The sequence below is a fragment of the Pipistrellus kuhlii genome, unplaced genomic scaffold (genome assembly GCF_014108245.1).
Source record: "Pipistrellus kuhlii isolate mPipKuh1 unplaced genomic scaffold, mPipKuh1.p scaffold_m20_p_4, whole genome shotgun sequence".
NCBI lineage: Eukaryota > Metazoa > Chordata > Mammalia > Chiroptera > Vespertilionidae > Pipistrellus > Pipistrellus kuhlii.
Window position 1 is genome coordinate 68,120,210 of NW_023425540.1, and position 288,358 is coordinate 68,408,567.

Consider the following 288,358-nt stretch of genomic DNA (forward strand, 5'->3'; position numbering starts at 1 on the left):
AAATTGATAGTTGAATGGTGGATGAATGAATATATTTAAAAATATGGCCTCGGCCAGGGGCTGCACTGCCACCCTGGGCAACTTCGCCAAGGCCACCTTTGATGCCATCTCTAAGACCTACAGCTATCTCACCCTGGATCTCTGGAAGGGGACTGTGTTCACCAAGTCTCCCTATCAGGAATTCACTGACCATCCTGTGAAGACTCACACCAGAGTTTCTGTGCAGAGGACCCAGGCTCCAGCTGTGGCCACCACATAATTAATTTTATACAAGAAAAATAAAGTGATGATTTAAGCCTGCTTTTTAAAAAAAAATATGTTGTGGCTCTGTGCAGAAGAGTTAGAACTTTTTGTTTTTGTTTTTCTAAATTTAAAAACTTCATTTGCACATTTTAGTATTGTATTTGTTATATTGGGCAAGGACCCAACTTTTTTAAACTGGAAACTTCCTCCTGAAATTAATATCCATGCAATTACCATAAGCTAACATTGTAATAATGGATGGTTTTTGGTAAAAAAAATAAATAAAAAAATTATATATATATATATATATATATATATATATATATATATATGACTTCTATTGTTTTATTTTATTATTTTTATTCCATCACCATTTATACCCTCTATGTCCTCTTTATGTTTGTGACTTTTGAAAGATTGGGAAGCAACTGTTCTAGGCAATGCAAATATTTTCTTGGAAGCCACAAAAAGCAGCAATTAATAGCAATTCAACAAAAGTTAAATGTCAACCTAGGAAAGAAAAAAAATGTGTTTTCAATATGTTTTTTCCCATCATAATCACAGAAGAATGATTTATAAATAGAGGTCATTACTTTGAACAATAATGTTAAAATCACTAAGTACATTACATAAATAATGATAAAGAAATGCCTTGTTAATGAAAGAAGATCATTAAGTGATCTAGGAAGTCAAACTTGTAGAAGGAATCACATCACATGAGAATGGTAGGGTGGTAGGGCAGGTATCTTCCCGTTAGTACTACTTTGCTGGCCTTATCCCTGCCAGCAATGAGAGTCATGCAGGACACTCTGCTCTCCATCCCATATTCTTGCCTGGTCAGAAATGTCGGAGAACTGTGCCTGCAGTCATCATTTCAAAATAAATTTGATTTGTCTTGAAGGTGATTCTCAGCTGAGCACTATGAAAGGGAGAGGATGCTATTTTGGCTGAACCTTGAGAGACTGGTAGGATTTGGACATAAGCTGATTAGTAGAAAGGACATTCCAGGTATAGTGAACAGCATGATTAATAGCATGGAGGTAGGAATGCAGAGGGCAAACACAGGAACCTTCACTTCTAGACATGAAGACAATGTACTCTACTCTGTGATACTTGGTAGGCAGCTGCGGGAGATTTAGCACGAGGAGCTAAATCATGCTAGCTGTCTCACACTGACTGGGCATGAGCCTTAGAGATTAAAAAAAATAAAGCCCATTACAGCCAAGTTTGGTTTTCATTTTCATTTGACAATTCTTCACTCCCCTCTGGCAGTACTGCACATTTTTGGGTGAGGGTGTCCATCTCTCCTAAATTCTTGCTATCCATTCCCTTTCATTTCTTTCCAACGTTAACCACTGATGTATCCAAACCTTGGGATGTTTGTGTTTCTCTTGTTCATGATATGTGTCTAATGTGCTATGAAAGGGAAGTGGCTAGTTATCCATTTGACAGGAGGAAAAAATTCCTCAGCTTCCAAGAGATTGAAATGTTTAGCACCAGTGCCAATTTTTAAAAGTGAAGATCCTAAATGCTTAGAATGATTTAAAAAAAAAAAAAATCCATTGATTTTTTTCAGAGTGAAAGGAAGGGGGAGAAAAACAATGAGTGGAGAGAGAAAGAAAAACATCTCTGTGAGAGAGACATATCGATTGGTTGCCTGAGCACTGTTGATTGAACCTGCAACCCAGGTACATGTCTTTAACCAGAATCAAACATTGACTCTTTGGTGCTCAGGCCAACACTAACCATTGAGAAACACTGGCCAGGGCACTTAGGATGATTTAAAAAAAAAAGAAAAAGAAAAAAATATATATATAGTTCAGAGAGGAAGGGAGAAGGAGAGAAAGAGAAACATGAATGATGAAAGACAATCACTGATCAGCAGGCCCCACACTAGGGATCAGGCCCACAATCCTGGCACGTGCCCTGACAGGACACTGAACTGTGACCTCCAGGTTCATAGGTTGACACTGAAACATTGAATCACACCACCTGGGCTTATGATTATTTTTTAACAGCTTTGTTGAGATATACAATAATTCACATATAATATAATTCACCCATTTAACATGTACAATTCAATTTGTTTTGGTATATTAGAGTATTAATATTTTAAAATCATAGTAAAATAGATTAAAAATTGTTATCTTCACTATTTTAAGTGTATAATTCAGTCAGTGCCATTAATTACATTTATGATGTTGTATAACCATCAACACGATCTATTTCCAAACTTTTCCATCACTCCAAACAAAACGATTAGGATATTGCTATGCTATAATTAGGCTTAGACCCGTGGTCAGCAAACTGCGGCTCCCAAGCCACATGCGGCTCTTTGGCCCCTTAAGTGTGGCTCTTTCACAAAATACCAGGGCCTGGGCGAGTCTATTTTGAAGAAGTGGCATTAGAAGAAGTTTAAGAAATTTGGCTCTCAAAAGAAATTTCAATCGTTGTACTGTTGATATTTGGCTCTGTTGATTAATGAGTTTGCCAACCACTGGCCTAGACTAAAATAATTTTGTCTGTAAAAGAGGGCGTTTAATATCATCAGCCTCTGCCTCTGGTTCCCCACCCCAGGTGTTCTTATAAGTTCAGGCTGCATATCTGTACCTGGGCTGAAAGCAGCCTGGTGGTGAATCCCATCACCACCTGCAGGCTCTGTTCCACTCTGCTCCTCTCCAAGCCCAGGGATGGGCAGGTAGAGTTCCCTTCTCTCTGAGATCTCAGACGCCAAGGAAATGACACAAAAGGCGAGGCCTTAGATAATAGGTCCTGCATTTTGCACAAGAGATTATTCAACTAAACCCTTTTATCTCCATTTCCCACTCTTATTTCCACCTCCCACAGCCAATCATTTTCATGTGTATGATGTATATTGTTTTATGTTATCATAAAATGTATAGCAATTTTGTTTCCTGCATGTTTAAGTTGTGTAAGTTATCTAGGCCTGGACTGAAACGGGCTTTTCCCCACATAGCCTTCTGGACACACCTTCCTGACTTAATTAGGAAAAATACACACATATCTCTTCACTAATGATCTTATCTTCCACTAAGTTTTTTACGAGCAGTATACAGCTTTCAAGAAAAATGATATTCCCTTCCCTGGTTCCTCTCTTTTAAATTCTAAGTCATTATTCCAGAGACTCTGTGTCCCTTAGGGTTCTTGGCTGAAAACAACAGATGCTGATTCTAATTTAGAGGAAAAGGAATGCACTGAATACACAGTAGATCGCTCACAGAATCGTGGGAAAGCTAGAAGTCCCAGGTGGAAGGAGGCTACATACCGAGGGGTTCCAGAACATGTCTGGAAAGGTCACTGTTGCTGCCAAGAAAGAGTAGGCTCTGTACCACACCCCTCATCACTGCCTGTAGGATGGTGCCCTGTTCCTATTGCCTTTGGAAATTGGATGTGACACCAGAATGGGTTTGCCACTCTTCCAGGGCTTTGGGTCAAATTCTGGGGCTGGTGCATCCGAGTGGCCAAACTGAGGCCTGCAAAAAGGAATGACTGGCTTTTTGTTTTGTTTTTTAAATTAAAGCTTCTAGAGAGGCAGGCCCTATCTTTTATTAAGACTCAAACAGGGAGGAATTCCCCAAATATAGGAAGACAGATCAAGGGTGAGCAGTCAAAAAAGTTACAGATGTCCCTCACAGAGTCACAGCCTAATTTTATCCAACTTAGAAAAATACTCCAATGTGTTGGCCTGCCTTTCTTTCTGTTACTACAAAAAAAAAAAAAAAAAAAAAAAAAAAGATACACTTGGACAGCATCTTTTAGCAAGTTCTTATAGTGAGGTAAAAATTCTGATATAAAATCCTGACAGTATTTTTTTTTCAAGTTTACATTGTTGTATTTGAAATATAATTATGGAGCAAGGCTTTTCATAATAAGCTTAACCACAGCTTATCTCCAAGATTCTAATCAGATTCTTTTTCTGAGCCAATTTACAGTTTGTAATTAGCAAAGTTTTTTTTTTTTTCTATTATCTTTCTTTCTTTAAACTTGTACTGTTAAATTTCTTTTAAAATGTAGCTTGTGCTGGTTTGGCTCAGTGGATAGAGTGTCTGCCTGCAGACCAAAGGGTCCCAGGTTCAATTCTGGACAAGGACACATGCCTTGATTGCAGGCTCCTCCCCGGCCTGGGCCTTGGTCACGGCTCCTGCAAGAGGCAACCAATTAATGTGTTTCTCTCACATTGATATTTCTCTCTGTGTTTCCCCCTTTCTTCCACTCTCTACAAATCAATGGAAAAATATTCTTGGGTAAGGATTAAAAACAAGTATATAGCTTGTATTACAGCAAGATAGAATAAGAGAAAAAATAAGGCAGAACAATATTGGAATACAGGGGGGAAATACTTATTTTTGTAAATGACAGTTTATTCAGGTTGTATTATTTCTCAGGTAAATAAGAGAATCCTTTTTTTCTTTCTTTTTTCTTTCTATATGTGTAATTTATTCTTCCCTCTACTTGGAGATAAATTAACATAGGCCTAGGGTCACAAAGGTCACTGCCAAGGTCAAGACTGGAACTCACACCAAGAGCTGCTGACTCACAGCCAGGGCTCTTTCTCGTCTTCTTATGGGTCAGAGATTTTCAAGCCTCATTTTCAAGCAGCAGCACTGTGGGCCACATGGAGTTCAAACCGAGACCTGCAGAAGCAAGGGGCAGGTTCCATACCCTGGTTTCTGTTTGTTGCTTCACAATGATCGTGACTTTCCTGTTGGAGAGAATGTCTAACACTAGGTGTTTCAGGAACAATCAGTGTGGCCCCAGTGGATTCCCTGCATCTGTGGGCTGGCTTCCTTCAGGAAGAGGGCTTGGAAGAGGTGGCCTGCTTCCCTCTTGGTTGCGGGCACATCCCCAGTGGGGGGAGAATCATTTTTTTTAAATGTATTAATAGCTTGTCTGTGTTTGTTTAATAGTTAGAAGGTTTACTCTGTTTATTTTGTGAAGTCCCAAAATCTTATAGTCTACGTCATTGATGTCCTAAATATTTACACCTTTTTAATGAGCAATGGCATTTGAGCTGTCACTGCTGTTTCACATTAAATCTACCTTCTCACCATTTCCTGTGGTTTTATGGTGAAATATATTAGATTCACTTAATGATTTTTTTATCCCATTTCTGACCCTCCCAACTCCTAATAAAATAGATGTGCGAGATTCAGTGTATGAATTAAGTACTTGCTTATTCTATACAATAAAAACCTATATGTTAAGTGTCTGGTCATCCAGTTGGCTGTTCAACCAATCAAAGTGTAATATGGTATGATGTGCACTGACCACCAGGGGCAGACAGTTGACTGGTAGACCAGTCACTATGTTGTGCACTGACCAGTCAGGGGGCAGATGCTCTGATTGGTAGGTTAGCTTGCTGCTGGGGTCTGGCTGATAGGGACTGAGTGAGACAGGCTGGACATGCCCTGGAGCCCTCTTGAGGTCCCTCCCCACCAGGGGGCAGATGCAGCAAGCCATGCAGTAAGGTGCAGTGAGCAGGCAGGCAGTAAGTAGCGAGGTGTCCTGAACTGCGAGAGGGTGCAGGCCGGCCTGAGGGACTCTCCCCTCCCCACTTGAATTTCGTGTACTGGGCCTCTAGTCATTAGATAACTGTCAATTACAAAAAGATTGGATTCCGGACTGACCAATTTTCCTGGACAGGGAAGAAAAGATATTTTAAGTAAGATAACAGGCATGAGTGAAACAGAACATTGGTGGTGGGAGGGGAATGTAGTTTATGTAATTTCCTTTCAAATTTTAGAAATTGATGGCCCAGGGTGCTGCTGAAGCCTGTTCTGTCTCTTCCTAGCATAGACAAACATCTTTGACCTCCCCAAGCTAGAGGATGATGAAAGAAGCTGGTGTGGGAGAAGGGGAGGCCCGCCAGATGGTGGAGGCACAGAGAGGAGACAGAGGCAAGGAGGAGGGTGGGGTGCTAATTAGCTTTTCTTGCTTCACTAAGAACCTATGGCAAGCAGATGGCTGCCCCCTTAATAACACCCTTTTTCTGTCCAGGAGGCAGTAGTGGTTGATCTTGTGGTCATGCAGAAAACATGTACTTTTTTTTCCTCTTCAAAATGTGGAAGTGGTGAAAGACATACAAAGGAAAAAGCTAGATTTAAATATTATATGTATCTAAAAAAATAGATCTTATCTCCCTTTAAAAAATTTTTTTTAGAGACAGAGGAAGGGAGAGGAAGAGAGAGAGAAACATCAATATGAGAAACATCAATCGGCTGCCTCCTGTATACACCCTGACAGGGAATCAAACCCTTAACCTATGTGCCCTGGCTGGCAATCGAACCTGGGAACCTTTGATTCATGGAACAACAATCCAACCAACTGAGCCACACTGGCTAGGACTCCTATCTTTTGCAAAAACTAGGTGCCCATTCATATTTTGACAATGCTAGTTGAAAGTGATTTGTTCTTTCTATTATAAAAATCAAACCAAATTAATCAAATTGTGTCTGAATATCCAAAAATTATTAATAGAATGATAAAACTGGCTATGAAGTTCTAAAATCAACAGCTATAGCATCTTGTGCTTGGTGAGAGGTTGGCATATGGATAATTATAAAAAGATTCAGCTACTCACATGGCCTTTCCTTGCAGTGTCAGTTTCTGTGGGGCAGGAACTATGTCTTGATTATTTTGTAACTTACTTCTTTTGAGCTGGCCATGATGCTATTCACTGAAAGTCTGTCAAATGGAATCAAGTTAGAGTGAGTCAATCACTACATATACTACTCAACATTTGTATACTTATTAATTTTATGCCAAGATAAACATTAGTGAGCATGACAAAGTAAAACAGTTAACATTTTGAAAATGCAGTATTGTAATTGGCCCTGGTTTTACTGCTGTAATGCTTTATATACTAACTAGAGGCCCAGTGCAAGGATTCATGCACCAGTGGGGTCCCTCAGCCTGGCCTGCTCCCTCTTGCAATCCAGGACTCCTCAGCGGGTGTCGGACTGCTGGCTTTGGCCCAAGCCCCTGAATCTGAGCACTGGGTCAGTTCCTGCCCAATCCCTGCAGGCCAGGCCAAGGGACCCCACTGGTGCACAAATCCATGCATCGGGCCTCTAGTATGCAAATAAATCTTTGGTTAACTCTTTCTGCCCTCTCCTTCCCCCCGTACCTCTGAGATTCATCAGTCTGTTCCATGTTTCCATTCCTGTGCTTTGAGTGTCTGTCCCCTGGTGGTCAGTGCACATTATATTGTAGCTACCAGTCAAATGGTCGGTCGCTTAGGCTTTTATATGTAGAGGTTTAAATAGAGCTTTCAAAATAGGGAAGCCAAGATTCTAATATATATCTTTGCACAAGAAGGGTAATAAATGTTTACTGAGCACGATGTACCAGATACACTTTACATACATTAACGTATTCAATCCTTTCAACATCCCTATAATGTAGTTCTCTGCTTTTTATGAATGCGGAAATGAAGTACATGGTGAGAAAACAGGATTCACACTTGGTATGCCTATAAGGTCTTTATTCTACCTGAACCCCAATATCTGTAATTGGTCTCAAAATATTGTTTTACTTGTCCAGTGATTGGTAAAATTAACCCACTCTATCTCTACAGCATTCTCCATGTCCTTTCTTATCCCCAGCCTCAATGGCAAGTCTTCAACTGCTTTACTCTTATATATTCAAATCATTTTTGGAGCTTTCAAAGACAAATGGGAAGAGAAATAGCGTCTCGCTGGAGAACCAGAACAGTGTGTTAATTCTGATACTAAAGTGCAGTTCTGTAATTCTCTCCTGCTGAATTTCCAACCTTCACATTCACCTTGTGCTTGTTAATATGTACTACATGTATCTTATTCTTGCAGTTGGTATTTATTGTATTGTCTGGACATCTTTTAAACCTAACATGCCTGATATTAACTAGATTCCATTTGGGGCAGGTGCAACATCATTGCTTAGCACTCACTTCTTTAAATATGAAATTTTCAAGTGATTTTCTCCAATCTCTTCTTCAACAATCACGACCAAGTTTCTTGGAAGCATCAGAGATGACACAGTAAACCTGAAGTTGAAGTAGGCTGTTGGTATTTAAGGAGAATAAGCCTTACATTATACAGTGTATGTTGCTATTTACTATATTTGGTACCATTTTATCAGTAGTAGGTAGTCACTAAAATAAACAGTAGAGCTGAAACCGGTTTAGCTTAGTGGTAGAGCATCCGTCTGCGGACTGAAAGGTCCCAGGTTCGATTCCGGTCAGGGGCATGTACGTTGGTTGTGGGCACATTCCCGATAGGGGGTGTGCAAGAGGCAGCTGGTTGATGTTTCTCTCACATCGACAGTTCTAGCTCTCTCTCTCTCTCCCTTCCTCTCTATAAAAAATCAATAAAAATATATAAAAAAGTAAAATAAAAATAAACAGTAGAGATCAGACTCTTATTTTCTGACAAGAGTAATAGAAAATAAAATTTCCAAATGGAATTCTTACAAAATTTTTAAATAATGTTTTGAAAAGTTTTAAGAGTATCTTTTGACTCATGTCTACTAGAGTTCTTTGCTCAAAGGAACTGTACGAAGTATCTATTTGATAAGGCAGACTCAATAAAAGAATTGAGAGACGGGTGAAAGGTCAGGGTACTTAGACCACCCATTGCTATACAGTGCTGTACTTCCATACCAGTGACATGAATAGAAAAGTGATAGGATTTCATGATCGGCAGTATCCCCAGGGAAATTCTGCTGTCTTCATGAGTCTTAGGGTTTGGTTGAAATGCTAGACCAAAATCAATATGCTTTCATAGTGATGCTATAGATGATAATGCTATGGGGGTTCATAGGAAAAATGAAATCTTAGTTATTTTTGGGTGAAGCAGAAATTTTAGGATTCACTTTACTTTTAAAAATGAAAATTCTGGATTCACCACTGTGACTTCCCTTTCCCCTATGACAATTCAGAGTTCTCTTCTCCACCCCTCACTTTGAGATCAACTCAACTTAAATCTCTTTTTTTTTTTCCAACTTAAATCTCTTAAAGGAAGTATATAGTAAATGAAACAAACGGAGACGTTAAAATTAGAGAAATGAAACCAATTTCTTTTAAATGACAACAGGTTTCTGAAACCCTTCTGCAGAAGTTGAGTCAAGTTACCACAGGGTGATTTTTCCAAGTGAATGCCACAGTGAGTGACAGAATATTTCTGCAGTCCTGGCTGTCATGGTGGGCTGGCTGACCTAGTCGCTTCTGGTATGTAATAGAATACAGGCTTATATGGTTGTGGAGGTAACTCAAGAGCCCTGGTCAGACTAAGGACAGGAGCTCTGTGCTTTATGTTCTCTAAGTTCTCCATAGAAGTGCCTCGTAATTTTATCATCCTCTGATCTCTTTTGATAAACATAAAAATCTCATCTGCCCCCCAAATCTGATAAAGTCCCTTAAAAATAGTGAACATTCTGTCTTCCCCTCCCCACAACCACCACCCAGTTGAGAATCACAGATTTTATAAAGCCTGCTGTCTGGTAAAAAAAAAATTTAGTCAAACTTTTTGCTACCTCAGATTTTATAACTCCCTTTTTCTTCCCTTCTTCCTCATCCCCATCCCCATCCCACATTACTTCTGTATTTTTACTGAATTAAATCAATGTTGTTCTTCAATGGCTTAGAAAATTATATTATCAGGTCCCTGGATTACGAGAGTTCAATATTGAATCTGATCAATGGAATAGTCTGTGCCCAAATATGTATTCATATAAAATGTACTCTATTGTTCAACCTAATACTAGGTATTTGTAAGATTCATTCATGTTGCTACATGTATCTGTGGCTCACTCTTTTTAATTGAAAAATAGTATTTAAGGGTATGTATGGGAGGGGGGGCAATGTTAAAATATGTACACAGATAATAATTTAATTAAAAAATGTAAAAAAATAAATAAATTTAAAAAAAGAAAAGAAAAAAAAAAAGAAAAATAGTATTTATGGCTGACTCCATTTTGGGGCTCAGCAGACCTAGTATCCAGATGACTTAATCTTATCTAACAAAGAGATAATATGCTAATTGACCCTCATGCTGTTGCAAAGGTGGCAGCACCCACAGCCAATAAGGAGGAAATATACTAATTGATGCCCCCCCTCGAAGATGGCGGTGCCCATAAAATGGCAGCACCCAGTCCCCTCAGCCCCGCTGGGGTGTTCCTGCCTCTGGAGGCCCCCAGTTCCCTCAGTCCCCCAGCTGCCCAGGGCCGGCCTGAGGTGCAAGCAAGCCTTGGATGGCGGCTGCCCAGCTGCCAAGGGCCACCTGAGGCTCAGGTAACCAGGGCCAGCCATGGCTTGCACTGCTGGCAGTGGCAGCAGCAGAGGTGTGATGGGACACTGCCTTCCCCTGATTGCCGGGTCCCCTCCCATCCCTGAGGGCTTCCGGACTGTGAGAGGGGGCAGGCCGAGCTGAGGGACCCCTCCTTTTCCCCCTGTAAATTTATAATTCTTTTTAAAAAAATATATTTTATTGATTTTTTTACAGAGAGGAAGGGCTAGGGATAGAGAGCTAGAAACATCGATGAGAGAGAAATATCGACCAGCTGCCTCCTGCACAGCCCCCACCGGGGATGTGCCCACAACCAAGGTACATGCCCTTGACCGGAATCGAATCCGGGACCTTCCAGTCCACAGGCCAACGCTCTATCAACTGAGCCAAACCGGTTCTGGCAAATTTATATTGATAATTCTTTACCACTAAAAAAATATATAAATAAAAATAGTACTTATACCATGATTAATTTGTCTCTTCTCTTAAAAAAATATTTTTATTGATTTCAGAGAAAAAGGAAGAGGGAGAGATAAAAACATCAATGATAACTCATTGATTGCCTGCCTCCTGCACGCCCCCTACTGGGGGTTAAGCCCACAACCTGGGCATGTGCCCTTGACTGGAATCAAACCTAGGAACCATCAGTCCACAGGCCAACGCTCTATCTACTAAGCCAAACCAGCCAGGGCTACCTCTTCTCCTCTTGATGAGCATTTGGATTCATTCTAGTTTGGGCAAATATGAATAAAGCCACTATAAACTTCTTGTACAAGTCTTTTAGTGGACATGAACTTTCATTTATCTTAGGGGTAGAACTGCCCAACTACAGGGTAGGTACATTTTTAACTTTATAAAGAACTGTCAAACAATTTTATGGAGGGGTTATTTTATACTCCTATCAGCAATATATGAAAGTTTCAGTTGTTCCTTTCTCAATATATATGCAAATAAGCCTCTAATTATTTTTCAATGTCATTTCTTTTCAGAGACGTTAGCAGAATATTTTGGGTAGCATTAAATCCCAGATATGTCAGTGTCCAAAATTCTTGCTCAGTTTCTAATATTCATAATCAGCATACATGAATACAAATATTTCACCCAAAATAAAGTCATATATTTTAATGGAAGTGCTCTCTTCCTGAAAATCTTGTGGGTAAAGCTAATTTTTCATAAGCCAAATCACATTCTGAATATAAATTTCCCCTACTTCGGTGCCCAATCCAACTACTCTTTTTTCCATTGATATCCTCTTATGTTGTCTCGGCCTGAAGGGGTTTCTTCTTTCTTTAAATTTTAGCAGCCCTAGTGTTTTGACACACTTCACCAATGTCAATCCTTTGGGTCTTTGTTATTCATGGTATGGTTACTTAACCTATCTATTTACATGTCTACATTTCATTTCTACACACACATTTATTGAACAAATCACACTTCATATTTTTAAAAAATCTATTTCATAGCACATAGTACAGTGACTTGCACACAGAAGTTACTCGATAAAATTTTCTGATCTATTGATTTTCTATTTTTGCTTTGCTTTTGGCAAGGCATAACTGTTATTTAATGACTCAGCTTAAGTAATTGTTTCAATTATAATTTCCTCATTTTTCCATTTTCTTGACTAATGTAAGCCAGGCCTAAAGTTAAGATTGGTTTCCATCTTATCGTCTTACTAATATCAGTTTAAAGCACCCCCTATGCAGTGTGGTTGGAAATGAAAAGCACACCACAAGGAGATTAGGGATTCCATCTGGGGTTTCTCTCTAATTCTCCCTGGGGGCTCTGGGCTGCCACTTACAGGTCTCCATAAAGTACCAGATCTATTTGCCAGTCTCTGGAGGCTGACATTCTTTGAAGTCCAGCTCAGAGATCATCTGTCTGAGTGGTTTTCTCACTCCTGATGCAGAGGCCTTCTGATCCTTGGTGTATGCTACATTGTTCATGCCTCCTTTTTAGTACCTGGCACTTTGAGGCAGCATTTATTTAGATGTATATTTGCTTGCCCACAACTGGACAGTTGAGCCCCTCAAAGCAGGAATCATGTGCCTTAGTTATCCTTGTAGTAAGTCGCCTACAAATGTTGCATGAATAAATGCAAGCATTTATGTTTGAGCAAATAAATAGGACTTTTTAAGGTATCCTATACCTTTAAGAGTTCCATCATAACATTTTAAAAAATATTTATATCTCTAGAGAATTTTAGGCCAGAAAAGGGCTATTTAGGTTGATCCTTTTATTCTACTTCCACGAGGTAGGTACATATTGTTTTTGTCAAGCATCCCTTCATCATGTTTTGGGACATACTCCTCATTCTTGATGGAATCATGTCATATGGTTTGGTGAGGGCAGCCATGACTCCTGACTCCCAACTCTGCATGTCTCTCAAAGGGTGGATTTTGGCTTAGACCTAGCCAGTCAGAGTACATTCTAGCCCTGGACACAGTAATTGGTTCAGGGCTGGGCAGGCGACCAAACAGGCAAATCAGTTTTCCTGAGATTGTTGTGAGAAAATAGGAGAATTTAGGCTTGAGGTCCCCTGGGGCAGCTTTACCACTTGGTGGAGAGAGCCTATAATTGGAACAAAACCTACTGATAGAGAAAAGCAGTATAAAGAGATGGAGGACATTTTGGTGACAGGATTGCAATCTCCCAGTGGCATGGAGCAGTTTAAGTTCATATTTCAATCACATTCACATTCAATACCCCTCAGATTCTTCATCCTTCCCGTTCTACCTGAGGTTGATTCTAAGTCCAAGAGGATTCTTGAACACTGTAGGGAGAGCCATCTACTTCTTGGTTTTGTTCTGTCTTCATTCTGTGCTAGCCTTCTCTAGATGTAACTTACTATGTTTCCCACCTATGGTGGCCTCTGTCATGTCTGTTCTCAATGCTTATGCTGAGTATCTACAGTTCCACCAAGTATCAAGTGTCCAGTTCACCCAGGTCAGTCTGCAGCTTCCCTGTACCTTGTACTCATTTAAGTCTTATGGCCTTCCTTAGCTCCTCCATATCCTTCCTATGAGCATAGGGAAGGTCTATGAGTCAGGGTGCTCCAGAGAAATAGATCCAATAGGATATATATGTGTGTGTGTGTGTATATATATATATTTGGATGCATGAAACTCATGCAAGAGTAGCCCTTCCTTCCCCCAGCTGCCGGCACCAGCTTCCCTCTGGTACCCAGGACCCAGGCTTTCCTTGCAGCCCTGGCTTCAAGCCCCAGAAGGACAGCTGGAAGGACGTCTGGTCTAATTAGCATATTATGCTTTTATTACATACACACACACACAGAGAGAGATGCTTAAAAAAAAAAAAATATTGGGCCGAGACCGGTTTGGCTCAATGGATAGAGCGTCAGCTTGGGGACTGAAGGGTCCCGGGTTCGATTCCGGTCAAGGGCATGTACCTTGGTTGCGGACATATCCCCAGGGGGTGTGTGCAAGAGGCAGCTGATTGATGACTCTCTCTCATCGATGTTTCTAACTCTCTGTCTCTCTCCCTTCCTCTCTGTACAAAATCAATAAAATATATTTAAAAAAAAATATTGGCTTATGTGATTACAGAGGCTGGCAAGTCCAAAATCTGCAGGGGAGGCTGGTAGGCTGGAGACCCAGGAGAAGTCAGTGTTGCAGTTCAAGTCTGAAGGCTATCTGCTGTTAGAATTTCATCTTGTTCAGGGGGAGTTCAGTTTTTTGTTCTATTCAAGTTTTCAATTGATTGAATAAAACCCACCTATATTATGGAATTCAGTGTGCTTTACTCAAAGTCCACATATTTACATGTTTATCTCATCTAAAACATTCTTACGGAAACATCCAAAGTTTGAGCATATATCTGGGCACTATGACCCAGTTAAATTGACACATAAAATTAACCATTACATGTGAGACTGTTCTCCATTCAGCTACTCACATTTTGTCTTCATTTATTTTGAGGCTGCTGACTACCAGGGTTCTGGGCAAGGCTTTTTTTAAGTTTGCTCGGCTTACCAAGGTGAAAAAGAAAACGGGGGCTTCGTTATGAGGCACAAATCATCTCTACTCTTGGATCCTCAATCCCTATTCTCAACTCAGCCCAGGGGTGGACAAAGAAGTATGACTTCCACAGTGCATCTGGCTTCCAACTGCCCTCTTCCTTCAGACAGGAGGATTTTACATGGGTTAGAGTGGTAGAGATTGAAAGATGGGATGAAGCTGAAACTGGTTTGGCTCATTGGATAGAGCATTAGCCTGAGGACTCAAGAGTCCCAGGTTCGATTGCGGTCAAGGGCATGTACCTTGATTGTGGGCACATACCCATTAGGGGGTGTGCAGGAGGCAATTAGTTGATGTTTCTCTCTCATCAATGTTTCTAGCTCTCTATCCTTCTCCCTTCCTCTCTGTAAAAAATCAATAAAATATATTTAAATGAAAGAAAGGAAGGAAGGAAGGAAGGAAGGAAGGAAGGAAGGAAGGAAGGAAGGAAGGAAGAAAGAAAGGAAGAAAGGAAAGAAAGAAAGAAAGAAAGAAAGAAAGAAAGAAAGAAAGAAAGAAAGAAGGGATAGATGGGATTGATTCAGCCAGAAAGCCTTTCTTTGGTACCATATCAATTATGCAAATATTGTATTTTCATTTGCTTTCTTGAACTCAGCTATGGAGTCTCGAAAAGGTACCCTTACTTTTCTAGACTGACCCAAAAGACTATGTTTTATGGAGAAATTTCAGACAAAATGAGAGAAGAAGGCTGATGAGGAAGATATTTTAGGCAATCCAAATCTCATCTCTATAATCTAAGAATTAAATGAGTACATTAAAGTGTTATTGGGGAGGGATATACTATACACCAAGATAAATAAAGTGGCTGGCTAATGGGGATCACTAGAAAGGAAAGTCCTAACTCTGAGTGGGGTCAGTTCTGATCAGAGCAGAAACAGCTGAACTGTGTGTAAACCTTATACTTTGACACAGTTTTTAAAAAATATATATTTTATTGATTTTTTTACAGAGAGGAAGGGGGAGGGATAGAGAGTTAGAAACATCTATCAGCCGAAACCGGTTTGGCTCAATGGACAGAGCGTCGGCTTGGGGACTGAAAGGTCCCGGGTTCGATTCCGGTCAAGGGCATGTACCTTGGTTGCGGGCATATCCCCAGTAGGGGGTGTGCAAGAGGCAGCTGATCAATGACTCTCATCGATGTTTCTAACTCTATATCTCTCCCTTCCTCTCTGTACAAAATCAATAAAATATATTTAAAAAAAAAAAAAAAAAAAAAAAAAAAAAGAAACATCTATCAGTTGCCTCCTGCACACCCCCCACAGGGGATGTGCCCGAAACCAAGGCACATGCCCTTGCCTGGAATTGAACCTGGAACCTTTCAGTCTGAAGGCCGATGCTCTATCCATTTAGCCAAACTGGCGAGGGCAACACCAGTTTTTATTGTTATTTTTACCACTGTAAAGGCAAAGATGCAGAATATAGGGTGAAGGGGCCTATCTTTGTAAGATGGAAAAAAATGAGAATGGTTTAAAGATTTTTAAAGTAAAGTTTTCTAGTGTTATGATCATATTTTGGCACAACAAAACTAATTGATTTCTCTTTTTTACTAAAGCATAAGCTATCAAGAAGGTGAACTACTAAGTTAAAATAGCTACACCAACAAAAGAGAAAAAAACTCCAAAACACTCCACCAATCATACTATTGCCAATTATCCAGATTTTAACAAGCAATCTGGAAAACAATTTTGAGCAGTAAACTTCATGAAGCTATGCTAAGAGAACAATCCTACTGAAGATGATAAATAGACCTTTAGATCTCTTAAGGACTTTTTAAAAAAATATGCATTTATTGATCTTTAGATAGAAAGGGAGAGGGAGAGATTGAAACATCTATGAGAGAGAAACATCATCAATTGGGTGCTTCCTGCACGTCCCCTTGGGGATTGAACCAGCAACCGGGTATGAGCCCTGTCTGGGAATTTAACTGAGATCTCTTCGTTCCTGGGGCAACACTCAACCAGTAAGCCACACCAGTTAGGCTCATAAGCACTTATTTTATTTTTATTCTTTTAGAGAGAGTGGAAGGGAAGGATAGAGAGAAAGAAGCATCGATGTGAGAGAGACACATTCATTGATTGCCTACCACATGCACCCCAACCAGGGCCAGGGGTCAAGCTTGCAACCAAGGTACGTGCCCTTGACCAGAATCGAATCCAGGACAATTTAGTTCACAGGCTGACACTCTATCCACTGAGCCAAACCAGCTATGGCTCTTAAGCATTTTTTAAAATCCAAAAATCAAAATCAGAATTGGAAGTGATTTTGGACAGTCACTCAGACTTCTGAAACATGACTTATTCTTACGCTTTTATGATAATCAGAAAAGTAGTAATTTTGCAAAGTATTAGAAATCTGGTCTAGTAAATAATATATTAATTTTTTTCTTAATTTATTCAGCAAATATATATTGAAGAGATACCACATATTTTCCTACATTTTGTACTGCAGCTCTAGCTATCTCATTTGTTGTATTGTTATATTCAGCTATCTGCCAGCTCCATGCTTGCAAATTTAAAAGTACCGATTCCCAGCTACAGATGAGAAATACTATTTTCTATCAGCAGTTGGTTGAATTCATGAATGTGAAACCCAGGGATAGGAGGGCCCATTATACACTGATTGAAAAACACACTCCATTTAAATAAACCTAGGCAGTTTAAATTCGTGTTGTTCATGGGTCAACTGTATGTGAGATAACAGGGCAGGAAACAGAACCATGAATGAAGAGAGCATCCTTGCCCATACAGCGCCCAGAAATTCAAGGAGGAGGATGTGTAGCCTTGTAGCCCTTCACTAATTCTTATGTCTGTGACTTGATTAATATTTGAGGAACATCCCAACCTTTATTTTTGCCATTATTAAAGTAACTAACCTGTAATTACCCTACAGATACATGCCTAATAGGTTGTGAAGTGGCCTTCTAGGTTATGGTTAAGGGTGAGGCTCTGGAGCCAACTGAAACTGGCTGGGTTCAAAAGTAGTCCTGTGGCCTCTGGACGGCCTTACAGAAATTCATCTATAAAATGGATGATTTTTTTTTTAAGGGTGCTGATTTCTTTCTTCTTTTTAGAAATTAAGTCACTTTTTATTTTTCAATTATAATTAACATACATTATTATATCTGTTATTAAGCTTCAGGAATACACCCCACTGATTAGATAAAATGGATGAATTTTCATAAGGGGTTAATATCCAAAATTTATAAAATTCAACATCAAAACACAAACAATCCAATTAAAAAATGGTCAAAGGATCTGAATTGATACTTCTCTAAAGAGGACATACAGATGGTCAACAGATATATGAAAAGAAGCCCAACATAAAATTAAAACCACATTGCAATATCACCTCACACCTGCCAGAATGGCTATCCTCAATAAGTCAACAGACAACAACTGCTGGAGAGGATGTGGAGAAAAGCGAACCCTCATGCACTGCTGGTGGGAAAGCAGACATGGGCTGCCACTATGGAAAACAGTGTGGAGTTCCCTCAAAAATTAAAAGTGGAACTGCCTTGCCAAAACCGGTTTGGCTCAGTGGATAGAGTGTCAGCCTGTGGACTGAAAGGTCCCGGGTTTGATTCCGGTCAAGGGCATGTACCTTGGTTGTGGGCACATCCCCAGGAGGGGATGTGCAGGAGGCAGCTGATCGATGTTTCTAACTTTCCATCTCTCTCCCTTTCTCTCTGTAAAAAATCAATATATTAAAAAAAAAAGAAAAAGAAAAAAGTGGAACTGCCTTATGACCCAGTGAGCGATTCTACTTCTGAGAATTTATCTAAAGAAACCCGAAATACTAATCTGAAAGAACATATGCACCTCTATGTTCATAGCATAATTATTTACAATAGCTAAGATCTGGAAACAGCTCAAGTGCCTATCAGTGGATGAGTGGACAAAAAAAGCTGTGGGACATTTACACAATGGAATACTACTCACCTTTAAAAAGATGAAAATCTTACCTTTTGGAACAACATGTGTAGAGAGTGCTTGGGAAAGGCCCTTGAGCTGATTGTTGTCTGAATCCAGTGGTGCCTGGCAGAGCCCATGCCCTGGAAACATAACCTGCCAAAGGCAGATGTGCTGTCAGTCTGACCTTTAGCTCAGGCCCCAGGGGGTGGATTTCATTATCTAAATCCAGCTAGGCACCAGGAACAAACACAATTATCATCGGGGCCCACCCAGAAGTGATGATTACAAAGAAGCAATAAGAATGCACATATTGCCGAAACCGGTTTGGCTCAATGGATAGAGCATTGGCTTGGGGACTGAAGGGACCCGGGTTCGATTCCGGTCAAGGGCATGTTACCTTGATTGCGGGCATATAGGGGGTGTGCAAGAGGCAGCTGATCGATGACTCTCTCTCATCGATGTTTCTAACTCTCTATCTCTCTCCCTTCCTCTCTGTACAAAATCAATTATATTAAAAAAGAAAAAAAAAGAAAAAAAAAAGAATGCACATATTGTCCTAACCTGTTTGGCTCAGTGGATAGAGTGTCAGCCTGTGGACTGAAGGGTACCTGGTTCAATTCTGGTCAAGGGCGTGTACCTTGGTTGCAGGCAGCTGATCGATGTTTCTCTCTCATTGATGTTTCTAACTATCCCTCTCCTTTCCTCTGTAAAAAAAAAATAAAAATAAAAAATAATAATAAAATAAAAATCAATAAAATAAATAATAAAATAAAAATCAATAAAATATAATAAATAAAATTCTCATTACTCAATTAAAAAAAAAGAATGCACATATTTTCTTTATCTTAAACTTTAGTAAAATTTCCTGGTATCTTATTGTATAAAATAAATGTGCTGTTTTGGCTCTGGGTCACTGTCTCTCCATCAGAGGACAGCTGTCCCACCTGGTCCCAGCTTTCCCTACTGTCTTTGTGTCTGTCTCTTTCATTTTCTCAATCCCTGTCACCCCTACTCAGGACTCCTGTCTGTTCTTTAGCTGTGCTGGTCGCAGAAAAGAGTAAAATATTTATAAACATGGATGAACCCAAAATGGAGAGTAATAGGTTAAGCGAACAAGTCAGGCAGAGAAAGACAAGTACTATATGTAGACTATAATGAACAAAACAAAGTAAACAAAATAGAAACAGAGACATGGATACATGGTACAGACTGACAGCTGTCAGAGGGGACAAGGTGAAGGCATTAAGCCAAAAAAACAAAAAACAAGACAAAAAACCCCCTCATAGACAGAGACAACAGTGTGGTAATTATCAGAGGGAAAAGAGAGGTGTTGGGTGGGGGGGCTGGTAGAAAAGGGTATGGGGGGATACATGGTGATGGAAAAAGATGTGTCTTGGGGTTGGAACCAAACAATGTACAGATGGTGTATTATAGAACTGTGCTTGTGAAACCTACATAATGTTATCAACCAATGTCACCCCAATACATATGACAAAAATTTTTAAAAAAATGGATGAATTTTTCAGATGGAAACAATCCAGCTCCCACACTGCAGAATGGCTGCGTGCGTGCCCGGTAACCCTTGAAAAGCCCAGTGCAGGGCACAAAACAAATTTAAATAAACATTAGCCATAATTTCAAAACTTTTGAAAGGGATTTGTGGCCATTCTATTACATTTTATGAAATTACCCCCCTCCCACTTAAAATTTTTTCTTCTTTTTTTTTTTTTTAATAGGGTAATTTCCCTTTTAAAGCAGTCATTTCTACTTAACTTTTCACGTATTTAGATTTCCATACATCGGATTTTTGTGTGTGAAATATGACAATTAAGAGCTTGTGCTATTTACTCAATCACATATGAATCCTATCACTTGTGAGGTGGTTTTGATTTTTCTAAAACCCTAAACTGTTCAGGAACAACCGGGTCGGGGCCCGCCCAAGAGCAGGGCTTTCGGCGGCTCTGTGGTCTTTATCTGTCAGCTTCCAGACACGCGAACTTGAACTTGACAAGGAGGTGTTTTGATACACTGTTTCCCACCTGAGAGGAGGGCCGGAGCTGGCCCCGGGAACCCGCCCGCGGTGGGCTTTGCAGCGCAACACGGCAGCGGGGCCTCCGAGCCCGGCCCGCCAGGCGGCGAGGAGGCTACGGCGCCCCGGGTGGCCCGGGCCTTCCTCCTCGAGTTGCGCGGGTCGATTTCCAAAGCGTTTACGTTTGAATTTCCCTGAACCGCCGGGTGTGGGCGATGGCGCGGGCCCGCCCCGGAAACCTCCGGGCGGCCGGCTCCTTCCCGCCACCCGCCGGCCCGGCCCCTCAGGCCCCGCCAGCCAGCGCTGCAGAGCCGGGGAAGCCGACGGGCCGACCCAGGCGCCGCCGCCCGCCTCCAGCGGCCCTCCCTCCACCACGCCCTGCTCCGCGCGCCCAGCGAACGGCCGCCGGAGGGCCCCGAGTTTGAATTTACGGGCCGGGCTCCTCAGCCGCAAAGAGCTTCCCATTGGCCGGCGGCGGTCACGTGGGCCCCCCGCGCGCCCGCCCAGTGGGTGACGGTCCCGCTCGGGCCGCGCCGCCCCCGCCCCCGCCGCGCGCCGCCCGTCCGCCGGCCCCTCCGCCCCGCCTGGGAGGAAACAAAGTGCTGCGGGCGGGAGACTAGGCGGCGGCGGCGGCGCGCGGACCCAGATCGGCCCTCCCGGTCACCCTGGCCCCGTGTCTTCCTTAGTGCGTGTGTGAGTGTGTGTGCGCGCGCGCGTGTTTCCTTACAAAGGGCATTTTACGACTGATTGATTCGTAGCCTTCCCCTTTGCCCTTTGTGCTGTAACCCCGCTCCCACCCTCGCGGATCGCCGGTGTGTGTCTTCGGTCCCGGCGCCGCTCCCCTTCAGCCTGCTTGCTGCGTGTCCCCGTTGCTGCCCGCGGCCTCCCCGCTGCTCCGCGCCGATCGCCCGCCCCGCCGCCCGCCCGCCCGCCCGCCATGGCGACCGCGACCCCCGTGCCGCCGCGCGCAGGCAGCCGCGCCAGCGCCCCCGCCACGCCGCTGAGCCCCACGCGGCTGTCGCGGCTGCAGGAGAAGGAGGAGCTGCGCGAGCTCAACGACCGGCTGGCCGTGTACATCGACAAGGTGCGCAGCCTGGAGACGGAGAACAGCGCGCTGCAGCTGCAGGTGACGGAGCGGGAGGAGGTGCGCGGCCGCGAGCTCACCGGCCTCAAGGCGCTCTACGAGACCGAGCTGGCCGACGCGCGGCGCGCGCTGGACGACACGGCCCGCGAGCGCGCCAGGCTGCAGATCGAGCTGGGCAAGTTCAAGGCCGAGCACGACCAGCTGCTGCTCAAGTGAGTCCTCGCGTGGCCGCCGCCGCCGCCGTTAGCACGCGCAAGGGGGTCGGGGGGCCTTGAGAACCTCGGAGAGGGAGATCCAGGCCCAGCGTGCCCACGCCCTTCCGAAGGGGGTAGGGTCTCCATCTTCGGGAAGGAGGAGAAAGGATCTACCGTTTCTTAGTGAGCTCAAGGGTGGCGGAGGGGGTTTGAATTGTAGCGATGGTGGTGGGACCGAATGCACATTCATTTCCTGATCCTGGATTCGGAGCAGGGCTGGGCATCGTGCCCGCCTAGGTGCGGGGAGGTGACGCCCGGGCGCGCGCTCCAGTGCGCGCCCCAGGTTCCGGCGGAGCGTGAGACAAAGCGTCTAGTAGCGGGCTTGCAGCGCCGAGGTGGCTAGCCTGCGAGGATTTGCCGCCCGCCTTAAGAATGAATGAGTTTTGCGCCGGGCGGAGGGAGGGAGGAAGGGGAGGGACATGCCTTAAATGTCCCGGTCTCCCGGGGTGGGTGGGTCCCGCTTTGGCGCGCTCGGTCTGGGCCCTGTGACATTTTGTGATCTCTCTGCGCCTGCCCTGCGAGAGGCCGGAGGGGCGGGGTCTGAGCTGCGCGCCTCTGCCGGCGCAGGGCCAGTGAGGCTTTCTAGCTCGTTAGCTTTCTCGGGGAAAGATGTCCTTTCTGCGGAGACCGGAGGGCAGGACCCTCCGGTGCTCCTGAGCACGGTACCACAAGCTGGGTTTATGCACGTCGTGGCCTCCATTCGCTGATCCGTGAATCTCTTACCTCCCAGGCAGCAGCCCCTTCCCTAGTTTTTGCATCCCCATAAATGATGGTCGGTCGTCGGTCGTTCTGGTAATGGTGGAAGACCGTGCTCATTCCCTGCATCTGTCGTAGTGATGATGGGCCAGGGCAGATCAAAGGGTGTTTGTGTAAATGTGGAGTGTTGTAGCGAGGGAGAACTTATCGTTACTCCACCTCAGGGGTCAGACTTTCATTCCAGGGCACAAGGGTAAACTTGCAAGCCTTTGCTGATTCCACCTTCACTTTCTGATGAGCAAAATGGCATAATTGTCGTCATTAAGCAATTTAGTGTTGATATCAGGCTGTAGACATTTGCTAAACTCGAATCCGGAATTCATGATCTCCATCCCTTTTGCCAATTGAAATTTTGCCGAATGAAAATCGATTTTGACTTTGTTCCTGGATATCTTTCTGTCTGTACCCGTGTGAATGACTGTCTCAGTCGCTGATTTTGTAGGTGTGAATCTGTACTTCCCCGTTACTAAACACTCATAAGAACGGTTCATAAAAAGGGTATGTGCATCGGTAAAAATAAAATATATTAAAAAATACAGACCGATTTACTGAAAAACTAAAATAGTCTCTTACCTCTTTCCATGAGGCAATCATGTTTGCCCTTTTTCTGTTTATTTCTTTAAGTATTTAGTTCCATATAAGCCGCCCTGGCCTGTGTGGCTAATTTGGTTGGGCATCATCCATGCACTGAAAGGGTTGCCAGTTTGATTGCCTGGTCACGGCACATGCCAGGTTTCCTGGGGCTGGATTCCAGGAATGGGCAGTGCAGGAGGCAACCCATGGATGTTTCACATCAATGTTTCACTCACATAGATGTTTGTCTTTCCTCCTCTCCCTTCCTCTCTGCCTAAAAAAAAAAAAAAAAAAAAAAAAAAAAAAAAAATCAATAAAATATTATAAAATCATTAGCTTATATTTCTGTTTCTTGTATTTACCAACCTTTGGTAAATACATGTTATGTTTTAAAATGAGTCCATTAACTCACAAGACTGTCTCCATTTTCTTATAAATTTTTTATTAATGAAGTTCTTCAAATCTTAGATGCTGTTGTATGACTCACTGTTGTTATGTGCACTACTAAGAAGAAAAAACACATCAGGGCTAGTTATGTAGGAACCATCCTGTTGGACCCATCCTGGTTTCAGAGGTGTTAAAATGTAGCACTGATTATGTATCTGTTACATGCCAGACACTGTTCTGTGTGTGGAGGATACAAAGATTGCAAAAAAAGTTAGTGGAGGATACAAAGATTACACCCCATCGACCCCGCCCCCAAAAGTAACAAAAACAAAACAAAAAACTACACCAAAAAGTTACTACCCTTACGTTTCTCAGAATACAGTAGGGGAGATACCCAGTAAGAAAATAAATATTGCATTTCATTTAATTGGAGGCATTTTGATGCTGATGCTTTTTAAGTATTTCCAGAGCGGGTATCCTTGGGAGGTTTCTCACCCAGTGCGAAGACTGCCATCTGGCTGACTAGTTGTAAAATGCTATGTGTAGTAGATTGTGAGATGCCTGCTGGTTTCAAAGGGATTAGAGTGAAAGAATGTGTGTATTAGAATCAATGGCGTAATGCATGTGATTTAATGTTAGATAATAACACGCTGGGGGAATAAAAACAGAGCGGTGCGAAGCAAAAGTGTGGTTCAGGAAGGCCTGTCTGAAGGGTTGACAGACGGACATAATCTGAGATGCTGAGTAATGTCCTGGGACTATAGTTTTCCTAAATCTGTACGTATATTCCTATTATCGGGGTTAGATGTTCAGTAGCATACCCTTATAAGATGGGACTACGTTCCAAGACCTCCCATTGGATGCCTAAAACTGGATAGAGCTGAACCCTTTACAGACTGTATATTGTTAGTTTTTTTCCTATTAACATGCACTTATGATAAAGTTCAATAAGTTAGTTAGGTACAGTAAAAGATTAAGAACAGTAGCTAATAATAAAATAGAACAGTTCTAACAATACACTGTAGTAAAAGTTATGTGAGTGTGGTCACTCCTTTCAAGGGATCCCTTGCTAAAATTTCATATAGGCTCAATGCATTCTGGTACAACATCTTGCCATCCAGTCAGAACGTTTTCTATATTCTACACATAAATTTTAATGGCTTTACATCTTAATTTATTATGCACTGTGGTTGTAACTTTTCATTCTTTTTTAAATCCTTATCTGAGGATATGTTTCCATTGATTTTTAGAGCAAGTGGAAGAGAGAGGGAGAGACAGAAATATTGACATGAGAGAAACACATTGATTGGTTCCATTCTTGGTCAGGGCACATGCCCGGGTGGCGGGTCGTCCCTGGTGGTAGGGGATGTGCAGGAGGTAGCCCATGGATGTTCCACTCTCACATCAATGTTTCTCTTTCTCCCTTCCTCTCTAAAAATCAATGAAACTATTAAAAACACACATACACACACACACACACACACAAAAAAAAAAAAAAAACACCCGCCAAAACAGGTTTGGCTCAGTGGATAGAGCATCAGTCTGCGGACTGAAAGGTCCCAGGTTCAAATTCCAGTCAAGGGCATGTACCATGGTTGCGGGCACATCCCGGTAGGGGGTGTGCAAGAGGCAGCTGGTCGATGTTTCTCTCTCATAGATGTTTTCTCTTTCTCCCTTCCTCTCTGTAAAAAATCAATAAAATATATTTAAAAAAAAAACAAAACACCCAAAACACTTAATTTTGGAATTTTCTATTTCATTGTTTTTGGATTGTGTTTGACTGGGTGGGTGGGATACTGTATTTTTTTCCCCCTCTAATATGCCATTATTGCTCAAAACATTCCCCATTTTACTTTGTCTCATATTTCAATCCTGGGCATGCCTTGTATAATTTTGTTCCTAAATAGCCTTATATATTGTGTTGTTGTTGTTAATTAAAGAAGTACTTGCCCTTCAGTATATTTTCAAACCCTTTAAATATATCCTATCTAATAAAAGAGTAGTATGCAAATTGACCATCACTCCAACACACAAGATGGCTGCCCCTATGTGGTCAAAGATCCTGTCCCCATGTAGACACAAGATGGCCACCACAAGATGGCCAGCAGGGGAGGGCAGCCTGGGGACATCAGGCCTGCAGAGGAGGGAATTTTGGGGTGACTGGGCCTGCAGAGAAGGGCAGTTGAGTGGGAACCAGGCCTGCAGGGAAGGGCAGTTAGGGGCAAACAAGCTGGCAGGGGAGTAGTTAGAAGGTGATCACGCTGGCAGGCAGAAGTGGTTAGGGGCAATCAGGAAAGCAGGCAGGCAAGCAGTTGGGAGCCAGCAGTCCTGGATTGTGAGAATTGGATATCCCTCGAGGGGTCCCAGATTGGAGAGGATGCAGGCTGGGCTGAGGGACACACACCCCTGTGCACAAATTTCGTGCACTGGACCTCTAGTGTAATCATAATATCTATACTATTACCTAAGTCTACTTTCTTCCCTGGAACTCTGCTCTTAAGACATCCAGTTGACAGACATCCTAGAAATTCACAGAATTTAGATCCAGCTTCTTCCTAGGTCATGTATTTCCTTTCCTTGGTTCCTTCCTTTGTTTTGTTGGAGAATATCCTTAAGTAATTTATTCATGAAAGATTGCAGGAGGTAAACTATGTGATTCCTGTGTGTTTGAAAATAACTTTGTCTAATGCTTTGATGGTAGGCTGGATATAAAATACTGGTTTAACATTTTCCCCTTCAGAATTTGAAAAGTATCATATTGCTCCATTTTTTCAGCATCCAGTATTGTTACTGCCTAAGGCCAGTCACAGTTATTTTCTTTTGGTAGCTGCTTTTGCTTTTCTTTTGCAGTTTTTAGAAGTCTTTTTATCTTGGTTTCCCGAGATTGCCTGGTGAGAGGGCTAGGTATGGCTATTCTGTCATGCATCCTAGCTGTTATAAGTGGGTCCTTTCAGCTTAAGTACAATCTGTATTTAGCTTTGGGAAACTTACTTTATTCCATACCTTTTCTGTGCTGCGTTTTCTTTGTTTTCTCTATTTGGAATGTTGAGCCTTTAGGTTTCTTTTTTTCTCATAATTTTTTTTCATTCTGTGAAATTACTTTGTCTATTTTCTCCATCACAGTAGTGACATTTTAAAGGCATAAATCATACTTTTAATTCTAAGAAATATTTTTGAAAAGATATTTAATTTATACTGTTTCTATTATCAGAATGTATTGCTTTCTTTACTCTGAGGATAATATTTAAGGTTTTCTTCTTAAAATTCTCTTCTGTGAATTGGATTATCTCTTTTTCCTCCCTAGTCACTTATTCTTTTTGTTTGACATGTTTCTTTTTTTCCTTCTTGCTACTGATTTTGATCCTACATTTACAAATGAAGCACTAGGTAACGATTGAGTATTACTGCTGTTATCATTCAGGTAATTTCTCTGCATTTTCTGAATAGAACAACAAATTAGGATCTCTCTGATTGAATAGGGTGTGTTGCTGTTGGAGGGCCTGCAGTTAAGATAAGAGGTGCTGAGCAGGGCCCTGTGCAAAGCTGTTCCTAGAGTTAATCCCTCTATTCTAAGTTGCCTCACTATCCCCTGTGGTTCCCGTGTTCATGTTCTGTGATAGGTACTTTAACCTACATTTTTCCTAGAAATTTGCTGAAATGTCACCTAATGATTCCTTTCCTATTCACTTTGGTGCATCACATACTTCACTGCTTTTTTATTAGGGTCTAGTGGGGAGGCTAATACCTGTGCATAGTAAGTCATCATCTTGGAAATCAGTTAATTTTGAGCAATAATTGAAGTACAATTTGTATGATGAAAAGTAAGAAATGACTTTTTTTCTCATTGGTCCATTTAGTTTTTTTTATTTGCTTAAAAATAACTTTTTATACTTAGCTTTATATTTGGAGACAAAGTGTCGTAATCAGCTTATCATTTTGATGGTTTTAAATTAAGTCAACAGTCTTGAGAATTATAGATTCTAAAATTACTCAGTCCCTTTGGGTTCCTCAGTACACAGGTACCTCAAAGACAGAATTAATTCATGGAGACACTTGGCCTTACTGGAGAGAATTCAGCTCCATTGAAGTTGGTGTTTAGTTCAGTCCGAGTTTAATTATATTTCATTGGAAGCTTTTTTGGGGTTTTCAAGAATGATGATGTATGCCATCAGTCAGCACTTTGAAGAAAAAAGTAAAGAAAGATTGACTTATTTAAAAATTTTAGTATTAACCAAATATGCAGGAAAAGGAGATACAAGAAAATTGTGTTGATTTCAGTATCTAATTTTGTGGCTGCATACATTTCTTTTTCCTTCAGTGATAAGGGTCCATAATCTTTTATGCAAAACCCCTGCTGCTAGATGTGTTTGGAAGAAAAAACAATTCCCATTTTAATAAGGTAATATGATGCATATACTGTGTATGACACCCCCAGTGGGGTCCAGGGTATCACGTCATCATGAAACAGATATTTCTGCAGGAAAGATATTAATAGTCACAGTAAGTGGAGAAAGACATCTAAAAATAGATTCACATTCATTCAGGTCTGGTTTTGTTACCAAATAAATTAATGTAAAATTAAATTTTAGAACTCTAAAAATGCATAAAAGAGATTATCAATTTGTATTTTATTATTATTTTAAATTTATATTTTCTCTTTCTCCTTCCTTCCTTCCTTCCTTCCTTCCTTCCTTCCTTCCTTCCTTCCTTCCTTCCTTCCTTCCTTCCTTCCTTCCTTCCTTCCTTCCTTTTTCTTTTGGTTAATCCTCACCTGAGGATATTTTTTTCATTGACTTTTGGGGATAGTAGAAGGGAGGAGAAGAAGAGACAGAGAGAAACATCAATGGGAGAGAGACACATTCATTGGTGAGTTGCTTCCTGCATGCACCCCAACCAGGGCCAGGAAAACTACAATTGAAGTATCTGCCCTGATTGGAATTGAACCCAGGACCTCTCAGTCCACAAACCAATGCGGTTCCACTGAGCCAAACTGGCTAGGGATCCAGAACTTTTCTTTTATTCCTCATTTGGTTTATGGTAGATATTAAAGCATGAAAAACTGCAAAATTAACTGTAGGTTTCTCTTTTTGAAAATTATAACCGAATTAGGAAAATGATGATGGGGGCTCATTGGTATGTCTCTAATATAATGAATGCTGTAGTATCACTTGAAATGTTGAGCAACTCACTGTTCCTTCATTAAACACACACAAACACACACTCACACAAAACGACTTGAAAAAGGATCTTCCAGGAAACACAGTTGTTAGTCTTGAAAGCCAATGTTTTAAAAATAATCTTTGACATATTGTAGACAAATTTTGTTAATAATAGCATAATTTTATATTTTTAGAAACAATTGATCTTTAAAAATATAATTTTTCTTATGAAAATAAAAGTTTTCTTTTCTCCAAATAGAATAAAGAATAATGTTGATTATGTTCTCTCATGATACATGTGGATCTGAAGGTTTGTAGACTTTCCACCTCCATCCACAAGCACCATTGATTTAAGGAAGATAGTTCTTAGGTAGAAGGATCAAGCATACTTAGTATATTTCTTTGGGAAATATATACATTAATAAAGAAACTACTGATGGGAAATTTGTTTGTTTGCTTTTTTAAATATTTTATTGATATTTTTACAGAGAGGAAGGGAGAGGGAGAGAGAGTTAGCAACATTGATGAGAGAGAAACATCAATCAGCTGCCTCTTGCACACTCTCTACTGGGGATGTGCCTACAACCAAGGTACATGCCCTTGACTGGCATCGAACCTGGGACCCTTGAGTCTATCCACTGAGCCAAATCAGTTAGGGTGAGGGAAATTTGGATTTGTATGTTTTCATAAGTAAGAATGCATGTGCATGCTGACTTGCTACTAGCAAGTATGACTGGGACAATGTCCATCACAATAGCTGAGATATAGGGTAGTATAATATCAAACAAAAGCACAATCTGAAGTTGCAATTTCCTGTTTTTTTATGACCTGGGATAGGCATTTAATTCTTTGATATTAAAGAATTAATATCCTTTATTTCCTCATCTATCTCCCAGAAATATAAGTCCTGAAAGTTTTCCTCTCCATCACATTAACAAACAACAACAACAAACAAACAAACAAACAAAATATGGGTTGATGATAAGTGTGGGTATGTAACATGTATCCATCAACACTATTTTATGAACATTTTACACATCAGTAAATGTGTGGTACCATTACTGAATATATTTTGAAGATCTCTCATCGCTAACCTTTATTGGCCACTTCACTTTGCTGTGACTATGGCTTTGCAGGTAAGTACAGCTACCCAATTTCTCAGAGGCCATAGGGGCCATGACAGTATTAGGATTTTTCCTCTTGTTAACTGAATGGTTACTGGTTAAATGTTAACCACTAGATAAAGTTATACAATTTTGCCAAATTTTGATGCCACTAGTAGCAGACGAGTGTCCATTTTCTATTTGGATGAATTTAATTTTAAATTTTGAAGGCTCTTGGTCATTTTTATTATGTTCATGTTGCTAGCATAAAGGAGTAAAAAGATAAAAATTCAGGTAGATTTCTGCCAATATTTTTGGTATAGGCCTACATGAAAACTGAGGTTGTCTTCAGCTAATATATTTAAATGGGCCTTCTTAAATTTAATTTTTGGCTGTCAGTAGCTTTTGGGTTTATTGATCATAGATAGAATTACAGCACTGTTATTGTTGGGTCTTATATCATCTGATCTAAACAATTCATTTGTAAATATATAATTTGAAACTTAGATTAAAGTACTTGTGTAAGATGCAGGACAAGAACCAACATTCATTTTGTGCTTATTGTTCTTGCCAGGTACAATGCTAGATGCTCTATAAACACTCTTTTAAACCTTACGATAATCCTGGGGATAAGTGAGGAAACTTGAGGCTTAGCATAAAGTCTTTGGCATAGGATTATTTAGCAGATAGATAAATGGTGAAGTTAAAATCGATTCCAGCTCCATCTTCGAGCATTGTGATAAGGTTTTTACCAGTATTGCCTCATTTAATCCTTACATCAGCGCTGTTTTGCAGGTATTATTCTGATTGCCAACTTTCATGAAGCAGGCTCAGAGTACTGTCATCTGTTCTTGGGAGTTGTCTTACATATAATAGATGGTTACTTTTCAGGTCCATTTGGGGGCTACTTTTGAAAATGGTGCTGGGCTGTGTGTGTGTGTGTGTGTTTAATTTGATAGTTCATACCTCCTAGGATCATAATTTTGGATGTCAGGACAGTGTAGTAAAGGAAGCCATAGTTTCAACTAACTCGGTGCTTTGTTTGCTAATTGGGAAAGGGTGAAGATGAATTCCTAAGGAGACCTCTTTTTTTTTTTTTTTTCCTTCTTTCTTGAAAAGCTACTCTCCTGCTTTACTCTGTGCTTTAACAATTTTAAAGAAATTAAAAATCTCTGTGTACATCTGTAGTAGTCCTGATAGAAATGTTCTTTTCATTTATGTTAAGCACACATTTGTGGAACAGGCACCATGTGCCAGGCCTGGAGCCAGATGCTGGAGGTAGAGGGCTGGGACGCTCAGTCTCTGTTATCAAGTTGCTTCCAATCTAGTGTAGAAGGTAGACAACAAATACTATGGTATTGTGATACTTTAAATGTGATACACTAATACAGTGTAATAAGTGCTGAGCAGTAACCGCATAGTGCTATGGGTAGACAGAGACTACCACCCAAGGCCGACTAGGAGCTTCGCAAAGGTTTCAAAGACATCTCAGGGGAATTGGGGAGGTAGGGATGTCTGAGCTGAGTGTTGGGAAGTAAGTAGGAATTGACATCTAAAGGAAAACATTGGGAGAGGGTGTTGTCCTGGATGGCAAATAGGTCATTGAACTACAGCCATCTATACTAATAAAAGCCTTGGGGGTGATCAGGCCAGCAAGGGAGCAGTTAGTGGGTGATCAGTCAGGCAGGCGAGTGGTCAGGAGCTAGCTGTCCCGGATTGTGGGAGGGATCTCTGACTGCCAGTTATTCCTCGAAAGGTCTGAGATTAGAGAGAGTGCAGGCTAGGCTGAGGGATATTCCCCCCACCTCCCCCACCCCTGTGCATGAATTTTGTGCACTGGGCCACTAATATATATTTATAGTGTTTATATATAGGGGTGGCTTTTCAAGAATTTTAGGCATAAGAGTGACTCCTGTGGAGGGAAATAAGAGTAGAGGTAAAAAAAACACTAGTAAGGACACTTGGAGAGTAATGAGGCGACTCCTGAACTGAGATAGGCAATGGGAAAGGACAGAAAGTAGATTTGTGTGTTTAGGAAGAATAGAATCTAAGGTAACTATTTTCATGACTAGGTGCCAGGGGAGATAGTGTTCCTTGATGGGGAAGGAACAGGTTTGGGGGACCCTACTCAGGGTTAGTGACTGAGTGCTGTTGGTTGGACTTCCAGGTGGAGATGTCAGTAGCAATTTGGCGAACTTCTCCTGAGCTATGAAGAGAGGCTTGGATTGGAGCATTGGAGATATTTGGGGGTAGAGAAAAGAGAAGAGGAGCAAAGTCAGAGACATGGAAAACATCTACACATTAGTATGAGGCAGAAGAGATGGTAAATAAGAGCCCGAGAGGTAGGGAAAGAGTTGAATCATCACCATTTGTCCCTCCTATACCCTCTTTCACCTCCCCCCACTCCTCTGTCCCCCACAACATAGGGATAGAACATGTAGAATTTACTTTCTTTGAGAGCTTTAATGTCTGAAGTCATGACTAAAATGACATGTCTGCTGTTCAGGACCAAGAAGCTGCCATCGCTGTTATGACACCCATGACACCCAGCAAACCAAGTGGACTGTTTCAGAAAAACTTCACCCTTAGGAATGTAGGTGCAAAAATTCCCACCAATGTGTAAAAGGATTATGTACCATCACCAAGCGGGTTTTGTCCTGGGAGTGCAAGGTTGGTCAGTCTAGGAAAGTCAAGAATGTAACACACCATATTAATAGAATAAAGCACAAAAACCCTATAATCATCTCAATAGATGCAGAAAAAGTACTTGACAAAGTATACTAGTCTTTCATAATAAAAATACTCAAATCAATAAAAGGGAACTTCTTAACCTGTTAAAGGGTTATCTATGAAAAATCTATCGATAGCTAACGTCATACTGAATGTTTTCTTCCTAAGATCGGGAATGAGGCAAGATTGCCCACTCACCACTTTTATTCACCATTGTACTGGAGGTTCAAACTAGGGCACTTAGGCAAGAAAAAGATATAAAAGACATTTGGATTGGAAAGGAAGAAGTAAAACTATGTCTATTTACAGATGATAATCTCATAAATAGGAAATCCTAGGGAATCTGTAAAAAAAACAGAAAGATCTGGAGAGCTAATAAGCAAGTTCAGCAAGGTTACAGGATATTAGAACAAGGTCAAAACTCAATTGTGATTCTGTACACTAGCAATAAACAGTCCAAAAATGAAATTATAAAAACTCCATTTTCAACAGATTCAAAGAGAATGAAATGCTTTGGAATAAATTGAAATGCTTTGGAAGTGCAAAACGTGTACATTGAAAACTATAAAATATTGTTGGAAGAAATGAAAGAAAACCTAAGTAAGTGGAAAGACATTCCATGTTTATGGATTGAAAGACTTAATATTAAGATGGTAATTCTCCCCTCGTTGACCTATCAAAATCACAACTACTTTTTTTGTTGTTGCAGAAATTGACAGGATGACTTTAAAATACTTATGGAAATGCTTGATATTCAGAATAGCTGTAAATATCTTGACAAAGAGCAAAATTGGAGGAGGACTCAATTCGTGTTTTCAAAATGTATTGCAAAGTTACTATAACGTGTTTGTGTGTGTGTGTGTGTTATAAACATAAGGGCAGAAAAACGTCAGGTTTTAAGGACCTGGCATGTTAGCAGAAAAATTGCACAAGGACAAAGAAGGTGGCCTTAAGACACTTTTCTTCTTTTATGTACTTATAGATGCATTAGAGAACCTAATTTGTATCCATATTTGTATGGGTTATTTCTGGGCTCTCAGTTCTGTTTATTGGTCTGTGTATGTTTTTGTTCCAATATCATACTGTTTTTATTACTATAGCTTTGTAGTATAGTTTGAAATCAGAGACTGATACCTCCAGCTTTGTTCTTTTTTCCTTGAGATTGCTTTGGCTATTTGGGACTTTTTTTTTTTTTTTTTTTTTTTTTTGTGTGTGTGTGTGTGTGTGTGTGTGTGGTTGCATACAAATTTTAGGACAGGAAATTTTTGTTTGGGCATATTAATAACTTTATCTTAATAAAGTTTCAAAAATAAAGTTCCAGAAAAAAGCTGTTTTCTTTCTAAAAGTTCGGACCATGGCTGGATAAACGGCATGTTCATTCTGAAGGGTGAAGAGAGCCTCAGAAGCAGAATGATCTAATAGTCACTGGAATAACCAACTAGTGTTGAGTGGTGGTCAGCTGCCATGAGACAGCTGCTCAGAAGAACCGTAAGGTAAATTAAAGCAAAGAGCTCAAACAGCCGGTCTAATTGGCCTGGTTCTTCATATAGAGTGGGTCTGTTTTGGGGGATTTAAAAATCCTTGTTTGCACCCTGGCTGCAACGGCTCAGCTGGTTGGAGCCATGACCTGCTAGCCAGAGGGTGACAGGCTCTATTCCTGGTCAGGGCAAAATCCCAGAAGGTGAGTTTGATGCCCAGGAAGTGCGTACAGAAAGCAACCAATCACGCCAATGTTACTCTCTCTCCCTTCCTCTCTAAAATTGATTTAAAAAAAAAAAATGGATATGATTAAAAATGACAATTTTAATAGAACTGTTTCTATTAAGTCTGGTTTTTAAATCCCTCAAATTTAGAATGTATAGCTTTTTAAAAGTGTATAGAGTTAAGTACATCACATCAACATTATACCTTGGATGGATTTTTTTCATAAGCACCGATATCTCCAACAGACTTTATTCATTGAGCATGCATTTATTAAACACAAATATTTGCCTCTGTCTACTTTTTTTATACGTGCAGTATCATAATCTTTGGGAAATTTATGGAAATGACATTTAATAGCCAGAAACTAACTTTATGTAGTTTTTTTTTTCTAGTTATGTTATTCTGCCAACTAAGAGATCATCTACAATTTAGATCTCTTAAATTGAATTGCTTACTGTAACTCTGTGGGGGTTTTTTGTTTTGTTTTTAAAATATTTTTATTGATTTCATAGAGAAAGGGAGAGGGAGAGAGATAGAAACATCAATGATGAGCGAATCATTGATTGGCTGCCTCCAGCAAACCTCCCTACTGGGGACTGAGCCCACAACCCAGGCATATGCCCTTGACCAGAATCAAAGCCCGGACCCTTCAGTTCACAGGCTGTCGCTCTGTCAACTAAGCCAAACCAGCTAGGACAGGGCATTCTTAATTAGGATAGAGTATCAACTACCTTTTTTTCCTTTATTTTTGTTAATCCTCACCCAAGGATTTTTTTTTCATTGCCAACTACACTTTATAAAACTCTCTCCCTATCTGCAGTTGGAATATTGGTTCTTCTGTAAACATCTACAGTAAATGGGTATGTTTTTGACTTACATGTAGTGTGCCTATTTTTAGTGTTAGATGCACAAATTGAATTTAGATGAAAACACAGAAAGGTCTCCTAAGGAATACCGTAGGCAGGTCCGTCACACTGAACAAATCCAGTTATGAAACATAGTCAAAGAGGAATGCCCACTGGCCCTGGATCTCTGTCTAAGTTGCTCTCTATTCCTGGGCTTTGTCAGTTGTTCCTCTGCTTAGGTGAGAACTGCAGCCAGTTCCTGTGCGTGGTTTAGGATGTCAGTTCTGCAGGTTTCTGCACTTAGATCAGGGACTGACAGGTCAGGACTTCCTGCAGCACTTTTAATGAATGAAAAAAAAAAAAAAGAGAGAGAAATAATAGGAAACTGACAATTTTATGTTCAAGATGTTAACTTGCTGCAGGTTCTTCATACGTTGGCAGCTTATGTGGCCCATAAAACTCACTGATTCATGGCTTCTGATCGAGTGTAATCTTAAGAATTTTTTTCATTATCTATCTAACCTAGGAGATTGGCCGATGATAGGGAGGACATCTAGGAATGCAACTTTAAGAGATTATAAAAGTGTCATAGTTATTTATTTATTTTTAGGAAAATACATGATATTTTACATGGCATAAAAAAGACAGAATGGTTTTTTTGGGAGACTATTTGAGACTACTAAAACAGTCATTATTTATACACTGGAGGCCTGATGCATAAAGATTGGTGCAAAAATGGGCCTTCCTTCCCCTGGCTTGCCTGCACCACCTTCGCTCTGGCCAGAACCACCTTTCTGCCTTAGCTCCAGCCTGGAGCCGCCTTTCCACCTTCCCACGATGCCCAGAGGCCTGAGGTAGTGCAGAACGCCTGCATCGTTGCCATGGCGACGATGCAAATGCAAGTGGCCCACCCTACCCCCTGCTGCTCCGTGACTGTATGCAAATTAGCCCATCATCTTTGTTGGGTTAATTTGCATACTCACTCCTGATTGTCTGGTGGGCATCCTGAAGGTACAGTCAATTTGCATCTTTTTTTTTTTATTAGTTTAGATTGTCCATGTAGAACCCTCAAAGAGTTTTCAGTCTCCTGAGGTAGCTAAGTACTTGCACAAGTACAGACTTATATGATAAGTGTAACATAGATGTGCAAGAAACAGACATAGTATCCAACTCTCTTCCTCTTTCCCCTTGAGCCAAGGCACATAAACATGGAAAACAGTTTTAAGCACACTTTTAATTCTGATTTGTATTTTCCTAATATGTTCAGTAATGTCAAAGTTACGGCTTTAGGAAAGAATTTATAATGGAACAATGCATATTTTTTATAAAATAACAGCATATAAGTAACTAAAAACTTGACATTAAATTTCAGCTATTACCTTGGGTGACTCCAGGTATCACACATTTGGAGCATATCCTACTCATCCCCTTTAGTCCACTCCTTGTCATATCTGGTCATGATTTTTGTTGAAGAAGCCAGTATATTCTAGTCATTAGGTGCACTCTCTTCTTTTTTTTTGGCTCCTTGTATTTCCTGTACTCCACAAGGTGTTGTGGAGTATCTTTCATTTGTGGTTTAGCATTCTGGATCTGGAACCATGTACATTAATTATATCCATTAAATCAATGAAGTAAAACACTCAGAATTAGAGGATCTGTGAAGTTGGAGTGATATTATGTGTCTTTGTTTTTGTGTGAATTCAGTATCCTTGGTGGGCTATTTGGTTTCTGGGAAGCACAAGTTCACTCCCCTGCCCTTGCAAAGTACCGCTTTATGATCTGAGATTTAAATGTTAAACAGTGGTGCAGTAGAGTGTTTGTAATTGTTAAGTAATTTGAACCAGTCGCTTTTGTAAATATTGTGGAATACATAACATTTAAAAAAATCATATGCATTATAATATGTATTCCTGCCCAGCTCTGGTCATTTCTACAGTGGGATAAAATAATAGCTCCTCCACAAGCATTGATTCTGTTCTGTGGAGTTCCCAGCTAGGACCCAGCAATTGTCGTAATGAGGCATTCTTTTTTTGTTATAAATTAATGACTACATGGGATTAAAAAACAAACAAAAAAACCCCCACTTGATTTCTCTCCCACAAATCTTCAGGGAAAGGTTGCCATCTTGTGGTTTTTTTTTTTAATAAAGGATTTAAGAAAAATCTGATATGACTGCTGAGATTTTATGAATATAGTTGTTTTATGATACCAAAATGAGTAAGAAAGGAATACTATTAAATCTCTTTATATTTGCTTATTCTTTGGACAGATTTGTTCACTTTATTTTAGTATTACACATTTTAAAAAATTTCTGTTAAATTAAAATTTTCTTTTTTAGCCCACTCAAACATTTGTAGTAGAAATAATCTTCTACAGCCAAGACCGGTTTGGCTCAATGGATAGAGCGTCGGCTTGGGGACTGAAGGGTCCCGGGTTCGATTCTGGTCAGGGGCATGTGCCTTGGTTGCGGGCATGTCCCCGGTGGGGGGTGTGCAGGAGACAGCTGATGGATGTCTATCTCTCATCGATGTTTCTAGCTCTTTGTCTCTCTCCCTTCCTCTCTGTACAAAATCAATAAAATATATTTAAAAAAAAAAGAAATAATCTTCTACAATTGCAGTTTTAATTAAGAGCATATATTGAGAATTTTGATGTTAATTTATAATTAATGATAATAGAATTATTTGAATGAAAAAATACTTTTAAGAGTTAATTACTTGACAAAATATATCCAAAGGAACCTTAATATTATAATATAGAACTCTACTTAATAAAAAGTGATATTTAAAAGAAAAACTTCAATTTAGATCTCATTTTTTGGGTAGTTAATAATGTAAACTAAAGTAATTAATTTTCCTTCAGAGACACCCTAAGTTATAGTTAAGGAAGTCCTAAAAATCACCTCCTATGTAAGGAATGGAAAGGCTTGTAAGTTGGGGTCCTTTAGTTCTTACATCAAGGGAGTTTCTATATGATACCAAGTTACAAAATTGCTTTTTATAGTAACTTTATTTTTCACTTGTTTAATCTCATTTTATATCTTGATTTATAGGTCCTTTTCATCTTTGGTTTATAATATTCGTTGTATTAAAAATAATAAATACTTATTTTTAAAAAAATGTGTGAGAATCATATATACATGCCTGCATATATGTCTCATACATGCCAACGCCCCCACCACCACACCAGAGTTGGTTATTAAACATTTACCAGCATACTCTTGGATGGAATCCATACAATATTTTAACAAGGAAAAGCTGAAGGGTACAGTTGGGGAACTTAGTGGTAAGACTGTAGGAAGAGAACCCAACACCATGATTGACTTTGCCTCTAGTCCGCAGGCCTCTGTGTGTGTTTGACGGCAATGGTGTCAGAGCCCATAGCCGATGCGATAGCCAATAAGAATTTAGAAGAAATTCCCATTTTTGTTTTATTTTGATTCCTCCCCCTCAGTGCATCTTTATACAAGAAGAACTGAATTGTGATTTGACTAATAGATTAAGAAATATATGTTTAAAAAAAAGAGTCTTCTTACAGAAACATGTAATTCCTTTTTATAGAACAAGGAGCACATGTGTTCTTCCTCAGAGATAACCAGGATTGTGGTACATTGGTCCCCGTGGACTTCTGCTAGGGAAGGTACTGAAAGGGAAAGCTGTTGTCCACCCAATGCTTCAGAATTGCTTCTCTGATTTTAGCAGCTTATGGCAGCGTTTAGATAAACGGCCTCTCCTGCTTGTCCCTGAGCAGGGTGGGAGAAGGCCTCACGTCAGGGGTAGAACTTGATGCCTTGTGCTTCTTCACTTGTCTCGCAGTTACGCTAAGAAAGAATCTGATCTTAATGGAGCCCAGATGAAGCTCCGAGAATATGAAGCAGCACTGAATTCTAAAGATGCGGCTCTGGCCACTGCACTTGGTGACAAGAAAAGTTTAGAAGTCGAATTGGAGGATCTGAAGGATCAGATTGCCCAGGTCAGTTTTGCATCCATTGGTTATGCTTATATGCATGCATACAAGTCCTTCGGTTGATCTCTTATCTCCCCCACCTCTCCCTAACCTTCCTGCTGTAATTTTACATTCCATTTGATGCTTTACTGTCTCTGTATCTATCTTTTTGTTCATCAGTTTATAATGTTCTTTATTATCCATAAATGAGTGAGATCATGTGGTGTTTTTCTTTCATTGACTGGCTTATTTCAAGCACCTCCACTTTTAGTCATTATTGTGTCTTGATTATGTTCTTCTGCTTCTTGCTCTCAAAGCCTCATTATTATAACAAAATGTGAGGTAGGAAAAGAGAAGGTGTCATACGATGCTCTACACACAGGAAAAGATGAAAGTGGTAGCTAAATCTTGGGCTTGCGTTTTGAAATGTAAGTGAGAAGTCTCTGTTCGTTCCCTGCTGCCAGTTTCCAGATTTGAGAGGTGTTTTGGTGTGGCACTCTGTGGGTGAGACAGCAACTGTGAATACACATTTAAGGATAAAAGTTACCATGAGGGACTCTCATACACTTGTAATTACATAGAAGTTGCAATACTTGATTGGATTCCATCCATATCTATTAAGTTTATTACTATATGATTGCTGTATAATCTCCATCAATTCTTTTTTCTTATGTTAGTTGGAGACCTCCTTGACTGCTGCCAAAAAACAGTTAGCCGACGAAACTCTCCTTAAAGTGGATTTGGAGAACCGCTGTCAGAGCCTCACGGAGGACTTGGAGTTCCGTAAAAGCATGTATGAGGAGGTAACTACGTATAATTTTACCTTTTCAACGTGTGGAGGGATCCCAAAAGGCTTTGTTATAACTTTTTATGTAAATAATGGGAGAAATTTTGTAGGTAAATTTTTCAAGGCACTGCTGCGAAAAGGCTGCATATTGAGAAAACAGGTATGATTTTACTACATCTGATTTATAAAGGCTTAGTCACAGCAGTTAATTACTGTTTACGCATCTGTATTAGTTGTGTATTATTGCCTAACAGATTACTCCAAAACTTAGCAGCTTAAAGCCACAGACCTTTATTATTTCACAGTTTCTGGAGGTGGGGATTCTGAGAGCTGTCTCACTGGATGGTTATGCTTCAGGGTCTCTCATGAGGTTACAGTCAGGCTTTCACCTGCTGGAGGACCTGCTTCCCAGCTCCGTCACAGGCTGTGGGCAGGAGCTGTTAGCTCAGTGAGGGCTTCTCCAGAGGGCTGCTCACCACGTGGCTCCTCCCAAGAGTAGCGATAAGGGAGAGAGTAAGAGCAAGACAGAGGCCTCATTATCCTCTGGAAGCTAATCCCCGAAGTGATACATCTTCACTCTCATCTCTCACTCCAACCACGTCACGGGGCGTGAATACCAGGAGGCAGCAACCGCTGGGGGCCTTCTTGAAGGCTGGTGCCCATACCATTTATAGCTATCTGGGTGTGTGGGTGTGTGTGTGTGTGCGCGCGCTTCTGTCCAATGCATTTTCCTCTCCAAAGAAGTGTTAAAAGAAAGATGAGGAAAGGCATAGGAAAACACTTGCAGTAAGATGATACAGGAACAAGAACTTCAGTGGGTTATACCCCCCTCTTGTGGCCTCTTTAATTATTGTCATTAAAGAACGATCTGTTGTATTTTCAGAGCTGGAAGCGGGAATGGAAACTTGACTCCCAGGCTTGTGTTTCTAGACATTCTAGTTTTGGACAGTTCCTTAAAACGTAGAGCAAAGGATTGAGCCTACATTCTATTCTTTAACGGTGAATTGTCACAAATACTCAAGATAAAAATACTCAAGATAGTAAAGTGCTAATTGTTAAGGTTCTGTATCAGTCCGTATTGATACCTCAGCAGCAGCTCTTACAATAACTCATGTAAATTAGCTTGCTCTGCCTATTATTGCATCTTAGTATGTCTAAGAAAAGATCTTCTAGTTGAAGTTGTCCCTACAAGTTGAACTTGTCACATGGATTTTTCTCAGAGGTCTCCTTAGGATCATCAATATGACAATTTAGAAAACCAGTTACTATTCGGTGTACATAGTTATGCATAACTGCATGGTACTTTGGTTACATCTCTCAGGCCATTTCTTGCCTTCAGAGAAATAAATTGCTGTGCTACTGAAAAGAAATATAGAATTCTCAGGGCTTGAGATGCTGTCATTTCTTTATTAGTTTCACCCTTGAAATCTTCTGATTTGAAAATGAATGCAAAAAACTATACTCCCATGCCTGCCAGGACAGATGCGAGGGTGGGTGCCTAAACTCCAGGTTGCTCTGATGCCACTCACACTTGTACCAGTGCTACCACGATAAGCAATCTGGTTTTATATATTCCTTCCTCTTTCCCCCCCAGGAGATCAATGAGACCAGAAGGAAGCATGAAACTCGCCTGGTAGAGGTGGATTCCGGGCGTCAGATCGAGTATGAGTACAAGCTGGCGCAAGCCCTTCACGAGATGCGTGAGCAGCACGATGCCCAGGTCAAGATGTACAAGGAGGAGCTGGAGCAGACCTACCACGCCAAAGTAAGGTCGCTTATTTCGGGCAGGTTCAAACGCTGAGCCATGACCTCAGCCACCTTTGCTCTGTTCTAGTTTTCTATTTTAAAATTTATCTTTGTTGCTAAAAGTATTACAGATATTTCTCTCTTTTTTCCCCTAGTGACCCTCCTCCTCCCCCACCCGCTACTCCCTGGCTTTCACCACATGCTAAATAAATGCTGCTAGAAGTTGTTAAGAGGAAATAGGATTATTCTAATGTTACCTGAGATGAGGGTTTATCTTTTTGTTCCACTGATCAGTCATGTCATGTCCTAGCAGTAAAACCCAAGGCATCTGAAAACAGTTTTCTTTCAATAACAAGTGCTGATCACGCCGTCCTGCGCATCCACGCAATTATAAATGAACCCTGGGCTGCATCTAGTTCTGACCTCCATGGCATCACACGCTTGGGGCTTTTTGAACAAAGGCCAAATGGAAAGTCTGACACTTCTTCCTCTGCCACTATTATTAATTGAAAAAATATTATAAAACTTTTGTATTAGCAGACCATGCAAAAATCTATCAAATCACCAATGAGTTCAAGCTTTCCTAGGAAATGATTTTACCCCGATGCGGTAAATGTCACATGTTTTAATTAGAAAGGATTATTAGTGAAGGTTTAGAAATTTAGGGTCATAAAGGTATTGAAAATAATTTCTGTTGCATGGCCTTACACTGTTCATGTGGTTTTAATTCATTTTATGATGTAATAGTTGGTTGGTGGAAGGGAAAGGTTCTTTTTTTTTAATATATATATTTTATTGATTTTTTACAGAGAGAAAGGGAGAGGGATAGAGAGCTGGAAACATCGATGAGAGAGAGAGATCAATCAGCTGCCTCCTGCACACCCCCTACTGAGGATGTGCCCGCAACCAATGTACATGCCCTTGACCGGAATCGAACCTGGGACCATTCAGTCCGCAGGCTGACGCTCTATCCACTGAGCCAAACCAGTTTCGGCGGGAGATGTTCTTTAAGCCCCATATTCAATTGCCCAATACTTGTTCAGTGCAAGGCATTGTGCTGGGCAGTGGAGGAGCCAAAGTAAGGATCCGTCGGTCCATCACATGGACTGTGGCCTCAAAGGGAACCAGGGGAGAGACGGCGTACAAAAAAGCATGCTGAGCACATGCAGAATAAATACTATGGGCATTTGGAGGAATAGGATATTGAATTACCTGAGGAGCTGGGTTTTTTTGTTTGTTTGTTTTGTTTTTTTGCTTCTGAAAGGAAGTGTTTCTGTCTGGTTTTAAGTAATCTATCAATTAGTGCTTTCTGCCTGTTTTCTTTATATTCTGTATTATTTGGCGGGTTAGAAATATTTGATGTTTGTTTTCCTACCATGGTTAAACTGCTACTGCCCAACAGAGAAATGTTGATCGGAGACATTAGAGATATAATGGACAAAATGTTGGAGTAATACACGTTGGGCAAAGACCCAGGTATGTGAACATTGTTAAAGGTCAGACATTGAAGCACTTAATGTTACTTTTCCCGTGTCTGCCAACTTCATGCTGCTCTTCCTGTTTCATCAACCAGTTACCAGCAGCCCTGAGGTTTGACATGAAATTCCTTGAGATGAATCATGCTTCCTCATTTGTGTGCTCCGTTTCACAAAGAAAAGGCTGATGATCACTTGCTTCTTCTTTTAGCTCGAGAATGCCAGGCTCTCGTCAGAGATGAACACATCTTCGGTCAACAGCGCCAGGGAAGAACTCATGGAAAGTCGTATGAGAATCGAGAGCCTTTCATCACAGCTTTCTAATCTACAGAAAGAGGTAAGTCACATCTTCCCCGACGAGGAACCGAAGATGAACTTGAAGCCACCTCCACCAGGGTGGTCCCCCTGGCTTTGCTCTGCCCCGAGCCACTTTGCAGAGAGGGTGGAGTTTGTCTGCGTTCACAGGGCCGTCCAGGTTTCTCCATTTTGCATTGCGGAACGTCCTCCGAGCAGAAGACCGTTATTCCTAAATTGGTAGATTGATCCGCTGCTCACCTTACTTACTTGGAAAGTAACCTGAGCTTCTGTTTTTCTTGAGGAAATTTTGTTTTAAATTTTACACATCAGATTAAACTTTTACCTTATTCTTGATTAAAGTTTTCTCTTTATTTCTTTTTCTCTGATTTTAGTGACATCTTTTTCTTGATTATAAAACTGACAACATTTATTGCAGGAATTTAGAAAACAAAGTAGACAGTGACTTACTTTAAGTATAAAATAAGGTAATATAAAAAAAATAAAATTGAAGCTTTTATAGTGCCAGTTATGTGAACTTTATTACGGACACCATAGATATAAACATTATTTTAGACCTATTTTGTCCTGGTAGTATTTTGAAGTTTTCATGGAACAGTAAGGCTGAAAAGACTTTTGAGTTCTCCCAGCCCGACCATAGTGGTGAGTTGAACAACTCGCCCAGAGACTGCACACTGACCAATGGGTTTCTTTCCTAGTTTCCAGCTTGTTTGTTTTTAAATGTTCTTATTGATTTTTTTAGAGAGAGAGGAAAGGAAAAGGATAGAGATAGAAACATCAAGGATGAGAGAGAAACGTCATCTATTGGTTGCCTCCTGCACGCCCCCTAATGGGGATCAAGCCTGTAACCCAGGCATGTGCGCGGATGGGGAATTGAACCAGTGACCTCCTGGTTCATGGGTCGACACTTAACCACTGAGCAATACTGGCTGGGCTTTTTCTTTTTTCTTTTCTTTTTTTTATATGTCCGATTCTTCACTTTACTTCACAATCTCTTCAAAGATTTTCTATTAGGAATTTAATACTCTTCCCCCCCCCCCCCCCCCCCCCCCCGTTACAGCATCTTAACAGGTACCTTTCCAAAAACAGGCCTCTTTGTTCTTACTTTGACTTGACATTTACTACGTTTTCTCCATTTAATACATTATATTCCAGGTGTCCCTCCTCCTGCAATTTTACGTTTCCCTGGCTTTTCTTATTCATGTCTTTGGCTGCTGTTTAATCCACTTGACTGAGCCCATCAGATACCGTGCCCATCCTTGCAAGCTTTTTTGTTAACTTCATTTTAGTAGATTTTCAGTGATGTCAGGCAGGATCCTGGGGATTTTTGGAGCTAACTCTTTAGGAAATACGAGAGAAGAGGAGCATATCCTTCAGGCAAAACAGTTTTACATTTCTCTGTTGGGGGAGGTGGGGAAGGGGTGATCCTTTCCCCCGTTCATTACTGATATCAGATTTTATGACAAAGAATATACCTTGAGGAATATCTTCATTCATTGATATATTTTAGCCCTAGAAAGATCATCAAAAATGAAAAGCCATCTCTCAATGCTTAAATGTCGTTATACCTTAATAGTATTAATGTTGAGTCATATCAGTTTCATCACTCTGCTTCTTAGGCCACAGAATTTCCTTTAAGTTATGACGCATGTTAGCGAAGTACTTCTTAAATTTTATTTAAAATGGACATAGCCTTTCAAATGCTGACTTTAGAAAATGTTTTTAAATACTACATGCTAGCATTATTATGTTCTGGAATTAGGGGTTTTTACATGTTGCTTACAGCATTTCTGTCATTGCTATCTAGACTTTTCACTTTGGCTAAGATAATTTGTTGGTCAGTATCTTTGTATGCAGGCATGTCCAGTGGCCCTGTGAAAACATGTTTAGTTTTTGTTTTCTTACACCCAGACTCTGGAAACTGCTATTGCAACTAGAGCATAATAAACTAGTGCAATAAATTGTTACAAACTATAAAAAATAAAATAAAAAACAAGACCATTAGAAGCCAGTCATAAAATTTTAGAGTTCGAGGTGGGATCTTACAGATAATTAGGCCTCTTCACTTTCCAAACGTGGATACTGGGTTAGTGAGTGCCGAGGGTCTCCTCTGTAGCTGACAGCAGGATTGGGAGGGAGGCCTGCTTCTCATGTCCCGTTCGATGTTTTTCACACATAACAGATGCAGTGCAGCTATTTAAAATATAATTTAAATGTTCCTATTTAAACTACAAAATGATTCAGATTAACTTTAAACCCTTTTTAGCCTACATTTTGATTTTTCTCTCTTAAGGAACTCTGGAGCATCAACGACAGACCAATAGGTGTGTTTCAGGGTTTATACATCCAGGCGCAGAGGTTCTCTGAATCTTGGGAACTTTTCGTCTCATCAGCCCCTTTATCTTTTTTTTTTTTTTTTTTAATTTGTAACATTTATTTCTTTTCATTGTAAAGTATGTATGTCATCTGCCCCTTTAGATCCCATCTTGTTGCCCATTCTGTCTACCTCCCACCTGGGAATAAAGTGAAGAGATTCATTGAAGAAGATAATTCATTGAAGAGCTTGCATATATATATATATATATATATATATATATATATATATAATTTTTATTTATTTATTTATTTATTTATTTATTTTTAGAGGAAAGAACATATAAGAAACCGAGAGGATAAAATGTATTTCTCAGTTTATAGCATTGTTTTTGCAAATGCATCTAAGTGCAAGCTCTCAGAGGCAGGGACTATGTTTGGTATCACTATTATGAAGAAGGCCTGCTTCTAATACAGAATGTTAGATGCTGCTCTGAATTATAATTGATTGATTGATTGATTGATTATTTTTTAAACAACTTTTTTTGGGGGGCATAATTCAGGCTTTACCGAAAAGTTGGAAACATGGTCCAGACAGTTCCCCTGTCTCCCTTCCCCCGTTGCCCCTATTGGTTAGCATTTTGTTCATGGTCTGAACTGAGACCTGACAGTAGTAGACTCCAGACTGTTTGGGTTTCACCACGTCTTCTGTTACTGCTATTTTTCTGCTCCAGGGAACGCCTCTCCCGAGTCTCCTGGTCTGGGACAGCTTCTCAGGCTTCCCTTGTTCTTATGACCATGACAGTTTTGAGGAGCACTAACAGATATCCTACAGACTGTTCCCGATTGGATTTATCGGGTGCGTTTCTCCTGATTAGCCTGGTTCATGTATTTAGGTGCCCTTATTGCATCAAATCAGGGATGATGTGACATCCATGTTAGATCCCTGGTGATGTCAGTCTTCGCAGTTGGGTAAAGTGGGGTTTGCCAGGTTTCTCCCCGACCAGATGACTGCTCTTCCCTCCCCACACTCATTTCCGAGCTGTCAGGGCTGAAGGGCAGGGATTCAGCTCTACATGCTGAGGTGGACTGTCTGCATTTATTAACCGGAACGCTTAAGTAGAGGTGTAGTTCTTCTGCCCTGTTGACACATTGATTTATTCACGTATTAGTTCACATCAGGGTGAACTCATGGATATTTCACTCGGGCTATGATCCAGTACTACATCTCTTCCCCAGCTTCGGCCATAGGAGTTCCTCAGGGTGGGGGTTGCCACGGCCCCCATTTGGAGCACTTCTTTACTTCCTGGTGCTCTGAGGTGCTGCTGGCTCATCTTGTACCCTCCCTGCCCCCCACCTCAGGTCTGCCATTTCTCCCAGGAGCCCTGAGGAGAAGATACATGCACATGGGGTCGGGCTCTGAGTGTGCTCACTGGTACTGGGGGTCACCGCTTCCCGGCCCTCCCGCAGGCAGAGCTAGGCCATCGTGAATGTATGCTAACCCGTGTTTGCGCTCTTGGTTGCCTCCTTGCCTGAATGTTGAGCTAAATACAGATTCGTACTGATGCCTCTGACTCCTACCCTGTACCTCAGGGTACATTTCAGGCTCCCTTCCTCGTTTACCTGTAATTTTTCTCCCGGAGAGTAAGAAACCTGGTTTCTTCCATCCTGTTTACTGACTTGTTCGAGCGCAGTGTACGTATAAGGCAGTTTCACAGTTGTTGCCCACACCCTGCCGGCAATAAATCTCCTTGAGGCGCGCAGTGTGTCTGCACCCATGTAGCGTTCCTTTTATCTCGGCTCCCAGGGCCTCAGCTGTCCGTCGGTCCTTTTGAATTGATGGCCTCTGTCGCTTTCTGAGGCTACTGAGATGAATTCTGTCTTGGAGAAATATAGAGGAATAATTACCTGGGGAGCCACAAGGTTTCTAAGATTAACTTCCTGGCACGGGATGTATAATTTCTAATTTTTTAAAATACCAAACCAGAAGTCTTTATATTTACAACGATATTTTGCAGAGCACACTGTGTTGCTAGACTTTGCGGGCGGGGTGAGCAGGAGAGAGCACAGCAGTCCCACAGGGACTCTCCCTAAAGGGACAGCCAGAGCCCCCGTGGAGTCCCCAATAGTTCCAGCAACTCTCAGACTGCCCGCCCCTGTGTCTCCTTCTGTCAACGAGTTTCTTATCTTTCTTTAGTTCTTTACCTTTGTTGATTGATACTTCTGAGCTAAAAGGATTGTAAGGGAGTCAGACTTGACTTTCATTAAAGCCCTAGTTTTAGAATTCTGTTTTATTTGGTCAAATATGGAAAACTTACATGTATATTTATGACACATTTGATGGCTATATCCTTTATAAAGCATTTCCTGTGGGCTGCATTTTATATTGGAGGAATTTTGGGTTTTAAATTCTTAAAATCAAAATCTCTTGCATTCTGAACCTCTTAGACATTCCTTAGGATTCTATTTGCTTTCCAACCCAGGCAGAGGATGGTGGTTTAAAATAGCCGCCTGTGCTAATGTGGGAATGTTCCTCGAAAGTCAATGTGTCCCCTTGAATCTGCAGTCTAGAGCCTGCTTGGAGAGGATCCAAGAGCTGGAGGACTTGCTCGCCAAAGAAAGAGACAACTCTCGGCGCATGCTGTCTGACAAAGAGAGGGAGATGGCGGAAATAAGGGACCAGATGCAGCAACAGCTGAGTGATTATGAGCAACTTCTCGACGTAAAGTTAGCCCTCGACATGGAAATCAGTGCTTACAGGAAACTCCTAGAAGGCGAAGAGGAGAGGTGAGCAACTCGGGCATCTGCTTTACGGCCTACTTTTTGCCTCCCCCCCCCCCCCCTTTTTTTTTTTTATTTAGAAGAGAGTAGATAGGATTGGGTTATATTTTAAAACAAGGCTAACTTTAAATATTTTCTCTGTCATTTCTTTTAACACCTAGGTGTTGAAATGTTCATAGTAATAGATCATATTTCTATGTCAGCAACGAAAACAGTGGTTCAATCAGTCTATTATTATTATTATTATTATTATTAATTACTAGAGGCCCAGTGCATGAAATTCGTGCACGGGTGGGGGGGTGTCCCCTCAGCCCAGCCTGCACCCTCTCTAATCTGGGACCCCTTGAGGGATGTCCAACTGCCGGTTTAGGGCCAATCCCAGGGATTAGGCCTAAACCGGCAGTCGGACATCCCTCTCACAATCCTGGACCTCTGGCTCCTAATTGCTCACCTGCTTGGTCATCCCTAACTGTGTCTCCCCTTCACCCCCACCCTGCTGGTCTGATTTTCCTAACTGCTCCTTGCTGCTGGCCAGGTTGCCCCAGCTGCCCCCTCCCTGCCGGCCTGATTGCTCCTAACTGCCTCCTCCCGTTGGCCTGGTCACCCTCAACTCCCCCTCTCCCCAACACCCTGCTGGTTTGGTCACCCCACACAGCCTGCTTGTTCAGTGGTTTGGTCTTCCCTCACTAATCCCCTTGCCAGCCTGGTTGTATGCAGCCATCTCGTGAGGGTGTGAGGTTCAATTTGCATAACACCTATTTATTTATTTCCTTTGAGATTTAAAATGTTTTGATAATTTAACAAGTTGTAAAATATCAGATTTGCTGAAAGAGACTTTCTACTTATTTTTCAAATCAGGATTAGTGTATAAATCCTTTTAACATCTATTCTCAGAAAAAAAGTTCCAATGGAAAAGTATCGTGATTTAGAATCAAAAGCCATTCAATTTCAGTATTGCGTACAGTTGTGATTATAATCTTGTAAAAAGAAAATGCAGGTATGATAAGACTAAAAAGTACAGTAAATATAACATTGTTTGTGTAGGGTGATGGTAGATAGGACAGTTTCTTCCGGTTTTCCAAACCTTCTGCATTACGGTTATTATATTCTGTTCCTGGGGAAAGCATTCAGATTACTATTACTCTCAAGAAAACCGATGGTGGACATCCTCCCGCACAGAAGTCTGTCTTAGTTAAGATGTGCACCGGCTTTGTCTCACAGATTGCCAGTCGTGCTTTGCTTTAGAAGTGCACGTGCAGGGTTTTAACACCCACTTTTAAGGCAGGAGGGGAAGTGTGTTTCATAAACGGAGCATTCTGTTTCCTTGCAGATTGAAGCTCTCGCCGAGCCCTTCCTCCCGTGTGACAGTCTCACGAGCATCCTCCAGTCGCAGCGTGCGCACCACTAGGGGGAAGCGGAAGAGAGTGGACGTGGAAGAATCGGAGGCGAGCAGCAGTGTTAGCATCTCTCATTCCGCCTCAGCCACCGGGAACATCTGTATCGAAGAGATAGATGTTGACGGGAAATTTATCCGCTTGAAGAACACGTCCGAACAGGTAAAAAAATTCTCCCCCAGCAAGACTTTGCTGACTGGTGGGCTATCTTGCAATTGTAACAGCTCCTCAGCCTTTACGTGGATTTAGTGGCCTTCACCGAAGTTCATGGAGAAAGTATCAGTGACACCAGGAGGGGGAAGTGGAGCTGATGCGCGAAGTGGTTTGAAGGTTTTCTTCATTAGCCCTTCCTTACAGAAGCACCAGGGCTTCTGTTCACTCCTGGTCATTTTGTCACAGTGGCCTTCCTGAGGATGATTACTGTTCCTCCCTGCCCTCTCAAGGTTTCTGAAAAACTTGGCGTGTGGGTGTGAATGGAGGGTATTCTTTCACAGCCATTAGCTTCAGGAAAAGAAGGAAATATAAGCCAGACTCAGGTATTTCCTCTCTAAATGAAGGAGTGAACGAATGCTAATGCATCTGGACCACTTCTGCCCACATTTAATCTGCAGTGTGGTCAAAGTTGCAGTTTTGCTGAATGACAAAGCCATATTTTCTTTTTTTTTATCTCTGTTTTTGTTTTAGAGGGAAGGAGAGTGAAGGTGAGAAAGGAAGAGAGAGGGAGAAGGAGAGGAAGAGAGAGAGAGAAATATCAAAGTGAGAGTGAAACATCAACTGGTTGCCTCCTGAATGTGCCCCTACTGGGGATTGAACGTGAAACTTTTTGGTGTATGGGATGATGCTCCAACCAAGTGAGCCACACTGGCCAGGGCACCGTATTTTCTTTGTATTATAGGAAAATAGGAATCATGGGAGTCAGCCATAAAGCTAGATTAACTTCCTTTATAGACTCATTTGTTTGATTATTCCATAGCTCTCTGTGTATTTGAAGTGACCTTGTTTTATTTTCTTCTCTGAATAGGATCAACCAATGGGAGGCTGGGAGATGATCAGAAAAATAGGAGACACATCAGTCAGTTACAAATATACCTCAAGATATGTGCTGAAGGCAGGGCAGACTGTTACAGTAAGTGGATTTAGTCATTTAACTTCATTGTCTTACCTATCAGTATTTCAGGAAAATGGTTGGCTTAAAGAGAAGCATTTTAGAAATGCACATTAAAACATCTTTGACATCATTAGGAAATCACACATGCTATTAAAGATTTTAAAAGGTCTGTGTTAGTGAGAGTTGCAGTTGTCTATTAAAAGTGAAAGAATTGACCTATGAATTCTTTCTGTTTTGTCTGAACAAGTAAAACAGCTGTCTCCTGACTGGTAATTGTAGCCCAGGGTCCTTGAGAAGATAACTGCTTGGCATAGAGAACAGTTAGGAAGACCATCTGTTATGCTGGGATCAGCCTCACCGCGACAGCCTTTAGTCTCAGATGAGTATCAGAATGTGGGCAGTGGGTAATGTCCAGGCCCCACTCACCTTAGTCACCATCTCTAGTGCTGGGATAGGGACTACTTACGTTCTCAATAGAAGTCATTAGGTGATAGGCACTGCTTAAAGAGCCACTCCTTGAAACATAATATTTTACCAAAAATAGTTACATGTGGATTTTACATGATATGTAAAAGATTTAGAGAGATGGGCTATGTGCCATTCTGATTTGTTTTGAATTCTAAGTGGTTCTCTATTGCTGTGTTCTGAAACACTGTATCTTCACTAGTGGCTAAATATCATTTGCTCATTTTCAGAGAATTTTCATTGATTAAGCACCAGGTTCCTTTGCTCTACTTAGTAAGTAGCTTTAGCAAACAATATGTTAGCTTTGATAGAGATCTTTAACAAGTTACTGTTTTCATCCCTAGAGAATGTAGAGATGGCTTTTTATCAATTCTTTTAAAAATATTAAACATGTTTTAAATTTGGATGGATATAAACCTTACTTAAGTGTCTAAGAGCAAAAGCTGAAGAGGTTAGAACTTATCTTTTAAAAGTTATTCATAGAGCTTGATGCCATATTGTGAAAATGTCAGATGCTAATTTTATAATCATGGGTAAAAATGGGAACAAATACCCTAATTACATTATCCTTTCCTTTACATAGTAATTACTATAGTGAGAAAATTGCTCAGTTTTTATTATTTGTCTTATGGAAGCTGCATAATGTAGTGGAAAGCATCTAACATTTTAATTCAGAAGATTCAGATTTGAGTGTGCTCTCTATCTCTTTAAAGTAATGTGAAGCCATTATGCCAATCACTGCATTTTCCACTGCATATAATTCCGCAGGACTGAATAGATATACATTCTGTAGGGCGAGGGGAGAAGCCAGTTGTCATATAAAATACTGGAGTACTTTTTTTCTCTCTAGTTTGTATCATGAAATGTGAGAAGCACGTTAGTGATAAGTGATTTATCTATAAAATTGTAAGAGGCGATAGCAAAGATGAATTTAAAATTCTAGAACAGAAATAAAAGAACTACACAGGTCACTGTAAATTTTCTTGTAGCCACATTTAAAAAGAGTAAAGAAAGATGTGAAATTAACTTTAGCACTACATTTTATTTAATCCGGTATATCCAAAATATCACCATTTCAACATGGAATCAATATAAAAAATTGTCAGATAGTTTACTTTTTTTTGAATTGATTCTTCCAACTTATGTCCTTTCTGCATATCTCCATTTGGACCAGCCACACTTCTGGAGCTCACAGCCACTCTGCTCTGGGACATATTTATTACTTTTAAGTTAAATTACCCAGTAAGATTGCTGATATTTTATGATTATTATTAACACGAAACCAACCACGCGATTCCATGTGGACTGGTGAAAAGTTTTGCTCGCAATTAGGAAAACACTAAGGTTCCAAATAATCTGGAAGTCTGCTCAGATGCATTCCTTTTCCAGTTTTCTCCCAGGACATGCCCCCTGGCCCTTGCCACGTGTAATGCCGATGGAAGGCCTGGGAGCTGCAAGTGGGCATCTGACGAGAAAGGGCTCCTCCATAGGCTTTCCCGCATTTGGAAGTATACTGGCCTGGACCATCTCCAGTCTTCTTCCGCCATCAGATAGCCCGTTGTGTTGTAAAACAAGTTACTGGTAGAGAACTTTCCTCGTTTCATGTGGTTCTTCAGGACAATCGGGACAGGTTGCTGTGTTGTTGAGGTGTAGAGGTGTAATGAGTTGTCCAGGATTCACACCTACATTTTCTACTCTAAAGTTTTTTCCACTTTACCCATATTCTTCTGCCAGTAAGTACATTAAAAATATGGCAGAATTCTCATGCTGATGAAAGGGAAAATGTAATTGTCTTCTTTGTTTTGCCTGTTTCAATAGCAGTCACATTCCTGTATCTTTTTAAATATATGTATTTTTTATTGGTTTTTTTATAGAGAGGAAGGAAGAGAGAGAGAGGTAGAAACATCGGTGAAAGAGAAACATCGATCAGCTGCCTCCTGCACACTCCCCACTAGGGATGTGTCTGCAACCAAGATGCATGCCCAGGAATTGAACCTGGGACCCTTCAGTCTGCAGGTCGACGCTCTAGCCACTGAGCCAAACCGGTTAAGGCTCCTGTATCTTTTTGGAGTTCCATTTCACACAGTTCCTGGTTAGAGACATACCACTGTCCATGAGTATTCTCTATAGGCCGTCTCCCCCAGAAGGTCTGAGAGAAGTTAGTCCTCCTGGATCCCTGCTGCAGGCAGCTGGACCACAGATACTGTGGGAGGGGCCAGAGGCTCCCTTCACATGAACTCAGGGGGCTAATAGAATGCTGACAGTGAGAACTCGGATTCACTGAGCAAGCCAGCCACCCCTTGTCCTGGATAAAAATGTCAATCTTCTAGGTACATCCATCCCATCTTATGGATGACAACAGTAAGGTAACTTTCTCCAGGGTAAGCTGACATGCAGAGGAACTAGGAGGTGAATGTAGGCAACTTTACTTCCCAGCCCCGTGTCATCATTTTCACTTATCAGCGGAGGAAGCTGAAGCCCAGATAAGTTGTGCGGGTTCTCCTTGACACAGCCAGTTAATGTAGCGGGTCTGGAGCTAGGGCACAGGTCTGAGGCCTTTAGAATCTGCCCTCCTGGGTGTTCAGCTCTCTCATAATGGTGCTGTCATCGGCAGGCGGATATGGGTTCTGAGTGGACTGACGTCCTGATTTTGTTTCCAGATCTGGGCTGCAAACGCGGGTGTCACAGCCAGCCCTCCCACCGACCTCATCTGGAAGAACCAGAACTCCTGGGGCACTGGCGAAGACGTGAAGGTCATCCTGAGAAATTCTCAGGGAGAGGTACGGCCTTTCATGATATCAGCACCCCTGCCATGTCCGCCTCACCCAAAAGTTCATCACGCGAGTGTGGCTTCTTTGCAGAAATCAAATAAAAAAGTGACCGGTTGCTTAACTCAGACCAGGGCTGCCGCATAATTCAGGGGACGCTGACTTCAGACGTGGGGATGCAGTATGAGTGTCGGAGTCCTGACTGGTGACAGCAGAGGCTCAGTGAGCCTGGCCAAGCCGTGGTCCCCATGCACACGGCTGTGTGCCCTTGGCAGCTTCCTTCCCTGGCTTAGTGTTCTCCAAAACGGAGATAAGGCAATGTAAGTGAGCTGACATTGATACAGTGAGAGCAGCAGCATGAGACAGTCCTGGGAGGTGCTTGGAACAGCATCTGGCCTCTGTGAACATAGTGTTACCAACCTTGTCACTGGCTGTCAGTGTGTGTGAAACTGGATTTGCTTGATGTGTATGTTTTCAAACATGTCAGGCCTAGAATTCTTGTCAAAGCACCTTACCCATCCCCAAATGTCAGATAAAGTCACCTTGTGCCCCTACCACGTACACACACACACACACCCATGAGTGTGCTCTCGTGCACCAGGAGACACACGTGTCTGTGCAAGGGAGTGGCCTCGGGCAAATCCCAGTGCCCCGAGGGCTGCTTCTCTCCCGAAGGGCCAGGTGCAGGCCTCGTGCCCTACCCCACGCCGGCCAGATGGGCCCCTCACTGGAGAGTGAGTATATGGAGGGCAAGGACCTGTTCTCGCATTGTGCCTGGCACACAGTAGGCATTTAGTAAGAATTTCCTGGATACATTTTTTAAAAAATCAAACATGGACTTTCACTTAAGTTCAGAGACATAAAGTGATTAACTGAGCTGTCAGCGCGCTGATGACTAACTGCTCCACGCAAGGGACCCGCTGAAGGATGCGGAGCGCCCCTGGTCTCAGGCTGAGGCTGGGATGGAACGGCATCTGTCTTGTCTGTAGGCCTCAGTCTAGCCGTGTTAGTTTTGGGGGTGCATCTGGGACTCTCACCTCCAAATGCCCGCTGGGTTCTCCAGGTAGGGGAGTGCTTACAGTGCCCTCAGTAATTCACAGGCTTCCAGTGCGGGGTCTCCCTCCTGTTTGTCTGCGCGGGCCCTGGCCAGCTGCCTGCAGCCCTTTGGAGGCCTTCCCAGCGGTGGCTGGTGCCGCCGCCTCGGTGCTGGGATTTCCGTAGCCCCTGGGCTGGTGGTTCCCTGTAACTGACGTGGGCAGAGCACATGTCCCTTTCGGAACCCGTAGGGGCGGAGTGCGCTAGGTTGGAAGGCGCTGTGGGAAGGCAGATGAAATCGGCTTGTGTGAGCCGTGGGATCTGGTTGCCACCCAGAGCGTTCTTTTCTGTGTGAAAAGGTGTTCCATCTTAGAGGTGATCTTAATAGGAGGATATTTGGAACGCAGCAGGTTCAGAAACCCACACTAGAGATATAATGACATGAATAAAGCAGGTGCCAGAGCCTGGGTGGGCGTGAGGTCATAGTGACGTTTCCATGAAGCGAACGGAAGTTCGGGTTTCCCTTCATAATTAGACCACTGACTGTCAGATCCATTGGATGGTTTGTCTATTTTTAAAAAAAACACACAAACGTTTGCTTCCTGTTTGCTAGGCTCTGTTAGTGACGTCTGTCAGCAGCAAGGGGCGGTATCACAATGTAGTTACTGATTCCTGTGACTTGTCACGAGTACTTTTGTCAGCTGTCTAATTCCACAAGACTGTGTTCCCAGACCATGTTTGCAACGATCTGTATTCATCACCATAAAGGCCACTTTTCTGTAACCTTGAAGGTAATTGGCTCAAGTCAGATTCATTTTCTGTGCCCATTTCCTTCTTACTGAGTCATGGAAAGTGTCAGAAAACCCAATGAGACTGGCTTTAAAAGAATGGGAATGTGTGGGCTCACAGAACCAAATCTCCAGAGGTAGTAGGCTTGACCCCTGGGCTCACCCAGTGTCCCACGGGTCCTCCTGTTGCCTCCGCTTCCCGCGCTGTCTCCCTCATGGATTCAGGATGGCTGCTGGCCGCCCCTGGAGCTGGATCGGTATGGGAAAGAGCGGCTTCCCGTGTCTTACTGTGCCCGCCTCTAACCCAGTGCTGGGGCCAGGAGGCCATGCTGGGGCTTGAGTCTCCCTCCCCGGCGGGGTCACACTCCGTGGGACAGGTGGGTGTCCAGTGAAATGGGGGCTCTGACTGAGAAATGAGGGAGGGAGTGTTGGATGGTTAAAAACACAGAAAGTAAAATGTCTTTATATGAGGGAAATAAAAAATAAAGCAGTGTCTCTGTACCTTGCAGAATATAGGCACAACTGAAATTTATCTATGAAAATGATTACTGCCGTATACAGCGACATCTTAACTTAACCCTCTGCTCCTCCATTAACAAAAACGCCCTGAGTAGTTATACCCCAGAAAACAGTAAATGTCACATAGCTCAGCCGCCAGAAGCTAGAAGGTGAAGAATCTGCAACAGATTTTGAAAAAATCTTTCCTTATTTTAAGATGAGTTGAGGAAAGCTGTGCACTTCAAAAGTTTTTTGAGAATCTTCTCTGCAACCTTTAGGTGCACGGGTCAGTGCCCAACCAACTGAGCCATACCAGCCAGGGCTCCAGCTTCATTTTATTCAGCATTTATTTGGCACCTTCTTCTTGGTGGAGCCACGTGAGAGCCTTAACTCTGCATTCACGTGAAGTGCTATAAGAATTCAATCTGCCAAATCACTTACAGGATTTGGATAACAGAATGAGATAAGAAGCAGTGGGACCTTCTCAAATTGGATACCAGTAGCTTCTCTGCAGGGAATACTGAAGATCTAAGAACTGCCTCTGATTATGCAAAAATTCCTGTTCAGGAGCTAAAGCTACCGATGAGCCACTTTACACAACGTCCCCGGTGTAGGAATGCTATTTCTTAAACTTACGTGTGGCTTCAACTCCTCTTGCTTTTAGGAGGTGGCCCAAAGAAGTACAGTCTTTAAAACAACCATACCGGAAGAGGAAGAGGAGGAGGAGGAAGTAGCTGAAGTGGCTATCGAGGAAGAACTTTTCCACCAGCAGGTATTGTTACTTCAATATATCTGCTTTAAATGTTATTAATGGAATTAACATGGAGTTTGGTTTTCCCTTGTGCTTGATGAGCCAGAGCAGTGAACTATGAGTGGGGGCTGCTTTTCCTGAGGAGACACTGGGGATAGTCCATCAGGCGACTGCAAGAAAATGCTGGCATGCCTTTTTAAAACATTGTTTTCTCATTATATACAATTTCAGTTTTGTCTTGTTGTTTTTTTAATGTACATAGTTCGGTAGGACATGTGTGACACTTATGAAGCATATGTAATTGGAATGCCTGCTCAAAATTGTTTCCTTAAGGATTCTGTGATTGAGAAGTTCACACCTCGAAATTAGAGTAAGCATCAGCATGTAAACTTAAAAAAAAAATAACAAAGAGCAATATTTGGCTTCAGAAGGAAACCAAATTGATGCTATATTAAGTTCCTAATCATCTAATTGCAAGATGGGTTGTAGCTGGTGCTTGGGCTTTTGAGAGCCCTTAAAATAAAGAAGTTCCAAATTTGATTCTAATTAAATTGGAATTATTAATAACTAATGAGCCTTCAGTTTATATTCTCAAGCTGCTTGGGTCTGATCATTAATCAAAGCTGCTATTTCCATAAGCCTGTCTCCAGCTTTATAGGTCTGTTCGCTTTGCTTTATGAGTCCCAATCCTGCTCCAAATGAACATTATCTTAGTGTGTAGTCCCCATGGTGGAGAACCACTGGAGGTGGGCTAGATGAGGTAGAATGAACTCTTGGCCTGGATACTTCATACATTTCAGGGACTATTTAAGAATAGATACTGTAGACTTGGCTTCACTGAGAAACAAGCCCCAGATCCGATTCTCGCCCTTAAAGAACCGTTGTAATGACCGGGAGTAAAATAATGTCTGATAACAGCGGGAGCTGTAGTTGGCCGGCCGCTGGAGTAGCTGAGGTCTCCGGGAAAGCTGCTTGTCCAGTGTTCTGAAGGACGGGAAGTTGTTTGGGCATAAGATGCAGACGATGATGTTCTGAGGGTGTTTGAATTATTTGTTGTTACACTACAAACCACCCCAAAACTTAGTGGCTTAAAACAATGGTTTTTTTCCTTCCCATGATTCGGTGGTTTGACTGGGCTCAGCTGCAAGATTATCTTGCTTCCCGTGAAAGAGACTGAGTTAATCAAGCAGTTTTGGGAGCTTGGCTGGCGCCGGAATGTCCCTCACATCTCTCCCCCTGTGGCTGCTCAGCGTTCAGCCCAAGCTCTACAACGTGGCAGCTCCCTCCCAAGAGGGTGAAAGCAGAACGCTGGATCGCTTACAGGCTGGGCCCAGGCATTCTCCCAGCCAGAGCGGTTAGTATAAGGCCGCTTCAGGGGAGGGCCAAAGTCTCCCCTCTTTCCTTAGGGGAGGCGCGGCAGAGAGTTTGAGGTGATCTTTAGTGCCCCCGGGGGGCATGTCAAGACTCAAGCACGAGGTGTATCGGTGCATCCAGTTGTGTTGCCGGGTGTGAGAGAAAGAGGCGAGACTGGAAGGCGGTAGAACACCCAGGCAAGTAGCGGCTGCACATTTTGAAGCAGAGGGGAAATTGAAACTACGAGGATTGACTGTACAAGGGAGATTGCAGAGGTACAAAGGGACTGTCCCTCTTTTTTTTTCTTTTTCTTTTTAATTCATTTAGAGAGAGGAAGGAAGAGGGTGGGGGGGGGGGAGAGAGAGAGAGAGAGAGAGAGAGAGAGAGAGAGAGAGAGAGACTTGTTGTTCCACATATTTATGCATTCCATTTAGTGGTTGATGGTTGTTTGTGCCCTGACCTTGGAGTATCGGGCTGACACTCTAACCAACCGAGCTACTAGACCAGGGCTCTGAGGAACTATTAAAATGCAGACTCATTAGGGCACAGTGGCTGAGCTTGAGGTTGAGAGAAGGAAAACAGAAGTTAAAGATGTGTGAGGTTTTTATCTTTTGCGATCAGAGAAAATAACGTCGAGGTTTAGGAGACGGAGATAGAAGGACAGATCAGCAAGTTTGACTTCATGGTAGTGAACGAATCCAGTGGCCGTGCGAGCTGATGGGGAGCTTTTCTGGTGGCTTTCACATGTGAGGATGAGCCCCGTGCAAGTGCTTCGGGACGGAACGCCGAGGAGCCAGCAGCGTATTCGCTGACGTGGTTCTTTAGGATGGATTCCATCCATCTCTTTCCTAACTTACGGAAGGAAGTTAGTGGACAGTGGTTTCCAGCTTTGGTTGCATATTATTATAGAATTACTTAGGAATGTTAACATTTTATGTAAATAGATTCTCATTTAATTGATCTAGGGACCTAGGTCAGAATTTATTTTCTTAGTGAAGCCGGAGTTGAGAATCACTGTGCTGGAATTTGTTAGCGTTTTCTGGGGAAGAATTCCGTGAGGGACAGGTGAAAAAGGATAAGTGAGAAACGATGATGATACTTGAAGATACGGATTTGTAGCATCTCTCGTTAAAATACCGAGATCCACTTTCTTAGCACTGATTTCTCTTCTCTTTTCCTCACCAGGGAGCCCCTCGAGCATCCAATAGAAGCTGTGCAATTATGTGAACTTATCAAGTCGACCGTCTTCCTCGAAGTAACGAAGGATGGTAATCCTTACCTACATACAGTGCAGAGCCTTCTCAGAAGCACAGAATATTTTTATATTTCCTTTATGTGAATTTTTAAGCTGCGAAATGATGGCCTTAATTTCCTTTTTTGACACTGAAAGTTTTGTAAAAGAAATCATATCCATACACTTTGTTGCAAGATGTGAAATATTGACACTGAACTCACTGTACTGTTTGGAAAGGGTCCCTCAAATTTTTTGACATTTTTTTTTTTGTATGTGTATGTTTTTTTTTAAGTTCTTATGAGAAGAGAAGGGGAGGGAGGGTCAATAAACCACTGTGTGTTTGGGCATAATTTGAAGATTGCTCCATCTATTGTAGATTAGCAATCTGCTCTTGACTATTCTCTGCTACATATAACGGTGCTGTGAGGGAGGGGGGAAAGTGTTTTTCAATATATCGCAATTTTGTACTGAATTTTTTTGTAATAAACAATCATGGCTACAATTTTTTTTTTTTTAAATAGAAAAGAGAAATTTTGTAAGATGGCAATATTAATCTAATCATGTAAGCACCCTGGATGAAGGATTCCAAAAAACTTTGTTTTATGGTTACTTCTTTTAGATTCTTAATTCACCAGGGGATGGGGGGAGGGAGGGCAAGGGGAGGGAGGGTTTCTCTTAAAATGCGTTAGCTATGTTTTTTTTAAGATAGTGTAACTTGCTTAAATTTCTTATGTGACATTAACAAATAAAAGGCTGTTTTAATATTAATCTACTGTCTTCTTTTAACTTGTGCTCAGTGCTTTATCCTTTTTAGCTTATCCTATATAATAAAACCCTAATATGCAAATTGACTAAATGGTGGAACTACTGGTCGCTATGACATGCACAGACCCCAGGGGGGAGACGTTCAATGCAGGAGCTGCCCACAGCCAACAGGCCCCAGGCCAGCAAGGTGGGTGCCAGCAGGGGTCCCCCATCGCCCTGCCGGTAGTCCCACAGAGAGAGGAGGTGACTGGTGATGGCGGTGGCTGGGGGGAGATGAGGGCTGGTGAGCGGGCAGCACCAGGCCAGCCAAGGTGGGTGCCAGAGTGCGTGCACCACCCCTCCCCACCCCCCAATAGCCCTGCCTGTCACCCCACATATCATCCCTGATTGCTGGCCAGGCCCAGGCCATGAATTTCGTGCACTGAGCCTCTAGTTTAACAATAAGACTTAAATGGGAACATAGGTCAGACAGTGGGAGAGACATTGAGGAAGACACTCCTTTTATTTATATTTTATTTTGAATTGATTTAAGAGAGAGGAAGGAAGAGGCAAAGGGAAAAATGTGGAGATTATACTTCTAGAACCTAGTTTTACTGCCTTTTAAAATGGCAAAAAGATATTGCCTAAAGCCACCTTTTGAGGGATAAGGAATGAATGATATGAAATACAGGTAGGCGTTTGCTGTGGCAGGGGTACCTTTGTTAGGTATCATGGTAATTGGGGTGTCGTTTGGGGAAATTTTGTCTTGTGATTGCTTTAGCTAACTGAGTTCATCTTATTGAACGTGGACTATCTGAACCACCTAACAGATGATAACCTGTCAGGAACTAAGCCAGAGTCAATGTTTGCTTTTCTCTTAAAATATTCCTGCGGTAAGCTGTGCACAGACTGCCAGCTTTCCCTGGAAAATAACTCAGAGTCCCAGAATCACTGTGCTCTGCAGATTTACCACATCCTCCGGTGCCCTCACAGACGCAGATAAATGCTGGGCTAGAAATTCCGCCGGTGGAGCAGATCAAACGATAACTCCTCACACAGATTTACCTTCCCAGTGGGGATGGCAACGTGGTGTGGGGCCAGGCTTGCCTGTGAAAAATTTTGCCACAAGATGGGGTTCTTGCCATCAGGATTCCCTCTAGGTACTTGATTGTTGGTAAATTAGGTTCTAGAAATCATGACACTTTCATTAGGGAAGAATTAAGAAAAATTGACAACTGTGATACCGAGGAGTAGTCAAGACTAGTGAAATTTCGAGTGAAAAATCCAGGACTCTGTTTTGGGCCCTTGGGTGTGTGGGCAGTATATTGTTGAGACGATTCAGACGGACAGACGAGACTAAAAGGACGTCTCTGAAAGCTAGTGGCCTTCGCCACTGTCCCCACGGAACGCTTGTGGATCAGCGCGCGCGCTGCCTCTGTGTTACACGTGTCTCCTTGTCAACGGAGCTAACCAAACACAGCGTCAAAAACTGCATTTCTGGGTTAGCGAGCTATTTTATAACAAGCATGAACTCCCACTCCATTTTTGCATTTTATCTCTGATTATTGTTGTTTCACCACTGTTTTTACTCAGATTTATTTTTATTCCTCTTGTTTGGCTCTCGCTTTTCTTCACGAAGGAAGGAAGGAAGGAAGGAAGGAAGGAAGGAAGGAAGGAAGGAAGAAAGGAAGGAAAGGAAGGAAAAAAGAAAAGGAAAAAATTGGATGTTCTCATTTTGTTGACTATAACTTCATCCCCACTCACTGTTCTTCCCGCTGGGATTTCTCCACTACCATTGCGTCCATCTCTTTCCGATGGGTTAGGTTTCTCTGCTGCGCTCTCAGTCCCTGCCTTGGCTTCATCGCACACACTCTGTTCTGAGCTCTGCAATCTGTTTGCTGTTGAGTTTCTAATTTCATTGACTATACTATTTCTGAAGTTTCCTTTGATTCTTTTTCAAACCTGCCTATTCTTTTTTAAACTTATTTTTTTCATTATCTTATCAATCCTTGTAATTATATTTATCTCTAATTAGTTTCTTAAAAAATTTTTTTCCTTGAGTTCTTTTTTCTTAAAAATATATTTTTATTGATTTTAGAGAGGAAGGGAGAGGGAGAGAGAGATGGAAGCATCAATGATGAGAGAGAATCATTGATTGGCTGCCTCTTGCACGCACCCTACTGGAGATCCAGCCATGTGCCCCTGGCCAGGATGGAACCTGGGACCCTTCAGTCTGCAGGCCAAGCTCTATCCACTGAGCCAAACCAGCTAGGACTCTTGTTCTTAAGATGTTAATTTTTCTCTTAGCTGTGTCTACTGACTGCCCCGCCTCCCATGATGGTTTGCTTCCCCGTGGGGTGCTTAGCCTTGTGACATCTTCAGGGAGGATTGCCTCCATGCCCCAGGGTGTGGGTGGGTTTCTGGGCCAGCTCCCCAGTGATTTCTGTTTCCTCACCCTGTGACAGTGAAACCCACTGTGACACTGTGCCTGGGTGTTCTGTCCTTCACAGGGAAGGTCCGTGTGCCCCCGAGTCCCGCTGACCCTCCCCCGCCATTGTTTTGGGCGCTCGCTCACAAGGCCCTGTTCCTGTCCCTCCTCCCAGCCCCTAGCGCTTAACATTTCAGACTGAGCCGGATCCGTTCTTGGTTCCTTTACGGACACTTCTCATTCTCTTAAGGTGGGCTCTGCATTACAACAGAAAAGTATATTTTACCAGCTGAATAGTGGAAGGAGGTAAGGGTTTTCCTTATCATTTTAGTCTGTCGTCTTACATAAATGCATGTGTGTACACATTTATTTGCATATGGGTATATTTATAAGAGGTGTGATTACCCTAAGTCAGTTCTTCTTGATTTCCCTCTTACCTACCCTCCCTTTCATCAGATCTTAAATCTACAAAGGGATTTATTTGAATGCCTCTTTTCCTGGCCAAAATACAAATTAGAAACAAAATGAGAAATTAAGAATTTTTCGTTATCCATGCTGCCGATCGTCGGCTTCTAAACAAAATGCAGATCTCTCTCTGGTTCTATTGCATGAAGCAGTGGCACCATGGATCGGGATTTTGGGAGGAACCGTCAGAGCAGGATGTTAAGGTTCAAACTTGAGCCCCTGAAGTAAGGTTCTGGTGTTGCTGTGACATATATGATACTTGGCAAAACCCAGAATTCTGAAACGAGGACTGACTTTTTCTCTCCCCTCCTATCCTTCCCCCAACCCTCCAATAAAACAAAAACAGGCACCAGCCAAAACCGCTTTGGCTCAGTGGATAGAGCGTCAGCCTGCAGACTGATAGGTCCCAGGTTCGATTCTGGTCAAGGGCATGTACCTTGGTTGCGGGCACATCCCCAGTAGAGGGTATGCAAGAGGCAGCTGATGGATGATTCTCTCTCATCGATGTTTCTAACTATCCCTCTCCCTCTCTGTAAAAAATCAATAAAATATATTTAAAACAAAAAAACAGGCACCAAAGGAGGCAATATTGAGGATTCTCTGTTTATGCCATTTGCCTGCCTTACTAAAAGGACATTTGGAGCCAAATCGGATGGGAATGAGGAAACATTTAGGCAAAACTCACGGAAGTCATATTTCACGTTGTTGGAGAGGAAGCTGCATACGAACAGAGTTGAGTGGGAAGAATTAGTAACAGGGAACAATTCTGGGAGTGCATGCTCCTTGGCTGTTGGGAGGGGCAGAGTGGGGGCAGGAATAACAGGAGGTAGACGGTGGCCCGTTTGCCCCGCAGACATGCATCAGGCCCCTTGTGTGAAATCACTCACTTCTGCGCCTACTCCTCACATCCCGATAATGTGTTCTCCCTCACTTTTAAGAGCACAGTAAATTCTGTTTTCTGCTGACATTTCTCCAGAGAAAAAATGCACCTTTCAATGGAAGGAGACAGTCTGTTCAGGACCTTAATTACTTTAAAACAATAAAACATATTCGCCAGATTTATCACGTGAGTGCTTCCTCCCCCAGTCGGAACGGGAATCCTCGGTTCAGTGCCAGCCGAGTTTGCGCTCAGAGAAATGCAGCTCCTGCTTCATTTCGGTGGTTTTCAGACTTCCTTTGGCTGAGTTACTTCCCGGAGGCCCGGTCTGTGGGTCCTGAAGTTTGGTATGCCATTTTCTTAAGTATCGGTGTTGATTTCTTTTATTTAAAACGAGACAGTCCTCACTTGCCTCCCAAGCCTTCCTTCGTGGCCTGCTTGGTCCACAGCTGTGTCCCCTACCCTCTGCCTCTGAAATCCACGGGACCCAGCTCTGGGGAGAGGCCTCCCTGTACGATTGTAACAGCACTCAGGGACCTTCACTATATTTAGTTTTCCTCGGTGTTTGCTGACTCAGTCTGGATAATTCCTTTCAAACGGTCTGGTTTGGTGTGTTACCCGCAGTCCGTTCTGCATGGTCCCGTGTCCGTGACTTAAGTTTAGCCACAGGTGTTGAGGTGTCCACCGTGGGACCACAGCAGGGCAGCCTCACCGTGCTGAGTAGGTCTGACCTCTGGCACCAGCTGGCTTTCTAGCTCAGTGGCCACGAGTGATCTTGTTCATTATCTAGTGTCCCAAATGGTGCGTCCCAGGTCGCTTACTCACCTTTTCCCTTCTCTTTCTCCCTGCATTCTTTTTTGCTTTTAAACTATGTTTTTAAAAAATATATTTTATTGATATTTTTACAGAGAGGAAGGGAGAGGGATAGAGAGTTAGAAACATCAATCAGCTGCCTCCTACACACCCTTTACTGGGGATGTGCCCGCAACCATGGTACATGCCCTTGACAGGAATTGAACCCAGGACCCTTCAGTCCGCAGGCTGATGCTTTATCCGCCGAGCCAAATCAGTTAGGGCATTTAAATATGTTTTTTATTGATTATTTATTGACTAGAGGCCTGATGCATGAAATTTGTGCAAAAGCAAGCCTTCCTTCCCCTGGCTGCCAGTACCGGCTTCCCTCTGGAACCCAGGACCGGATGTTCGGTCTAATTAGCATATTATGCTTTTATTATTATAGATTTTTTTTTTAGAGAGAGAGGAAGGGTGAGGGATAAAGAGATAGAAACATCAATGAGAGAGGGAACATCATGGATTGGCTGCCACCTGAACACTTCCTACTGGGGACAGAGCCCTCAACCCCAGGGTGTGCCCTAACCTAGAATCTTGGTTCCTGGGTCAACCACTGAGCCACACCGGCCAGGTTCCTCCTGCCTCCTTTACCTCTGAGCCAGGGAGCCCCCTCACACGGCCCTCTAACCAGCCTCTTTGACTGCGAGCCGGCAGCTGGCGCCTTCTCCTCCTGGGATCGCGGCCCAGTGCTCCCCACCCCTCTGTGAGCTGCCTTCCAACGGGTGTCAGCAGGGGACTGAGCCCAAACTCTTTCTGGGGCCAGATTATTTCTCTATGATCCGTGCTCCCAGTTGCCTGGTTGGATCATTTCTCTGTAAGTTGTTGTCCCGATAAGAGAACAATTGTTAGGAAATCTGAACCTTGGGAATAACAAGGGCTGAGAACATTCACTGTTGCTTAGTTCATCATGCTGTGTCAGGCACAAAATCAAGACCCCGGACTGAACTCTGAGAAATGCCGGCTCAGGGTCACCAGGGAAAGTAGGGCTTTTGCCTACAAACCTGGGGAGTCCTTGTGGAGAAGAAGGGGTTTGGGGGTCCTTGTGGAGAAGGAGGGGTTTGGGGGGTGCTTGTGGAGAAGGAGGGGTTGGGGGGTCCTTGTGGAGCAGGAGGGGTTTGGGGGGTGCTTGTGGAGAAGGAGGGGTTTGGGGGGTCCTTGTGGAGCAGGAGGGGTTTGGGGGGTCCTTGTGGAGAAGGAGGGGTTTGGGGGTCCTTGTGGAGAAGGAGGGGTTTGGGGGGTTCTTGTGGAGAAGGAGGGGTTTGGGGGGTTCTTGTGGAGAAGGAGGGGTTTGGGGGGTCCTTGTGGAGAAGGAGGGGTTGGGGGGTCCTTGTGGAGCAGGAGGGGTTTGGGGGGTCCTTGTGGAGAAGGAGGGGTTTGGGGGGTCCTTGTGGAGAAGGAGGGGTTTGGGGGGGTCCTTGTGGAGCAGGAGGGGTTTGGGGGTGCTTGTGAGAAGGAGAGGTTGGTGGGGTCCTTGTAGAGAAGGAGGGGTTGGGGGTGTCCTTGTGGAGAAGGAGGGGTTTGGGGGGTCCTTGTGGAGAGAAGAAGGGTTTGGGGGGTCCTTGTGGAGAAGGAGGGGTTTGGGGGGTCCTTGTGGAGAGAAGAAGGGTTTAGGGGGTGCTTGTGGAGAAGGAGGGGTTTGGGGTCCTTGTGGAGAAGGAGGAGTTGGGGGGTCCTTGTGGAGCAGGAAGGGGATGCTTGGCTTACTCAGGGGGACCCTCCCCCCACAGACATTCCATAGGAGCCTGAGCTGTGTCACGCCCCTGGGGGACCGGCTGGGCCCTGGCCCGGTGGGCTGTGGGGCAGTGCTGCTCTCTCGGTGGCCCTACAGGTTGTCTCCTCCTTACACACAGAACAGCTTCGCTCTTCTGAGGGAGAAAGAAAAGCAACAAAGATCCCAAAAGGGGAAGGAGGGCGGAAGGGAAAGGATCAGGTACTGAGGTCACAGCCGGGCTCTCTGCCCAGGGCAGTCCCGCTAGCTTCCTTGCGGCTTCCAGAACCACAGGGCAGGTGTGTGAACTGCTGTGGGAGACGGGCAATGTAACCTCCCCTAATCCGGAGGCCACGTCGTTTATTCCCTCAGTCGTTCCTTCAACCGTTCACAGGGATTTGGTTTTGCTGGGCATTGCCCGGCAAGGCACCCAGAATACCAAGATGGTGCCAAAACCGGTTTGACTCAGTGGATAGAGCATCCGTCTGTGGACTGAACGGTCCCGGGTTCAATTCCAGTCGAGGGCATGTACCTGGCCACATCCCCAGTGGGGGGTGTGCAGGAGGAGGCTGATCGATATTTCTCTTTCATCGATGTTTTTCTCTCTCTCCCTTCCTCTCTGTAAAAAAATAAAATAAAATAAAATATATTATAAAAAAAAAAAAAAAAAAGGAAACCAAGATAGGAGATGCAGTCATTTTCTCAGGAACTCAGTCTGATCACAGGCCAGTATCCGAGACAACGAGGCCTGCTCTACCCTCCCGGCAGCTCTCCGAAAACAACGTACGTCCTTTACAAAGGAAGCGGTGTTGTTCATGGTCAACATGAACGGGAACAGTTCTAGCTGTCAGACAGCCCCCAAGTCCCTACTTTACATCTTGGTTCTTTTTGTGATTCTTCAAATTAATGGCACATGTAATACGTGTTATTGGCATGATGCCACTTAGAAAATGCTATCACATAGATGAGCCAGTTTGTGCCTTTCAGCCCCTAAAGATGAGCTTCGGTCGGCTGGGAGCAGACAGGGGAGTCTGCTTCCTCAGCAGGCTCTGCTCCCTTTCCCACTTCCTCCCGCAGCACTGCACTCCGCACTGCACCCTGCCAGCTCCCAGCTCCCAGCTCCCAGCTCCCAGCTCCCTGCTCCCAGCTCCCGGCTCCCAGCTCCCAGCTCCCGGCTTCCAGCTGAGCAGCAGCCGGCGGCCGCCTCCCCCCACTGGCTGCGGCTCAGGGTGCAGGTCCCCTGACAGGGGTGGGGTGGGGCGGGGGAGATGAGGTGTTCTGATCCAGTCTCCCGTGGGGATAGTCACCATGAGGTAAACTAAACTGAGGTGGGGGGTTGGACCCACAAGCTCTTGAAAGCAGGATGAGCTTCGGTGAAGCAACACGGTCAGAAGATATCTGGGAATTGTGGAAAATGACCCAGACGGTGTGCAAGCCTCCCCCTGCTTCCTCCCCCCCCCCCCCCCCAAGTTATCCTAGTGGCCGGTGGGGGAGGGCTGTGAGTAACAGGAGTTATTGGAACTGGTGATTCAGCTCTGATTAGAAAGGAGGTAAAAAATGTTTTTTTAAGGACGGGGAATTAAGCATTCTATAAAGCATGCCAAGTGTAGTCAGGGGTCAGGTCCCAAACCCGTTCTTTCCCGCCTGGCCGGGCCTTCTCCGCAGACAGGCTGCGAGCAGGAGGGGCAGCGTTGTTTTTGCCTCTGGACTTGCTCTGTCGGTGGAGGCCCAGGTCCGAGCAGTTCCTGACACGGAGCTGCTGTTGCTCAGGGGTGTGACCCTGAACAAGCCGGCCTTCCTGCTTCCCAGCCTCCTTATCTGTGTCCTGAGACTCACAGTCCGATTCCAGGGGCAAGATGGGAGAAAGGTCACGCGAGGTCACGTGGAAAGGTTATACCTACATAGTAGGTCTGAATCAACAGGAATTTATTTATTTATCTATTTATTATTTAAAAAATATATATTTTATTGATTTTTTACAGAGAGGAAGAGAGAGGGATAGAGAGTTAGAAACATCGATGAGAGAGAGTCATCAATCAGCTGCCTCTCGCACACCCCCCACTGGGGATGTGCCTGCAACCAAGGTACATGCCCTTGACCGGAATCGAACCCGGGACCTTTCAGTCCGCAGGCTCTATCCACTGAGCCAAACCGGTTTTGGCTGAATCAACAGGAATTTTAACACTGGTGGATGCACCAAAGGCTTTGATTAGGGGATGGGAGGTCAGGCGAGACTTGCAGCAGGAACTGGCGGGGTGTCCGTGGCCGTTGCGTAGGCGAGCCTGCCAGGGAACACGGTGCTGGTCCGAGTTAATGTTTCTCCCGGCCGGCTGGGCGGCTGAACAAGGAGAGCCATTGAGAATACTGGAAGCGCCACGTTTACTGTGTCGTGAGTAAATACCCATTCAGCAAACACTTAGGAGGCACTTCCTGAGGGCGCTCTGTGGACTGGGCCCCGCGATAAAGTGTGAAAAGAGGGAGAAAGGATATCCTGTCCTGGCGACAGGTGGGGCCCCGCTCAGGGCGCATGGGTCACAGCCGCGGACACAGACCCCCCCGCGCCGGGCGCTCCGGAACAGGCGGCACCGCTGGCCTCCCCCTGGAAGGTGTCTATCCGAGGCTGTTTCGGAGGAGACACGTCCCGTTTAGAAGGACTCAGCTACACAACCCCCCACGATGGTCATGACAGGCGTGATTACATTGTATTCACGTTCCTTGACTTCCTGGTAGGATCATCGGAGTTTCTTGGAAACCAGGACCAGCACCCTGCGCCGGTTTAGGAAGGGACACAGCAGATGGTCCTGTCTCCCCTGCTCCGGCCAGGCTCCTGGGGCAGGGGAGACAGGCGGTGGGCAGAGGGGCAGAGTGACCAGGTTCCAGGAGGAATCTGCGTGGGTGATGCCACAGCGCCACAGCCTGCAGCCGGCTGTTCCCTATCCCCCCTCCCCCCTGCTCCCCTCTCCTCCCCTCCCTCCGCCCCTCCCCCCATGCCCTCACTCATCCCGTGGGAGTGCTCCCGGGGAGGTCAGCCGGCTGACGGAGGTCAGGGTCCTCCTGAGCGCCTGAGACAGCCTCTGCCTGCTGTGAGGGGTGGGATTCGGGCCGGAACCTGGACGCACCTGGAAATGTGGAGTTTCTGGGTCTAAAGCTGCCCAAAGAGAAACAATTTCCCATCCCCACCCGGCGTGCATGGAGGCACCTCGAAGCAACGCTGTGAGCAGCGAGACCTGCTTTTTCCCTTTGAACGTTGCATATCGTAGGAGGGAGGCTATTTCCCAATCGGCTGCTCGGGAACCTGTCCTGGGATTTTCCCAGTCTAGACGGATGGTGGCCCTCCCCGAGGGAGTCTTTCTGCTCGGATGTGCTCCAAACCGCCTCGCCTCGTGCGGAGGTGCCAGCTCTTTCTCCGAGGAGGGCGGCCTGTGCGACCTCCGCACCACGGTGACAGGCTGGCCACGTTGCCTCCTGTGCCCTGTGGTTCAAAAGCGAAGATGACAGGGCCCGCCAGGGGCCCCACGCGGGAAATAGAGGGGATTTCTGGAACGTGTTTGGCAATCCCTTCTGACTTTCCCCCTGAGACCCGCGCACTGCCAAGCTGCCGTGGCTCCTGCCAGCGGCCAGCCCAATGCTCAGGGCTCGGCCTGCGCGGCGGGCGGGGCCTCCCCCGCCGCGGGCCTGCAGACACGCCGCCGGCCGCGGCTCGCTGTGCTGACCCTGGAACTGCGGCCACAGCGTCCCGCGTGTCCTCCGGGATGTGTGCAGCTGGATTTCCGGTTTTCACTGAAATAAATAATAATTCCAGCCTCCAGCTGGGCAGGGGGTGTGAAGGGTCACCGGGCACGGATACCCTAAAGCAACGTGCACCCGACCAGGGGCTCTGTCCTCCCCACCGGGCGGGCACCTGGCGGGAGTCCTGGGCCTTTGGCAGCTCCTCCCCCAAAGCGAGCGAGAGGAGGCTGGCAAACACCGAGTCAGGAAGGAAAGGGAGGCAGTCGGAGTGCTTTTGCCATCCCTGGCACACGAATCCCACGTTACAGCAACGAGATCAGGCCTTTTGTGGGGACCACAGGGCAGCCAGCACCCTCAGCAGTCTGCTTTCGGGGTGTTCCCTCTGGCAGGCTCGGCCGCCAGGCTGGCCCGACGTGAATGACTTCGGTGGGTAACACGGGAAACACGTTAATGCTCACCGATGCCGTCTCTGCGGGAACCGGGAACTGACAGGATCCCAGAAGGTTGCTGTTCGATGGGCCTCATCGGTTCCAAGGAGAGGCGGGAGGAGCCGAGGGTGGACATATGTGCTGCCCATTAATTGATTTGCATCGTTTGGCTGCGGGCCCCGCCGGGGGCTGTGACCTCTGTTCCGCTCAGAGGAGCCACCAGGAAGTGGTGGAGGCAGATGTGTTCTCTCCTCATCCGGAGTCCCCTGACCCGCAGGGCATTCGGCCACTTCTGGGTCTGCTGCTGCTCACATCTGCAGCCGCTCCTCCTCCCTCCACAGGCCCCTGTCCCAAGCGCCTCTCCTGTGGGAGGTGCCGGGCTTAGCCGCCTGGCGCTGTCCTTGGGAGTGAGGGAGGGGAGAGAGGGAGGGAGGAGAGGGAGGGAGGAGAGGGAGGGAGGGGGGGGTTTTAGAGGACTTCACCTTGAGATCCACTGAGATTAACAAACAAGGGTTGGCCAGTGGAAGGATTCGTAGGCTGTGTGTCTGTGACTTCCTGGAGCTGGCCTGCCCCTCAGCTGCTCAGCTGCAGGCATGGCATGTGGTTGGCCTGGCTTCTACTCGGCGGGGGCAGTGTGGAGGAAGGTAAATGAAAGAAGGAGACAGAGGCTTTTTTGAACTGCGTAAGAGCAACCTCTGCAGCACCTGTCTCCCGCCACCGTCGGCTACATCCTCCCAGCGCTAGCCCCGCGGGGCAGCCAGCTCCATCCTGGTCCCTGCCTCTTGTCCTGAAATAATCCTGAACCCTGTCCCATTTGCTGGGCCCCCTCTCATCCCCTGTAAGGCTTCAGAATCACAACCTACACTTCCTGCCCAGCTCTAGGGCTGAGTGGCTGAGCTTCGGGCAGCCCCAGGGACACTCCAGCTTGAAGTGGAAAGGAAGCACCTGCCAGTTTCCCTTCTGAGGTTTCTCTCCTCCTCAGTGTCTTCTGGCTGTGGGGCAGTCCCCGGGGAGGGCAGGTTGAAGACAACGATTTTGTTCGCACCACGGTGCCCAGTAGGCTGTGTGGAGGGTCAGGAGAGGCCGAGGCAGCCCTGGGCCAGACTGGGCCGGTGCAAAGAGCAGAACAAAGAGGCCTGGGGAGAACTGGGACCCTCTGCTGGCGGATGTGTACCCGGGCTGCGCTCTCTCCTCCATTTTCTCCTTCGGCTCCTCCAGGCCCCCAGATGAGTTGTCTTCACCGTACGTGAAATGATGGTGGCCACCGTCTCAATGACAGTGACAGCGCAGGGCACCGAGGGCGCGGGGAGGGGGACGGGACACGGAAGACACATGCAAGCAGCTTCTGCTCACCCTCCGAGGAGCTGTGGGAGTGGCGTGTGTGCTCGTGCTCGCTGCACCCCCCACCCCCGGCGAGAACACGCAGGAACACACATGTGCACACCCGGGCAGGCAAGACACTGGGCTTGTTTCAGTTGCTGGTCTCCCCTCTGGCTTCACAGCAACACGCATTTGTCTCTGCCTGGTGCTCTCAAGGAAAGGGGTGAGGACAGGATGCGGCAAGGAGCAGGCGTGGGAAGCTGGAAGAGGGAAGCATCGAACCACCAGATCCTCCGCCTGCCCCTGTTCATTCCTTTCTTGCTTCATGTTGATCTCTCAAAAAGAAGAAAAAAAGAAAAAGAAAAAGAAAAAGGCAGAGTAAGGCTAGCAGGGCTGCAGGTCCCCATGGAGCACCGCCTGCCGGGAGCTCCAGCGGGGCAGCCTGTCCGGTGACAGACGCAGACACAGAGCCTGCACTGGAGCCGCGCAGCCTCCTGCCTCCCGGCCGGTGCCGTGTGCACGTGCGCAGTCCCCGGGCTCTCCCTCCTTGGCCAACCTCAGGGCTCGGAGGCCAGGAGGGGAGGAAGTGTCTGCAAAGAACGTGCAGGATCCCGGGTGAGCCCGGGTGCTGTGCGTCAGTCTCTCACAAGGAGGTTCCGGGCGGGTGGCGCCCGGGTAAGGAGACACTGATGCTACCCGGCTTGGCTCACCAGCCTACAGGCAGCCTGCGCCTCCGGCTGGGACTCCGCCTGACCTCCCCGGGAGCGTTGCAGGCCTGGGGGAGAAGGTGTGGCCCCGGCACAGTATTAATGTGTCAACCTTCCCAGCACAGGGTGGGGACGGGGGGCCAGCGAGCTGCCGGAACCCGCCGGCCTTTGATATTTCACATTATCTCTCATCTCATGAACCGAGACAGCGGGGATTCTCCGCAGCCAACCTGGACAGGAGTGATGCTGGGATCTGCCGCTTCCTTAATTCATGGAAGCAGCAGCGAGGAGAGAGTACGGCCCTCTGGGGGGGGGGGGGGGGGACGCCATTCGGTGGAGAGGCGCCACTGGTTAACCGGGCGGCTCAGGGACCAAGGCCGGGTGCACCTCACTCATCAACTGCATCGCAGGGCTGCTCTTCACCAGCTCCCGACCGGGCTGGACTCCCGGCGCTGGAAACGGAGTGTGTGACAGCTGCGTGCAGCCAGTGGCGTCCAGCATTTTAAAAAGGTCGATTAAGAAACGGTTGATGGCGATGCGGCGAATGGCAGCCCGGAGGGGCGAGCAGGGCCGAGTAAACAGAAGGGCCGAGGCGTATATTGCTGGAACTGAAGTGCCGGAGCGAAGCGTGGTGGGAGGAGATCCATTGTCACAAGCCATAAAGCACGTCTGAGCTTCGCCGCGGCGAGCGGTACAGCTGTTCCCGCCCCAGGCAGCGCGGGCAGCAGCCTGAGCCGCGGGCTCTGCAGACAAAGGCGACACCTGCATCGGCTCCATCAGTCCGCAGGCAAAAATCTTACCCTCCTCGCTGCGGCTCCTCTGTTCTCCCGCGCGGGGAGCGCGAGGCAGCCGCCGGAGCGATATTAGGAATGTGGGTCATGTTGTAGAAATCCTTATTTTAAGCCTTCCCCAAAGCTGGGCTCCGCCTTCTCCTCCGGGCTTGGGGTGGAGGGGGCGGGGAGCGGGGAGTCTGAGCGGTGCTTCCCCAGACCGCACATCTGCTCCCGGCTTCCCCGGCACACAGACGCGGGGACAGGCTGTCCCCTTGACACTGCGATGGAGAAGAGAGGGACACGCGGCCCTCAGAAAAAGTCTATTTCGGCTGCGACAGGATCGGCCGGTGGTTGGGGGAAGGTATCACCGTGTGGGGCTGTGCTTTGGCACTGGAGACAAAGGGGTCTGAGGGGCGAGGGCAGGCTTTTTGGCCACATCTACCTGTCCAGCTGGAAATTCAACAGAGCAATGGGCGAGCTAATTGATATGCAAAACAGGTTCAGGGTTCCTAGAAATGCCTAATGAGCCTCCAAGTCGCTGGGAATGCAGAATTAAAGACACGCACCAACCTTTTTTCCTTTTCCTGCTTAACATCTACTCTGGGAAAGTTCACAGATTTTATGATTAAAACAGAAAGTATTGCAATCAGTGCGGTTTGTCTTTCACACACTGGAATTTATTATTAGAAAATAGCTTCGATCAGCCGTCAGTACCAAACAAGTTGACAGGAGCGTGCTTCTCACCATATATATATATATATTTCCTCCTTAATGAGAATTAAATACACAGCGCGCTGTGGGGAGAGCTGCCACACCTCTTGTTCCTTTAAAGTCTGAATACTTACATGAGATTTAGTACAAAACACCCTTCAAGCATGACTTGTTCTCCAGTTGTTATGCTGTGTCCCCTTGAGCATGGGACATAAAAGAGATGAAAAAGACCACTTGAGCTATCAAACGACCCCCAAGAATCTACAGTAGAAACCGGCAACAAATAAATGAATCCAACAAAACCCGTCCAAACCAAGACACCAGTTTTAAACATTGGCTTTTCAATTTGATTATCGTCTAAGTTTAATAAGTTTATAGATCTGAAATAGTAATAAAAAGGAAGAATCGAATTGCATCCTCAGCAGGACAACCTTCCTCCTTTGTGAGAGAGGTGTTCGGAAAACTCCATACAGTATCTGCTAAATGAACATGTTTGGCAGCTTAGCAAATATCATAGGATCGCAGCATCCATGATTGGAAGTGGAACAGCATTCGATTTCTCCGGGCGGAGTCCATTGTTGCTCGGGGCACTGTGTTCACGCGGCTCTGGATGTTCTTAGACCCACGGGCTTCTGGAACGGTTCCGGGGTGGCTCAGGGCACGGCCCCAGTGTGGGCACTTCCAAACCCAAACAAGGAGTGAACCAACCAACCAACCAACCAACCACACAAATGTCAGACAATCGTCTCTTTTGAGTTCCTCTTGACAGAATGGAGGCCCAGCAAGGACTGCTGGTTGGAAGGTATGTTGACAGACTTTGGAATGAGGAGAATCACCCTTTGATTGGTCCGACGCCATTCGTTGTACAATCGACAGTGGTACCTAAACGACACCTGGGGTTAGGAGAGGAAAATAAGGGAAGGTTTCAGGTAAGCATGTGCCGATAATCGATCCAAAAAACAAACATGTCGCTTACAGGAGCTGCAAGCAGCTGGCAGTGGCACCGTGGGGCAAGGATCTGGCTGGGACTGCTCCAGCGAGCGGCGGGGAGCTGGGACCCTGGGCACCCACATGTGAACACCTGGGCCCAGCTCACAGTGCAGCTTCCTTTGTTCCTCCTCACATTGGGTGAAATCAGGGAACCAATAGGAAATGAGGTTTCTTCTGAGTTTGGGCTTATTTGGGGGATAGTGGGATAGTGGTGTTTAGGTTTGAAAGCATCAGTGATGGCCGAAACCGGTTTGGCTCAGTGGATAGAGTGTCAGCCTGCAGACTGAAAGGTCCCGGGTTCGATTCCGGTCAAGGGCACGTACCTTGGTTGCAGGCACATCCCCAGTAGGGGGTGTGCAAGAGGCAGCTAGTCGATGTTTCTCTCTCATCAATGTTTCCAATTCTCTATCCCTCTCAATTCCTCTCTATGTAAAATCAATAAAATATATATAAAAAAGCATCAGTGATGAAGAAGGTTGGCTGGAAGCAGCGGGCACAGTGGGGGGTAGTGCCTGCCCTTGCCCGCTGAGGGACCGGGCAATGTGCCTTTCTGGCCCTCAGGGAGGGATGCTGGGGCTTCATGTGCCTGCCTGCAGGCTGCACACTGCCAACTCAAAGGACACCATTCGCACCGATTGTGATGGGAAGGGCATCTTTTGTTCCTGCCATGAACACCCTGTGGAACTGTACTGGGGGGCCCCGAGGGGTGACCCCCAATTGCTCCAGCTCCAGCATTCGATGGCTCCCAGAGGGGGCGCTTCGGCATGGGCACAGAGCTCCCCTGATCAGGTCTTCTTCAGCCACAGCACCTCATGCCAGCCTTGGCATGGCACCGAGTGCCCTGGGCATTAGTGCCCTTGTCTTTCTGGCATTATGGCATCACGAGAGCAGGGCTTGTGTTGTTTCCATCTTTGCAAGGCCTGCACCCATCACAGTCTGGCACTGGGACGTTGCTCAGTAGAGTTTGCTGAGTGAGTGGATGAGTGAATACTTATCCTATGCTTTCTAATTGCAACAACTGCTTAAGATTTAAGCCTCTGTTGTATCTATGTGACAGTAAGAAGAGTAAACTCAGTTAATTGTGACAGAACTGTGTGCCCAAAGTGCTTGCTTCCCGTGTAAACATACTGGAATGAGAGGAGTCCGTGTGTGGCTTGTGTTGGAGAAGGCCGGCATGGAGCACCGATGGACTGCCCAGGAAACGCACAGCTTCATCTGTGCTTTTGAAGACGTACAGACGCCTTTACAAATGGGGGCAGGGTCCAGGCTGAGTGCATGCAGATGACCAGGTGCTGGGAAGGAAGGCGCCCTGGGCCGAGAGTGACACATTACTCAGGGATGGGCTGTGCCGCCCCCTGGAGCGGTGGGTTGTGTGGACCCCAGTGCAGGCCAGAGATTGGGTTGGCCCCGTGGCTTGAGGTCAGCGTTGGCCGAAGTGGAGGAGAGTGCAGGCCCTTGGTCCGAAAGGGCTTGCTGGCCCTCATGGCAGGATCATGTAATTCTGAGTCTAATCACTCGCTCAGAAAGCAAACGCCACGGGCTGAGAGCCAGAGATTTGGGTATGAAAATATAAGCTTTTAAGCTCACACAGATGTGCTTTTGTCCAAAAGGCCCTGAACATGCCAAAGCGGACCAGGGTTTTTCCCTTTTCCTTTTAAAGCCCGCTTCCCTTTCATCGATTCTGTCCTGAGGCTGCTCGGTGCTCCTCTCGAATGTTAGAGAAGCAGGCTGGGCACCTGCTGTTCGGGGCCAAGGGCAGGGAAGAGGCAGAACACAGGCAAGCGCTAATGAAGAGCGTTGGCACTACATGGAGTCTGGAACCTGGAAGTGTTACAGGGGAGCTGAATTTCTAATCAGGAGTCCTTTCAGCCATGAGGTTAAAGAGCCACGCCTGGTTGGCATCGGGAAGCAGCGAATTAAGCTGTGGGCACAGGTGGGCAGCACCTTCTCTACAGGGTAGGAAGCAGGCCAGGGCTGCGGGCCAGGCACGTGGGGCTTGAACCCCCAATCTCCCTTTAATTCCGCCGAGACTTTGGGTGGGTTGCTTGCTATCCCCAAGTTTCAGTTGGGTCGTCTGCCCAATGTGAATAATGACATCTGAGATGATGCATAAAAAGCACTTAGCACCCGCGGCCTAGGGGATATGGTCAATAAAACTGTCATAACGGTGCATGGTGTCAGGTGGGCGCTAGACGTTCTGGGTGATCACTTCATGAGTTATATAAACGTCTAATCGCCCTGTGGTACCCTTGGAGCTAACGATACTGCGTGTCAACTGTGTAACTGAAAAACAAAACAAAAAACAAAAAGCACTTGGCCTCGTGCCTCACACCCAGGCGAATGTGCTGGCCTGTTGTCGTTCAGTGTGGAACAGACCGTCACTTTGTGACACTCCTTCTTAGAAACAGGGAATGGAGGATGGGCTGTCCCGTCTCAGGACGCTCTCGGTGTGGTGGCGGGTCAGCCGGCACCACCTGGGAGCTTGCTAGAATGTGAGAATGTGCGGCTCTGCCCGGACCTAAGGAGCCGGAGCCTGCCTTTCAGCAGGATCCCAGGTGACGGGCCCCTTCCCTGCAGGCTGGGCAGCCCTGCTTCCGGGAACACAGGTGCCCACGACTCAGCGGGTCTCCCGGCTCCTTGGCCAGGAAGTAAGAAATCAGCCCAATGTTCAGATAAACAAATTAGACCTTATTATGCATTAATTTATCTTAATTGCTGTCAACGACCACTTTGTGGGCAAGTCCAATCAATAAGAAGAGCATGCCTTGGCTGGCTTGGCTCAGTGGCTAGAGCATCAGCCTGCGGACTGAAGGGTCCTGGGTTCGATTCTGACCAAGGGCACATGCTTGGGTTGCGGGCTCAAATCCCAATTGGGTGGTGCAGGAGGTGGCCAATTGATTCTCTCTCATCACTGATGTTTCTCTCTCTCCTTCCTTCCTCTCTGAAATCAATAAAAAAATATATTTAAAAAAAAATAAGAAGAGCACATCATAAGCAGATGACTCGGTCTGAGGGAAAATAAAGGAAGTTGGCCAAGTGCAGAAGGGACAGCTGTGAGCAGCTGCCCTGGGCGAATGCAGGCTCCCATCTCTAGAAGCTCCAAGACACCCCCTCTTCCCCCCTTGCCGCAATGAAACAGAACAGGAGAAAGCGAAGTTTGAATTAGAGAAACAAAGAGGCAGGGAGGGAGAAATAAATATAAATCAAAAGAAGCCGTAGCAATAGGGACATTGGGAACCTCGTTTATACGGAAATCTCTGAAATTCCCGAGGTTCTAAGGAGAGGAGGAGGAAGCAAGAGCACAGGGCGCCTATTCTAATAAAACTCCTCCCTGTGGGATGGGTTTCTTGAGGTGCAGTCATTTCTTCATCCACAGGATATGTATTCACCTCCTGTCATGGGCACGGTCAGTCCCGAGAGCTGTGTTCCTAAGGATGGCACAAGGAGAGGCGCCCAACTCTCCTGGTCAGGGAGGTGCCAGCTGCCGCCCAGGGCTGTCGCTACGTCACAGCAGGCTTTGGAAAATCTTCTCTCTATGCATTTTTCTTCTGCCCTTTCTCTCCAGAGCTTATGGTGTGACCATGAGGTAACTGGTGGGGCTGGGGCTTTGGGAAGTGCCATTGCAGAGAGGGGTCCAGTCTCTGCATCGTGCAAGAGAAGGGGGCCCTCACGCTGCCACGGGCTGCTGAGGGTGTGTCTAAACCTCGTTACAGTGTTCTATTAGAGCTTTTCCCTTTTATAACAAGAGTTTAAATGATTAACCCATGGGGCTGGGAGTCAGCCAGAGGATTCAGATGGTCCCTTCGTTCCGTTCCGTGATGGAGCACAGCTTCTGTGCGGGGCACCGGCTGCCGCAGTGACCCGGTGACTAGAAGGACTTCCTGTGGTTACAGGAGGGAGGTGCCTCCGCTCCGGCAGCTCTGAACCCGGCCTCCTATGACTCCCACTCTGAACAGTTCCTTAACCTTCGTGTGGACGCAGCTCTCCTCCAGCGCGCTTGCTGTCTGTCCCTGGACTTCCACATGGCCAGAGATGTGCTGGGGCACCCCTCTCCTGAGTGGGGGTGGCCGAGGCCTGTGCCCCCTGGGTCGCAGGTGCCTGTGTTCCCCACAGCAGGCTCCATAAGGCAGAGCTCCCTGTTTGTGTCCAGGCCCGGCCGCCCGTGGGCAGGTGAGCGAGCGGGCGAGGAACCCCCGAGGCACCTTAGGCGCTCAGCGTGGGTGCGCAGCCCTCTTCACAGAGCCCAAGAGGCTCTCCCGGGAAGGCTCCTCTGAGGAGCGGACTGACACCGTGCTTGTTTACCCAGGACATTTCCACGGCATTTTCTCCTGAAGCCTGACAGCTTGTTTACAATGGTTTCTGCTGGAGGGCAGCTTCCAAGTGCTGTCAGCTCCTGAATTACGGCTCTTGCCAGGGCAGCTCGGTGCAGCGTGTCTCCGGGAAGGAGAGAGTCTGCACTCACTTCCTACTGCGGAGCACGCTCTTCACAGCAGCCCAAGGACAGAAATGCCTTTCTTTTCCTCCCGCCACTTTGCATTGTACAGAGGGCTGGGGGCGGTGGTGGGAGGTGGGGGAGCAGGGAAGCCACAGGGAGAAGACCAGGGTGCCTATGATACTAGGTGCTTTGACATCCGTTCCCATGTAATCCCACCTAATCCTCACAGAGGCCCACTGACCCTGGGGTTATCAGTCATCCCTCCTTTGTTTTTGCTCATTCTCACCCCCCACCCCCCGCCTTTAAGGGGAAGGATGATCAGAGAGGTTAAGTACCTTGATTAGAATTACACAGTCATTAGGATGCTAAATCCTGGATTTAAACACCTGCATTTTTACTCTGCTGCCTCCTGGGAAGGAAGTACTACACACACCATCTCTCTCCTGAAAGAACCGACTCCAGGTTCCTTTCCCGCCCAAAACCTCCCTTTCACCCAAACGCGGGAGATCAACCAGGGTCACGTCCGTATTTCCCTACGTAATTCTTTCTTTCGTTTCTTCCTTCCATGGCTCTGCCCCCTATTTGGCCTTGTTAGGTAAGTCGATGCTTCCCAAAGCCGGTTTTCAAAAAGGCTTCCGTTGGTTTGAAAGCCAGGATTCAAATCCACATCTTCATTTTAGGAACTTGTCTGAGAAACATGGTAGACAAGTAAACCTCTGATCTTGGTCAAACGTTATTTCCCAAAGTATTTCCCCCTGTACACGCCCATTTCTATCTGATAGCACCAGGGGAAGTGGGCAGGGCGGGCGTTACTGCCATTTCCACTTACAGAGGGGAACACAGAGGCCCTGAGCAGTGCTGCGACCTCACACTGAGCTCGCCAGACCGTTTAACTCCTTACTTCTAACTCTCCTCGCAGCACAATGTCCTTGTGACTTCTGAATCAGCTTCAGGGCTTGATTCGTCACGAATCAGGTACACTTTGGAAGCCCAGGCCTTCAGAGAAGGCAGTAATAGCTTTGTGTGGGGGCTCCATTAGGCTGGGAACAGAGGCCTAAATGGACCAGAGGACTCAGTTAAAGTCCGAAGCATCAGCACACTCCCTGTTTACCAAGGTTCAGGTCACGTCCCTCTCCCTGAGACTGAGCGGTGCTCCCACTTACTGAGGGAGCGCTGCTCTCACCAGGAGGAGGGATGGGGGTGGGGAGGGGAGGAAGGGGGGATGAGCAGGGGCTGGGGTCAGTGTGGCAGGAATGGCCGCTGGTGGGCAGGGCTTGGGTGCCAATGGGAGCCATGGAAGCTTTCACTCGCTGACGCAGTGATGTGGGACATGGGAACATACCCTTCAGACAGGAAATGCATATTGAATGACAACGGGACGTGCTCAGATTAGAAACCAGCAGGCACGGGAGAGTAATGCCGGGAAGCAGGGGCCCAGAAACGATCCTAGATAGTTTCCTAGTTTTCTCTGCAGGCCCCAGAGGGAAGCTGATGCCTGAGCAACCAACTTACTCTGTAAGTTAAAAGAATGGGAAAAGAGAGAGAGAGAGAGAGAGAGAGAGAGAGAGAGAGAGAGAGAGAGAGAGAGAGAGAGAGAGAGAGAGAGAGGTTTTAAAATTCTTCCTCCTATGCAGAGGGAACACTTACTGGGAAATGGTTTTCTTTGGTGGCAGCTTCTCCGCCAGATAAATGAGTATCTTTGTGGGCAGCAGAGTCAATATCCCGACACAGAACAATCCCCAGGCAGGGCAGCTCCGCGCCCAGGAGACTTGACCGTGTCAGGGTGCAAGACAATGACCAGCAGGAGGGTTCAGGATGTGTGCAGGCAGCCACAGCAGCCGTGCCAGGCACAACCTTCACAATCTACTGTGATCCCCGCCAGAGGGAGGAGCATGAGCAAGGGAGGGAGAACGCCACCTAACACATGGAGCCTCAGCGGCCAGAGGGGAGCAACGTCCAGGGTGTGTCTCTGACTGATGGGCTCTCAGAAGCTGAGGCTTTTTCTTTACTTGATCTGCTCGTCTCAGCAGCGTGTGCCTGCTCCTGCATCTCTGCCCCTTTCCCCCACCCCCCTCAGTAACAAACCTAATCACACATCCTAGCTGCCTGCACCGGGCAGGCGAGATGTGACCCAGACAAGAGGGGAGGCCATGCCAGCGGTGGGGCTGCCAGCTGCAGCTGGCCTGGTCCCCGGGGCCGTGGCCATACTTACTAGTGTCCAAAAGAGGTAAATAGTGAAGAGTGCGACAGTGAGTGCAATCAGTCCCACGGCCTCGAGCCGGCTGCTAAAGTGCAGGTGGTCCACGGCGCCCCGCAGGCAGAGCCAGCCCGAGATGGTGGCCAGGGGCGTTATGAACAAGAAGCACACCATGTCTCCGAACAGAGTCCGCTTCTCATGCTGAGGGCCTGGGTTTCTGAGCCACTGCCGGGGAGAGGGAGAGAGAGAAAGAAAGGACATGGTTAAACCCTTGGTGGCGTGGAGACACTCCAAATTTGTCTTGATCTTCAGAATCCAGGAAAAGGCCCTTCTGACTTGTGCTGAGTTCACAAGGGAGCATTAAGGCTCATTCCCATGCCTCCACCCACTGAATAATAGTGATTATGATAATAATATAATATGACAATGGTGATGATGATGATGATCATAATAGTAATAATGTATCCTTGCTGCAGATGGTCTGTTTTTGAAAAACAGTTCAGTAGTTATGATTATATATCACAATGAGTCTATGAGGAAAGTAGAGGATGTTCTTTTTGGGAGGTAATAGTTGAGACGCCAGAGTGCTGTCAGGTGGCCAAAGTCTCCCAGTGTCTGGATCCGGGGACTGCGAGCAGGAGAAGGTAAACTCAGCCAGCCTGGATTGCTCCATTCCTGGCCCTTCCCAAGGAAGACTGGCTCCTCAGAGATGAGCCGAGAGTCCTCGTACTATTCTGCCTGATGAATGTTTGGTCTGCCTGGGGCATCGGGCCTCGGAGCACCAGTGTAATCAGAGAGCTTATGCCAATGCTGTGATTTATGCTGAACACCTCTGTGTGCCCTGGGGCTGGAGCCTGAGTAGCTGAGGTTAGTCATGCAGGCGCTGTGTGCCTATGTGACTGACCCCCACGAACACCTGGACACCAGGGCTGGGTGAGCTTCCCGGGCTGATAACGCTTCATATGTGCTGCCTCGATTTGTTGCTGGAACAATTAAATGCACAGTATCGTGTGACATTCCTGGGAGGGGACACCTGGGAGCCTATGCTCGGTTTCTCCTAGACTTTGCCCATGCATCCTCTGCCTCTGCTGACTAATGGGCATCCTTTGGCTGTAATGAGCCGTAATCAGGAGCAGAAGCGCTTCTCTGAGTCCTGTGAGTCCGTCCAGTGAATCACTGAGCCTGAGGGTGGCCTCGGGGACCACCTGCCCACAGAGACTCATCTGACCCCATGAACTCAGTGATGCCCCCTCCCTCCTGTTTTAGGACCCTAATCTCCTACCTAGAACTGCGTTGGACATCTTAATTGTGCTACCATCTTGATTGACTCAACCCTCAAAAGGATGGGGACAATTTTGTGCTTGTTTAAGGACTGGAGCTGAGAATTTCTACAGGACAGGGTTGCCCTCCCACTGGGGGAATTGCTGAATATCTGCTGAAGTGTTTTACATAATCTAGGAAAAGTCATGCTTTACATATCAGTGTCAGTGTACACTGGTGAGAAGGCTGGTGGCTTCTGATTAGTGTGGAAACATGCCCCCAAACAATCTGACATTCTCATAGCACTGTCCCACGTAATAATGAGAGAGGCCATGGAGTCCAGAGAAGGAGTGGGGTCAAACAGAGAAGGAGTGGGGTGCGGGTGGGGAGAGACACTGCGACTCTGTCTTCCTTCTCATCCTACCAACAAATGGGGAGGCCTAGCAGTGCTGAGGGCTGGCCCCCAAATGGGAGCACCGTGGGCTACTGAGCAACCCCAAGTGGCCAGGGCAACAATTTCCACAAAACCACTGCTGGGAGGGAAAAAAGCATAACAGGAAAGAAAAGAGAGGGAGGGGCTGACTGGAGAGAGATGAGAATGTCACGCTCAAGGGTGGAAGGAAGAGACCAAAGAGCCACAAAGAGGGTGAGCAAGTTGAGGAAGGAGCTGTGGACGGGCCAGCAGGAGACGTAGGGAGCCAGCAGAAGAGACGGAGGCAGAGGCCCAGAAGGAAGTTTTCTGGGACCCTAATCTCCTACCTAGAACTGTCTTGGACATTTTAATTGTGCTACCATCTTGACTGACCCAACCCTCAAAAGGATGGGGACAATTATGTGCTTGTTTAAGGACTGGAGGTGAGAATTCCTACAGGACAGGGTTGCCCTTCCTCCAATGTTTGCCAGAAGCCAATGTTAAATGACCTGGGATGCCCAACATAGCACTTCCCAGTAACAAGCCTCCTAAAATGGGCCGAGATGCTGGGGGAAGCCAACCTCAGCTCAAAAATGGACCCGAAGAAATACTTAAAATTAGACAATGGGGAGGTGACTTGTCTGTGAATATAAACACAGCATTATAAAAATTTAATATAAATACCAAAATGACCAAGTGCAATGCGTGGTAATGCTACCTCAGACATTCAAAAAACGCTTATTAATTAATATTGTATTGCTTACCCACTAGGAATATTACTATGAAGTGAGGAGTAGAAATTTGGCATTTTTAGGGCAACTTTATGGAGGCTCAGTTAGGTTAATCAATTGCTCCAAGTCAAACTGAAGAGGATCAGGATATTGCTTTTTTTTTTTTTTTCCTTCCCTAAAATGAACATGGATTGTTCAGATATCTTATCAGTAAATATTTGAAAGTTAAAGTTAAAGTTGTAAGATATTCAACTTCTTAAACAATGGTGCCCACTTGCAGCGCCCTGATTCCTCCTGCAGTTTAGATTGTGTCTAAGAGCAGATCTGAACTATTTTTTCTGTTGGAACATAGTAGCTTCTCAATAAAGTGACACATGATCACAGACAAGCTGACCTCAGTGGCTAAGACTTCCTCCAATTTCTTTTGCTTTGGAATTCTGAATACATTTTATTAAAACTAATTTAGCACCTTACTTATCTATGTGGCCCTTGACATTACCCAATGAAATGACTCAGGTATGGCAGGAGGTAATTATGAACCACTACTTATCTCTGTCTGATGTAAAAGAAATTGAAAAGCAAATTAGAAATTATTATTACTTGTTCCAAGTTTTTTAAATTTATTTTCTATTATTTTTAAGACTATATTTCTGAAAAATTTCTAGGCCATTTTATATGTACGAGATACCTCAATACCAAGGTTCCACACCTTATTAATGCTGTGTATTTTTTCAGCTTAGCTTACTCTTTGTGGTTGTTTGCTGCCGAGTCATATTTAGGTATGAAGTGCTTTAAAGAGATACTATTATGTTCACATCTGGGACTTCTTCAGAACCTCAAGTGTTATTTATCGCCTACACAAAGGCAGGCCCCTAGAGCAAGACCAGTGATAATATCTGTGGTTGAGAAAAAAAATTGCCCTGTGCCATGGTAAGAAGCTCTGCCAACGTGTCCAAATAGGCTAATAAAGAATATTTACATTGCAGAGTTTATGAGAGAAATGATGTGACTATACCTCAAATTTTTAGCAACAGGGGATGGTTGAAATACATTATGGATTTACTTACAATAGAATTCCATAGAGTAATTTCAAATGATAATGCACATTTTATATTTACTGACATGATATATTGCTGAGCAGGAAAAGAAGTTTACTGAACAGAATGTACAGTATGAGCCTATATAGGTAACCATATACACATTGACATTTACACAGATGTAGTGGAGTCACATAGACACAGACTCGGACACTGAGCAACACTGTGGCTCTTCCTTGCAGCCACTGTGGACAACAGGAGGAAGACTTCTCAAAAAATTAAAGATAGAACTGCTGTATGACCCAGCAACTCCACTTTTGGTTATTCATCTGCAGAAATCCAAAACACTAATTTAAAAAGATATAAGTGCCCCTATGTTCATTGCAGCATTATTTACAATAGCCAAGATATGGAAGCAACCTAAATGTCCATCAATATATTAATGGATATGCTGGAATATTACTTGGCCATAAAAAATGAAAATTTGCCATTTTCAACAACATGGATGGACCTACAGAGTATTATGCCAAGTGAAATAAGTCAGAAAGAGAAAGATAAATACCATATCATTGCCTTTACATGTGGAATCTAAAAAACAAAACAAAGAAAGAAAACAGAAACTCATAGATAGAGCAAATTGTTTGTCAGAGGGAGAAGGGTAGGGGGGGAGTTTGAAAAAGGGGAAGGGATTAAGATATACAAATTGCCAGTTATAAAAACAGTCACAGAGATGTAAAGAAAATATAATCAATAATATTGTGATAACTATGTATGGTGTCAAACGGGGACTAGACTTATTGGGGTCATCATTTCATGTTATCTAAATATGCAATTACTATGTTGTACACCTGAAACTAATATAATATTGTATATAACAGTAATTGGAAAACAAAACAACTACAAAAATGGTGGCTGTTCTTGGTGGTGGAATTATGAATGATCTTTATTTTTTTTCTTTTTGTATTATTTTTCTACACTAAATGGACTCCCTGTATAAATATAAATTGTATATTAGTTGTGTCTGAAACAGAAAAAGAGAGGGAGAGAGAGAGGAAGAGAGAGAGAGAGAGAGAGAGAGAGAGAGAGAGAGAGAGAGAGAGAGAGAGAGAGAGAGAAGAGAGAGGTCCAATGATGTCTGGGTGTTTAATCTCAGCTATATTATCTGCATTTTGGCTTAATTTATAATAGAGTAAGGTTATTTCAATAATTGTTCAATTACATTTCTGCTCATATATGTCTCTGGCCTCTCTTATCAGTTATACTTATTATACATAGAGTATTATATGCATTCTGTAGTAGTACCTTCCTTTCCCAAATATTCAATAAAGAACAGGCTAATGCAGAATGGCAGGCTTGTGTCCACCTTCCTGCCTGACCCGAGGAGAAAACTTACCTGTATCACTGGCACCTAGCACATTCAACACTCTCAATGCTGAATGAATGACAATAGCTTCTGTTTACTCACAGCTTACTATATGCCAAACATAAACTATATAGAGTAATTGGTTTACTCTTCAATAATCTTTAAAGAGGTAGCATTATCATCATCACCATTTTATAGGTAGAGATACTGAGGTCCAGAGAAGTTAAATAATTTGTAGAAGATTGGCCTTGGCTTTGATCCATGTAGTCTAGCTCCAAAGACAGTACTCCTAACCACTCTATTATATCATAATTCTTAGAAAAAACAAGAAAAAGAAAAATGGGGGGTAGATGAAGGGGATGTGAGTTGGATTGTACCTTAACTGTTTTTTTTTTGTTTTGTTTTTTTTTTGTTTTTTTTTTGTTTTTTTTTTATCAGCACAAGATGGAATATTTACTTAGCACGATTTCCCCTGGAGCAAAACTTCCATTAATTTGTCCTGCCACTTGTGGACAGCATTTGCAGCAAAAATATCATTCTTGAAGAATCTTTAGTTTTTGTCTTCAGCTTATACTTGGTTAGCTGTATTTCAAAAGCTGAGGTCAATGACTGAGAATACTGGTTTGATGGCATCCTTCACCTGGTGGGTTCACCCATACTGATGCCAATGGGCAGCTGAGGGCACCCTTCCAGTAAAGCACCATATGACCCAGCGATCCCTCTTCTGGGTATGTATCTACCAGAAAAATTTGAAAACATTTATTAATGAAGATAATGTATGTATATATATACCCCTATGCTCATTGTAGCATTTTCCACAATGTCCAAGACATTAAAACCACAGTGTCCTTTGAGAGATTATTGAATAAAGAAGATGTGGTACACGAATAATATGGCATACTACTCAGCCATAAGAAAAGATGAGATGCTGCCATTAGCCACAACATGGATGGATCTTGAGAATATTATGCTAAGCAAAATAAGTCAGATGGAAACAGTCAAGAACCATATGGTTTCCCTCATAGATGGAACATAAAACGGAAGGCAACAAATGAACAAATAAGATAAACAAACAAAATAAAAACTCTTAACAGTATGGTGGTTTGGTGGTTACCAAAGGGAAAGGAAATTTAGTGGGAAGCAGAAGAGGGTACAGGGAGGGATAAGTGGTTATGAAAAGAGACTTGACTTTGGGTGATGAACACACAATGCAATACACAGATGATGTATACCTGAATTGTACCCTTGAACCCTATATAACTTTGGTAACTAATTTCACCCCAATAGATTCAATAAAAAATTTAAATATTGTAAAAGAAAAATATTGTAAAAGCAGGCAGAGATGCCATTGAAAGCCCTGGCAGTGAACTGCCCATTTTTTTGTGGCGATCTCATTCCAATCACTATTGGAATGAGACGAATTTACTCTTGGAAATAGGTACAAAAACCAACCAAGCAACTGAACACAACAGCAACCCCCACAGCAATCAGCCCTGCCGGGCTGAGACAGCAAAGGGACCGGCGTGCACTCTGCTACCAGCGAGAAGGCATTGTTCACTGGCTGTAAGTGCACAGCCAGGGTGAGCCAGGCAGCAGCGGTTATTTTCAAGGTGGGTTAACTGCGGGTTTGGGTCTAATTACAGTGTCAGTCTGTTGAATCCCTTGCTAGTGGGTAAGAGTGGCGGGGACGCAGCGCTCGAGGACATTAGATTCTGCCTCCCAGGCTGTGAGTTAATCGGCTCAAATCCCCAAGGCAGACAGGACATGGTGCAGGTCGGTCGGTACCAGGACCAGATTACACTCTGGCGGCTGATAGCTCTGATCAATTACAACTTCCCCTTGAGTCTCCTTAATGAGAAGCCATCATGAAAAGGAAGGAAACGGAGAGGAGGGGTAACACCTGATAGAACTATAGCAAATTTATGGAGCGGGATAAAAAAAAGAAAAGAAAAGAAAAAAAAAGGAGGGCCCGGTCTCCCAATGTTTACTCACATGGGTTTATCTGCCTGAGTGCCTCCTGTTAATCTGACACTTGGCAGCGTCATTAACCAAGCACTCGCCTTCCTTGGGATGGGTCTTATTTCCAAAGCCCAACACAACCAAGCCTAACCTGTCTTGCTTGCCTGGGGAGCTGCCTGGGAAAGGGGCAGTGATGACAGAAGATCTGTGACAGGTCCTTGGCATGATTAACAGTGAAGCTGAAACCTGAAAACCACGCATTTCAGTGAACTTGAAACACAGCAGAGAAGAAAAACAGACTCCCCCCGGGAAGTTTCAAATCCCTGCACTCCGCAGACGGCCACTGCATTTCCAAGGACGGCTGCCGTCACACGGAAGGAAACTCCGGCTCCAGGGAGGCCAAGGAGAGGCGTGCTGGAGACGGCCATCACACCAGGCTGGAAGTAGCGCACGGCCCACGACCACTCTGCAGAGGGTTTGCGCATGACCTTACAACGCCAGTCTCCGGCCCTGGCCCCTCTCCAGAGCTCCAGATGTGCGTATTCAACGGCCCACACCGCATCCCCTCCGAGATGACTAACAGACAACTCAAACAGAATCTGCCGGGAACAGAACTCTTGATATAGCACTTAATCCCACAGCCCTTCCTTTCGCCAAGTCTCCCTCATATCAGTAAATGACAACACCATCCGCCCGGCTGCCCAGTCATCCTGTTTCCTTTCTGTCCGCCCCCTACACGCAGCCCCTCAGGGAATCCTCCCCACACTCCCTTCAACAGGAGTCTGTGCCCTTCTCTCCATTTCCACAGCCTCCATCCCCGTGACCCTAGAATCCAGTTTCTGTAAAGCAGCAAGGTCACATCACTTCTCTTAAAGTTTTCCAATTTCTCCCCATCACCCGCAGTCTGATGCCGTGATTTTCAGCTCTTCCCATCTGATGGCACCCGTAAACCAATGACTAGAACTCTGCGGTTGAAAATCGCTGATCTAACGCCTTGCCAACCACCCACACAGCCCTGAGCGATGGAGCCCAGGTGTGTGTACCCCGGCTCCATAGACCCCCAAAGCGGGGCAAGGATAGCATTCATGAGATTTTTGGATGGGGGGAAAATAACATCTTCATGTTTACCATCTCTCACTGGAATTCAGCACTTCATTGGGCTGCGCAGAAAATCTCTGTGGTGTGAGCAGCACCTGTGACATTGTCACCAAGGGAAATCACAGGTATTTCATATCACATTACAACTGCTGCACATATCTTGACATATCACTACTTTACAGTCTGTGATCATCTCTGCCCCCAAAGTGTGTTAAAGAAGCGCTTACGTGTTATATCACAACTCTGCCTTACAAACGTTTTGATGGATGAATTGCAATGTGATTGGCTTTCTTTGCATCCCTCTGTAGTTTACCTTCTATAATTGAAAGCATGACTCTGAGCGGGGATCCAGAGGCTTCAACAGACAGGCAAAGGGTCCATGATAGGAAAATGTAGGCACCTGGGATCTTACGCCTTAGGCCTGTCAAACAATGCATGTTAGCAGTGTGTGTGTGTGTGTTTTGTTTTGTTTTGTTTTTGTTTTCCCCCTGTTTTTGAAATACTGAGCTGTCTGCCTCAGAGCCTCTGCAGTGGCTGTTCCTTCTGCTTATTCCCATGGCAGGCTCCTTCTCATCGCTCAGACCTCCACTGGATTGTCATCTCTTCAGAGAGGCTTTCACAAAGCACCATGCATTCTCTCGCTCCAGTCATTCTTTGCCACAGCAACAGGGTTCCTTTCTTTTTAACTTGGGCCACCGCCAGAAATAACCTATGTATTTATTATTTATTTAAAAATATATTTTATTGATTTTTTACAGAGAGGAAGGGAGAGGGATAGAGAGCTAGAAATGTCGATGAGAGAGAAACATCGACCAGCTGCCTCCTGCACACCCTTCACTGGGGATGTGCCCGCAACCAATGTACATGCCCTTGACCGGAATCAAACCTGGGACCTTTCAGTCCGCAGATCGACACTCTATCCACTGAGCCAAACCGTTTTCGGCTGTATTTATTATTTTTAATTGAATTTATTGGGGGTAACATTGGTTAATAAAATTGTATCGGTTTCAGGTGTACAATTCTATAATACATCACCTGTATATTGTATTGTGTGTTCACCACACCATGCTGTCTCCTTCCATCTAATCTTTTTATTTATGTACTTGTTTATTCCTGTGTCTTTCTCCCTAGTGGGTAAGCTCTATTAGTACACAACATTCTTCTGGCTTGTTCACAGTTACATCCCCACTTCCTGTAATATTTAATTTGCACTTAATAAGTATTAGTTGAAGCAATAGATATACATTCTCTCAAACCAGAGGCTTGCTTTGGGTAGAAATTAGATGCGTTTAACTGAAATATATACACACATATATCACCCTGACTCTTCTGGTCAAACACAGAAGTAATTTTTGCCACAGACACACACTTAGCAGTGGCTCTGGCATTTACAGCAGTGATTTGGCAGAAACATAAGCCATATTCAAGGACACCCTGGAGATTTGTGACGCTCCCCTGGAGAACTTAGGCCAATAAGCCAATTAATGGGCTATAATGCTCCATAAATACTATGTCTCTGTCTGGGACATTATAATTCGGCTCTGGCATTATTTAGACAAATGCTACACACACATACACACCCCAATGGTTTGAAATTTTCCAAAGACAAGATTAGCAGCACAGCAGGATTAAATGGCAAAATAATTTTGTATATTCACTTGCAACCTCAGATATAAGCAGAATGGGAATCATTTCCCTCTAATTACATTGGATCGTCACTGTTCAGAAGTGATCACAGCCAACTGGTGACTGCTTATCCGACAAACGAGAAGACGCTGAAGAGTTAGGTGGCATATGTGATCAATGTAAAGCCAGAAACATCAGAGGAGATAAACAACCAAGGGAGGATAAGAGAGCAAGAACACAGGCGTTTCCAGAAGAAACTGATAAATAAGATGGGCAGTGCCCCAAATGGAAATGACTTGCTTAGGGAGACAATGGAGCCAGACTGTGCAGTCACTTGTAAATAGGACACAAAGAGCAGCTCCCAGTCCCCAGAGCCCTGCTTCATCCCAGCTCTCACAGGGCCCCTGGCCCTCCGGCTGGTTAAGTTGCTGGACTCTAGCACCCTCTCTGCCCGCTGCTATGAATAATTATTTCTAGCACAAGGACAGCTTCACGGGGTAAAAGGTGCCAGGACAGCGTACCAAGAAAAATCCCCAAGTGGAACACTAGACAAAAGGCGAGACTATGATGAATAATAGGAATAAGGATAATAAATCCCTATTTTGACAACTGGGGGGTGTTTAAAGGAATAGGGAGTGAGAAATCAAATTAAAAAACCAGGTTGTCAAAATGGGACCACATTTAAAAATCTGTATCCCTCACTATGTAGTGAGAATGTAAATATAAAAACTATCCAAGCAGCCCGGCTGGTGTGGCTCAATGGTTAAGTGTTGACTAATGAACCAAGAGATCACCAGTTGGATTCCCTGTCAGGGTACATGCCTGGGTTGCGGGCTCGATCCCCAGTAGGGAGCGTTTGGGAAGCAGCTGATCTCATCAATGTTTCTATCTCTCTATCCCTCTTACTTCCTGTCTCTCTAAAAAAGATTAATAAAAACATATCAAATAAACAAACAAGCAAACAAACAAAATATCTAAGCAGAGTGCGGTGGAGAGATTTCAATGAAATGTAAAATAAAGGGTACTGGTAGAACAGACATTCTCCCCAGGGCCACAAACGCCCAAAAGTAAGCAAGAATGGGAACACAGAGAGAGGGAAAAATTTCTGCTAGATGGAAGAACTGTGAGAACAGAGAAATTTTAGCTTCACAGTCTCTATAGTTCAATGTTTTGCTGTCCAAAGGACCCCAAATGTGTAGGAGGGTTTGGTGATCTTACTGACACTAAACAAATCCCAGCAATGAATGGATTTGGAATTTCTCAAGGCTTCATTTGAGACAATAGCTTAAGTTCATGAGCCATAGTAGTATTAGGTGGTCCTCAAATTTCAAAGGGATCCCAACATCATTCAAGTAATTTGAACTGTGTTATCTCTAAGCTGGTTATGATTATCAAGATTTCAAACAGCCCTGGCAGGTATGACTATTGGTTGAGCATCATTCTGCGCACCGAAAGGTTGCTCGTTCAATTCCCAGGCAGGGCCCATGCTCAGGTTGAGGGTTAGGTCCCGGTCGGGGTGGGTACAGAAGGCAACCAATCGATGTTTTTCTCTCATTTCTCTCTTCCTCTCCCCCTCTCCTTTCTTCTCTCTCTAAAATCAATGAAAACACATTAGAAAAATACAGACTTAAAAAAAAAAAGATATCAAACTCTTCCCTAACCTTCTCACACCTAAAGGCTCTTCCTCTCTCTGTCCCGGCCAACCCAGCCATCTGTGTGTAACGCTCCCAGGACCTTTTGGATATCCTTCATCAGGTATGGGGCCCAGGCTGTCAGAATTCCAGGTAAAAATATGCCATAGTGCAAGAAGAGCAGAGGGCAACATTTTATATTTTGCTGGAGTTATTCTCTTGATTATGTTCGGTATTTGTAGACCATTTTGCTACAAATCTCATGAAGCTGTCTTCAGGGGAGACATTCTTAAGGTGTAGGAGCAGCAGCTCACACGACAGGGGCCACGGTATCAAGGACTGGATGTACACCAGGGCGAGCAGGGGAGTGGCTGGATCACACAGCTCCTGCCTGTGGGAAATCTCTGCTCCAGCTGGGAAACACATACACATTTTAGCTTCAGTGATCCTGAGACATGTGCCCCCAATGTATCCCCAAGGCAGAATCAGGCCAACCATGGAAACGCCCAAGTTAATAACTAGCCCAGTCCTGCATATGTGCGGACTGAATCACTAGCTCTGCATTTACGACTAGCAAGTTATATCCACGGTGGCAGCACCCAGAGAATTATAGTGTGGCCTCTTTACAGAGGAGGGAATTTGCAGTGAAGTGTAGAAAAGGTTCTCTTACTTTTCATGCTTAGAACACTTTAAGGGTGCAGGATACATTTTTGGAAAATCTATGTGCTTTGTAATTTATATAACTATTTTTTCTAGATCAGGGGCCCCTGACCTAGACTGTAAGGCTTCAGAAAACCCGTGACCCCTTTGAAACTGGATGTCTGTGCATTTCAGGGGAGAGAGTTCAAGACTTTTTTTTTCTTTCTTTCAATGATAAGTTTCTTTTTTAAAATAGATATATTTGACATATAACATTGTGTAAATTTAAGGTGCACAATGTTAATTTAATACTGTATGAGTGCCATTGTAGAGACATCTAGCAACTCTTATCACATTGTATACTTACGCTTTCTTTTAGCAGCTGGAATAATTAAGTTTTAGACTCTTAGCAGGTTTGACGAGTATAGTTCAATATAGTGGTTTACATTCACTATAGTGAGTTCAAGCTTTTCTCAGGTTCTCAAGTATATCTGAGGGGAAGAAGCACTGTTCCAGAGCATTTAAATAAAAAGTCTTAAGACACTCCCTGGTTCAGTCCAACTTTCTGAGATTTGATGAGTTTAAGAATATGGGCAATAGGGTCTTATCATTGGGACAAAGTTCGTTGTTCCCACATACAGTGTTCATCATTTACCTAGGGCTGGGGGTGGGGTAGGGAATAGCTTTTGAACTTGAACACCCATGTGTGGACAAATTAACTTCTTTAGTACCTGAGTCCCACTCATTTTATTGGGAGAAATTCAGGATCAGTCAGCAGCTACAGCGGTAGAGAAAAGAGGCCCTCAGCAGCATGCTGGAGGGCTGAGGGGAATCCTGGTTTATGCAGCCCAGCGTGTTTAGATAGTAGTTAGTCCCTAGCTGGCATCCTTGGCGTCTACTCTGTCTTGTTACAAGGTCTCAGGTGTTTACAGAACTTCCCCATTCTTTCCTTCCACCTGTCATCGTTGGTTCTGGAATAAGAACCATTTGTGTAACACCAATACTTAAGAAAGACATGCATTATGTGGTTGTAACCAAACCTGATGCTTTCAGATGACCTTCTTATATCCTCAATGTGGAAGAGATTAAGGACAAAACAAATTCACCTACATTTCTGGGCAATCCAGTTGGCTTTTAAATGTAGGAATGGAATTCTGGCTGTTTCCAAATCTTAGCTATAGTAAATTGTGCTGCCATGAACATAGGGGTGAGATGGTACTGCATTGTTGTGCTGTCTTTTATGTGGTTTTGGTAGCAGGGTAATGCTGACTTCATAGAATGTGCTTGGAAGTGTTCCTTCCTCTTGAATTTTTTGGAATAGACTGAGGAGGATAGGTTTATGTTCTTTGAATGTTTGGTAAAACTCCCCTGTAACGCCATCTGGCCCGGGACTTTGCAACATCCTCATCTCATAGGGTTACTTTTCAGATATATATCTGTCAGGTACCTCTTATTAACAGCATTTTGATGAATGGATGACTTATGGGTTTCAACATTCAAGTCATAGATTTTAAGCAGATGAAGCCAGCATTTAGAAAAACATTAGAGCCATTTTATTACTTCCATCTCTCATTATTGCCCCATCATCTCCCAGCGCTAATACAATGACCAGGCCTCTGGAGGTAGGAGGCGTCACATTCTTCTCTAGGATAGTGACGGTTTTCCCTTCGTCTCCCAATTTTTGCTTTTACTGATCCTTCCCAGATATAATGTCCTTAAAGGCCTGTAGATTCTGTTTTACAACTTCCTGCTGTTCCTGCTTGCCAGCATTTCCTATGTGCTATACTAGCCATTTCCCTTGGAGCCTTAACAGATCTTGAACCTGACAATTTCTTCCAACATTCTGCTTCTAATAGCATCACTGGAGGTGTAGCAGTGATGAAATAACGTGCAGAAAATATTTCGTTTTCTTCTTTTCATCTGACCTCAATCTTCACAAACAAATCTACACATTTTCCGAAGTGGCACACCTTATAGTCAAACCCAGTTTTCAGTATTCTAAGCTAAGAGTTTCAAAGCAGGTTTTCGTCTTTCCTATTGCACAAGGGCAAACATAACTTCCCTTTCATATATCCATCACAGTGCAAATCTACTCCTCTAACTCTGTAATAATGGATTGCACAGAAATGGCCATACCCACACCACCTCCAGGGTCCCTATCTTTTCAAGAATGAAGGCAGGCGGTGATGGGCATGACACAGAAACACACATGCAGCAAATATGGAGGGGAAAAGCAAAGCCAAAACACCTGACAGTTTTTTTCTTATCTTTTCCCAAGTCTGCTGCACCTGCCATAAAAGGTGCAGCAAATACCTGAGGCACTAACACAAATATTTCAAGAGGAAAACCAGTGTTTTCCTTCATGAGTTGTAAAATCAGGTTTTATCTGAATTACTTAGATGACAGTCTTGAAAGAAATTTACCTAACAGGAGTGGTGTAAGCATAGGATGAATGATGAACCTTCATAACTATTTGTAAAAAGAGAGAAAGGGCTCTTAAACAATATTGAGTTCAACAGGCTTTCAAATAACATCTCTCCCTGAGGAGTAATCTCAGAAGGAATTGGCGGCACAATAACCCAGAAAAATGAAGGCTCAAATGCAGAGAAAGAGTATAACTGGATCAAAAGGAAAAAAAAATAAAATAAGAAAGGATCTATAAAGTCCCTTGGAAACCGAGAATGACTTTTCTGGCTTCCAAATAGGATGACATACCTGAGAGCCTCACTTCCCGGCTGGACTAGGGTATAAAGAGGCACAGAGAAGTAATGCCATTCCACTGTCCCAGCACACAATCTGGCACAACTTGGAGTTTTGCTTTTAATAGACTTTGTTTTTAGAGCAGCTTTAAGTTCATAGCAAAATTCAGTGGGGAGTACAGAGTTCCCATATATCTCCTGCCTCACCACATGCGAAGCCTCTTCCATCCCACATCCCTCACCATAGTGGTAGACTTGCTACAATGGATGAACCAACATCGACAGAGCATTGTCCCCCCAAATCCATCATTGATATTAGAGTTCACTATGGGACTGTACATTCTGTAGGTTTGGATAAATGTATGAAGACCATAATAGTATTGTTCAGAACAGGTTCACTGCCCTAAAAATCCTCCGTGCTCCACTCTTCATTCCTCCCTCCCCCTGACAGCGCTGGAGTTAAGAGAGGAATTCGGCATCAAGAGGAAATCAGGGCAGTGAAGAAGTCCTCAGATCTGTGTGTGCTGCACATGTGCATGTCAGTGAGCAAGTGAAAGAAAGTACTTTTGAACCAGGAAGGAAAGAGCAAGGGCTGTGGAGCCAGAGACCCGCTTTCTTCTGCCTCCTCCACTTCCTGGGCCTGTGGCTGGGATTTTTTAAGATCTTTCAAGAATGACAACATCTTGGAGTCTCACCTTCCTTATCTACAAAATGGAATAAGACCTGTTGCAGGGATACCCAGACATTAAATTAAGATGGTGCCATTCGGTGGATGGCACACAATATTTTCCCTTTGCCTAGAAAATGGTAAATAAGAAGGAAAAACTTTGGGGTGTGAGCATCGTAAGGATAAAAGCAGAGGGACTCAAAGGGAAATGAATGCCACTGGGTGGAAGTGTCGTGTCCAGCTCTGTGCCTTTTCTAGAAAATGAAGGTCTTAGCACCAACGGGCACAGCAGGGTGTTAGTCAGTGAATAAAGGACCACGGGCTTCCTACTGCCTCGCTGAAGCTTTGCCTCCACTTTGCTCCTTCTAATACAATTGTCCATTAGGCAGCATTTAACCATAATCATGTATTGCTCACAGTATTTCACACCATTATTTGCTTAAAAAACATAAATTCTTTCTTTGGAGTTAAATGTCAGTTGTGGACACAACACTGAAGGGGCAAGAGGATGGCTGGCAGGAGCCCTCGGCCAGCTGGGAGTTCTGTGCATATTCTATAACTCTGCATTTGAAATCTGCACCAGGGTAGGGCGTCTGCAGTTTATGTCTCTCTCCAGTTCATCCTGGTGCCTCATACCTACCCAGGGCTGGTCCTGGGAGCTAATTGTGCTTTGTGATTTCAGCAAGACTCAGGAGAAAGATGATTCACAACTGCAGTCATTCAGTGACACTTCACTGCTCCTCTATCAGCTCCCCTTTTCAAAGCTCCCTGGGCAGCTGTCCAGGGACACCCTCACCTCCACTCTCCACCCCTGAACTCCCATGTAATGATTTCTAATTATCTTCTTTCCAAAGGAGTGGAACTCTTGGTGTCCAACACTAGCTGTACTATTTGTTCCTACATTTGGAATTAGCCCAAAGGTCCAGAATCTTTCAGGATTTTATCTGTCGCATTTTGTTTACTTGCTCTTGTTCTTGGCCCCAATGTGCTTAAGGAAATTCTGGCTGAATTTTCTCCTATGTTTGAGACTACCTGAGGATAAATTAGTAAAGACTACATTTTTCTCTTTGGAGTGCTAATTCTAGGTAGTAGATACCTGTTTGCTATATTATTTTTTATCCTCCTCTAGATTTTTAAAAACAGAATAATTAAAATAAAAAAGGTGTGTGGCCCTGGCCGGTGTGGCTCAGTTAGTTGGGTGTAGTTCTATGCACGGAAAGATCATTGATTTTATTCTTGGTCAGGGCACATGCCTGGGTTTCAGGCTTGATTCATGGTAGGGGGCACACAAGAGGCAGCGGATGGATGTTTTTCTTTCACATTGATGTTTCTCTCTTCCTCTTTCTTCCTCTCTCTAATAATAATAATAATAATAATCCTATATAATAAATAAGTAATATGCAAATTAACCCTCACACCCTCATAAGATGGCTGCCTATGACCAGGCTGGCAGGAGCATGAGGGGTATCCAAACGACTGAACAAGCAGACTGCATGGGTTGACCAGTCTGGCGGGGGGAGCAGTTGTGGGGCAATCAGGCCAGCACTGGGGGCAGTTAGGGATGACCAGGCCAGTGGAGGGGGGGAGTTAGGGGTGACCAGGTGGGGGGTGCAGTTGGGGACAACCAGGCAGGCAGGGGGGACAGTTGGGGGCAATTAGGCTGGCAGGGGGGGCAGTAAGGGGTGACCAGGCTGGTAGGAGGGGCAGTTAGGAGTGACCAGGCTGGCAGTGAGAGGGCAGTTGGGAGAGACCTGACCTGCAGCAGGGGGCAGTTAGGGATGATCAGGCCAGCACACAGAGGCAGTGAGGGGCGATCAAGCTGGTGGGGGGAGGGGCAGTTAGGAGTGACCAGGTAGGTAGGCAGGTGAGCTATTAGGAGCCAGTGTTCCATGACTGTGAAAGAGATGTCTGACTGCTGGTTTAGGCCCGATCCTAGGGCCTAAACCAGTCTGACATTCCCCAAGGGGTCTCGGATGGGAGAGGGTGCAGGCTGGGCTGAGGCGCCCCCTCTCCTCCTGTGCATGATTTTTGTGTACCAGGCCTCTAGTAATAATAATAGTAATAAAGTAAAATAATAGGTATGGTCATGTAGATTTCTTTTATGCATGGGACTGGATTTTCCCTCCAAATTAATCCTTCACCAGCCACGGATGGGCTAAAGACATAGGCACCAAGCTGTGAGCTCACTTCCATCTGGCACGGCCATGTGAACACTTCGGTTGGCTGGCTTTTTTAATGAAGTGATTTTTAATGAAGCAAGCTGTGAATTTAATAGGTACCTTAAAACAGCTTCTTTGTAACTAAGCTTTAAGTAACGAAGCAACTGCCAAATTAGCTATCAAGTCCAAGAGAAACATTCAAGCCTGAACAACTGCAGGATCAAGGATTGCTGAACGTCGGTCCTCAGGCATGTCATCTCAACAGCTGGCGCAAAGGATGGTGACACTTACAGGCTGGTGGCCCGCCTGCTCAGCGACCTTACCAGGGGTCAAGGAAGTGCTGGGCCAGCACGAGGGCATACTATGCAAGTGCAAGATATTTGAATCGTTATTCACTGTCCATGTTAGGATGCTGTCTCTCAGCGGTTTCTTTACCTTGTAATTGTGAACCAGTCACTTCAGCTCACTTATCATGTGGGGACAACAGGAGAGATCACAAGGTTCAGCCTTTATTACCCTGAAAGAAAGATATGCTGCTGACAGAAGGCAATGCACATAGCATTAGAGAACTCTTTTAAAGGCGGGGGAAACACCTAACTCTGGAATCTCAACTGTAAATAGTACATGGGTAACGCAAGAAGTTGAAGAGGGTTGGGCGGAGGTAAGCAAAAGACTAGGCCTGGAGAAACAGGAGAGCACATGTCCCACTTAAAGGCATTCAAATTCTTAAAAAAAAAAATTAATTCACGAGAGCACACCTGTGTGCACGAATGACATCACCAGTGTGTGAGGTTTGCCTTATTCAATGGTGAGGAAGCTGATGCACAGAGAAGAGAAATGCCTTGTTCAGGTTCTCAGTGCAGGTCCTGGGCCAGTCCAGTGCGTCTGCATTGCAGTTCTAGACCAGCAGCCCAGGCGTGACATCAGTCCTGCTTGGGAAAGTCACTGGCAAAGGTTTCACTCAGTGGGAGGACCTTTGTTCTGTTGCCCATAAAATAAACACCAAGTCCTTCACACACTCCCTTCCGGTACTTGGCATTTCCTTTTCCCTTCATGCTACAGCGCCTTTTTCTTTGTGAGGCCTCAGCCTCGCCTGGATCGGGTAGGAGAGTGGCCTCAAGGAGGGGCCTACTCACCTGGTGGCAGAGCAGGAAGAACCTGTGCCAGCCCGCCCTGGAGCTCAGGTGGCGGCAGTCTGTGGTGGACACGAGAATGGGAAGTGGGAACTCCTTATGCACTCAACTAAGTCCCTCCCACGCTCCATGTCACAGATGCTGGGGTGTGGCCTTGTCTTTCATTTCATCCCCCAGAACACAGCATGGCGTGGACCGAGAGGCCCGAAGGCAGGTCTAAGAGACCTCTTCCTTTCTCACTGAGGGATCTTGACCTAACATCACCACTGTAAACTTGTTTCTTCATCTACCAAATGGATCCCCCGAATCCCACCCCCAGATTGTGGTGAAGTGGTTGCCTGCATAGTGCTTGTGTTCCTGAAAGCTTGACAAATAGGAGCCGGGCCTGATCTTTCTGATTTGGCCCGATCGCCCCACCCCCACCACACTTCTCTCGGGCCTGCCGGGGGCCGCCCTGTGACAGTGCACACGGGGCTCCTGCCATCTGCCATTCCTTACAGCCGGACGGAAGACTGATGACTGGAGGGGCGAAAGGATTGTCAGAATCACCACATGGCTGTGCTGCTCAGAGCCGTGTTGCTGGTTTGTATTATATAAAAGCCCTTGTCCACCGGAGTCTGTCTTAAATTTCTTTGATTTACAACCATAAGCCATGAATACGATAGATGGCTTGCAGTTGGGGGAGGGGAGTTTCTCCATCCATTTGTGTAATGAACAAGTGCTCCTGGGCTGCCTGTCACATGCTGTGAAGAGAGGAACTTGCCCGCCTGCCTTCAAGGAATGGAATAGGTGGTCCCCATGCAGGGGAAGTGCCTTGAATCTGTTTACATCCCCTATGCTGCCATTCCCTGATTACCGCAATGGTATGAGGGCTTGCTGATGACAATAAATACTCTGACGCCACGAGCTCACATTTTTACTTAAATGAATATATTAAATCAAAAGGAAACAAAACCCACTACAATAAGAGCCGAGCAATGTCGCCGCCTAAGCCTGAGATGTACATATCAGGAAGGCTTAAGTGAAATCTTAAATCTATTAAATAGCAAGAGCCAAGGCACAGAGTGACTTCCCCACAGCAGTTCAACTCTGCTCCCTGCTGTGCTGCTGGAGATTACACTGAATCCAGGGCTTTAGGACCATCTTCTCTTCCCCCCTCCCCCCGCCCCAGCTGTGACTTACAGAAATAATAATAAATAAAACGTTTGGGAAAAAATCCCCAATCCTCACCTCCCTAGCTTTATATCCCATTATTCAGGGTAACTGATGTGTGTGAAAACACTCCCTTTCAATTCAGCTAAACCTCTGATTCACAGGGAACAGCTTTTAAATTGTTCATACAATTCTTATCAGTCAGCGGGGTTTGCGTCAAGGAAACAGAAATACGAAAACCTAATCACTCCGCCTGTGAACAATCACCGAGTCTCCCGGATTGGAGGAAGGACAGGTCCTGGGAAGCCTTTCCTCCAGGTTTCCACCACTTCCTGGCTGTTCCATTTTAATCACCACATTGTGGAGCTGATCTATGGCTTCATGCGTTTCCCAGGCAAGGCTGGGTGTTCCTGATACACGTCTTAGGGAACGCAGATACTGCCATCACCAGACACTGATGTTGCAAGCACGCTATTTGCAGAGAGGAAGATGGGATTCCTTGGCTACCTGCTCAGTCAGATGTGCAATCACGGCTGTAGCTTGGAGTCAAGGCCCACGGCATTGGGAAACAAACCGTGGTATTTTTGCTGGTTTGCTCTATTTTACCCTTAAAAAAGAACGGTAGCAGAGTTCAACGAAGAGAGAAATGAGGAAAACGAAAAATGAGCGGGAAGGAGACCATAAAACCGCCCAGGCTGGTCATTCAGGGAATCCTTTTACGGTTAGTGGATGTCTGTTGACTGCATTCTACCAGGCCATTATTCCTGGGGATAATTCATCTCACAAATGGACGCATCACCAGCAGAAAATATGTAGCCTTCAGGAGAGGCGTGCTAGCTATGCCAGCTGTGCAGAGAGGAAACACATGGGTTATGTCTGCTCTTCCTTCTTGCTATGTACAGTGTGAATGTTTTCCTTCCAAGCTTTACCTCATTGGATGCAGGCTTTATGAGATTTATATTGGCTGGACTGTAGAGAAAATTAACCCACGTCTAGAGAAAAACAGATGAACCAGATGTAGCTTTTGGGTTGAAACTAGCTCTTGTTATACTGGCTTATGTAACGACAAGGAAATATTTTAGGGCAATGACTTTACCAAAAGAGACTAGGACGATGTGGTCTGGCCATGTAAGTAGGCAGGTAACTAGACACTCACTCACACACAAACACGTACACACAATCATCTTGAGGTATAAATTATGTACCACACAAAGTATCCTTTTTTTTGTTTGTTAATTCCCATCTCAGGATGTCTTTCCTTTGACTTTTAGAAACAGTGGGGGAGGGGGGGAGGGATAAGAGGGAAGAAGGGAGGAAAAAAAGGAGGAAAGGAGGGAGGGAGGGAGAAAGGAATATGGATGTGAGAGAGACACAATTGGTTGCCTTCCACACACACCCCAACTGGGATCTGGGGATTGAACCTGCAACCCAGGTATGTGCTCTTGACTTGGAATCAAACCCAAGACCCTTTGGTGCATGGGGATAAATATCACTATTGAGCAACATGATCCAGGGCATAATTTAAGTGCAGAGCATATTTTTTCCCCCCCTCACATGAACTTTAGCCTTGGACCTTTAGCCTTATAGAGCCTCATAGAGACCAAGGATATCAGGGAGAGCTCCTAGCTCATCTTCCTTCACCCTGCAACTCAGAGAAACTGAGCCACCCACCCAGATAGTCAGTGGTAAAGTGGGGAGGTGATGCTCAGTTTGGATGTGCTATTGTAATAAAAACCAGCCCATGGCCCTAGCTGGTCTGGCTCAGTAGAGAGAGCCTTGGCCCACGGACTGAAGTATCCTGTGTTCAATTCTGGTCAAGAGCACTTATCTTGGTTCAGGCTCGATCCCCAGCCCCAGTCAGGGTACATGTGGGAGGCAACCAATTGATGTGTCTTTCTCACACAGCGGTGAGGATTAACAACAATAACAAAAACCAGCTCATTGATTCACCACTATGAGTAGAAACTCACTCTTTTGCGGGGAGGGAGAGGAAAGATTCTATGTAGCAGCTCATGTTTAGGTACCAGCCCTGGGTTCCCAACCGGTTAAAAATGAACTTCCAACTGCTGGCTGCAGAGAGTTCAGGAAAGGAAGTGAAGGCGAAGTGACTTTGGAATAGTGGTGTTAAAGAGGATCAAGGGACAGGGTCAGTGGGGGAGGTTGGAGTGGGGAAGGGGAGATAAATGGTGATGGAAGGAGGCTTGACTTGGAGTGGTGAACACACAATACAATATACAGATGATATATTATAGAATTGTACATCTGACACCTGTATAGTTTTATTAATCAATGTCACCCCAATAATTTCAATAGAAAAAGGAACAACAAACAAACAAACAAACAAAAAGGGGATAAAGGGTTATGTTGACTGAGGACTGAGTTACTGAGTGGGAGTCTGAGGTATTAAGCTAATTCCGACCAATGTTCACGTCTGGGTGCTGACAAAATTTATAAATGACTTTTCCAACTGCTTCCTCTAGCAACAGGAGCTGTTATTACCACATCGATTTTAAAATTAAATGTTATGGAATTTTCTTACTGTAATGAGAAGGCAGACCTGACTGGTAAATAAAGTAATGATTAAAGCAATTAAAAGAGTGAAAATGAGAAACAAAGTAACAACTGTTAATGCTTCACCCGCATTGGCAGGTTTTGATGATTTACTTAAAAGATTCGTGTTTATCTGGAGGTAAACGTACTGAGGAGCAATGGTCACTATGATAGACTCTTCCTTTGGTAAGGGGGGAAAGTCAATTAGTAATGTCGTCTGTTTAAAAGTCTGCCTGCACCTGGTTCTCATTTGTCCTCCAGCTGAGAAACCAAAGACAACTTCTTTTTATTGCTTGTGGTCAAACAGCAAGTTCATCTCACCATGGGATGATCAAACGGCCAGCCTCCCCCGGCTTGGGAAGGTTTGCCTTTCACTTTCAACTTGTTCAATCATCATTAACTCTGAAAAACGTCACATTCCATTTGTGCAATGAACATTTCACCACCTGAGACCGTTTGGGTGAAGTTTGTGCAGGCGAAGCCCTAAATCTTGAAGAATACCTCACACATGCTCAAGGTCATTTGCCTTGTTTCCTCGTTTAATACCAGTTGACTAAGATTCTGGAGTCTGTATCCCGACAGACATCTCTGTGTGGATGGGTTTCCTTCTCTGGGAGTCAGTGGGTTCATTGGGTGATACAACACGGGTGTACTATGAGAAAACTAAGTTGTGTGCACGTGCGTGTACACTAAGGTGACCAGACGTCCCACACTGCGGGACAAATTGTTAAAAAGCAGGACTGTCCCGCCAAAAGCGGGACGTCTGGTCAGCTTAGTGTACACACACACACACACACACACACACAACACTCTCTCTCTCTCTCTCTCTCTCTCTCTCTCTCCCCCCCTCCCCCTTTGTTATATATAACCACAATACCTTGGGTTTTTTCCCCAAGCAAAAGCAAAGTCTTCTTTACTGGGAGGTACTAGTAAAGAAGGCCGTTGGATTCAGCCCACGGAAGCAGGGTTTTCTTACTGTGGGGAGCCAGCTTGCCCAGGGAAGCTGCCGTATCAACTTGGGGAAGTTCCCGAAAGTTTCTAGGAAGGGGAAATAGGCTTCTTTTTCAATTTTGCCATTGGGCTTGAGAAAGCTTCATCTCCTTTGTTTATTATTTAATTATATTTCCCTGTCTGCAGAGAAGTTCTGACATGTAAATCCCAGGGAATGTGGCAGAGGGCCAAATCCCTGATGGGCACGCTATAAATATGAATTTCTGAAAGTGGTTGTCAAGCAGCAAGACAGCTAAATTAAGAGGTCACTTGATCCAGAGTCTTAAAAAAAAAAAGCATAGAGTTTATTGGGGCAAGTCAAATAAATTTGTGCCATTTGGCAAGCAAGCCATCGCTAAAACAGGCCTCAGTTGCTGGTCCTGATTAAAATTTCAAGGTCAAACCCGAGAGAACACATATGCAGAGCTCTCCAGGGCCTGGAGTGCCAAGGCGCTAACACACTGTTTAAATAGTCCTCCAGAAGGGCTTCTTGATTTCCAGCGTTAGTTTAATGCCAAAGCTGCACTGGGCCAGCTGCTAAAGTAAGGAGAAGGTTACTAACATGTCTGGCTTGCAGGCACATTGTCTTGGGTCTCTTTCATAATGTAGTAGAATATTTATTGTTGCAAAGATCCAATTTTTAATTGGCTGGTAGCAATCGAGGGTAGAAGAGAGGGAAAAATTAGTCCAATGATATTTTCCAATTCCCCTAGCTCATACAAGACCAGACCCTTGGTCTGAAGAAGAATCATGTGGCTCCTAAAACATGAGAGAGAATGTCTGCCATTTTAACAGCTGGGTTGATAATACCACTTTTTAAGAAAAGAGATTCTAATACTAGGTTATTAATTGGGGAAAAAAACTTGTATAAATTTCCTGGGGAAGATTAAAGAAAAATTCAAACACTGTATTCCCAGTATTCTTCTAAGGGCTTTGTAAACATTACCTCATTTAATCCTCATACACAGCACTTTCAAGAGGTGAAGTAACTTACTTAAGGTCACGGAACTACTCAAGCCACTATGCAGAAATACTTTTCCTTTGAGGCCTCTCAGAGTACAAACATTGATCAGTTGATTCAAGGTGGGCAGGTGGGGTGCAGAGAGAAAAGTGACCTGTTTGCTCCACTTCACAGGGATAGAAAAATGGAGATCAAGTCTCTAAACTTCCCCCTCTCTTCACCCTGATTTCTTCTCCTGTCTCCACCTCAGGGAGGTCAACTTTCTACTGTTGCTCCTGAATGAGCTAGCGAGCTATCTCCATCTGTGTCACCTACGCACGCGCACACTCTCACACACGCTCTCACGCAAAGCCGTTTCTGTGCTTCAGTGAGACTGCACAAGGTTTGTGATCTGGGCATAAAAGCAGACATCATTTGCTCATTAGAGCTAAGTTTTCAGGACGTGCCCCAATTACTGACCTCCACTAATGGCCTGGGTTTGCGCTCGACTGCAAACCTGAAGTGGCAGAGTTCACAGTAGCTGGTGTTTGAGGATGACAGCCAGTGCTCCAGGCAGCTCCGGTGAATTGTCCCCAAGGTCCCCGTACATTCACATGGAGAGAGCAAGTCCTCTTGGCTGCTGCCCTCGTGGCAGATCCTGCACATCGGCCGGTCATTGAAGGGGCTGCAAGAGACGAGGGGCACCTGCTGGTCACTGGGCTAGAAACCACTGCCATGCGGATGGTCCTCTGGCTCAGGGTCCTTCACCCCTACCCAGAGGCACCCCTGCTCAGAAAAGACACCTGCTTTAAAACCCTACATTTAGCCTTAGTCAATTTGGCTCAGTGGATAGAGTGTTGGTCCAAGGACTGAAGGGTTCCAGGTCCGATTCCAGTCAAGGACACATACCTTGGTTGCAGGCTCGATCCGGGGTGTACAGAAAGCAACCAGTCGATGTGTCTCTCTCACATTGATGTTTCTCTGTTTCTCTCCCTCCCTTCCATTCTTTTAAAAAAGAAATGGGTAAGGATTAACGAAAACAAAACCCTAGACCGACTCTTGTACTTGCCAGTGGGGCTACTGCCATGGTCCTTGAGCATCTACTTTTGCTAATACAAAGAAATGGGGATTGGCCCAGGACCAAAAATGAGCGAAAACAAGCAGCATGCTATTTTTGCCTTGGGTACAGATGTAATTCAGGCAAATACCAATTAAAAAGTAAAAACCATCCCTCGCCATTAAGGACAGAAATGGCATTGAAATGATACCAATTGTAATTTCTGGACAAACTGCATTTTTAAAGCCTGGCCAGGACACTTGAATACCCAGAGGTCCCTTTCATTTCTGCTTTCAGTGGGGTGGGAGGCTAAGAAGAGGGGGAGTAAACTGGCTGCCAACCCAAAGCCGCCACAGAAGGGCTGTCTGGGCCATAACACAAAGCTGAGTAGCAGGACTTTCCTAGGATGCTCTCTGGGATTCTAAAGACACTAAGCTGAAAGCCAGTAATGAAAAGACACCTTTTGCTGAGGTGGCATCTATCTAGAGCTCTGCCTTTAATTTGAAAAAATCACCCTTGCTTGTTTTGTGAGGCACCTGGTATAGTGGTTCATGTGGCAGGCTCTGGCATCTAGCGGCCTGGGATTGAACACCAGCTTGTTACTTACCAGCTGGCTAGCTTTGGACAAGTAACATCATCTCTCTGTACTTTAGTTTCCTCATCTCTAAAATGGGTACAGAGAATGGTGGCTTCCTCATATGGTGATTGTGAGGATGAGAAAAGGTAATTCAGATGAGAAGCTTAGAATTGGGACCAGCATATCTATACTAATAAAAAAGGAAGATGCAAATTGACTGTACCCTTGTGACACCCATCAGCCAATCAGGAATGAGTATGCAAATTAACCCAAACATCTTTGGGTTAATTTGCATATGCAAGCACCGCCCCAACAGCTCCAGGCCTCTGGGCAGCATGGGAAGGAGGAAAGGCAGCTCCGACTGGAGCCAAGGCGATGCCAGCAGCCAGGGGAAGGAAGGCCCATTCTTACAGGAATCTTTGTCCATCAGGTCTCTAGTAGTAAATGCTGAATTAATGCTGTTTTCACTTGTAGAAAAATTCAGGTCAGGGAAATCAAATAATGGCTATACACCAGCAGCCAATGGAAGGGTCAAGCAAAGATGACCTCACTTCTCAGTGGATACTGTGTCCTGTATCCACTAAGAGGACTATCTCTTTCTGATTGATATGATTTTATATTGCTCAAACTCTTCTTTATTAGGCATTAGATTTTAAAGTATGTCATCATTGAATGTGCCAACCTGAGGACCAATCTCTTTGCCCACTCTCCCTTGCCTCTTCCTGTCCCCCGCAGATGAGAGTGGCCCAGGCTCATGGCTACCATTCTCTGGTCCAAATGGAAACAGTGATAGACACACTGCCATTTCCAACAGGCCTTTCCAGGGATGACCCTGGGAATGAGTGAAGGCTAAAAAGGGATTAAAAGAGAAAGGACCTCCTTCTCACTTGCCCAAAAGACTCACTCATGTTCAGGGGCAGGACAATAAAGTTTAAAGAGTTGACTTTTTCTCTCTCATTATTAATGACCTCTTTCATTCACAGTGAGCCACATGCACGTAAAATTTTAAAACCTTCTCATTTACATTACTGCTTGGTGGGAGAACACAAAAATTCCACACACACACACACACACACACACACACACACACACACCAGGGCTCACAAGTCTCATCATTTCAGTGCTGCAGCCTGTTGTTCCCAATCAACCAAAGTGTCTGATGCCTGCAAGGGTGACAGATACACATCAGCTATCTGTCTCAATTCACAGATGAGCAATGAAGCTCACTGCCTCATTCTATTCCGAGTTCTAACAATTGTCAAGAAGCTTTTCAAAAGGTAGAAAAATATATATTGACTTTCTTCCCCCCATGACTTCCCTTTGCCATAGCAGCACAAATTGAAAGTACATGGACAGTGCTTATGACATGCATGGGTGTGTGTCCATGTCTGGCGGACACCAGGTCCAGGCTGAAGGCAACAGGAAATGTGGCAGTGGCCCTATGGTCCTGCTGCAGGTACATGCTTAGATCTGCGGACCTATATCTGCACTGGAAGGGGTTGGCTAAATTGCTCAGACCAAGGTATGCGGTCCAGGTGTGAGTGACAGACCCACATCTCAGGGTCAGAAGAGTCAGCACTGATATCAGGAGGCAAGTCCAGTGCGGATATACATGTTATACCCATAGGCCAAAGTCCCACTTACCCATTTTGAAAGAAAGGTGGAGAAGCCAGGGTGTACTTATTGGCCAGGCAGCCTGTAGCTGCTGATCCGTCACTGGGCAGCAACAGCACAAGAAGAGACCTCCAGGGACAAAGTATTGGCCTGGATAAGCCATTTCCGGGCTGTTGAAAGCCTTTAGCTTTGCTTTGGTTCATCACTCAGGGGAGACAAGTGTGGGGGTTTTAACAGTAATAAACTTCATAGGGCAGGGTGTGTATGAAGGATCATGGTGTGTGTGTGTGTGGGGGGGGGCATGAGGAGCAAAGGAGGGAGCAATAGAAGAGGTCCCCAAGTGGGGATGTGCCGGAGAAGAGACATGCCCAGGAAGTGGCCCAGGAAGTGCTCCTATCAGGCAGTGCTCATTGGCATGCACACCAGGAGTATCACTTCAAAGGTTCTGCCCACAAATCCAATTACTTTGGCTCAGCCACCTGAAATCAGTGCCTCCTTCATTCCATTCTAACACAGGGTTATCTCTGTCACTGTCTGGAGACAATGAGTGTAATTACTGTTGCAATGTCAAAATACATGTAAAGCAAGGGGCTCTGTCTTGTGGGATCCTTCCCTGCCTGGCTCTCTGCAAGTGTGTCTTTAAGCGAAAAACGTGAATTTTAGCTTTATACCCTATTGCTATAGAAACAAAACTTGTGTAGTCTCCCCTCCCCCACTTTCCCCACCCTTCCCCCTTACCACCTCTCACCTGACACAAAGACCTGAGCACTCATTACATTCCCTTTCCCTGACAAAGAGTCCCTCGGATCAATTACACGTTCATTTATTTTAATGTTAATTGTGGTACTACCTCTGGGTGGCAAGAGTCCGCACTACTGTTGACAGCAGCTGCCCGTCCTTGGCCGAAACTTGCATGACATACTGTGGCTGCCCATTCACTAGGCTGCCACAATCCTCCACAGTCTTCACCAGGGGCACAGAGGAGCTGGTGCAGTCTGGCAGCACTTCTGGCAGGTGACTGCAGCGGCTGGTTGTCATGGTAACAGACAGCAATTACTCTGCTAATGGCTTCCGCATTCATACAGGATTTCCATCTAAGAGAGATCAGAAAACAGTTTACTTGGGCAGGGTGGTTAATAGGAAATGGAGAATTACAGGCTACCAACATCATCGTGTCATTATTTAATATAAATAACAGGGGTAGCCTAGACGTGGCTCATTATCTTGTTACCATTTAATATGCACTCGCGCGCGCACACACACAGAATTCACAAGAAACGGTGGAGGTTGCTCTGAACAAGACAGCGGGCATGCCAGCGTACATAAACATCAGGGTCCCTGCTCTGGGAGAGAGGAGGGAACGGTGGCTTCGAAGCCAGATGGGAAGAGAAGATAAGCAGCTCTCCCGCTCGGCACCAGAGAGGCAATAAGTCTTTGTTGACACTCTCTAAAAGTTACTAGAATCATTATTATTGATCGCAACTATTTTTTTCTTCTTGGAAGCAACTTATTCCCCATGCAGCTTCATTCAGATATACTAAGATTGAGAGAGAGAGAGAGAGAGAGAGAGAGAGAGAGAGAGAGAGAATAAAAAGAAATCTGGCCAACTAGCACCTTGTAGGGTAATATTTGCCAAATATGAATCATTCAATCAATGTACAACCATTCTGACTTTTGCTATATCTGTGCTTATAATACAACTATAGGCCCTGTGCACGAAAACCGTGCACTGGAGGGGAGAGGGAGGGTCCCTCAGTCCGGCCTGCACTCTCTCGCAGCCTGGGGCCCCTCAGGATATGTCCACCTGCTGGCTTGTGTTGGCAGTCAGACATCCCTCTCACAGTCCCCTCGCTCCTTATGGCCTGCCTGCAGCGGAGGCAGGAGAGGCTCCTGCCACCACCACTGTGCTTGCCAGCTGTGAGCCTGGCTTCGGCTGAGTGATACTCCCCCTGTGGGAGTGCGTTGGCCACCATGGGGCAGCTCCTGCGTTGAGCATCTGCCCCCCTGGTGGTCAGTGCGTGTCATAGCAACCAGTCATTTTGTTCAGTCAATTTGCATGTTAGGGTTTTACTATATAGGATTATCTATTTATGTCTTAAAAATTAATCTCCCTTAAAAACTTAACCTATTTTCTTTAGTCTTAAATAAAGTTATTAATAAGATGACCAGTTAGATGATCTTATTACATTTGTTTCCCTAATAGACATTACAATGAATACACTAGTATTGAGTTTTTTTTATTTATGTACTACCTAAAAATCTATGGCCACTGCATTGTCATAAAGTAACACATAGGAGAATGGAGGAAACTGATGAGTGAGATCTCTATTGCCTATTAAAAATAATCCATTCTTGCCCTAACTGGTTTGGCTCAGTGGATAAAGCATTAGCCCACAGATTGAAGGGTCCTGAGTTAGATTCCGGTCAAGGGCATATATCTAAGTTTTAGGTTCCCCAGCCCCGGTCAGGGTGCATATAGGAGGCAACCAATCAATATATCTCTCTCACATTGATGTTTATGTCTTTCCCTCTCCCTTCCATTCTAAAAATCAATGGAAAAATATACTCAGGTGAGGATTAACAACAACAACAACAACAACAACAACAACAACAACAACAAAAAACCCTACAATAATAATCCATTCTTAATGACAGCCTTACCTCCCTGACACATAGTCTATCATGCAAACTGCTAGGTATTCCGTTTCTGATCTCTGTGCCATGGGCTTGAACTTGACCTCAAGTTCAAGGCAGTGAGGCCCACTGGAGTGAGGACCCCCACTACATTCAATATTAAGTCTGCATGTGATGTGTAAGAAATAGAGGGTTTTCTAGTGGAATTATTTATGTCTAAGGATGAGATGACATAGCTTCCCGGTCCATACAGGCCATTTCTGCTCAGCCTGCTCCCCTCAACTTTCTGAGCCTGACACGACCTAGACAGAGGCAGGGTTGGTTGGCAGATGGAGTACATGGTCAATAACCAGTCTGGATGGTCAAGGCCCCAAGTCTAAATGAATCTTTCCCCTGAACCCTAAGAGAATTTTTGAAGTTCCCGAACAGGTTGTTTGCTCCCAGATATATGTCGCTACTTCTTACACTTTACTTGACTCCTACAAGTCTGGAAAACAGGATCTTCCCAATTTCTAAAAACATGGCATCAACTGGACATTCTTAGGATGAGAGCGCGGTGTTTCCAGATGAACTGAGCTGACACTGTTCCTCCCAACAAGCATGTGCCAAGCAGGCCTGGCCACCGGAGACCAGGGATGGGAATGGAATCCCTTCCTGGTGCGGAGGTGTCTGGCTCAGCACACGGCCCTTCCTGTGCTGCTTGGCTGCTGTGAGTCCTCCCAGGGTCTGCGGTCTGGCCTCTCCAGGAGCCTTTTGGAACCTCGCAGTGGGGATGGGGCCGTGAACACAAACTCTATTCTGAGGCCTGAGATGGGGGAAGAGGCAGGTCTGCCATCGTCACGACCCTGGTGGACTTCTCAACACCAGGTACTTACTGAGCATTCAAAGAACATAACTAAACAATCAGCTAGGATAGTTTTGCTTTTTAAATAGAAGGTGTTGCTTTTTTTTTTTTTTTTAAGCATCAGAAAACCAGGAAGTATATGTGATGGAAATTACTGAAAAGTAATAAAAGAAAACAATAAAACTAACTCATAACCCCACCACTCAGATCATCACAGCACACTTTTTGGGTGGCTGTCTTTCTAATTTTTGGCAGAATTGGCAGGGTGGAGTGGATTTGCAGCTGGGGCCAGATAATGTGTTTTTATTTTATTTTATTTTATTTTAGCTGAGTTATGGTAGCTCTCAGGCCACAGGGGGGGAAAAAAAGGATGTTAAAAGACCGTCTTCTAAAACTATGTCTAATCCTACTTCCTTGACTTGCCCTTATAAAACCCCATTGACATGATTTTAAATTCTCATGACGCCTCCCAGTTACAGAGTGTAACTTCCTGGCACAGCTCTCTTGCTTCACAAGGCAGCCATAGATTAAGAGCCAGGGGTGTCTTGGCAGGAAAAGCAGACACAGTGACCTTCTTGCCGCATGGAATCATTATGTCTGGGTGCACTTTGAGAGTCTATTTTTGGGTTTTGCATAATTCCAACTCAGAGGGCCAAACGCAACCTCCCTACACTTGATGGAATTGGAAGAAGGCGGAGGAGGGATGCACAGAGTGAGACTATGAGACCAGGCTGTCAGTGCTTAGGTCTCTCAGGCGCATAATGTCTCCAAGTTCATTTACCAAGTCCCCATCAAAGGAAGTAGTTCTAAACACGTAATCTCAATTTGCAATGAAATGCCCTTAAAACAAATTTAGAAGCAGTGTTTCCTTTAATCTTATTTTATATCTGTAATTTGACTTCTGGAAGTTGTACTTCAGTTCGCTTCTCTTCTCAGAGGCAGAAGGGCTATTATCAGCCATCTATCTCATCAGTTTATTCCATTCACAGTGGGCGCCGGGCACTGAGTTGGGCAAAAAGGAACAGGAGGCTCCTCTACTTTGCCATCTCCTGCAAGCAACCCGTGGCTTCTTCCTCAGGCAGAACCCTGAGCCCAACTTAGGACTTGGCTGAAGCGAGACTCCAGTCCAGCACGCAGTGAAGGGCACACCAGCACATTCATTGACCAGGATAACCTTGGAATTCTAAGACTGGCATATTGAATCTCCATACTTCTAAAAAAAACCCCTGTCTTTTCTCTCTCTTTTTTTGCTCAATCCCTCTACCCCCACAAAAACAAAACAAAACAAAAATAAAACACCCTGTATCTTGAGTTGAAAATGGAGTGGACGGAATCACACCGAGTACAGGCACCTTTGATCATGGTTGGGAAGGCTGAATTGGTTTCAGAAGTGAGTCTAATCATTGGCTCGGGTGGAGGACATAGACGGGAACATGTTCTCCCCAATCTCTATTCAAAGGAAGCCCAGAGGCCATGATCCAGACGTGGGCAGGAGTGGGCCTTGCAGGCTGCATGTACCAACTGGCATGACTATTGCACCTGGGGCCGTGACAAATGGCCCCTGCATTCCCCGGTCTCATTCAGAGCCACCTGGGAAAACAGCAGGCTGTTGTGGGGATGCTAAAAAGAGCGGAGCTGTGGGTTTGTAGCCTAGCGCCTGGTCTCTCACAGGTCTTTGTGCAAAATTTCAAGCGCCATTTGACCACTTTCTTATCACTACTGCTGCTCTTGTGAGAAAGTGTCTTCCTTGTCTACCCAAGAATTCCACTCTCTGGGATTTCTCAGGACAGAAACATGCTGGGAGGAACTGGTGTCTGTATAAACTTGAAACTTCAAATTGCACTGGTAGGATGGGACCTTTCTTGGCCAGACTTTACTTATACCTTGATGATTTCTCACTCAGGTTGAGAATAAAACATAATTTGGCACTGGCCACATTTAGCAGCACACAGTGGAAAAAGGTAGATGAGAGGGAAACAATAAAAAAGGAAGGAGGGCTAAATAAATGAAAGCCTGGTTAAACAATTGTTTTTTTTTAATCTGTGTTTGTTTTTTTTCTCCCAAAGACAATTCTTTGTTCTGTATTGTGTGTGTATGTGTCAATTGTTAAGACAAAAAGGACTGCCTGTTAAACTTGACCCCTTTAAAGGACAGAGCGCAGGTTTTACAAAATCAAGAACCCAACCATGCTGCAGATAATCGCTGCTGCATTTCTAACAGGCTGCCATTGTAAGTGATTTCCATGGGAACATGACTGGCGTCATGAGGATGTGTCCAGAGGTCAAGGGGGAAGGGAAGAGAAGGGAAGGGAAGTGCAGCCTCTTGCCTCAGCAGCCCCTGGATTCTCCATAGGATCACAGAGTTATGGGAAAGAGTGCTGTTCTTTTTTTGCGGTTGTTAATCCTCATTAGAGGATATTTTTCCCATTGATTTTTATTTTTTAGGGGGAATGGAAGAAAGAGGGAAAGACAGAGAAACATCGATTGGTTACCTCCTGCACATACCCCAACTGAGTTTGGGGAGGAGCCTGCAACCAAAGTATGTGCCCTTAATCGGAATTGAACCTGGGACCACCCTTTGATCTGCAGGCTGTCGCTCTATCTACTGAACCAAACTGGCTAGGGCTGTTTGTTTTTAAAAAAAGTATTTTTATTGATTCCAGAGATGAAGGAGGAGGCAGAGAGAAACATCAATGACAGGAGAGAATCATTGATTGGCTACCTCCTGCACTCCCCCCCCCCCCCCCCCCAATGAAGACAGAACCCACAACCTGGGCATGTGCCTTAAACAGGAATCAAACCATGACCTCCTAGCTCATAAGTCAATGCACAACCATTGACCCAAGCTAGTCGGGCAAAAAGCTCTGTTCTTAAAGGTAGGACATCCAACCCTGCACCTTGGTTTACTACTCTTTTTTTTTTTTTTTTTTTTTAAATACATATATATGTATTTTATGGATCTTTTACAGAGAGGAAGGGAGAGGGACAGAGAGTTAGAAACATCGATAAGAGAGACATCGATCAGCTGCCTTTTGCACACCCCTTACCAGGGGTGTGCCCGCAACCAATGTACATGTCCTTGACCAGAATCGAACCTGGGACCTTTCAGTCCTCAGACAGACACTCTACCCACTGAGCCAAACCGGTTTCGGCTAGTTCACTACTCTTGAGGTTAAATCACTCTGTCTCTCAGACTTTGCTGAGATTTCTTGCACATTTGAAATTAGGGTACTAATACTTCCGGAGCCACTTATCCGGTACTAATACTTCCGGAGCCACTCATCCAAGGCCTAAAATAACATGATACTTGTGAACGTGCTTTGTAAATTGCAACAAGCCCTGCACAGAGAAAGCTGTATTTTATTACTATGTTAAGTTTATTTTCTGCTCTTCTTCTGGCCTGGGATGCATCTCGTTTCTGATCCTCAAGGCTGGATGACTCCTACAACACTGCACCTTGTGGAACACACTCGAGCCCTGCCAACAGGCCACTCCCTCTGTCTTAGAGAGGGAGCACAAAAGGAGTCTCTTCCTTGCATACCCACTTCTCCTCCTTTCCCTTAGCCTTGTCTTCTTCTATCCCTGAGCACATATTTCATTTTTCCATGAACATGTTTAGTAAAGATATATGATGGCCCTAGGTGGTTTGGCTCAGTGGATAGAGCGTCGGCCCTTGGACTGAAGGGTCCCGGGTTCAATTCTGGTCAAAGGCATGCAGCTCTGCTGCAGGCTTGATCCCTGGCCCCGGTCAGGGCTTGTGGTGAGAGGCAACCAACTAATGTGTCTCTCACATCAATGTTCCTCTCTCTCTCTCTCCCCTTTCTTTTCACTCTCTCTAAAAGTCAATGGAAAAATATCCTCAGGTGAGGATCAACAAAAGAACAAATAAACAAAAAAAGATGTATGATGAAAAGCTATTAGGTTTAAGATACTTTGGTCTTCAAGGGTCCTCAAACTTTTTAAAGTGGGGGCCAGATCACGGTCCCTCAGAGAGCTGGAGGGCCGGACTATATGAACTACTAATTCCTACTGTAACACCTCGGCTGCACTCACTGCCCAAAAAACCTGGCGGGCCGGATCAGACTCCTCTGCGGGCCGCATGTGGCCCGAGGGCCGTAGTTTGAAGACGCCTGGTAGTTGTTACAGCAGCTACCATTATCTTAGCTAGTCTAACATGTGATAAATACACTAGAAAATAAAACACAAGCCTCTCTCAAGTGCCTTTTCAGGCTTGCTTCTATCAGAACTGTATTTCTGGTGCCAAGTCAACTTTAATCTCTGGGTGTAGGAGGGGAAGGCTGTGTGCCAGCTGGCACGAACCTGGTCATATGGGCTGCCCAGGCAATGGCCCGAGCAGGCCCAAGTTTGGACTGGCAGTCTGGATCAGGATTGCATTTCCAAATGCAACTCTAAATGCCAACTCCAGAGATTTTTAAGAAGCAGGCTTCTCAGCTCCCGAAAGGTCCTTTGTCACCTCCACATCCAGAGTTGATCAACAAAGAAAATCAAAGGAGCTAATTGATTTTAATTAAAAATGTGTGTTTTTTTTTTAACTTACTAGGTTTTCCTGGGAAATGCCTGGTGGTATAGAGTCTAGCATTTCAAGTCCTGCTTTACATTTCCCAGGCATAGGCCACTAAATGGTCTGGAGTGGTCCCCAGACCCTCCCGGGGCTGTGAAGTTGAGGACTCAGCACCAGCAATCGTGTCCTGCTAGTTCAGGGAAAACCACCAGATGCCTTAACTTTGGGGGAATGAAACTACAGAACCATGGAAGGGCGAGATGTCTTTCCGCTCCATCAAAGCTGTACTTTATTAACACTGGTCCAGGATTCAGAAGCCCGATCTTCCTTTTACACAAGCAAATCTGCTTCAAAAAGGATTTCTGCACTACCCCTTAGCCTTCTCCAAGGATTCGCATGCTCAGGGAGCGAGGCCTGCTCTAATGAGACCAATGAATGGGTGATACAAGTCGGTTGGTGATGGAAATGGGGAAAAAATAGCAATAGTGGTCTGTTCAGGAAATTTCCTGTCCGAGTTAGATTTTTAGGCTCTGAATTCTGAGAAGAGTCTCTGAGAACAGGAATGCTCTTTGAGGGAACATTTCTTTGGCTTTTCAGGCATGTTATAACCAGACAGTGCGCTGCCTGGTTGATGAACTGACTGAGAGTATTCTGCATGCTCAGAGAAAATGAAGGCAGGCAGGGAATCGCATACTGACCTTGCTTTCCAATGAAAATGGAGCAAATGACTAATTCCAAAACCATTAACATGTAAAAGTGGCATATTTCTTCCGAGAACAGGGCACAAAGGCTCTCCAAGGAGATTGCCAGGACACGATTGCCAGCAACACTTAAGTTTTCAAAAACACGCCAAGGAGGCTATTCACTGAGAATGTGCAGCAGCAAAGTAGCTGCTTCATTAAACTTAAATAGCCGCGGCAGGGCTGTGCTTATGGACCCACGCTACCGAATTATACATTTCTTCTCTGCATGCTTCACTGACCTCATTATGTAGAGTGAAGAATTTGTCATTTCAAATAAAGTGACCATCCGCGTCTTTATAAACATGACCATCAGGCCCTTGATGAGTCTGCAAGTGAAACACTAGCTGGCCCAATGAATTAAAAAAAAAAAAAAAAACCAACAAAACACAACCCACACACAAACTCTGCTCTTTACTGTCTCATTTATCTCTGCTACGTGCTCACTGTCACACTTACAGAGCAGAATAAGCAGGTGAAATGCCCGTTTCTGAGCATGACAGAGGTTTTGATTTGGGATAATGGCCCTTTCTTGAGGAATGTGTAAACACCCATGATGAGCTCTGGGAAGGAAAAAAAAAAAAAAAAAATCCAGACCAGCACCAGACAAAATGGAATTACTGTAACACATTCCCAGTGTACTATTTGAAATATATCTAGAGTTATTTATCACTTTTCATCCAGGTCATTAATTCTGATTCTCAGTCACAGAAATATCAGACTAATCTCACCCCCCCCCATTTATAATTACTATATTTTCCTTTCCGCCAGGTACAATCTCTAGTTCTGCTAAAGGCAACTCAAGTAACAATTATTGTATTTACACATACTTTTCCCTCTCAAGCAGTACTCATAAAATTAATTCAGATATTGGAAGCTATCCATTTTTTCATTTAATTTTAATTATATAGATGAAAATGGCAATTAAAAATCCCACAACAACACCGTATGTTCAAAGACATGGCGACAGCTGAATTACACTTGTAAATAACAACTAGCTCCTACACAGAGCCCTGCTGGGCCCGGGAGCTGGTGGGGGAATGGAGCTGCACGGATGAGTTCCGGGAGCTTGGGAACAATCAGGGCATATCAGAAAAGTTTAAACATCAAGTTTAAAAAAAAAAAAAAAAATAGGAGCGCTGGCAAAATAGAATGAAATGTTCATGGCATATTACTTGGAGACGAGGAAAAAACGTGTACCCTTCAAATGATATTCAGTGTGTCCAGTGCCAACAGCTACCTGTCCAGCATGCGGAAAGGTGTGGCGGCTACGGCCTGCCGACCAGGGTATCTGATAACACAGGACAAAAACATTTCAGCCACAAATAAGAGCTGAACATGTTCTACAAACTACAAGTTCCAAATTTGTGGTTGGGTTCAGACACATTTTTGATTAGCATTTAAGTGAATGTCCCCTAGTAAGAAAGTTGATTTGGGGTCCAGTCCAAGTTGTATTTCACTCTCCTCTGCACAAACAACCCAGCAATACAGAATTGCTAATTCTTTTTATATATATAATACATTTTATTGAGTTTTTACAGAGAGGAAGGGAGAGGGATAGAGAGCTAGAAACATCGATGAGAGAAAAACACCAGTCAGCTGCTTCCTTCACACCCCCTACTGGGAATGTGCCCACAACCAAGATACATGGTCTTGACTGGAATCGAACCTGGAACCCTTCAGTCTGAGGGCCATCCACTGAACCAAACCAATTAGGGCAGAATTGCTAATTCTTAACTCCAACTCACACCGTACCCTGAAATAAAGCCAGTTGCCTGCTTATCTTAAACCAGGGTTCCTTGGGGGCTTTCCCCATCTGCATGTCACCAAGAGCACTCATTATGAAGTTGTAGTAGGGAATCTAGTCTTGCCCTCTCACAGGGCAGTGTCCAAGCTCTGCCTCCCTCCAGGCTGGGGACAGGGACCCTCTGCAGTGCTTTCAGGCCTGTGATGTTCCAAGAGACATTTGGGGGCATTACCTTTCATATACTTGCAAGGAAAACCAAAGTTATTCACCTTGCCAAGGGATATTAAGGAAATGCAGAACAAAGTCTAAAGCTCTTTGGATTTTGCTTTTCAGCCCTGCCCTTGGCATTACAGACTCTCTATCATATGTTTTAATTACTAAAATCTGCCAAACCTCATGACCTTTCACATGCGGTCTGGAGACTTGTCAGAGTCTCTGGGTGCTTCTGCATTGTCTTTTCACACCTGTGGTTTGGGATTTAGGGGCCCTTTGGGAGCCTTTGGGGGAGAGGGGACACAGCTCTGGTTTTAGATCACGGAATCCTGGCCTTGAACGGCCACCTGGAGCTTATCAATGGAACAGGTACTTGGCGCTAAGCCTGGTTTGCTCCTGACACTGAGGGCCTGTGGTAGGTGTGTGCCTGGCACATGGAGGGCACTTGGTAACCCGCTGGGCTTAAGACTGTAGTGCAGCAGTCATCTCACAACAGTATGGGCCAGGCTGGGGAAAGAGGCCCCTTCCAGAGCCTACCTCTAGGTCCCCTCACCTAGCCTACCTGTCCACAGTCCTCCCTACTACTCTCCCATCTCCCAGGCCAAAAACCCCTGGAAGGAAGGCAGAACTGCTGACATCTGCTTTGACAGTCTTGTATAATCATAGGCAAAAAGCACAGACACAGCCCCTGGAATTACTTTACTCCATTCTCTACACACACACACACACACACACACACACACACACATTCACACCCCATAGATTCTTTTTATTGATTCCCTAAAATATATCCTTTTAAATAATCAAGATATAAACAAGCACAAGAAAAAAGTAAAACTTAGTCAAGGACTGAGTTAATTGAGACCACTTTATCTTGAATCTCTTCACCTTTGTATGTCTTGGATTTTTGGGGACCATGAAGTTAGTGAGGGAAAAGCCTCTTTTTTTTTTTTTTTTTAAAGGCACATTAGTATTGTTTTTATTCCACCGTGCCTTCTGATAATTTTTTCTTCTTTTAATTGAATTTCATCCTTTTAAAAATATATATATATATTTTATTGATATTTTTACAGAGAGAAATGGAGAGGGATAGAGAGTTAGAAACATCGATGAGTCATCGATCGGCTGCCTCTTGCACACCCCCTACTGGGGATGTGCCCGCAACCAAGGTACATGCCCTTGACCGGAATCGAACCTGGGACCTTTCAGTCCACAGGCCAACGCTCTATCCACGGAGCCAAACCGGTTTCGGCTGGAAAGGCCTTTTTCTTACTTCCTGGTTACCTTCAAACAAAGTACCTACTCAATGCAAAGTGCCTACTAATGCCTTCAAAGGTACCACTGAGGTGATTTTTTTCTAAGTACACTCTTCCCTCCTGCACTTGCTTCCTGGGCTGCCTGTCTCAGCTCTTGACATTGGCCTGTTCCAGCTTAAGGTGCATCCTGACTTTGGCAACCGCATCAGTCCCTGCATCTTACATGGCTGCCACCTGTTGGAGTGTTGTTGGCTTTGTCTGAACCTTTTCAGCTGGAGATCCAGCCCACTCTCTCCCCAGGCTTCAGAGGAGAGTTCTAGAAATGCCCCAAAGCATCAGCTTACACAGAGGGCTGTCTTCCCACCAGAACTTCCCCTTACGCTCCTCAACCACCTAGAAGAAAGGTCCTCAATCAAATATGTGGTCTGTTCATTTCTTTGTATACCCAGCTTTGCCAAAAACAATGGGTGAAGTTCCTTCACCTGATCCTGCCTGCTGGATAGAACAAAAAATTGACATGGAATGAAATTATTATCCAACACAAAACAACCAAATACTATACAGAGGTCTACCTTTAAATTTTTGTCTGATGGTTGTTTTCCTTCAAAACAGATAAAAAAAATTATGCTATTTTTTAAAATAGTTGCTTTAACATTTGTATTTTTATTGAGCTTTATTTTCTTTTAAATTTCTGCCGGGTTCTGACAATTAAATAGGAAACCGCAATTAAATAAGAAACTGTGGCATGAAAAATAACACACATCCCATCATCCATCAGGAATGACACCAAGCCCTTTCCATTTTTTTCTCATTCAAAAGAGCCTGTGACACAAGTGTCAAATATGAGCACTGACATTTTTTTCTTGGAAGGAGAAGAACATTAATCCTGGCAGCATGTTACAATTCCAGTAAGTGGTTAAAAATTACACTATTAATAGCAATAGTGTGAGTGTGTTTTTCTGTCACAGCACTATTAATTTTCTGTTGTGTATGTGCTTAACAAATACAATGGGACTTCACTGCCTTCCCGGGTGAAAATTACAGTTATGCCCCCACAGAGCTCACTCGTTTGCTTTATGGGCCAAAGATGCTCTAGCATGTCACAAAATAACAATGTTCCCGCAGACTGTGTTTTATTCTTGAATCTCCAATTTCACTAATAAATGTGAAAAACACATGTAGCCTGATAAGCCCCTGGGGACCAGCCACTGCAGATGCTGAAGAAAGCAAGTTATGCCAGCTAAGATCAGCGTCCGCTTTCAAAAATTCTCAATTGCTTGATGTATGGCAATGAAACTGGTTTCTAGTGACTAGCCAAACAATCTAACAAAACTAGTTATTTTTTTTAAATTAAAAGGATATTATCAAAACATTAAGGAAAAAATTCACAAAATTTTAAACACTCAGATAATATGACGTTTTTAGTCACAGCTCCAATAGATATTTATTATCATCTCTGAAAGAGAACTGTTATTTTTTCCTTAATATTTTTTTATCACAAAACATTTCAAACAGAGAGAATACTACAGTAAACTCACATATAGTCCATCATTTCCATCTAATAATCAAAATTTTGCCACACTTGTTTCACTCTCTTTTTCTTCCTCTCATCCTATTAAGACTTTAAAAAAAAAATAATTCTTTGTTGCTGAAAGTATTACATATGTCCCCTTTCCCTCCCATTGACTCCCTCAGTCCCCCCCCCCCATTCTCCTGTTCCCCTATCTCTACCTCCCCCCCCACCTCAGGCCTTCAACACCCTATTGTCTGTGTCCATGGGTTATTCATATATGCTTACAAGGTCTTTGTTTAATTACCTTCCCTGACTTCCCTCTGAGATTTCACACTCTGTTCCATGCTTCCATGTCTCTGGAATCCTATTAAGATTTTTAAGCAAGTCCCAGAAATTATGTCATTTTGCTTCTATATACCTCAATATACATTTCTAAAAACATGAACCTTTCTTATATAACCACAAAGCCATTACCATACCTAATAAACAACAATACCTTGGTATCATTTAATACCCAAACTGTAGTCAAATTTCTCCAACTTGAAAAATCACTTATAGTTAGTGTGTTTAAATGATCCAAACAGGGTACAGGAGTTGGATGTTCTGTCTCTGAAGTCCCTCTCACTTGCACACAGCCACCTCCCTCTTTCCCTCATGCCATTGTCTCGCTGAATATACTTTTATAGGGTTCCTCATGAGCCCTGTCTCAATAGCCATTTTCATAATTTGTCTTCTTTTGTTCTTGTATTTTCTGGAAATGTATTGATTGGTTTGATTAAGTTCAAGTTTAACTCGTAAGCCATAGGTGGCATTGTGTCCTTTTCATTCATTGTGCACTTTTCATTACACCACATCGGGGGGCCAGCCCATCTTTAGTGGGTGTGGGTGACGGCAGCCTTATGTCTCCATTGTGGTCCAGTCATTAAATCCATTGGTGATAGTGGTTTGACTCAATTATTTCACTTGGAGTCACCAAGTTATGTTTTTCCAATTCTAATTTCCCTTCCACATTTAGAGGCTGGAATTCTCATGTGAAGAACATTCCTTCATTAAGCAGTGCAATCTGGCTTCCCTCAAATACAATATGCACAGAAAAGGCAGGACTCATTCTTTCCTTTGCCAATTTTTGAGAGTAAGGAATTGGTGTCTTAGTTTTATCCTATAGTAACTGAGTTGTTTTTGTTGTTGTTGATGTTATTCTGAAAGGTCCACTTGTCTTTACTTAAATAAAAAACCTTCACCCCACTAATAATCCTTCTTGAGCACAGACAGCTGGGTTTGTGATTTAAAGGGGCACACAGTAAGTCAAGGGCACGGTTCCTGCCATCTTGCAGCACTCAGTAATAAAGCCAGATGCTGTTTCCCCTCACTTGTTTTGGTGTCTGACTCTCATCTTTATGAGTGATACAATCTCTCATTAGGCTGAACACCCCTGCATTTACTGATTCCTTAGGAAAATGAGAACAATTCTAAAATATCCTCTCTTTTTCTTATTGTGGTACAAGCTCATGTGGTGTCCCTTGGCCCTGTAGACTTCCACTTCCATATTGTGTGTTAGATACATCTGATGGCACTCGAGCATGGGTAAGTGGGTGGGCAGAACTACTCTCTTCAGAATGACTAGTTGAGACCACCTGAGCTGTATCAGCTTGCGCTTTGTCTGGGACCCATCAGTGAAGCTGCGGGTGCCATCTGGCACGGCCACGCCCTGCTCCAGGTGACACATTAACACACTGGGCTCCCACTAGGGGAAGAATCTTCACGGTGGGTGAAGTCTGCTCATGCATGAGAAACAGCTCCCTTTTCTTCTTCTCACTAATAAGGGCGAGAATGTTTGGGCCGTTCATAGGTATTCCCCACAGAGGCCCTTAGAAGTCTTCTTTAACCATGGCTGACACGTGTCTCTGAGACTGATAGGAATCCGGGGTCTTCCCTTCTTTGCTCTCCTAAGAGCAGAGACATTTTCTGCCCATTATCGCCTCATTTTACTGATGGGCAGCTGTCAGTCAGACATTAAAACAGAGTGATCATGGGACTCATGAAAAATGCGTATTTTGGGAAACCTAGATGCTTATGTGCCCGTCCGCATTTCTAGTCAGCTTGAAATTCAGTGAAGAATCACAAAACAGTGAGAGGAAAAATAACAGGGGGAGGGAATCAGGGGAGATTCCTAAATGGCCCCATAGACACCAGTGTGGGGGGTCGCTACTGTACGCAGGAGGGAGATAGGCTGAGGAATGCATGCCAAGATGCATGAGCAGAGTGAAGCAGCTCTCTTCTGCTTTGCAGCTCTCTCCTGGAGCTCACCAAGAGCTGCTGAACCAAGGAACAGGTGGGAAACAACTCTATCACTCTGTAATGGAGGACTTTCACAGATTCAGATACTCTCTTTTGAAACAAAGGTGAAAAGGGAAGTGCACACTTTAAATAAACTAACAAAAGCAATTCAGCGCCCACTGAGAATCCTTCTAGTAAATAGTTCTCTGTCAGAAATAATAGTGTTATGCAGATAGCTGGACCTCTAGTTATATTTTCAGATCCTGACCTCTTGGCTAATGAAAATAAAAGCATATCTTTAAACACACACACACACACACACACACACACACACACACACACACCCTATACAATGCCATCTTTTATTTTCAATTCAATAAAACCTCAACTTATTCAACAAATGACTATAATATAATGCCATGTATATGCTAACAATTCGCCATAATTCTTACCTTTCTGGATTCAGTCAGAGAGCTTAGGGACTACTAGTGTATGATCCAGACTGGAGACTTCTAATATGAGCACAATAGGGAAGAAAACACATGCCACCATAACCAGTGGTAATAATCAGCTTGACTACTGATAGAAGCCAGAAGTCACTAGCCTTCCCAGTGACTGTTACAATTTTCTTTTTAAAGAACAAAGCAAGAGAATGCTGTTTACTGCAGTGATTCAGCATGTGAGCCATGGAATTAACATCTTTAGTTTGAATCCCAGCATTTCCATCTATCAGTTATGTTTCATCAAGTTGGGGATAAAATAGTACCCAACCTCCTATTTTAGGATTAAATGGAATAACGTATGTAATGCTAGCATAGATCTTGGCTCACAGCAAACACTCCTAGCTGCCATTATTGTGTGAGGGCCACAGCAACTTCAAATATCACAAGAGTACACTATTGCTTTTGATACTTGTATTAAAGCCAAAAGGCATTTATCACAAAACTGACACTATTAGTAATATAGGAGAAGCAGAGTGGAGGAGCAGGAAAAAAGATGGGCTTAGGAATCGGGTACACGGCTTTGAATACTGGTTTTTGCCACCAGTTACTCAGGTTCAACCTTGGATAACTAACTTATGCTAATTTGCCCATCTGTAAGAAAAGAAAGTGCCTCCCATATAGAATCATTGTGCAAATTAGCCCAGATGTCTTGTCCAGTGGGTGCCCATTCAGTGGTATCTCTCATTATTATTGGAATATTATTTATGGCTCTGGAGAGGGACAGAGGTGGGCCTGATGAATCCTGCCACTGGATGCTGTGATCCTGAATTGGGGTGGAAGGGCCAGAACTTACTGGAAAAACATTAAGGTGAGACTGAACACAAATAGAAGGCACACCTAAAACAATTAACTGTAAGGTGAAGTGTGCAGAGAATATTACCTTAAAACACAGCATCAATACAATAAAGAATAGAAATTCTCCCCCTTAGTTTTTTAAAAAAATATAGATATATATATAGTTGATTTTTTACAGAGAGGAAGAGAGATTGAGAAACATCAATCAGGTGCTTCTTGCACACCCTACTGGGGGTATGCCCACAACCAAGGTACATGCCCTTGACCAGAATTGAACCTGGGACCTTACAGTCCGCAGGCCGACACTCTATCCACTGAGCCAAACCGGTTTTGGTGTCTCCTTTAGTTTTTGCTAGAGGTCTAAAACGAGGCTCTGAGGAGCCAGGTTGGCCACTATAACTCTGTAACTTTCCCTTTATCCTTCCTGGGTTTGTCTAAGGGCCAAGTACCATTTTAGCCCCAGAATGAGGTAGCGACTCAGAAGCAGGATAGATACAGATGAATGAATGGTGGCCTTCTTTTCTGAGGAGGACGGTTCTTTGCAGGAGAAAATCAAACTGAGTTTGTAATTCCACTTTCATCTGTTGATGTCAACATTCCCAGAACCAGGCACTCTCTTTATCTTGTTTACACAGCACTCAGCCCTGGGCCCACTTAGATGTTTACCAGGTAGCTTAGAGAGCAATGCATGTTCTTTTAATAAAACAGGGGCATGTGGAAGGGGAAATTTACAGCGTTTCAGGTATCTGGGTCATATAAGGATCTGAACACTAGAAAGAAGCCGGGATACACTGCATCATGATTTTTATTAAGTTCTCTTTTCTAGGTGATATAAAATATGTCCTGTCTGCTGGAAGAGAAAATGCAACTAAAAGTAATCCATGATGACAGCGTGTATGTATGCAAACAAGGCATGCTGACTTCTCTAGCTTGGTCTGTCCATAAATTGGATTCATTTCTTAGATTTACAAATGATGATCACTGTGGCAAATTCAATAACAGAATTTTTCTGCTTTAACCATGGCTTTTTCCTCAGTATCTTTATAGAGCCCTTAAGTGGTTTTGATGCACAGGAAACTAAAAGTGGGCAGATTAAAAGTTACACAAATAATGAAGATGAGTTCCTAGGCAAATTGCCCATTACCGTGGAGGTTTTGAGATATTTTCATTAAAACGAGTGAAAAGGCCATCTTTTTAGATGCTTGTGTATCTACAGATGATTGTAAACTCATTCTCTTTATTTCTTTCCAGCTCCCATAAGCCTCTTTTATTAGTTTCAAGGAATAAAGCTCCAATCTGCTTCAATAAACTGTATTATTTTTTAACTACAAAACCATACACAGTTTCTTTACATGAGCAATCTTCTTTAATGGCAATGCAGTCATTGGGAAAACTGCATTAAAAGGTATATTTTATAGACTTTCCTTCTGTCTTCTAGCCCTCTCTATTCAGAAAACCCCCACAATGTTATTAAGACCATTGCATTTTCACAAGTGCCTGGCATATAATTAGCACTTAAAAATATTTGTTGACTCATTGAATAAATAAATGAATTCACTATCTTGACATCAAATTCTGGATCCAAGTTTAAAGTCACACAATAAAAAAAAATGATGTAGAAGATTAAAAAAAAAAAAGTCTCACAATCATAGGGCTGACACAAACCACCCACTTAGATACACACTACCCTCTAACTTACCTACCTTCTAAGCAATCTAGTATCCTTTCTATTTGATGGTTGTCTATATATTTTTTCCTTGAATTTGAATAATCTTTATGTTTACTACCAAACTTGGAAATCAGGCAATCCCATCTATAGATTGTTTAGGAAAATTAACAGGCAGGCCAAATATAAAGAATTTCTAATTCCCCTCCCTATTAACCAATATGCACTTAGTATCCTTAAATTGACATGGAGAGTATTATTTAAAAAATGGAAGTACGGCCGAAGCCGGTTTGGCTCAGTGGTAGAGCGTCGGTCTGTGGACTGAAAGGTCCCAGGTTCGATTACGGGCAAGGGCATGTACATTGGTTGCGGGCAGATCTCCGGTAGGGGGTGTGCAAGAGGCAGCTGGTCGATGTTTCTCTCTCATCAACGTTTCTAGCTTTCTATCTCTCTCCCTTCCTCTCTGTAAAAAATCAATAAAATATATTTTTAAAAAAATGGAAGTACGAATAAATGTATGACTAAATGACTGAACAGGTAAATACAGATTCAAAATACTCCAGAGGTAAAGCATTTCCCATTTTCCCATCAATCCAAGACACTTTGGAAGTGCAGGAAAGAAGTTCAGGCTCAAAGGTCTCCTCAGCCTGTGCACTCAAGGTTCCTGATTTGCTGTGTGAGGCAGATATGGTGGAAGCTCATGTTTCTGGTACCAAGATTTGGAAATCATGAATAGATTTTTCCCATTCAAGACAAAATGGCTGGTTCGAGTTGAAATGGTAGCATTACTTCCATACTCAGAAAAACTATTAGGTGATTGGGCTCTTATGAGCTACTGTTGCAATCTTTTTAAAAATTTTTTAACTTAACCCTATATTCCTAGAGTAAACCTTCCTTCCTTTCTCCCCTCCCCTCCCCTCCCCTTCTCTCCCCTTACTTCCTCCCTCTTTCCTTCCCACCCACTTCCTCTCCCCTCTCCTCCCCTCCCCTCCTTCCTATTGTTAATCCTCACCTGAGGATATTTTTCCATTGATTTTTAGGGAGAATGGAAGACCAAGGGAAAGACAGACGGAAATATCGATGTGGACCGGGAAGGAGCCTGCAATCAAGGCATGTGTCCTGGACTGGAATCGAACCTGAGATCCTTTGATCCGAAGGTCAATGCTCTATCCTCTGAGCCAAACTGGCTAGGGCATAGCATAATTGCTTGTTGAGGAAGTCTTGTCCATTCTGTTTCTGATTGTTATCAACTTGCAAAACCACCGGAAACATATACTATTGTAAAGAAACAATTTTTTTGTTGTTATAGTGAATAGTTGGGATAGACAGGCAAGCAAAGGTGACATAAGAGTGTTAGGGTGTGATAGTTAATTTTATGTGCCAACTTGACAGGCCTTGGGGTGCCCAGATATTTGGTCAAATATTATCGTAGTGTTTCTGAGAGGGTATTTTTGGAAAAGTTTAACATTTAAATTGAGAGACTGAGTAAAACAGATTATTCTTAATGTGGGAGGGCCTCATCCAATCAATTGAAGACAAAAGGCAGACTCTCTCCTGAAGAAGAGGGAATTCCTCCTGCCTGACAGTAATTCAGCTAGGACATCAGTACCCATGTTTCCCCGAAAATAAGACATCCTCCGAAAATAAGACCTAGCGCATGGAAAGATAAGACATCCCCTGAAAATAAGACCTAGTGCAACCTTGGGAGAAAAAATTAATATAAGACACTGTCTTATTTTCAGGGAAACAGGGTATTTCAGATTCAAACAGAAACACTGGCTTTCCTTTGGCCTCACACCTGCTGGCCTGTGGCCGGGAATGTAGACCATTAGCTCTCCTGAGTTTCCAGCTTGCCAACTCACCCTGCAGATCTTAGAACTTATCAGCCTCTATTATCACATAAGCCAGTTCCTTACAATAAATATTATGTCTATCTATCTGTCTGTCTGTCTATCTATCTATCTTCTATCTATAATATCTATCTATCTAACTATCTATCTATCTATCTATCTATCTACCATCATCTATTTCTCTGAAGAATGCTGACTAATATAGCAGAAACAATAAAAAATCTGATAATCTAAAAAGCATATAAATATATACCTATACATATACCTATATCTATACCTATATGTACACATACACATACACATACACATCTCTGAAAAATCCATAAAGTAAAACTTAAGCAAATTCTCAATTACCTTCTTGGTGATGCTCAGGCTATGTATGATCCCTGATCACACACTAGGAGTGTGGCTGACTGGAGTGTGCTAGGCGGAGGTGACACAGGCTGTTCTCAGCATGGGTGATGAGCCCTCACACATACTGAAAAGCAATCTTCTGGTATGTACTAAAAGCTTCAAAATGGTGTGCCTTTCCTTTTAGAGATCTATTTTTAGGATATAATGTTTGAGCCTTTCCTTTAAGGAATATATTTTAGGGACATAATCAGAAATGCAGTGTTTCTTTCTAGTAGCACAAGACAATTGTCCAATATTTGGAGAAAGGTTAGAGTACATCCATAAAATTACTTTTATAATAGATGTTCAATGGCACTGGAAAATAAAATGTAAAGCTATGTTAAAAGAAGTAGGATATATGAGTATTTATATCTATAACTTCAACCTCCAAAGAGAAAGATGGTGTACCCACATGTAAATAGTGGTTCTCTCTGGGTAAGAAGTGATTCTTATTTTACTTTTATTGTTTATATTTTTAATATTTTTAAAATATTCTAAAATAAAAAAATATTTTTATCATATCTAGAAAAAAAGAGCAATAAACATTGTATAACTCTCAAAGAGGGAAAGCATATTAAATCACCTCCTTAGACAACCAACCAAACCAGAGCAAGCCTACAAAAATTCAAAAAAGCACACTCCATCATCACAAATAATTTAAAAAAGTAAGAAAGAGGACTTCCTTTATCCCATGGATGCAGACATGACATTACAGATATCCAGGGAAGGGAGTCAGCAAACCCGCTCTAAGGCACCTGCTCCAGGGGGGAGCTGGTTTTGTGAAAGACCTAGGTAAGTGACTGGATCCTCCGGCAGCTTCTCCACCCACCGATGTCAGTGTGGAGAGACAAAATGACCCAGGTGGACTGTGACTCTCTCTCTTTTCCCCCATATAAATATAATGTGCCTAAATTAACATTTGACTGGATTTTCTCTTTTTACTAATTTTAATTAAAAATTCATATACTGAATGTGAATCATATTCTTGCTACAAGACGAATCTATCAACAGGAGCTGTAATAATCAGCCTGTTTGGGATTTATATCAACAAATTGCCTGGCTCTCAAATGTACATTTAACCATGTGACCTTACAAGAATGGGTGAATATTTTCACTTCTCTTTCATAAATGAGGAAATCAAAATAAAGGAATTTTATGATTTTTCTCAGCACCCTCAAGTCAGTGGAAGAACCTGATAACTGCATTGTTGACTCGAATTTCTGTGCTTTGCTACCACTTATATTACTAATACTGATTAAGTGCACATATAATGCAAGGTGCCGTTAGTCATTCTGGTTGGGGTGATGTGAGGTGAGACAGAAGAGTAGGATAAGGGGAATAAAAAGTGAAAACATTTCTTCCCCAAAATTAACTAAGTAGGTGATTTCTCCAGTGCTAACAAGCATACTCCCCAAAACTCCCAAGTTTCCTAATAACGCTGAGTAGAACTGAATGCTTAAAAAAAAAAAAAGCAAAAAAAAAAAAAGCACATATTCTTTTGATAAGACTCAAGTTTTAAAACAGGAAGAATTCTTGGTATTGAATGATTTGGCAAGACACTGTAATAGCTGCAAGATTTCCTGGTTAACTTCTACAATATATAGTTTCAGCAGCTCTCACTGACATTGTTGAGTACTTTAGATTTTTTCAACCACATTTTGCTAATTTAGAGGAGAGCAGAACATACTTCTCAGTTCTGTTGATCTGATCCTTAGAATTTAATCACCTTCCTTAGTATTTCTAAAGTCTCACAGTGGATGAAACTTCTTTTCAAACGTGAGTCATCACACATTTTTCTAGGCATCGCAACTCCTCTACTTCCTATCCTGCGCAATGATTTAATTTTTCCCCATGGCACTTTAGAAATGTAAGGCAATAAAGTTCTATGAGCTGTCCTACTGAATTACAGGAAATTAGAATCTGGTTTGAGGGAAATAACTTCACATGTGCATTACAATAAAGAAAATGCAATATTTTCTCAGTTTTGCAGAGGCTAAAATAAATAATGCTCCTTATTTTTTACGAACAACAACAACAAAAAAAACACCATGCAGTGACCAGGTATTTTGGGAGTGGGGAAGTAGATTGTCCTCTCACTGAAAGGAAGTGAATTTTGTGTATATACTAGTCACTAAAGTTATGGAAAATGTTAAACTACAAGTTCACAAAATCTCCTCCAATTATTTATTTTAGGAAATAGAGAAAATGTTGTGGACGCAGAAGTTAATTTTTATAATTCCGGTAAAACATCTGTTAGTGCACTATACTCCCCCTGGTTCAGAAAAGTTATGTTCGGAATTTGGTAGAAGAACGATGACCAATTACTAAGCACTCTGGAAAGGGAGAGATGCTGAGCTGAATATGTGAAAATATGTCTCCTTAAAGCCCTTTTGTGCTGAACTGCATTTCAGGAGCTTTCTAACCACTGCAGGGAAGATTAGAAGTACAAATCTATTTTTAAAAAGTTGTTGTCATCTCTAAAATGTAGAGAAAAATCTTGACACCATCTATCCAACAAGGAGGAGTAATAAGTAAGAAAAAAACCTAGGCGGGAAAATTCACACTTGTTAGAAACAATTTTCTGAATCATATTTAGGTTTTCAAAACTTAAGCCAAGGCATGTGTTACATGTGATAACAGAGTCCCATGGAGTAGAACCTGAATTAGACAGGACTGAATTGCATCTTGGTCTAGGACAACATTAAAGTAAGACTCTGGCAGAGTCACATTTGCATTTGGGCCCTGACCCCAGGAAAGCACATCTGCAGATTCAAACAACTGCAGATAGGAAATATTTATCTATATATATATATAAAACCTAATATGCAAATAGACCGAATGGCAGAACAACGGAACAACCAAACAACTGGTTGCTATGATGTATGCTGACCACCAGGGGGCATGCACGGAACATGGTAGGTGTCAGCAGCAGGCGGCAGAGTGTGGAACAAGGCAAGCGTCGGCTGTGGTGTGATGGTGAAGCAGATGAGCAGGGGTACCAGACTAAGGTGGGGTACTGGTCACTGTCATTGGGGTAAGCCTCTGGTGGTTACTGAAAATTCTTTGCTCCCACACACTGCAGTCCTGCTGGGCACTCGCACCTGCTGCTGGAGACTAGCACCAGTCTGATCACTCCATCAGCAGGTGCGAGCAGTGGCTGCTAGCCCCCATCGCCCCTCAGGGCTTCTTCACCTCCCCCTGCTCTTGAGGGGCAATCAGGACCAGCAGCTGCCTCTTGCACCCACTGCCGGCAATGGCCCTGCTCACACCCACTGCTGGTACCCGTCCGACTCGCAACTGCAGCTGGTGCCCAGTGCCGGTCCCAATTGCTCAGCATTATCAGCAGGTGTGAATGGCAGCTGCTGGCCCTGATTACCCCTGAGGGCTTCTTCACTTCTTCTTGCTCCTGAGAGGCGATTGAGGCAGCAGTTGCCGCTTGCACACACTGACAGCGCTAGCCCCGCTCACACCCGCTACTGGCGCTAGTCCCAATTGCTCTGCACTATCAGCGGGTGCGAGTGGGGCCAGTGCTGTCAGCATGTGGGAGAGGCAGTGGTGGGAGCAGGGCTGCCAGCAGACAGGGGACCAGGGGCTGCAGTGGAAGGGGCTGTGCAGGGGGTGTGGAGGATGGACTGAGACCCACGCCTGTGCCCACCCCAGCCTCTCGGCCCAAAGTTCCTTTCAAGGTGCATGAATTTATGCACTGGGACCCTAGTATACATAAAAAGCTATGTTGTTGTTCTAACTGGTTTGGCTCAGTGGATAGAGCATTGGCCTGTAGACTGAAGAGTCCTGGGTTTGATTCCAGTCAAGGGCACATGCCTGGGTTGTGGGCTCAGTCTCCAGGGGGGCATGCAGGAGGCAGCCAATCAATGATTCTCTCTCATCATTGATGTTTCAATCTCTTTCTCCCTCTTCCTTTTTCTCTGAAATCAATAAAAATATTAAAAAAAAAGTTATGTTGTTCCTGACAATTACGATGTAGTTAAGCCTATGATGGTTGCATATGTACTGAACATGTACAGAATTTTTTGGTCATTATTGCCTAAAAATATAACAACTATTTATTTAGCATTTATATTGTATAAGGTATTATAAGTAATCTAAAGATGATTTAAGTACATAGGAGGATGTGCAAAGTATATATGCAAATACTATTCCATTTTATATAACAGAATTGAGAATTGTGTATTTTAGCATCTTAGGGGGTCCTGGAACCAATCCCCCAAGGATACAGAGGGGGAACTATACTAAAGGTTCTTGCCATTAATGGCTCTGTCACTCACTTGGTATTATTTTCCCAAGATACTATGCTCCATGTGCACCAAGGTATACAACCTTTACGAGGCCTGGAAAGTCTCCACCCTTTCCTGCACCATTATCCTCCCTACTCTAATTCCTGCATATGCCAAAATATCTGCTTTCACACCACAGATATTATGTTGATATACAAGCGATGTGAATAGAAAAGGAATGTGGGGCTAGACTTCAAGAAACCTAGTGGTTCTAGTTCAGGTGCAAACTCTGTGACCCTGTAAAGATCACTTCCTCTCCAATTCTTTCCTTACTCATTGTGAAGAAAACAACACATTTGATAAGCTTCATATTTCTCAGAATACCAGGCCCTTTTTCTCGCCAGCCACTTCCTTCCTTTTTTTTTTTTCCCCCCCCTATTCACCGAGGAGATAGATATACAAAGGCCAGCAAGACAAAGATGGTCCTTCCCCTTCCCCAGATCAGAGAAGATAAGACAGAAACCCACTGGAGTGCTAGAGCCAGCTTGTACCATCTCGTCGATTTCTTTCCAATTTCATGTTCAGTGAAGCCATATCGATGGCTTGATATTGGCAACAGCTGGAAGTATTTCACGCTATGAAAACTACAGGTCACTCCTCCCCACCTCCCCTTTTCCTCGGAGAACTGGTTGTTGAACATTTACCAGCACACCTTTGGATACAGAGCAAAATGATTAAATGGCACAGGTGCTAGAATGCAGATAGAAAGGACCAGTCTGGGAGCCTAGAGGAAGGCACTTCTCCTCGTTGTGGGGAGTGGGCAGAGGCATTCAGAGAAGGAGTCCTGGAGAAATGAGTTTAAGCTGAGACCTAAGTAATGAGAGGAGCTGGCCAGGCTGGGGGGAGGGAAAAGAGAGTTCCTGGGAGCGGTAACAACATGTGCAAAGACTCAGGGTGTTAGAGCAGCTGAAGGAAGTTCCTTCCAGGCTGCAGTGCAACGTGGGAGGGAGGAGAGAAGAAAGAAGCTGGAGAGGTAAGAGTTTAACTTGACCCTGGCAGCAATGGGTGACTACCAGTGGGTTTTGAGCAGGCAGGGCCAGGGTTATGAGTGTGGGGTTCAGAGTCAGAGAGGTGGCATTTGAATTCTGGGTCTGCCAGCTGGGGACCTCAGACAGGCTTCTTACTTCAGCTGAGTCTCATCTGTAACAAAAAGGGTCGCTGCAGTACTCAGACCTTCTGGGGTGGCTGTGCAGCTGCAGGTCAAGTGCTCAGAGCTGCTTGATGGCAACTACCCACGGAGCAGATGCACCCCTTCTATGGGAGAGGGGCTGTTTCTGCTGCCCCTTCCCACACAGAACAGCACGACTTTACTAGTTTTTCATACTCTGGGGGGTGGTGCATTAGGAGGTCGTGAAATCAATTTAGTAAGTCTCGAGTAGTACTAAAAAAATAACAATTAAAAAAAGGAAATTAAAAAGATATAAAATTCAATGAAACTCGATTAAAAAACCCCCAGCATCATAGTCCACTATACGTTGCCAGGTAAGTTTTGTTTTGGGTTTGTGTGTACGGGATGGCCACATGAAATTTATTCCCGAAGGCTGCAGTTACAAGTGTGGCATCCCCTGCTTCAGCTTCAAGGGGAAGCTTCCTGAGGGCTGGGGGCTGTAAGAATGGAGAGGGGACACCAGCATCACTGTCTCCTACTGCAGGATGGGTAAATGTCTCTGTTAGGGATTTATTCCCCGGGGTTTCCAAGGCTATTTAGCTTCTAATAAGCAACGATGCTCCTTGTTTAGCAGCCAGGGTAATGGACAGTCCATGAAAGTGACCAAAAGCCAAAGGCCAGGAAGGGAGAGTGTGTGACTGGGAGGGAAGGGGTACTAAGGACCTTCATCTGCCCTGCTGTTACCAAGCTCAGTTCTGACTGTGAGTCAAACTCGGTAACTACAACTGTCCAAGGCAAGTGGCTGCCCAGTCCATGGCGTGGTGCACGAGGGGACCAGCAGTAATTGACATTTAGTCTGGTGTACCCCAGAAAGAGAACTGTATATGTGAATACATTTAGAATAATTTATTTTCAACATTTGTCAGAACACATCCAATTTGGCCTTTGGAATTGCAAAAACCATTTGGCATTTCTCTTTCCTTTGAAATTAAAAAGAAAAAAAAAAAAGGAAAGCAATGGCAGATGCCTGGTCAGTGTTTGAGAGGAAAAAAACCACAAGCACCATGTCACGTGATGATTTAGTTTCCTTAAGTCTCCACAGGCTCGTTCCCCAGGCATATGAAATTGGCACTAGATTATCTGCCGACATTTATTGACAAAGAAATTAATCTTCCTCAGTGATGTTTTTAAAAGCCCATTCTTTACAGGAAGTTGCCGCAGAACATCAGGGCTCACTCACTTTCTCTTTTCCTCCTGACAAAAATGGCTAAAAAAGAACCTCGTAAGCCCTTGACTCCACTGAGGAAGGTGAAGGACCAAAAGAATAAAAGAATATCCTCTCCCCTGTGCAGGTAATCACAGGCTCAGGTCAGGCAGCCACTAGGAGACCACCTCTCATGTGGGTTTGGGAGGGTGTGCGTGTGTGTTTGTACAGAGGGTGGGGGAGGCAGCCAGTGTGAGAACAGATATACCCTAAACATGACAACTGAGTATGTGGTCAGGGAAGACATCCCTATTAATGACCTGCAGTTACCTACTGCTTGATTTAACTGCATTTTCCTTTCATTCTCACTCATCAAAATCATTTTTAGTGGAGGGAGAGCAATAAACACTTCCTACATCAATAAGACAGTGCCGAGCCAGGAACAGCCCATTTTCATTCCCCAAACACAACTGAAAGCCCCTCTCCCCTGACTCTGGGTGGACACTGCAAGGCTCTGCCGCTGTCTTCAGTAGGACTGCCCAGTTTCTCACCCAATATAGTAATAATCAAGCATCCACTATGTGCACCAGACTAGTGCTTGTGCAGAAACACACAAAGGAACAGAGAAAATGTTGCCCCTGATAACCTCCATGCTCCTTGAAGAAATAATACGTTGGATAAAAGAACGCATGGGAGAATAAAGAGTTGAAAGCAGCCTAAGGTTGTGCCTCTGGAGCTTTTCTGTTACCTGGAATCTGCCCCACGAGTTTTGGGCTAGTTCAAAGGGGGTCATGTCTTAAGAGTCCATGGATTTTATCCTGTCTGTGTCACCTGTGACACAGGCCAGCAGCCTGGACCTTGGTGACCGTTATGAAAAGACTCTGGCACACAAAGGGATATAAAGACTAAAGGGGACTCAGAAATGTGGACGGAGCCTTTGTGTGTCAGTGCTGATGTGATGGTGATATCTGTGTCTGGCCAAGCAGGTGGAGGAAGGTGTCATGGTGATGGCAGGCTTCTTGGATAGGCAGCATTTGCCAAAGTTTTTTTGTGAATGTGCACCTTTGTGGGTTTGCAGACATGGAGTTTGGAAGGCATACAAGGGGGAGTGAGTAGAGAGGAGGGAGGGCTTCCCCACCATGAAGAAAAATCTTCCTCGGTAACCAGTAAAAGCTTATAATACCAGCATCAAACAGTTCTTTCTTTTGAATGAAATTTTAGCTTGATTAAAAGGAAATCCCCGTGGAGGAAATAACCTTAAAAGACAATGTTTAGGAGACAAACACAGTTATAAATTCATTCAAATCTTAATGTCAGCTCTTCCATGTACATATGTTAAAGAAAACAGGCACCAAGCAGCTAATAAATCATATGAAATCTCAATTTAATCCTCTTTGAATGTTTTAATTATCCTGATTTAATTATCCAAAGTGGACATGCAGATGGCCAAGAGACATATGAAAAAATGCTCAAAGTCAGTGATCATCAGAGAGATGCAAATTAAAATGACAATGAGGTATCACCTCACATCTATCAGAATGGCTATCATCAACAAATCAACTAATGACAAGTGCTGGCAAGGATTTGAAGAAAGGGAACCCTAGTACACCGCTGGTGGGAATGCAGACTGGTATAACCATCGTGGAAAACAGTATGGAGTTTCCTCAAAAAATTAAATATGGAACAGCTATTTGACTCACTAATTCCACTTCTAGGAATATATTCTAAGAAACCCCAAATGCCAATCAGGAAGAATGTATGCACACCTATGTTCATAGCAGCACAATTTACAATAGCTAAGATCTAGAAACAGCCCAACTACCCTTCAGCAAATTAGTGGGTAAAAAAAGCTATGTTATATTTATACCATGGAATACAATGCAGCAGTAAAAAAGATCTCTTACCCTTTGAGACAGCAATGGAGGGACCTGGAGAGTATTATGCTAAGCAAAATAAGCCAGTAAGAGAAAGACAAGTATACATGATCTCACTAATATGTGGAATCTAGTGAACAAAATAAACTGATGAACAAAACAGATACAGAGACATATAAGCATGGAATAGACTTTCGAATCTCAGAGGGAAGGTGGGGAAGTGGGGATATGTGGAAAGAGATAAACCAAAGAACTTATATGCTTACTACAGGGGAGGTCCATCAGCCCGGCCTGCCCCTCTTACAATCCGGGAGCCCTCAGGAGCGGGAGGTGACCCAGCGATCAGAGCAAGGAGACACCCCATCACATCTTTGCTGCTGCCACTGCCGGCAGCACAAGCCTCAGGAGGCCCTGGGTGGCTGGGGGTTTGAGGGAACTGGGTGCCACCATCTTGTGGCTATGGGCACTGACATCTTTGAGGGCGTGGCAGTCAGTTAACATATTCCCTCCTTATTGGCTGTGGGTACTGCCATCACAAAGTCAATTAGCATAGTCCCTCTTTATTAGATAGGATATGCATAGCCCATGAACACAGACAATAGGATGGTGAAGGCCTGGGGTAGGAGATGGGGGAGGGCTAGAAAACGTCAGTGAGGGGAAAAAGGGGACATATGTAATGCTTTCAACAATAAAGATTAAAAAAATAACAAAAACAAACAAAACAAAAAACCTGTATATAAATATACTCTACTTGGTATATTTGTTTTCTTATAGAGTTACAGGTTAGTGATTGTTTTATGTGTATTAAATTTGTACCATCAGGTACATATTCCTAGATCATTTTGTTCACACAATTCTGTGTCTGAAATCTATCCATGTTCATAATTTGGATCTAGTTTATAGAGTGGGGCAAAAGTAGGTTCATAGTTGTGAGTACACAAAGCAGTTTATTCTTGTATTATTATTTTATTTATTATTATATTGTTTTCCATAAAAATGACTGTAAACCTACTTTTGCCCACCCTGAATTTATTTTTAGCTGTTGCAAGTGTTCCTCCACATAAAAAAAGAATAAAATTACTAGGTATTTTATTCTTTTTTGGTGTATTATTCATTTAATAAATATTTATGTGCACCAACCATGTTCCGGAACTGTACTGGTTGGTGCCGGGGAAACAGTAATGAAGAAGACAAAAGATGAACACAGTGTAATTTATCTTTTCTTCATTAACAGACGTTAGGTTTTGCCATAATAAAGAATGCTGCGGTGAATGTCCTTGTACAAGGCATCTGCTGCAAAGGCTTCTTTTCTAGAATATTCTAGGGCAGTGGTTGGCAAACTCATTAGTCAACAGAGCCAAATATCAATAGTACAACAATTGAAATTTTTTCTGAGAGCCAAATTTTTTAAACTTCTTCTAACAACAGTTCTTCAAAATAGACTCGCCCTAGGCAATGGTATTTTGTGGAAGAGCCACACTCAAGGGGCCAAAAAGCCGCATGTAGCTCGCAAGCCGCAGTTTGCCAACCACGGAACTAGGGAATACTTCTAGGGGTTAAAACTGCTTTCTCCCTAGATCACATTTAAAGCTTTACCAGGTATTGCCAACTTGCTTTCCAAAGTTGTGCATAGACTGCATGCCCAGCAAGCTAGGGAAATTCTCCATTCTTCTCACCCAAAATGTGAACAGACTTACTTTATTTTTGCTATTCCGATGGGTGAGGAATGGTACCTCTGTTTTTAAGCATTTCTCCTAACTGTTAGTAAGGCTTAGCATCTCTTCTTATATTTATTGGTCTTTTAAATCTCCTTTGCCTCCTGCCTTGAAGGTACCCTTTGCTGCTCATTTTTGTAGTCAGTTGTCTTTTTCATACCAATTTGTAAGGATTCTCCAACTATGTAGATTGGGGACCAACATGTTTGCTGTTTTATGTGTTGAAAATATATTTTTCCAATCCAGGGTCTTAACTTTATACTGGATTTTGCATAAAAGAGTTTTACAGTCTTTTTTCTTTCTTTCTTTCTTTTTTTTTTTTTTAAATATATTTTATTGATTCTTCACAGAGAGGAAGAGAGAGGGACAAAGAGTCAGGAACATTGATGAGAGAGAAACATCCATCAGTTGCCTCCTGCACACCCCTACTGGGGATGTGCCCGCAACCAAGGCACATGCCCTTGACCGGAATTGAACCTGGGACCCTTCAATCCGCAGGCGGACGCTCTATCCACTGAGCCAAACCGGTTTCGGCACAGTCTTATTTCTTAATGTAATCTTCCCTTTTATGAACTGTCTTTTTTGTGTACTGACTGAGAAATAATCTGTCTCCTGCAGACACAAAAATATTCTCCTGTACTTCCTTCTGATAATTTTAAAGGTTTATTTTACACACTCAGGCTCTTAATCCATCTAAAATTATCGATATGTATGAGGTGAGGCATTAATCTATTTTTCTATTTTTCAAAATGAGAGCTAAATCATTTATTAAATAACCCTTCCTCTTCTCACTTATATTTAGTCCTGTCTACCCTTTGCCAACTTCCTGCATATATTTTGGATATTGTTTCTGGGGTTTCTATGCTATTACAATGCATACATCTGAAATTTTAGTCAGATTCTTCCTTAAAACCATTCTCTTCTGGTCCCTAAATTTTCTATCTTTCTCCCAATCCCATAACTTCTCCTGTCTTCACTTCCACTGACCATATTTTTAAACCTATCTCTTTGTTTACAGATGAAGAAACAAAGATGCAAAGATTTTATACCTCCTGGTCAAGTTCACAAGACAATTAGCAATTTGGAAAAGGTATTATTTCATTGGTGCATGGGTTGGGGCCAGCTGATTTGCCCTGAAGGGTGTCCTGCATCTATTGAGATGATCATATGATTTTTATCTTTCATTTTATTTCTGTGGTATATCACTTTGTTTAATTTGTGAATGTTGAACTACTCTTGTATCTCTGTAATAAATCCCACTTGATCATGGTGTATGGTCCTTTTAATGTATGGTTGTATTTGGGTTGCTCATATGTTGTTGAAGATTTTTGCATGTCTATTCATCAGAGATAATGGACTATAATTTTCTTTTCTTTTTTAAAAAAATATATTTTATTGATTTTTATACTGAGAGAAAGGGAGAGAGATAGAGAGTTAGAAACATCGATGAGAGAGAGTCATCGATCAGCTGCCTCTTGCACACCCCTACTGGGGATATGCCCGCAACCAAGGTACATGCCCTTGACCGGAATCGAACCTGGGACCCTTCAGTCCCCAAGCCGACGCTCTATCCATTGAGCCAAACCGGTCCCGGCTAATTTTCTTTTCTTAAGGTGTCCTTGTTTGGTTTTGGTATGAGTAATACTGGCCTTGTAAAATGAGTTTGAAAGCATTCTCTCCTATTCAATTTTTAATAAGAGTTTGAGAAGGATTCTTATTAATTCTTCTTTGAATGTTTGGTAGAATTCACCAGTGAAGCCAACTAGTCCTGGACTTTTATTTGTTGGGAGGTTTTTTATTAGTGGTTCACTCTCCTTACTAGCAATCAATTTATTGAGAGTTTCTATTTCTTCATGATTCTTCAGTCTTAGAAGGTTGTATGTTCCTAGGAATATATTCATTTCTTGTAGGTTGTCCAATTTGCTAAGATGTTAATAGGGGAAGCTAAGTGGGCGGCATATGGGAACTTGCTGTGCTACCTTTGCAATTTTTCTGTAATTATAAAACTGTTTTAAAAATAAAGTTTATTTAAAAAATAATCACACCTTATGTAAATATAGATGATAATTCCTGGGTGTTCTTAAAGCTGCAGTTATTAAACCACCATGAAAAACAACTCAGTAATTAACACATAGCTAGCCCTGCTTGGTATTCCAACCAGCATTACTTCCTGGACTAATTACCAATGAACCCTTGTCTCCGGGGCTGTTGTTTACTTATGGATCCACAGAGGGTGCTAAGTTATACTCTAAAGCTCCTCTGAGAAAAGAGCGAGAACAAATGGGTACAAACTGCAGCAGGAGGGTCTTGAGTTGTGCTATGAAGTCAAACTATGTGATATTCCTTGTTAATCATATTTTAAAGGATGAGTTGGCCATGTGTCGGTTTCAGCCCATCTTGAAGTAAATCAGGCAAGAAAATTGATTTCTATAGTTTCCAGAATGTCCTAAAAGATTTTATATCTTAAGTAGAAAATTTCCATAGACTAAAAGGAATAAGTGGTATCAATCACATAGAACTTGCTCATTAAATTGTCTACAGTCTCCATCAACACATGATTTATTAATTTTGTTCCAAAGATTTGGGTTCGGGCAGCATAAATCATGAATAGAGATTAGTTTAACAGTCACAATACCCCCGTGGGACAATGTTTCAGGTGAAGAAAACTAAAAATTGTCACAATGTGAAAATAATGTGACAGTTGTATCAATATTTAGAAATTGAAATGATATTCAATACCCTTACAGAGGCAGAGTATAAATCTTATTTCTGCTTATTTTGTGCACATTCTAAAGCTTTTCTTTTTTTTAAGATTTTATTAATATTTTCCCTTGTGAAAATCTTTTGAAAAGCAAATCTAAGATCATCCTGATCTGCCTCCAGCTATTAAGCAACACTAGACATTGACCTCCTGCTACTGCTTTGATGACTTAAATACTTCAGAAAAACAATATACTACCAGGCCCCCAAGCCATTTACAGCAATGATGTTCTGCTATTTTTTGCGCATTAAAAAAAGAAAGGACTGTCTGTCAATTGGCATATACCAGTTTTAATATTTGAAATTATATCACCTTGTTTATCCTACCTGAGTTTTTAACCTTGATAAAATTCTAATTGTTTATGTACTTAAAAACATAAATGTGATTTAGAAAAATGACCAGACTATAAATATTCTCATTAGAAGTTAAGTACTCACTAGAATGAATTGAAAGTGACTGGGGTTAAGGAGAAATGGCTCATTATTCAGGTAATTCAATTTTCTATTATTTAAATTATTCTCATGTAGCTGATGGCATAGTTAATACCGACAAATAAGATGTGTCAGAGGTAATTCCAGATATGACTTCATACATTCTATGACATCTCTTGCTATAAACATTTATTCCAAATGTCTGAATTCTGGGTGTGCTGAATGAAGAAAAGAGAGAAATACAGCAAGCAGAATGGAGCAAATCAAAGTCCTTTGCACTATATTTCATCTTCATTTCACTAACAATATTTTGTTGGAAAGGTTTCAATATATTTCCTTTGTCAGAAATGAGGAACATTAATCTGCATGCAGGGTTTGCATAGAGGTTATCAAAATAAAATTTTAGAGAATCATTTAAGGGCTAAATTCAGTATGTTAAATGTCCAATCAGAAATGCCAAGATTCAGAATCAGATATCTGTCTTTTAGAAGCAACCACCATAAGGTTGACAAAAGAAGGTTCATGGAAAGGTAAAATAAAATAATACCAAAAGTTATGCTTACTATTAATATTATAAAAATAATTTTTGGTAAGCAACATAATTTGTTTGTTTTTTTGTCCTACAGCGTTCCCTATTCATTTATATAACTACAGTTGAGTTTATTTCGCTAACTAGTATTGGGGAGTGAACGAAACTTAATTAAAATTCAAATCATAATTCTATTATGATGTATTCTACCCTCGTATTCTCTGGATCTAATAAGAAATTATGCCTCATCAAACATATATAATTTGACTTGAAGTGGTAATAGTAGGAAGTCAAATTTATGGTTATAATAAAGTTGTCTATGCTGAATATTTTCATTTCAGAGCGCAATATGCATTGGGTAACCTAGGTCCCCAGGCAATCATTTCGTCATTTGAGCACACTCTGGGTGGAGCTTGTTTATATCCTATAATCACACCCTGAACAGTCACTGCTAAATATAAACCCAAGGAAGGATATTAATGATTGTTTTCCAACTTCAGCGATACCACTACACAATAATATTGACGGGCTCGAAATTCACAACATTACAGCTACTATGGTTACTTTTTCACAATGTAAGCAAACAGGCATCTGAAAAACTTAATAGAAACAACCATCACTTGGTCCTACAGAACTACAATAGGAAGGCAGCACCCTGTGAAGAAACAAGGATGGTGCTATGCCATGAACATGGGTAGTTTGTAATATGATAACTAACTCAGGGAAAGAAGCCATAGATAAACTGCCAATGTTTGAAAAACCTGTGTTCACAGGGGTACACAGTGTGCTGATTGATTCTCAAATTCAATGACCTGGCTGAGTCCCTGAGGGCTAGTCATTTCACTTCCATAGACCTTAACTTCTTCGTTTGGAAAATGAGGGTATTGGATATTCCAGGACAATTCCCTTCCAGTCTCAGGTTATGTAACAATAATCATTTATGTCATATATATGATAACTACATGCTTCCCCTTGCTCCCACATGCTCCCACATGAAAAATCTCTCTGAAAAATCAATAAGCATGTCCAGTGGTGAGGATTAAAAAAAGATAATCCCTCCCCCTCATCCACTCTTCTATGCCTCGTCCATCCTTGACCTGCAGTAGGAACTAATGCCGTAAGGGCAAAGGGCACAGCACACATAAAGGCAAGGGTAACAAGATTTACCTTTATGTGGTATTCAAATGGATGGTCACTTGCGGTCATTATGCTAGTTCAACCTGAGCTTCCCTGGTTGCTCTATTTGCTAGATATACACATACACATTACATTTCTTAATTAACTTATATATTGGAATGATCCATTCACCTCCAGATCTCCAGATTTTGGGTCTAGGGAGGATGGAATACAAGCTACTCCCCAAAGGCCCTAAAATGCAAAGAGAAACAGTAACCAAATGGTCTTTAAATTGAAAGTCTGAGACTAGGAAATTTACCTTCCTTATGGTTCATGTCTTTGGAAAATGAAACTTAAAAAATGATTTTCTGGAATTTTAAGATGTGAGTCCAGTGAGTTTTTTCTTACTGTCTGATTATGGTTGAGGCTGGGGTCCACATAGCAGGTGCAACTTAATCCCTCAGCCCATGGGTTTGTTTGTCAGTTTCTTGAGCATGTGGGAGCTTCAGGGTGAGTTATGTAAGGAAGCAGGATGTTTTAGCATGAGAGATTAGTTGAAATAGCTGAGGCTTCTGAGCAGGTGAGCTAGACTGAAACCTGTTGAGAGAAGAGTCATACCTTCTAGTTAGCCCCAAGCAGGAATGAAGGGAGGGAAGTGAATGACCTTGAGGAGGATGGGGCTTATTGGGAGCTAATTAAATTGAAGTCTCCCTGACTTTCAAGCAGAGAGAGAGAGAACATGCTCCTGGTCAAAGCAAGGAGGAGAGGGAATTTACATTCTAGAACACATCCCTATTTTCCTTCTGATGACTTCTTGCTCCAATTACATTGGGACACATCTTTCTTAAAGCTTCCATTTATTGAGCAATAAATATAGACCAGGAACATTGCCAAAAGCTTTACATACATGAGATCATTGTGTTCAGAACAATCATATGAGCTATGTATAATTATGCCTCCTACCCCTCTCCCCCTCCAAGAGGCTTTATTTGTTAAAGAATGGGCCCATGGAGAGAAGCCAAGATTCTTTTGCTAGTCTGACAACCACTTTATCACTAAACTGTACTTCCCCTTTCATGAACAGAGACACTGACTTCCACACAAAGTCTACATTCCAAAGGTTAAACCACAAAAATTGCTAAGACATTGAATGGTCAAGGATTCAATAATAGTCACTGCCTACTTATTAGAAAGGAACATAAATAAATGCTCTCCTAGTAACAGTTTTTAGCTATTGGTGTAGGAAAGAAATATTTTGTGATTAAAATTTTAGTTTTAATAACAGTATATTAACTATATAATTGATGAACAGTATATTAACAGTAATTAATATTAATGCTAGTTGAGGCCTAAAATGGTTTGAAACTGTTATCAGGAAAGGTTTGCATAAATACAAGGTGAAGCTCCTTAAGCAGTAGATAAAACAATAAGCCAGTGAGAGACGAAACTATTCAGAGAGAGAGAGCATTTCCTCTTTACTAATTTGTAAGTTAAGGTTTTGAGCTTAACCGGCATTCTCATGTGTTGCCAGTGGGAGTATAAAATGGTGAAACTACTTGGTAAAAGGGTTTGGCAGTTCCTTATACAGCTAAATATATATTTAACATATGGCCCAACATTGGATATTTATCCAAGAGAAGTGAAAACTTACGTCTATAAAAAGACTTGTGCATTTTTATTTATAACTAGTAGCCCTGTGCATGAATCTGTGCGCCCTCCTGTAGCTCCCCCCACTACCCCCCTCATAGCTTGCTGCCCTGCCCCCTCCTGTAGATCTCTGATGCTCACTTGTAGTTCACTGCCCCACTCTCCTGCATATCTGTGATCTGGTCGTTACTTGGTCAGTTGTTACACCTCATGACATAGCAGATAATTAGCATATTCCTCTCTTATTATATAGGATAGCCCCAAACAGAAGGCAACAGGTGAATGGATAAATAATTTTTGGCATATTCATATAATGAATACTAATCAGTAATAAAATGGAATAAATTACTAATAAAAAGCAGCAACATGGACACTGGACCCAAGAATATACTAGTACAAACAGTGAGTCTGTTCATATGGGGAACCATGAGTCTGTTCTAAAGGGAACACTAATCAATAGTGACGGAAAACACATAAGTGGTTTCCTGGAATAAGACAGGTGTTGGGGTGTGGGGACTGACTGCAAACGGGTACAGAATTCTGGGGAGGTAGAAACATACTTTATATTGATTGGGATGATAGTTACACAGGTGTGTGCATACATTTGTCAAAAACATTCAACTAATATGCTTAAAATATTATACGTAAATATTACTTCAAAAAAAGTTGACTTAATAAAAAAGACAATTGGCTTGGAAGAGATTATGCATTTAGAAAAACAAAAATTCCTCCATCTCTGTTTCCCTGTCTCCTAAAATGTTTTCTTTATCTAATGCTTATTTCAGGAAGTTTATATCCTGTTATTTTTCCTTAGTTGCAAGGTAAATTTTTGTTTATAAAACCTAAGTGGAAAAGAGAAGATTTTAAAACAAAGCTATTAAAAGCTTTAAAATTATCTTAACTGGATAAGCAAATTTTCTTGATATTTGAGGTATTACCACTGGGACCATTCTTTTTGTTGTTGTTAATCTTCATTGAGAGTATTTTTTCCATTGATTTTTACAAAATAGAGGACAGAAGGGATAGAGGGAGGGAGAGAACGAAAGAAACGAGAGACACATCAATTGATCCTCCATGCACCTTGGCCAAGGCTGGGGATCAAACCTACTCAGGTACAGCGTTCCCTTAACAGGGAATTCAATGACCCTTTGGACTGATGTTCTAACCACTGAGAACACTGGCCAGAACTCAAACAATTCTTAAAATGATATTTTTAAAATGAGCATTTACCTCTACATGCCTTATATAACATTTACTGAACACAATTCAGCCCTCCCTGAATGCCTCCAGATCTTTATTATTAATCTCAAAAGTTGTGCTATTTTGTAATATAATGATGATTTCAGTTTCTAATGGCACATAGGACTGTTTGCTTCTATGCTAAGTGGCCTCAGAATACTGAGACTTAAAAAAAAAATTTACATTGATTTTTAGAGAGATAGGAAGAGGAGGGAGAAACATTGATGTGAGAGCAAAACATTTATCAGCTGTCTCTTGCACACCCCCATAGTGAGGATCAAGCCCACAAACTCTGGCACATGCCCTGACTGGGAATCGTGTGCAGGACGATGCCGAAACAACTGAGCTACACCAGCCAGGGCTGAGCTTTTTAAGTGTTCATATTTGCATTTTATTATTTCCTGTTTTTCTTGTTGGGCTATAAGCAACTTTCCTCTCTCTCATCTAACCTTCTAACAGAGTTAAATTAAGAGAGCTACACACAGAGCATTGTTCTGTAAGTATAGATGTTCAAGCCAGTAATTGATTGGTTTCAGAAGAATCACCTAGAAATTTGTCAAGACTACAGATGCCTAGGCCTCATTCTTGGTGATTCTCATATCTAATTCAGTATGCATCATACATGATGTTTTTATTATGGAAATATATTTGTATGTTTGAAGACATACAAAAGTAGAAAAAATATTATAAGAAACCACCAAATACCCATCATCCATTTCAACAATTATCATCATGTGGTCAATCTTTGTCATGTATCTGCTCCTTCCTACTTTTCACACTAGAAGTAGGATAGGCTAACTATGGCCCTGCAGGCCAAATCCAACTTGTTGCCTTAAAAAAAAAAATTCAGCTGTAATTGCATACCATAAAAATAAGCCTCTTAAGTGTACAATTCAGTAGTTTTTGTATTTCAAAGTTGTGCAGCAATCACCACAATTTAATTCCAGAGCATTATCATCACCCAAGAGAAAACCAACAACCATTCACAGTCACTCATTTTCCAATTCTTTCAGTCCCTTACAACCACTAATCTACTTTCTATCTCTATGGCTTTGCCTATTCTGGAGATTTATATAAATTGAATCTTACAATGTGTTTTTTTTTTGTATGTGGTTGGCTTCTTTCACTTAGCTTAATGTTTTCAAGGTTCCTCCAAGTCGTAGCATTCATCAATAGTTTATTCCTCAATTTGAGTGAATAATATCCCATTGCACAAATATACCACATTTTATTTATCCATTCATCAGTTGATGGGCATTTGGGTTCCCACTTTTTGGCTATTCTGAACAGGCTGTTATGAACATTTCTCTGTAAGTTTTTATGTCTTCAATTCTATTTGGTATAAACCTAGTAGTGGAATTGCTGGATCATATAATAATTCTATCTTTAACTTTTTGAGAAACTACTAGACTTCCAAAGTGGCTGCAGCATTTTACATTCCCATATGCAGTGTAAGGGTTCCATTTTCTCCAAATCTAACACTTTATTGATCATATCCTAGTGTAAAGTGGCATCTCATTATAGTTTTGATGTGTATTTCCATAATGGTGAATGATGTTGAGTATATTTTTGTGTACTATTGGCCATTTGTGTATTTTCTTTGAAGAAACATCTATTTGAATATTTTGGCCATTTCAAAAATTTTTTTCTTACTATTGAGTTGTAAGAAGTTTTAAAAAATATCTATAGATTCTGAATGCTAAAATTTTCAGATATATTATTTATAAATATTGGGTGTTTCAAAAATGTATACACACTTTGAATAATTATTAATTTTAATGGGTTAAATTTGAAAAGAAACATCAATTGAGCTATTAGAAAAAAGCACCACATGCATTTTTTTGGACACCCTGTATTTTCTGCTATTCTGCAGGCTGTCTTTTCATTATTTTGGCAGTATACTTTGAAGCACAAAAAATTTCAATATTAATTATCTATTTTCTGTTTTGGTTGCCTGTGTTTTAGGTGCCATATCTGAGAAACCATTGCCTAATTCAAGATTTACACATACGTTTTCTTCTAAGAGTTTTATAGTTTCAACTCTCATACTTAGGTTTTGCAAATCTGAATTTTTAAAAAGCTTCTCATGCAATTCTGAGCCACAACTAGTCTTGCAAAATAAAAGTGAATAGATTTTTGTCTCTTTCAATAATTTTTTTTAAAGGTTCTTTGGTACACAGTTTTCTCAGTGTATATGTTGAATATTAGTAGGTCTTTTTTTGTCCAGTTTCTGTTTTTTTCTCTATATTGCAAATGGCTGAGTTGTTCAGAGAGCTGATTCAGGAAAAATGTGTATTACTTTTTTGGTATGTGGTACCAATAACCTAAAACGGTTCAATCACATTTAGGAGGAGTTCCTTACAGTTCCAAGTTTAAAAACAAAACTGTCATCTCAAGTTAATTTCAATGTATGGTAACCCATAATTTTGATCCAGCTATTGGGAAATGTTGTGGAGAAAAAAAAAAAAAAAAGCAAAAATCAGCAGCTGAGATTCCAAACCCAAAGATATAACATGATGGCCACACTTCTTTCATTTGCAGAGATAAATACATGCAGGCACCACCAAGCACCATCAATTGTTAGTTAATAGTTTGTTCCAGAGACCCTGAGTCCAGTGGTTCTCAAAGTTGAGTGACATCAGAATCCCTAGAAGAGATAGAAAAACCCAGATTTCTGGGTCTACCCTCAGAAATGCTGCTACAGTAGGCTGAAAGAGGGCCCTAAATTTGCCTTTCTTATATGCTATCAGATTATGCTGATGGTGTTGGCCCTAGGACCACAACTTTGAGGATAAAGGGGCTGCCCATCCTGTCCTATTGCTTTCTGAGCATCGATTGAGCAAACATCAAGCCAGGAGACTCAGCTGGTGTTCCTCCTTGGTCATGAACATGCTAATAGTATACTAAGGATGTCACAAGGTCATAAATTTAGATTCAAAATTTGGTTAAAATTCTTAGTCACTATAGAGTCTCATATCAGGTTGCAGTAGTATGGTCATTTGTCCAAACATATTGAGGTATTTGGTCACTTAGGAAAGTACATTTATTTTATTTTTATTATTTTTAAAAATACTATAAATCATTAAATCAATTTTTATTGATTTCAGAGAGGAAGAGAGGGAAAGAGAGATAGAAAATCAGTGATGAGAGAGAATCATGGATTGGCTGACTCATACATGACCCACACTGAGGATTAAGCCTGTAACCTGGCATGTGCCCTGACCGGGAATGGAACCGTGGCCTCCTGATTTATATGTTGACTCTCAACTATTGAGCCATGCTGGGCAGAAAGAAAGCACCTTGATTTTACTAAAATTAGCAGGGATTATATAAATTCCTTTGTTTTTCTGGTGTTTTTTAGTATTTGGTGCATAAGGACATCCACTGTGTTAGGAATGCTATTCAGGAACATCACTGTGTTTGTGATAATAAATTTGATCTGTAGCCAAATGGTACTCTTGAGAGATGTGGTTGTGACTTTGACAGATTGAACCAAAGTTAAGTTCTGATGAACTGCAAAAGGATTTTATCAGTCTCAAGATGTTCGCTAGCTGAGTTGGGCAAAAGAGTGGCATTCCAAAATGTCCTGAGCAATCCACATTTATTCTGTCACCTCTATTTCCAGTTTTCTCAAATGTCAGCTAAAAACTTCATTTTCCTACTTCCTGTCATTTCCAGGACCACAAACTTACACCTGAGAACCAAAAGTTAAGCCGTGTTCCTGCCTCAGCAGCAGAAGGGAGTTTACAGTTCTGCTGATGGTAGAGACAGAAGGGGACCTCAGCTTGCTTGGCTGTTCATTAGAGAAGAAAAGTAGAAAATGTTTCTATTGGTAAATTGAGGAGATTCAGGAACACAGAGAAATCTGATAGGCTGGCCACAAGAAGACATTGTGCATATAGGTTCTTATAGCTAATTATTAGAGGCCCAGTACGTGAAAATTCATGCACTGGAGGGGGGATCCTTCAGCCCAGCCTGCCCCCTCTCACAGTCCAGGAGCTATCAGAGGAGGGAGGTGACCCAGTGATCAGGGGAAGGCAATGTCCCGTCACACCTCTGTTGCTGCCACTGCCGGCAGGGCAAGCTTCAGTCAGCTCTGGTTACCTGAGCCTTGGGTGGCCCTGGGCAGCTGGGGGACTCTGGAGGCAGGCACATGGAGCTGCAGGACCCGCCTTGGGGTGGGCCCGGCCTTACCATGTGCCAGCTGCCCCAGCTGGTCTGAAGGGACTGGGTGCCGCCATCTTTGAGGTTGCGACAGTCAATTAACATATTTCCTCCTTATTGACTGTGGGTGCTGCCATCTTTGAGGGTGGGGCAGTCAATTAGCATATTCCCTTTTAATAGGCTGTGGGCGCTGCCATCTTTGTGATGATGTGAGGGTCAATTAGAATATTCCCTCTTTATTAGATAGGATTTTTTTTAGAGAAGTGGAACATTTGCTTTAAGAAGAAACAGAAGCTCTATGCTAACCCTGCCTGTGACATCCCTGCAACACCTAAGTTTCTACCTAAGTTTCAGACCTTTGAGCCCTCTGCTTCCCAGACTACACACAGGAGGGAGTTGTCCCTCGATAGCCCTTACCATGCTCCAAGGAGTAAGGAAGCATTTTTTTTTTTAAGTAGATGGCAACCCAATTCAAAGGAAAGCCAGTTACCTTAGTATTCATATGTCCACAAGAAGAAAGGTTGCACATAGCATTTTAATTCCTGGGAGTGGTATTAGTCACTAGGGCTTCTAAGAGATTTGACTGTTATTCCTCTTCTACTTCTCTAAATTACAATGGCAATTACTGCATTTGCACAGAAATCATCCTAAATGGCTAGCTACTTCATTAAATTATCACATGGTTTCTATTTTTTCGGTACAAAATAGTCGATGTCAGTGAATTGGCAACTTAGAAACTTAGGAGGTAAATTAGAGCAATTACCAATAAATTATACATGTGGTAGCTAACAATTTGTCTATCACCTAGAAATACGAGGAAAAACGCCAGCCTCCTTGGCCATGCAATTCTGAGCAAGTCTTTTCATTTTCCCTTTCCAAGACCAAAAGCTTTCATTATCCACACCAGTTCCATCGTTCCTGTTTCTGCTTTTCCAGAGTCCAGCATTTGTAATACAAAGTTAGAAAGACAATGGGTGGGATTTTTCACTCCGCTTGTAACAGAGGGGGTGACGACTTAAAATTAAAGGACAAAAAAAAAAAAAAAAGCCCACCCCACAAAATCAAGACATGAGTTTCATGCCAGTTTTCCCTAAATAAAGTCATAGAGGAAATAATGGCAAGAGATAGGGGCAAAGTATGTCCTCGTTCATAATCACTATCCATCGTATCACTGCTGTGCATCGTTTCTGGGCGAGGCATTTGATGAAATTAAAGGAGGTTCTGTGTTATAAATCATCAGTAGTTCTGGGGGCGGTGAAATTAAGTCAATTAACAAGATATGATCTTTCCCTTCTTTACTGCTTGTCTCACCGAGCCCTGCCATTCAACAGGACAGGCGTTGACGTCATTCCGTAATTGAAGGCCACATTCCTCCATCAACATATTCCTCCCACCTGGTGCAGCCTTACCACCATCCACTCACATGTCAGCAGGTTTCATCTTCTGTGGCTGCTGTCACAAGGTGAGTGGAGGGAGAGAGCGGCTTTTACAACTATACGCTCACATTTACTGTCACTGGTCTCATCCAAATGAGAAAGATCTTGAGGAAAGGATGTAACAAACAGCACTGAAAAACCCCTGTAAACGCAAGAGGATTTACATACCAATTCCAAATACCTTCTGGCAATGGGGAAAATTTGTTTTCTGCATAATTTATGTACCACATTTCCCCTCATACTCAGCACAAATTATATACCAATTTCTCCATGTGACTTGATATCATGTCAGTTTTAAAATATTTTCTCTCTTGCTACATGGAATATAAATGATCCCTTTGAAACCTCATATTTGCATATTTAACCTGTGCTTATAATTTCAATATTGAAATGCACAGGATTTTTTTAATGTAGTTATTTTTGCCATATACCTGGTTGGTTACAGGATATAATTCCATGTCTCCATGTCCCCTGTAGAATCACATGGGAAGTCCTGATGTTAGGGAGAAGAAAGAGCAATCACACTCATTGTTTCCTACTGGTGAAATGAGTAGGGTTTATTTAAAACAAAATGAACCTCCCCGGGAATTCCAACACCTTTCTATAACTATGGGTGCTGCTTCACAACCTGACCTGCATATTTCTTCTGGGCTGCCGTGGGAGTTGTGATTGCCCTGTGTCCACATGTTTGTGTGCTAGGTCACAGTAACTGAGTAAACAAATTCTGCATCAGTATGTCCTCAGTGAGTGCAATCCAGTGAAATTCCACCTGTTTGGTACTCCTGCTAGGTGCAGTAAACCAGAGGAAGTAAGGCTCCCATCTACGGGGGATGCATTTGCAAATCTGGCTGCCCGAGGTCACGCCTTCCTGATTCACCTTCCTGATTCCTTTGGTATCTTAGCCTCTCAACTAGCTAGAGGCTAAAGCAGACATCTCAGGAGCACAGGAGGTGGCAGAGAGAGTTTGGGGGAACAATTCTCAACTTTCATGTCCCTTTTGCCTAAAATGCATTGTAATGATTCCACCCGGGTCAAGTAGAGCTAGAAAAAAAAAAAAAAAAGTTTGAGTGTGGACTACTGCTTCTGTTGCAGTTACAAAGGAGTTAAATTGTCTCTACTAGTCTGAACACATCATATACATCTTTGTAGTTCACCTAGGATACAAAAATTGCCTAAGGTGATGGCAGAAAAGAGCATTACTTAAAAACCTTATTAGTTTGGAGTCTGAAGCTGTCTTAGAGAAATATATACCTCATATTCATAATATTAAGCAGAAACTATTTTTCAATGTAGGGCCCAGAATGAAGAGAAGACGAATGGGGAACCCTCCTTCCAACAGGGCTGATTGATGGGAATGATGGTCCCACCTTCCTTTGCAAGGCTACGCCCATTTGAGGGGAAAAACCCTGGAGACCACCACCTACCATCTACTCCAGAATTCTGTTCATTTGGACCAAACAGCCCTTGCTTTCCTCCCCATTTTGGCATTGTTGTTCTCCAGATAATCATAAGCAGAGGGAACAATAAGAAACCTTTTTATAATACCTTTGCCCTTGTATTTTGTTCAAACCTCTGTTACCAAGGAAATGATTATGAATCTTACATGGGGGGTTTCAAATCAAAATCAATACTTTGATCAAAGGTGGTGTCTTTTTAACAGTGTTTATCTCATGAACTCATTTAAAGACAGATATCAGAGAATCCTAATCAAGATTTCAGATTACCTCATTAAATTGATGGAAACTGTGGCTTATTGAGAAAAATAAGAAAATGGGTCTCTTAGTGTAACCTATGCTCCATTTATTAACTTTTCACATATTCAGTCACATCTGAGCATTACTTTATTCTAATAAATTAATTTTTGCCTGACTTACAAGTCTTAATGAGAAGCTATTTAAGTTACATATGACAGTGGGAGTCATCTGGCTAACATTCATTCATAAATCTAGTCTAGATTCTAACATTAAAAGTTTACTATTACATTTTTGTGTTTCCCCATATGTGAGTTAAAATTATATTTTCTCTTGTATAATATCATGGTAAAACTGTACTGGACTGATACCAGAACCTAAGCTGGGGTCATATTTCCTCATCAGTTACATTCCCTAATGCAATAAGGCAGATGCCTTGGGAAGCTCTTATTACCAACCTGGAGGGATGCAGAACATGGGGATGAGAGAGCCAATCTCCCAGGTACAGCAGCAAAAGCAGTTACTAGTAGACTGACGTGAAGGGCAAGTAGGCTTTTAAATAGTGGATCTGGGTCTAAGTGAGTAAAGTTAAAACCCAGAACACATCTATTGTGGCTAAAGCTCACGATGATTCAAAACTCAAACCTTCCTGGTTGCACCAAAGGAATTTAATTGATCAAGCTTCTCTAAATGGAAAATGAACCTCCTTTCCTCCCCTTGCCATACTATCTTCCCAGTAGGCCTGTCCCAATAGTTTCTTTTACTCCCTCTGGAACTGCCTGCTCTTCTTATATCCCTCTCTTTTGTGGCTTCCAGGGCAGATGATACGCAAAAAAACTTCCTTCAATCAGGTTTCCACTGTCTTTTTTTTTCTTCTCTCTTTTTTCTTCCTCTTGGATAACTTTCCCTTACTGTCTTTTACTTTGCCATCCAAGGAATGACAAAGGAAGATATTTCCCCCTCTATATTCATGGGCTGTTTTTTACTCCTCCCCTCCCCCAAACCCCCCAGCTCATGATATATTCTCAGTAAGCCTCAACAGTACATGTCTGGATATTCACATCACAGTGTGGGTACCTCGTGAGTAAAGTTTTCCAAAGCTTAGTTGGGCTTGGGGACAAAATCTATGTGAGTCAATCATTTCTGTTTTATATTCTGTCAGCCCTGACCCTTAGAGTCCCTCTTTTTGCCCATTTGCCATGATGTCAAATGCAGGTCCAAGTCCAGTTCTCTCTTATAGCACCTCAGTTGCTTGGTGTCCAGTTCTACTGTCCCTGCTTTGGGTCAGAATTTCCTTGCACAACCATCTGCCCCTCTGCCGTGGGACTCAGCCCCTTGGTGATTTATGCAAAGCTGACTCTCCTTTCTCTCTGTCTAGACCTCGTCACATCCTCCACCTGCTCTCTGCCAGCTCCACACCTGTGGTGGCTGGTTTGCCCAGTCTCCCCACCCAGCTCAGCTTACTCAGCTCACTCCTATCTCTCTCTCCAAGATCCAGAGCTGCAGTACCCCAGATCATGCTGGGAGTCCATTCTTTGGCATCTTCAATTTGCACAGGTGGCCCCTAGACCCTGGCTCCCTTTGGAGATCCTTGTCCCCAGCCCTGGGCAGCCTGGAGAGCACATCCATTTGTCCCTCTGTCTGCTCAAGAGGCAGGCAGCTCACATGTCCTACCTGGGAATGCCCCTTCAGGAGTGTTTTCCTGACCTGGCTTACAGACACTGGCCTGGATCTGCTTCCAGTCTCATCCCCCAAGGTCATTCTCAGAAGCTTTTAGGAGAAAGGAAACTCTGTGTGTTCAAGTGGCAATGCCTGCTCTGAATGCCCTGCTATCTATCTGACTACATTAGGAGGCAAGTGGTTGGTTTATCAGTCTTGGCCAGGCTGCTCACCACCTGACATAATCAGCACATGTATGCCTACAGACAGGCCTCTGCTCTTGGGCACCATGTTTTGGGTCCAAAAAAGGGGGGGGGGGCAGATAAAAGGACACTATGGGGCTCACATGAGGTCACGCTGCTGAGGACACTGTCTCACTGTACAATGTCCTGTATATGAGGCCACCAAGCCATGGCTTTGTTTTCAGTCACAGATCTCATACTGGATCAGTTTCCCCTCTTTGCACTGGCTGCTGGAAAGCTTAGTGCCAAACCTGAGGGTTGCCTAGGGCATAGAATGAATCTGCATGGATTTTTATAATATTACCAGTCCATTTTATGTCTTCATCTCTATTTTCCACTTTCCTTTCCTATCTACTTCTAATTTATATTTTCTTGCCTGCCACCTTAAACCCTTCCCTAATTAAGGTGAGTCATAAATAAACGTATAAGATGAGGAAATTTTATGAAACACTGAAACAGAATCTCTTTTATACAGTTGGTTAAAAGATAAATTTCTGGACAGCAACATCTACTGAATGTTATAATGCACATATTTATGACAGAAATATCAATTCGAGGAATTTATCCTACAGACATAGTCACACAAGTGTGCAATAGCTTGACTGCAGCATGGTTTGTAATAGAAAAGAAAGCAAATGTCCAGGAATGGCTAAATACATCATGTTGCATGTATACAATGGCACACGTCACAGCTGTTCAAAGTGAGAGATGAGTTTACATGCTCTAACACCGAGGATGCCGCTAATGTATTAAGTGAAGAAGAAAGAAATTTGTGGTTGGTGTGGGGGAGGAGAGGAGGATATATTTGCTATTTAAACTTCAGCCCCACTGCAAATAACATGAATACTAAGGAGAGCTTGCTGCTTGTTGCACGGTATAAACAAAATCATCCTCCTCAGCACGGAAGCTTTCTCATAATTCAAGGCAGTATTAAATAACCACAACGAGGAAGCAGAATTGCGGGAGTGTTGGGAGCTACATACCCTGAATTAGCACAAGCTACTAGTACAAGATGAGAAGAGAGGTGGGGGTAAAATGGAGGGAAGATGAGGGAGCTAGGTGGTGGAAGAGAAAAGCTTTGACAGTTGAGTGTTGTCTAATGGGAATTTTAATGTGAAATGCAGTGAATTTTGTTTTCATTCTGCCTCCCAAAGCCTCAGTAAAACCTGTTTCCCAATACTCTGCAGTTGGATTTGTTTTGGAGGGAACATAATAAAGTGTTGCATCCAACCTAAGGGCCTGAGAGGGTTAGGGGCAGCAGTGGCCCAGAGTGCTGAGCCCCATCTGAGTCACCAACAGATAATCAGGTCCCATGTGCAATTGGTTCTGTGTACATTGGGAACGTCAGGTTGATGAGACTAGGAAAAGACTAGAATACAGGGAAAAGCACAATAAACCACAGCAACCCTATGCAAAAGCAATGGTCTGGCTAATATATACTGAAATTAGTTTCCATATCCAGGAAGACAAATCATAATTTGGGGTGTGTGTGTGTGTGTGTGTGTGTGTGTGTGTGTGTGTGTTTGAAAAGATCACAGGCGAGAAGATAATTCCAGAACTTAATATGTGCCAGAGTAGCCACTATTAACTAACATGACAAATATACAATGCTAGCTCTGACTACATTAGTTCTTATAGGAATATCTTCTTTATTTGAAAAGAATATATATAAAGAGATGTCTTCATTAAAATTCCTCTTACTGCCCACTTCACCTCTGTGCACTTCAGCCCCTCACACAGAACTGCCCTAACGTTCCTATGGGTGGCTCTGGGTCTTCTGGAACCACCTCCTCTACAATCACTGCTTCCACGTGCTGTGTGACCAACCCAGTGAGGACCTAATGGAGCAGGTGCCATGGATGGGCGTCAGTGGCTCCCAAACCCCCAGGATGTTATGCAACCTATTGTGTGTACACTTTTCTGAGAAGGAGGTCATGGCTCTAATTCAAATAACAGTGGGATGATCTCCTAAATGCCCAGGATCTCAGATTTAGAAGCCTGGTATGAAACTATTCTTAAAAAAATCTCATATTTCCAAAGCCTACCACAAAGTGTGGTGAACAGTTTGTATTTAATAAAAAAAATAAAATAAAAACTTACAATGATTGAGTATTCAGAGTAAACCAGACACTGATGTGTTTATTATTATGATTCTTGCTTTACAGAAGAGAAAAAGGAAGTCCCAAGTGCATATCCATGTTTGTAAAACCCTAAACTCTTGATGTTAACCACTCCCTATAGATGTTGTTAAGTGAACAAATACTAAATGAAGTGACAGGTGGTGGCTACTAATTTCCACCTGCAGGAAAGAAAACTGGTGTCATCATGGGGGGGAGGAGAGTAGAATAAAAAATAAGGTTACTCACCTTTCATTTAAGTGTGCTTTTCCTTATACTTCTCCAACTTTGTTTGAAATAGTCTTTATTCCTTATTAGACAAGAAAGTGAAATCCTATATCCTAAATGGAACTCATTTTACCTGTTTCTGCATTCAGGACTCTGGCATGTATATGATAATATTGTTCATATTTCATACCAATAGGGACTGTGTCACCATGACATCTGTGAAGAAAGCAAAATCTTTCCTTTTCTGGGATCTTTCTCTTGTTTTGGGTTGGGGGGGATAGGCGGGGTGTCCCAAACCCAAATGCCCACAATGACTAGTAGGTTATGAAAATGATACATGTGGGCTAGTGGGAACAAGGGCCATCAGGACAGGAGCCAAATCCAGCCTGAGGACAGACCTGCCCCTGGGCCTCAACCCATGGGTATCACCTGAGAATGTAGGCCCAGGATGACCAGATCTTCAGCATTGTAAGAGAAACCAGAAACGTAGATCTTATGTGGCACTTCCTGAGGTTTAGATGCTGACAACTTATTCTAATATATATATATATATTTTTAGATATACAGTACAGGCCAAATGAAACACATCTATGGCTGGGTGGGCCTGCAAGCCACTAGTTTGTAAACTCAGTTTTTATTGGGGAACATCCAAAATCATCTTTTGGCCCCGGCATTTGAGGCAGATAAAGGGTATGGAGGAGAGGTGAAATTAATATTTTCGGTTTTGTTGCTTGTTAGCATCTTCACTGAAAGGTTTGGTGAGGGAAGTGGTTAAAATCGTTTTTAGACTACCAGTGGATTTGAAAAAAGCTATCTACGACCCGGAACTGAAAATCAAGAGTGGGCAGTAACAGTTGCTTGTGACTTTCTCCCTTAAGCGACCAGTTGAGCTTTCTGTGGCACAAAGAATCGTTCTGGTGTGCACTGATACATGACTTCAGCATTCTTCGAGCGGGTCGTTAGCGGGCAGTGCTCTGTGCTGAATCAGCAGAAAAATCCACAACCCACATGTCTTCTTGCATTGCACGTGCTTCTGCAGGGCAGCAAACCAGCTCCAGCAGTGAGCACACAACTGTTTGCAGGACATCTTTGGATAGTTGCTATCCAGTGAGGAAGAAAAGCTTCTCAGGAGAAGAGAACCTCTCCTAATAGGGGGACTCTACCTTGCCTTTTACTCTAGCAAGGCTATGCAGAAAACTGAATAAATCTGGGTTTATTCAGGGATCAGCTACTCTGGCACTCCAGCCCCTAGCCCTCAGCCTGCTTCCTGCACAGCACTGCCTCTGAGGCTCTGATGGAGGAAGCGATGTGAAATTATAACTTAGACGATGAGACTGAGACTTTTAAGAACTAGTTCCTGGTTCAGATCTAAGGCAAGTATTTGGAGAAAACTTCCTCCAACCTTCTTTTCTTTAAATACATTAGTGAAATGCATGCAGAATATTAATGTGTTTTGGGAAATAATGCTAAACAGTGTTCTCTTCAAACTGAAGGTGTTGTATACAAGTGTAGATTGAAGAGAGATTTATGTTTGTGCATGAATAGAATTTCTCTACCTCACCAGCAAATTGAGGATTTTCCAGACTTTTTTCTTTCAACAACAAAAGATACCTAAGCCAACAGTAACAGAGTACTAAAGTATGGACAAGACCAAATGGTATGCCTGGTGTGAAGCTGAGTTCTTCATAGGCTGCCAGACATGCTCATCTTAACTTTATAAGGAGAACACATTATCTGACTACTATAGTATTTAGCATCTCTAAACTGAAGTATTCCTAAGGTTTTTTCATGAAACATTTAAGTCCATTTTCAAACAGCACCTTCTAATTTTGTTAATCCTTTCCTTTCTAAGTTTCAGGTTATCTCATATTTTTCAATATGCAGTTCCAACATGCTCTAAGGACAACCCAATGACCGCTGTCCAAACATCCATGTCACTGTCCAAACATTTGTACTTTTCAGGTTTAAAAATGGTGGGCCAAGATAAAATTCACATTTTTGTGTAAATCCCAAATGAAGAACCCGTGTTTCATCTTTCCTTTTCTTTCCCACCTTTTCAATTCCTAAATATATAAGAGCCTATATGTTAAACAGGGCCCAAGTAAGAATGGTTCTCACAGGGAATATACAATGCAATAAATAATCAAGGGCCTTTTCTCTCCTTCAAACAAATGTGGTTCTTTAAATAGAGAATTTAATTATAGGTTAAACCGATCTTCCAACACCTACTTCACAAATTTTTGTTTCTTGCACTGAAAATGAAGGTGAACTATGAAGGGGAGCGGAGGAAAGAGGTGTGTTTCCTCTGCATAAGGAGCCAAGCTGCCCACGGATACTCGAGTTAAAGGTTGGCTAGAATTCATTTTTGGTTTGGACTTTATTTTCAGTTAACCTAATAATGACAATTTTATTCTGCTCAAATTGAGATATAATTCACATACCATATAATTCACCTACTTAAGTGAGTTTTAGCATATTCACGGAGCCAGGCAATCATCATAATAATCAATTTAGAACATTTTCATCACCCCCAAAAGAAATGCCATATCGATTAGCAGCCACTCCCCACTCTTTTCTTCCCCAGCCCCTGGAAACTGATAATCTACTTTCTGTCTCTATGGATTTGCCTATTGTAGACATTCCATCTAAATGGTATCATACAAATGTGGCCTTTTGTCTGTCTCCTCCCCCTCCCCCCACTTAGCATAATGTTCCCAAGATGTGCACACACACAAGAGTATTATCTGAATGTTCCAAAGGAATCTGGGTACACTGTTCTTTCTATTCCCTTTCGCAACCTTCTTCAGAGAGTCTACATCCCATCTTAACACATTTGGGAAACTGAGCAAGTTCTATTGTCTCTCATCACCAGTTTTCACTTGCCAGTAGACATCTCCACAGCAAGGTCTTCTAACACCTTAGACACAGCATGTACATTTTCCCTCTCCAAACACAATATTCCTTTTCACGTACTCCTTTTTGTTAAGGATTAAACCCCTGCCCACACGAACTTTAAAACTTAGTCATCTTTACTTCATTGAAGTCTAATTCATCCATCCCTGTGCTAGACTCTCCCCATTGGGCCCCAGATCTTCTCCTGCCTGCCGGCCTCTGCACCCTCCAGTTTCATTCCCTGGCCCAGACCCACATCACAGCCTGCCTGCTCAGCTCTGCCTGCTCAGCTCAGTCACCTCCTGCTCCAATCTTTCCTGCACGTGGCTGAGCCCTAAGCTGAATGAACTGCAGGGAACAACTGGAGGGCAAGGATGGGGAAAGATGAGCAGGTGATTTTGCTCGGAGCCACGCTGGGCCCTGGGATGATGGTGAGGCCAGATATCCTCTCAGTGCCAGAGGGAAAACTGAGTGCTTGTCAGCTCTTCCCTAGTGCTTTTCTCTGGGCCCACCCGTAGAGGTTCTGACTTACTCCTTCTCAAAGTCCCCAGATGACGCTAACATGCAGTTCCAGGATCTAAGAGCCTGCCACAATAGCATGGGGTTAGTAGGACAAGCAAGGACAGAAGACCTGGGTGTCAACCTTGAATACCAAGGATAGCTATGATACCTGGGACACGTTAACTCTCTACACTTGATTTTGTCATATGCAGCATAGGCTAAGTGTACCTTCTTCATGAAAATGCTCTGAGTATTAATTAAGTTTGACTGGAAGTATCTGGCACAAAGAAGGCCCTGGGAAAGTGAGGGTTGGGCTGGGGTACACATGCCTTGTTCTGAACTGTTTTAGTCACATTGCTAAAACTGGGTGACGACTACGAACCATTTTGTTTGCTTCCCACAAGGCCTCACATTAGGGCGACTCCTTTGATGCAAGGCAAAATGACTTAGCTGGCTGAGGGCACTGTGGACCCTACAACTCATCCTGACAGGTGCACAGCCGGGTCCCAACATTCTGTGCTACTTTTGTTTCTTAAACTGATGTGGGAAGGAGCGGTGGTGCTTGAAAGCAGTGTGGAGGGACGTTGGATTAGAAGTCAGGAAAGTTCAATGTGCTGTGACAGGAGGAAAATTCTATTGTAGCATACGGGTTTAGGTTATTCTTGACACCCTATTCACACATGCAGCTGATCATATTTTTTCTTTTCCCACAGGCCCGTTAGATATAATAGATTAAGCTGGTAGCAGTTAGGCTCTGAAACACTTTGCAAAGTCGCATTGATGATTCTTAACTGCGACAAAGGCTTCTTGTGGAGTCAGCAGCGCATGCCTTCATTATCTTTCTTTTGCAGAAGGAGTGCTAGACTAAGTAGCTGGATGGTGCACATACCGTCTCTCTGTCTGATCAGTGCACCCGGCACATCCCAGAGCCACTGCCTTCCTTAACGAGTGACACATTCCCTTCCCCTGGAATCGCATCCCTCAGAGGACCAGTGGGATCCTTGTGCCCTGAGGAATCCTGGCACTGTCTTCCCTCCAAACCCCTAGAATTCCACTCTAACATTAAAACCTCCCAGAGGGCTGTGGTTTCCCAAGAGAGCTACTTATTTTTCAGTCATGAAGGGACGGATGATCCCTTCTGCAGTTGGCCTCAGGACAGGAGAGAAGGGGTGTACAAGAATCTGCAGGGCCCTGGTGTCCCGGTCCCTATCTGAGGACAGGAACTAGCCTGCTGCCCATGACCAGGCTTTCCTGAGTCATGAGGCCACAGGCTGGCCACTTCTTCAGCTCTGGATGTGTATTGGAAACAGCAATGCAGCAGCTCAGAACAGACTTACAGCAGGGATCTAAATATGGCAGGGCTTGCATTCTCTCGTTCGTATACCAGCAAAGGCTATTGGAGGAGGTGTCAGCAGGTTCAGAATGCAGACCTCGTGGTGAGCTAACTTTGGATTGGGACAGCAGTTTACTCAGGGCCCCAAATCCACCCTCCCTGCTAACCTGATTTATGACGCCGGGGTCAGTCCACTAGGCTTATGTGGCCGAGGAGCCAGACCCCTCAGCTTACTTTCCAGCTGTGCCCCCTTCCCATCGCAGACACTTTCTGGCAACAAGTCAGAGGGAGCAGGGGATGCAAGGGGTTCTTCTAGATGAAACCCAAACCAGAAGGAAGTACCGGAAGTCTATGTCCTTTTATCTTTTTCTTATCTTTTATGTATGCCCAGCTCCTTTTACGTTTTTCATATTTAGTCAGGGTTGGCTATTCCCCCCCCCCCCAATTCTAAAATTGAAAAATTAGCCAGAAAAGTAGGAGAGAGGGGGAGAGAGAGAGAGAGAGAGAGAGAGAGAGAGAGAGAGAGAGAGAGAGAGAGAGAGAGAGAGAAATTATTAAAGTGAGGCTGAATCAAGGTAAAACCTACTCATGAACTGAAGCTGCCTGTAAGAGGACTGGAGGGAGCGGGGGAGGGGAGGAGGGTATTCTAATGTTAGTGTGGAATCTGGCAGTTTTAGGGGTTTGGAGGGAAGACAGTGCCAGGATTCCTCAGGGCACAAGGATGCTACTGGTCCTTTGAGGGATGCGATTCCAGGAGAAGGGACTGTGTCACTGGTAAAGAAAGACAGCGGCTCTGGGACGTGCCAGGTGCACCGATCAGGCAGAGAGAGGGTAGAGAAAAACTTCCGGTGATTCTCTATGTTCAGTATAGAAACTCTAGGATAAACCACACTGGAGTCAAGGTGCTTAGAAACTTAGGACAGGTACACCTTCTATGCCAGGACGGGATGTGAAAAGGAGTAAGGAAAGCCAAGCAGTGGTTAGGCGCAGCCAAGGGCAGCACACGGAGAGAGCGTGCAGGGGAAGGTGAAGCCCAGCAACTCGGGGAAGGTGGAGAGAAGAAGCAGACAGGACACAGGCTGCTGCTCAGGGTCTACAGATCAGTGCCAGAGCCCAGCCCAGCCCTCATGTGAAAAGCAAAGGTGGTGGAAGCAAAGGGCCTCGGAGAGCCAGCCGCGCTTCTTGACATTCTCGGGTCACAGGTCCCTTGTAAGGGGATGACTAGAGAGCCGCTCCACAGAAAATGCACTGTGTTCACACTATCCCACCTTCCCCTCCTGGTGAGTCACAGGTCCCAAAAGCCACGTCACCGACTCGAGGTTAGGAACCCAAGGCCCAAAGGATGCTCCTCTGCTCTGAAATATGAGAAGTGGTAACAGGAAATGTGTACTTAAAGGTCTGTTTAATCCTTTAAACCGCTGGCAACCAAAGTGGAATAACATGAGACCTGGCCTGAGACGGTTCTGAATAATACATCATTTGCAACAAAGATCAGTTAGGCATTTAAAGCTGACAGTTTGTGCATGAGCCCAACACAGTCACTGGGAGGGCCGGAGGGAGGTCTCAGAGGCAGAGCTAGGGGAAAGAAAAAAAAAAAAAAGAGGAATGCCGAAACTGGTTTGACTCAGTGGATAGAGCATCAGCCTGCATACTGAAGGGTCCCGGGTTCGATTCCGGTCAAGGGCATATACCTTGGTTGCAGGCACACCCCAGTGGGGAGTGTGCAGGAGGCAGCTGATAGATGATTCTCTCTCATCGATGTTTCTAACTCTCTATCCCTCTCTCTTCCTCTCTGTAAAAAATCAATAAAATATATTTTTTTTTTAAAAAAAAGAGGAATAAAGAAAAACTGGGAAAAGAGTACTTGGGAAGAAAACTGTCCCCCTCTTCACTTCCAGGTGGTGGTGGGAGAAAGTTAATTCAAATAATGATGGGCCTTACTTTGGGGGACTAGTCTTAGCTTTTTGCCATGCATGTTTCATGCTAAATTAAGACACATGGTATTTCAAAAAAAAAAAGTAATATATTTGTGACAGTGAGTCAGTACTATTTTTATTTTTTAACAAGACATTGTTACTTTTCATTTACTCCTTTAATTAAACAATTTGATTTTTGACAAGATTTGCCTTGGGAGATATGGGAGGGCAAGGAGTGCAGCTCTGTTTGCTCTTAGTAAATATTTGATAGGTTTAATTTGATGTTTTCGTATGGATGAGCTTTTGGTGGTGGTAAGGAGGTGCTGGTTTTGAAAATACACAGTGGTTTCTGATTCGTAAACACACTTTTGCCGGGAGACAGAGCTTGTTGTTAGGAACATTTTTCATGCATGACTCTATTTGGTCCCTGTGCACAGAACAAGCAAAGGCACAGTAGGGTGGATTGACTGTCCAAGGAAACTTAACTTCTTATAAAAGAAACAGATAGTTTAAATCATTAGCACAACATGCCCTGAGTGTGAGTCCATCGCAAGCATATCTAACAGTACTGGGGTTTATAGAAGTGTGCTCATTGTCTAATGTTCCCCAGGTGATATACAGCATATGAAAACATATGCATAATTCAGAGTACAAAATTAGGACTCAGAAGATCTGGAACCAAGCAGATTCAGAAGCTGTAAGGTACATGACCTCAACAAATGATGTACCTTTTCAGACAAAGACCAAGTGTTATCAAATGTTATAAAAATGCCTGCTTACTTCCCAACCCCACAAGTAGCATCAAATGTGAGCAGTGAATGAAATACCAGAAATTAAAGCATTTTAAATCTCTACAGTACCATATTAAGTTATGCCAGTATTATACAAAGCTACAGAATTTTTGGAAAATGTAAGCACATTTAAAAAAAATTTTGAGTGCCTACTTTGGATAAAGCACTGTTTTAGGTATTGTGAATTACACACGTGAATAAGCCCTTAAAAAAGCTTTGTTTATGATTTTAAAATTTAAAATAATAAAGTTAAGGTTCAGTTTATAAAGGATAAAAATTCATATTTTTAACATTTTCAAATACTTCAAAGCTGAATGGACTTATATCCAAGCAAATAGGAAAATAATTTCATTTAGATAGATCAAATAAAATGAATAGTTGAAAAACTCTAAGTAAGTACAATGCAATAGATACCTAAGCATCAACATTGATAAATCTGTCTAGTGTGATACTGTGTTTCCCCGAAAATAAGACATCCTCCGAAAATAAGACCTAGCACATGGAAAGATAAGACATCCCCTGAAAATAAGACCTAGCACAACTTTGGGAGAAAAAAATTAATATAAGACACTGTCTTATTTTCGGGGAAACAGGGTATGTAAAGCAAATACATTTGAGCTGAATCACATGATGCTTTTTTTTTTTTTTTTTAAATTCTCAACATGAATGCTGACCTCTATTGACACACCAATGCGTAGGAGAGGCACTTGCATGAGCAATCAGGTTCTCTGTAACAAATAAACTGTGTTTTCTTCTTGTAGAATACGATGGAATGAATACAAGCAATTGTCTCCCTAGAAGCTAATAAAATGATACTGAATGAGGGAGGGACATAACAGTGAAAGGGATGAGAAAGGGACATCAGGGGAAGAAGACAGATTTTGACAAAGTTTAGGAGGTCAAGGACAGGATGGCAGAGAGCAGAGTAGATGATGATTAATATTACAGTATGTGTCAACTTGGGTAGACTATGGTGTCCAGCCATTTGGGCAAACACTAGTCTAGAGTTTCTGTGAAGGTATTTTGTAGATGTGATTAACATTTAAGATCTTTGACTTTAAGTAAAAGAGGTTACCCTCCTTAATTTGGGTGGATTTCAGGGGGTGGGGAAGGTATGAAGGCTCATCTAATCAGTTGAAGGTTTTAAGAGCAAAACCAAGGTTTCCCAGAGAAGAAGATACAGGAGAAAACGTTGGGAAAGTGGGAAGGTGGGCCATGAGCTGCCTGGCAATGTACCAGTAAACCCGTAAGACCCAAGACTCACTGGGCAGCAGCAACAGAGACTGAGATTTTGAGAGTAAAAGAGAGAGGTTCACGGAAGTCTGCCTAAGGTATACTGGGCCTGGGAGTGTCCTTCATTCTTTTCTTTATCCTCTGCCTATGTCCATGTACTGTGCCAAAATTTTACTTGTAGGCAAACTACTAGGGACTCTTTATCTATATTAAAATTTGTTTAAACTGCCTGGAAATTGTACTCTATGTAAGACATTAACACTAGGAAAAGCTGGATAAGGGATATACAGAAACACTATTATTTTTGGAACTTTTCTCTAAATCAGTTTAAAATAAAAAGCTTAAAAAAAACACACACAAAAAGCCACCCCAAAAAACAAATAACTGTCTGGAAAGAACCAGGAAGGCTAGAATATGTTCCAACACTCTAGAGTAGGGGTGTCAAACTCAATCAGAGAAGGGGCCAAAATCTAAAATCCAGCCTAAATCGCGGGCCGAATGGTTTACTGAACAGTCATAAACTGTCATTGTGATGGAAACGCAGCGGAGTGCAGTGATGACAGCGCGGTGCGGGCCACATTGCAAGGCCTGGCGGGACGGATTTGGCCCGAGGGCCTTGTGTTTGACACATGTGCTCTAGAGTAAATCCCTCCCCTTAAGCATTTGAAGCCCCCCCACCCCATCCCCCACAGCCACAGAAACTCCTGACAGGAATCTATCCCTTCTCAGTGGGTTTTTTTTTATTTTAAATAAGTCTTTATTGTTCAGTTTATTACAGTTAGTCCTCTTTTTTGTCCCCCATAGCTCCCCTCCACCCAGTTCCCCCCACTCCCTGCCCTTACTGTCTCTCCCCCCCCCCGCCGCCCCGACTGTCCTTGTCCATAGGTGTACAATTTTTGTCCAGTCTCTTCCCACACCCCCACACCCTCACACCTTCTTCCCCCGAGAATTGTCAGTCCACTCCCTTTCTATGCTCCTGATTCTATTATATTCATCAGTTTATTCTGTTCGTCAGATTTTTTATTCACTTGCTTTGTAGATTCACTTGTTGATAGATATGTATTATTTTCACAAAAGCTGAAAAGGAGATAAAGGAAAAAAGTTTCAAAAATATTCTTTCAGAAATGAGATTATTTTAAAAATGTAGGCAACTCCTATTGACATCACCAACACACTTCACTGAAGAAGAAGAAAAAAAAAGCCTATAATAATAGGACTAAAGGGAAACAATTTCAAATTTGTTAGAGGCTCAAGCAGCAAGACAATTTGGAAATTTCTGAATTGTTTTCTTTCTCAGAAAGCAAAGAAAAATTTTTAAGAAACACTTTAGTAACCCCTCCCCATCCTTCATATACTGTGGATCTTGTCAGTGAGTGCCAGTGCACTGTTAATCTAAGTGTAAAAATAGACCACATGGTTCGTGAACTGGGGCCTTTCCCTGGCTGGAGAGTGAGATTTGTGGAGTGTTCCAGCACTATTGTAAGCTAGCAAACAGTAAATTGGAACACATGTAGAGGAAAGGAATGCTTTCCTAATAGCACCAGTATGAATATATTAATTACAACATTTAGAGCACATCAATGATAATTATGAACAACTTTCTATTATATTATATTATGCTCTCATCCTTAGTGTCTTCTGCAATAATAGCAACTTGCCTTTTTAAGAATGAAGTTTAGCAGCACGATGACTTCTATTATTATGTTTTCTTCTCTCTACATTCATTTTTACTGTAATGTGTCCTTGGCAAATGTATTCCTTGTCCTGATAAAATGTCTAGCTTTGTGAACTTGTCACATGCCTAACAAGCAAGAGTCCCAAAGATATTTCCATGTACTCACTGCCTCTAGGATTTGAAATAGGGTCTGCCAACTGGGCCTTCCTTGGACCATATGAAATATATGAAGTTGAGCAACTCACTGAAGCTGACAGCTTTAGGGAAACAATTTATCAGACAATAAAAGAGAAGCCATCCTGTGAGTTTAGTGAATGCGAATGAACAGTACAGCCCCAGGGTATAGTGTACAATCAAAATCTGTGATTATTCCTGCCCTTCAACCCCAACTTTCCTTATATTCTTATATTCTGATAGCTCAGTCTAAAAAGTTCACGTGCAGTCAAATCTGCAGCTGGAAACAAAACAAACCTCTTCCTCTTGATACCACAGGTATCATGTCTATTGGTCTTTACTCTTCCGTCCAAATTGGCATCATAAGAATTTATGATGCCTGAAACACAAGAGACTCCTCTCTCCCCCCAATGTGCTAATGATATTGCAAAGCCTTCCAGAACATCTCAGAGGACTCAGCTCAGGGAAGGAAGAAAGGATAGCTTGTAGCTCTGTGGCTGATAGGCACGCACTGAATGGACATTTCCCTGAAGCAAAATCAGACAGAAAATAATCATTTTCTAGTATTTGCTTTCCCATCTCGTTTCTATTTTATTAAAGTGGAGTTGTGAGTGAAATATGAAAACCCCATTCAGTTCAGTGCCCTTGGCTGAAAGTTTTCCTTAGTCAGGATCATTAAGTTAGTTTGTACTTGAATACTGAGAGTAACCGGTTCCTGAAGGTTACTGGCCGAATTTCCAGGTCAGGGAGCAGATATGGTTACCACAGAACTCTGAAGGTTACCAAAGGGCGTTAGAGGGCCACACATCACATAATAGGTTTTTCCCTTCCTGTTTTTGATACCCAGGTGATTCTAAGGCAGACCACCATGACTCACGAGGCCATAGGAGGACAAGGCCTCCAAGCCAAATAGCCTTTGAACTGAACTTCCTGTTGAGTATAAAGGTGCTAATTGCAGCAATAGTCAGAGGGCATAGCCACATCTCTCCTAAATGAGGGCTGAGGTTCCAAAGCCAGGTGTAGAGGACAGATCATAATCTCCTATTTCAACCATAGTGACTCGAGATGATAAGAAGCTATGACTAAAGTATCTCCAGTGGTCAGAATTTGAAAGCATTGAAAATAAATCAGTTTTTAGGCCACTGAGAATATGTGTAAAACTTAGAAATATCACCCTTAAAAGATGTGCCATCTTCAGGTTCCCAATATTTGATATTATCAGATGCCATCAACACCACGACACGTGACTGTCTGAATAGCCTGGGAAATGACTTTGTGGCCCAGTAGATGGCTGAGCTTATCTGCAAAGCTGCTGTAATCTCCCCTGAATATCAGGTCAGAGTCTTGCTAAGCAGCTACACACTCACTTTAATCATTTCAGGCAGAAAAAAGAGTTCTGTATATAAACAAAAAGTTTACCCCATTGAGATAGGGTCTACATCTCTATTCCACACCTCTCCCTTCCTTTCAGTGCACCCACAGGCTGTTGAAATGATTGCAAATGGTGTAGATATGACCTTAATCTTAGACCTTTCTCAGTTAATATTATAGAATGCAAAACAAAACAGCCACTTTAAAAATGATTTGGTAGTTTCTCATAAGAACTAAACACAAACCTGTCTTTTTTAACCCAGCAATCTGACACTTAGGTATTTATGTAAGAAAAATGGAAACATGTTCACAAAAATGGTATGTGAATATTAATGTGACTTTATTCATAATAACCCAAATCTGGAAGCAACTGAAATTTGCTTCAACTGGTGAAGACAAACAGTGGTACATCACACAATGGAGTACTACCCAGCAATAAAAAAGAACTACCTACTGATACATGGCACAACACAGATGGCTCTCAAATGCATTATGCTGTCAAAGAAACCAGACTCAAAAACGTATGTATATAGGATTCCTCTTATATACATGCAACATCCTGGAAAAGGCAAAAGCTATAGGGCTGGAATACAGGTCAGCAGTAGCCAGGGGCTGGGGGTGGAAGGAAAAGTTTACTTTAAAAGGGCATGAGAGAATTTTGGGGGTGATAACACTGTGCTCTATCTTGATTGTGGTAGTAGTTACACAACCTTATGCATTTGGTAAACTGCATTGTACTGTACATACACAAAAAGTGAATTTTATTATATGTAAGCTATAAAAATAAATCCAACTTGAGCACAAAACCTCAGCATAAAATGCTCAATAATTAAGAAAGGCGAACTTCCTACCTACACCAAGAAGAACTGATGAACTTCCTACCTACACCAAGATCGGCAGGCCTTCTCCCAAGTTGGGTGCTGTAGCACTCAGAAGCCAGGCACTCAGTAACTCTTGAACACGTAGTTTAAATAAAGCAATGAATATATAGATTTATACTTCATGGCCTATACTTCAAGCCTGTAGTTCATGAGAGAGCTCCTGGCACTCTGGCATCAAGGTGCTATTTACTTTGCAGGGTGCTGCCTGCTTTGCCTAGAGTTCCAACTGGATGTCACTGCTTTCACAACAGTCACTGGAGTTAAGAAATTATTTCAGACTGAGAATTCAAGCCTGCCCTGTGTTTGTTTTCTATGATGAAGCAAATTAATCTTTATTACTCCAACTGGACATAACACAGAGAAAAGAGACTTCCTGTAATTCAGTGATACTTTTACAGATTACCTGTACAGAATTATTTTTGGCAGAAAAATATTTGTGTCCTGGACATCCAACAGTTGTTTATTTTCCACTGGATGTCATGACAATCATGTACAATTTTAACGGCTGTGATTTGATGCGAGGCTTCATTTTGCCCTATCCTTCTCCCAATAAAAACATTTACTGGGAATCCACTCTATGAAAATAAATGCTAAGGACAAACAGAATGAGAAACTCAAAAGCCTGGACTTTCAGCAGCCTTCCACAGCTACTCACATACCTCCAGTGGAAGGCAGAGAGTGGTGTGTGATAAACAGAGGCATAAATACAGTGCTAAGGCAGCAGGGGGAGGGGAAATTGAAAGTCTGGGAAGCTGGAACGGAAGCTGAGCCCTGGAAGGATGAGGTCGTTGTAGAGCTGCAGCTATGCCAGGCTGAGGAACCAGTTTGCACAAAAAGCCTTGTGAACACAGATTTGTTTAAATTGGTTATCATAGGCTGGCCTCCTGGAGCCTGAAAACCATTTTTGTTTTTGAATTTCAATGTCTTCAGGCCTCAAGCCTCTAACATATTTAGGTTATCTGCCTTGTCCATAAAGGCATTTTAGCGGTGTCCCCAGTTTAAGTAGATTGCTTGTGGTCGAAGAGTTATAAAGAGTCAAATTCGGAAAAGAAAAAAAAAAATAAACAACAAGAAAGGGAGAAGAGGGCACACTGTTGGGAAGCTTTTGCTCCTCTCTAGTGGGTACGAATCCAGGATCTTTAGTCCCCCCAGGAAATGGCATTAACAAAGAACACTAAAAACCAATGCAGGAGAATCTTTATTGCAGCATTATCATTACTATTAAGAAAAAGGAAATCATATAAATATTCATCAACAGGGCATTGCTTAAATCAATAATTGGTTATTTACACAATGGGATACTATAGAGCCAGTAAGGGAAAAACAAATAAAACAACAGTGTGAAGAAATGGAAAGATCTCTAAGAGAAATTACTTAAGTTAATTAAAAATCAGGGAGCAGAAGAGTATATATACTAGGCTCCCATTTATGTTTGCATATGCATATAAACTTCAAGGATACATAAAAATTGTTAACATTGGTTATATCTGGGGAGTGAAAAGTGAGGAGAAAGGGAAAAATTTATTTTCAACTCCTACCCTCCTGTAACTGAGTTTATTTTTAACCACTTGTGCATATAATGATGATAATGATTGTCACATAAAGTATTAAAGAATACTTGCAGTACTTCCAGGGGCTAACCTGCAATTTACTATGGGGACCAATGGCTAATGCTGTAAAAGGGCCAAAAAGTACTAGAAGTTTAATTTAACAAGTATTAAACATTTTAATTTAATAAGTGGTTACTGGATATGTTATTGTTGCAAGCAAGTTAAGACAAAGAGAAGACAACAGAAATGATGTGAATGTGGAGGGGGCAGGGACGGGAGTGGAGGGAGGTTGGAATGGGTGAGCCAGGCAGAGAAGACTTCCTGGTAGAGGCAAGACTTAGGGCTTGGACTGGTGAAGCAGAACCACAGAAAGGGCAATAGAATAAGAAAACAATATGATGAGCCGCTCACTTGACAAAAAGACATTTGATACTCTCAATTCTGTTTTAGAACTGATTAGTACTAGAGGCAAAAAAAGCATCCCAAAATCTGAAAATCCTAATCCCTCTCAGGCACAAAGGGAACCCCTTTTCATCAAAGACTTTAAGACTAAAGCAATGTGAACCAAGACCCATGAACCAGACTTGGGTCTCTTCTTCAATACTTGAAGAGCAATGAAAAAATATTAGGAATCTCTCCACCCATATCCAGATGCATGCCTGAGTGTGTACACATGCATGTTAAAACAAATTCTGATCCCCTTTTCTTTGTCAGAGGTAAAAGCTTTGCCATATCCTATATATTTATAATAAAGAGGTAATATGCAAATTGACCATTACCACCTCACAAAATGGCTGCCTATAATCAGGCTGGCAGGTGGGTTAGTGAGGGATGACCAAATGACTGGGAGGTTAGTGAGGGACAACCAAACAACTGAACAACAGGCTGTTTGGGGCAACCAGGCTGGAGGGGAGGCCATGAGGGGTGACCAGACCAGCAGAGGGGGGGCAGCAAGGGCTGACAAAGTTGGTGGTGGGGCAGTTAAGGGTGATCAGGCTGGCACACAAAGGCAGTGAAGGGCAATCAGACTGGCAGGTGGGGGCAGTTAGGGGCAACCTGGCAGGCAGGCAGGTGAGCGATTAGGAGCTAGCAGTCCAGGATTGTGAGAGGGATGTCCAACTGCCGGTTTGAGCATCTGATCCCTTGAGGTCAGTGCGCATCATAGCAACCGGTTGTTCCACCAGTCGATTTGCACATTATCCTTTTACTATATAGGATTTATTTAGTGCTCTATCCTAAAAGAACACACTTGAGAAACACTGTCCTCTTTTTGCAAGTTTAGGAATAAGAAGAGGAGACTCCCCTCCCCAATCAATAGGCTTACTATCTCTTGCCATCACTGGTACCCAATGTGAAAGTGCCAAGGTCAATCTTTCCTGTGGATTCAGATCCTGTTTCTAATAGCAACAGTAGAACAAACTATTCAATGTATTTTTCTGAATACCAGTTTACTGGATACCTTATTTTTTGGTAAGATTATCCTTTTTTCATACTTCCCCTCTCTTTCTCTCTTGAGGAACCATGTTAGATCAGCAGTAGTTCTCTGTGCCTATTTAGTACATCTGGCCAACCTAGCCTTGTCTGCTGCTATTCTTAGGGAATTAACCATAGTCAGTTATTTTAGAAAGTTATCATAATCAATAATCTGCTAATTGTTTATTGCAAGGGGAAAATATTGAAGCACTATTATTACAGAAACCCAATGGAGACTATTGGTAATCTAAGAACCGAAGAAATATTAAGAGAGTAAAAAAGAATATTATTCTACTCCTCAAAACCCACATCACTAGAATTATAAAAATGACTTCTTCAGTGGCAGGAAATGTCTCATTACACCAGAAATCTTAGGTCTAGGTGAATTGTTTTTTCCTTTTATTTTGTGTAGGTTCCAAAGTAAATAAAGAAACTTCTTCTTGCCCTAACCGGTTTGGCTCAGTGGATAGAGTGTCGGCCTGAGGACTGAAGGTCCCAGGTTTGATTCCAGTCAAAGGCATGTACCTTGGTTGTGGGCACATCCCCAGTAGTGGGTGTGCAGGAGGCAGCTGATCAATGTTTCTCTCTCATTGATGTTTTTAACTCTCTATCCCTCTCCCTTCCTCTCTGTAAAAAAATAAATAAATAAATAAAATGTATATTTATATATATTTTTAAGAAACTTCTTGTGCAAGGGGAAAGGAGGACCATGGAAATACAAAAGTAGCAGCTTCTAAGTGGTCCACATGGCAACCAATGAGCTGCATAACCAGAAGTCAACCAGGGTTGGCTGCTGATCAAAAGCGCTGACTAACAGGGAACCAGAATTCTGCTCTAGAGGCTAAGAATAAAGCTTAGAGTTCCTGCTCCTTTTTCAAGTCACTCGTTGGCTTCCCTTAACTTGGAAAATGCACACAGCTTGGATCAGGGGTGAAACTGGAGCAGCTACCCTAGAAGGGCACTTGGCCTCTGACCAACATGCTTGTCTCCTGACTTTGCTCTCAGCAAACCCAGTGCAAACATTCAGCATTCCATGGCGGAGGCCACATACGAAAGCTATCAGGTGGAGGTGGCCACAAATGTACATTCTCACACTGGGGAGAACAGATGGGGAGATGAGGTTTGTGTATGGGGTGTGTGTGTGTGGGGGGGGGGGGGGGTGGTGGTGGTGGAGGTAAGGATAAAGGAGCCTCATGAATGCCAAGCCAGGAGAACAATTAACAGATATTCCTGTGGATGTCAGCCTGAGAAAAGCCATCGTTTAAACAAAAGTCTCATTTATTCCCCTGTACCACTCCTTCCTTGCCAATCCCCAGGCTACGCCAAAACAAATTGAAAAGCTATAAAGATCTGTGGTTAAAAGAACGAGCTCCAAAATATTTGTGGATATTACCTAAAGGGGCCTCAAAGTGATGGACTGAGGTAAAACTAAGAACTGGAAGAAATATTACCGCATGTCACAAGACATCAGGAAGAAAGTATACATGGCAAAAACTAGAGAGCCTCTGCTCTTGCTGGCTTGGCTCAGTGGATAGAGCATTCAGCCTGTGAACTGAAGGGTCCCAGGTTCGATTCTGGTCAGGGGCACATGCCCGGGTTGTGAGCTCGATCCCTAATGAGGGACTTGCAGGAGGCAGCTGATCCACCATGATTCTCTCTCATCATGGATGTTTCTCTCTCTCTCTCTCTCTCTCTCTCTCTCTCTCTCTCTCTCTCTCTCTCTCTCTCTCTCTCTCTTCCTTCCTCTCTGAAATCAATAAAAACAAAACAAAACAAATTAAAAAAACAAACAAAACAAATAAAACTACAAAGCTTCCCAGAAAGTTCTTTCTAAGCAACACTTTTCAAGGAGAACTCTCATATTGAACTTTCCACATAATTGCTTTTCAGGTCTGTCTCCCAAATAATCTCTCAGTGAATATCTAAGTCAGCAAAACAACAGGAATTTTTATATTGATTCTACAATACTGGCAGGTCTGTGAGCTATAAGTCTCAGTTGAAGTAAACAAATAAAATATTGCCAATAATGGTCCATTCCCCCCCCCCCCCCCCCCCCCCAGATAGCAGACTTATACAATGCTCATTTTTAGGGCAATAATATCCAGAACAGCATTCAATTGAGCCCATTAGAATCGGCCAGTCCAGCATAACTTCCTGGTCCACCTGCACCATGGGGACATGGAGTTTATTTACAGGGCAAAGTCCTCAATGACTTGACCTAAATCTTGGGCCTTTAAGCTCCAAACTCCTTACAAGCTACTCTCTTACAGGCTACTATCTCACTGACTTTCATATTTGACCCTCACTGTTCTATTTCCAGGCATAAATTTACCTCATTACTATTACAGTTTCTGCCCGTCCAGCCACCTTGCAGTAATGTCTCTCAGCTGATTCAGCCCCTGGTCCTCTGGCACCTGGCCATTTCAGGGGGGAAGCACCCCGCTCCAAGCTAAAGAGAAATAACCACTAAAGGAAATTCCTCCTAATTATGAAATGAATGTTCCAAAGTGCTCCCCCAGTGAATGGCATTCTGTTTTAATATTTCATAAAAGATACTAGCATTCAGGAAATGAGGTTCAAGTTTATTTTCAAAACATCCAAATGGTCAACTTCTCTGTACATCAAATACATAATTTAATCTATTTGGTCAACAAATATATCAAATACCTATTGTTGTACGGCTGCTAGTGTTGAAGGTACAACAAATAAGGCACTGGTCTCATCCTCAAAGAACTTAGCCACTACTAATGTACCACAATGCACAGAAATCAGTCAACTCCATCGAAGCCATATCATGATACCAAAGCAAAATACTAATAATGCCTTAGTCATTCTAAACTTTATAGTTTTCAAAAGGCTATTACATATATTTTAATGTTAATTATCTTAATTTCTCACTAGTGAATTGAAATATATCCTTACATCAACTTTTTTTGTGCCATTGCCCTCCCTCTTAGCATACATCCTTCATTAATCTCCCTTTCCCCAAAACTTAGAAGCCATCATGCTTCTATACCATCCCTTTTCCTACATGTTCAATTCATTATCAAGTCCCCTTTGTTCAGACATGTCTCTCCATCCCCACTGCCATCACTTTACCCAAGCAATCATCAGATCTCACCTGAATTACTGCAGTAACCTCCTAATTGGTGGCCTTGCTTCCACTTTTGTTCATTATAATCTATTCTCCACGCAATAGCCAGTGCTCAGAGTATCCATAGCGTGCAAGTAAGTCAAGGTGAATTAGGTCCCAGCAACTTTCATCAGAACTAGAACGCTGGGCAGTAATATAACGTGCAGGAGGATGAGGAAAAATTTGGATGTGGCAGTGCCAGTGACTTCACAGCATCACTCCTTTTTGAAAAGGCAAGAATGAATTACTTTATGTAAGACCCTAGGAAGACAGCTGTAATCATTTGGATGCATGCCACTTAGAGAGACACTACAGAATGGACACTACATAGTGACACATTCCAGAGGGTATGGAACGAGAAACAGAGGAAAACCCAGAAAGAATTGAGTAGACTTAGTGAAGAATGACACGGCACAAAAGGATTTGAAGAATGAAGCTGGGAAGCCAATGATACCCAGCCACCAGAAAGACATAAACCCCATCACAAGTGATGAAACCAGTTAAGAATTCTATCCACATAGCTATCTCAGCCCTGGTACCATCTGTCTGGTGATTATCAGAAGACTGAGCAATAGAGACAAGGGTTATATTTAAAATGTGTATTAGTTTTCAAGATCCTTCCTCACCTCTTGTTTTAAGTCTGTCCTATATACAACTGGCTGTGAAAGATGTATTGCCTGTCACTATTCTTAGTGTCTCTTTCATTGAAAATAAACTGATATTGTATTTGGATGGGCAGAGGGATTTATAAGTGTAAAAGTTCTAAAGGGAAGAGATGGCTCAGAGATGGAAAACAGTTTCAAGAGCCAAAAACTGGAGTCAACTGGTACTGTGTATAGTCAGGGTTGATTTGTTTGCCTACTTTCTGTACTGGCTTTAAAATAATTATTTTCATTCCAATGCTGCCTTGGCACTAAGACCACCACATCAGAGAGGAAACTGTCAACAGGTCATTTCCCAGAAACTAGACAACTATGCCCTCCGGTGAAACAACATTACTACAGTATGTTTAGGTGGTGGTTAGGCCCATTAGCATCCCTATGGAATTTTTAACCCAAACAGAATCCAGCCCCATATGTCCTATTTCAGGGTGGGTGATTTCCTTGCTACAAGCCCAGTTCCTTTTATAAATCAGATGTTACTGAGTGTGTGTGTGTGTGTGTGTGTGTGTGTGTGTGTGTGTGTGGAGCGGGGGGGGGGGAAAGACAAAATTAATTTCTAAGGAACCAAAGTTGAGCTATTACTACAATGGAGTATGCTGGCAGGAAACTCTGCCTGGAGGGAGAGAGAAGAGGACAGAGCACAGACTGCAAGTCCCACTGAACTGAGCAACTTGAAGATAGAGATTCTGTCTCATTTCTCTTTAGCTCCAGAACCTTGCAGGTGGCCAGCACTCACTAAATGCTTGTTGAATTGAACTGACAGTTGTAGAAAAGAAAAGAAAAGGAACTGAGAGTGGAAGCTTGGTGAGTGGGATGGAAAGAAACTAGAAAAATAAGGGTTTGGACGTATTAGAGGAGTAAATAACTCTGGTAGGAAATGAGTGGAGAGAGAAAAAAAAAAAGTGTCAAAAATTTACCAAAAATATAAATGGAGAACTAAATGTCAGAGGATCCCACAAAAACGTTCCATTCATACACAAATATGCATGTGTATACACAAACATACAGGCATACAAGTTTGGTCAATACAACTAAAACTCTCCCTGAAGGGCAGAAGGGGTCTGGGAGGTGTCCTGTTTGTTTTAGCCCCTGCTCCTGACAGGGGGTGGCTGAGGGAGGCGGGGGGCAGCTAGTGGGTGAACACCAACTGGAGGAGGCACTCAAGCTGGAAGTATGTCCACGGGCAACACAGCCACAGACACGCGACTCCATGGAACACAATGGATGAGTCTCTTCACTAATTCTGAAGGAGATCCCTTTTAGTCTTAAACCAAAATTTACCTGACAATTCACCTTGTTTTTATCATCTATAGAAAGCAATGAACAAGCTGCGCTCTATAAATAGGTTTGCAAACTGGGCTGTGCCTTTTGCAAACATTAAAGTGGAAATGGTCCTGACACAGATCAATAATGCTTGCCTATTTCCCTGTGCTGTTCTGTTTATTTTTAGCCTCTACGCAGAGCTCAATACCTGTAAGAAAAACTCTATATCACCTTCCAGAATATTACCAACTAATGACCAAAGCAGAAAAACATTTTTTTTTGCATTTACTTTATCTGTTCGTTTAAAAAAAGAAAAAGAAAAAGAAAAAGAAATAAATTCAGACTCGACAAAAAATTGTTGTATTATCTCATTACATAGATTCAGGCCTTTGGGGAAGAGATCATAAAGCTTATAAAATTCCATACCTCCTTTATTACTCCCTGTTTTCTTTCATTTGCCAATTTATCTAAGAGTTCAGTTCTGTATTCCACAGGCAAAGAAGTGCATATTAGTGTTCATAAACACAAAGAGCTTTGGGTTGCTTAGAAACAAGAAAAACTATGACCCCCTGTCTCACCTCCCTTACATCATTTAGCACATGAAGGAAACAGCTGCAAACCCCAATGAGGATCATCACAAGCTTCAGGGATATAAAAGGTGATTTGGAAAAAGCACTGGAAGCTGAAGCAATTGGGACTTGATTCTCTACAAGGGTTGCCTTACCCATCTCTGCATTTCTTATGGAGTTCAGCATAATTCCCGCATGCAGTTGGCGTCCTTTAATATGGCCAAATTTCTCCTAAACATAAATCACATTGTGATTATTTGTTTCACTGGAATCCCCAATGAACTTATGAATTCCTTTGGGGCCCAGATAGAGTTCCATCCTCATGTTTTTGTCCTCAGCAACCAGACCAAAGCCTGGAATGATAGATGATTAAGAAGTATTGATTGGAAGATCAATTACGTCACTGTGTGATGCTGGGTATGTCCTCATCTAGGGGGTTTAAAAGAGTCCACTGCAATAGCCATCAGTGGGCATGTGATCACCCTGAATTTCTGGGCAAAATTTTATTTGCTGGAATGTGTGCATAATTTTTCTGAGAAGAGGACACATATCTTTTATTGTCTCAAAGAATCTGTGGTTATTTCCTGACCCCAAAAGTTTAACAATTTGTGGCAGTAGTCTCCAACATTATTGGATCATGAATCCCAATACTAAAAAACTTTGAACCCGGACAGCATGATCTGTGAACCTAAAGGTCATGATGTGATTCTTGAGCAGGGCACATGCCAGGTTGTGGGCTTGATTCCTGGTGTTGGGGTGTGCAGGAGGCAGCTGATCAATGATTTTCTCTCATCATTGATGTCTCTCTCTCTCTCTCTCTCTTTCTCTCTCTCTCTCTCTCTCTCTTCCTCCTTTCCTCTCTGAAATAAATAAAAATATATTTTAAAAAAACTTTGAACATGCACACCATGCTCATATATTATTGTAGATATGCACACATGTACTATAATAGGTACATGAGACAACAAACATCAAAATGACAAAAGTAAAGGTAAATTGAAATAAACAATACTTTAAATATTTATTTTAAAAATTTTATTGAATTTGTTAGAACCACATTGGTAATTAAATTATATAGGTTTCAGGTGTATAATTCTATAATACAACATCTGTATATTGTAGTGTGTGTTCACCACCGCAAGTCAAGTCTCCTTCCATAACCATTTATTCTCCCTTTACCCTCTTCTACATCCCCCTATTCCCCTTTTTCTCTCATACTGTTGTCTGTGTCTGAGGTTTTTTTCTTTGCTTTGCTTAATCCCTTTACCTTTTTTACCTGGCCCCCAACACCCCTCCTCTGTGATAGCTCTCAGTCTGCTTTCTGTATCTATGAGTCTGTTTCTATTTTGTTTGTTTATTTTGTTCATTATATTTCACATATGAGTGAAATCATATGGTACTTGTTTTTCTCTGACTAGCTTATTTCACTCAGCATAATGCTCTCCAGGTCCATCCATGCTGTTGCAAAAGGTAAGATTTTCTTCTTTTTTATGGCTGTACCACAGCTTTTTTTTTTTTTTTATCCACTTAAACATTTATTTTATTTAAATATATTTAATAGTATAAATCCATTTTATTTACTAAATAGTAATTATTTTATTAAGAGCAATTTGATTGAATATGGGTCATGTCTGAAAATTTAGATTTAATTATTTGTGATATGTTAATTTTAAGGTCAGATTCTAAATTCAGTTTATTTTACATACCTGGGTTTTAATGGCTGTCACAATTTTAAGCAATAAAATCACAATACGATCTAAAAATTTCCAGATACCTTCCCACAACATTCTTTCTACATTTTAATTTCTTTAAAATTGTTATTTTCTCCCTTATTCTTAGAAGGACAAATTAATTATGCTTCCTTCTTTCTTTTAAATGATCTGTAGGTAGCACACTACTGAAGTTGCTTATTATCACAGAAACAATTAAAATATAGAAGCCTTTCCTCTTTATAAAAATAAAAGTAAATATAACTTATCTGTAAGTTTAAGAACTTTCAAGTAATTTTCAACAGGATAAACAGCAAAACTCTGTAGGATACAAAAGAGTTTCATGGTCCCTTCTCAATTTAAAATGTTGTGTTAAGTGAGTTCTCTACTATGCTGAATATTAAAGGTCTGTTTTTATAAAATTAACTAAAAGTAACATCTTGCAGTATTTTGTATATCTCTGGCTTCAACATCTTGGTTGCACTAGCTTGATATGAATGATATAGTGAATGAATTTATCTCTTCTAACCTTACCTTAGAATCGAACAGCTGCTTCTTAAGAGGAAACACTAACTCGATGTTTTTCATAAAACATTTTCATAAAGATTGTGAATAAATCTCATCTAGTAGTGGCTTACCAAAAAAAAGCACTTAGTGTATTTCATTGGTGAAACAAATAAACAACTTACAAATTTAAAACAAGTGTTTTGCCTTCCATAACTTGTTTTAATACAGTATTTGTTTCTCCAAGATTTCAGTAATATCTTTAATAATACTTTCAACAGCATTTTCTGGCAAAGAAACTCTTTTTAGATAGTTTCAACACCTTGTATTAGGTGAAAGAACATGTATTTCCCCAAGATGTGTGCTTTTAACTTTTACATACAAGTTAGAAAACTTCACAAGAGGCTTCACAACACTGTAGAGTTTAGTGAAATTTTATGAAGATTAGAAGGTAACTTTTAACACTGGATTTAAAAAAATGCAGAGGTTATCCTCCAGGTTTTTAAAAATCATGGTACCTTCATTATTTCTATTACAAAATTTCTCAAAGCAAAGTATACACTCCCTTTCAATGTGTGCATTCTTTTTAAAAAAAAAAATATATTTTATTGATTTTTTACACAGAGGAAGGGAGAGAGATAGAGAGCTAGAAACATCAATGAGAGAGAAACATCGACCAGCTGCTTCTTGCACACTCCCTACTGGGGATGTGCCGTAACCCAGGTACATGCCCTTGACCGGAATCGAACCTGGGACCTTTCAGTCTGCAGACCAATGCTCTACCACTGAGCCAAACCGGTTTCGGCCCAATATGTGAATTCTTAATGACAACAGATATAAACTCTTATTCTTAATGACAACAGATATAAACTCTTATTTCAGTCTTGATAATTTTGAGATTTGGGGGCTAACTTCTGGTCAAAACTGACTGTATTAGTATTTTTTTTTTTAAACTCATAAGATGACTAACAAAAACCTTGTCCTAAAAGGACATGTTAACTCCTCCATTTCATACTGTTCCCTTGTGCTTTGCTTATAACATTAGTGACATCTTCAATCCACATTTTGTTTTTGTTTTTGCCAGAATCTTTTAAAGCTACTTCTTTTGTTTATTTTGTTGTTGTGGGGGGCTAGTGTAAATGAAACAAATTAATATTCTGCAAATAAACTTAACTGGACACTTACAAATACAATGCAACATGCTATAGATAAGTGAGGGGCCAGTCACTTATCTGTTGTTTGAGGGTAGCCTATTGCTCTCAGAACCCAGGGTCTTCTGACATAAAGCACAGGGGAGGGTGCAAATGTCAACTCATACATAGTAATAAACTTAATTTTCTTATTTTGGGGGTATTGAAAATAAGTAGAAGTTCTAATGTTTTCTCCTCACACTCAGTGGTTTATCTTGCAAACTCCACTTTGAAAATCGATAGTGCTATTTCTAAGTCAAAAATGAAAAATGATTGATGATCTGCTAGACTGGCACTGGCTCTCATTGTTTGACTCCTCAAAGAGTTCGTGGGTAATCCCTGAACTTCTGTTCGGAGAAACCCTCCATCCAAAAGCCCGCTGAGTGAGGAACCAAGACAGTGATGGGTTTTCTACAGCCATCACCCCCTAGAAGATAGTCCGATTGACTTCACCAAGAATAATGGGATACGGTTCGCAAGTCTCTGTCTCCATGTTAGACTATATTCACCTCTCAAATGGACTGGCAGTTTTCAGCCTCAACAGATAATGAAACATGTGATTGTGAGGTGTTGCAAAATTATTCAGCACACACTCATTTCGCTTAGAAGCACTGACAGCTGCAAGTGGGAGGGAAGTGACGGGGTCATGTGTTTTCACGGTTGTTCTTCTGGACAGCTCTATTTTGTGTGGGAAGAAGAAACAAATTGTATCTCTTAGGTGGAAGGGAAAAGTTTTCTAAACTTAGAGTCTTTTATCACCTGGATTATTTCCTTTGCACATGTTTTCTACAATTGCCACACTGCAGGCAGGGGCTCAGGAAGTCTCGTGTGCTCCAGTGCAGCCAGCGGTAACAGTCATATGCCAGGCAGCTGGCCAGACAACTCAGTTCAGTAACCGAAGCCTATTTCAAGAGTCTGAAAGGGCAGTCCTAAACATCTAGAAGAAATTATCTGTCACAAGATCTGGTTACCTATAAGTAAAGTCTCTTAAAGCACTAGCAACAACATAGGTGAGTTTTAAAATTAAGATGGAGCCAAAAGATGAATTTGTCCCAATTTCCTCCAGGAAAACACTAGCCTCTCTCCCGTTCTTCGAGAGCTCTTGAAAAGGAGATTTCAAAGCCTCTAATTCCTTTCATTTTTATTGTTTTTTTAAAATCCTCACTCGAGGATATTTTTCCATTGATTTTTAGAGAGAGTGGAAGAGAGAGGGAAAGACAGAGAGAAACATCAAAGAGGGAGAAACACATTGATTGGTTGCCTCCTGCACGCATCCTAACCAGGGCCCAGGCCAGGGAGGAGCCAGCAGCCCAACCTTGACTGAAATCGAACCCGGGGTGTTTCAGTCCACAGGCCATAGCTCTACCCACTGAGCCAAACTGGCTAGGGCTCTAATTCCTTTTAGAGGTCAACCACTCTCAAAACCAGAGTCTTTCAAAAGGCTAAGGATAACTCACCCTTGGGAAGTTAACTTGATTTATTCTGTGTTTGAGGAAAGGGAGGTGTAGAGAATCTAGATGTCATTCAGTATTTCTTTCTTTGGGAAAAAAAATTTTCGTTAACAAAAAGAAAAACAACAAGAAAAATGATCCAATCTAGGTTGTTTTCTGCATTTCAGAGATTCCACCAACATTATCTGTCATCAGAGAGACTAAAGATAATAAGAGGTGGTTATTTGTATTTATCTCAGTTAAAAGCATACTATTTTCATTAGGTCTTTTAGAAAGTGACAAGATGGACCTTACAAATGAAGTTTTTATTTGTGCTACTTCCTTGCCTACAGATTTATAAGCACTGGTATTGTGTTTCCTATATGAAGGGACAGAGGTTATTAACTGGATCCTGACTGGATTCCTGTTACATGTTTGCATACTGCATTCCCTCTCTGTATTTTTCCATGAAACTAGATGCTCCATGCCCCACCAATCCCAACCACTCTACCTTGTTGCCTCTCAAAAGTCTTGCTGCTTCTTACATGAAACTTCTTGGTTACTCTTGCTTGGAATTTGTGATTAAACTGTATTTGAACTCTTCCATACAAACAGGTAAAAAAAAAATAAAAAAAATCAGCCAAAATAGCAACTTAAGCAGCCAACAGTAATCTGCCCTGAAGATGAAAAGGTATCAACTAGAAAGTTTTTACATCTTTTCCCTACAAAAGGAAAAATAAGACAAACAGCCTTGAAAGATGAATAGGATCATATACTAGGAGTGTTAACACCAGAGCAAATCCATAAAAATGATCCAGTTTTCTGTTTCTTTCCCAGAAGAGGAACATAGGCCTAGAAAGGAGCCTCATGACTCACTCACTTCCACCTGTAGTCAGAGGCAGAGCCAGCACCAGGCTCAGGGCTCTGATGGGGGTCAAAGCAGAATGGGGACCTGGCCATTTGGTCATTTACACTGACATCAAAGAGAAATCTCACAGCAGTAACTGAAATTAGATAACCAATTTCATAAGGTGATAAAGACTTCCACCAGGCATACAACATTTTAAATATTTATTAGTTATTCATACATTTTTGAAACTAGAAAAGGGATCTTTTTCAAAGATTTTCAAAGCAAAAATCTATTTCAGACACCCTAAATATTTTCCAGGATGTTCCCACCAGCCTCTGTCACTGACATTCTCTGACAGAGACCTAGGAAAAGTTAGGCCAATCAACTTGCTTCATGATGGGTGAGAACCAGGCACAATCAATGGCGCAACTAGGTCCGATGGCCACATCACATGTCTTTTCTCCATTCAGGACCCAACAGACTTCTAACTGCCAATTAGAAACCACTCCCAGTATTTTAAACCCAGATGATTATCTGTGAGAGTTGAGCTTCCAACCCCCTTTCCAACATCCTGTCCCTGGATCAGGCATCAAATCTAAGCTCTGTGTTTAAGCTAGAGAAGGAATAAAGACTAAAAGCACTGCCCAAATACTCTTTCCAGTGAGTCTCCACTCCACTTTCTTTCTTGAAAGTTATAATCTGCATGAAATAATCCTAGTTTAAAGTAGAGTGTTTTGATCTACATTAATGACCTCTGAAAATATGAGCCTAGAAAGGCCTCTGAGGTTCAAGAGATAAAACTATCCACACAGAATACAGGGGTTCCATAAATCAGGGTTCTTTTTTTGGAGAATTCTGTGCTGGAAGTGAATGAAATAATCGACACTCTAATGACAGATTCAGATTTAATAATCTCGGCATGCCTCCATCTACTCATCCAAATAACTGCTGGCTCTTTGGGCTTGTGTTCAACTGCTTAATCTAATGTGTGGGGGTTGGCTCCTCTCAGAACCCAAGGCTCTATCTTGGTCTGGCCCCCCAAAGAAAGGTATTATCTCTCACTGGGGCAGACATAGGAGAATGCTTCCCCCCTCCCAAACCTTTTATTTAAAAAGAAAACGTTGTAGATTTTTTTTTTGAAAAATTTTTTATTGAATTTATTGGGGTGACATTAGTTATAAAATTGTATAGGTTTCAAGTTGATGGTTTTATAATACAACATCTGTATATTGTGTTCTGTGTTCACCGCCCAAAGTAGGTGTCCTTCCATCACCATTTGTCCCCCTTTACCGTTTTCTACTTCCCCTTGCACCTCTCCCTGGTAATCACCATACTGTTGTCTGTGTCTATGAGGTTTTTGTTTTTTTCTTAACCCTTCACCTTTTCACCCAGCCCCCTCAAACTCTCTCCCCTCTGACATATATAGCTGATTACTGCTTCCCTTTTATACTTTTAGAATGTAAAGGCTGCCATTTTAATTGGTATTCACAGGTCTGCCAATGTTCAAACCCAAGCAGTTCAGTTTATTTACCCCCCAGGGAAAGAGGGTTATCTAGAAACAAAAGGGCATGACAGGTTAAAAGGCTATCTTTGCTAATACATTTGAAATGGGCTAACGTTAGTTATATCCTGTTGAGTCCTTCCACGAACAATGTAGCAAGCAAGGCCAGACATATTGCTTGGGCCTCTAATCTTAGCTGGAACATTTCCTGTCTCATGTTCTACCATCAATAGTGACCTACTTGCTATACCATGTGATTTTCCAACTGGAGCTTTTACTGTTCACACATGGGAAACACAATTACTTTTATATTTAGCACAAAGTATAGCCATGAAACATTTCAAGTGATTTCCAGTTCAAGTTATGCACATTAATCTTATTTTGAGGTAAGTTGTTTTGCTTTGTCATTTAGAAACATAATAGTTGTAACTCATTAAAAACAAAGCTTTCACTAAAAAAAAAGTGTGAAAAATGCTACATTATATCAATATCTATAATAAATTGAAAACTAACTGGCAAAAAGTGAAATAATCATGTCCTAGTTACTTATTTTGTTTGAGGAATCGGACAAATAAGACACTTGTTGAAAGTGTTAGGGAACAACAACACTGCTGGTATCACTTAGGTTTGAAATCCTTGGAAAAGTGAAAACAATTTATTAATGAGGATAGAACAGGAGGCAAAACTCAGAAAAACAAACAAACCCAAAAACAAACACTCATAAATGGAATAGAAGTGTACAAAAAGAGAAAACAACAGGATTTTTTTTTGTGTGTGTGTGAAACTATGGGTAAAATTAAAACTCACTAAAGAACAATGCATCGTAAGATTATGAATACCTAGCAAGAAACCCTTACAATAAAACAAACAAAACAAACAAATAAAAAAACAAACGCGAGAGTAACTCAGGAAAGTTGATTTATCAGGCAAAGTAAAACTGTCATACACAGTTTTCAAAATTAAGAAGTCATTATTGCAAATTTATGCATGTATGTAACATAGCAAATGACTATTCAAAATGTTGTCTTTTCTGGTTAGTTTTGATCCCCAAACCTTAAAGGGTCTAACACTCTAATGAAGAATACTTGCTCCTTGTCACTTGTGAATAAGCAAATTCCCCTCAACCAAATCTCCAAAACAGATGTCAGGAGACTGCAATACCCGTATTTAAGTGAATTTCCAAAACTCTGTGCTACACTAGCTCAAAAACAGCTGCTTTTGTGAATCATAAAGAACCTTTCAAAGCATAGTATTCACACATGGAAAAGCACATGTTCTACTTTGCCTCTGCCAAAGAAACCTCACCGCCACCCCCTCACCCCAAGTACTTGGGAAGTATTCCAGCCATGTGTGTGTGCCCATTATGGATTCTTTCTCCTCGCTACTGCTTTTACTATACATTTTCTGTAACCTCATGCTGTTTCCTGCCCACACAGATTATCAAGAAAGGAGAAAAAGCCTTTTTTTGAGCAATAAAAGGGCCAATCCACTGTATATGAAAACTACCCTGTCAAACAGGCTTTCAAGAGCTTACATAGACCATGCACCTGCCTAACTGAAACAATGCTGATTCGCTGATCCAGCCCTTTAATTACCAGTCTCATCGTTACCTACATCTTGATGGATTCTAGCCTAGCCATACACCCATACCCAACCAGGTTATAAAGTGAGGGAGAAAGAGGTCCCTACCATGATATTAAGGAAGAAAGTATAATGTGAACATCAAAATATTTTTTTCCCTTTCTTCCCCCTTCAATTTTTTTTCCTGACTTGACACTGATGCAAACAGGAAAGACAATCTGGAAGGAACCAGATTAAAAATTACTCTCAAATATGATGTATTCTACTTACCATAAAATTTCTATCTGTTTTTAGAAATCTGATACAGGGAGTTTAGCTGACTCTAACAGGTTTTTGTAATAGTGGGAACCCCAGAAGGCAGAACAGTGTTAACTGGGTTTAGGCTGATCATCTGCACAGAGAAATACCCTGTAGCTTGCAAGGTCACCTGGGAAAAAATCCAGGACAGATGGGCAGGTAGGAGAGGAATGTGAGGTTCTCGCCAAAGTTGAAATGACGATTTATGTAGTTGAGTGGTAAAGTCACACAGCAAGCCTCAGAAGATAATGGCTCACAACATATTTAGCAAATGACCAAGCAACCCTCAGAATGACAGGGAAGGAAAGAACATTAAGGCACGTACTTTGGTGGAAATGGTCCTAAGCTGAATGCCTGAGAAAAGGGACCTCAGAGGGGCACTGGGCTTTGCTTCTGTCAGTCCCCTCTAAGTTAATATGTGAGCTAAAGCTAGTTTTCAATTTTCACCTTTATAATTTCCTCAAACTAATTAAGTTCTAAGAATAAATCATTTTAGTAGATACATGAGTTCAAATGAAAAATTATGTGTAAGCAGAGAATGCAATTTTATTTGTTTAAGTGAATTTGCTACTGCAAATTATCATGTCATTATAATTCTCCCAATTTACATTTATCCTTATATGTATACCTTCATATTTAAAGGTTTATACCCAATTAAAGGAGCTGGCATCCTTAAAACTATAATCAACATAAAAACTAAAGTTAAAAATATATTCAAATTTCCCTCTTGTATTCATGTAATTCTACTGTAGTAGTAAGTCTATCTTTTCTCTAAATAACTTTGATATTTATATCTTATCTTACTCTCAGTGAGAGAGAGAGAGAGAGAGAGAGAGAGAGAGAGAGAGAGAAACAAGTTTTCTTAAGTTTTTAAATTTTATAGGAAAAAAGCTAAGGTACATATACTCAGCTCAAATGACAATCAGCATCCCACTTTATTCCTACTGGAAAAGAAAAAGACTATGAATTATTAGATATCAAAACATCTAAATATTCATCTTTTCATCAACTTATGTGCTTGCTTGCTCATTCATTTTATAGGGTCTCTGCCCTCATGGAACTTACTATCAATAGTATAATCTAGTTGGGAATTCAGACAAAACCAAGTAAACAAAACTAGGTGGTGGCAAGTATCATAAAAGGAACAAAAACAGGGAAGAAACAGAGAATTGGAGTGTGGGTGGGGACCTCCTAAACAAATTAGATGGAATAGTGCTGAGAGGTGCCTGTGAAGAGGAGCCCTTCATGGAAAGGATATAGCCAGACAAACCTAAGATGTGTGATCCAAGCAGAACAGAACAGGGCCAGAGGTGGTAATGGGACTGGCTTATCAGACAAACAGGAAACTAGTGTGATTAGAAAACTGAATCACGAAAAGGGTGAATAATGAGGTCACAGAGGTGGGCAGGGCTCAATCACTTAGGCCTTGCCATAGTCTTCGGACTATCTTCGGAAGCCAAGGGAAGCCGTGGAGAGTAGAAAAGGGACATGAGTAAATGAAGCTGAGTCTAAATCCTAGCTTATCCGCTCAGTACTTATGTGACCTAAATAAATTACTAGCTCCTCTTGGATGCTCAATTCCTAATTTATAACAGGGTACTCAATAAATAATGGCCAATTATAATCATCAGTAATTATCATTATTGTTAATGTTGTGATATGTAAATAAAGTTAATAAAAATGTTTACATACAAATAGACCTATACTGCAAAATAACATAACAGAAATATAGAATTATTAAATAAACAAATTATTTTAATATTTTTTATTCAGTAAAAAGCATCTACTGATAGAGTACAAATAGACATAAATTAGTACATTCAAAATTATTAGGGTTTATTGTGGTTCTAATCAGAATAACGATTGATCTTGGTTCATTTCTCTGTCCTTAATTAGTCTTCATTGTGGCTTTTTTCTCCCTGTCAACCCAGCCTTGCCATTTTGTGTCCAGGAATGTGTAGCTCATGCGTTCATGGTATCTACCAAACGATACAGCAGTCATAAAGGGAATTTTATAGTTACTTTCCAAGTCACAAAATGTAGTAGACACTTACAATTGCCCGCCAACATCTAGTGCCCCCTCACTCGCACACACATACTTCTTTTTTACTAACAGAATCCTGATTTTGTTCAAATTCACCTCCTCTCTTCCTCAGGCAGTGATGATTGATCTTCTCACTAGTGACCAGTTTACAGCTGAGCATGTGATCCTATTCTGATCAATGAGATAAGAAAAGAGGTCTTCTTAGATTCTTCTTTGTAATGTTTTTATATTTTTCAAAAAGAAACCCTGGAGCCAGGCCTGTGTGGCTCAGTGGTTGAGCCTCAACCTCTGAACCAGGAGGTCACAGTTCGATCCCTGGTCAGGGGACATGCCAGGGTTTCAGGCTTGATTCCCATTAGGGAGGTAGTGGATAAAAAAAAGAAAAATTTTATATATATATATATATATATATATATATATATATATATATATATATATATGTGTAATTTTTTTTAAAGAGACCCTGGCCCTAACTGGTTTGGCTCAGTATATAGAGCATTGGCCTGCAAACCAAAAGATTCTGGGTTCAGTTCTGGTCAAGAGCATGTACCTCGGTTGCAGGCTCCTCCCCAGCCCAGGCCTGGTATAGGAGGCAACCAATCATGTGTTTCTCCCACAATGATATTTCTCTGTCTTTCCTTTCTCTTCCACTCCCTCTAAAAATCAATGGAAAAATATTGTCAGGTGAGAATTTAAGAAAAAATAAAATGAAAAGAGAAACTCTGGAACAAGGTATCCATTTTCTGTGCTCTAGATAGTGACATCCTTGCAAATGATATCTGAACAACTATAGCCATCTTGTAAAGAACCAGTCTTAGGATGGACTGGTCCCTGAGGACGTTCAGAGGCAGAGACATGAAAGTAACCTGTATCCCTGATGATACCATTGTGTCACTGAATCAACCAATCCTGCCACCAGCCCTAGTTCTCAGATGGATATTACACTTCCCTTACTGTTAAGGTTAACTTGGAGTCTTGTGTTTTGTACAAAGGTCTCCTAGCAGGACATTTCTATTCAGAAACATCACTAATTTCTTTGTCTCTGGGATGATATAGGAATGTAACTAGGACTTCTGATTCTTGCTCAGTGAACTCCAGAAACCTGGGTATGGCAAGAGACAGAATTTTAACTGGTCATCCAGAAAAGCCTGGGGGGGAAACAACCCTAGAAATCACAGGAAGATGGTACTGTGACATGGGTAGCTGGTACTAAATGGCCCCTCTCTCTGTCTTTGGCTTTCTCTGTTTGTTTAAAAGCTTTGACATTCCCTGGCCAGCATGGCTCAGAGGTTGAGTGTTGGCCCTTGGTTCGATTCCCAGGGCATATACCTGGGTTATGGGCTCAATCCCCAGTGTAGGGCAGCGATTGATTTTCTCTCATCACTGATGTCTCTCTCTCTCTCTCTCTCTCTCTCTCTCTCTCTCTCTCTCCCTCTCCCTCTCCCTCTCCCTCTCCCTCTCCCTCTCCCTCTCCCTCTCCCTCTCCCTCTCCCTCTCCCTCTCCCTCTCCCTTCCTCTCTGAAATCAATGAAAAAATATTTTTTAAAAACCAACTTTGACTTTTACCTCCCACCTTCCCAGACAAACACCTGTTCCCCCCACCCCACCCCCAAGACCTAAATGAAGTCCATAAGGCTACCGATTGTGAGCCCTTATCCAATTACAAGAATTTCAGTAGAGACCACGTGGGACTAGCACAGATCCCAGGCACAAGGCAGATGTTAAGGAAGCAGAAGCAGCTTCACATTCCACTGGGATAAGAGGATTAAGGGGCAGAAGCACTCCAGAGAAGAGGTGCAATATTATGGTTTGTAGTCAGGAGGCAGACATGCCTGAAAAAGAAGGGGGAAATACCATGATCAACAAAGGACAATGGCTGATTTTTCTTTTTTCAGCTATGTAGAATTATTTAAAGTTGAAAATATTTAGGCCCAGTAAAAGAAAATATCTGTCATGTTTTTTTTTTTTTTTAAAAAGCATAGAGTGTGGAAGGAAGGGATGGAATGGGATTATTGCTTGAGGAGCTCTTGTGAGGGTTGGGAATGAAGAAAAAGAAAAGATCACTTCAATGTCTAATAATTCCTAATAAGCAAAAAAGCAGTATGGTTTGAAACCAAATTAACCATTCCAGTCTTATAAGCATTTTTTCCTCCAAGAAAATTATAGAATTATAAATTTAGCACATACTGGAGAGCAGAAAATGTAATGCACACAGATTTCATAATTCAGTGTCGTATTTGAAAAACATTACTTAGAAAATGAGGTGAACATTATAACAGGGGAAGATTTTCCAAGAGACCATAATTAAAACAGGATATAAATGGTGTCTTAGCTCTTGAAAGGGTCACTATCAAAATTCCACTTAGCGTCTTAATTACTAATCTGTAGCAAAAATGGAAATTCATTCAATGTGAGTGTGGTATTGTCTGGGTCAGGAAAGTGGTAGGAGAATATCTGGAGAGTTTAGAAACAACCCAACTGAAGGAGTTAGATCAGGAAAAGAAACCTGAAACACACCCCCCCCCCTAAAAAAATAATAAAAATTAAATAATTGAAGGAGAGAAAACGAAAACTTACTAAAAATAATTCATAAGGGAAAGAAAAAAGTGACAATAGCTACAAGGCAATAACCCAGCCTTTCTAGAGACATAGGCCATGCATGATTAGTCAGAACAACAAAGTAAGAATGTATCAAGAAAGGGTGCACCGCGGAAACCGGTTTGACTCAATGGATAGAGCATTGGCCTGTGGACTAAAAGGTCCCGGGTTCAATTTTGGTCAAGGGCATGTACCTTGGTTGTGGGCACATTCCCAGAACGGGGTGTGCAAGAGGCAGCTGATTAATGATTCTTTCTCATCGATGTTCCTAACTCTTTATCCCTCTCTCTTCCTCTCTGTAAAAAAATCAATAAAATATATTAAAAAAGAAAAGAAAAGAAAGGGTGCACCACTCCACATGTTCTGCTATTAAAGGTATCAGGGCAGCCCTACCTTTCTTTTCCCTATTCGGTGGGTACCTGTTTTGGTTTTTGTAGAAAGCTTCCTCTCCTTGGCTGTAATGAATATGTCTTGCTAGTTGAGACTTGTGATCTTGTTTCTTAATGATTAAAAAACACACAGGAGGCGGTAAGAGTGATTAAGAGGATAACGGAGGTGTCACTGGCAAGCACGAGTAAGGCCTGTAAAAACTGAGGTTTTGTGAGACTAATTACTTTTACACTCTGTAAGGTTGTCAGAACATGTAATATCTTGCATAAATGTGATCTATTTCTTAGCATCAGAAAAATACTCTGGAATGCTGTAGAAAAGTCCTTTGAAAATGTTAAAAAAAAAAATGCAGTCACTCCCAAAGGGATAAGATTCATAGTAATACTGATTATAATAGAGCTTTCATAAAGCAGAGTTCTTACCTGACAGAGGGGAGGAGAATGTAAAAAAAAGAAAAAGAAAAAAAAGGAAAACATTATTGGAGGGTGGGGCTAAACGAAGGAGAAAAGTTGGAATTGGGTAAACTTAGAAGGTTAAGGATTGAGAACGTTCTGTGAGAATCTCTGTTTGTGTAACATTCACTGAGTGGCCAGATTATTATGATCTCTGAATGCCTAATAATCTGGCCACACAGTGTGTGTGTGTATGTGTGTGTGTATGTGTGTGTGTGTGTGTGTGTGTGTGTGTATTCTCCTACCACTGGTAGTATTCTCCTACCACTTTCCTGACCCAGACATGTCACACCACACACACACACCACACACACATATATACATATACATATACACACCCACATAAATATATATATATATTAGAGGCCTGGTACATGAATTCGTGCATGGGTGGAGTCCGGCCAGTCTGGCCAGGGGGAGGGGACATGGGCAGTTGGCTGACCTGCCTGCTGGTCGAACTCCTGGTCAAGGGGACAATTTGCATATTAGCCTTTTATTATATAGGATATACACTGAGTGGCCAGGTTATTATGTGTTCAGAGGTCATAATAATCTGGCCACTCAGTGTATTTGCGAAGTAGAAGAGGAAGATTTGGTATTTGAGACACCTGAAAGCAGCCATGAGAAATTATCAAAGCAAAACTCCACAGAGTGAACCTCCACTGGTTGCAGGTAAGGGGCTGAGCTATGTGTTCTACAATGTTTGCCACTAGCTCTTACCTGAGCCTTCCTCAAGTCCTCCCAGCCCCAGTGCCTACGTGAAAGCAAAAGCCCTGGGATGTGCAGGGGCAGCTGTTCCTGGCTTACAAGACCCAAAAGAAACCAGTATTTGAGTCCAGGACCTAATCTAGAGTTGCTCATCTTCCTGTTTCTTTGAACATCTAAATAATTTTAGATGTAATCACTCCATTTTCTAATGATATTTTCTTGGCAGGTCTGAGAAGAAAGCACCTATGTGAAGTAAGCTTGAATGTCCCAGATGATACCGTCATTTAGAGTCTGTGAAGACCTAAGGAAAAAGGGTTATCCTAATGGCCCTGACCTCAGGCAGTTAGGCTTAATTCAGCTGATCCATAATCTCCACTTGGACACAAGATCAGCACATGACCTCAGTAACTCAGCGCCGAGGTAAGAACTGGCACTTACTTAAGCCATCAGACCAGGCCATAAAAATGACTGTCTGTGGGGCATTTCCTGAGCAAAGGTAGATTTATAAGTGAAAAATATTATGAAAGTTAGTCTCTGGAATCAAAACTACTGTTTTTTATAAAAAGCTTCTCGTAACAAATGTCAAATTTCCCCATTATGCAGAGCTTTGGATGTCAGCAGCCTGTAGGCCCAGCACCCGTCTTGTTTCCTCCAAGGCCCCCAAACCTCCCATGGCCAAAGCTAGCTGGTCACTCCACTAGGTGGTGAAAGGAACCAAGTCTTCTGAGATTTCAAAAGGTAGAATGAGAAAAACAAACAAAAAGACAAAAAGAAAGAAAGAAAAGATGAGAGTGAGGACGTCCCAACTTTCAAAAGGGGCTCGTGGGTTAGCTGCCTTTTCAAAATATAACAAGGGGTATGGGAACAAAAAAGGAATGAGGAAAGATGACCTAGACTAGGGGTAGAGTTGGAGATCTTGAAGAAGACACAACAGGGAGGTGGTGAGAGAAAGGCAAGGCAGGAATGAAGCGGAGAGACTTTGAGGATGGAGGGGCGGGAGTAGGTGTTACTTAATATGAAATGTGGAGACTGGTGCTGAAGTCGAAAATCTGGCACTTGGATTGCTATTGCTAACACTCATACTTTTGGTGACTATCTTGGCCATATCCTCTCCAGGCCTTGTAGCCTCTAGAAGTGCACCTAGCAACTATTTCTTGAATACCCTTTCTTGAGAAGCTACAAGGTGGGAGGTGTGGTCCCTGCCCTCACGGGGATTTCTATCAGGACATGGAAAAGCTTCCCATAGTAGGTGTTAATACTTGAACTGCACTTTGAGTTAGCTAACAGAGAAGAGGTGCTGCCCAGGATAGATACTCTATTACTATTTATTAATTAAATGAAGTCCATTCTACTTTGTAATAATTGCCTGGTAGATAGTTCAAGGATTAGGAGCTAGTTCTTAGCACTAAAATTATTTTATCAATTAAAAAGATAAATCTATCCATTTTAGTGTCTAGGGGCATAATCTAAAAAATAAAAATAAAAACACACACACACACATCATTATCTTTGGATGAGGTGGAGAGTGCAATCATAATTTTTCTAATTATGGGTATCTTCTTGTTCTACTAATTTCATAGTAAAAAATTTTAGAAGCTTTTGGGAAAAAATCACATTTTGCTCACTTAAAATATGTGTGTGTGTGTGTTTTAGCATAAAATACATTTGGCAGCTGCTAACATAATTTGATGGCTATGCCCTGCAAAAACTTGATTTCTTTTTAATCAAATTTTTAGAACCATACTGGGTTTCTTGCCAGTGCTGCGATAGTGAGCAATAAATACATCATTAGATTAATGGTGGTCTGATGATGGATTGCTCAAAAGATAGTTCTAGCCAAGAAGAATAAGCCCAGAAGTGTCATTGTGCAAGGATTAATAAAATATTGTTTAAAACATAGATATCGAGCTAATGCAACAGGGAAGAAAACACTGCAAAATAGAAAGGAATAGCCCTGGGTTTATAATGCAGCACAGTAATATTGATCACGGACTTTCCTGAGTACTCTGGAGCAGCCACACTATTATATATGCCTCTGATTAGACCCAGAGATGAGAAGGAAAAAGTTATAAAAAAAGAAACTAACCAGAGGAAGGCCTGCTGCTGTAATAAATTATTTAAAGCAAGCAGGGCAAGCGGGTTGTGAAGACAATATAAAACAGAATCAATGCCCCCAAGAAACCCCAAACCATCAGCACCTCTATAAATTTCTTACCACCCTGTCTGGCATTTTACTGGAGGTATTTTTTCCCCACCATTCTCCTCGTCCCATCCCTCCCTGACCCGTCACTTTTTGCCAACTCTTTTCTCAGTGCTTGACATTTGTTTTCCTTCTGTAACCCAGGATGCTGTCTGAAGTTCTGTTTCTCAGCCTGTATCTGTACAGCCACAGATGAGTGCATCTGTCACTTCATTCATAAATTTCCCACGGAAACTATAAGCTGGGATTATTTAATGTGATACACTTATCAACATAACTTTAATGTTATACCTATTTTTATTTTTTCTTACTATTGTTACAGTTTAACCCACAACATTAAAACTAGTGTAAAACTTCTATATCTCACTACCTGTTCTATATTAGAAGATGTTACTAGATGCAAAACAAAACAAACAAAACAAAAACTACCACCACAAAGTGAAGGCAGGAATTTAAGGAGAATTTTGGAGGAGAATTATGGCTAAAATTTTAGTATTAGGAACTGTTATAAGGACAAATTGTCCTGGCCACTGTGGCTCAGTTGGTTGGGCAGCATTCTGTGCACCAAAAGGTTACCAGTTCGATTCCTGGTCAGGGTACATGTTCGAGTTTTGGGCTTTGATCCCTGGTAGGGGGTATGCAGCTGATCGATGCTCCCTGATGTTCCATTCTCCCATCAATGTTTCTCTCTCTGTTCCTTTCCCTTCCTCTTTTTCTAAAAATCAATAAATTAAAAAACAACCAACCAACCAACCAACAAACAAGGGCAGGTTGATTTGAAAAGTGAATTTTTCATAAGTAAATTTTTCCATGGGCATAAGGATATATTGAAAGGAAGGTCAAAACTTGAAAAGAATTTGTCAAATTCTTTTTGCCACAAGTATTCCATGGCCAAAAATATCCCCAAAAAACAAAAAACAAAACCCTCACCAAAACAAACCCCCCAAACCCTAAAACAAAACCAAAACAAAACCAGAATTGCAAAATTGTTGCTTAGAAGCTTGCAATGACCTATGACCCAGTTTCAAGAAAAGTAACATTCTACTGTTGTTTTTAACTAGCACAAATCAGTCCCATTGAATAATCAGGGGCTGAAATTATACCTTAGACTTTAAAAATTTTTAGGTCCATCCAATCATTCAGAAACTGGTCAAGTGAAATATAAGCAACTGTATCCTGCTAGCCTAAAAGCATTATTATCAGCATGACTCAACAGGCAAACAGTACAGGTCTAAAATATTAGTAAAAAAAAATTCAACATATAGACTTTACTGCCATTGTACTCTGTGACCTTTAGCAAATTATTTGCCATGGTGGGTCAAGGCTGGCTGGTTAAGGTCAGGTTCATTGAACCAATGATCATAGTATATGATGGTTAGTTTTATAAAGAAAACTGTTCAAAAAAAGAAAGAAAACAAAATTGTCCCAAGGTTATATTCAATATTAAAAAATGCAAGGAAAGGTAAAAATAAAAAAAAATAAAAACTATAGATAGCATAAATGACTAAGCAGAACTTTATTATCTCACCACAATGCTAAATAACGACAATTCAAAAGACATAAGGCCAACTTCTCAGTTATTGGTGTCATCTTTGTGGTTGCAGTTTGCTCATCTGTGACAAAGTGGGGGAAAGATCGTGGCACTCAAAAAATTTAGGTAAGCGACCTATGAACATGCCTGTCAAGTGCTCCTTAAAACAGAAATTGCTCTGTAAAAGTTCCTGTAATGATGCAGGGGCCTGGAACAACCCAAGTTCAGTTTCCCAGCCTACCCACATCCTTTAGTCCTCAGGGAAGTAAATATTCTGGGCACTGCTGACCTCTGAGAAGTCATTTGGTTTTTCAGGTACTTGGATGGTAGAAAGAGGAAGGGGTAACAACTTCTCATAGATCCTTTCTCTTTTAAACCTTTTCCAGGAGTCTTATGGAAATGGAGAATTAAGCCAGTCTGAATTGGCGGAACTGAACTTAAACATTGGTATCAAACGATACATTAAAAAACAAACAAACCACAAACTGGCAATAATTAATAAATTGAAATTTACACTGATTTTTCTTTTTTTGAACAGTTTTCTTTATAAAACTACCCACCATATACTATGATTATTGGTTCAATGAACCTGACCTTAACCAGGTTCATTGTAAGGGAGATGGCAATCAATTCTCAACTCATCACTCTGTGATGCTGATAAAATCTATGTACCCAATTAGCTGGGACAGCTCAAAGTACTTCTAAGATGACTTTTTGAAAATTAGACCCCCTGGGTTTCTGGGTGGTTGGCTTGGGACACTTCTGACAAAGAGGCAAGCCAGCTATAGCTTCCCAAGAAGATCCTTGACCTTGGATAAGTTGATACTAGCCCTGCTGAGGTTCTAGCCCCCAACCTGGAACAACTTTAAAGTATCAAAGGTGGTTCCCAAGGGCTAGGACTCATCTAACCTCCAAGGAGAAATTCTCAGGAATGTAAATTAGGACTGGCAAAGCCACCCCGGAAACCTCAGGGATCCACTGGACTTGGAGTAGAGAATGGAAGGACTAATGGAAGGACTAAGATTAAATTACCTTGCTTCCCCAGACAGACTTCCTTAGAATTGGGGGGCTAACCTGGAACAGGGATAGCTGAGGTTTCCAAAAACACTTCTGAACACAGGACAAAGGTGTCGTTGTTGAAAACAGAGAATTAAAGGGTTACCTATAAATTTCACAAGGCCAGTAAATGTCACCTGGAAATTTTGAAACAAATATTTGTTAAATCAACTTATAGAGGATATTGTTCTTATATATCAAGAATCGCTTGGGGGTGCTTGTTAAAAAGCAGATTCCTAAGCCCCACCCCAGACTCGAATCCCAGAGATTGGAGTCCAGCCTATAAAATGAATTTCTAAGGAACAACCCAATTGACTCAGATGACTCATGTCAAGGCAGGAGAGTTATTATGTCTACGTAGTCCATCAGCAATTTAAAGACAGATTAGGGATTTGCACATTTCCCCCCAAATGGTTAAGTACCATAAAAATAAAAACAATACTTCTTGTGATGAGTTCTTAAGTACCATTGCAGTTTATCCTGCAACATATAATGAACACCATTATTAAAATATAATTATGAGCATAAAATTATTGGGAAGATATCAACTATGCCTCACAAAAATATTGCCTTTATTTTGTCACCAAAAAAATAATTATGCTATTAAAGGAATTTATAGTTTTTTTAAGTATCAGTCATTTGGCTGCAGGAATTTATTAAGCTGTTAAGCCCCTCCAATATCCTTTTACTCATCAGAATTTTTGTGATAAAGGTTTTTATTATGTTTTTAAACTATAAATTGTAAACCATTGCAACTAGTGATTAGGCTGACTATGAATTTATATGCAAGTTATAAATTCCTAAAAACACATTTCATTAGAATTAGTAAGGCAGTCTTCACTCTAATAGATTAAATAGCCTCTGCAATAAAGCTCTGTTTACTTCTATTAATGATTTTTTTTTTTTTTTGGTGCAAAATGATTCGTTGTAATGCATCTCTTAAGAAGCAAAAGAGCACAGTTTCTAAAATGCATGCCACTGCAAAGCAGCAGACCAGTGTTGCATGGTGATGTGACAAGCACCACATTACTTTCCTAGAGGGATTTTTTTCCCTCCCATAAACACCCCCTCCCCAAATCACGGCTATCATTATTTTACAAAATGCGGTTTGCCATTTCTGAAGAGTCAAACACTCTTGTTCTTCCTCACCCAAATCACAAGTTCAGGCTGAATACTGAATGAAAATAGAACTTGAGAGGCAGGCTTTGTTTGTAGCATGTTTCTTCTACTAAGGGTTGCCCCCTACCCACGCTCCATCCTAGGGCTCCCACTGAAGTGTACATGTTCTGTTTTAACAGATGGGCCGGCTGGCGGCTGCAGGGCTGTAAAATAGGAACGTGGAAACTGAACCGAATGGTACTGAACTGAATGCTCATAAAGTTCATGGACATAGTCTGACCCAGACAGACCAGGCAGATCCAGACGTGCTTACATTCATTATACACCTCACAGATCAGAGGGGCCATTTCTCCACCCAGGGGAAGTTCAAGGTTGTTTCCCTCTGCATATATTTCTATTTCAGTCACCTGTCAATTTTATATGCACACATATGTGCATATCTACATATGCAAACACACACATGGGTAGCTATATATCTCAACCTTTCTATATATTTTCAAAGACCAAAATATTCCCAGTGTCCAGACCAAGTACTCTCAACAAGCTCTCTTTCATGTCAAATAAGAATTACAAGAAAATACTGTATTAAATCCTATTGAGTCCACACATAATATAAAATACATGTATGTAACTGCCCTCAGAAAAACCAGCTGCTTTTACTCCTTATCATTAAGATTAAAAAAAAAAAAAAGTCTATCCCAGAACGAGGTGTCAGGATTAACCTTAAATCCTGTTGTCAGTTCCTGTCACAACTTCATCACTTAAACACACAGGTGCTCAGGCAAACGCCACTCGACCAGCCTGGTGCTTCATTTCATGGTCTGGTCCCCGTACTCCGGAGGGGGGACTCTGGGCCCCAGGACAGACCGGAGCTCCCACTGGCTCTGCCGGCGTCTCTGGACGCACCTGGCCGTGATGCGGAGGTCCGAGCACGTCGGGAGGGATGCGGGTTCCAGTGCTAGCAGTAAGTAATTACTTCCCAAAGTTTAATATCCGTGCTGTCATTTCCTTCCAATAACTGCAAAAACCACTGAAGCCCCAGCTACAGAATCTGGATGGTTCCCTAAGTTCTCTGACAGCTGAAGACAACCCCCAATTCCCGAACCCCAAGATCGCTGGCTCGGGCTCCAGATCAGACGCGGACGCGGGGTTCTACTGCCCACGACTCCGGCGCGGGCTCAATTCTCTGGAGCCCGCCCGCCCGCAAGCCATCCAGGAACCGCGGGCGCCGAGGCCGGCCCAGCAGGCGTGCCGCGGCCGCAGGGAGCCGGGGGCCACATCCCTGGGCAACCAAGCCAGGGCGGCACAAACCGACCACACGCCAAGTTCGCGGGCACGCAGCAGAAGTCGCGTCCCGGGCAGTCGCGACGCTTTGGAACCAGAAGTTCAGCAGCCGGGATTCTGGCGGGGACGACATCCCTCCCAGCCCTGACTCCCCGCAGCGGCCACCCTCGGACAGACGCGCCGCCGCGCGCCCCAGGACGCGTCCAGCCCCCCGGCTCGGCTCGCGGAACCGCTCCAAGAGGCGCCGCTAGACTAGCCCGCGCGCAGAGCACTCACCCTGGCCGCCAAGTCCCGATCTCAAAGCAACGCCTCTGCTGCGGGTCCAGATTCCCAAGTTGCCCGGTAGCAGCGACCGGGGGGGCGGATCGGCTCGGGCAGGCACCTCCGAGAGAGCAGCACGACCAGCCCGCGGCCGCCCCGGCTCCGCAGCCGCCCGGAGCGCTCTGACCATTGAAGGACTGGCTCCGCGAATGAGGCGGACCTCCGGGCTGAGGAGACCTGGCTCCGAGGGGGGCGGGGCCGGGAGGCGGGAGGGGCGGGGCCAGCCCAGGGTCCCGCCCCCCGCAGGGCGGGGCGCCTCAGCCCGTGACTGGTGGATCCTACAGCCAATCGTAGTGGCGCTAGGGCCAAGGGGGAAAGCCGGGGGCGGGGCCGAGAGACTGACTCCGCCCAATCGTCTGCGCCCAATAGCCGCCTCGGAGGGCTGATGGGGGGGACGCGCCGGCCGCCGGCCAGCCGCTGTGGTGAGGTGTCCAGGCTGTGGGTGCGGCTGCAGAGAGACCCGTGCGCCTCCGGAGGGGAAGTGGGGACCCCAAAAGGCCGAGAAAGGCCGGAGCCCCCGCGAATCTTTTCGGTGTGAAGCGAGAAACTCAACTGCAGCGCGGGCTGAGGCCGAGGCCGATAGACAGCACCTATGCCCGGCGCCCGCAGGAGGCGCGGCGGAATGTGGCTGCTTCAGAGCAGCCCCGGGAGCCTGGGGAAACCAGCACCCGAAGAGGGTGAGTGCCGCGCGGGGTCGCCCAACCTCCCGCGAAGGCCCGGCCTGGAACTGAGCGTTCTGGGCTCCCCGGAAAAAAATGTCTAGAGTGTGGTCTGTGGTTACCCCCCAAAACAAAACTCTGACACCTCCAACCTCTCTGCAAGTTCACGACACGGCCTCTCCACACCCCTGCCCGCCACACCCCTGCCCGCCACGCCCTGTGCTGGCAGCGGGGTCCTCTCCGCCCCAGAGGCCCTGGCACTTTCGCCCTCAGGGCGAAAAGGGGGCGCAGGCATCGACCGAGGGAGCCGGACCCCACCTGGATTGAGTTTCAAACTGTCTCCTCAGCTCCCCCGTCTCAGTGGGGAAAAGGTCCAGAAATAAGGCAGTCTGTCAAAAGGTCAAGGAAAACCAGAGTCTGGACAGTTCTTAGTGTGCCCTGAAAAGTCGATTAGGTGATGCAGAAGTTGCGCAAATGGAAGCCCTCAGGTCCCGTTGCCCCACGGGGGTGGCATCCACGCGGTGGCTCCTGCCGCTGTCCGCTGACTCTACTGATGAGTAGCCCCTGGAGAAGGCTTTGTACGCGGGTTTTTAAGCCTCTACTTTGGCTGCAGCACACACAGGGAACACTGGATGTTCAATGTGCTTGCTGTAGTACAGTATTTATGTTAGATGATGAAAAGAGAAATAGGAAAAATTTTTAAAATGTATTGATTTGAGAGACAGAAAGGAGAGAGAAGCAATGATTTGTTTTACCTAATTATGCATTTTGTACATGGACCTAGTCAAAAAGCAAAGGGTTGGCCGTTGCTTTCTGGCCTTGAAGCCTAGGATGTTAGTAATCCTTGAACTATAAGCTGTGGATGGGTAAGTGGCCTCTGTGTGCCTGGAGCTGCAGCTTCCATAGGTAAGAAGCCCAAGGAGTGGGTTAGTAAAATGAAGGTATGCATGGCGGGAAAGGGGCCAGGCTTCCTGGTGCCCCGACACACACCTAAGCGTGGATAGCTATTCAGGATACCACGTGTGAGGAAGTACAGACCTCTACAAGTGTTATTTCAGTGGTGGCCTGGCCCCCATAGGGACCTGCTCCACAGCTCACTTTTCAAATGCAGGTTCTGGTGAGGGTCACTGACAGGAAAAAAGTCAAAGGGGTTGTGGCTGAAAAGGAGCGGCATGGTTCCCTCCAACAGGGAAGGCTGCAGCTCTCAGGTGAGCTCTGGCCTGGATTGAGTTTCAGATTGTGTCTCCTCAGCTCCCTGTCTCAATGGGGAAAGGTCCAAAAACAAGTCAGGTGGTCAAAAGATCAAGAAAATCAGAATCTGGACAGTTCTTAGTAGGCCCTGAAAAAATTGATGAGTGTTGCAGAAATTGCGCAAATTTAAACTCTCACCCAGTGAACCAAATGACTGGTACACGAAAGGGAAATCATTCAGTCCCAACGGTCGCTTAGCTGCTGGGAGGCCTGGGAGAATGGCCTTGGTCACAAAGGAATTAGATGTAGACCACATGAATGGAATATATACTAACCAGGTCTCTGTCCAGCTCTGGGCTGGGGGCTAAGGGGAAAAGTACATTTTCTTGGCTTTTTTCCTCCACTCCTGGATATAACTAGAGAAAAAGTTTGCCAACTGTGTTTATCATATTAACACTCTGTGAAGGTTTTCTAAAAATCACCTCGGTAATAGGATCCAAACAGTGGATGTTCAATGTGCTTGCTGTAGTACAGTATTTATCTTAGATGATGAAAAAATAAATAGGAAAAATTTAAAAATGTTTTGATTTGAGAGACAGAAAGGAGAGAGAACCATTGATTTGTTCTACTTACTTATGCCTTCTGTACATGCCCTGCCTGGGGATCGAACCCTCAACCTTGGCATATTGGGACAATATGCTCTAACCAACTGAGCTATCCAGCCAGGGTGGACATTTCTAATGACTTCCATATCTCAATTTCCAAGGTTTTCCATCTGTTTGTTCTATATAGACACAACTGTGCCTGGGCTCTTGGTAAATAACTGGTTTCATTTTCCCTTATAGAATGGATGACATGGAGGAGACAGAGCACATCAAAACTCAGTCCATATTTCCACACCATCTTCTGTTATAATTGGTGTTTGACAAGAGCTTATCACTCAGACACAGACCTATTCCTTTGGTTGCCAGTACTTCTAACTATCTCGAGTTTGGGCCATGCCCAAATTCTACAAGGGTAAATGAGATCTGTTACTTATCTGAGAACTCATTATAATCCTATCTGTGTGAAATAAAGAGAAAGCCATGGAAATCTGGATGCAAAAGTCATGTTTAGTTCTACCTATTCCCCCAAAAGAAATTAGAAGTCCTTAAAGGAATGAGGAGTTTTTTGTGGAATGGCTTAGGAAGGAGAAGATTGAGGAGGGACCATGGAAGCAGGGCTGGCCCCTTTGTATATGGTGAGCACGTTTGCCTTCAGGCACTGCCACCCATCTATGACACTGGAACAAAAATTTGAAACCTAAATTTCAGTAGGATGTGATTGAAAAGAGCTCTGGGTTCTAATTTGAGCAGCAGCCATGGTGAATGCTTCCTTGTTCATAAAACAGCAATGGCAGAATAGGTCCATTGAGTTTATCTGCTTAAGGAGGGCACTGTGACAATAGTTCAAAGCACTTCAAAGGCATGACTTTTATAGCAGTACTGACTGACGAAAAGAGCAAAATGATGCTGAAATTGGAAAATAGCTCGATCTGAACAATTCCTCGTTATGCTTGCAATTTCTATTTATTTTCATCTCATTGGGTTATTGTCCTTTCATTCTATAATGGAAATGAGGGAAAAGGGCCCTCACAGTCCTTATTCTTTGATTACCAAATGTCTTTGAGGCTTTACTTAACTGAATAGTACTTTCCCCTTTCCCATTTCTACCACCTCTCTCAGCATATATTCACTTGGAAAATTATTCAGAATTTGAACAGATGCAATAATAATAATAATAATAATAATAAAGCAGATTCTAATACTAGCTATGCTATGGGTTCATTCTAAGACCTTGAGCAAGCCATAAACCTTCCTTTATCTTAGTTTCCCATCTTTGAACCTGCAGTTGATACTACTGGTTAATTTCACAGAGATAGGAGAGGAAACTCATGATAAGGTGCTTTGAAATACTAATTACGGTATAGATTACAAAATACCATGTAGGTATTTTTGGCAAATTAAGATGTGGTGTTAGTTTGTACATCACTACTAGAAGATATTTTTGTAACAGAGAGATTACTCTGGCATAATATCTGCAACCAGGGTGATACCATCACAAAACAATGACTTCTCATTGCATTTGGATGACAGTGTAACTGCCCAATATGAAAGTTATACTAGTATTGTCCCAGGCTCAACTAAATAAAAATGTGATAACAAAAATGGGTGGGGAAGGGAAGCTTCCATTCCACAAAAATGTGGGATTTTTTTCATGCATGCTCCAGAAGAAAAACTATAAAAAAAACTAAACTATACATACATTGAACTTCTTAAAAATGAATACCACTATGTGAGGACAAGTCTGATGAAAGACTAGAACGATCTTGGAGAAATGGCCTTATATAAAACTAGACAAATTAGTCAGGAATCCACCAGAAGAGATGAAAAAAAAAATACTCTTAATTCATAACAAAATGAGTAACACTAAAAAATTAGACAGCCATTTGGAAAGAGAGGATCAAGTGCTCAGGGAGGAAAAATGGACTCCCAACCTAAGTTAAAAATAAGAACAGTAGGACAATCTAAGAAACATGACAAAAAACATAGGCTCTAAAAATATTATAGACCAAGGGTTGGACTTTCTTTCTAATGCTTCCTAAATTTGAAACCTTGGATAAGTTGCTTAGCTTCTCTAAGCCAAATGGGTTGGGAAGTAGAGGGTGTTCAGATGTTTCTCCTTGGCTTGTTATGAATCTCAAGCGAGAAGCTGTAGGTAACTCCTAGCACAGAGCCAGGCTCATAGTGGGCCTTTTACTGAAAGTAATAACCCCTAAGAGTTATTGAGCACTTATTGTGTGCTGTGCACTATTCTAAGTCTTTTCATCTAATTGCTCACTTGATCCTCATGGCCATCCTATGATATTGCTGCTATCTCTTCTTCCTCAGAGTTTCTGTCTATGTAGAAGGACTATTCTTTTGGTACTGGAAATATTCCAAGAAAATTAATGTTTTATAGACAACCTCTTTTTTGAACATATTAAAGAAAAAAGCATATTAAACTAGCATTGCCTTGCTTTCATGTGGGAAAGTTAATCTAATTTGTCTTGGTATCTAGGAAATTAGGGTGTAGTGAGCATTTGGTAGCACATACATTACAGCAAATGAAGGATTCAGAATTCGGGACAGAAAGGGCCATAGAAAACAGGTGGTGCTTCAGAACACCAAACCACTTTCCAGGTCTCAGATTGTAAGTCCCTAGACGATCTGGCTTCTAAACAGAATGTGCATCGTCTGGATTTCAGGTTTAATGGAAGTTAGTTCCCTTGAGTTGGCAATATGGGAATGCTAACTGGCCAGCCAAAGAAGGAAATCATTGGATTATCCCTTAAAAATGAATTGTATCACTAATTATTATGTAAGTGTGCCAAGAAAAGTAGCTGTGAGGTATAATACACAGAATTATTTAATACCCAGGAGAATTTAGGTGCTAATGTGGATGGTATTGCATCTATAAAATTATGACACCCACAAAGGATTACAAGATATAAAGCCAAATAAAACATAATACAGAGGGAAATGATTTTGATTATGCAACACTTATACATGGCATTTCATTTTACATTTTGAAATTGCTTTTCAGTCATTGGTTTATTCTTAGCACACCTGGGGAGTACATCCATGCTGTTGTCCTCTGTTCACAACTGAGTCAACTGAGATGGAAAGAGGCAAAGTGTTTTGTCCAAGAGCACAACTGGGGCAGGGTGAGAAATTGTGCATTCATTCAATCAGGAGTCTATTCAGCACCTACTGTTGGCAAGGCACCGTGTTCTGTAATGCACAGACATGATTCTATCTATGTGGCCTGTGCTTTGCAGTAGGTTTCAGTCTGTTGAGGCAATGAGTGATAAGTGGGTTATATCTTCAGGAGTGCTGTAGATAGCAAGGACCAGGGTTTCGAGGAGGAAAAACATAGGATTCCCTAAGATTCCAGGAGATAATGGAATTTGAGGCCCTTGAGAGATGAGTAGAATTTTGGCAAATGGAAACTGAAGGTGGTGGCAGAGACATAAAGGTGGGCAAATTAAATATATTTGAAAATGTTTGACTATAGCAGAGCAATTGTGGAAAAAGACATGGTCAGTAGAAAGGAGCAGAGTTTCTAGGATCCTGGATAACCAGCTAAATATACAGATTTTAACCTGTGGGCAATGGGTACTGGACTCATCTCAAACTTCTCCCATTCACTCATTAATCTAACATGTACCAAGGGTTATGCATAGTCTCTAGGTGTTTCACCTTACATTCGTTTTCCTAACATTCAGAGCATTCCAACGAGATACATATTATTATCACTTCTTAAGTGAATGAAAAAAACTTAGATATTCAGAATTGCCCACAATCTTGTAGCTAATAACTGATAGATGTAGGATTTGAAGGAGACTCTTGACTTCCTCATTGATACTTACGAGAAGAATAAAAGCAGATTCTGGACAGTGTATTCAGGATGCCCATCTAATAAATGCCCCTCACCCTAGCTCATTATATTATAGAAATAAAAAGTTAATGAGAAATAAAGTTAAATTCTTAACATGGGAATTATTTTATGTCTAAAGTTGTCAGCTCCAGGTCAAAAAGAAAGACAAAGGGTGTCTTCCCCTGTTTCTTCTATGCAATTAACAATAAATATCTGCATTTTGATAATTTTAGTTATGTGAGCATTAAAATTTTTAGGTTTTAATTATCATTGGCATACAATATTATATTAGTTTTAGGTGTACAATATAGTGAGTGATTAGACATTTATGTAACTTATGAAGTGATCACCCTAAGTTTAGTACCCATCTGACACTATACAAGTTCTATTCCCTCTGCTGTACTTTATATCCTCATGACTATTTTTATAATTTGTACATCTTAATCCCTTCTTCTTTTTCACCCTTCCCTGCCCATCTGGAATCCGTCAATTTGTTCTCTGTATCTATGAGTTTCTGCTTTATTTCTTTATTTTGTTTTTTAGATTCCACATATAAGTAAAATCATTTGTCTTTATTTGTCTGACTTATTTCACTTAACATAATACTCTCTAGGTCCATCCATAATGTTGCAAATGGCAATATTTTATCCTTTTCATGTCTGAGTAATATTCCATTGTGTACATGTAACACATCTTTATCTATTCATCTATTGATGGACACTTAGGTTGTTTCCTTATCTTGGCTATTGTAAAAAATGTTTCAGTGAGAATGGGGGCAGAGGCATATATCTTTTCAAATTAATGTTTTGAATTTCTTTGGGTAAGTGACCCAAAGTGGGATTAATAGGTCATATGGTAGTTCTGTTTTGAATTTTTTGAGGAAGATCTATATTGTCTTCCATAGTGACTTCAATTTGAACAGTGAGATAGCATTCCCTTTTCTTTACCTCCTCACCAACACTTGTTGTTTGTTGATTTATTGATGATAGTCATTCTGACAGGTGTACGGTGGTATCTCATTGTGACTTTCATTTCCATTTCCCGGATGACTAGTGATGTTGAGCAACTTTTCGTATATCTATTGGCCATGTGCATGTGCTCTTTGGAGAAATGTTTATGCAGGCCCTTTGACCTTTTTTTAAATTGGCTTTCTTTGAAGTCAAGATGTATGAATTCTTTATGTATTTTTTATATTAACCCATTATCCGATGTATCATTGGCGAATATCTTCTCCAATTCAGCAGATTGTCTTTTTGTTTTGTTGATGGTTTTCTTCCCTATGCAAAAACTCTTTAGATGTAGTCCCATTTATTTATTTCTTTTGTTTCCCTTGCCTGAGGAGATGCATCAAAAAAAAAAAAAAAAAAAGTAATAAGGATAATGTCAAAGAGTTGACTGCCTATGTTTTCTTAGGAGTTTTATGGTTTGGGGTCTTACATTTAAATATTTAGTCCATTTTGAGTTTATTCTTGTATATGGTATAAGAAAATTATTCAGTATCATTATCTTGCATATGTCTGTCCAGTTTTACTAACACCACCTATTGAAGAGACTGTTTTAACCTCATGTGTATTCTTGCCTCATATGTCATAGACTGATTGGCCATATAGGTGTGGATTTATTTCTGGATTCTCTATTCTGTTCTATTGATCTATATGTTTGTTTTTTATGCAAGTACCATGCTATTTCTGTTACTATAGCTTTATAGTACAGGTGGGTATCAGGTAGTGTGATACCTCCAACTTTGTTCTCCTTTCTCAAGATTGCTGTGGTTATCCCGGGTCTTTTGAAGTTTCATATAAATTTTAGGATTATTTACTCTACTTCTGTAAAAAATGCCATTGGTATTTTGACAGGAATTCAACTGAATATGTAGATTGCTTTGGGCAGTTAAAAATGGACATTTTAACAATGTGAGCATTTTTAATGTACTCTGGTCTTAGATTAGTCTTTCCACTAAACCAGAATCTCAGTCAATTCAATTCCTAATCCCTTCCCCTTATCATGAAACCTAATGCATTTATCTAAGTGACCTATGATGTCTCCATCTCAGTTTGAATTTTGCCCAATAAGAAATATCTTTTTCTCCCCAAGTACAGACTACAAAGTAGCATTTTTAGTGTTAATCATTAGGACTAAAATACAAGTGAGAGAAGTATTATTGTTGACATGCCAAATAATATTTAGAAAGAAAACAAATAACTTTATTAAAGTTTTCTATAAAAAATAAAGAGGTGCTTTAAGGAGGTAGGTAGATACTTAGGTGACATAAAAATTAAAATAGTGAAAATTCTATTAAATAGGGCACTTCTCTGGTTTTGTAGAAGAGGTTTTTTTTTTTTTGGTCCCCACCCCCCATTCAAGATCAGTCAAATAAATCTTCCTCTAGAGAAAAAAAAAATATATCTACCACAAAAAAATAGGCCACTGTCTATCTTCTGCATGAAGATAAATGGGAAACTACCAAAGTGAGGCATTTCAAAATCCTAAATTCAATACAAAGCATTCCCCTTGTCTCTCAAACCTCCAGCATCTTGTTTGACTTTGCCCAGATTATATTGTATTTTATGTCCCAAATCACAAAGATCCAAGAGCAAATGGTTGAATGTTTCTTCATTGGGTGTTTTTCCCCCCTTTTAATTTTAAAAGGGAGTAGTTAACATGTAAGGATGCTTAAATTTCATCTAAGATTCTTAAGATGCCCTCTGAAAAATATGTAAAACAAGCACTAGACCAGAAAATTATACCTGATTTCCTCTCTCCCTTACAATGCCATCTGATTTCAAGAACATGGGTTGAAATGTGGCGGCCTATGTTTTACAGAGGAAAGCAATGGAACTAATTCATGATGTCTTGGCTTTTAGATCTGTAGAGCAGGGATGCTTATCTTGAAATTTAGAGAAAACAGGACTTTGAAAGACTCAGAGGCCTTAGCTGGTTTAGCTCAGTGGATTGAGTGTTGGCCCGCAGACTGAAGGGTCCAGGGTTTGATTCCAGTCAAGGGCACATACCTCAGTTGAAGGCTTGATCCCATCCTGATAGGGGCTCATGCAGAAGCCAACTAATGTTTCTCTCTGTCTCTTTCCTCCCTTCTACTTTCTCTAAAAATCAATGGAAAACATATCTTTGGGTGAGGATTAATAACAACAACAACAACAATTTTTTTTTTAATGAGACTCAGAGGAAATCATACAACTTACCGTAACCCCTTGCATCTCTCCACAGAGGAAAAATTCATAATGCATACTTCTGGGGATATTTCATATTGATGGAAGAAAATGTTTGGAATACCTAAGTGAATCCATTGAAGGTATGTATTAGCATTAATTTTTTCTTACTATTGAAATGAAGCCAATGTGGCTCTTTCTCCCTTTAGATGTTCAGCAAAAATGCTGTGACTCAAAGATTATTAAGGTTGAAACATGCTGAAATTAATATTATTAAAAAAAAAACAATAACTGTGCATAATAAATAACTTTCCCAACCAATGAGGCTCCCTGCATTGAGGCTCTTTTCGGAGGAGCTTCTGAATTCTGGTGGAGGTCTAATAGGATATTGCAGGTAGAAAAACATTGAGAAGTTAAATACATTTCAGGTTGATTTCTGCTGAAGGCCAGTCTAGGAGTCCCCAGGGAACCTACATGTCCACTGGCCAAACCTTAGGAGTCCCTGTGAGGAGGTTGTTGGTCTTCACCTGACTCAAGGACCCAAGATTATTGAGTTATAGCAATCCTGTGAGCATCTCAAGGAATTCTTGGTAGCCTCCACAGTTAGCACTATAGAATTATTTATAAATGTATGTACTCAATACATATTTGTTTAATAGCATTTAATTGTTAGCACATCCCGAGGTTAACCAAAGCAAACAGCTGCCCTTGGGAATACAACTCAAACCCTTTGAAGCACAAGGGGAAAGAGTATGATTAAGGTCAAGTAGCCCAGAAAGATCATGCTTGCTTAGAATGTGTGGCTCAAATCAGCTATGGTGGGGGCGAGGACATTAATTGTCCTTCAGAGTCACAGCAATCATTCCATTGTAAATGAGTTGGAATATGTAATTGGACCCGGCCCTTGAAATTCTGTGGTCCTTTCTAAGCAAAATGGAAAAAAGGAAAAAATCCAAGTCTGTTTTCTGACTTTTGTTTCCAAGAAGTTGAAAATATAATGTAAATGAGACCTTGGTTGAGGGTCATCATTCATACAAGACCTGTCTCTGTTTCCAAGGTTGGGGCTCTTCTTCTGCATTTCCATTCTCATGCACCCCAACCTGAGATAGGCCTCAAGGTCTTACTTTGACCATATATACTTTCAGCCATGTGGGGGAGATGAGAAGAGGTTAATAGCCATGTAAATACTGTCAGCAAACTAAAAAAGAACTTCAGGCTTAATATAAACAATGAGTATGTAGCATTACCTTAAAGACTTGGGTGAACATGCACAAATGTTTTACAAGAATATTAAAAAAAGAATATTTTTCAGAAGAGTATTTATAGATATAATATCTAATTGCACTGTGAGTGATAAATGAGGTTAAATTCCATTTCAGGGATGCTTCATATATTTATTTGCTGCCATCCATTAGCTCTGTTTTCTTTGTGACTGCAGATTATGTCTGTTTATTAGTCTTGGTGCAGAGGGGTAATTGCTGTACTTTGGAGCTGGGAAAGCATCTTTCAGGTGACAATGAAGTTGTGGGAAGGCTTGTTTAATAGTTTATTTTGGTATTTGTTTCATTTTAAAAGGCAGTGAGTAGGACTTCATACCTGTCTAATAAGCATGCATGTAAATATTTTTGTGTACTTTACAGTCAGTCCTCCAATTAATCTCCACAATACCTCTTGAGGATGGGTCAGAATTAGTACCTACAGTTCACATTTGAGGAAATTTGAGACATGAAGGGATTATGTGATTGGTACAAGGTCACCCAGCATGCATGCCTAGATAATAAAAGATGACTACAAAACTCTCTCCAAACAAAAAGTGCTTTATATATGTTAGGTAATATTAATGGGCATGATCCAAGGATACGTAAAATACTCTCCAGGAGTAAAGTGCTCATACATGCTCTATAAAATTAATTATTTTAACCTCAGGGCAACTTTTGGAATAGAAATTCTTGAACCTGGCTATGCATCAGATGCACCTTTATAGCTTTTAGAACATGTGAATACCTGGCCGTTTACCCAAGATACAAAATCACAATCTGGGAGGTGGGACCTGGATAATTAGTATCTTGAAAAAACTTCATCAGAGATTCTGATGCTCAGCCAGGCTTGGGAATCATCACTCTAGACTAGAATAATAACCTCACTCAAGCCAAGAACAATAACAAGATACTATTTAATCTAGGAGAAAAAGTCTGGTGTTTTGGGGCTTTTTGTCCACTCAGTTCACAATTATTATTACCAAGGATCTGCCTCCATGAAATAATCAACTGTAGTATCCTTGCATGCAGATCCAGAAACTAGTGCTGAGATTAAAGTTTATTTAAGAACGACCAGTGTTTGAATTTTGTAATTTATTAGGTAAATTTACTGGGTCCACTCTGTAATTGATACAATAAGAGCCTATAATACCTGTCCATTCATTCATCCATCTGTAAAATACTTATTGAATACTTGTTATGTGGAGGTTACAGGGTGAAAATGATGGTTTCTGTTTATAAAGAGGTTATAATCAAGTGTTAAAACAAACACAGACCAAACAAACAAAAACTCTATAATACTAAGCTATACATATTAAATGATATTCAAAGTTTATATGAGGCATTATTCATGAATACTAAGGAGCTAAAACAACCTAAATATTGGTCAAATAATAAATGCATAAATAAAATGTGGTATAATCAGACAATGGACTGTTACTCAACAATGAAATGGAATCTGGCAGTGATACCTGCTACAACATGGATGAACTTTGAAAAAGTTATGCTAAGTGAAAGAAGCCAGTTACAAAGAACCACATATTATATGATTCCATTTATATGCAATATCTTGAAAAGGTAATTATATAGTGCTAGAGAAAAGATTAGTGGTTTCCTAGGGTTTGGGAGGTGGGGTGGAAAGAGGAAGCTGAGGAGAGACTGTTAATAGGCATTGTGTTTCTTTTTGGGATGATTAAAATATTTTAAAATTGTGGTGATAGTTGCACAACTCTGTGACTATTCTAAAAAATGTACATTTTAAAGGGGTGAATTGCATATAAATTATATCTAATATATATATGAGACCTGTTGCACAATATTCATGCAAGAATAGGCCTTCCTTCCCATGGCTTCACTCCAAGCTGCCCGGGACCTCCTGGGAGCTGGCACATTCCTGCACCTACTAGGAGCCAACATGTCCCCGCTCCCCATCCAACCAGGAGCCAGCAAGTCCCCACTTCTGTCTGGAGCACCACTCCAGTAGCTCCCTCCACTGCCCCTTCCCTTCATAGCAGGCTTCACGGCATTGCATGCCTGCATATGCAAATTAACCTCCATCTTTGTTGTGTTAATTTGCATACTCACTCTGATTGACTATGGGTGAGCAGAGTGATGGTTAATTTGCATGTTTCTCTTTTATTAGGTAGTAATATATATATATATATATATATATATATATATATATATATATATATATATATTTGAATTGAGTAAAAAAGGATGATTTCTATAGACAACATGTAGGCATGATTGTGCTTTCATGCAAGGGGAAGTTATCTGGAATAGATGGAGTTAGGATACATGAAGGGTGCAGTAGATGGGGGCTAGATGCAAGGCTTCTACTGCCAGGCTAAATTCAATAGTTTGGTTTTCATTAGTATAGGCAATAGAGAGCCATGATGGTTTGTGAGTGGTCTGATGAGGCAGTGATTTGGAAGGATAATTGGAGGTGATGATAAGGTAGGTGAGCAGGGATACCAGGGAGGAGGCTAGGCTTTTTCAGTGTGTAGGCAAGAGATGATGAAGCCCTAAACTGTGACAACAGCAGTGAGCACTGAAACAAGAAGGCAGATTTGAGAAAATGTAGAAGTAGACTCATAAAATAGGAGCTAGAGAGCTGAGAAGGCATGAGATATATGCAGTATAGTATTTTAGACCACAGAAAGACATGAGGTATTTTTTGTTGTTATTTAGAATCAATGCAAAAACTATTGTTTGAAATAACATGGAGCAGCCAAATTGTAGCTATTTAATTCCTTGTCAACAAAGGTTTGAGACTCTTAACATTTAACAAAAGAATGTATATTGTGAATAAAGGATTGATGAAAAAGAAATGCTATCTCACCATTTTGTGAGTTCTTTGGAATCAGACCTTCCCTTGTGGGAGATGAAGCAGTTATTTATGGCCTGTTTGAATGACTTAGTTTTTACCTCTTTGCTCAGATAGCTTCCCTTGAAACATTTCCTTTGGTGTGAACAACTTGGATTTACTTCCAGGGCAATATCTTCCATCTCATCATATCTACGCTGCCTCTTGGATCAGTCCTCATGGACAGGTGTCCATAAACTTCTAATAAGAATGCCATGTCTGAAAAGCATAGGGTGAATGTTCCACATATTATAACTTCCGCTTACAAGCATTCTTGTGGGGAAGATTTGAAACCATGGAAGTCTTAAGGATCAGGAAGACCAAGATGGCCTTTCCTCTAAATCAGGCAAAGCCACACCTATGTTTTTCATAAGAAGGCCCTCCAGATGCTGGGCAAAATTAAAATAGAAACTGTTTATCCCAGTGGATGACAATATGCCTGCTGGGGATCTGTTATGGCCTCCTTTGTGGGTTTTGGAAGGTGTTGCAATGACACTGCCTACTGCTAGCAGTTTGCAAACAGTGTCCTTGACAAGTGCCTAACGTGAGTTTAACCATGCAGGGAACACCATTTAGAACACCACTTGCTGAGATGTGGCTCTTATCTGTGCCTGTCAGCGAACAATGACTACAACGAACTGTGTTCAATCACAGTTGTTAGCTGAGTTAATTACAGCAGTCTGGGGTGGGGGGAATCCCAGTACATGCCTCCAAGGGATTTCTATCACAAGTTTGAAACACTGGCTGTGCAGGTAAGCAATGGAAACGGGCCCTTTGGGGGAGCTTTACACAACAGTTCTACAACTCTGAACATGGATCCATCTTAACTCCACAGTTGGTGAAGGATCAAGTTCAAAAGAGAACCTCCAAAGGGAGGAGGAAAGAGATGTTTAAAGCCAGCAGGGTAAATATTCTGGGTCGAAGAGAGAAAAACTGGGTATTATTTTTTGGGCTGTCTTTGACTCATTGCATGACCTCATGGAGGTCATTTCCTCTTTCTGAGACTCACTGTTCTGGCATCAAATATAAGGATAATACAGGGGTTGGCAAAAGTTGGTTTATAGTTTTGAGTATATAAAACAGTTTATTCTTGTATTATTATTTAGTAATTACTGTATTATTTATTTGCATTACAACTGTAAACCTACTTCTTCCCACTCCTGTAATACTGAAAGAATTACAGTATTTATATCATGAGGTTTATACCTTGGGATTACTAAAAAATAAAATTGGGGGAAGGGTGGCGAGGAATAGAAAATCCTATATAATTCTGTAGTTTGTTATTTCCTTTCTGTTGTTCTACATTTTACTTATAAATGATGAGAGGGAACAAAGAAAAAAAAATCAGAGCTGTTGTAGAATTTCAAACTTCATTTTCTGATGCCTCTGAATGATTCTATGGATTGCTTTTCTTCAGATTTGCCTCTCCTCTCCAGAGCACCAATTCTTGTTGTGTAAAATCATCTCCAGTGTGGGGTGGAGAAGACCCTAGGAATCTGAAGAGGCAGGCCCTGTACCCATCTAGGCTCATATCTTCAGATTTCCTGCTATATTCTAGGTCCTAAAGGTCTCTTCTCTCCCCTCCCTAGAACAACCGATTTGGGAGAATATTAACCTTGAATGAGTCCCAGAGTCAAACTGGACTTCATGGGACACCTCTAGGACAGAACCAAACAGAATTTGTAACATGTGCAGAACATGTCTTAGTGTGGGTCCCTAAGTACATTCTTGTTCATGCTAAAAATATCAACACACTTTTAACCAAGCAAGGCACGTCTGTGTATCTGATGGTGCTGTCAGTGGTAGGAAAGAATGGATTTGGCAGGGAGGAAAAAGAAGATTTATTTCCAAGGTCGAAGATTTATCTTTTCCAGATATGCAAAACCAGTCAGCATTAAAAAATATCAGCAAAAAGTGATCATGTTTTGTGAGCAGGAGAAACCATTCTTGACTTCAAAATAATAAGGAAAATTTATAAGGATCCCAAATCCATGGTTAAAAAAAAAATGATTTGACAACAGGATGCCAGTGGGACTATCAAACTCTTAACTGTCCTGGGAGGTGAGGTGACGGCTTCATTTTTAAATGAATGCCTTACATTGAATGCTTAAATCTCTCCCTTTTTCTTTTCTCCTCCCCATCATTTAGATTTTTTCAATGTTCAGCATTACTAAAACATCTAAGTAGGGAATTACACATAATTATAGGCTCTGCACCATTGGCAAATGATGCTTCTTCCTAATCATTTATAATCATTTATTCCACTCTTTCTCCTCCTGGAAAATTTACTTAGAATGACAGCAGTGTCCTTTATCTCTTTTGAAGGAATCCTTTGGTTCCATTTTGTGTAGAGGTTATAAAACATGTCAAGAAATGCAACATTGTATTCACGTTATAGTCACACATATACAAATAGAAAACATGACTTTAAATGAATATAGCAAAATTGAAATAACTAAATTATGTTTTATCTATTAAAGCTATTTGGTAAGGTAAATAAATATTAAAAAATATTTTTATTACTCAAAGGTCTTGATCACTCTGAATGTGTTGGCCTGCACCTGCTGGCTAGGAGGTTGTTTTGTTAGGTCAAACTCAGTGCCATCCTTTGTTTGCCTCAACAACCTTTTCTTTATTGCTGGCTTAGAGAAATGTGACATTGCTAAAAACTCTAACTTGAAAAGGCAGGATCCTTGCCAAATTCAGGAATCTTGCTGGTTTGGAAGACGAGAGCTGTCATGCAGAACCAAAGGCTGATACTAGAAGTTAGCAATCACAATGGAAATAAATCCCACAATCAGAATGTGGTTTCTGAAAGTCTCTATCTCCTCCAACTTTAAAGGAGTGATTCTAACCTAACTTTCAGGATAACTTTACAAAGAAAATTTAGGGGCAGGTGGAATTCAGTCCTAAAACTTAGTTCTTTCCCAACTTCCAATGCTTCCCTTATTACTGGCAGTTCTTTCCTAACTCCTAATGCTTTCTTTATTACTCAGGTTATGAAGAGAAGCCCATTTTCTCTTCTAAGCATTAAATTCCTGAGGAAGAACATACGTCGTCGTCCTTACCTGGTCAAGGAATAAATTGTCCTGAAGAAAGGAGCTTCCCAGCTGATAGTGAAACTAGTCCCCTGATGCAATTGTGCTTTAACCCAATTTTGAGGGAAGTGTCTTCTACAGTTTGTTTCCCTTTCTATTGCCTTAGTGGGCAGGCCATGGGTTGGCTGTATTTGGAGGACTCAGGGTCATTGCTGGGGTCTTTTGTACAATGCTACAGTAAGGCCATCAGGACTTCTAAAGGGAGTTGGGTCATATTTGGTGTATTGTGAGTAGCACAATGAGGCCATAGGCTGAACTTGTTTTTAACTTGTATCCTTTCTATTTATTGGTGCTTCTGATTCATTAAGAAAAGTTCCAATTAATAGTAAGCCTACCTTCTTTCTGAAAGTAGGAAGCTTTCCATCAAGAATAGTTTAAATATAACATTTGGCATGAGGAAGGGACATCTTTGACATTGTGGGCTTATAACTGGATTCTTCTTAATTGTGTCTAATTTATTGGCTAGCACTTTACCTATGAAATGTTCTTCTCCATCTCTTGTATTTTAATACATTATTTTAATACTTGCCCTTTCCCAAAGCTTTATGCCCTTCTAGACTTTAGAATTAAGAGGTAGATTTTTAAAAAATATATATTTTATTGATTTTTTACAGAGAGGAAGGGAGAGAGATAGAGAGCTAGAAATGTCAATGAGAGAGAAAAATCGACCAGTTGCCTCTTGCACACCCCCTACCAGGGATGTGCCCGCAACCAACGTACATGCCCCTGGAGGGAATCGAACCTGGGACCTTTCAGTCCGCAGACCGACGCTCTACCACTGAGCCAAACCGGCTTCGGCAAGAGGTAGATTGACATTGGTAGTCCCCCTGCCCCCTTTTTATTTATTTATTTATTTATTTATTTATTTATTTATTTATTTATTTAAAATATATTTTATTGATTTTGTAGAGAGAGGAAGGGAGAGAGATAGAAAGTTAGAAACATCTATGAGAGAGAGTCATCGATCAGCTGCCTCTTGCACACCCCCTACTGGGGATATGCCCGCAACCAACGTACATGCCCTTGACTGGAATCAAACCCGGGACCTTTCAGTCCCCAAGCCGACGCTCTTCCATTGAGCCAAACCAGTTTCGCACCCCCCCCCCTTTTTTTTTTTAAGAAACTTTTTATTTATTGATTTGAGAGAGAAAGAGAGAAACATTCATAAATTATTCTACCCATTTATGCATTCATTTGTTGCTTCTTGTATGTGCTCCTGGCTCAACCAACTGAGCCACTCTGTCTGAGCTATTCAAATGCATTTTTCTTTCTTTCTTTTTTATTTTAAGTTTATATCTTCTTCCCTCCCCCTGCCAAAATTGTTCTCAATAAGGTCAAGTCACCATTTGTATTAGTTCCCTATTGCTGCTGTAATAAATTACTAAGACTTCGTGGCTTAAAAACAACACAAGATTATTTTCTTACTATTCTGCAGGCCAAAAATCTAAAGTCAAGATATTGGCAGGACTTATTCCTTCTGAAGGCTGAAGGAACATTGTTGTTTTTTTGTTTTTCTTTCCACTTGCATTTCTTGGCTCATGACCCCTTTCATACATTATTCCAACCTCTTACTTCCATTGTCACATCTCCTGCTGTCTCTCTCTTTCTCAGTCTCTTTTAAATACATTTCTATTGATTTCAGAGAGAGGAAAGGAGAGGGTGAGAGGATAAAAACATCAATAATAAGAATCATTGGTCAGCTGCCTCCTGCATGCCCCCTACTGGGGATCAAGCCCACAACCTTGGCATGGGCTCTGACCGAGAATCGAATTCTGACTTCCTGGTTCATGAGTCAATGCTCAACCACTGAGCCACATCAGCCATGCCTGCTTTCTCTCTGTAGTCAAATTTCCCTCTTATAAGGACATTTGTAATTATATTTAGGACCTACCTGGATAATCCACAATAATTTCTCTATCTCAAGATTCTTAACTGCAGCTGAAAAGTCTCTTTTGCATATAAAGTAACATTCACAGGTTCCAGGGATTAGAAACTGGTCATATAAAACAGAAGGCATCAAATAATAGAAATTGCATGAACTTTTCCCACTGCTAGTTCTATCTCCTTTTATTCCCATTTCCTTCTCTGGCTCTTCTTCTACCCATGTGGTCAAGATTATTATTTCCCAGGGCTCAGTCCTAGTCTTCTTATCTCCTCACATGCCAGATGGATGCAGTTCCAGCCATATTTTGTGCCTCACAACCAGACCTCTGATTTGAACTTCCAACTTTAATCTTTACTTAGATGCTCCACAAGCATGGCATATTTCCTATGTCCCATCTTTCCCATCTACCAAAACATAACCAAAACTTATCCTTCCCTTCCTCACATGCTCTCTGTCTCAAACAGTAAGTACCAGGACATACTCAATAGACATAGCAAGAAGACTGGGAGTCATCCTAGGTTCCATGCTTTCTCTTTACTCACTCTTCCCTCGCCCCCTCAGGAGATATTTGGGAGTAAGGTATTTTTGAAGTTTTGATAGCCTTACTCCCAAATATCTCCTGATGTTTCTTTCTAACTCCCATTTCCCTAGTTCAAGTCCTCATTACACTTATGATAGGATATAAATGAACTTTTGAATATGGCAGAATGACCTGCTCTTAAACTTTTTGGATGTGCAAGAGCTACTGATTATTCCTAACCATGCTTTTAGTCTCTGATGATTTGCATAACCAAATGATCATGGTTCCTATAGTTGATTGGGCAAGGGATGGGCACCTGACCCAATGGTAACTCTGTAAGTTTGATTAGCTAATACACGACTTGGGTAACTGGCTGTAAAAACTAGATAAGCAAAATTCCTCTTTTGGGATTTCAGAATAGAGAAGCTGAAAGTCTCAGACCATTAATGTACAGAAGGGTCAGCAGGAATGATGGGCAAGAACATGCTGCAGGTGTGGGAGGGGAGGTCTTTCTCTCTGAGAAAGCTGATCCTCTGAGTAAACAGGGGAGGTGGTGAGCCTGGAGAGAAGAGGAAAAGAAAGAAGCTGAGGCACAGTGAGAAGGGTTCTGCTTCGATTTCTATGGTTCCTTCAGAATACTTCCTGAGGCCTGGCCCTACTATGATCCTACTGTCAGACATCTACGAGTTGCTGGATTATTATAAACAAACAAAACAACCTTACCCTGAGCAAATCTCTGCTTCCTGTGATAAACTGGCCAGAATTACTGAGAATGCTCTGGTGAGACATCTGGAAGACAGCAGCACTGTAACTAAGATCAGCAACATGCAGTACCAAATTCAATGTTTATTCCACTCCTTTTTAAAGCATTAGCTTAGGGGAAAAAAAAAAAAGAGAAGGAAGGATTATATCAATATTTCATTTGGGAGCAGAATATTATGATGAGCTTCTTGTGTATATAAAAACAAATTGATCTTTGCAAATATAATTTTTGAAAGAAAAAGTAACTGCTGCTACAAATATCATATGAAAATGACTATAATCAGTGACATAACATTGTCTTCTGCTTATCAACAATGGTGTAATCAAACCACCTTCTAGATGCTGTGTTTCTAGGTAGCTGCCTTTTGATTTGCCAGCAGAGGAATTGATGAAAATCTCCCGGATTCTTAGTCACATGCCCACATTACTCTCTCAAATAAGAATTAATAAAGAAAATTTATTGAATATTTATAGGTAAGGCACATGTAATTACTATGTACTCTAAATATAGAATACAATCAGATAGCGTCTTTATTTATGTCTCCCAATATCCCTACAGAATGTACTAAGTGGGGAATTTCCTACTCTGTTTAGGACAAAATTAAAACCGGGTAGTGTAAGGACTCTTTAAGCATTCTCAAGCAATTGAAAAGTCCTATGGTCATTTCAAATTGTGTTATTGTATCTATTCCTAAGTCATAATAAAAACTTAGACCTTGGTTTAAAATTAAGTCCCACCCTTTGCCCCGTGAGAAGCCATGTGCAGGTGAGAAGGTGTGGGAGGGGAGGTCTTTCTCTCTTTGCTTCTAATTCTTCTAGGGTTGGGATGGGAGAAAGTAGGAGAAGTGAGGAGAAGCAGGAGTATTGTCTGGTGAAGTGGTAAGATGGCCTTCAGCTTTCTGGGCCTGGTAAACATTTAGCGGACTACATTTCAAAGGAGCTTTTGCACGTTCTTTGGAGATTGCATTCACAGCTGGTGATGTCTCAGCTGCAAGTCCCTGGATTCAGGCAAATGTGCTCTCCATTTGAGCAGCCACTTACTTCCTCAGCCCTTAGAAACCTAGTATTTTCCTTCTGCTCCCAATTGGCTTGGGTGCATCTAGGCTTCCCACAGCCAGCCCTTGCTCACGACTGATCCAGATCTGATCCCTAAAGGAACACACACACACACACACACACACACACACACACACACACCCTTCCTCTGGACACACTCGCAGCAACAGCAGCTCCCCTTCAATCTGTACCCCATGTGGCTTGCTAGTTTATCTTTCAGATGATTTCCCAGAAGGGAACTGGACCACGGTGTTCTTCCTACCCAGAGACATATATTAAGTGATATGTCCCTTACTCTTGACATTAGGTGACCCCAATCTTTTACTTTGGTAGGAACTAAGAACACACTTTTTTTTTTTAATCCCACCAATAAAAACATAAATATAAAAATATCCTTTCTCTAATCTCCAACAATCCTATGTGATCTAGCACTTCCTATGGGATGTAACATCTATTTTTTTTTTGGTGCCTCAGCCAACACTTTAATTTTAAGACCCTTAGTATAATGGGTTTTTGTTTACTTGTTAACAATCCTAAGGTTAGAAATGTGTTGTTTGGATGAAGTCCTTACCTCCCCCGTCCCCCCCATCTCCATTATCCTCAGGCAAGAAGTGCTCCAAAAGAACAAATCTCCAGGGGCTCTTGGCCAGCCCTGCTTTCTGAATGGAACCAATGGATTCCCTCTCTCATACCCCAGCAGGTCTTGAAACTCTTGGAACTTTACCAACTCATGGCCCAGAAGGACCAGCACCCTGAGACATGGGTGACATAGCCTTCATACTGCCTGCAGTAAGAAGGAAGGAACATAGGGTGCCCAGACACACGGGAATCAGGAGCCAGAGGGATGAGGCCAGGAAGCAAGGGAAGGACCACTTCAGGGGGAAAGTCACACATCTCATGAGGTCCTTGACAAGGTGGACCCTAATCAGTCTTGTCAGTCTCATCTCATTCATGCTTTCTCCTTCACTATAGCCACACAAAATTACTTGCCATTTTCTAAATATGCCATGCCCTTCCATCTTTAACCCTTTTCGCCTGCTACTCATTCAGGATGGAATACCCTCCTTACTCTCAACCCCTCTCCCATTGCTTCTATTCAATGAGTAAGACCTAGTTTGTCTCTGGTTTTCAAGAGAGGAAGGAAGAGGGAGAGATAAAAACATCAATTGTGAGTGATAATCATTGATTGGCTCCCCACTGGGGATTGAGCCCGAAACCCAGGCATGTGCCCTTGACCAGTATTGAACCTGGGACCCCCTCAGTCCACAGGCTGACGCTCTATCCACTGAGCCAAACCAGCTAGGGATGCTGTACCATTTTTTACATGTCTCATTTGCGGATCTCATGTCATTACATTGTAGCGCTTTAACTTGCTCTCTGCTCCCCAAGAGATAGTATGTATCTTGAAGAAAAGGACAGTACCTTATTTTTGTAATCCTGCCACCTAAGATTGTGCTTCAGTGTTGGAGGAACTTCTATTGCTGTGTAAACACACATTTATTATTCCATAGTTTCTGAAGGTCAGAAGTCTAGGCATGGTGTGGTTAGATTCCGAGCTGAAATCAAGATGTTAGCCAGGGCTGTGATTCTCATTTGGAGTTCGATCCTCTTCTAGACTCACTGATTATTGACGGAATTAATTTTCTTGAAGTTGTAGGACTGATGTCTCCATTTTTCTGCTAGCTGTTGGCCAAGAACTGCTCTCAGTTCCTAGAGGCTGCCCAGTTTCTTGCCATGTGGCCCCTCTAGACGGTTCACAGGACTGATGCTTACTTCCTTCTAAGCTAGCTGGAACGTGTTTCTTTGATTTCCTCGTCTATAATCAGCCAGAGAGAATTCTCTGCTTTTAAAGGGCTCACCTGATTAGGTAAGGCCCAACCAGGATTATCTACTTTTGCCATATAATGTAAATTATCTCAGCAGCGATATTTCATCCTATTCTTGAGTTCCACCCACACTTCAAGGGGAGGGAATACAGTATGAGGGTAAACTGGGGTCAGTTTTGCCTATCACAGAGCTCAATTAATATATATAAAATCAAATAATATGTGTTCCAGAAATATATAAATCATAAACATTGTTACTTGATTGTAATATTTTTTCTCTTATCTTGGAAGGTTTTTAAAGTTACTTCTTAATGTGTGTTGGATCCAGAATGGTTGTGTTTGCTCTATTTGAAATAACATGATACCCATGCCATGAGCCTTAGTGTGCTGAAATTTGGAGTGGGTGGCAAGACCTGGTTTGACAGGTGACTTAAGCTAAGTCCCTGAAACTCTCTGAATGACAGATTACTCCTCATATATAAGACATTTTAAAAAAGTTTTTTATTGATTTCAGAAAGAGGAAATGAGCTGGAGAGATAGAAACATCAATGATGAGAATCATCAATCAGTTTCCTTCTGCCTGCCCCTTATTGGGAATCAAGCCCAAAATCTGGCATGAACCCTGACTGGGAATCCAACAGTGACCTCCTGGTTCATAGGTCAATGCTCAACCACTGAGCCATACCAGTCTGGCTATACTAATTAAATTTAAATGTAGCCAAGGAACTCACAATATCCAAATTCATTAAAATAGTTCATAGAATAATTTCATTATAGATAAAGTTGCAATGATATGATTTTAAGAGGAAAAGGCAGTTTTGTTTTTAAATGAACCTACTCCTATACTGGCCAAACCTGACTATGGTAAATATAAATAAGAGCACACAACTACATTTTTAATACTTTATATAAAATGGCAAAGAACATTTTGTTTTTAGATGACATATCTGTTCAATTATGGTCAGAAGTAAATTTTCCCTAAGATATTAAAACCTGATAAAACCGCTGTTTCATAAAAGGCTTAATTAACTCAATTGATGATAACTGAAAAACTAACAAAGGCAGTACTCAAATATTACAAATCAATTCACTGATTACATGCAAAGCATATTGAGATCCTTATATACATTTTGGGGGCTTATGTCTTTCTTTTGTTTTTCTTAAATGAAGCTTTCTTTGGTTCAGATAATTATTCTCTTCTACCCAGAAAAATGAGCTCTAATTTTAAACAGGTATTATTAAGTTCCACCAAAATAGGCTTCATGCAGGTGTATTTGTTAAAACATCCCTTTATTGACTGTGCACAGTTTTTAACAATTCACATTTCACTTTATCTACTGAGAGGAAGAGCATTTATTCCTCCATTAAAAAGTTAAGCCCTTTGGGCAGCAGCAGGGATGTGGAGCCCTCTTCCTATAAATGGCACTGTCCAATGAATGTGAAATGTTTCCATATTAATACAAATGACAAGAGAAAAAGAAATGAAACAAATGGATTTCTCCCACTCTCCCTGCCAACATACTCCTCTTGTTTTATAAAATGCCAAAGGTAAACAGTTTTCACATTGTACATCCACCAATCAGAAGAGAAATGTCAACACTTATTTGGCACCACTGAGTTCAGAACCTTATTAGGCTGTGTGACAGTTGACCACAGGAATACAAGGCCATGGTCACTTCCTTGGGAAGATGCCTTCTGGACAGCGAGGGCGGAAAATCACGAGGGCTTTCATCAGCTTCCAGTACCTTGCTGCTCAAGTTTCTGGAGCTGTTTTTCAAGTTTTGAGATGTTTACTCGATGCATCATCAGAAACTGGCCATTCAAATGAAAGACGGGAATGTCAAATTTATACCTCTCATACCAAGCAGAGTTTTCTGGAAGTGTGATGTCCACCTCCTGTAAAATAAACTGAAACAGAGGCAGACTAAAGCTCTATATTTTTGAGAACATGGAATGATGCAATAACTTCAGTGACAAACTGATCCTGAGACTGGTTCTAATGCTCAGAGGTTTTTGTTATTGTTGTTTGTTTGTGTGAGGTCCAAAGTAATCGAATGTCCCTGATTTCCACAACTTGGTTGATTTCATTATATTCCATAACTCCAGATTTTGCTACTTTTCTGTTATACCTGTCACATTCAGCGTCCAGGCACTACTCTGTTCCCAATGAAATAAAATATGTCCTCACAGGGAAACTTCCTGAGAATCAGAAAAGACATGCTTTAGTTTTTAAAAATGTCATGCTTTACTACAGGTGAACCATGGAAATGATAAAATAAGAGAAAAAAATAGGGACAAAAGTTTTGAAAAAGCATGAATACAGCATTTGATATTTAACTTTGACTCACATTAAGAGTAAGAAAACAAGTACTGCTCAGAGAAACACCAAGGATAGTAATTTTTATGGAAATTAGCACTAGCATCTCTCTGGAAATTAGAAAAAAAAATGTAAGTGAAAAATTATTTACTCTCTTTCCTAAAGAAAGGATCCAGATACCTTATATTCATTCCATATACATAAAGCCACACTATACTACATTACCCTGTTTTTATAAGGCTCCAGTACTTCCTTAGCTTCATCACAAAGGGGACATGGATCCTACAGGAAGAAAAAATAAAGCCATTAAACCCAAGAATGGTAGCAACCTGACAAAAACCACAGAAGCAAATTGTATTTTAACAGATTGTTTTCTACACTTTCATTTCCAAAATAAAACACTGTCATAAAAATCTTATAAACAGCTAATATTTCATAGTAAATGGGCTTTCCGCATTTTTCAATTGTTATATTTGTCTCCATAAATCAATCTACCTGTCTAATAAATTTAGATGTTTACATTTGTTACACATGTGTGTATATACACATAACATATATGTACATAACAAATGTATCTATTAGATATATATTATAGGTAGATATATTGATACATATGTACATATACACATACACAATACATTTAGATGCTTACATTTTTTTGTCACTGGCTTCATCTAATTGATAGCTGGGAAAATTATTTTTCACTGATCTATACTCCAAGGAGCACCTTCCTGGCCTGGCTGACATCACCAGACTAGCTAAAAGTCTGCTTTGAATGGGAACACTGAGCTTTGCCAGCTTGTTTTTCCTAATCCATAGGAATAAACCCACTAGCACAGAGTTAGATAGTGAGTGTCCCATCTTTAAAAAGGGAAAAATATTTCAGATGATGAATGTACCAACTCTTTAATGTCTTGTCTCTTTCTCATTATAACTGTCAGCAATAGGTTCCCAGTTAATTCTCCACCTAAGAAGCAAGCACATTTTAGTGCCTGTTCTTTGTACTCTAACCACATAGTGGAGTCTGTTGAGAATGCTATGGATCGTTGGCAGATTTTAAAGGCTTTTCAGGCCTAGACTTCATGAATAGAAACTAGTTACAGGTTCTCGAGCAATGAGTTAAGAATATACTCAACATTATTGGTGCTTATATAAAACTAGAGGCCTATAAAACTAGCGGCCTGGTGCTAGTTAAACTGTTATGTTTTGTTTTTAAAAGCTAGTGCCCTAGGCCTGGCTGACATTCAGGGCTGATCTGTGGGGCAACCAGTGGGGTGATCAGGAGGCCCCCAATGGCACCTGCCTTGGCTGGCCTGGCATCACCTGCTTGCTGGCCCTGCTCCCCACTGCTGGCCGTTTCCTTCTGCAGGGCGACTGGTGAGGGAGGGATTGGGGGGTAGGGGGTGAGGCCCACTGGCACCTGCCTTGGCTGGCTTGGGGCCTGTGGGTGGGGGCAGCTCCTGCATTGAGTGTCTGCCCCTGGTGGTCAGTACGTGTAATAACGACTGGTCATTCCATTGGTTGTTCTGCCATTCAGTCAATTTGCATTTTAAGCTTTTATTACATAGGACTAGAGGCCCGGTGCATGAATTTGTGCACGGATGGAGTCTGGCTGGCCAGCCCCGATTGGGGCTGATCGGGCCAGGCTGGCTGGAGGAGAGGGTTCAGGAGGTTGGTGGGCTGGCCCTGCCCCCTAGTCAAACTCCTGGTCAAGGGGACAATTTACATATTAGCCTTTTATTATATAGGATCTGCTTTTTAACATGACAGGAAGAGATAAACTGTTATGTTTTGTTTTTAAAAGCTAGTGCCCATAAAAGTCTGTGCAAATTATCGTGTGTGTGTGTGTGTGTGTGTGTGTTTATGAGAAAAAGTCCATCAAATTTTGAAGAAGTCTATGAATTGAAAAATGGTAAGACCTGGTGGTCTGGACCATTCAAATATCCTTGTCTAGGATTTCCTATGGCACTAATAGAGCACTTATTTACTCCAGCCCTGAAAGGTAATGAACATTTGTTGGATTGGTTGTCCACTGCTCACACCCTTTTCCTTTAGCAAGAATGCTGTAATTTTGCCTCACAGGAACTGCTCTCAGCATGTTGTGGACTCCATCCCTGATCAATATGGCAATCAGCACATCCTATCCCTCTGGCTAAAATGGAATGGCTCAGGGATTGGGCTGATCGGAGCCAATAGATAGCTATGAGGCTTTTACTGGAGTTTCTGATACCCAAGCTGTGAGATCTGGGGCTTGGCATCACTGCAGTCATTCATGAGAAGAGGCAGAGTCAAGACAGATTTAACCCAGGGATGTGGAACTGAAGAGATTGGCAACTGCTTAGTTTCAGAATGAAGCTATCCCTGAAACCAGACCAAGCCATAAAATCCCTTTTTTTGTTTAAGTCACTCTGGGAAGCACTTTTTATTATTTATAACTGAAAGAGAGCTAATACTGTGCTTTTTCTTTGGATTGTGAACTCCTGAAGGTGAGAGTGATATTATATGCCTAATGACACATATAAAGGGTTCAGTACAAAATGTAAGCTGAATGGAAGATTAGTGTGTGTGTTTTTGCAAATGTTTTCAGCTAACTTGGCTATTGCTCAAACTGAAAAATAGTGCAGGATTTCAGGCTGAATGACCACCATTTGTTTTAGGGATTACTTTATTTTTGTGGTTAATTCTCACATGCATTTCTCATATGTAGACACAGATGATGAAATAGTTTTGTTCCATAATTTCCAACAGTGTAGTATATACTCATAGATATGAAAAGTAGTTGAGAGAAACTATTCTCAACAAGATATTAATTTTTAAGTTTTTCAAGCTTTTTTATTAGATAATCATCAGATATTTTTAAATTGTTAAAATGCCCGAATTCTGAAAAATCTATTAAAACACAATGCTTTTTTTTGTTTGAATTGCAGTATTATTCACTCGTTAATTCTATTACCCTGCACTTTATTTTTTTATTTTTTTATTATTAATCATACAAGGTAATGTTAATTAGCAAAATAAAATCAGCAATGCTTGTATTATAAATTTCAGGGGAAAAGCTCTTAAAAAATTTAAACTACTTTTATACTTTAAAAGTAGTGTCAGGGATAAGAAAACAGTCAAGCCTCATTATTTGTGGATTCTGTGTTTGTGAGTTCACCTATTCATTAAAACTTATTTGTAACTCCAAGATCAATATTCATGAACCTTTTGTAATCATTCACAGACATGCATGTGCACACAACAGAGCAAATTTTGAGTCCCATTCCAGCTGAGATTGAACAAGATGATGCTCTGCCTTCTTGTTTCAGCTCATATGTGTAAACAAGCATCCTTCTCATGATCTGTTCAGTGCCATTTATTTTTTATTTTTTGTCCTTCCTCTTAATAGTGTTGAAGTGCTGTCTAATGCTTCTAGGCACAAGAAGGCTTTGATGTGCCTTAGTGAGAAAATAATGTTAGATAAGCTTTGTTCAGGAGGAGCTATAGTGCTGTTGGCTGTGAGTTCAATATTAATGAATCAACAATATGTATTAAACAAGGTGTCGTTAAACAGAACAAGGTTATGTACTGATTGATTAACAAAAATGTTAACAGAAGCTCATGGAATGTAACCCTGTATTTTCCCTAGGAGCAAAGGTCCAGCATTTGCTAATTCAGTGTTTTTGGTGAATTTATAGGACATAACTATCACAAATAATAAGAACTAAGTTCTAAGTGATACATTTATAAACATCATATTATAATCTGATAGTTTTTTCTTTCAATGTAGGGGTATAAGATGACTACTAAATATATTAATTTAACCTCTAATTGTGAGACAATGAGGTATCTGGGAGGAAATAGAGTTTCTATTGCTGATACTGAAACTGAAAAACTGAGGAACAGGTCCGAAGAATGTTTATTCCTTTACATTAATTTCAACGTTTTTCTTCCTTATTTTCTTCACCCAATGATTTGAATACTTTATGTTTTTAAAGCAGTAATTTTATTTTTCACTCTACCTTTGTGAATAAGGTCAACACAGGCAAAACAGTCCTGGAGGCAGAGAGATTTCTCAGGAAGAGTTTAAAGGAGTAGTTGGCAAATTGCATGCTATTTCCTTGAAACCAGAGCATTTTGCTTCTGCCAAAAAACAAACAAACAAACAAACCAATAAACTTAGGTGCTCTACACTTTGCTCTTTATAATATGAAACAGTAAGCTGCAAGCCTATGATGGAATTTGAAGATTTCAGAATTGCCTTTTGAAGTCCAAGAGTGTCAGATGTTTGGCAAGTCTCCACCATGCCTGCACACTCACTGTATTCCAAACAAAACCAAAATTAAAATTGGGAGGGGGGAGGGAGAATCCATACTTATGGATTAGCTGTGTAGCTAATCACTTGGTTTCTGTAAGCAAACTACATGGGTTTATTTGAATACAAAATTAAATCTTACCTGCAGATTTTGCCAGCATCCTGATAATCTCCTAAAATATGGACTTTCCTGAGATAATTTTTAATCTCTGAGATAGCTTATCTTATTATCAAGCATTCATCAACACAGGTAAGTAGCACAAGTCCCCAGTGAGGGTCCTGAGATCTATGCCCCTCTGCTGGGATGGGAAACAAGAGTTGTACTTAGAGGAACTATAGGGGAGAATTAGACCGAGTTAACTTGTCAGAAACAAAAATTTACTCTCAACTTAAGAAGTACATTAAAAGAAGATTGCCATCATTTTTGAAAACACACAAATGTGCTAGTGTTTCTACTGGAGATATTCTAGGAAGAGCAGTTTGATAACAGCTTCATATCAAACACTAGGCTGTGAAGCTCCCTCATGCTGCTACCTTGTTTGCCAAAAGACACCCTACTTATTCCTAGTTATCCTATTGAGCTTCCATTTAAGTTTGTCCTTAAAACTACAAATATGATCATTTACCTTTTAACTGTTGAGTTTACATTTACCAATATCCCCAAGATGAATTCATTCCTGGAATTTTCATAACATCGCTTCACTCCCAACTCTTCAACTTCATCTATCACCTTCCCCTCCTTTATCTTGGCAAGTTGCAGCCACAAAGATTCTCTTTCTGTTCCTTGAATGACCAAAGATAATTCCTTCATCAGGATCTCTGCACTTGCTGCCACTTTGTATGAAAAGCCCTGAAGTAGCTTTTCCTCACTTGGCCTGGGCTCATGCTACCTCCTTAGAGATGCCTTAGTGACTTTCTTACAATTATTATTGGTCAGCCCACTACTCTCTTTCTTCATACTTACTATAGTTTTTTTTCTTTTTTTTATCCTTTACTATCTAAAATTTTTTCTTTACCTATATGATTCTTATACATAATGTGAGTTCCATAAGAGCAGGTACTTGTTCAACCAGTATCCCCCAAGCATCTGCAATTAACCTGGTGCGTAGTAGGTGTTTGTATATTTCTTTGAATGTTAAAAGTATTGAAGTGAGCCTTTTTCCCCCTCTTTAGTCTCACCTCTAACCCTGATCAGACATTCAGTGTGCACAGAGTCACCATTTGGCAGATGTCATATCATAACTTAAGGTTAGTGCTCCACGGTGTCCATAAAATTGTGGGTGAGGGTGTTGCAGCGGATTCCAACACCTTCACCACTATCTCAAATCTCCCCGCGCTGCTCCACAGCAAAACCTATTAATTACATGCTAATCCCTATTGGTTACCAGGCTTCTCAGTATAAGATTAGCCTTAAACTCATTTCAGACAGAATGATAAAAGACTTTAGAGAAAAGCACAAATTCATATCAAACTAGAATAAAGACCACAGGACAAAAAGATTTGATCCTAATCTGTGAAAACAACAATCTTTCCTTTACTCTTAAACCCTCAGTCTTCTACTTTTCCCTAAATCTCCCTGCTAACTAGATAATCATTATGTATAAACAAGGAATGTGATGAGAATTTTGCAAGGATCTGCTACCCAGCATTACTTCAAGGTAGAAAGTATATCTATATAATCTCATGATATGCTGTGCTACTTCAACTAAATTAAAGCCATGTTATACACATTTTCCATAAATTCAGAAGAATCAACAACTCTAAAAGGTGAATGTAATTAGAGACAATAGCTGTGTTGACATGGCTTTGTCAACACAGAATATAAATGAGGGGGAAAGTTGAATATTATCCATGTTTATACTAGGTAGCAATGTCTGCATCATTGAGAAGGCCCAATGCCATCATTATCACATCTTTGCAGGGTATGGAGTTATGAAAGCTATATGGAGGAGAAAGGAAATGAAAAGTTTTGTTAGAGTAAAGGCAGAAAAACAGCCCTTGGAAATAAGAAGAATCAGACCATCTACGACTGTGATGACTGATGTGAGACTACAACTAGGATAGTGGTCGGCAAACAGCAGCTCGCGAGCTCTGGTTTGCCACTCTGTTGACTAATGAATTTGCCGACCACTGTCATATATCACCCTTTACCTCTTTGCACACAATATGCCACAACTGCTTCATTCTCACAACTTCCAACTACAAGGTAACATTTAGTCTAGCAGTGGTCAGCAAACTCATTAGTCAAACCACGGCTTGGCTCACGTATGGCTCGAGAGCCACAGTTTGCCAGCCACTGAACTAGGACATTGAACTGCCTGACATTTTTTGGTGGAGGGATTTAAGATCTATTGATGTCTGGCTGGTAAGGAAAGGAAAAAGTATTGCTTTTACCTAGCTGAGTTGAGACTGAGGTGTTAAAGCTTGAAAAAAAAAACAATTCCCATTCACAATGGAAATCTGCTTCAGCATTTCCAACATGACAAAACACAGCATGTGGTCTTGGTGGTGCCCAAGACAAATAAAGCCTGTCACAGTAAACAGCATTGCTATTCATTCCAGATTTGCTGGAATATTTGTTCAACCAACCCAGAGAGCTAAGGAAAGTCTTCAGTGATGCTACAACTAGTCTGTTTCAAATGAGTTCTCTTTTGTAGTGCTAATCTTCATTTCTACTTTCTGTATGTATTTAATCACTTAAACATCGCATATTTATTTACTGAGAAATACTTTAGCATTATGTAATTTTTACTATCTTCATATTTTCCAAATGCCCTAAGGCACATGCATTTTACCATATTGTTAAATTAACTTATTCCTTTATATGATAAAATTATATTAGAGCCTGATATAAAGAAAAAGCTCAATATACCTCTCCTAGGCAGAAATAAGACATTCAGACTAAAATTCTGAACACTGGAGTCTACTTAATTCCAGAAATAAAAGGTAAAATGAAAAAAATTATATACTCCAACTGAAACTCTATAATATTCTTCTTAGAATATTTTATTAACTCTGTAAACCCTAACACCATTGCTGTCAAAGTCACATTCACCTAGTCATGCCTTCTTGAAGTAAAATCTTAGTACATGCTACTCTGTCACTGTGACATTTTCATTAGTTCTATTATTTTTTTAACAGTATCTCAGCACTATAAAAATATTCTGAAAGGCAGTCTCTGGCTGTTAGCTCATGACTGTAAGAGGACAACACCTTTTTGATTATGTCATTGAATTTAGTCATGAAATATGTGTCCTTACTACACAGGACATAACTTTATCCTTTGTATTTTGTTACATGCCTCTGTGATACGAGCAGAAAGAGCTGTGTTCATAATATCAAAGAATCACAATTGGGTCACCTTTGTCACATAAAAAAAAAAAAAAAAAAAAAAAAAGCAAAAGGCATAAGACTGGATTTAGAACGTGCCTAAAACAAATTGCACAGCTGAACAATAAAGATGGTGATTCCTGCTGTTTCAAGTCCACTGCCGCTCAGGGGCACATCACCCTGAAAGAGAAAGGGAATGCTGGCTTTTCAACAAAACTGAGGCTGACTTCCGTGGTCTTTATAGCAGAATCAAGAATAACATGGGGGGAGGATTGATTGGACCAATTCAGCCCTCCTTGGAGTAAGATGAAGATAACTTATAGCATTTTCCCTGTGACGCACTGAAGGCATACCATTAAAGGAACTGATTAGAGTACAGAAAAAAGCCAGCATCATTTGATCCTCTATTAAGGATTATTCATTTCTTGCATGAGATGTTGACCAGACTATGGCTGCACATCCCTTATATGGGACTCTTGGAGTCTTCAAACACTGTGTGTGTCTGATTTGAAGGGAAATAACATTGTTCTCGCTTGAGTAGAGAAACTGACCTTCACTGACCAGAATTTTTTATTCATACAAAGAATCCTTTGGCACACCAAGTCTCCAAGCTCACATAATCTCTCATCAGCAAGCCGCAGTGTTAGTTCATGTGCACAATCAAAAAGTCTATCTAAGCCCAAGTACCACCTTGGTCATTAACAGGTAATGTTGGAGCTTCTTCAAAGAGTATAAATTTAAATTTAATCCTGTATTGACATTAACCAAACACTACTTCCATAGCTCTCACTGAACCTGTTCCATAAAGAGAGGCTCAGGGCTTCCATTTAGCCATTTGTGCCATGTGAGATGTTAAGTGCTCATTTTGCATTCATTACCATCTAAGTATAACATTCCTATTTTACCTAGATGACTAGAAACACACATGCACATGCATGCACGTGCCTACTGAAAACAAAACCTATTCTTTCAGACTAGAGGCCTAGTGCACAAAATTAATGCATGGGTAGAGTCCCTAAGCCTGGCCAGTGAGGTGACTGATGGGGTGACGGGGGGGGGGGGGGGGGGGAAGAGGGCCTGCTGACACTTGCCTTGGCTGGTGCCACCCTCTCACTAGAACTGCCCCCCTCCCCCCACCATCACTGCTGGTTGCTTCCCTCTGCCTGCTGGCACTGGCCTTGGCCTAGTGCCCCCCACTGACGAGTCATTCCACAGGTCATTCTGGTGTTTGGTTGATTTGCATATTAGGTTTTTATACAGATAGATTACAGAAAGTGTATGTAATGATGTGAGGTTGCTCTTAGGGACCCTGGGCTACTGGGTTCCTCCTAATTCAGGGAAACAGGGACAAATGCTCCTATGTGCATTTTGGTCAGTCGACTATGTCCAAACATCCCTCTCCTCAAACAAGTGGTTGCCTAGCTTGGGATCTTGGTTATAAGTTTAGAGCCAAGAGTGACAAGGAGGGGCAGCATGCAGGGATACAGCAAAGCTGAAAACTGAGCAGATACTTTGAGATGTCAATTCTAAAGGACTAAGCAGGGCTAGAATGAGTCTACAGAACAGAAATTGGGGGTGGGGGTGGAAGACTTAACCTGGAGAGGGGCCCTCACCTCAGCCCCAGGGTACCTGGCCAGAGGAACTGCCTAGGAAGTGGAGCCAACTGAGACAAGATGTTGCAACAAAGACCCTGAGCTAACCACCCACTTATGGGCTCATTTGTGCATGGCCTCATATTGAGCTTCTTTCTTTTTTTAAAGTGAGGTATATTTGGCATATAACATTATATTAGTTTCAGCTGTCCAATATAACGATTTGACGTTGCAAAATGATCACCCAGGCCTGGGAAGCGAGGAACCGTCTTTCACACCACACGTCCACCACACTCTCTGCAGCTTCTTACTTCCAGATCTCAGTGCCAGCAGGTTCACCACACAGCGGGCCAGAGGAGCCAGTAGGGAACCAGTCCGAGAAAGGAATGACTGGTCACAGACAAGCCTAGAGACAAAAATCCTTTGCATTTCCCTTCAAATTATTACCGTGACTGTGGGATTTTCAAGTATCTGGATGTGTCTATTCTTCAGTTTGTACTCAACGGGTGCTGCGTTAATTTACATTCAACACACCGCTCTGTGAAAAAGTTCTTTAACTGTATGAAGTGTGGCCTTGCTTATCTGGTAAGATTATAGTTTAACTGATGGTATACAGCATTTAGTATATGCACTGTGCCCCCTTATCCCACACCCTTCAAATTCTCAGTAAAATTAAACCTCTCCCCCCGCCCCCTTCATCCTGGTTGGTGTTTGTTTAGCTCATTTCTTTCCCTTCAAATAAAACTCTCACATGAAGGAATCAACTCCACATACTAGTTACAAGAAATAAGAATCATGGAGAGCTGTACTTCATTGGGTTCAATTGAAAAAAGTTAAACTCTTTGTTAAATTAAAAAAAAAAAACTGTCAGGGTGGCAGGGAGTTAAATCTTAACTGAAATAATGTAAATACAGGAGATATTACATTAGGGACATCTAATGGGCTACTGTAAATGTTATGAGAAAGGAAGAGAAGAGCACCGTAGGCTGAGATTAGAGGTGCTTTCACTAGAGGATCTAAATCATGGAGGATTTGGTTATGTAAAAAAAGGGGAAACACCTAAAGTTGGGGTTAGACAAAAAGGTGCTGAGTAGGAATGCCGAGGTCTGCTTGATGGGAGCCACTGAAGCATTTTGAACAAAAGTGTGATGTGATAAAATCAGTTTTGGAAGACTGATCTGGCAGCATCATGCAGGATAGTTTGCAAAGAAAAGGAGAATGGAGGTGGGAAAGAGTCAGGGGCCAATTATGGCAATTTAAGTGTGGGATGAGAGTCATTTATTTTATTCATTCATTTATCTGATGTTTCCCATGTATTAGATGCTATTATAGATGCTGGGTTCAGTGGTGAACAAGAAAGCTAAGTATCTTCAACAATAAAGAATTAAAAAAGAAGCAAAGTTCTCATGGGGTCCATATTTTAGTGACACTAAAGAATCTCTTTAATGCCACTCTTTAGCCAATAGTGATAGAGAGGGGGGGAGGGAGTAAAACAGGGTGATGTGCTATTGATAAGGCAGGTTCTTTAATACGGTACTCTGAGGTGTTGTTTTTTATTGAGACTAAAGAAAGAGAAATATTTGAAGGAGCAGCCTTTAAGGTAGTACAAAGGCTCCAAGGTGAGCACTACCTTGGCTTATTATAAAAAATAAAAATGATTGAGTGGCTGAAGTACAAAATAGTCTCTGGGGATTGCATCATTTAAGGCCTTGTGAGTTCTTTTAGGGAACAAGGTTTTATTTTAAATACAATTAGATTTAGAGGAGGGAAGAGACATGATCTCAGATACATTTTTAAAAGATCACTTTAGCAACTGTATGAAGAATAAATTGTTGGGGAACCAGAGTGGAAGTAGGGACTCAGGGCGCGAGTGCAGTAGCCTGGGTGAGAAGGGTGTGGATGAGGGCAGAAATAGGGCCAACAAGCCTTGACAATGATTTGGATTTGAGAAATGAAAAGATGATGGTAAGGACACTGCCAGTTTTTGGCCTTGAGCCTCTGGTGGGGGCTGCGCCATTTACTAAAATGAGACAGGAAAAGGTTAAGAAATATATGGAACCCAGATCTCCATGAGGGACAAGTAGAGGGTGGCATATGCAGGTTTTGTAGTCAGGAGAGAAGTCAGAGCTAAAGGTAGAAATTTGAGACTCTATCAGTTTAGGATTTGTATTTACATGTAGGAAACTAGATGAGATCATTGAAATAATATAGAAAAAGACAGGACAGACCTCTGAGGAAACCCATAATTTAGAAGTTGGGTAGAGAGGAGCCAGCAAAGTAGGCAGAATAAAAAGTTGGTGAGGTAGGATACAAACCAGGAAAGTGTCATCACAGAAACCAAGGGGAGAAAGTGTTTCCAGAGTGAGGGCCCATTGTCAAAAAGTGATGATTTGCTTGGACTAGAAAATAGATAGTGAAAGAATCTGCCACAAGCCAGGTATGTCTGCTGCTGCTGCAAATGAATGAAATCTTCCAACCATTGCTACCCCTAAAATGAAATACCTGTCAGGTTCTTGCCTAATATAACTTACTAGAGGCCCGGTGCATGAAATTTGTGCATGGGAAGATGGGGGGGTGGGGGCTGTGTCCCTCAATCCAGCCTGCACCCTCTCCAATCTGGGATCCCTCTCACAATCCAGGACTGCTGGCTCCCAATTGCTCACCTGCCTGCCTGATTGCCCTAAACTGCTTCTGCCTGCCAGCCTGATAACCCCCTAACTACTCCCCTGCCAGCCTGACTGACACCTAACTGCTCCCCTGCTGGCCCAACTGCCCCCAACAGCCCTTCCCTGCTGGCCTGGCCACCCCTAACTGTCCTCCCTTGCCAGCCTGGTCACTCCTAACTACCCTCCCCTGCCAGCCTGGTTGCCCCCAACTGCCCTCCCCTCTGGCCTGGTCACCCCTAACTGCCCTCCCTTGCCAGCCTCATCACCCCTAACTGCCCTCCCTTGCCAGCCTGGTCATCCCTAACTGCCCTCCCTTGCCAGCCTGGTCACACCTAACTGCCCTCCCCTGCTGGCCCAATTGTCCCTAACTGCTGTCCCCTGCTGGCCTAGTCACCCCTAACTGCCCTCATCTGCTGGCCTGGTCGCCCCTAACAGTCCTCCCCTGCCAGCCTGGTCACCCCCAACTGTCCTCCCCTGCCGGCCATCTTGTGTGTTGAAGTGATGGTCAACTTGCATATTACCTCTTTATTATATAGGAGGATTAACTAAAAGTAGATATCTTTGGTTAGGATGGGGGCTGTGTATTGGGGGAGAAGAGTGAAGGCAAAAGGTAATTGAGTATCTTAAAAAGAGACAATAAAAGTGAAAACCTTTATATAAATTATAAGCAGAATAGAGAAATAAGGCTTAATATTTTATTACTAAGTAATACTACAAATAAAGTATTGTTATTAATACTAGTATTAATGATAATGATGGATCTATTGACTGAAATGTGCTTTGAACTGGCCTCAAATGGAAGATTTAAATCACAAGTATAGCAGTCTCAGAAATAGGAGATTACAAAACTGAAAAATATTTCAAACAAATAGTTGAACATTTAGGATTGTGGTCATCACTGAAATACACATTTCTAAGACAGGCTATCACTGATTAAAGAACCAATATATTTATCTTCTATTAAGGATGTCACTGGTGATGATTTCATAGAGGTAAACCCCAAAAGACAGGCAACTGCCACTAAGTAGTTTGGAGATGCTAGGCAATTATTCATCTCTTTAAGTCTCAGTTTTATCTTTTCTGTAAAATGGAAATGCTATGCCTCGTTCTGTTCTCTTATTTAACTGAGTCCTGGAGAAACTGTGCTCATAGGCTTTGGGAACCAAATGTCCTCCTGATCAGAGAAGGGAAAATCATAAGCAGTAGAAATGCCATGGCAATAATCCAAAACTTCAAAAGGCACAGAACAAAAAATTTGAAGCAGTTTAAAAATGCCAGGCCTTTAAAAAAACAAACAAACCAAACTGTATGTACAGATCTAGGCAAAAGTAGAAAGGCACTTGCTCACCACAAACTCGCTTTTCTAGTTCCTCAATCATAACTGAAAGCCTTGGCATCAGAAAGGACAGAGTAGGGAACTGTTTGAGCATCTGTGATGGAAAAGCACTTCTAAAAGGGAAGAATAATGTATTATTCTTTCTTACTATAATTAGACACAATTTAAATGATTTAAAAAAATGTTTTAATTTTGCCTGGCTGTTGTGGGTCAGTGGTTGAGTGTTGACTTATGAATCAGGAGATCACTGGTTCATTTCCTTGTCAGGGCACATGCCTTGGTTGTGGGCTCAATCCCCAGTGTGGGTCATGCAGGAAGCAGCTGGTCAATAGTTCTTTCTCATCATTGATGCTTCTATCTCTCTCTCCCTCTCTCCCTTCCTCCCTAAAATCACTACAATTTTTTAAAAGTTTTAATTTTATGTATTACAACTCCTTTTGAATTAGGCATCAAAGTAACTTTTCCTAAAGTCAGAGGTGTTGGCATCATCCCTTCATTAGTTATTTTTATTTTTAAGTGATATTTAATGGCAGACCCTCATCATCTTGTCATTCTCCTTCCTGCCCAGAAGCAGTGCTGTGTTTGCCTAGACCTAGAGCAAGCTGACATATACCAAGTGGAAGGGGAAGGAATCTTTAGTGTAGGCAAGAGTTTGTTTAAGAATCTTTGGACCTTAGTAGTCACACTTTCCATATCATTGCTTCAGAGGAGTGTATTCAGTAATGGGGTTGGTGCAAATTACAATGTCAGGGAAGGATTTCCAGAAAAACATTCAGCTGAGAAAAATAAAGATACCAATTAGGAACAGTAATGTACTATTACTATATACTCTCTCTTGCAACCGGAGGTCTAAAGGGGATGCTGGACTAATTCCTGTTAACACACAGGGCTTGAACATATTATACCCTTTCCCTTATCTCCAACCCCAAAGACACTGACTCAGCATCTGGCCTGGGGCCAGAGAAGCATATCCTGCATTCAGAGTGTGCAACAATGTTCAGTACAATTATGACATAATGGCCCCAAAGCTGGGCCTGAAAGCCAAGAAAACCTGAATAATGTGGTTGGGCTATATCATACATGAGGGCTTAATAGAGTTTAAAAACCAATTTGAAAATTTCTTCATTCCATAAAGATAGCATTAAAACGGGGGTAAAATCATTCTAGTTCAAGGGATGAGAACAAAGTGCATAAGGAATGATGCAGACTCCTTCCCACATTATCCTTCTTAACCAAAGTGACCCATTCCCTTTGAAGATATCTCTGCCACTGAATACTGACCCAGAAAGAAGGCCATTTCCTTAAAACATCTCAGTCTTATTTGTACCTAGCTAGTAATGCCAGTTTCTTTGCTGTTTAAAAAGCACACAATCCTATTTCAAAAAACAACTGTTTGTCATTCAGAATCTGTCCATTCAGGCAATGTCTTCCATTCATCACTGATACTCCATTTCTAATTCATCTTGCCCAAGAGGCAAAGTTATTCTCATGACCACACAAGACCTGAAAGATTCTCCATTTATTTTTAGCTATTTTGTAGTAAAAGACTTTGGGACATTTTAATCACTAACTCTAACATTTTCTTGTACGTGTGATAGCAACAATACGTAGGCCTGTGAAGAATAGTGGTTAATCTGAATGTTGGAAACCAAGCATTTTTGAGGTCAGGCCCTAGCAACCCTCATTTACATGGATTCTAATCCTCTGAATTCTATTCTGTTACTTAACAGCTAACACTGATAAAATATTTTGGAATTAGGAAGTGACTTTTGCTTTATGGATAAAGAAGCTAATGTTTAACCAAAGCCTTCCAGACTACATTTGTTTGTTCATTTCTCTATATTTTCTCCTTGAACAATGGCCTATTTTTATACATAATGAGACCAATATACAATTTTCAGAATTAAAAGGGATCTCCAAGTTCAACCCCTTTTCTTTAAAAACAAATCTCAAAAAGCTTTATATATTAATCCTTAGAGTATACCAAATAACAGATACCACATTTGTTTAAGCCTAATTTAAGGATGGAGAAAAATGAGGGAAATCTCAGCTTTGGATGGCAGAAGTCCTTTACTGTAGGGATGAGGCTCTAATGTCTAAGTCTACAAACATTCAGATTAGCTTTATTTTTAGAGCTGGAGAAACAAAGCTGAATTTTGCTCCCCCCCCCCTCCCTCAGTTTTATGTCCTAAGCTGCCTACTGAATTTCTATTAAATAACAGTATCCTTTCTCTTGGTTGACTGGAAGAACCACGTTTTTAAAAAAAATCAAATAATTCAATCGCATGTTCCTCCTGACATTTCCCCATTATTTCATTAACATGAAAAGAACAGGAATAATGAGAGGAAGTTCACTTATTTCCAGTAGTAACATTCTCATTTCTGCTGCCATTTCATTGGTAAAAAAAAGAAGCAACCAATGCCACATGCCTGCCCAATTACAACACAAAAAGTTGATTTTGAACTCCTTCAGAATGTTAGTAAAGTAGAAAAGATGATTGTGGCTTTCCTTCAATGTTATTTGGGCAACCCAGACTTAAAATAGTCACCATAGATAGGTCTTCTATCCTTAAGGCAGGACCAAACCAAGATATGAGTGCCCTAGGTAAGCTAAAAATTTGGTATATCTAAAAATGGATACTATTCAAATATTCATTCACTTGACAGGCATTTGAGTGAGGAGTTGAGCATGGCAGGACTGGAGGGAAGGAGGGTGGAGACAGGGCTGGTGAACCCTTTCAGCTTGCACATTCCATTCAAAACAAGAGGACCTGCAACGGACAGGCCAGATCCCCCCGGAAGGCAATTTGGTGACCATATGTATGGATTCTCAAATATGCCTTTCCCCATTCCAGGCTGGTTATTAAGTTATTAATAACTGCAGCATTTATAGCTGAATCTAGCAACCCCTTAAAAAGTTATTGTTTTATATTCTTTTCTCTACCTTGCTGCATTCCCAATGATGTTTTCACACTATCTTTTTATTTCAGTAGCATACAGTGAGTGGCTGCAATTGCCTGGCACTGTGCCAGGTACTATAATAGAACTATAAAAATGGTTAGGATACTTTCCATGCCCTCAAGGAACTCACACCTTAGGCAGGGAAAAGTTTCACAAATAATACAATACTGCAGTGATGAAGCCTATAGCAGCCAAAATGGTTGCTACTATGTATTATTGGTGAAATGCTCTGAAATCCTTGGAGATGGATACTTTCTTAAAATAGAAGGTATTCTGAGTTTTGCCTCTATCTCTGGAAACCTTATTTTGGGTGGGAATTGAAATAAAAAGAGAATAAGTAACGTTTCTATGCCTCCATTTCCCTATGGCTATCACTGGGATAGGGAATAAGAGATATGGGATAATACCTATGAGAAACTTAGCCAAAACCTTTTATTTTGCATATTCTTTCTCAAATGATTTTGTTCCTCAAACATGTTAACTAGAGGAAAAATAAAGTAAGCTCACTATTCCCTGCTACCTGTATAGCTACACATCTCTGGATCCAGATGGTTTCTCCCCCTCAAAATAATTGCAAACAATATTAAAGCTGCATGCAGGAACTATTCCAGCTGGCTTTTGGCTTCCTCTGATGTACACTCCTTGAATAAAGCAGCGGCAAGATTAGATTTAAAATAAGGAACATAAAAAACCTTACTCTCTGTACCACAGCACCATCATGTTAACATGTGGAACCTGGAGCCCTAGCATTAGAGTATAAGCCAGCTAAAGTATGCACACATTATGAAATAAAAATTTTAATAATAAAAAAATAACTTATTTTTTGAAGGCATATCTCCACATTGCCTCTGGGTACTTAAGAGTACAATAGAGGCAGGCATCTGGAATAAAATAGAAATACAGTCCAATAAACCCCTAAGCTGGAAAATCCTCATTTCTATTACCTGCCTTGCCATCAATCCATCTAAATAAAACCACATAGCCACATTTTCCTCTATTGAAGGAGACAAAAAATATTGATCCTTCCTTGGAAGGCTACTACTGACCACAGGAAGCATGAAGAAAGGAATCTACCTATCTAAAGTACCTAACCCACCAATCTTAATGTCCATGACAGAACCAATTTTAATTTTCATGACAGGTTCCAGGCAATTCCTTACTCCAATACTGCTATAATCATTCACTATTTCCAGGGTATACCTCTTTCCCCAAGTGTTTTAAATCTCAATGTATACAGCTTCAAATACTGGTAGAGAGCTTCATATGCATTTTCATAAGCTATTCCTCAGATAATTACTAAGTGAGACGAATGTGGCTTCTGAGAGCCACCTCAACTTGCAGTGTCATGCACACTTGAGACATGCTCTAGTGGCTGTGTAGTTAAAGAAGCCCTGCTTATGTTAGTAAATGTGTTAAAAGGGTTGAGATATGACAGATCCTAGACACTATCCCTACCCCAAAGGGCCATACTGTGAATTTTTAAAAAAGTGTTCTAAAATATGAAATACTGTATAGAACTTTCTATTGAGAAACAAAAATAATAAAGATAAACATTATAAAAGAAACAAGAAAAAAGATCACTCAGGTAAAAAAAAAACAACAACAAAAAACCCCCCAACTCATTGTTTTTGTTAAAGATAAACTTAGAAACAGACATTTGCCTTTTCGTGTTAGTAATAATGTAGATGGAACTTTTCCACTTCTGGACTTACTAGAAAATTGCACGAGCTGGTATTTGTCGGGGGTAACAGACAAGGCTAAGTATTTGTTGAGAATTGTATAGTCTCTGACTTATCTCACTGCCCAGCACGCAAAGGGCTGCGTTTGCCCAATAAAGCAGCGAGGAAGTCCAGAGAGGATAGCATCTTTCAACCCTTTCACCCCCAATTAAAGGTCAGCATGGTTGCTCAAAAATATTTACTTAATTCAAGAGTCCTCTCAGCAGCCTGCCCACTGAGATGATACTGCCATTTCACAGAAGTTAATTAAACAAAGGACGGGTCATTGGTGAATCACTGTAATATAGCACGAAGCTGAAATGTTTCCTGCTTTCTCTTAAAAAGCTGCCTTTTCCTGCCCGTTATTTTGTCCACTTCCCAGAGCGCCAACTCGCGCGCACGCACACACACACACACACACACACACACACACACACACACACACACGTTTACAACCCCTGCAACCCCTCTGGTGGTTCATGGGTTTATGGCTCCCGGTTTAATGAAAGTTTCTCCTAAAACGCTGGAAATTGGCCGTGCGCGGCACAGCCGGGGGCTCTTTGCGCCCCTCTCCCGCCCGCGGCAGGCTCAGTGCAGCGGCCCGCAGGGCCCACCTCTGTTGGGGTCACCGGTACCCACCTGAGCCGCCGCTTCCGCCTGTGTCACCGCTTCCGTCCTGCGCCCCGCACTTCCGCCCGCCGGAGCGACCCAGCGCCTACTGGGCGCCCCGCACTTCCGCTGGGCCCGCCTTCCCCTAGGCTGGTGTGTGGATCTCAGATCTTAGCAGACCGCCTCTTGGAAGGGTGGCCACGCCTGCCTGCCCTTACACTTGAAAAGAGCAAGAGAAAAACCAAATCTAGCAGAACTGCTAATAAACAGGGGAGTGGGAAAGGAGGGGGACACGGAAAATGACCCAGAGTGTTTGGGGACTACTTAATCACAAAAGTCAGTAGCCAACTTTTTGAAAATATGCAGTTCATTCCATTTTATCCCCTTTCCTACATTTGTTCATTCGTTTGTTCTTTCGTTTGTTCATTCATTCATTCATTCATTCATTCATTGTTACTGTTCTCCTCTGGTCTGGACTGAGCTAGGTTATGAAGGAAACTGGCAGCTGTACTCTCAGCAAACTCTCCATAATGAACTTTTGCAGAAGGCCAAAAGGCATATGAAAAAGGGCTCAAAGTCACTAATCATCAGAGAGATGCAAATCAAAACTCAATGAGGTACCATCTCACGCCTGTCAGAATAGCTACTATCAACAAAGGACAAGTGTTGGCTAGGATGTGGAGAAAAGGGAACACTTGTGCACTGGTGGTGGAAATGCAGACTGGTGCAGCCTCTGTGGAAAACAGTTTGAAGTTTCCACAAAAAATTAAAAATGGAACTACCATTCTACCCAGTGATCCCACTTCTACGAATATATCCCAAGAAATCAGACACCCATCAGAAAGAATATATGCACCCCTATGTTCATAGCATCACAATTTACAATAGCTAAGATTTAGAAACAGCCTAAGTGCCCATCAGCAGATGAGTGAATTAAAATCTGTGGTACATCTATACAATGGAATACTATACAGCTGTAAAAGAGAAATAACTCTTACCATTTCCAATAGCATGGATGGATCTGTAGAGCATTATGCTAAGCAAAATAAGCTAGTCGAAGAAAGATAAGTATCACATGATCTCACTCATATGTGGAATCTAATGAAGAACATTACCTAATAAACAAAAATAGACTCAGAGACATAGAAACATCCAACAGACTGTCAAATCTCAGAGGGAAGGAAGGGGATAGTGGAGTGGAGGAGAGATCAACCAATGAGCTCATGCTTATGCGCATAACCCATAGACACAGACAGTGGGGTGGTGAAGAAGTTGGGGTGGGAGAAGGCAATGGGGGAAAAAGAGGGATATATGTAATACTTTCAACAATAAAGATTTATTTTTAAAAATCTGTAGGCAAGTCAGACTTTAGGAAATGATCCTTAAAATAGGTTATATTCAGTGAATGTAATGCTTTAAAAGGGAAGGAATGTGGACCTATGAAAAAATATGAATGTGATGTAGTTAAAGAGGTAGCCTTTGAAGAGGGATGTATTATACCAGGTTAGGCAGGGACAGGGCTCTCCAGGCCGAGGGAAGGTTAGAATTGGAGGGAGCCCGGCATAGGCAATGCACAGAAGACTGACTAATAAGACTGGCAGCAACATAGAGGGAGTGGAAAGGAAGTGAAAAAGGCTAAGAGACTGGGCAGGAGTCAGGTGTTACAGGGCTTTTTGGAGTTTTGTTTTACTCTGTTTGTGTTTGTATGTGGGAAGGGGGTTGAACTGATTGCCTTTCTGTTAGGGGCAAAAATAGAATATTGGAGACCAGCTATAGTTATAGGAAACATTAATCATGCTCTGTTTACTGTGATTGCCTTGTTCTGGTTAAAGAAAGGACATTCTAACCCGGCTGGGAGTTGTACCCACCTAGGACGTGGGAGTCAACCTTGGACCTGGCAGTCAATCTTGGAATTTGGTCCATTCTCAATTAAGAACTGCCTATTATGGAAAGATTAACAACTTTGTTTTCCAAACAATGGATCCCACCCCAGCCCGAATTGCCTACTTTCCCATGCCTATAATTCCTACTTACCCATGTAATCTTTTTCTTACCCAATATAAGCAGCAGGCTGATGGGTGGTTGCAGAACAAATTTTTGTGGATGACTTGCTCCTCTCTCATAATACCAGCGTTATTGGAATAAACACTCATATATGATTCAGCCCTGTCTCTGCTTAATTGGCTCTAGAACTGACAGGCACAACAGACCCATTGGTTGACCAGTTACGTTTCCACTCTGAAGGATTCTCAACTTTTGAGAAGGCAATGGGGTAGGTGAGAGCAGAGTAAAAGCAGGGAAGGCACGAGGCAGCTAAGTAGCCAGGGTGTAGGTGTGGTGGCTTGAATGGCAATGCTACAAATAGTGAGAAAATGATGAATAATAAGAGTAATATTCAAAGTTAACATTTATTGATTGATCACCAACAGTTTTACATTCCTTAACTTGATAATCTGGAGAACAATTCTATTAAGTATTCTTAGTACCATTTTACAGATGAAGAAATGGAAGCTTAATAACTTGCCCTGTTCTCAGAGCTAGGAAATGCCAGAGTTAGGATTCCATTTCATGCTATTTGATGCCAGTATCCATGAGTTTACCACTATACACTTAATATATATTTTCAGTGATTAAAAAAAAAAAGAGACACAAACAAACCAAGGTCAGAAGTGAATCTCCTAAACAAACCACATTGTTTAAGTGACATTGTTAGAGGACACATCTAGAAAGCAGAGTTTTCAAATTCTTACTTTATCACTTTGGCATTTGCTGATAGCAAAAGAGGGGATTTTGTGACCAGCAACAGACTACTTGCAGCTATTTTTCAGTTGATACACTTTGATAAGAACTAATCTTTCAGGGGTGGAAAAAGTCAGTCTAAGTTCACTCCACTTAACAGTTGCTGATATAATATTTGTAAGGAAATTTATCTTGGGTCTAGTCCTAAACATCTTGGTGGTGCATGTATAACTAACATGTTCTGGAGTAAAGAAAGGTGTCCTAGAAATGCAACTTCATGTCAGCTTCCAGATCTCATTGCTTGTTCAAAAACAAAATAAATTGGATTTGTGAAACCTGATTTCATCCACTGAAGGAGAAGGATGACTTCACCAAAGGCCAACAGTGAAGGCTTTTAGCATTGGTTATGGGTAACATTTCTCCAGGGAGCCAAACATACAGAAATTTTTAGAATTTGAAATTAATTAGTAAGTTTGGAGATAGCAGAAGACTTAGTATGTCCACATAATAGTTTTAGTTGAGGGCTAAAGTCCATGAAATGGCCTGGAATTCACTGTAGTCAGTACCCAAGCACTTTGGGAGTGTTTGGCTGAATGCCAGGAGCCCAGAGGACCAGTTTAGCCTGTAGGTATGGGCTCACAGTTCTTGGCATATGAGCTGTGCTTGGGAAGGTAGCTTAGAGTCTGACAAGGAAAAATTGTCTCAAAATAAAAACAAAAAATGCCCCCCCCCCAAAAAAAAATGGAAAACTGACAAAGCAAACTTAACATTTATTAAATGGTCACAGGATATAATACTGAGTCAACGTCATTCATTGCTGGCTTTAGTGTTCATAACAATTTCATTAAATTTGAAAACAGTTTTTAAGTGAGATGCTCTTCTTGAGAGAGAGTTTCTAAATATATATGACGAGTGTTGAGAAATCACAGCATATTTTAAATTAGTCACTTTAGTCAAATAATTTCATAAGCAAAATTATAAAATTCTCTATTAGTAAACTATTAAATATGGAATATGTGCACATTTTAACATGTAACAAGTGATGTAAAGGTCTTAGTGTAGTGATGAGGCTTGTACAGCTGGTTCACTGAAGGATGCTTGTCATAGGCATTTGACCAGTCCTCCAGGTCTGGTCTCCAATCCCAAACTAACCCTGGGAACCTGGATAGGATTGGTGCAAGGATCTCTGTGTTTTGGCATGTCAGTTTAGAACTCACCTGGGTTGAATTTTTCTCTTAGATCTCCCGCCCTGCCAGCTCTGAGACTGAAGAATGTTCTATAGAAAGCCTGCTGGTCACAGTCTGGCCTGCAGCTCCGGAGATAACTCCAAGGGTACTTTAGAGGACACATTGCCTGTTCTTCCAGAGGTGACCTGGAGCCAGGCCTCCCCGACCTAAGAGCTAGATGTATGTTGTGGAGGAAGGCATCTTCACTCCAACCCCCCGGCTTTACTTCTGAGAAAGCAGGAGTAAAGAAATTGCCTTTTTTCCCCTGATGTCAGTGCTTCCCCTTGAGAATACCTTAGAAAAATATTGTATGTCCTGACAAGTGGTGACTGTCTTGCCAACCCTATTTTACAGTAACCTGGCTCTAGGCTGCCATTCAAAATATATGCTTTCTGAACTTTGACTAGGAGGGACAGTCTCAGTAATTGCCACAATTGGGTGATGTTACCATGATAATGGAGGTATTTAGAAACCTGGTAAGTTTTATTCCTGGTCCTTATAGTGAGGTCCTTATTTATTTGTCTCTGGAGTGTCTAATCTCCAGTACTGCCAACTCACAGGAAATGATCTGTAAGGGCCAGATATTGTGTTATGTTTAAGGTCATAAAGAAAAATAGTGGCAACCTCCCAAAAAAAAGAGACAGGCTTCTGAGTCTGGATGTGTTGGGTCAGCAGAGTCACTGTTGACTCCCCCAGGCCAAGCATTACAGGAAACAGAATGATAAGCCTGTCTAACCAGAGAATGGACTTCAGAAGCCTGATTTCTATATTCCCCTTGACATTTAAAAAACTCTGCTCTTGTGTCAGACATTCAGAGAACAGTAAAGAAAAATTTAAGAGGAGAAAAATGTTTATTTGTAGTAAGGCTTGCTCAGTAATCCACTTATGCCATTTATATTAGTTAAAGAACTTTTCACGTAAACAACATCCCATGTAAACACCATTATTTATGTAGTATAAGAGCCAAATAAAAATGCTAAAAAAAATAAAAGTAATTGTAGAATAAATTAGTATAGCTTGAGTGCACATACATTATACAGAGGATGTAGAGTTTTACATTTTATTAAAGGAAGTGGATTTGTGGTTTTCTATTGTTTGGGCTACTAGGAAGGAACCAAAAGAAATGACACCTAAAAAATGGATACCAAAGCTGTTCAAGTTTAAACCAATACTGGCAATGAAATTACTGTTTTCCCAGGGGCCTTGACTGATACCTTCTTTGTATGTCTGTCTTGAAAAGACTACAGGAGGAGATGTGGCCTTTCCCAGAAGGTTTGTGGGAGCAGGACCATGGCTGTCTACTGTAACACCAATAGCCTCCAACATCTTCTTAAATTATATCACAGAAGTTACCTGTTTCCCTGCTAAAGGAAATGAATGGTGTACAGCCTGCCAGGCATAAAGTGGCAAGAACTGAAGTTGACGAGGAAATATGGCATGGGGATCTTATAGTAACAATGACATGTAACATATCCATCACCTTTGTAGCATTTTATGGATTTTTATGTATTTCATTTTATTTGATCCTTCACAATAATTCTATAAGATAGCAACCCCATTTCACAGACAAGGAAATTAAAGAGTAAGGAGGGCAATCACATGGAGCAGGAATTGGAAAACATTTCCTAACTCCTACCTATATATTTTTTTCCCATTACCACATACATATTCTTTTTATGTGTAAATGAAAAGAAACCTGGTTTAGTTCATAAATGTGTTGTGCTATGTGGGATCTTTTAAGAACACTTGAGCACATTTATATCATTTCCTCAGGAAAAGTTTTGTTTTACCTGGAGAAGTAGGAGATGGAGTTGAAATGGGAAAAGGTTTTCATTTTTTGTGGATTAAAATCTTCTGTTATGTTCAGTAACCCAAGATCATGGAGGAGGTTAGACTTCTCATAGCATAAAGAGAGGAGAGAAGAGTAAGAAATGCCTTTTTGGTTCCCTGATTCAGATCCACACCCATCCAGGGAGTCCTGTTCAGACAAAACAGGACTTATCAGTCCCGGCTATCAGTTGGAAAGAAAAGACACCTTTGTCCTCCAACATGCCCCGACACACTGACTGGTCTACCATAGTGTTGAAGTTAACGCTGACTGCTCAGGAGAATTTTAAGAGATATATATATTTTTGCTACTCTGAACATCTTAAGTAATATGCTTAAATATTTTGCTATGTTATTTCCTATGACTGCATAGCACAACATAGAGGAAAATTATCTTTTAAAAATGTATTATGTTTTTATTGATTTCATAGAGAGGAAGGGTAGAGGAAGAGATAGAAACATCAGTGATTAGAATCATTGATCAAGCTGCCTCCTGCATACCCCCACTGGGAATTGAGCCCCAAATTCAGGTGTGTTGCTTGACCAGGAATTGAACTATGACTTCCTTTTCATGGGACAACATAACTACTGAGCAACACTGGCTGGTTGGAAATTATCTTTCAATCATGAATAATGTTTACTGAGTACCTACTATGTGTCACTGCTAGACACTAGAACTCTGGGATTGAACCAAACAGACATGCCCTTTACTGTAATGGAACTCACAATCAAGTGAAGATTAATATTAAACAAATGATCACATCAATAAATATTTACTGTAGAAGACCTTTTTTCCAATGAGAGCAAGACTAGTAGCTGAGTAGGTAGTTGTAAAATGCAGTTAAAGTGGAAAAATCATTAAAATATGTATTGTATATGTATGTATGCATAATTTTTTAAATTTAAAACACAAAATTAAACATATATATATATATATATATATATATATATATATATATATATATATATATTTGCCAAATGTGATAGGGCCACGGTGCTTTCACTGAGGATCAGTTCAGTAACTGGAGTTTTATATCATCTTGCTAGCATAAAGCTCACTCAAAATGTATATCATCGGCAATTTCCAATTTCAGCTACTTTAAAGTGGAGGGAGAACTGAAAGACACTTATGAGGTAATTTGAATTCATTTAGATTTTTATAATCTTTTTTTCTCCAGTCTTTCACACTTGTCCTGTCTAATTTAAAGAGCAACCCCCACCCCCAGCTTTCCAAAGCACTTAACATAGTTTTCATAGAAATAGCAACTCTCTTTTTATGCTCATATTTAATCAGTTTAGGTGATATTTAATTAAACTACATAATTATAGTAATCAAGTACAACTGGATTGGGGACAAAAACAACTTCCTCTTAGTAAGGATAGATCTTAGATGGTGGGGGTAGAAGTGATGAAGGTATATGTTAGTTGGCAGAAGCCACAAGCACTTATTATGCTCTAATCTATCAGTCAACCCATTTGACAAATGGATTTGAAAACATCAGTTAATTCCCTGAGGAGCTCAATTAAGAGAGTTTCTATTGTAATTAAAAACTATGAAACATTTCTAAGGAAAAACAGTGGATGCCATAAAGGTCTGTAATTGGGAGACGTGACTCAGTCCTGGGGCGTCAGAAAAGGTGGGTCAGAGGACTTGACAGTTGAGCTGAGATCAGAGGCTGATTAGGCGTGCGTTCAGAGAGGGGTGGGGGCAGGGATCTGGAGAAAAGAGGTTCATGCAGCAGGAGCAGCCGAGTCTATGCTCTGAGGGCAGAGGGAGTATGTGTTGAAACTGAGGAACTGAAAGAAGCCAGTGTGGTCAGAGCAAAGAGTGGAAGTGGGAGGGCAGTCCAGGATGAGGCACGGGGAGGGAGAGGCCAGTCTCTGTGCCAGCTTGGTAGGCTCTGATGGACCTGCAGGTCTTGTCCCTATTGACAATGGGAAGCTGCCAATGGTTATGAAGCAAGGGTCTGCTTATTTGATCAAAAGCAACAGCTAATTTGTTGAGTTTTGATCCCCAAATCTAACTTGGACACTTGGATGGTTTATTTTAACAATTTGAATACCCTAGAGTCTAGATAGTTGAGAAAAAAAAATTTTTTTTTAACCTCTGGCACCAGAATTTCTCTTAGGGAGGGAACTGTCCTTGTAGGAAAACCCCTTCTTCAGCCACTTGTCAAGGACCAAGGATCTGAGGATTCGAGGATAGGTGCCAAGATATTAGGAGAGATGCTAAATGCCTCTGCCGAGAAAGTAAGCGGGAGGAGAAAGAAGGAAGAGGGGAGTGTTTATTAGTTTTCTAGGGCTGCCCACCAAGTACCACAAACTGGGGGCCTAAAATAACACAAAATTGATTCATTTACAGTTTTGAACACCAGAAGTCCTAAATGAAGGTCTCTCTTTGAGGCTCTGGGTAGAACCTTTCCTTGCTTCTTTCTAGTTTCATGGCAATCCTTGGTGTTCTTTTGCTTGAAGCTGCACCAGTCCACTTTCTATCCTCGAGGTCATGACATTCTCCCCATGTGTTTCTATCTGTGCCTCTTCTTCTCTTATAAGGACACCAGTCATATTGGATTAGGTCCCACTCTAATGACTTTATCCTAACTTGGTTATATCTCCAAAGATCCTATTTCTCAACAAAATCACTCCACATATACTAAGAGTTAAATATATATTTTTTGGGGGACATACTTCAACCCATAATAAGTGTGAATGGAAAGAGGTAAGAGGATCAGGGAGGTTAAATGGCTAGGATCCAGTAATTTCTTTTTTTCTTGTCTAGCAAAATCTTTTATTTCCAGGCAAAATGGCAGCCTCTGGTAAAGGAGCCAACAATCATTTTCAAAGGGAAGATTATCTATAGTAAAATTTTCTTAAAGGTAGCAAAGACATCTTGAAATATTAATGTTTATTGCATGTAAATGGCTAATTTTTTATCTACGTTCTGGTAGTTGATTTATTTTGTATATTGTAAAAATATACATAAATTAATTTTTTAAATTCTTTTTTATATTTTATTGATTTTTTTATTAAATTATTATCTTTGTACATATTTTAACATTGTCCCCCCTCCTATTCATACCCAACCTCCCCAGAGTTTTGTGTCCATTGATTGTACTTATATGCATGTATACAAGTCCTTCGGTTGATCTCTTATCTCCCCCAGATCTCCCTACCCTCCCAGCTGTAATTTGACAGTCTGCTTGTTGCTTTACTGTATTTATATCTGACTTTTGGTCCAGTAATTTCTTTACAGCCAGATGGGATGGCTGAAAGGATTGATAAGGTTTTTCAACTGCTTTTCTTACAGTGTAAGATGTGACAGCCTGCATAACATTGTACCCATGCAGCGGCTTCTACCTTTCCAGTGAAAGTTCTGCTAACTGTGTTTGCTGATGCTTTGGTGGTAGAGGAGAGGGGCAGGTGACAAATTAAGTTACAAGAAGGAACTGCGTCTCATGTGTGGGTCACTGATATAATGGGCATGATCACAGAATACCGCAGGGAGCAACAATTCATTAAAGGCTGGAAAGCTTTCTTTTTCTTTCTTTTTTTCTTTCTTTTTTTTTTTAAAGGAATTCTATGACTGTAACACCCCTCCCCCCTACACACACATACATACACACACACAAATACACCTCTTCCCAGTTAGTAAGAGATATATTGGATTTCCTCAATATCTAGCATAGGGTTGTCGAACTCAATCAGAGAAGGGGCCAAAATCTAAAATCCAGCCTAAATCGCGGGCCGAATGGTTTACTGAACAGTCATAAACTGTCATTGTGATGGAAACGCAGCGGAGTGCAGTGATGACAGCGCGGTGCGGGCCACATTGCAAGGCCTGGCGGGACAGATTTGGCCCGAGGGCCTTGTGTTTGACACATGTGATCTAGCATGAGGGTTTGGATCAACCTTATATTTTGGGCTAGAACCAAGGTTTCAAATACAATTGTTAAAAATCTTCCCCTTCACTTTATTCTGTCAGCATTGTGGGACACAGTGTATGATTTTTGCTAAGAGTGTTTGCAAGTTGCTTTTTAAAAACCCTGTATTCTCTATCTCTTGCTCTACCATTTTCCCAATATAAAAATTCCAAGTTGACTACCACTTTGATGGCAGGAGAATGGTTTTTGAAGTTCAGTTTTCATATCTTGTCAATCTCCCTCCTTACCTCATAGAAGACCCTTCCATTTCATTTCTCAGTCTGTGGCTGAGATGCAGAAGCTCTTCATGCCTTTCCCTCAGGTTTGCATTCCAGCTCTCACAATGAAGGAACCAATTTTCCATTGTGAGTCCAGATGTTTGTGCTATTAGCCTCAAGTCTGAGAGTTGTACAAAATTAAATCTGTCCTTGAGGCACGGAAGGGAAGTTGATCTTGGTAATAGTTTAATGTCCTCAGAGTGAAATAGCTGAAATAGGGGAAGAACTACCATCTCCATGAACTAGGACCTACACAGTGTTTCTGTTCATTTCTGTTGGTGTTTAACACAAACGTGATTTTAAAATATATAAAAGCATCCTGGAAACCTAAGTAACTGGCAAATGGTTAGAATAATCAATAAAGATTTTTTTTTCTTCCTATAAACAGCCAGAAGAAAATGAGAAACTTTGGGGTTTGTTTCTCATAAACAAAGGGATTGTTTATGACTACTATATTGCCTCTGTGGAAGCTTTCAACTCTTATTGCAGTTACTTCATGAGCCTGCTCAGGCAAAATGAAGCAAAAAGCAGAGCAATTATTCAGAGACTGTGAACGTAAGATGAGGTTATGTTTGGGTATTTAGACAAGAAATCTCTAAGGTCTTCACCCACTTTGTGAATTCTGCTTGGGCTGTTGGTTGGAGTAGCTGGGTAATGCTCTTCTTTACCCCTGAAGCAGTTGGCTAACCCACACTATGCAGGGAAGCTGTGCTCTCTGGCTGCTGAGGGAATATGGGCCCTCGAGGTGAACCTGGTAGCCATCCTCTTCAGCCTTTGAGAGCCAGCCAGTCTTCCCCTTCAACCCAAACCATGTCTGCATGCCTCCTGCCTCCTGAAGAGACCCCCACAGAGCAAGCACTCATGGAAAGCCAGAGGTCCCTCTGTGGCCCCAAGAATGCTGGAGGAATGGCCTCTGAGGTTCAACCCAAGGCTTATCCCTGTGCCAGGCTCTCTAGTTCTTTTCCATAATCCCTGTGTGGAGTTTCATTCCCACAATTCCTGCTCTGTCCTTATCAGTCCTTGCAACAAACCTTTAAAGAGTAATTCAGCAATGTAAGAGATGCTAGACTTCTTTGACAGCTACCTTTTGGCCCTGCCCTAAAGCCAAGACCACTTTCTCATAGCTCTATACAAACTCACACTGGCTACCACACATTAAAAAGATCAGCTGATGGAGTGGTGGGGGCTTGCCCTCGTGGATTGGAATGTCTGGGAGGGGGGTCAATTGGGGGAAAAGGAGACATATGTAAAACTTTAGACAATAATTAAAAAAAAAAAGATCTGTTGAGCATTGACCCAGAAACCAAGAGGTCAGGTACATGCCTGACTGGTACAATTCTGTCAGGTACATGCCTGGGCTTATGGGCTTGATCCCCAGTAGGGGGTGTGCAGGAGGCAGCCCATTGATGATTCTCCTCTCTCATGTTTCTATCTCTCTATCCATCTCCCTTCCTCTCTCTCTAAAAATCAATATTTTTTTAAAAAGATTAAAACAGAGAAAAAATATTTCAGCTTGAATAAGCCACATAACTGCCCAATTGGTGCTTGTTACCCTGCAGGCATTAACAAAAACCGGCATTCTTAAGTTTTTAATATTTCTTCTTCTTCTTCTTCTTCTTCTTCTTCTTCTTCTTCTTCTTCTTCTTCTCCTTCTTCTTCTTCTTTTTTTTAATAACAGCAAGTCAAGTTGGCCAGGATTCAGAATAAATGTCTTAGAATGGTAATAAATATAAAAAATTTATTTATAAAATCAAGAATATTAACTACTTTCTGGGGGAAAACAGATAGACTGAAGTATAACAGTACTATGGCAAATATGACTATTAAAAAGAAAGTGGGGATCAGTTATTCCCATTAGTCAAAATAATTGGCATAAGCATGGTAGAATAAGACATTTAATGTAAGAAAAACTCATTAGAAGTACAAGAAAACTTTGGCATTGCCCTTTTGTACTGCCAGTGACAATTTAATTATAGTATAGTCATATTTCTTATTCTGTAATTGTTAATTGGTTAAGGCAAAGAGCATCTTTATCTCTTACCAAATGTGTATGTGTGTGTGTGTGTGTGTGTAAAAATGAAGCAACAGAGAAATATGTTACTATCTAGCTCCATTCATCTGGGAGAAAGCTCACAACCCAAAATTACTCTTTCCTTCCACTACAGTAGGGGTGTCGAACTCAATCAGAGAAGGGGCCAAAATCTAAAATCCAGCCTAAATCGTGGGCCAAATGGTTTACTGAACAGTCATAAACTGTCATTGTGATGGAAACGCAGCGGAGTGCAGTGATGACAGCTCGATGCGGGCCACATTGCAAGGCCTGGCGGGACGGATTTGGCCCGCGGGCCTTGTGTTTGACACATGTGCACTACAGTGAGGTCAATGGCCTATTTAAAGACATCTACTCACAGTTTTTTGCAGTCTTCCCCTTGCCCTCCCTCATCTAATTCTGGGGTTATTTGTGGTTTCTTGTTTTCACAGTGGTCTCCTTTTCTGAGCATCATTGATTCTCACATAAGTGCAGATGGTGAGGCAGAAAATCTAACCAAGTAAAGTAGCCAGTTCATACGTATCTGATTGTATGTTACCCTTCAAAGCTTTTGTGGGGAGAGAGAGAGAGAGAGAGAGAGAGAGGGAGGGAGGGAGGGAGGTAGGGAGGGAGGTAGGGAGGGAGGGAGAGAGAGAGAGAGAGAGGTGTTTAAAGCCTGTGCTCCTGCAGGTGATTTACCGCCACATGGTCTCTACTGCTGTCTGTGTGCTGTAACTCAGCAACTCCGTGGTAGCTTGACCTTCAGCAGCTGCTGAGCCTCTTAGCCTTTAACCGGGAGCAGAAGAGACCATTATAAGAAAGGGAATAACACGTGGCTTTCCAAACTGCATGAAATACATCTATTCTGACTAGGTGATTTACATATTCATGAAAACTGGGAAACGGAAGGCTACTCCGCTTGCCAAGCCCTCACCTTGGCGGAGTGCGAGGCCCAGCAAACAATGGGAAGCTCTATGTTCTCATTTTTTGCCTTGCCCATCAACCTGTGCGGCATGATTGCAGGTTTCTCCAGCATGCCATGGCACAGTTTGCATTTCCAAGGAAACCTGAATTTCACGATGATTACATTTTTATTTTGTACCAACAAGTATTTCTTGGGTGTCCAGTTTTCTAGCATTATCCTAACAAAACTGCAGTTGTATTAGGTCTAGTAATAATTAATGTCGTTTTCTAATACTTTTAAATCGAATTTATTTAAACAATACAACAAAATTTAATCAACAATATAGTTGCCGTTGTTTTCTACTACTTGTGCCCAACGCTCAGGAAGCATTTTAATCCCTCTGTTGTAAAATTCTTGTGATTTTGATGCAAAAAATTTGGTCAATGCATTTTTGAGGCATTCTTCATTATTAAATTTTTTTCCAAGAAGAAAGTTTTGCAAAGAACGAAACAAATGGTAATCGGAAGGGGCAATATCAGGAGAATATGCAGGTTGAGGGAGAACTTCGCATTCCAACTGGCGCAGTTTTTCAGCAGTGATTCTTGCAGTATGCGGTCGTGCGTTATCGTGGTGAAGAATTACGCCCTTCCGATTAATCAGCGCGGGTTCTTTTTCTCTTAAAGCTTGGGCTAACCTTTCCAATTGGGCACTATACACTGCACTTGTAATGGTTTGGTTAGATGGTAAAAGTTCATAATGAAGAATTCCTTTAAAATTCCACCAAACACACAACATTACTTTTTTCGCATGTAAGTCAGGTTTTGGCGTGGGCTGTGGAGCCTCATTTTTGTCCAACCATTGAGGCCGCCTTTTCAAATTAACATACAGCACCCATTCTTCATCTCCGGTAACAATTTGCTCTAAAAACGGCAAACGGTTTTGACGAGAGAGGAGCGAATTGCACATTGTGACTCTTTGATTACGGTTGTTGTCGGTCAACTCATGAGGAACCCATTTTCCAAACTTTTGGACTTTGCCAAGTGCACGCAATTGATTGGAAATTGTTTTCTGTGAACAATTTAAAGTTGTCGCAAGCTCTTGTTGGGTAATTTGAGGATTTTGCACCAAAAGAGCTTGAAGAGCTTCTTGATCAAAATTGGACACACGGCCTCGACCACTCTTGTCATCTAACGAAAAATTTCCCTCGCGAAATTTCTCAAACCAATGCTGGCATTTTCTGGCACTAACTGCATCTTGACCAAGAGCGCTACAGATGTTTTTTGCAGCCTCACTTGCTTTTCTTCCTAATTGGAATTCGTAAAGCATGCAGTGCCGAATATGCTCTTCATCCGCCATCTTCTTAGCCCTAGTTTTGCAACAAAAACCAAACCAAACACAAACTTTTTCAAGCAAAACTTGTTAATTGCACTTCACACGTTCTGTAGATACCACGTGTTTGAAGGTTATGTCAATACAAGTCAACGCCAAGCAAGATTTTAAACGAATGTTTAAAAACGACATTAATTATTACTAGACCCGATATTATCAGGAAAGGAATTTACTGCTCGCAAGGCCAGTTTCTGCAAATATTATACTATGAAGATTTCTCCGCCCCCATTAAATAGACTATCCAGCTCGTGTGTATGAAACCACTCACAAGATGATGAGTTTCAATTTCTTACTAATTCCCCATTTATTAGCAGAGAATCATGGAAACTCTGTTTTACAGGTGGGGAAGTGTGAAGTCAGAAATGTTAAATGATGCCCCCTGAATCCCCCAGGGGTAATCTTAGTGGCAGAGCCAGGAAGAGGATTACTGTCTCCTGCCTCTGCGTTCATATTTACTCCACCAGACAACTTACTGCACACCAGTGGGCTTGACTTTTGTGTTAGTGTCAGTGAAGACAATGCCCAAGGAGACTGTGGCATTTCAAATGCTGCCTTTTGGTTCTGTGCGTAGCTCTCAGGGATATTGTTTCAATGCTGGTTGTGTTCATACATGGTGATCCTTCTTCCCTCAGTCCTTTCCCTTCTCTACCCTCAGATCTCTCCAACTTGATGTTCTCCACTGCTGAGAACCGACTTAAATGGCAATAGCAGTGGTGGTTTGCTACTACTCATTCATTCATTCATTCATTCATTCATTTCTTTTCCAGTAAGGATCTAGCAGAACCAACCATTGTGATCCTTAGAAAGCTGCTGATGAGGTGTACTCGTTGAGACCACATTACATTGGCAGCCTCTTGATTCCCAAGTATCCCGAATATGGCAGAGAGGGCAGCTCCCCTTGGGGGTGCAGTTCTGCAATATTAGTCTAGGAGTCTTTTCTCCAGGCTCAGTACAGGGGCTGCTTCTCCTGATTTTCCAATGATTTTGCTAACACCTAATTCCCTATATTTAAACCACCTAGAGTGGTTTCTTAGATCCCCAACTAAGTCCAGACTCATTTACTGTTCAAAGATCACCTGTGTGCCTCCTGCACCCTGAGTCTACCTTTGTGCTATCATATCATATTGCACTTAAGTTGTTCTCTCTTCTTGTCTCTCTGTCTCCTTCCCACCACCCTCTGGTCCAGTGGTTTTCAACCTTTTCCACCTCCTGGCACATATAAACTAATTACTAAAATTCTACGGCACATCAAAAAAAATATATGATTTTGATTCATTCACACTGGATGGCTATTGTTGTTTTGGCTGTTATCATTGTTTTGTTTGTCAACCTAAGGGAAAAGAGGTTAATGCCTATGATTAAAAATTCTCCTGGCACACTACTGTGCCTCTTTGCAGTACACCAGTTGAAAATTGCTATTCTAGTCCACAGACTGTAAGGTTATTCATCTTTTAGCCTTGCTCTCTGTGAGATAAAGCCTGGCACATAATATTCACTTAAGAGATGTTTGTTTGAATAAATGGATGGATGACTAAATGCATAGGACCAAATATCCTGTGATGATTAGTTCATGGGAGAATGAAAAACTTGTTTACAATGCAATTTTATTTCATACATAAGCCATTAGTGTGTTTTATTTAATAAAACGCAGAAAGGCACACACTTTTAGCTTGATATTAATCATAACCTTTTACTTAAACAGTCAAATGGGATTTGCTGCTCAGCAATTAGTTTGCAGTCCCCGGAAGACTAGCAACGTGCATTGATGAATATAAGCCCTGCTTCTTAGCTCCTGCCTCCCACCCATTACATGTCTTCCTGGGTAAACTCTGGACAGGTGCACCAGATGCCTCATTAACTGCCTGGGGCTATGGAAATCGTGGGTGAGATGATCCCTCTCCAGAAACTAAGCCCAGCATTCTTTAAACACTGCACTGGACTTGGAGCATTGTGATTCTTTCTGTGTTGTCATCATGACAGACACTGTCTTAAGGTGCTAAGAGCTTGAATTGATGTTATCTCTTATCTTTCCTTTGATCCTCCTTTCTTTTCGTTGGTCAGTCTGCTTTCTATCATTTATTTATCTGTTTCTTTCCCCCATTAATATTTAGTAAGTGCCTTCAGGTTGTATTATATTAATAATATTAAAATTTTTTAATTATTTTAAAAGGCTTTCACAATTTGTAACTCATTTAATCCTTGCTAAAACTTTCTGAGGTCAGGAGGGTAGGCATTGCTATTCTCATGTTATTGGTAAGCATAGGGAGATGCAGAAAATGTAGTGACCCACTAAGAGTTATACGGCAGAACTAGGTCTGGTAGGTACCAGTTGACCTTACTAGGTTCAGGGTTTGTTTTGATCTCCTATTTTTTGTGATATGAGACAGGATTATGAGACACAAAATAAATGATATCATGTCTTTAAGATTTTGCACTGTAAACCAGTGTAGTACATATACAAGACACAGAGGGACTGTCTTGTTGAGAGTTTGAAAATGCTTCATCTCAATTACAAAAGGTATTTCTATTACCAATGAATATATATAGTGCATATGCATGAAGCACCCAAATGGAGAGAACATATCAATCTCAGCTGGTGATGACAAATCTCTGGTATTAATGATGCAGCAGCAGTCAGAGGAGGTCACACACTCATTGCTCCTGAACTGGTCTGATGACATATGGAATATTGAGCAACATTTCCAAGTAAGAGAATAGCCAGGGGAGGAGAGTCAGGATGGAAAGGCACCCCAGAAATCAAGTCAAATAGAGATTGGTTGAAGGGTGTAGGGAGTAGAGGGGGGAAAGGAGAAGAGATGACATGAATCATTTTCTGTGTGACACCAGAGAGCAAAATACTCCTACATGTGGGTAAAATGATAGGGAGCCAGAAGAAAACATTTTCTGACAATTACAGGATTCCAAAATAAGAGCGGATGACCACCTGTCAAAGCTATGATCAGGGAACCTCCCCTGTGGGAAGGTTAGATAGTCATCTAGTTGTCAGTCTAAGGCAGCCTGGGAGCTGGTGGAGAAGCAGGCCTAACCTGAAAGTCTGACTCAGAAGCTCTGGGCAGAATCCAGAGAATCTCCATTGGGAAGTCACTGGACCAGATCAGTGGACTCCACAGTGGAAGGCAGAAGAAAAAAAGATATCTCCTTAATATTCACATTTTATCTAAAAGTAGGAAAAGGAAGTAAGCTGAGTAATATTTGCTATCTAATGACTCATAGAATTCTATAGGCAAAGCAGGAGTCCTCCAATAATGAAGGCTGCCGCAGTATCTTCATTTGTTTCTTCTCATTTGCATATTCCATCTATTGTAGTTTATTGTGCCCAGCTAAAGAAATTTATGCAACATATTATAATAGAATTGCAAGTAATAATACCTTTATATTTTGAACAAAATGGGAAATAACCATGACCATCTTTCGTGTGACAGAGAGGTTTGTGGGTTATGTTGGGTCAAAATAACTAAAGCAGAGTTAAACGTAAAGTTGTGCATTTTTCTTCTACAAAAAAGATGTACTCAATTATGTTGACATTCTGTGATGATAAGTAACTGTTGTCAGTAGGACTTTTGGTGGAAATTTCTGAGAAACTAAACATGTTTAAATGTCCCATTTGTTTAGGGTTTATTATGAGACAGGCATTGTTCTATTTTAAATTGGTTAAGTCATTGACTCTTTACACAGTGCTGGAAAATAGGAACTACTAATTCCACTTTATAGATGAAGAAACTGAGGCACAGAAAGGTAAAGTGACTTTCGCCAAATCACTCAATTAATGAAAAAATGAATTCAAAGGAAGGCTTTTATCAGTCAACTAAAACAATTTACTCCTCTGAAATGAGATATTTTGTGTTTTGTTAATCCTCACCCACAGGTATTTTTCCATTTATTTTTAGAGAGAGTGGAAGGGAAGGGGCAAGACACACAGAAACATTGATGTGAGAGAGAGACATAGATTGGTTGCCTCCCATGTGTGCCCCCGATCGGGGCCAGGGATCCAGCCTGCAACCAACATACATGCTCTTGATCAGAACTGAACTTGGGGCCCTTCAATCCTCGGGTTGATGCTCTATCCACTGAGCCAAACAGGTTAGGGCTATCAGTTACTTTTTGAAAGAAACTGGTGCTATGAAGAAAGCCTTTTGAAAATAATGGCTGAAATGCTTCAATCATTAATGTTATCTTTGCTGCCAAAGCTGTATAAGTGTGTAAAATTTTAAAACCATACTTCACAAACTTAGAAAATTTAGAGATGTAATTTTAAAATTGATTTTAAAATGAAGCATTTCAGTGTATTTTGACTACTTATTAAATAGTTATTAAATATATGAAAATACAGTAAGTTCTAATTTTTTGGGAAGATCAAATGATAGAGGAAGAAAAATAGTAATTTACTAGCAAATTTCTCTAAAAACTTTCACATAGCTGATGGATGAGATTAAAAAGAAGTTTCACAATTTGGTAAGCCCAACACTTTTTCTCTCATTTGGATGGACATGTGTTTGAGAAGCATCTTTTTCAGTGTGGCAGCCAGCAAAGTTGCACCCAATTTTATCACAAAATATTAAACTAAGATTTAAAAAAAATAATGAATTGTATGCCACTGCATTATTCTCAGTAAAGGAATATTATCCATGGTGACATCTTTTTAGTGAGAGCAAAAATTCTTTGTTATTTTTAATAAAATACAATAAAGCAAAATTATTTTAAACATTTTATCTTCATGTTGTTATTATTATCATTTTTAAATATCCTGGGATTTGAAGTCATGAGCTTACCTGGATCTCTGACAGGACATTTAACATTTTATTTTTATTTTTACTGATTTCAGAGAGGAATGAAGAGGGAGACAGAGTTAGAAACATCAATGATGAGAGAATCATTATTAGCTGCCTCCTACACACCCCCACCAGGGATCCAGCCCGCAATCCTGGCATGTGCCTGGGATCCTTCAGTCCACAGGCTGATGCTCTATCCACTGAGCCAAACCAGCTAGGGCTTCATGTTATCTTTAAAATGCCTTTTGTTTTGTGTGCTTTATAATGTTTGTAATGTATTCATACTATGGTGTATGTATATGCCATATAAGTAAATATGTAAAAATAAAATGGTATGTGCTCAGCTTACAAGGTGGATGTACTCTATCAGCTCAGTTCTGAGACCACAGGATATGATGTCCTTCAAGGTCCATTCTCTAGTTTGGAGTCTTTGATTCTCAGGTAAATGCTCTGCTCTTATGTGATGCGTGATAAAACCTAAGAGGCAAAAAGATACTTCCTTCCAAGGCAGACAGCACCTCATTATCCAGCTCACTGCCCAAATCTCATCGGGGTGGGGGGGAGGGGAGGGAAGCTGAAATAAAGACCCACATTTCTGAGTGAATCAGCTTGATTTAAAACTTGGAGCTGTCTGTGCTTTGTACAACATCTAATGCACCGTTGATGCTCAATAAATAACAGATCATGAGATTAATAATTAAGAATTGATGTTACTGCTTCTGTAAAATGATTTGCCAAAGAATTATTCCCACTCACCCATAAAGAAAAATGAGAGGTAGGGACAGAGCAATAGCTTTCAAGGAAATTTAGTTTCAACTATTGTGTGTGCATGTGGGTCTTTATCTCACTCTTTGGTAAATTTGATGAATAACTCAGCAAGGTAGACCCAGAGCCAGCCTAAGCTGCTTCCCCACAGTCCTTTTGTCTTCCTGTCTTAGGTGGCAATGTCTAGGATATTTAATTGTATGCTTTAAAGTACTTGACAAACATTAATTAACTGGGGGTCGCTCTTTGTTTGAAGAGAGTTATGTCTAATTGTGAATATATCTCTAATTATCTGCTCTTTTTTGACTATATTATTATCTGAGATGTGCAGTGTCTGGTTTGCTTGTACATTTACTTTAATAGGCTTTTTGAAATAGGTGGCAACTATGAAAAAAGGACATATAGTCACCTTAGTGAGAAAAATCATAATTGCCTAAGATTTGTGTTTATGCTCTTGTTTGTGCATATTAAACACACACACACACACACACACACACACACACACACACACACACACACATCCTTCCTTGTATTTATAACCATCCTCCCTTTCAAGCTTTGGATTTTGACAATTGTGATCACCTATACTGAGCTGGACTCCTTTCTGAGCTAGGAGATTGTTGAGATTTTCTTTTAAAAGCAAAAAATCAGAAAAGCTCCCCAGAAAAGTGAATTATTTCTTCTGCAAAAGTGAGTGTAATTAATCACAAGAGAAAACTGGCCATGCATGTCAACAGAGTCCAGAGAATTGGCTGAGTGTTATTGATTCATTACCCACCGTGGACCCCTCCTCCCACCCCATGCAGGAAGACAGGTGACATGCGGATGGCAGCCATACCTGACACTGGCAGCATGGGCCTGGAGACCAGATGGATTACAAACTGTGAGAGATGCTGGGCTCATGTTTTGGCATAAGCAGTGCATACTGTTAATTAGGAGCATAGCTTTGAACAATGTCTTAAATAATTAGCCAGGGCAGGTATGTGCCTGTGCAGGGGTGGAATATAGATTTTTCTGTTGCTTAGAGAAATTTTCTATAGTAACAAAGGAACAAAATGTAAATTAATTTATAACTGCAGGAATTACACTTATTATGCATTTCAAAGCAGGCTGCTAAGTAAACCACCTCCAAAAACCTTCTAGACATATCAGTAGCCTATACATCCTGATCCTTGATGTCACTGTTAGCTTTATCTCTGTACTGCTTATTTCCCATGTTGTCATTTCCCAGTTTTTAGAGGTAGTGTCATCCCTAGAGTAGAGGTAACAGTCTTTCATGTCAAACAGACCCAAATTCAAATTCTGCCTTTATTGTTTACTAGCTATGTTATACACAACAGATCTTAAAATCAGTAAGATAGAAATCATGGTATCTGTTAAAGGCTAAATTGTGCCTTCCCCCCCAAATCCATATGCTGATGGCCTAACCCCTTGTACCTTAGAATGTGACTGGAGATCGGGCCTTAAAAAGATGATTATGTTAGAATAAGACTATTTGGAGAAGCCCTAATTCAATCTGATCCCTGTCCTATAAGAAGAGGAAATTGGACACACAAAAGATATTTCAGGGATGCAAATGCTCTGAGGGAAGACTACATAAAGAGGCAGCAAGAGGATGACCATCTGCAGGCCAAGGAGAGAAACCTGGAACGGATCCTTCTATTATGATCCTAAGAGGAAACCAATCCTGCCAGCACTTTGATCTCAGGTTTCCAGCCTCTAGACCTGTGAGAAAACACATTTCTATTGTTGAAGCCATCCAGTCTGTGATATTCTTTCACCACAGCCCTACAAACACAGTACCCGTTATAGAATTATTGTGCAAAATAAATATTTTTTTGCATATAACATGGCATTTGCTCTTAATAAATGACAATGCTATTGTCAGTAAAAGTTATGTCCTCCACTGAAAATGTTGTCATTTCCCAGGATTCCTTAGCTATGACTTTGAGATATCTGTTTGAAACTGGACTTCTTTTCCTCATGTCCAAGAGAATGTTGCCAACTAGCCTCTTCATGGAGCAGTCAACCACCTCTGCCTAAGTACCGTCTTATTCCTGTTCTGGATTCTTCCTTATAGCTTTTCCCTGTCCTGGCTCAAGAAAACAGTGCCTCAACTGAGATAGGCTGCCTGAATAGGCAAATCCTCCTTCTTTTGTCCCCTCAAAATCTACAAAGGAAGGGTTGTCTGCCAGCAGTGGGGATGATGAGAGAGAGATGCTCTCATTGGGAGACTGGTGGTGTCCTACATTTACTGATCTGCGGAGGTGTTTGGATACCTATTACCTCCATATTTTAAAAAATATATATTTTATTGATTTTTTACAGAGAGGAAGGGAGAGATATAGAGAACTAGAAATGTCAATGAGAGAGAAACATCGACCAGCTGCCTCTTGCACAACCCCTATTGGGGATGTGCCCGCAACTCAGGTACATGCCCTTGACCAGAATGGAACCCGGGACCCTTCAGTCCGCAGACTGACACTCTACCACTGAGTCAAACCGGTTTTGGCATAGCTCCATATTTTGTTCAAAGTCCAAGTAGATGTCATCTCAAACAAACACAAATGTCTGTGATGTTCCCACTCTGATGTATGGCCTTGTAACCAGGTAAATTAGCACAACTTCATGGTCACAGCACTTTCTGATTCAGTTCCAGACAGAAGCAGTTGGTGACTCACAGCCCTGCTGACAATGACGGCCTCAGTCCAGCCCCTTCTCTGGGAAGGATGTGTGCCACTGACTGCTCTCTTCTTGGGCTGACCAGGGAGGGTCTGTCAGGATGATAACATGGTGTGTGAAGCCTGGGCTGAGGTACATGGGTTGTTTTTAAGCTGTTTAGGATGTAAAGGGTTCTTTAGGCATGGAATTCAGAAGTTTTCTTTTTCCTCAATGGATTAAGAAGCTTGTCAGTTTCCATTGTGTATGTAATCATTAAGTTTTTAAAAATTAATTTGACCATCAGTTACTGCATGCCTACCAACTACAAACCACTGAAATGCTCTCTGAGAAACAGAATAACAATAATAATGTTTCATTATGTAGTTGGTAGTGATCTAGGCCATTTACATATTATTATTAATTTTATTGATAGTATTTGTTGAATGTCAGCTATGCAGCAGCAGTTTTGCTAAGCAGTTTGCTTGTGTTCTTTTAATAACTTCATGAGGGAGGTACTGTTAATCCCATTTCACAGATGGGAAAGTTGAGTTTCAGATGATGCTCAGGTCACATAGCTGGTAAATGCTGAAGTCAGGAGTAAAGTTCAGGTTTTCCTGATCCCAAAGCCAGTTCTTTCTTTATTCAGTTGCCCAAAAGATAGTTGAGAAGAAAAAATTCTGTAATAATTGAGGCTCTTTGTGTCCTGCACTTGGAAGTCACTTTCAAGAGAAACATTCTTGGGGAAACCAAGATAGCAGCATAGGAAAACATCTGAACTTGCTGTCTCCCACAACCACATCAAAACTACAACTGAAAGAAAAAATGGATATCATCCAGAACCACGGGAAGGCTGGCTGAGTGGAAGTTCTACAACAAGAAGGAAAGGGAAAAGCACATTAGACTGGTAGAAGGTGCAGAGGTGTGGAATAGTGAAGGTATGGCTACACATAGAAATAATCTGGCAACTGGGCGTGCTGTGGTCTTTTTCAATTGTGAGGGGATACAAACTCCCGACTGCTCTAAATTCCAGTACTGGGCGAGACTCTGGGGACCCAGACTCATAAGGGGAGAAACTGGACTGTCTGGCATCGAGCTGGAACAAATGGGGACTTTCTCTTAGATGCGGTCCCAGTGTTCACTGTTCCTGCATGGTACCATGGGACATAGAGACCCAGGAACCTATTTCAGGCAGGGCCAACAAGCAACCATTGCTGTTTTCACCACCCTGTGATTCCCTGAAGCCATGGCCTCACCCAATTTACAACACCACTCAACCTGTGCTAAGAGGCATTTGCATATGAATGGCCTGGCCTTTTGCAACCTAAAACCTAACAAACTGTAGCTGGGTCAGAGAGCCCCAGAGCTTCCAAAAGAAGGCCCAAGGCTTCACAGCAGCCTGCATTGCTTCACAGCTGTGCCACATCTGGGAACCTCCAAACCCCAAACACAAAGGAGGAATCTGCAGATCTCTCTGTAGCTCCTGCTGGGTGGCCTCAGGCAGGGGTTGACTTTGCACCTTCTTGGAAATCCAAGAGTCAGTGTACCCAGTGGTCAAAGTGAGATCACACCAGATTATAACTCTTCAGATCCATAAAAGACACATTCAGGGGGCAGACTCAGTGAGCACCAAAGCCCCACTGAAGCAAGTCCTGCCTCATAAGGGCAGTCCTAGAACAGCAGTTCTCTCATTCTAAACACAACTGGTCCTCACAGCCAATTGGCTTGGATATCAATTCCTCCCAGTGATACCAACAGCAATCAAGGCTTACTTCAACAAAACTGTGCACACAGCCCACAAAGGAGTGCCTCAAGAGCATCTATCTCATGTGACTGGGGAGGCTGAGGCACTCAGCCCTATAGGACACCTACACACAAAGCCACTCTGTCAATACAGGGGAGCAGCCAAAATGTGAAGACAAAGAAACAGGTCACAATGAAAGAAATGGAGGAAAGCAAACTACTGGATATAGAGTTCAAAATCAGGGTTATAAGGTTACTCAAGAATCTTCTAGAAACTTCTGAGAAATTTAGTGAGATCCTCAAGGATATGAAAAAGGGTCAATTAGAAATTAAACATACACTGACTGAAACAAAGAATAATACACAAAGATCCAACAGGAGACTAGAGGATCCCAAGAATCAAGTCAAAGATTTGAAATGCGAAGAAGCAAAAAACACCCAACCGGAAAAGAAAAAAAGCAAAAAGAATCCAAAAATATGAAGATATTGTAAGGAACCTCTGAGACAACTTCAAGCATACCAACATCAGAATTATGGGGGTACCAGAAGAAGAGAGACAGCAAGATATTGAAAATCTATTTGAAGAAATGATGATAGAAAACTTCTCCTACTTGGTGAAAGAAGTAGATTTATAAGTTCAGGAAGTGCAGAGAACCACAAACAAGAGGAATCCAAAGAGGACCACATCAATACACATCATAATTAAAATGCCAAGGGCAAAAGACAAAAAAAGAATCTTAAAAGCAGCAAGAGCAAAACAGTTAGTTACCTACAAGGAAGTACCCATACGATTATTAGCTGATTTCTCAACAGAAACTATGCAGGCCAGAAAGGAGTGACAAGAAATATTCAAAGTGATGAATAGCAAGAACCTAAAACCAAACTTACTCTACCCAGCAAAGCTATCATTTAGAATTAAAGGTCAGATAAAGAGCTTCACAGACAAGAAGAAGCTAAAGGAGTTCATCACTACCAAACCAGGATTATATGAAATGCTGAAGAGAATTCTTGAAGAAGAGAAAAAAGAAGAAAAAGGTAAAGGTAAAAATTATGAACAACAAAGTGACAACAAATACATATCTATCAACAAGTGAACCTAAAAATAGAGTGAATAAAAAATATGATGAACAGAATAAACTACTGATAGAATCAGGGACATAGAAAGGGAGTGGACTGACAATTCTTGGGGGAAAGGGGTGTGGGAGGTGCGGGAAGAGATGAAAAAAATTGAACACCTATGGATGAGGACAATGTGGGGGGGGGGTAAGGAAATGGGGTGGGGTGGGAATTGGGTAGAGGGGAGCTATGGGGAGAAAAAAGAGGAACAAATGTAATAATCTGAACAATGAGGACTTATTTTTAAAAAAAGAGAGAAACATTCTTCTTATAAACAATGCTAGCTTTAGTTAATCAAATCATAAGTATGGTGTGATTCTCAGACTGCTACCTTGGGTGCTCAAATCTCCACCTCACTCTTTGCAGCCAGCTTTTCTTTGACATTAGAGAACTATTCCTTTGGGTTGAGGCTATGTGCCTACTGGGGGAATGTTTGTTCCATTGTCATTTGCACCTTCATGTGAATGTGTTTACCATGTCATATTCTCCTGGGAGGTGTTAGAGAGTTCAGTGTATAATAGATTGATAAGGAGACCCAGGGCCACAGCATGTATGAAGATGTGAAGTGCAGGCCCTAAACTGTAGCCTTCTGCGGGCCAAGCTGATTTGTGTCATTGAGCTGGGATTTTCTGCTCAAGAGAAGCTCAAGGCTGCTCTTCCCAAATCCATCTCTAACTGAATGATGTTAAGAAGTAGGGAAGGTCAGGCTGCTTTGTAAATAAGAAAGAACTCCATTTTTCTGAAATTTACATCTAACCATGGTTATGTCTACCTCCATGTAGCCTAAGTGAATGAAAATATGATTCTCTCTGTTAAGTCCAACTACAATCTAATAATCATAACTAATATTTATATTATACTGGTCATTTACAAAGCATTTTATAGGTATCATATCATTTGATTATTACAGCAAATTCTGGGGTGGTTAGTTTTCTTCTTTTTCCCACTATGGGAACTGAGGCTTACAGTTACATAATTTACCAAGGGTCACAGAGACAAGCAGTGGGGCATGTGTGGGGAAGCGTACTTCATTTTTGGGTAAGGTGACCAGACATCCTGCCTTTAGCAGGACTTTTTTAAAACGCCACAGGACGCAGGACAAATTGTTAAAAAATCAGGACTGTCCGCCAAAAGCGGGACGTCTGGTCACCTTATCTTTGGGCAAAGCCAGAGGTGATTGGCCACGTCAAGCTGCTTCCTTTACTTCACACTCATTCACCTTTATAATAACCTGAAAATGCTAGGCTCCCAAATCACAGACCAATTAGATTTAACAGAAAGGCTGAACTAAGCCTTACTACTTTTCCTGGTAATAAATAATCCAGGTTGGAAAAACACTCCCTCTAATTCGGCTCTCACTGGCAATGATTTCCTAGGACTTGCAGCTGGTTGAGAACCAGCCCTGCCGTTGAGTGGATGTACTGGGTAATGTCCGTGCTCTGGCCAGATTCCTCACATCCTCTTTACTGTTTGTGTGTGCCAGTGGGTTTGGTGTGATTTGCTTTCAGTGATCAGTCATATGGCTTATTTTTCCAGGGACAACCCTGACTGACAGATGTGGGAGCACCTCTGGTTAGATAACTATGAGATGTAGCTTCCACCCTAGGTCTCCCCAATGGGATCAGGTGAAGTCACTCTCTGTGGGTCACCTTTGCTTGACTTCCTCCCTTTTCCCATCATTGTTTCCCTCACCTCCAATAGTGTCCTCTGAGAGTCCTGCCTTGGTAAATCACTGGCACATGTATCCTTGGCTCCAATTTTGTTTCTAGGAAGCCTGACCTAAGATAAAACATGTCATGAGTTGTTCCAGAATCTTTTGGTTGCCCTAATTTAATGTTTCTTTTCATATCTTTGATTACATAGTTTTTAAATGTTTATTAGTTGCTGACCTTACATTATTTAAAAATCTCTGAGTCTCTTTTCGCATCTTTAACATGGGGATAACACTTGCCTATTAGGGCCATGGTAGGGTCTTAATGAGGTAAGGTAGGCAAAGCACTAAATATAATATTTATAAGTGGTAGATATTATTATCTATTCTAATATTTTGTGTGGAAATTTCTCTAGTAGCATTCTGGAAAACATTGCTGGTAGAATGGGTCAAAGTCACATCACAGAATAATTCTATCACCATGTAGCCTTGTATCTCTGTGAATTTCATAGACTTAGAAACAAAAGCAGTTTATAGCATGTAATCCAAGTGTTTCAGGATTTAGCAGCTGCTGCTTGCAAGTGCAATCACATCATATTAAACCGGCAAAGTCAATAGGAGCGAGCAAACCCCCATTTGACTGGCTTTTTTTTTTTTTCTCAAGGGAGGAGTGTTGTGTTTTTTTTTTTTTTTACAGAGCCCCTCCATGGGGTGCTCACATATGTCTGCAATTATTCCTCACCACTATTTGCTGAGCCCAGATTTACAGCTTTCTGTCCCTTTGTGTCTAGAGTTGCTAATCCCAGCCTGCTACTCTTGCTCCTATTGCTGCTCCCAGTAGGCATGAAGAGTCCCACACCTAATGTCACTTTAAAAAAAGAGCAAAACCATGGCATCTCAATGCTTAAAATCCTCACTGTTGTTTTTGTGAGATGGGAGGCGTGTTTTTTGTTTTTTTTTTTTTTTTGCATTCAGCTGGGACAGGTATGGCAATTCCATGGTAGGGGGCAGCAGGTGGGGTGGTGGAATGAAATAGAGAGTTGGGGAGCCAGGAAGAGCTAAAAGGACCCATAATGAGTTCACCAGAGCCAAAGAATTGCAGAATTTTAATATATTTTCAATTAACTCACATAACCCTTTGCCCCTCAGGACAAATATTGTACATGCTGTCAATCTCCTCAGGTGGCGATGGGTTCTGGGACCTTCACCACTTGTAACCATAATCATTCTGCACGTCCAAATTCAAACCCTGTTGCCTGGTCTTATAGCAGAGATAAAGTAATTACTAGTTAAAACCACAAGTGACTGCGGCAGCTTTAGACTACAAGGAAGTAGCATAATTTCTCTCTGGAGTATATAAATTGCCTTTTATTTAGCCAAGATAAGGCCCCCAGGGCATGATTTGGAAAGTGGCATTGAAACAAAGGGATAGATAAGCCAATCAGCATAAAAAATAAATGAGGATTTTCTGGGGAGGAGAGCAGAGAGAGCAGAAGGGAGCAGGAGACACCAGGGATTAAGCCACAGAGTGGAAGGTCATCAGTCTAGGAACACCACAGATCTCTGGCACTATCAGCAGCTTCTCTCCACCAGGGCCTGTTTGTCCCTCCAGGAAGTCTCACTGGGTGGAACCAAAGCTGACCCCACATTCATTCTTAGTTATGTAACCCTGCCCCTGGGAAACACTCCCCCATTTTTCCCATTGACCAAACCTGAAAGTATAGGCTGCCCCATTCCGCCATTTATTTTTTGATATATTCATTCACTCATGAAGTTTAAAGTGAGAGTCAGACACCACCAGCCTGTGTGTTCTCTGCAGTACTGTTGAAATCCTGATCACTAGCTTGAGATGAGTGGCAAGTGTCCCTCATGCTTTCAAACTGGGAGAAGCCAAAGGTTGCATAACACAGTTCTCTTCAGGAAAAACCCCTTTCCCAAGCCCTCCAAGTCCAGGTGTTTTTATGCCCTCCACACAAATGAAAAGTCTAAGAGAAGTTTCAACAATTCTTGGCACCAACTCTGATATTTCTAAATGTAAATGGAAGATAGTAGCATTTGACTTTATGCTTTAGCTGAAATGTTCCCTCAGAAGCCCCTCTGCTCCTATTTGTAGTCTTTCACTAGGGCCACCCATTTATCACAGATATGTCTAAATTCCAATAGTACAATGGCTCTAGTCTTTTTTCCTCAGGACACTCTTCAATCCCAATGATAATAAGTGAACACAAATGTTAAGGGGAGGAAGGCTATTTCTGTTGTTTTCCAGAAGGATCTGAGCTTCTGTGCCTGCCTCACCAAACCTCCTGTTATAATTAAGAAATGTCCCAAGGGCTCTTCTTTTTTCACTCTTGAAGGAAGGAAGGACGGAATGCTAAAGTAGAGGCATATTAGGATGTTTTTCTCCAATTGGTTTTTAAAATTTGTTTCTAAGTTGTGGTATCATGAACCTCACATGTTAGGATTCAACAGATTTGGAAAATATTTTGAGAAATACCATAAATATATGTAAGATTAGAACAGGTTAGAAAGTGATTTCCACCTCACTTTCACTCTTCTTGTCATCCTACCCGGAAAATACAGGGTGTCCCAAAAAAATGTATGTGCTCTTAACAGCTGATTCTACTGCATTTTGAAAATGAAATGTATTTTAATAAACATTGCCTTCACTAGTAAATTATTCAAGTGTGCATACTTTTGGGGGGATACCCCACATATTTTGATTCTCATTTGAATTGATCCTTTCTTATACAATCTAGTGACCTTTATTTTGAAGTTTAGAATTCAATATTATGCTTGGCCTTAGAAGTTATGTTCTGAAGGATATGTGAGTTATCTTGTGCCATGTGATACATGGAGATGCAATTGCTGGTAGTAGCTGTCTGCAACTGAAGAACCACAAGAAGTACACTTAGAAATAGGGCCTTTGGTTTTGACAATGTGTCATTGAGATACAGCTCTCCTTTTACATTGGCCTCCTAGGTTGAGAGCAAGGAGGAAGGTGTGTGTGTGTGTGTGTGTGTGTGTGTGTGTGTGTGTGTACCATTCTCTTACCCACTCATCCAATTATTTTCAGTGAGTTAACACAGAAAAAGCAAAATAAGTGGCCATGCAGAGAAGTAAACAATGGGCACAGAAAACCTCCTGTTCCAGTTAGCTGTGCTAATTAGTAATGAGCACAATATTCACACAATATTCATTTTTTAAAGGTCAGGCAACACAAAAAAGGGAAAAGAAATGGCCATAAGGGAAAAGAAGTGAACCATGGGCATGGATAACGTCCTGTTCCATGCAGCTGTGCTAATTAGCAATGAATGTTATATATATATAGAATTTTAAGGTCAGGCAGGATATTTTGACACAACAAACAAAACAAAAACTTTTCTGCTGTTTACTTGGAGTCTGAAGCCTTGGTTAGTTTTACCTCCCCTTATTAGCCATATGACCCTATGTAATTTATAACCGCACTGAGCCTCATGTTTCTGTATCCATGAAATGGAGATAAACCTATCTATTGTGTTGAACTCTCATTTAAAGGATACACTATTTATGAAGTTCTCTATAAATGGCCTAGTGAGACAGACCCTGGTGTAAAGTGTACGGCCAGGTGATAATTGAGATGACTGCAGATGTGGAGATAGGATATGGCACTTCAGGGTCTGGTTAAGGTTTTCAGTTTCAATTTGAGCATATACCCACTGGCTGTATTGATACAGCACAAAGCCAAGGGCATATTTGACAATGATTTGTTTAATTTGATTGATGTGGACTGCAAAACTGGGCCGTTCAGTTTACAAAGTGTCTAGCCTGTAATGATCTGATATTGGCTGTCTACATTCATCAAACTAAGTGGATGATTAGCAAAACACCATTTGACTTTGTTATGTAAAGACAATAACTTTGGCTGTTTCTCAACTAAAAATCTCATTCAAAGTTGTGACTTTGGTTTTACATCTGTGTAGATAATTTTCACACTTGTGTGTAACCGCAGCTCTGATTTTTTTCTTAAATACTTAAAAAAAAAAATAGTCACCAGGTATCTTCTATAGTCTTTCCCAGACATATGTTTTCCTCCCATCTCCTTCCTTCTGAAATTCTCATTTCAGCTAGCCTCAAACTTTCAAGTTTAACTCTGACTCCTCTCTCCCCCACATCTCCCACATTCCATCAAATGCCAGATTTCTGTCAATTCTCTCTATGAAATATCTTGATGTCTTTCTCCTCCTCTCTAATTCTATAGCTCTGTTGTCCTACAACTTCATCAAGGCCCAGCTTATGATTACAGAAATCCTATAATTGGCCTCCTTTTTTTGAGTATGGCCTCATTCCAATCCATCCAATACATTAATGTTCTCATCTTGTTTACACTAAGCTCTGAAATGCCTTGGGGATTCTCATTGCCTAGGGAATGGTGCCCATGTTCTTCCTTAGCATGGCAATCCCTGGGTCTACCCTGTCCTTCCAACTTTATCTTCTCCCACACCCCTCATACACACTACTGAGCAATCAATGCCTCATCCCCTACACTGACTCATGCCCACCTAGATGCTATTCTATGCACATACAAGTCCCTTCTCCAGAAGTTTCCTCCCCTCATTTTAGCTCTCTTACCCCAACTCCAAAAGCTACCCAATTAATCTTCAAGAGCCATTCAAACACCACCTTCTCACTGTCCCCCTTTAGGCTCCTGTTTGAAAAGAATCTCTCTCTAGTCTGTACTTTATATATTAATTAGATTTTCCCTACTTTCTCCTCTCTAGACTGTAAGTTTCTCCAGGGCAGGATTTGTGCCAGAGTCATCTCTGTATTCAACATTGTCCACATATGTTGCATATAATAGCTGATCCTTAAGTAACTGTTGAATAGATGAATGTCTGCAAAGGAAGCAACTTTCCAATATATTTGTTGCTTGCTTTCTTGTTGGGAAGTAACTTCTTATTTGAGTATTATAAATTTATGTGCTAGAATATTTTCCTTTGAGAATGCACAAAGAGCTCCTTTGACTTTCTTCTTTCTGAAAATGTGGGTTCTTTATTGGTGGTATGGGGCATTAAGGACTTCTTGAAAGGCAGTATCCTTTAAGACAGTGCTATTTTTAAAGGAATAATAATAATTTTTAAAATAAGGAACATCTTGGAATTTTGTAAGAGAAATTGAATTTGTAAGGACTATAGAATTATGAAATTATTCAGAAATTGGGCCAGACTTTCCCTAAAATTTTGTTGCTTATTAAATTTGACAAGAGAGATTAAAAATGGGTGTTGGATTGGAGAAAAGGACTAACGGAGACAAATTGCAGGAATGGTAATGTTTTCATCATGAGGATATATGGATGGTGTTTAAAAGACCATCATGTCATACAGATAGTGAACTGCTGTTGTCACTCCCCAACACACTGGGGAACACAATGAAAGAGAATATGGGCAAACCCAAGCAATGCCTTCTGATACAAAGGATAGGGCAAAGGATGGGATAAGACTTGAGGATGAAGGCATGATTTCATTTGGGCACATTTCATAGAATAAAATAAAGTGAACATTTAATGGTTTATTTTAGTTTCATCAAAAGACCCCAAAGTTATTAAATGTCCTATGTCAAGATCTCTCAGGAGAACTAAGAGCTTCCCAATGGTGCTATGTGATCAGTGACTGAAGGAAATCCTGATAAAGATCAATGCTCGGTGTATTATTTTAGACTCAGGAGCTGTTAGGTTAAATGCTGTTGGGTTAAAAACACACAAATGGATTAACTCCTAAATATTCACAAATGTTCAGATGTAATTCTGCTGAAAGGCAAGAGGATGCGTGCTATGTAGAGTCAGTATATGCCTCAGATTTTCCAGAATATCTATAATTTTTAAGTAGCTTTGCTATTCTGAATATATTTGTAAAAATAAAACTAAAGTGTTGTGACCAAGTTCACAACTCAAAACAATTTAAAAAGACTTTTGGTAGAGAAAATATGAAGATTATAATTATGTGGTCTATTGAGGGCCAATCTCTGGGGAATTGTACCTGTTGTAACTGATTTTATTATCTCACAGATATACTTTGTAAACTAAAATTATATTTGTTGGCCCTAATAAGATTTAATTTCAGATTTTCCTTCTCTATCTTGTGCCCACTTATTAAATACATGGGTTCAGAAGAAAATGAAAGGATCATGGGGAAGATAAAAGAAAGATCAACATCTCCTTGCCATTCCATTTTCAGTTACTTTCCAATTTACTGCTCTTGTCAAAGTCACCATTACTTCCAGGTTGTTAGGTCCATTGGACAGTTTTCACTCCACATCTCATTTGTCTTTTTATTTATGTGTGTATGTATTTATTTATTTAAATGTATTTTTCTTAATTTCAGAGAAGAAGGGAGATAGAAACATCAATGATGAGAGAGAATCATTGATCGACTGCCTCCTGCATGTCCCACACTGGGGATCAAGCCCACAACCCAGGCATATGCCCTGACTGAATATTGAACCCTGACCTCCTGGGTTATTGGTCGACACTCAACTACTGAGCCATGCCAGTGGGCTTATTTGACTTCTTAGTGTTCCACACAATTGACATTACCTCCTCCTTGAACTCTTTTCCTCATTTATATTTTAGGACACTTATTTCCTTCCTGCCTCACTGGCTTGTCTTCCTCCATCTCCCTTGCCGGGTCATCCTCTTTTCCATAGCCTTGAAACATTAGTGGGTCCTACAGGTGAGGCCTTAGACCCTTTCTCAACTATACGCACTCCCATTTCCTTGACTCAAAACCATTTATCTATCTGTTGGCTGATGACTCCAAAATATCTATCTCCAGCCTGGCTAGTGTGCCTCAATGGTTGAGCATTGACCTATGAACCAGGGCATCAGGGTTCGATTCCAGGTCAGGATTCATGCCCAGGTTGCATGCTTGATCCCTGGTGGGGACATGCAGGAGGCAGATGAACAATGTTCTCTCTGATCATTAATGTTTCTATCTCTCTTTCCCTCTATCTTCCTCTCTGAAATAAATTTTAAAAAGTTTTAAAAAACAAAAAAATTCATTACACCCCTAATATGATATTGTATGTTAATTGTAACTGAAAATATTTTTTAAAAGTATCTATCTCCAGCCCCGTGCTCTTCCTGAACTCCTGACTAGTATAGGAGACTGACAATCCTTCATCTCCACTTCAATCCTAATACACATACTGAATAATATGTCTCAAGCACAACTCCTAATCCTCCTTTCTAAATCCACTCCTCCTGTAGACTTCCTCAGGTCAGTGAATAGCAACTCCAATATTTGAATTAGCCAGAGCAAAATCATGAATGTCATATTTGACTCCTTTTTCCTATTCCCATCCCATTTCCACTAGTTTCTCAGCAAACACTGTCAGCTTCACCTTCAAAATATATGCAGAATTGAGCATGTTTTACTCCTCTGTCATCATCGGGTGTCTGTCCTTGCTCCTCTATGGCCTTGTCTTACACAGCAGCTATAATTACCCTTTAAAAGGTAAATTGGTTCATGTCACTGTTCAACTAAAAATCCTCCAGGGGACCCCATCTCACTCAGTATAAAAGCCAAAGTTTCTTACAACCATGAAAACATGACCAGCACAACTGTGGCAATTGGGGCTATCATTGACATGGCCTGAATCCCTTTACTCCTCTGGTTTCCACTCTCATTGCTGTTCTCTGCCATTTTGCTCCTCTTATACTCCAGACATGCTCCCTTCCCACGGCCTTTAAATATGTTTTTTCTTTGCTTGGAACACTCTTGCCTGAGAGTGCTCATTCCTTTGGCCAAGTCTTTGTCCCACTGTCACCTTCTCAGGGAGGCCTGCCCTGGCCAACCTAATTAAAAGCTCATCTCCTTGGGGAAAATAAGGATTCAAATGTAACACCTTAATCAATAAAGAAATTAAAAAAAATAAAATACATAAAATAAAAGCCCATCTTCCTACCCCCAGTACTCTGTGCCTCCTGTCTCTGCTTTATTTTTCTCTGCAACATTTATTGTTATCTGGAATTATATATATTTAATTTGTTTACTTGTTTATTGCCCATCTCCCCTACCAGCATAGCCCAATGGGGATGCAAATTTTTGTCTGTTTTGTTCACTCAGTCTTTGTCTTCAGTGCCTAGCACAGTGCCTGGCACATACAAGGCACTCTATCAATATTTATTTAAATGAGAAAATGAATGAACATTTGCAATAGGATAGGGTTCACTTTCCCTGAGGCATTGCTTTGACCTCCAGGGCATTTTGCATAGATTTTAGTTATACTGAATGCTCTTCAGTCTTTTATACAAGAAGTAAATACACTACATCTTGGTATTTAATCTAGGTCATAAAGATTAAACCTGACAGTATTGGTGGAATGACTAATGAAGAGAAGTACATAATGATGCCTTCTATATATGTTCAATATGTGCTAGAAACTATGTTTACTATAACTATTAGAAAAGAAGTAAGGATTTCTTTCAAAGATATGACAATATGACATTCAATAGAGAGATCATGTAGAAAAGTATTCGTTTATGTGCCCTGTGTATATCCCCAGAATATTTTGTCCATATCTCTTCACAACCCTTAATTATGGGTTTACACATTTGTCTTACCATTCCCAACCTTTTCTAAGCATCTCTAAAATCCTGATGCTCCCCTGTAATATATAATTCTTATTATTGAAAAAATGAACTTCTATTTATGTGGAGGAAACCTGAAAGGCCATTAACTTGGACTAAACAAGTTTCCAAAGAACATGGCATCCATGAAAGGGAAAAATAAAAGAATGAAAGGACAGTTGAAGTAGTAAGGAAGAAGTTACTAAGAAATTGTTAAATAATAATAATAATATGAAGTAATATGAAAAAAATAGCAAATAAAGTTTCAAAACATATAAGAGAAAACTTAAATGCATAAATATGTCAGAATCCTATCTAATAAAGAGGGGATATGCTAATTGACTGCCACACTCTCAAATATGGTGGTGCCCACAGCCACAAGATGCCAGCACCCAGTACCCTCAGCCTCCCAGCTGCCCAGGGTCAGCCCGAGGCACAAGCAAGCCTCAGATGGTGGCTGCCCAGCCACCCAGGGCTGGCCAGAGGGACCACCAAATGACTGAACAAACAGGCTCTGTGGGGCAACCAGGCCAGCAGAGGGTTAATGAGGGATGACCAGGTTGGTGGTGGTGGTGGTGGGGGCAATTGGACTATTCAGGGACTGCTGGAGTGCTTGATCCACAGTCATGGAATCCCACACAACATATAGCAGCTGACCAGGAAATACCTTTCCAGTGAAGGAATTATAGGAATGGGCTGTGGACATTGACCATCGGCTCTACTGGCCGTATCAAATACTTCATAATTCAGACGGAATTGGCTTTCTAGAACTTGAAAACTGAAGGCGCACTTGAAGTGCCAGGTTGGAGGAAATATTTTGTAAGGAAAAAATACTGCCACTCTAGATGCATTATATACAGCAAATAGGACACCTTTATATGGCAGTATGTCCTTCATAGGAATAATAAATAGACCCTGAGAACAAGGGGTAGAATCAGGAGTGACTTCACTTATCATCACTCTCAGTGACTCATCTAGGAAACGTTGCTTATCACCCCCAAATTCTGAACTTCATAGGGTTGAAGGTCTTAAACCCCAAAAGAGACACACTGTTGTCAAGAGACATAGCAAGGATCCCATTGAGTTACAAACTATGGTTGCTCTTGGTACTTTGAACTCCTGTGTTTAAAAACCAGGAGACAAGAAAGAAGCCACAGTCTTGGCAGGGCAATTGTCCTTAATCAGCAGGTGGAAGTAGGACTGTCTATATGCAATGGAGGAAGGAAGGGATACATGTGGAATGCAACAATTTTCTTCAGCACCTCTTGGTACTTCCTTGCCCAATTATAACTGTAGATGGACACATGCAGTGACTCTGGCTTAAATGAATATGACCACTAGCTGCTCAGGAAAAAAAAGTTTGGATTGCACTACTGAGTAAACCAACAAGACCTGTAGTGGTGATAGCTGATGGTAAGGGAAGGCTAGAATGAAGAGTGGAGGTGGGACATGATGAGCACCTGTTGTGGCCCCAGGATTAAATGCAGCGACAGCAGCAGTAGTTTTTTTCCATTAACCTCCTTCTTCTAAGTTTCATCTCAGGGAAAGAGGCCAGGAGCCCTGGAGAGCTGGTTTTATCTATTACAGACAGTTATCACAGAGTTTTATTATTGATTTCATTGTGTGTGTGTGTGTGTGTTGCCAATGTCATTGTTAGTTGTTATGGTTTTATTTTCGTCTTTAAAATTGATAGCACTTTCCCATATTTTCTCAGAGTTCTTACAGAGTTTTTACTTGCCTTAAGACCTTTAAGATTATAATTTAGCATATGAATAAGAAGTACATATAGTTATAAACACTTTAATGTAGCTTATTAAAGACAAAAGAGGTGGCTTGTTTAACCTTACATATTGTAGAAATTATACATCTGATCTTAAAGTAAATAAGTAAATATCAGAAACTAATACAATTCCTATTTTTGATTCCATTGGCTAAATTTTTCATTTTTTTAAATTTAAATTTTTTACTGAATTCATTGGTTAATAAAATTATATAGGTTTCAGGGGTACAATTCTATAATACATTATCTGTATATTGTATTGTGTGTTCACCAACCCAAGTCAAGTCTACTTCCATCACTACTTATTCCCTTTACCCTCTCCTACCTCCCCCCAATACCCTTTTTATCTGCTAATCAGTATACTGTTGTCTGTCTGCATTTTTATTTTTTCTTAATCTCTTCACCTTTTCACCCAGTCTCCTCCCCTCTGACAGCTGTCAGTCTGTTCTCTGTATCTATGAGTCTGTGTCTATTTTTTTGTGTTAGTTTATTTATTTATTTACTTACTTACTTAATATATTTTTATTGATATCAAAGAGGAAGGAAGAGGGAGAGAGAGATAGAAACATCAATTATGAGAGAGAATCATTGATCGGCTGCCTCCTGCACGTTCCCCACTGGGGATCGAGCCCAAAACCTGGGCATGTGCCCTTGACCAGGATCGAACCTGGGACTCCCAGTCCACCGGTCCACACTCTATGTACTGAGCCAAACTGGCCAGGACTGTTTGTTAGTTTATTTTGTTCATTAGATTCCACATATATGTGAAATTATATGGTATTTGTCTTTCTCTGGTTGGCTTAAATAATCACAACCTGTCTTTCACTTTCAGTATCGACATTATATATGGCAGGTGTAATTTTCAGGTGATTACGAATGCTTTTCCTATTCATTGGTTATAGTGATTACGTGAAACTAAAATCCAGCTGAAACCTAATGGAATTTGTATATCCATTTGACAATTTATGTTTGTATATTCTTTTACCAACTGTTTAAAAAATATTGTTTGAAATGCACAAAAATTCTGAGTTAATTATGGCAGGTGTATTTTTTCCTGTCAAAAATTGAAGCTCAAGGAAACTTGGTGATTTATCCTATGCACACAGCTTAAGTGTTAGAGTTGCCTTTTGAACCCTGGGTCATCTGACTCCAAATTCCATTCGTCTCCCAATACTTTAAATTACTTCCCTTCAAAATAACAACCATAGCCCTAGCCGGTTGGGCTCAATGGATAGAGTGTTCAATTCCCAGGGTTCAATTCCGATCAAGATCACATGCCTGGGTTGTGGGCTTAACCCCCAGTAGGGGGTGTGCAGGAGGCAGCCGACTAGTGATTCTCTCTCATTATTGATGTTTCTATTTTTCTCTCTCTTCCTTCCTCTCTGAAATCAATACAAATATATTAAAAACAAACAAACAAACAAACAAACAAACAACCATAAAGTTTTCCAGGCAAAACATGCAGTAATGTCATTAAAAGAAGGATCAGTTCTTTTGATTATAATGTTAAGTGATTATCTTTACTATTAAGAAACCTGCACCATGTCCTTGGTGTTTTCCAGGGGAAGCTACCTGCATTAGATGTCTCACCAGTGGCTGTAATGCAATCACTGTCCATGTTGATGTTTCCTAGCTTTAAAAATTACTTTTAATTACCCAAAAGATAAATAAAATGGGGAAAAAAGGAAAGAAGCAAATAACATTAACTTTCAAATCAACATTCTAAATGAAAAGAATGTTGATTTGAAAGTTAATGTTATTTGGGCTTCTATTCTGTGATAAGCAGCAGACCAGTGTTCAGCTTCATGCTGTTTTTCTGAAGCCCCTTTATTTATTTTTTATTAATCTGTCTCCTTTGTGTGCCTTGTGCTCAGTAATCTGCTCATCTCTGGCATGATCTATACTATAATCTATCGCTTCTTCCTCCATGCATTTTAATGAAGCCATTTTTGCCTCCTTTACATAACTGCTGTCCTGATTTTATACTAAACATTACTATTTATTATCACATCATTGAAAGCAAATCTTTAAAGGAATAACTTAGAATGGGATAGATATGTATTTTGAGTCTTTTTTTTTTTTCTCCCCTCAAGCAGGCTTTGGGAACTCAGCAGCATTTTCATCATTTTATTTTCAGTAGATGTTCAGGTTTGGAAACAGATATCCCCTGGACACAAATCCAAGTGGGAAAACCATTGGCCATCAGGATTTGCCTGCCACAGCTGCTGGCTTTTTCTGTCCCTTCATGCCCCATCAGTTGCTGGGAGAGCTGAATTCCTGCCCCGGCCCTGGCTGCCCTTCTGGGATGGCTTTGGTAGCTGCAGAGCCATAGAGAAACCATGCAGGAAGTGCTTGCCCATTGTTGCTGTTTGGTGTCTGTTTTCCTGCTACAGTGTCTCACTCCTCTGTTTCCTGGCCATTGGCCTGGACTTGGACCTTCCACTGTACTCTGGCTGCACATTCCAGGCTTATGTTTGTCTTCCTGGTTCTGACCCTTGCTCTCTGTGTGAGGTCTGATTCACTGCCTGGCTCTGAGTGTGGCGTCCTGGCTACTGTCCCTCTCCTGGCTTTTCTCAGGGAACCAGGGAGCTTCTTGCTCTGGACTTCAGCTTCTACATTTTGCCTCAACTGGTTCCCATTATTGATCTCATCTTCCCTTCTCAGTCTTGCCTTAGGTTACTGGTTATTCTTTCTTTCAACAACCAGCTGTTAAGCACCTAATGTGTGTTGTTTATACAAAAATTAATAAGACACAGGCTCTGCCCATACTAACTAGATGATAAACAGATACCCCAAAGAGGCAGATCCAAATTTTGTGGGTTGTGAGACTTATACAAATTTGGGGGCCCTTGTCAATAGAGAGAATGAAAAATTCTGAATACATATTTAAGAAAGGGCCTTTAAAAGTGTGCACTAGTATGTGAATAAGAGTCCTGGAGCTTCAACTCTGTGGGAAAAGGATTTTTTAAATGGGTCAAATTCTGAAGTAGAAATATGCAAGGAGTATTTTGAGGGCACCCAGGAAAGATCACTAACCCACACCGGGGTGGCTTCCTGTTAGAGGTTTCCTCTAATGAGTTTTAAAGGCTAAGTACTCTTTAACTAGACAAAGGAGATGGGGAAGGAGAAAGAGGCAGGTAGGGCATTCCAAGGAGGGGGTCCAGCATATAGGCGGAGACCACAATAATGAGTCCTGGGTGCTTCCAGCAGCTCTATTTTGCTGGAGTGTGAAAGATGTAACAGGAAGAACGGAACAGTGAGATTGGAGA

General features: G+C 41.9%; 3 protein-coding genes across 9 annotated transcripts; 1 reads left to right on the forward strand and 2 right to left on the reverse strand.

Annotated features, from left to right (window-relative positions):
* The first annotated feature begins 21,074 nt into the window (after positions 1–21,074).
* On the forward strand, positions 21,075–60,616 carry LMNB1 (lamin B1). Its single transcript, XM_036409782.2, has 11 exons — positions 21,075–21,799; positions 38,914–39,070; positions 39,721–39,846; positions 41,425–41,595; positions 43,263–43,388; positions 48,246–48,466; positions 49,791–50,016; positions 50,876–50,980; positions 54,088–54,207; positions 57,181–57,288; positions 59,806–60,616. The coding sequence occupies exons 1-11, from the start codon at positions 21,441–21,443 to the stop codon at positions 59,845–59,847; spliced, it is 1,761 nt and encodes a 586-aa protein (XP_036265675.1). The 5' UTR covers positions 21,075–21,440; the 3' UTR covers positions 59,848–60,616.
* Positions 60,617–74,645: 14,029 nt separating this feature from the next.
* On the reverse strand, positions 74,646–204,260 carry MARCHF3 (membrane associated ring-CH-type finger 3). Of its 4 annotated transcripts, XM_036409093.2 has the most exons (6): positions 113,772–113,805; positions 112,991–112,999; positions 110,363–110,606; positions 106,745–106,949; positions 82,234–82,443; positions 74,646–75,489 (listed from the first exon to the last, which is right to left on the reverse strand). In XM_036409093.2, exons 3-6 carry the CDS (start codon positions 110,548–110,550, stop codon positions 75,331–75,333), a joined length of 762 nt encoding a protein of 253 aa, XP_036264986.1. In that variant the 5' UTR covers positions 110,551–110,606; positions 112,991–112,999; positions 113,772–113,805; the 3' UTR covers positions 74,646–75,330. The 4 variants fall into 4 exon arrangements, with proteins under 4 accessions (XP_036264986.1, XP_036264985.1, XP_045427071.1 ...); XM_036409092.2 differs by lacking the exons at positions 112,991–112,999; positions 113,772–113,805 and adding an exon at positions 204,058–204,260; XM_045571115.1 differs by lacking the exons at positions 112,991–112,999; positions 113,772–113,805 and adding an exon at positions 158,742–158,934.
* Positions 204,261–223,474: 19,214 nt separating this feature from the next.
* Positions 223,475–247,834, reverse strand: CUNH5orf63 (chromosome unknown C5orf63 homolog). 4 transcript variants are annotated; one of them, XR_006739643.1, is made up of 5 exons: positions 247,703–247,834; positions 233,168–233,288; positions 229,392–229,448; positions 228,476–228,757; positions 223,475–224,078 (listed from the first exon to the last, which is right to left on the reverse strand). XR_006739643.1 is itself a non-coding variant. In XM_045571116.1 (4 exons), exons 2-4 carry the CDS (start codon positions 233,279–233,281, stop codon positions 228,581–228,583), a joined length of 336 nt encoding a protein of 111 aa, XP_045427072.1. In that variant the 5' UTR covers positions 233,282–233,288; positions 247,703–247,834; the 3' UTR covers positions 228,121–228,580. The 4 variants fall into 4 exon arrangements, 3 of the variants coding, with proteins under 3 accessions (XP_045427072.1, XP_036264988.1, XP_036264987.1); XM_045571116.1 differs by lacking the exon at positions 223,475–224,078 and having other exon boundaries at positions 228,121–228,745; XM_036409095.2 differs by lacking the exon at positions 223,475–224,078 and having other exon boundaries at positions 228,121–228,757.
* Between the last annotated feature and the right edge of the window lie 40,524 nt (positions 247,835–288,358).

What these genes read in the sequence shown, in the direction of transcription:
- LMNB1 (XM_036409782.2), top strand. Translation starts at nt 21,441, where the DNA reads ATGGCGACCGCGACCCCCGTGCCGCCGCGCGCAGGCAGCCGCGCCAGC. An exon ending in AGGCAGGGCAGACTGTTACA is followed by an intron (nt 50,981 to 54,087) that starts GTAAGTGGATTT and finishes TTTTGTTTCCAG; the next exon opens with ATCTGGGCTGCAAACGCGGG. An exon ending in TGAGAAATTCTCAGGGAGAG is followed by an intron (nt 54,208 to 57,180) that starts GTACGGCCTTTC and finishes TCTTGCTTTTAG; the next exon opens with GAGGTGGCCCAAAGAAGTAC.
- MARCHF3 (XM_036409092.2), bottom strand. Translation starts at nt 110,550, where the DNA reads ATGACAACCAGCCGCTGCAGTCACCTGCCAGAAGTGCTGCCAGACTGC. An exon ending in CGGACTCTTGCCACCCAGAG is followed by an intron (nt 106,950 to 110,362) that starts GTAGTACCACAA and finishes CGTCTCTTGCAG; the next exon opens with CCCCTTCAATGACCGGCCGA. An exon ending in AACCCAGGCCATTAGTGGAG is followed by an intron (nt 82,444 to 106,744) that starts GTCAGTAATTGG and finishes TCTCCCCGGCAG; the next exon opens with TGGCTCAGAAACCCAGGCCC.
- CUNH5orf63 (XM_036409095.2), bottom strand. Translation starts at nt 233,281, where the DNA reads ATGCTCTGGTTTCAAGGAAATAGCATGCAATTTGCCAACTACTCCTTT. An exon ending in TGTTGACCTTATTCACAAAG is followed by an intron (nt 229,449 to 233,167) that starts GTAGAGTGAAAA and finishes TTCTTCCTGTAG; the next exon opens with GATCCATGTCCCCTTTGTGA. An exon ending in TGGAGCCTTATAAAAACAGG is followed by an intron (nt 228,758 to 229,391) that starts GTAATGTAGTAT and finishes CCTCTGTTTCAG; the next exon opens with TTTATTTTACAGGAGGTGGA.